This window comes from Carettochelys insculpta, chromosome 1, assembly GCF_033958435.1.
Source record: "Carettochelys insculpta isolate YL-2023 chromosome 1, ASM3395843v1, whole genome shotgun sequence".
In the NCBI taxonomy this organism is placed as follows: Eukaryota; Metazoa; Chordata; order Testudines; family Carettochelyidae; genus Carettochelys; species Carettochelys insculpta.
Genome location: NC_134137.1, coordinates 294,724,596 through 295,012,953, shown reverse-complemented (window position 1 = coordinate 295,012,953; position 288,358 = coordinate 294,724,596).

The following is a 288,358-nucleotide window of genomic DNA, read 5'->3' as shown; positions in this document are numbered from 1 at the left end:
AGGGGCAAGTGACGGGGGTGGCCCCAGATCAGCTGGCCGCATCCTGGGCCTGGGCGTAACCCTGCTGCAGTGGTTTAACCTTACTCCTGACGTGGGCAGGGTGACCCCGGGTGGCCAGACCCTTGGCCAGCCAAGTGAACGCATCCACGTTCCACCTTTTGCTCCCCATTACCTGGAGCACCTCCTCCTCGCCCCAGAGCCCCAGCAGGTCCTGGATCTTGGCCTCTGTCCAGGAGGGGCCCCACTGCCTCTTCCCAGGCTGGCTGCCAGCCTGGGAGCCCTGGCTCCCCTTGGGGAGGGTGCCCTGGGGTTGCTTGGGGGGCTGGCGGGTGGCCGACAGGAGGCCATCGCAGCAGGGGGGGTGTCTCTGGGCTGCTGTGAGACGTGCAGGCTGGCTGCGTGGCTGTGCTGCTGTCTGCATGCTCTCTCAGCTTCCTGCACAGGAAGTTAGGGGGCGGAGAGCTTTAAGGGGCCACTGCACGCGGCGATCATCGAGCTCAGGGGCAGGAGAGAGCGTCTCTCAACCCCTCAGCTGATGGCTGCCATGGCGGACCCTGCTATTTCAATGTTGCGGGACGCGCATCGGCTACACGGGCCCTACTTCGACGTTCAATGTCGAAGTAGGGACCTATTCCCATCTCCTGATGGGGATAGCGACTTCGACGTCTCGCCGCCTTACGTCAATGTCAACTTCGAAATAGCACCCGCCACGTGTTGTCGTGGCGGGAGCTATTTCAAAGTTGTCGCGGCTACTTCGAAGTAGCCGGCACGTGTAGACGCGGCTCTCTTCTTACATATCTCCAGTGATGGAGATTCTACAACCTTAGGCAATTTAGTCCGGTAATTAACCACCCTGACAGGTGGAAAGTTTTTCCTAATGTCCCAAAATGGTCAGTTTCAGACACTCCATGGAAAATTGAACCCCTCCATAATGCAACTCATTATTCCTTCTTCCACCACTGGGAGAACTTTACTTCCTCACTGTAGATAGCCATCACTGTATATCCTAAAGCACAAGAACAAACATATTTTATATGACTTTTGTTTTAGTGTTGTGGCTGCTGTTATTGAGTCAAATCAAAAATACTGACCTTTTAACCTCTGTAATGTTTTATGGTAGGAACTCAGTGCTGTTAGTTTCTTGACAAAACTATTTTATTTACAGTGACTTTTGTTATCACTGGACACTCTTTTGCTTGGGTTACCCACTGGGTTTCTCTATAGCATTCATTACTTCATCTTCTAAAGATTTATTGGAAAAATTTCTATGAAATCAAGAAGTTTGTATTCTTATTTAACTCTGTCGAACTTTTACATAATGATGGAGCTTGTAGGAAATGCCCATCCATGTGAGTCCCATCTGGGCTATTAACTAGACGCCGATCCCCAATAGGTATCTTGTCTCAGCGTGGATTGGATGACAGATATTCAGTATAATAATCTTTTTATACTCAGGATAAACATGTCATGTTAACAACTACTAACATAGTCTGTTGCATATATGTGTTATATAGATGCTGCAGTTCAAGTTACAGAAACAAAATTTTGTAAGCCCAGCCTTGAACCTGAAATGATTTTTTGATGTGATGAGTTGGGTAACACCTTGTGGCATGGGAACATAATGTCCATGAACTGGAATGATTTTTTTCTCATCACAGATATTGTGGTATAGCTTATTCAGGAAGAACAGTCAAGGGGTAAAAGAGAAGATGTGTTGCATTTTACACCAAGAATAAATGCCCTTGTTCAAAGATCGAGAAGGAGGTGTGTGTGTTGGGAAAGGGTGTGGATAGCTGGGGCAATGGTGTGGTAGGGGTCTGTAATATCCACCTTGTCCACTTGATTTGATTGCTGAGGCATTTCTAGAGCAAATAAACAAAAAGTGCTTCAAAACACACAACCTGGTAGTAATGGAAACTTTAACTACCGAGACATACATTCGAAGAATAACGCAGCAAGTAGCCTGTTGAAGCTCCCGGAAGGGTTCCTCCCCTTCCAGGTCCATGAGCGGCCATCCTGCCCCAATGCCACGAGTGCCAAACAACCCCCAAGTCACTAGTTGAGGAGTTCCCATATAGCCTCAGGTGGGTGAGAGGCAACAGTTCAAAGCTCCCTGCCTTACTTACTTCAGGCAGGTGCTGGGGGAAATTAGCTCTTGTCAGGACCTAGCCCTAGGTCAGGGTGACAGCAAGCCCATGGTCTTAGGTAGCCCCCGGTTCTAGCTCAGGGTGGGGCAGCAAACATCAGACAACCCAGGCCCCGATTCAGGGCGGGGCAGCAAACATCTGAAAAGGAGCCCACGTCCTGATTCAAGGCAGGTCAGGGCCAGGACCTAGTGCAGGGTGGGGCAACAAACACAACAGTCTACAAACACCCATGCCCTAGCTCTTCTGGACTCCAAAATACACATGTAGATGTGTGGCCTGTGGGGATCTTATGGAAGAAAACCCTCCTTCCAGAAGCCCCCATCTTCCTCAAAATGTTGGAGTTTCCTTCCTCTGAATCACATGGCCATATGCTGATGAGGCATGGAATATTTACATCCTCTTATCATGCCCCTTGTGGAAGAAGGGGCACATGCAGATGCAGCCAAAATGTCCAGTTTCTGGAACGTACAGTGGACAACTTTCTGTTTCAGAAATCAGAGACCATAACCAGGGGACAGTCATTTTAGACTAACTGGGTAGCAATAGTTGCAAATCTGAAGGCTTTTGGATGAAAGTAATCATAAAATAATAAAGTAATCATAAACTAATAGCTAGTGGTTCTAAGGAAGAGTGGGTATAACAGCAGCAGAAAGAAGATGCAGGACTTGAAATAAGCACACTTTAACTCAGAGTACGCATAGATGAGGTTCAGTGTGAAGGAATTCTAAGGGGGAAAGGAGTATAAGAAAGCATACTATTTCATGAGTTTTAAAGGCACAAAAACAAACTATCCCAAGGAAAGGAAATCATGAAAGAATAGTAATAAATGAGCAGTATGGCTTCATCGAGATTTCTTTCCTTATCTGAAGGTCTATAAGGAATCTTACAGAAAGTGGAAACAAATTTCTCATGAGTACAAAAGAATAGTGCAAACATGTAAGGACAAAGTCAGAAAAGCTAAGTCACTAAATGATTTATGCACCTAGCAAGGAATGTAAAACAGAAAGAAGAGATTCTGTAAATGTATTAGGAACAGTAAAAAGAGAATGGAAAGTGTAAACCCTAACCTCAGCAGAGAAGAGCTCTTAAGAGATGACATCAAGAAAGCTGAGATGTGTATATTTTCACTAAAAAGTTAATTATAATCAGTTGTTTAACACAATTAATATTGACAATGGGGAAGAACACAAGCCAAAATAGAGAAATAACAGATTAAAGACTATTTAGGTGAACTAAATATATTTAACAGAGAGGTAGCCATGTTAGTCTGTACTCCAACAAAACAAAGCAGCAAATATGAAGCACTTTAAAGACTAACAAAATTATTTATTTAGTGATGAGCTTTCACGGGACAGATCCACTTCTTCAGATCAATTTCATTTCCAATACAGACTGACATTTATAAGTACAGAGGACCAAACAAAGAGAAAAAAATTGCAATAAAAACTGACAAATCAACTTTGTTCTCACCCATAATTATTTCCAATTTGGGACAATTTATACCTCCAGATTAGTGGTACTGCTATGGGCACCACGTGGCCCCCACAGTATGCTAATATTTTTATGGATGACTTATCAAGGAACTGTAGAATGGAAAGTAATTTCTTTAATGCTTTCTAGTGCAAGTTCTAGGAATTCACATCTCCTATCTTTAGGTTTCCCATAAAAACTTGGACAATAATTTATCATTATTCCTCATTATTCACCATTCCTGAATTTATTTTTAAATATGACACAGTTATTTAAAAAAGATCATGTCGCTTGCTTTGTGTGACCCAAAGTAAATACAGCTGCAATGAATTTCTCAAGTGAAAGGTTATGGGAGAAATTTGCAGCTGAGCAGTCTTGATTCTGCCCTCCTCGAAGACAATAAAAATGTGAGTATACATATGTTGTATGCTGACAATTTTTACTAGACAATTAGTGGGAGAGTATTTTAGCACTGGGATACAGAACTGTTTCATTACTTGGTACAAAATGTAGCCAAGCCATGAAATGTAAAACCACATAGCCCGCCAAGGCTTTTAGATCCTTATTGACCCTGTAGTTTCTCTGGCATGAAAGACGGTGTTTAAAACCCAGAAAGTGACCAGTGCTTGAAGAGGCTACTTTGATGGGCTAGATGTAGAAACGTAAGTTTCATTTTTTTCTTAATTTAATTGTATTGAATAGAGAGAAAAATATCAATATGGAATTTTGTAAATGTACATGATTTGGATATATGAAAAGTACACTCATAAATGTATTACTTTAAGCAAGTCATGCCAGCACTTGTCAATACCTTCAAAAAGTAAATATGCAAAGGTTAAAGAATGAAAAAAAGAAAGAAACAAAATAAACCAAAGAGAAAAGAAATAAAAATAATAAAGGAAGATATTCAGCGAAAGAGAGTAAAATTGAAACTTCAATTTGCCCTGCTAACTTTAACTTTTTTTTGCATCCTATTTTGATCATGCCACTTAAGTTTTCTTACAGCTCCGGCCATTTTTCACCAAGCAAACTTCAAACCCATACAATGAAACAATTATCATGTATTCCTTTTGGCTTACTTTGATATTGAGAAATTCTGTAGCCATCTTTTAGAAAAGTAAATTATACACTTTCCTATTGGGCCTGTTTTATGTTCAGGGTTCTTTTTAATTAAGACAGAAGTGGTAGGTTCTCCCTCTTTTGAGTTATGTCTACACGACAGAGATCTTTTGAAAGAAGCTCTTCCAGAAAATCTCTTCCAAAAGAACTTCATTCGAAAGAGCACGTCCACACACAAAAAAGTGGGTAAAAATAGCGATCTGCGCTTTTGAAAGAGTGTGTCCACACAGCCCCCACTCTTTTGAAAGAATGGGCCAGTGATTGAAAATGAAGACTGTTCTGTTGAAAGAAGGACCCTGCAGAGCATCTACACACATTTTCTTTTGAAAGAAGATTTTGAAAGGAGGCGCTCTTCTTGAAAAGGGAAAGGAAGGATGATTTTGAAAGGACCACCACATTCTTTTGATTTACTTTCAAAAGAATGCTTTTTGTGTGTAGAAGCTCCATGGGCTCTTTCAAGAGTCCATTCTTTTGAAAAATTTTTCAAAAGAACTTGCTAGTGTAGACACAGCCTTGATATCTTCAGTTCAACACTGGATGCCTTTTGAACCCATGATTTTTCACAGTTACTGTTCTGGACTCTGTGCAAAGGTGAGTGTGTAAAATTTAATGACTTGTGATACACAGGTCAGATTAAATCATGGGTCAACAACACTTCTGGGGCAAAGTGCCAAAATTTGACCTTTTCACCTCTATATAAGGTCCAAGTACCGGTGCTACTTTTTAAAGTCACTTATAGTCCTACTTACAATGGCTTCACTAATAAATACATTAAGATGCTGACCTTTACTGTTTAGGTGGTAGTTGGTAACATTAGCTGGTCTTTTGCTAATCCACAGATGACACGGCTTTGAGCAAGCTCCTGGCTGCATGGGGTGGTAGGTGTGGGGCTGAACTCTCCACTCATGTGCTCATGACAATTAGCTTCCATGCCACCCTTGGCACCCATGCCATGGGTTGCTGACCCCTGGACTAGATTATCTGCCCCCTTCTGCCTTTAAATTGTGTGAATCTATGAAAGACAAATGAGTGTTTTTGACTTCCAGATGATACATAAAGTTGGTTGAAAATCAGAATCAATGAATGGTCATGCATTGTGACCCCACTTTGGCAGTGAAAGGAAGGCATTTGACAATTGTTGTAGTATTTTTTTTTGGATATTCAACCAACTTTGCATATTATATGGAAATGAAAAATACATTAATCTTTAATTAGCAAAAGATCTTCAATGCAGAGCAGACTCTATAGTAAATCCCAAATTAATTACTTATTGGCTACATCTACACTAGTACACTACATTGAAGTAGCCTATTTCAAAAGAAGGACATCGACATAGGCTACTTTGATGTGTATCATCTACATGTCCTCCAGGGCTGGTGCCATCAACTTTCCACATCAAAGTAGTGATGGGGAACATCAAAAGGAACCTCCCCGAAAGGAAATGTGGAGCGTTCACACACACAAGTGCTCCCTGTCGAAATAAGGGGCCAGCAAAGCCCCAAGCTGCTCCCTTAAAGGGCCCCTCCCAGACACACTTGCCCTGCACAGCACAAGATCCATAAAGCCGATAACCAGTTGCAGACCCTGTGCATGCAGCATGGATGCCCAGCTGCAGCAGCAGCAGCCAGAAGCCCTGGGCTAAGTGCTGCTGCACACGGTGACCATACAGTCCCACAGGGGCTGGACAGAGGGTCTCTCAACCCCTCAGCTGATGGCTGCCATGGAGGACCCCGCTATTTCGAAGTAGCGGGACGCGGATTGTCTACACACTCCCTACTTCAATGTTGAATGTCGAAGTAGGGTGCTATTCCCATCTTTGGATGGGAATAGCGATTTTGATGTCTCACCGTCTAACATCGATTTCAATGTCGAAATAACACACGGCGTATGTCGACGTGACGCGTGTTATTTCGACGTGGTGCCAGCTACTTCGAAGTAGCTGGCTAGTGTACACACACCCATCTACAAGAGGACAGTGAACTCATTTCTCATTAAGAAAGTAAAGTAAAATGAAAAAATAAAAAGTGTACCAAGAAATTATCCCATTGATCTCAAAGGAAATGGATTATATGGGAAGTCAGGTGATGTTCTGGAGCTGCCTGATCAAATAGGTTGAGATATTCGAATAGGGGTATTGTGCAATCAGATTTCTAAAGGTCTAAATTCTGTCAGTTACTCAGAATTATCCTAATTCTTTCCTATATTCCTGTGCCTTGATTTATGGTGAAACATTGCAACACACACATATTTCTTCCAAATATGATGAAGAAAAGGCTTCAAAATGTCTTAGTTCAAATGTTACACGAAAGTTTTCCTTGTTACAACTCACTGTCAACTGATAAGAGCAAAATCAACAAGAAGTTCTGTGGCACTTATCAACTAACATGCATCTGACAAAGTAGGTCTTTGCCTATGAAAGCTTATGCACCAATAAATCTGTTAGTGTATAAGATGTCACAGAACTTCTTGGTGTTTTGGTGGGCACAGATGAATGTGGCTACCCCTCTGATATTTGACGATAGCAGAACCTATTAATAAATTCCCTCTGAAGTTTTAGTCCTGAGATGGATTTGGTGACTAGATGCCCTGATTTTATTGGGACTGACCTGATATTAGAGGCTTTGTATTGCATATGATCTTATTACCCCTGCCCCCACCCCAATTTTTCACGCTTCCTAAGATGGAGACACATTCTATCAAAAGCAAAAACATCTTTTCCTGCACCTTCATTGGATATTTCAGTGGACATTTTTGACCAAAATTTGAATGCACGGCTGTCTAAATTTGAAACAATGAGGAGTCCTGTAGCACTTTAAAGACTAGCAAATTAAGGCATAAGATTTTATGGCCCCTAATTTCCACCCCACCATCACTCTCAGCCAGGACCAATCCACACAAGAAATCCACTTCCTGAACACCACAATGCAAACAAGCAATGGTCACATAAATACCACCCTATACTGAAAACCTACTGACTGCTCTTCTTACCTATATGCCTCCAGCTTTCACTTACGTGTTCCTTTGTCTACAGCCAAGCCGTAAAATACAATCACATTTACTCCAATCCCTCAAAGAGAGACAAAGACCTACATTGTCTCTATCCATCATTCTTAAAACTACAGTACCCACCTGGGGAAGTGAGGAAACAGATTGACAGAGCCCAGTGAGTACCCAGAAACCACCTAGTATAGGACAGACTCAACAAAGAAAGCAACAAAATGCAACTGTCCATTACCTACAGACCTTTAGCTAAACCCTCTCCAGTACCTCATCAGGGACCTACAACAATCCTAGATGATGATCCTTCACTTTCACAGCCCTTGGGAGTCAGGCCAGTCCTCACTTAGACAGCCCCTTGACCTGAAGAAAATACCACCAACTGCACAACACATACAGAAATGCCAATCCAGAAGCCAATCCCCACAACAAAACTTGTTGCCAACTCTGTCTGCATATCTACCCTATTGACACCATCACAGGACCTAACCACTACGTCCTTACAAAGTGAAGCTTTCACTTCATGCATATGATGAAGTGAGCTGAACCGCAGGAAAGCTTATGCCCTAAAAAATATTTTAGTCTTTAAGGCGCCACATGACACTGTTTTTGCTGAAAAAGTCTAACGTGGCTACCTCTCTGAAACTTTTCTAAAATTTGAGGCCTAAATGGGGGCCTGATCGAAATCTCAGTGAAATCAATGAAAATATTTACATTCACACCAGTGCACTTTCGTTCAGACACTAAATAAACAATTTGATTTTTTTTGCCCAGTGGTATTAAAGTACCTGCAACTCAGTCAATGGGAGCTGTGAGTGCATCTCTTAAAAATAGGAGCACACACTGAAGTGCCAAAATATCAATAACGTGTGTAAATTTGGGACATTTTAGGTATAGCTTTATAGATACAAGAATTGCAGGGAACAGACTACCCAGTAATCTTCTTGATTGAAAAAATGTACGTATGTTTGAAAGATTTTTTGTTTCATTGCTATAAAGCCATTTTCTCAAGATTCTCACACATCATAATCACTCCCATCTCATGGAGACTTTGGCCTTTGGGGAACTTCTAATGAATTAATGTTTAGTCCATTAGCTAACAAGAACATTGGCCAGTTCCCTGGCAACATTTCTTTTTCACAGTCTTATTTATAGCTTTTTAATGTACTCAGTACACTTGTTAAAATCCAGCAGCATGATTTTATATACTCAAGAATACATTTAGGCGATCTAAAAACTAGAACAAGGGGGATCATAGAGAGATAGGTATCCAGTCCCTTGCTATTATAGGCAACCCTAGCCTGTTCATAACCTATTTAGCTCCATCTTAAAATTAGTTGTGGTGTTTCCCCAACTTCTCCATTTGAGAGAGTGGCTGTTCCAGAGTGTTCTGGTGGTTTGAAAGCGTCTTCAAATCTCCAACCTAAATTTATTCATGGACAATTTATTTGTTCTTGTGTTGACATTGTGCATTAGCTGAAATTGATGATTTTATGACTTCTAATATCGTGAAGCTGGGACTGTCTCCAATATATTTATTTAGTGTTAGCAAAATAAGGCCTCCATGTCAGTTAGGTCCACTAGGCACTACAGTACTACAAATAATAAATAACATGCTGTGGCAGTTTTAATGACCACAAGTGATCAAGAAACTTTAGTTTTATATTCCATCCAAATGATATCTCTTAAAGATTATTTTACTGGCCTCTTAGGCTGGACTCACTAAAAGAAAAATGGTATTGATGAAAATATTGCCAGGAAAATAATAGTTAAAAAAGAACTATGTGACTTCTCAGTAGCAAATAATTTGTCTGTCAATTTAGTCTATGTTTCTGTTCATGAATTGTCCCCAAACAAATGGGGGCAGTGGGGGAGGGGAGTTATTTATTCATTCATCATTTCAATTGTATTCAAATGAGGATACATGTAACAGTATGAAAATATACATTTCCCAAACATTCATGTGGGAAAAGTCTTCATGTGCACAAATGTGTATTGAAATATATACAAGAAGGTCAAACAAAATTAAAGCTCACATGATTTACTCTTCAGGCTTGCAGATAATTTTTCCTAGTACTCATCGAGATGTCAAGGTAACCTGGAACTCTTTCCAGTTTAAACATTTTTATTTAGACTGTGTATTTGAAATGTTCCCCTCATTCATTCACTTCTTTTTCATATGAGTGGACAGGTGCTGGTTGTAGTCTTAAAAGAATCTTACATTTTTCTTTTTCTTTTTATAGCCCATGGGGACTATGTTTGTCTTCATGATTTATATTCAATCTCTAAACTCTTAGGAAAAAATAACAACTTACTTTTATCTGAATAAATTACGTTCTATAGGAAGAGCCAACATTTTAGTCAAGATGATGGTCATGACATCATAAATATTATCCAAGGTAGCAGTCATCATGTATGTTCATAATTCTTGATACACCTTATGGATACAGTGAGGAGTGAATGCACAGACAATATTAGCCAGGAAAAACACTCTTTACATAAAAACCAACCATTTAACTCCATAACAACAAAAATAGTTAGAGCCATAAAATACTTATCTTTGGGTCCAATTATTAATTTTACTTATTACTTAATAATGCCTCAGGGCAAAATCCTGAATTCTTTACCTAGAACTCAGTTGTGTCACTTAGGATGTCCAGGAGTCCGAGATGGAGTTACAATGCTACACGGGAAGCCCTGGGAGGAACTCTGTCTCAAGAAAGCAGAAAAGAGCTCCTCTTAGGACTCTGAACTCTGCAGAATGAGTAAATTCCTACTTGCATCACTTATATTTTACTTTTATTTCCATTAATTATTAATTCATCTGTAGTACAACATGTAACCGTGTTAGTCTGCATTCTAACAAAACAGACCAGCAGTCATGTAGCACTTTAAAGACTAACAAAATAAGAGGTTTTTTTTTTATTTTGTTGTTCATTTGATGTCATGTCCTAACAAAGTGAAACAAAATCAGTTATTTGTACTCCATGGCTCTTCTACCATAAATCTTAACCAAGGACAAAAAAGTGTCTTAGGGTGCATCTACACTAGCTGGCTACTTCAAGGTAGCTGACACAACGTTGAAATCGTACACGTTGCGTCTACACGTGCTGTGAGCTATTTCAATGTTGAAGTCGACGTTAGGCGGTGAGACGTCGAAATCGCTATTCCTAGCTGAAGATGGGAATAGCACCCTACTTCGACATTCAATGTTGAAGTAGGGCGTGTGTAGATGATCCGCGTCCTACTACATTGAAATAGTGGGCTCCCCTATGGTGGCCATCAGCTGAGGGGTTGAGAGACCCTCTGTCCAGCCCCTGTAGGGCTCTATGGTCACTGCGTGCAGCAGCCCTTAGCCCAGGGCTTCTGGTGGCTGCTGCTGCTGCAGCGGCAGCTGGGGCTCCATGCTGCGTGCATGGGGTCTGCAACCAGTTGTCAGCTCTGTGGATATTGTGCTGTGCAGTCCGAGTGTGTCTGGGAGGGGCCCTTTAAGGCAGCGGCTTGGGGCTTTGCTGGACCCTAATTTTGACGGGGAGCGCTTGTGTGTGTGGATGCTCTGCATGTCCTTCCGGGGCGGCTCTTTTCGACATTCTCCGTCATTACTTCGACGTTCAACATTGATGGCACCAGCCCTGCAGGATGTGTAGATGATATGCGCCAAAGTAGCCTATTTCGATATACTTATGTCGAAATAGGCTACTTCGACGTAGTGTGCTAGTGTAGACATAGTCTTATAGTTTTAGTAATCATCAAGTCCTTATTTATTCTGTGAGAAATTACATCCTCCTATTACTCATATTAATGTTTTCTGTGGGGATTGGTACACTTCTCAATGGACACTTTCTCTTCCTTTCACTCACAAGGGAGGAATCCCTCTTTTCACATCTATGTCCTACCACAGCTGCTGTTTTTCGAAAGGAAGGGCACCACAATACTGAACTGAAGTGATCTCTTTATTTCTTTCAGGTGTAATTTTTACTGTTCCTCAGGGCTATGATACGTCAAAACTTTTAAAGGACTCAGTACTGTGCCAGATAGGCCATAATTGTCAGGCAAGTAATGAAAGTGTAACAACTGCTAGGCCCTAGAGGTTCTAGTGCTCATGTCCAATCAGCACTCAGATACATGGCCAAAGAGAAAGGGCATTTTAATAGGTCTGGCAAGAAAAGGAAGGTTGTAAGTAATGGTAGTCCATTGATCCGATGATGACAAATCTGTGCAGATCATCTATTATTGGTCTCATGGTGTGCCCTCTGGTGACTGTATAAGCCGATTCTAGAGGTGCACATTTTGCCGCAGATGGTGCATGGGAAGTTCACAATCAGTGCGTTGTGCATTACTGATGCTCTGTGATGTCGTTCGCATGCCTCTTGTAGATGCTGGCAGCGGTCTTCCTCAAAGGCAATGCAGATATTTCTGACTGTTGCACAGCACTGTGTTCTGTCACTGGCGACGTCCTCAAGGTCCCTAGGTTTGATACTGCTGTACTGCAGATTGGCTTTGATAGTATCCTTGTAGCGTTTCCATGGATGACCTATAAGCCAGATGCCCTGGGAGAGTTCACCATACAGAAGCTGGCGAGGGATTCTGTTGGCATCCATGCAGCTGACATGACTGGTCCAACGTAGTTGTGAGTTCTTAATCATCATTTCGATGCTTGTCATCTGGGTTCTCTCGAGGACCTCAAGATTGGGCACTTTGTCTTGCCAGCGGATCTTCATGATGTTATAGAGGCACCACGTGTGGAATGCTTCAAGCTGCTTGATGTGATGCCTATATAGTGTCCATATTTCGCACCCGTACAAAAGAGATGAGAGAACAACAGCTCTGTACACAAGGAGTTGTGTTGACATCCGGATGTTGTGGTGGTTTAGGACTTTGCACACAGGTGGCCAAGTGCCTGGCTTGCTTTGGATATTCGCACATTGATCTCATTATCCAGTGATCCATCACTGGATATGACACTACCCAGGTATTTAAAGTTCTCCACTACTTTAAGCTGAGTGCCGTCAATAGAGATACTTGGGACAGGTGCATTTAATCCAGGTGCAGGTTGATGGAGAACTTCTGTCTTTCCAAGGCTGATAGTTAGTCCGAAAAGTTGCGAGGCCTCAGCAAACTTGTTGACAATGTGCTGAAGATCGTTTTCAGTGTGAGCCATAAGGGCACAGTCGTCAGCAAACAGATCCTCAAAAAGGAGTTTCTGCACTGTCTTAGTCTTTGCATTCAGGCATCAGAGGTCAAAAAGTGAACCATCATGCCGGTATTTCAAGTATATACCTCGGTCCAGATCTTTCATTGCATGGTTAAGGACGCATGCAAAGAACAGATTAAATAGGACAGGAGCGAGAACACGTCCTTGTTTCATGCCATTGGTGATGTTGAAGAGGGCTGATGTGGCTCCATCAGACAGTACTTCGCCTGTCATGACATCATGGAAGAGGCATATAATCTGGACAAATTTTCTTGAGCAGCCAAGTTGTATTAGAATGGTCCAAAGAGCTTCCCTGTTGACGGTATCAAACGCCTGTGTCAGATCTATGAAGACAGAATACAGGTGCATGTTCTGTTCAATGCACTTCTCTTGTATTTGTCTGACAGCAAACACCATGTTGACTGTGCTCTGGCCAGGTCGAAAACCACATTGACTTTCTGGTAGATTTTCCTCGGAAATACTGGCTGTTAGGCGGTTCAAGATGATGCGGGCAATGATCTTCCCTCCAATGGAGAGGAGGGATATGCCTCTGTAGTTTCCACTTTCCACTTTGCTACCTTTATTCTTGAAAAGGGAGACGATAATAGCATCGCGGAGGTCCTGTGGTATGTTTTCATCCTCCCGTATGCTGATGATCACGCTGTGGAATGCTGCTAGTGCTGCTGGACCTGCTGCTTTATATATCTCTGCTGGAATCCCATCTTTTCCAGGAGCTTTTCCTGAACTCATCTGGCTAACAGCTTTCTTAATCTCATCTATAGTGGGTGGAAATCAAGATCTGTCAGGACCGGTTGTTGTGGAATTTCATTGAGGACGTTATTATTCACGGTCGATGGTCTGTTAAGGAGGTTGCTAAAGTGTTCTTGCCATCTTTTGTCGATGCCCTCTTTGTCTTTGATCAGCGTTGTGTTGTCTGATGAGAGCAATGGGGTAGTCCTTGGTTTAGAAGATCCACAGACAATCTTAATAGCACTAAAGAACATCTTTGAGTTGTGGGTCTCAGCATAGTGCTCAATTTCTTTGGCTTTGCTCTCCCACCAGCTGTCTTGTATCTGACGGAGGTCCTTCGGTGTTTTGCTCTGAAGGTGGTCTGAAGGTTGTAAGTACTTCAGTTACAATTAATGGTAAAACACGGCCGTTTTTCCACTCAGTACCATAAGTCTCCAGACCAGCCCTCTATTAAAGGCAGGTAGGTAATTTGCAGATTTCCAGTCCCCTGTTTTATCCTCCAGCTGTTGTGTCAGTGCTTCTTGCATGGCTCCTGTTTGCAGGCTGCTTCAGCTGTAGCGGCAGCTAGGCTGGAAGGCCACCCAACTGTTGCCAGCTATAGTTAATCCCTACAAGGACTGTGACCCCTCTTCTAGAATCGAACATTTCCCAGGCTAACCGCAGGCTGTAGGTCACATTCTTTGCAACAGCCTTTTTCAGGCTCATGCTCCATTAAAACTTGGGCTAGCCCCTAAAGGCATGTCTATATTACCTCTGAGGTCTGTGAGCCTGGTCTGGGAGACTAGGCCTCAGATGCAGTGCAGCCATACCCAAGGAGTCCCCTCCCAGTCACTCTCTAGGAGCCAGCTGGCTGCCTGGCCTCTTTTCAGTCTCTGCTACATCCCTCCACAGCACCATCCCTTATCCTTGAGCCCCAGAGGAGGATTCTTGAAGGTGCCAGGCTCTGGAGAGTGGGTGAGACTGGGGCAGAGAGAAACTCAGTGGGTTTAGTGTGGGAGTCACCCATTCTTTGCAGACACTAGGAAAAGGTAATACAGCTCCTCACTGTACCCATTTTTTCTACCCAACTGCTTTACCCCTCTTAAGTCCAAAAGCACAGAACCTACTGAGTCCCTGTTTGGCTCCAAAAAAGTGACGAGTGCTTGGCATCTCTGAAAACAGAGATACTTTAATACAGATTCCTGCATAGGGAAATAAGGCTGATATTTTATATAAGAACAGCCACACTGGGACAGACCAAAGGTCCATCTAGCCTGGTATCCTATCTTTCGACAGAGGCCAATGCCTGATGCCCCAAAGGAAGTGAACACAAGGGGTAATCATGAAAATTATCCCCCTGCTGACATCCATTTCCAAACTCTGACAAACAGAGGCTACGGACACCTTTCCTACCTATCTTGGCTAATATTCATCGATAGAGCTAACTTCCATGAATTTATCTAGTTCTTTTTTCTAACCCAGTTAAAGTCTGGGTCTTCACAGCCTCTTCTGTCAAGGAGTTCCACAGGCCAACTATGAAACAAAAACAAAAACAAACAAAAAAACTTCCTTGTGTTGGTTTTAAACCTGCTGCCCACTAATTTCATTTGGTGACCCCTAGGTTCTCTTACTGTTGGAAGAAGTAAATAGCTTTTCCTTATTCATTTTTTCCACACCAGTCATGATTTTATGTACCTCTACCATATCCCCCTTAGTCTCTTTTTTCTAAGCTGAAAAGTCCCAGTCTTTTTTATCTTTCTTTATATCGCATCCGTTCCAAACCCCTAATCATTTTTGTCGCCCTTTTCTGAACCAGTTCCAATGCCAATATATCTTGTTTGAGATGAGGCAATGACACTTGCATGCAATATTCAGGACATGGGTGTATCATGGATTCATTCTTTAGTCTTACTCTCTATCCCTTTTTAATGATTGCTAGCTGCATTGGCCCCAGGATGTTAAAGAGACGAGGTGAGACAATATCTTTCATTAGAACGACTTCTGTCTTTGTCCAATAAAAGATGTTACATCACCCACCTTGCCTTTCTGAACCATCCGCTGACAGCCGGTGTGCTTCCTTCTGGGCATAGATGAAGGAGCATGGGGACAGTAATTTAAGCCACGATGACTGCAGTTCTGTCCCCTCATCTAGACAAGTATCAGAGAGGTAGCTGAGTTAGTCTGTATCTTCAAAAACAGCAACTTCTGACTGAATACACTTTGTCAGCTGAATAGGTTGAATAGAACTTGTCAGCTCCAGCCCTCCCCTTTACTGAGACCCCCTCTTTAAATCCTCCTTTGAAACCCCCCACTCATGCATCTGAGGAATCAGATCTTTACCCAGGAAAGCTTATGCTCCAAAATATCTGTTAGTCTATAAAGTGCCACAAGACTTCTTATTGTCTGTCATCTAGACAGTGATTCAAAAGACAGGGGACTTTTGTTCTTTCTGCCTGCCTGTCTGTCTGAGCTTTCACAGTCATACACTCACCTGAAAAACCCCTCAGTGAAACATAGCATGCTTGTTTGTGTTTTCTTTCAGGGTGGACTGATTTAAATTAAAGCAACTTAAATCACCATTTAAACAATAAAAATATTATTGATTTATATTAGGTTACCAAAAAAACTAAGTTTGACTGTTCTTAAACTGCACTTAATTTTGGAGTAAATCCCATTGAACTCTCTGGAATTCTGATTTTTGCAGAAACAAGTATAGGTTGGGGTTCCCTTGGGAAAGCTAAGTTTAGCTGAAGTAAATAGGGAATAGACTTACGACATCACCGTTATGGTCTGTGGCATTAATGTTCTAGTAGAAAGGGTATGATGCTGCTTATTGGTGTTACATACTCTTATTCAATTTCCTTTGCCAAAATGACTGTTTACCAAATTTATTGTCGTGAGCAAAGTTTTGAACTAGGTCACCAGAGATAGAAAGTAAGAGAATGAAGGTATTTAATAGACATCTTCATTCAAACACAGATGTTTTCCATATCATTAACTTGCAATTTATTCCTTTATACAGCTGGTCAAATAATGGAAACATTCAGATGTATAAATGTATTCATGAATAACCAGCTCAGATTTGGGTTGTACTGTTAAGTATTCACAAATGTTCCCAAATCCCCAAAGTTTCATGTGTTCATACCAGAAACATCTTATTTACTATTCATTCTCCAGTTACAAGTTAAAAATTTGCATTGTCGGCTAGTTATGTAATTTCTCATTTTGCTTTCCTTCCAATATGTAAGCATTCAAGTTTAAAGTTTCTGTCTATCTTGTTCTTAAGAATATTAATGGCAAATTGACATTAAAGGGTCAAAGCATATTTGTTTAAAACCCTTACTGAATATTTGAGGAAATGGTTTTGTAGTATTCAGCCATCTCCAGTGAAGTACTGTTTCCCCTCTTCTCCCTGCATAACCTGTTTTTAATTTGGTACTGTGGAAGAAATCCTGTCCCCACATGAAGCTGAAAGTTCCAACATTTCCAATAACTTCAGTGGAACATATATTTTACCTGATATATTTCTAAAGGATGCTTAGAATTTCTTTTAATTTTTTTTCTTCTTAAAATATGACATCTTTTAAGGGAGAGATATGCTTCCTCGTTACGGCTTCATCTTTTTTGTTTCATCCACTTGGCTTAGTTAACATGTTAATGGTGTTGCAGTGTGGGGGTTTCTATCATGGTGCCCATTTGGACACATTAAACACAATTATAGCTGCACTTCTCTTGCCATTTTGAATTTCCCTACCAAATATACTTTTAATAAATATTGTGAGTAGAAAAGAATTCTTCCAAAGCAGTTTCCTGGAAATAGCATACAAGAGAACGCCCTCCAAAATTTTAGCTTGTTTCAAAGAACAAAGCTGAGCATCTGAGAAGCCTTGTTTCATAGCTGCTTGTTTAAGCCACTTGACTCAAAATTGAAAATATGTTGTTACAACCTCAAATCTTTTTACTACCCTGCTTGCTCAATGTAGTGTGTGCATGTATGTGTATAATACACATATAACATATGCAGACACTGCATCTATCTCACTTTCATTTCAAATTCTTTCCCAAACAGGATTTTAGCTAAATCTGATCAGAAGCCCCCAGAGTTTTTCTAGTGACTTCAACGGGCTTTTTACCTGGCTAACGAAACTCTCTGATTAAGGGCAATTCTTTCCTGAGAGACCTCATCCTGCAACCTGCTCTTGGAAAGTGTTCCAGCTCCTCAGCACTACGAAGCTGTAAAATGGTTCTGGTCTTTTCTCCAATGCTTTAAAGCTTCAAGGATGTTATCCTGAAACCACTGAAGTCACTGTGAGTCTGGCATCAGTAGCAAAGGGGGATAGGATTTCAGCCCAAGAGTGAATAGCAGAGCCCAAAGGGATTTACATGCATGATGCTTGTATGTCCTGCCAGGTATGCAGTCCTTCTATTCACATTCAAGGACCTTTCAGGGTGCATTCCTTAGCACTACAACTATGAAGATTTTAGGCACTGAACAAAAGATTCAAATACTCTTTATGCTTTTCCATTACTAATTTAAAAATACATTTTAAAGCACCCTCCTCTTGTCCTAAATAAAAATAAAAAAATAAAAATCCACTCTAAAGCTGTTATATGCAGAATTTATTTTTTTTAAAAAATACATTACATATGACTTATACAAAGTTCTTTTCATCAGTACATAAATTGGCCATTCAAATTAGACATGTCATTCCTCTCAAATCTTTGCCATTCCTATCTGCCATGGCCACATGTATAAACCCAGATTTCTCAGATATAGATTCAAGATTAATAGTTAGTGTGAGCAGTTAGGAAAGATTCATCCCCTGAAATTACATGTTTCTGGTGAGAAAAGCGCAGGTGCCTGAGGGTTTCTTTATTTGCTATTTCTCAGTGGCTTACAGATCAGTTAACAAGTAGAGGTTAGAATCATAGAATGCTAGGACTGGAAGGGATCTTGAGAGATTATCGAGTTCAGCCCCCTGCCCTCATAGCAGGACCAAGTACTGTGTACACCATCCCTGACAGACATTTATCTAACCTGTTCTTAAGTATTTCCATAGATGGAGATTCCACAACCCCCCCAGGCAATCTGTTCCAGGGTTTGACCACCCTGACAGTTAGGAACCTTTTTTTCTAATGTCCAACCTAAACCTCCCTTGCTGCAGTTTAAGCCCATTGCTTCTTGTTCTATCCTCAGAGACCAACAAGAGCAAGTTTTCTCCCTCCTCTTTATGACATCCTTTTAGATACCTAAAAAACACTATCATGTCCCTCCTCAATCCTCTTTTTTCCAAACTAAACAAGCCCAATTCTTTCAGCCTTTCTTCATAGGTCATGTTCTCTAGACCTTTGATCATTGTTGTTGCTCTTTTCTGGACCCTTTCCAATTTCTCCACATCTTTCTTGAACTGTGGTGCCCAGAACTGGACACAATACTCCAACAAAGGCCTAACCAGTGCAGAGTAGAGCAGAAGAATGATTTCTTGTGTCTTGTTCACAACACATCTGTTAATGCATCCCAGAATCATGTTTGCTTTTTTTGCAACAGCATCACACTGTTGACTCATATTTAGCTTGTGGTCCACTATAACCCCTAGATCCCTTTCTGCCATACTCCTTCCTGGACAGTCGCTTCCCATTCTGTGAGTGTGAAACTGATTGTTCCTTCCTAAGTGGAGCACTTTGCATTTGTCTTTATTAAATTTCATCCTGTTTACCTCAGACCATTTGTCCAATATGTCCAGATCATTTTGAATGTTTACCCTATCCTTCCAAACAGTTGCAATGCCTCCTAGCTTGGTAACATCTGCAAACTTAATAAGTGTACTTTCTATGCCAATATCTAAATTGTTGATGAAGATATTGAACAGAATGAGCTCCAAAAACAGACCCCTGTGGAACTCCACTTTTTATACCTTTCCAGCAGGATTGACAACCATTAATAACTACTCTCCAAATATGGTTATCCAGCCAGTTTTGCACCCACCTTATAGTAGCCCAATCCAAGTTGTATTTGCCTAGTTTATTGATAAGAATATCATGCAAGACCACACCTAATGCCTTACTAGAGTCTAGGTATGTCACATCTACCACTTTTCCCTTATCCACAAGGCTCATTATCCTAAGAAAGCTATCAGATTGGTTTGACATGATTTGTTCTTTACAAATCCATGCTGGCTGTTCCCTATCACCTTATCACCTTCCAAGTGTTTGCAGATGATTTCCTTAATTATTTGTTCCATTATCTTTCCTGGCACAGAAGTTAAACTGACTGGACTGTAGTTTTCTGCATTGTTCTTATTCCCCTTTTTATAGATGGGCACTATATTTGCCTTTTTCCAGTCTTCTGGAATCTCTTGTCTCCCATGATTCTCCAAATATGATAGTAAATGGCTCAGATGCCTCCTCTATCACTCCTTGAGTATTCTAGGATGCATTTCATCAGGCCCTAGGGACTTGCAGACATTTAACTTTTCTAAGTGATTTTTAACTTGTTCTTTATTTTATCTTCTAAACATACCCCTTTCCCATTATAATTCACTATGTTAGGCATTCCTTCTTCAGATTTCTTGGTGACTAAACTTATTTGCATTAATTTAACTGCACAGATGGAAAAGGTGGGGAAGACTGTAAAGAGACAAGTGGCTGAATATATCACTGTTGGGATGTTGGAGGAGACCAATCAGTCAAAGATGTCTCTTCGCTTATGGGATTGCATTTCAGGAAGGTGCAGTCAGCCATAAGGGATGAGTAGAATGGAGAGTGGAAGAGGAAGGTTTAGGAGCTAAATTTTTGTAGTGTTATGTTGAAATTGATGGTGAGCCTCAGAATTGTGGGAGCAACAAAACCACCTTTGTTTCGCCCTTTCCTCAGGTGTGCTCTTATTTCAAAATAAACAAAATATTTTATTCTCTGAAGTGTAGTGGGTTTTCCATCAGTAAAGCTTCAATTTCTAGGTGTCAGATTAAGTATAACAAACATATTTAACTGGAATAGCTTACATTTTCTATGCATGGCTTTTATAATAAGAGTTATAGAGGGATCTGTGATAAGGCAAAGTCCCAGGGGAGCCAGCTGAGGTCACTCAGTTAGGGTGCACTGCAAGAAATCCCCAATCCCCAAAGCTGGTGGTTATTCTAATGTTTATATTCACTAACCCAGCACAAAACAGCTTCTCTGCTACCTCATTGGACAATCAGAGTCTAAACCACACAGTTCCCTTAAATTACCCAGACTCAGGTCAGCATGCAGACACCCCAGTCAGATAAAGTTCTACAATCCCAAATGATTGGACACTTTACCTCTCAGTTCAATAAATATTTCAGACTTTCTCCTAAATACATCCATATACTACTACACTATGGCCCCTTTTTGTCTTGAGAGACGGTAGTTAGCAACAGTGGTGAGGATCTCTGGGTAGTGTTTGAGTCTGCAGCTTCTCTCGTGGCTTATCCATCCAATATTGGGTTTGCACGGTGAATTGCAATAACTGCATGTCAGTCTATTTCTGAATTCCTGAGTCAGAGAGTTTTTCCTTCTAAGACGGAGTTTTTTTGTATTGCTTGCACATATACTATCGAAGGATGATGTGCCGTGTTGTAGCAATCATTGCCAGGTATTTCAATATGATGTAGATTCCCAATATTTTGGATTGATGTTGAATATTTTCATGGCATTTTTGCATGTGTCATTGAATCTTAGCATCGGTCTTCCTCTTGTTCTCAACCCACGTGACAGTTCACTGAAGAGGATTTCTTTGGGAAGACGTTCATCACCCATTCTTCTCACATGACCAAGCCATCGTAGTCTTCTGCTGTTGAGGATCATTGTGGGGCTGGGTATGCCAGATCTTGTAGGACATCTGCGTTTGAAACTCTATCAAATGCTGATATCCATAATTCTGTAGAGACAGTGAAGATGGAAGCTGTTCAGTTTTTTCTCCTGGTTGAAGTAGGTGGTTCATGCCCCAGAATCATATAGCAGGATACTCAATACACATGCCTGGTAAATTAGTATCTTTGTTTTCACTGCCAGCTTTGAATTGCTCCATACTCTTTCATAAGCCTGCCAAAATAGCTGCCTTCCCGATTTTGATGTTCAGTTCTTCATTCATGGATAGATTGGTGGTGACAGTAGCTCCAAGATGACAGAATTGTTGAACCACATATAATGGGCTGTTATTTAGAATGACAGTGGGTTGCTGAGGTATACCTTGAGTGAATACAATAGTTTTCTTCATGCCTATGTGCAGCAAAAATAACTTGCAGACTCTGGACAGAGAATCCATCAATGACTGTAGAGTGTCTTCATTAAAAGCGATGAGAGCTGCATCATCCACAAAGAAGAATTCCCTAATGAGGACTTCATCGACCTTAGTTTTGACCTTGAGTCTTGCCGGGTTGTAGAGAGCGCCATCTAGTCTTGTCTGGAGAAATACATCACTGTGTGAGTTTTGAAATATGCAATTTAGTAGACCTGAGAAGAATATGTCAAAGAGGGTAGGGGCAAGAACACACCCTTGTTTGACTCCTCTATTCACTGCAAATGGTTCGGATGTAGTTCCATCACATTGCATTGTTGTGTTCATGTTTTCATGAAAGGATGTTATGAGCCTGAGTAGGGTCGATGGGCAGCAAATCTTGGTTAATACACTGTATAGTCCTGATCTACTAACTGTGTCAAATGCCTTTGTTAAGTCCACAAATGCTATGAATAACAGCTTTCCTTGTTCTCTGCTTTTTTCCTGTAGTTGTTGAAGAGAGAAAATCATGTCCATTGTTGACCTGCCAGCGCTGAAGCCACATTATGTTTCTGGATAGAGTCAATCTGTGAGTTTTCACAAGCGTTTCAGAATGACATGGACAAATGCTTTGCCTATTATGCTCAGTAACGAGATGCCTCTATAGTTGTTGCAGTCACCCTTGTCACCTGTGTTTTTATAGAAAGTGATGATGTTAGCATCCTTCATGGCTTGTGGAACATCCCCTGCTCTCTGACATTTTAGGAGTAAATCACAGAGGAAGGTGAAGGGCACAGCCTTGTTTGCCTTCAGGAGTTCAGCTGGGATTCTATTGTTTCCTGGTGTTCTTCCATTGGAGAAAGCATCAAGAACTTGAGAAAGTTCTTCCTTCATAGGCTCTGCATCTAGCTCAGACATTTCTGGAGGAGTTGGGATGAGGTTGGCAAGTTCAGGTTGCATTGTATGCTCTTGGGAATAAAGACTTGAGTAATGTTCCACCCATCTGGACCTCTGCTGCTTTTTGTCTATGATCACCTGTCCATTTAAATGCTTCAGTGGAATGTCTTTGGTAATGTTTGATCTGAGTGCTTTCTTTAATCCATCATACATAGTCTTCAGGTCACCCAAATCAGACACCTTTTAAATATTAGAACATAGATCGGCCCAATAGTTGTTCACACACTGACTGGATTCTCTCTGAAGAACAGATCTTGCATGTTGAAGTTGATCTCTTGTGCTTTGAGATAGGTTCTTCATGTTATTCAGATGTGACTTGTGTTTTTCTTCAAGAAGAGGCCTAAGAATGTCAGCATTTTCATCCATCCAGTCTTTGTTAGAGAATTTACATGTTCCCAAGGTAGATTTGGCACATTCGTATATTGCATCTGTCAGCCCAGACCATGCTTCATCAATGATTTGTTGGTCAGATCTGTGTTCCATTTTGCAGGTGAGATCATCTGCAAAGACAGAGCATTTTTAGCACATCTCTGGTATTGAGGGTATTGATCTTTGGCCTACTGCATTCCTTTGTTATATAGAGTTTCTTTGGGATCATTTTCAGTTTGCTGATGATCAAAGAGTGGTCAGTGTCACAATCTGCGCTGTGGTATGTATGTGTAAATTTGATGGCATTGAGATGTTTCCTGCCTACCAGTACAAGGTCAAGTTGATGCCAGTGATCAGAGCTGGGGTGGTACTATGAAACTTTGTGACACTTTCAGTTAAAGAAAGTATTAGTGATATAGAGAGGATTCTGAGAACTGAATTTGAGCAGACTTTGACCATTTTTGTTCATTTTCCCAATACCATGATGACTGAGACAGATGGACCAGGACTCAAGGTCACATCCATCTCCTGCACTGAAGTTGCCAAGGAAGTACAGTTGTTCGTCAGTTGGAAAGGAGTCAGTAACTTTCTGAAGATTATAATAAAAGCAGTCCTTGTCTTTGGTGCATGACACCAACCTGGGTTCATAAGCTCTGATGATGTTGACATATCCTGACTTGGTGCAAAGCTTCAAGTATATAATGCATTCCGATTCAGCTGTGAGTGTATTGATAGATTTCAGCAGATTGTTCTGAACAGCAAATCCAACCTGTAGAGGTGGCGTTCCTTTGAACTCAAGCCCTTCCAGAAGAAAGCGTATTTGGTTTCTTTCACTGACCCAGCATCTGCCAGCCTGTTTTCCTGGAAAGCAGCAATGTCAACATTCAGTTTGTGTACCTTTTGATCTATGACTGCTGTTTTGTGTATTGAGACCATGTTTGTAAGGTCATGGGCAGATTCAAGTCCCAGACACACATTCCATGTGTGAATGGTCCACACATTCTAGCTACCAAGCCAGAGGCAAGCTGATTTATTATTTTGTTTTTTGGCGGGTATGTCATTAACATCTACTTTTTGATTTTTGGTCTATCCCCATGCACCCAATGAGGAAGGCAGATGTGGCTGGTCAGCACCTTATTGACCAGGTGACCACCTTATTGAGGTGGGCAATAGCTGACAAGTGGAGCACAATGATTCCTCTCACCAATGAAAGTGACCCATGGAGTCCTCCTTTTCACCAGTTTAGGAGGGCTTATAACCATTAACTGCTACTTCCCATGTTGTTTCCATGCTATCATCCCGGACAGAGTGTCCTCTCCATTTGGCACCCTCTCACACATTGCATTGTCTGGGCTAGTGTTTGGAGCAAGTGCATTGCCCAAGCGGCACTATCCACCTCTCAGTTGCCCCAGTTGAATCCAAAAGAAAGATGGAAGTCAGTGCGTTTGGAACTGAAGTGACTGCAAAGAGATGCCAGAAAGCAGGTTTGACGAATCCTCCTTGCTAACCACCGTAGGGTCTCCACTCTGGATTTTCTGTCTGGGTTTACTCCCGTAGCCTTTGGATCTCCTGAACCTACCCACAAGGCAGTGAGGAATTTTCTGATGGGGTTGTCTTCACTGGGGTGATGTAAGGAGTCATGCTTCCTTGGATGCTGGTGATCAAATCATGTTTCATGCACCATTTGATTTAACCAAAATAATGCAGGGGCCCAAATATCCTAGACCCTCATCTCATGCAGAATGAGGCATTCACCATTGCACAACACTGTAATTGGGCACTTGTGATTCTTTAGTTGGGACAACAGGTGCCAACCAGTGCCCCTTCACACCATGGTAAAGTTGCCTTTGCGGGTCCTTGGCTGCATATTTGCATGACAAAGCAAAGAATAGCAAAGATGGAAACAAACAAGAAGTCCTAAAGAATTCAGGCATCTGCTGATGCTTTATCTGTTTTATGTGTGTTACTCATCTGGTTTGTTTATGCCATTATTTATTTCCCTGATGGCAGCATCTCAAGGCTCCATCTTATAGGCATTTTGCAATGGCATATGTCCTTTAACTTACCTGGGGAGGTGGGAGTGGCAGGCTGGGGGGTTCAAGGACTTGGCCAGTATGAGTTTGGAAGTTGGCTGGGCCGGACTGGGTATGTGGGGTGGGGGTGGCCTGTGGGCTGGGGAGGGAGCTCAGCAACAGGGGAGTAGGTGGTGATCGGGAGGATTAAGCCAGCCTGTGCTGTGGGGTCAGGCTGGAGGTGGAGCCAGGTGAGGCTGCAGAGATCGGAGAGCCATTGAAGGGCTGTTGGGCCAGTGAGGGTGTGTTCAGTGGTCAGTCAAGCTGAGGGGGGTGTGGAGGTCGGTCTGGGCCCAAGGGTGATGTGGGAAGCAGGCTGGGGTCAAGGAGGCTGGGCTGTCATTTGGCATGGAGAGCCTTACTGCGGGGCCTGGGTGGCCTAGCCTTCCCCTCCCCAAGTCCCAGTGCAGGGGTGGCCAGCTCCCGCCAGGGGAGGGGCTGGGTTCGGCCAGCCTGGCCCCATGCACCGCTGGAGGCCCAGAGGTGGGGCCTGTGCCAAGGCCTACAGCACGGCTAGACGGAGGCCTCGTGCTGCTGGGGGGAGGGGATTGGAGAAGCCGAGGCTGAGAGAGACTCAGCTTTCCCTTGGGCAGGGCTGGATACTGGGACTGGGCTTCCCATTGCCTCCCTGCACAAGTTCAAGGGCAACAAGCTAGGAACGACCCTGGGTCTGGCCCCCAGCTAGTAGATGGAGTGGAGGGGAAAGAGTGAAGTGCCCCATGTGGGAGCACTGGACAGTTGCTCTCCTGTGGGGTTACTGGTAGGTGGTCTGTCCCTGGGTTCCAATTTTGGACTCTGGGTGTTCGCCAACTGAAGTCAGAGAAGACTTGTGTTCCTCTGGTGCTTCACACACATCCATATAGCCAACACTTATTAACTAAACTACATTTTATTAAAAAAGAGAGAGTATTGGTTAAATATTCGGTAAACATGCATACACGTTCAGGTCTTAAGGTTCAGGCACATACTAGAGATAGCAATCTGTGCTTACAAAAGTTTTTTAGAATTTAATCCATGGTTCTAGTCCAAAATCCATATCCAGGGAATTCCAGCCAGAGACTGTGCTCTCAATCCTTGTGGCTTAGGTCTCTCTTGTATGAAACCTCAAGCAGATCTGAGCCTTTAAGTCAATGTCCACTGAAGGGGCACCAGGATATCCTGGGATCTCATTTCTTATGGCTTATGGCTTTCCCCAGGAGCATCCAGGCAGATATGAAACCAAAAGAATCCTGTCTGAAAAGACTTCATACATTTGCAGCAGCCTCTTAGTCTGGGAGACCACAATAGGCTTTTGAGATAACCTTCTGTCTCCCAAACATCATGGCAGTTAGCACAAGGTAATTTATCGGTCAAACAGTTCACATGCATTTTAGCACAACCTTCAAAGAGCCATATAAACAATAATACTACATCCATCAGGTGTCCTCATAAATGTTAATATTCCCTTTTGATGTGTGATCTTGAGCCAAAATTGTACTAACCAACTAGGAGTATCAGAAAGGTAGCAGCGTTAGTCTGTATCTTCGAGAACAACAAGAAGTCCCGCGGCACCTTATAGACTAACAGATATTTTGGAGCATAAACTTTTGTGGGCAAAGACCCGCTTCATCAGATGCATCTGATGAACCAGGTCTTTGCCCACAAAAGCTTATGCTCCAACTTGAAGTGTTCATTCTCATCAGAAGACAGTGAACAGTCACTCCTCTATTGCTCTAACAGTGTAAGCTTGCATTTCAGTTCTAGTCTAACCTGAGGTAATAGCTCAACTACCTTTTACACATCTTTTCAACAAGTCTTTAAAGGTCAGTCCTGAGCCGTTCTGCCTATGAGCAGCTAAGTCTTTCTGATCATGTGTCACATTGACTAATATTTCAGTCAGATAATGTCGCAGTACCTCATTACAAAAGCCAGATATAAGTATGTTCATAGCTTCAATGTGGAACAGAATTGCTCTAGGAAGAAGATCCTTCCAGTTTAATCAGAGAGAACTATGAGCCTCCAGTGATTAATACCATCTTCTTTCATTTTGATTAGCCCTGTTTTGAAAACTGGGAATCTCCTCAAATAGTCCTGGAGCTAGGGACTGAATCACCAGACTATGAACTGCAGCTGTTAACAGTGCATGACAAGCTGCACATTTAACTCACTTGCTGGGTTATAGTGATTCTTCCTCATCAGTAACAGCTGTAAGGAAAGACCAGATCTAATCTCTCACTGAGCATGTCACAAAATGGCAGCAACAACAAAAACAACAAAAAACGTATTGAGCTAAGTCAGGCATTCTGGAGTCAGTAACCTTCCTCCTACCCCTGTCCCAGATAAATAAAACTAATGAAGTTCATTTTCTGATTTTATGTCATCTGACTATGTCTTCCTGGGTCATATTATCCACAACCTGCAAATACCTTCAGGAACTACAAGACTGGAAAAGAGATGATTGTTATTTAATGATAATAGGGCCTGGCCTGGATCACTGTCCTTGGACCCAGAACAGTGTAGCAGATACACCTTTCAGATGAACCTAGGAGGTAGGTGGTCCCTTCCACTAAACATCTGTAACCATGGGGGAAATCAGCAGAATGGATCCAGCCACAGACTCCAGCGGGCAGCAGCAGACACCATCAAAGCATGTGCCTGGGGACAGTCAAACACCTTTCTACAATTTTAACTGGACATTCTCTGTGCTGTATTGATTGGCTGTTTGTTGCAACACTCCTCATAGTCTCTTCACCTCAGCTTGGCTCAGCACCTGCCCATTTCCCTCAATGGCACCTTTCTGTCAAGTTTTTTTCCATTTAGCTTAGCCAGTCCCAGGAGCACCAAAGCAGGGGAGCAGAAGGGAGCAACTGCGCTGGGCCCTTTAAATTGCTGTTGGAGCCTGGGCAGAGTGCTTCAGGTGACCCTGACGCTGAGAGCTTGTAAGGGCATTTGGCATGATCCTGATGGCACTGAGGGCTGGCTGACCCGAGCCCTGCCCTTTCAGCCTGAGGCCCAGCCCTTTCTGGGAACATGGAGCAGGCCCCTCCCCAACCCTACCCAGGGCCCTGGCAATTCTGTCGGCTCCTGCCCCATTTTAACTAAGCCCTCAACACCCTCCCACTTTGCTTGTGTGTTCTGCTGAATGCCTCACCTATTTACAGTGTAAGCTCTCTGGGGCAGGGACTGTTCACTTCTCTTTGTAGGTACAGTAGGTACTCAAGTTATGTGAGGGTTCTGTTCCGCACACCCTCATGTAATCCGGATTTCACATAAGTTGGGGTCTGGCTTTTTCTCCAGCGGAACACACAGTCTGCAGCTGGGACAGGAGCAGAAAGGTAAGTCCTGGGGTGGGGGAGCAGTTGGGGATGGTTAAACCTGGTGGGTTGGGGCCATGGGAGGTGGGCAGTGGGGCTAAGCCCAGGTGGTTTAGGGCTGCAGGGGGGTAAGGGGTGGAGTTGAACCAGAGCTGTGCGTGGAGTGGTGAGCCAGAGCCCTGCTCGCGTGGTGAGCCGGACCATGAGGGGTTTGAACCAAAGCCACACACAGGGGGTTTGAACTAGGGTGGAGGTCTTGAACCAGAGCCACCTGCGGTGGGTTTAAACCAGAGCTGGGGGCAAGGGTTGAACTGGAGCCACACATGGGGGTAGTGAGCCAGAGCCAGAGCCAGGCATGGGAGGTGAGCTGGCAGGGGGATTGAGCTGGGGCAGGTGGGGCTGACCCAGGATTGTGAAGAGCCGGGGATGGGGGTTGAGCCAGGGCCAGGATGCTAGTTAAGGGCAACTGTAAATCACACATTTCCAGGGTTTACTGTAGGAACTGGGGGTCAGGCATGTAAGAACGGGATCACATACTCTGGGTTTGCACGCTCTGAGACCTTACCGTACAGTGCTTAGAACAAAGGGGCCTCCCTTGGCTGGCCCTTCAGTACTCCTGTTTTAAACACATTTGCAGATTGAGTACAGTGAACTGGTATTTCACAGTGCAAATGTGAACCTAGTTCTTTTATTCTTTGGAACTGTACATAGAACTAATTCTCACATTATTCTTAATCCTCCTCAAATTACTGTTTCCTTATATTGCCATTTTGTTATAAGTGTGTTACAGCATTTGTTGAACCAATTTATGCTTGGGGAAAGGGAAATCTTTTAATGGCCCTATTTTGCCATCTATCCCAGGAGGCAGAAGTCCCTGAGTTGGCTGTCTCTGCAAATACTCTTACCAGCAGGAGAATAATTTCTCCTTTCCAAGTCTATATATATATGCACATGAACACACTTATGAGGAGGCTTGTTTATTAATTCATTTATTCTCCTGTTCTGCCATTCATGCATGTGTTTGTTCACACCAAGTTGCACTCTGTTACACAAGCATGGAGAATGAAGGATGTGTAAAGCACATGTGAAGACTCTGAAGAGTCTTATAAAGTGCATTAATATACTGTCCAAAATTAGTAGGGTGGGTTTATAAAGTTTCGCCTCCCTAGCTCTTCTCCATCCTTTGCTTCCTCTATCTTTCCTTCCAGATGGTAATACATACCTAGTGCCAAATCAGACATTTTAAGTCTGAAGCGGGTCTTTGTCCACGAAAACTTATGCTCCAAAATATCTGTTAGTCTTATAAGGTGCAACAGCACTTCTTTCTGGTTTAGTTACTCACACTGATTTGAGGGAGAAAGGCAGCTTGAAATAAGAAGGAGCTACTGGTGATAATGTGCTGCTTGGTGACTTGCATGGGGAAAAAACTACTGTAAAATCACTATTTTGTTTTTACCAAGACTCACCTCATTGGGCAGGACAGCTGGACCGTGGAGGCTGTCCAGGCTGCTTCGACCATCAAGATTCTTTGGGGACCAGATGCTCCAGTGGCTGGATGTTGTTAGAGGAAGAAGTCAGAACAAACAGTGAAGGGCTGAGTAGAAGAGCTTTTGGACCTAAATGGGGAGTAGGATTTTTTTTTTTGCTTGGAGAGGTCAACAGTACAACTTTCATTGATTTGCTGTCACTTTCATTAGTTCTGGTGATTTATCAATGTGGTGCTATGGAAGTAAAGATGCAGTTATTATAATATCCCATAACTGCTGATCTGCCAGTTTAATTGAGTTGGGTAGAAAAGGAGAGCTTGTGCAACTTGCCAGACAGAATGGCAAGTAATCTGTCCTCAGAGTTCCTCTCTTCCTGTCATAATTCATGGTAATAATGCAATAATAATGATGGCAGCTATTTCCATACATAGTGAAACTGGAGATTTCAGGCAGAATGAATTTCCTACTACTGGTGCTTACTCAGAAGTCCTGTTTTCCAAATTAAGATAATTGTTCAATTATTTTTATCTTTTCACTCCAAATCGATACATATTTTTAGTTCACTCAATACAAATAATCTCCCAGTCAAAAACGAAAATCTATTTTTCCTGCTTTTCTTTCCATTAATTGCACCTTTTTAATCTCTTTCCCTCCAAAGTGATTTCTCCTTTTATAGCCCCATGAGACCTCATTACTTATGAAATCAATTGTTGCTTTTAATAACTGTAGACTTAAGCTACAGAGTGCTCAGATGTGAGATAATATTTATAGAAGTGTTTTTAATGGAATCTCAATGACATTTGATACAGAAACCATCTACTTGCTGCTACTAGACAATCCATATAACAGGTAAAAATACCATACGGAGGGTTACCCATGCTGTCTGCAAGGTGTCTGTCTAGAGCCATTCTCTGCTGCTTTCCGTTGCTATGAAACCCAACAACTATAAGTCCATTTTTTTCTGGCATAAAGCAACAAATGCAGTATGGTTATATACAGCATTCTTCCCATCCAAAGGGTCACAGTGTTATCCTGCTTCAGTGTATTGGTAGCTGCCAGAAAATTCGTTTTAGTTTTGTGGGTGTGCTGGCTGCTGTTCATTATGGCTAAATGGAAGAAACAGTTAAGCTCCTTTATAAGGTAAAGATTGCTGAGACAATAGAAGTATCTGCCCAAAGCAGTGGCCAGATGGAAGCCATGGGCAGAAACTGAGCCATGTGGACAGAGGGGTTTATAAGGGCTAGGGCATTTGTAGGTTGCAGCTCTGTCTGTAGGTTACACGAAGAATGTGCCCAGAAAGCCAGGCAAAAGCAAGAGAAGTGGAGGAAGAAGGGTCCTGAGAGAAAGAGGAGAGAGGCAGAGCACACTTCTTTTGGGTGCAACATTGAAGTGAGGAGACACGGGTTTGCAAACTGCTTGCTGCTGTTTGTTCTTACTATGTTCAGGAAAGTACAATGTTGTGAACAAGCAAGACTGTACCAAAACCATACCTGATTCAGTCTTCAATTTCTCCTCCTCAGGTGGGTGGTGTGGGGAGATACAGCAAGGCTTACTCCTGCAGTGAAAAGGCAAACTGTGTGCTTTACAGTAACAGAGAGATAGCCATCCTAGGCTATACCCAGAGACCAGCTACTTCAAGATAGGCCCCAAAATGCCAAAACAGAACACCACTGGTCATTACCTACAGCCCCCAACTCAAACCACTGCAACACATTATTAAAGACCTACAACCTATCCTTAATCAGGATGCCACACTCCAGAAGGCCCTGGGTGACATGCCTGTTCTCTCCTACAGACAACCTCACAACCTTATGAGGATTCTCGCCAACAGCCACAGTCTATACCGCAGGAACACCAGTCCTGGAACTTGTCCTTGCAACAAAGCCTGCTGCCAGCTTTGTCCACATATCTTTTCTGGAGATGCCATCACTGGACCTAACCAGGTTATTCACAGAATCACGGGCACATTCTCATGTTCCTCAACTAACATCATATATGCCATCATGTGCCAACAACGCCCACATGCTTTGTATATTGGACAGACTTCAAACTCTCTTAGACAAAGAATTAATGGGCATAAAACAGACATAAAAACACTCCTGATTCACAAACCTGTCAGCCAGCACTTTAATGGAGTGGGCCATTCTGTTAATGACCTAAAAGTCTGTGTTTTACTGAAAAGGAATTTTCATAGCCGTTTGGAAAGAGAGGTTGCTGAACTCTCTTTTATACTCAAATTTGACAGATTAACATGTGGTTTGAATCAGGATGACAATTTTCTACCTCATTATAGGGGTGCTTTTACATAATTAGCTTTACCTAATTCTTGACTCCCCCCACCCCGCCCTCCTTCTGCCCCTCTCCTCTCTGATTTGCTTACCTTGACAATAATTTTTCTGATTAGTCAACCTTGATTACTATTTTTGGTTCTCTGTGCCTTAAATATTGAGTCTGTTCTGATATGGCTATGGTCTGAAGAAGTGGGTCTGTTCCACGAAAGCTCATCACCTAATAAATTATTTTGTTAGTCTTTAAAGTGCTACTGGACTGTCTTTTTGTGTGCTTTACAAAGTAGAATAATGAGTCAATGGCCTATGAAATTGAACACAATGTCTCTCAGAGAGATAATAAGGATGAGCATCTGAGTAAAAAAAGATTAAAATAAAGCTGTAGTAAAAAATCAATGAAAGTGCAAGTAAATTCCTAGGATAATGACAAAAAACCAGAAGGCTCCACTATTAGAAAAAAGAAACCTGAATATGTATTAGTGTTATTTGCAGGCTGACCTATACGTACAGTTTTTCTGAATGAGTTTTGCATAGGAGCTGTGACTCAGAGGATTAGAGAATTAGTTCAATTGAAACACAATAGAAAGAGTGATCCCAGATATGGAGCTCTGACAGGAGTCAATGGATCGGTGGACAGTGAGACATGTAGGGTGAAGCTTTACCATTGTAAAATTCCAAAAAGCAGGAGAGCAATTCTTCCTATGTGGGCTTAGCTATTGGTAGAGAGCTAATGAAGGCATCAGAGGATAGGGTTCCACTTCTTGCTGCGTGGAAAGCAGCATGCGTCTCCTGAAGTAAGAGCAAAATCCATGATCCATTTAAATCAATGGCAAAAATCCCATTGACTTCAGTGGAACTAAGATTTCACTTTAGAGAGTGACAAAGTAGAGAAAAGAAAAATGACTAATTCATGGGGGAAATATTTATTGCAGGAGGAAGTAGTTTACGGAAGAAGGGGAAAAGTGAGAATGGAGTATGGTGATTTTCACACACTGACTCATGCACAAAGGAAGTATCAGGACAAAAAATAAGTTTAATTTGTAGATAACCTTCCAAGATTTTGGTAAATATTGACATTAAGGAGTGATGGAAGAGTCAGAGGTGTGGGGAAAAAGAGAATTTTACATCCTCTTAACATATTGAATCATTTAAGAAGAGGGACTACAGGAAAGGTAGAACATGATAGAAAACAAACATGCAGCTATCCAATAAAAGGATCAGAAGACATGTTGAGGCATGGACATAGGACATGCTGTGTCATGAGCATCTATTGCTGCCATACTGTAAGATGGCCCAGAAGAACCAAGAAAAGGAAAGAGATTTAGGGTTAGAGGCTTAACGTCTTCTCTCTCACCCACAGAATACTTAGTCACCACAAGAAGTTAAAAATGAGTTATTTAAGAGGGAAGGATTCAAAAATGGAGAAGAGGGGTGTGGAGACTTATTCCAGGTGTTCCAAAAGAAGGTCATTAACCATAAACGGTAGGGATAAATGAAAGGGCTGAATACCAGACTGAAAACTATCCATAAGGATTTTAGGAAAGATAATCATGGAAGCATGAGAAGATCATGGTCTCAAGACACTATCTGAGAGGATATGTAGTGCCATACGTGGATGTAGGTGAGAAGAGAAATGGAGATGAGTCCCAAATTCAACAAGGCACTTCCCTCTTTCATTCAATGGTCCATTCTCCCCAGCCTCTTTCTTTTGCACATAATACTGCCTATCCTGGTCCACCATCAAATTCCTCAGCCTTTCCTGTCACAACCTTTCCTGTACAGACAGGAGAGGAAAGCATCTGCCAGAGTGCATGGAGGGTACTTAATGCGACAACACAATGTGACCTTTGTGTAAATTCAGGGCATGGTACTAACAGACTTTGCCATCCTTAGAAATCAAGAACACTTAAGAAACTTGATAATAAAAAAACTGCTGAATTAGCTTTCTAAGACTTAGATCCCTTTTCTAAACAAATGGGGTCAAGAAATTGCTTGTGAATCAATAGGTATTAATGGAGAAAGCAAAATCATAAAGTTGAAGAACAGAGCAAGATAAAAATGTACAACCTATTAATACATTTTATCAATGTCACATAGAATAAAAGGGATAAAAGAAAGCTCACTAACTTTTGCCAACATCTTTTCTATTGTTTATTTCTGTCAAATTACTTAAAAGTGAAGAGGTCTCCTGTTTCCTAATAGGTTGAAGTCAAAATTGTCAAACTCGGGTGCCTAAAATGAAGCATATGAGTGTAAGGTGACCATCTGTCCAGTTTTAGCTGGGACAGTCCCTTTTTTTAGCTCCCGGGAAAGTGTCCTGCCTTTTTTTTATAACACAGGCTAATTGTCCCATATGTTGCAAAGCAGGGACCTGAATTTTAAAGAAACAGCTCCTTAAGCATCAAGGACTGTCTGTTTAAAAAGCAGTCTACGGGAAATATGTAGGCTCTTGAAGCAGATTGTTTAAACACGCTGATACCAGCAGCCCCTGGGGCGATGGGAGGAGGGGCAGAGACAGGCTGCCTGTCTGCTATGCACTCTGCTCACCCTGCCTGAGAAAGACAGAGAAGGCAGTGTCTCAGATAGTCCCCCACCCCGACACACACACACTGCTGGAAGGTAATAGAATGGGGATAGGGAGGGCAGGGCCCTATGGCAGGGAACCGTTGGTGTGGGGCAGCCACTTGGGGGAAAGAGGGACAGCTGCTGGGGGTTGCACTTAGCTTGGTAGCCCACAGGCAGCGTGAACAGGTAAGTCTCTGGAGTAAAGGGCAGCTGGGCCCAGGCCAGGGGTTAGATGAGGGATCATGGTTTTGGAGGAGTCCCATGAAGGGTTAGGGACAGGGCTCAGATGGGAGCAGAGATAGGAAAAAGGGGACCAGGTAGGTGAACCATAGAGGAGGGCTGGATTAACTCTTCTGAAGGCCAGAGCTCTTAGACTTTGTAGGGCCCCAAGGAACTGAGATGAGCACAAAAATCATGGGTTCAGAATACAGGAAGGTTTGCTCCAGGCTGGGACAGAAGGGTGGGGTGTGAGATGGGGGTGAGGATGTTCCATCTAGGAGTGCATGCTCTGGAGTACAGCCTGGGATGAAGGATTTGGGGTGCAACAGGAGGGAGCTCCAGGATGGGACCCAGGGCTTTGGAGTGTAGGAGGGAGCTCAGCCTGGCCCACAGACAGATGAGGCCAAAGGGGTAAGTGCTCAGGACTCCAGGCAATTTAAAATGGCTTGGAAGCCTCAGACCCTTTTAAATTTGTGGCATGTGGAACCCCCCACTTTGGGGAGGCTAACCTCCCACTGCTCTTTCTACCTGTGCCTCCCCTCAAAGACCAGAGCCACAGCCACACACATTCCCCACAGAGGAGGTGGAAAAAAGGGAGATGATGGGAGAAATAGGGTGGGGGTAAATATCAGGGAACAGCCATATTAATCTGTACCGGCAAAAACAACAAGAGGTCCTGTGGCATCTTGTAGACCAAGGCTGTGGCCACACCAGCCATTCATTTTGAAAGCGAGTTTGAAATGAGGGGCAATTTCAAAATGAGCAGAAAAGTGACTACACAGAAACTGCTCATTTCGAAATCAACTTTGAAATTAAAAGGAGTTCATTTCGAAATAGTTATTCCACTCCCGTGTTGGGAATAACACCTCCTTTTGAAAAGTCCTCCACAGAGCCAGCCCCTCCCTAGAGCACAGAGACACCCGTGCCAGCAGCCAGAGCTCTAAGGCCGTCAGCTCCGGGTGCCTTAAAGCTGCAGGGACACAGAAACCCTGTACAGGAATGAGAGTGTGCTGGCAGATGTAAGAGCATGAGGTGGCCAGATGACACTCCCAAGCCCCACCAGAAAGTGACATGCCTCCATGGCCAGACTGATGGCTGGCGGCCAAGGCCCCAGGATCCCCATGGAGCACAGGGTTCTGGGCGGCACGGCTCCTGGGGCTCTGTGTAGCCCCCAAAGAGGAGGGGAGCCCTCTGGCTGGAAGCTGAAGTCTGGGACGTGCTGGCTGTCTGGGGGGATGAGGACATCCTGCTCAGGATGGAGGGGCAGAAGAGAAATGCGGACACCTTTGCCTGCCTTGCCAACAACCTCATCACAAGGGGCCACCCCTTCCGGACTCCCGACCAGATCCACTCCAAAGTGGAGGAGCTGTGGCAGTGATGTGCCTGAGCAGGGGACTCAGCCAGGCAGTCAGTGCAGCACCGGCCACCTGCCCCTACTTCAGGGAACGCCACCAGCTGCTGGGACGTAGGGAAGCTGCACCACCCAAGGAGACCCTGGTCTTGGTGGAACCAGAGGGGCAGGGCGAGGAGCCCCAGCCAGGACCCTCAATGCCCCCCTCACCCCCACTGCAGGCCCTGAAGTACCTGCTGGCACCGGGGACAGTGACTGCGGGAGTGAGGGACCACTGTACATAGCCGAGCCTTCCAAACCCCCTAGCTGGGCTACCTCCACCTGGGCCTCCCTTGAACCACCCAAGGAACCCTCAGGTAGAACAGGGTGTGGGGTGCCCTGGTCATGCAGTGGGGGCGGACACTGACACAGGTGGCATGGGCCCGGGCATGTGGCCATGGGCCAGGTTTCCAGGGATGGTGCTCATCGCTGCCGGGGGGTCCCATGCATGTGGGGGTGTCCCCACATGGGGACATGGGCTGCCAGGAGGGTCATAAGCCTGGGAGTCAGAGGAGGGCTGGGGCTGCCACTCTTACGGTCCCGCGTTGAAGGACCCCACAGCAGAGCCACCCCAGAGACCCTCACCACAAGCAGGGTGGGATGGTGGTGGGGACAAGGCCGCTGGCCCATGGTACCCGGGCTCATGACTGATGGGGCACCACTCTCTCCCCTTATGTCTTCACAGCTTCTATATCTGCCAGCCAGCCCAGCCCCCTGGATGTGCCCAGGAGCCCCACAGCAGCTGAGGAGGGCAAAGGGATGATGCCTCCCCAGACCAGCCACTGTGGTGGTAGGAGCCACTGCTGCGACCACAGCCGGGAAGATGATCTGTCAGCAGCCCACACAGCTGCATGGCGGAAGCAGAACCACTTGCTGCGGGAATGGCTCTCCACGGAGTGGGTGAGTGGCTGGGGAACTTGGCACCCTGACCCAGGCCGTCGCCAACCGCTTGGCCCAGCTGCTTGCCCCATGGATGGCCTTTCCCGCAGCCCCCTCCTCTGCCCCAGCCCCCCCGGTCCCCTCCTCTGTCATGCCCCTTCCTCTTCCCCAGTCCCCCCACTTCTCCTGCCCCTCTTCCTCAGCTCTCCCCTCTTCCCCAGCCCCCTCTGGGCCCCTTCCACCCCCTCCCACCCACCCTTGCAGCTCTGCTTCCAGCCAACATGTCCCTGTCCGAACGGCAGCAGCTGGTGCTCTGGCTATGGCCAGGTGAGCCCTGCCTGTCTATGGCTCCACCCCTCCTCCCCTGAGTCCGAGCCCCTAGATACCCCAGTCGAGCCCTACCTCCCCATTCCACCTGCCCCATCCCATCTCCGTGGTGGTCCCTGGACCCGGGGCGGTCACAGCTCCAGGGGCCATTGTGGCTCCCGACCAGCCACTCCTACAGAAGATTGAGGCCCCCTGCTTCCACAAGTAAATAGTTCACCCCAGCCCCCCACGTAAATAGTCACATGTTCTTTGTTTTCCAAAATGTAACAGATGAATTTATTTAATGGTGATATGTGTTTTGCCTCGGGTTGGGATGGCTCTCATTGGTGTGTCCCTTGTAGGGGCACATTAGCCAGGCATGGAGAGGATAGGCAACATTGGCAATGATGCACGGGGGCATGGTCACATCCCCCACCAGCAGCTCCCTGCGGCCAAGCCATGAGTTCCACAGGACACGGGCAATGTGGGCCTTGCCCAGCCAGCCCACACAAATGTCCATGAAACATCCTCGGGCATCCACAAGGGCCTGGAGGATGACAGAGTGGTAGCCCTTTCAGTTGATGTGGTTCAGTTTCAGTTGAGAACACCCACATCCCTGGCTGTGTGGTGAGGCCTGGAGGGCAATGTGGGTGCTCGCCAATGTGCCGATGCAGTTGGGGAATCCCAGCTGTTGGAAGCCGGCCATGGCAGAGTCCACGTCTCCAAGGTGGATCAAGAGGCACAGGAGGATCCTGTTGATGGCACCGACAACCTTTAGGGGGTAGAGGGCACAGGTGTCTGTGAGTGTGTGGTAGCATATGGGGGAACCCCCTCCCCAGGGACCCACTCCCTGGGACCCCCCCTCCCCAGGACCCCACCATGGGCATGTGGCCCCCGGGTACCTTACCTCAAGGAGGGCTACCCCAACAGTGGCCTTTCCCACCCCAAATTGGTGGCCGACCAAACGGTTGCTGTCTGGGGTGGCCAGATTCCACACAGTGATGGTTACTTGTTTCTCCAGGGGGAGCGCGGGCCGCATGCAGGTGTCCTGGTGGCGAAGTGCTGGTGCCAGCCAATGGCACAGCTCCATGAACATGTTCCAAGTCATCTGGAAGTTGCAGAGCCACTGATCATTCCCTAAGGATGATGTTGTCCCACCGTTCCCCACCGGTGGGACATTGCCAGAGGCAATGGGGGGGCTGGAATAGGGGGTGCTCCAGATGTACCATGGGGGGGGCCTGCAGGAGGCCAGCCATGTGTTGGGCAGCAGATAGCCTCGTATGGCATGCTGTCAGGGTGGCCGTCAGGCTGGTCATGATGTCCAGGGTGTCCCCATCAGTGAAGTTCTGCGGGTCCATGGCAGGCAGTGGTGTGGTGGCTAACCAAGGCTCTTCCGAGTGCTGTGCTGGAGGTTGCATGCTGTAAACAGCCAGGGTCCTCAGCATGTGCACGGGGGCGGGAGTGTCTAGGCGGGGCCCCTTAATAAGGCAGCTGGCCCTTGCTCCAGGAAGGGCTAGTCAGCCATTCAGCTATGCCCTCACCATTTCCGGCCCCGTTATTTCAAAATGAAGCTGTGGCTGTGTAGCGTACCTTTGATGCTACAGATCGCAACGTCAATCCACATTTTGTAAGTAGTCACTTCCGTTCGAAGCGGCTCACTTCAAAATGACAGATAGGGATTTTGACGTCACTTAATAGTATAGCCACAGCCTAACAGCGATTTTGGAGCATAAGCTTTCATGGGCAAAGACAAGCTTCATCAGATGCATGAGTGGGCATTCCAGAGGAGGGTCTAAATGTACAGGCTCATGTAAAGGAGGGTGTCCCATCAAGAGGAGGTCCAGAGTTGACAAGGTCAATTCAGTCAGCCAGGATGTGGCCCATTATCAGCAGCTAATGTGGAGGTGTGAACTTCAAGAAAGAAAACACTGCTTTTGTGGGGGGTAGGGAGTCTGTCTGCTCCGCTTTGCAAAGGTGTTAATGGTTTAGAAGGGAAAGAATTATTTTTTACAACATAATTCTTTAGGAGTTTTGTAGCTATCTGAAATTGATCAATAATTACAGAAAAAAAGTGTGTTACTTTTCTATTTGGTGCATGGTAAATTAAAAACTGGAAGAACTTTGCTATCGATCCTGTTTATCTGACTTTTCAATTAGAGCTGGATTTCATGATTTCCATCAAGTTTTAGTATTTGTTTGGGGAAAGGGTATTTGAACCTTTAGGCTGCAGCCCTTGTCTTAATCTGGCCTTATCCTGGGGAATGAGGGAGCTATCTAGGCCAGGACTGCGGAGAGAGAGAAGAGCCTCAGAGAGGTAGCCATGTTAGTCTGTATCTTTACAAAACAAAAAAGCAGTCCTGTAGCACCTTAAAGACTAATAATATTATTTATTAGGTTATGAGCTTTTGTGGGACAGACCCACTGTGGAAGGTCTGGCCTACAGGCAGCAACTTGGAAACAAAAAGACACCATGTGGCCTGCACCTCTCTGGAGTGGAGAGGGGCAGCTGGGCCCAGTGGTTAGATGGGAGATCAAATCACTCTTTGGGAGAAAGAAACCCGTGATGGGGGATTTCAGTGGGAGAATTCAGGAGGCAGCATCAGGGCAAGGGGTGAGAATTCCGCTATTTCGATGAATAATGTCTACACGTCCTCCAGGGCTGGCAACGTCGATGTTCAACTTCGACGTTGCACGGCACCACATCGAAATAGGCGCTGCGAGGGAACGTCTACACGCCAAAGTAGCACACATCGAAATAAGGGTGCCAGGCACAGCTGCAGACAGGGTCACAGGGAGGACTCAACAGCAAGCCGCTCCCTTAAAGGGCCCCTCCCAGACACAGTTGCACTAAACAACACAAGATACACGGAGCTGACAACTGGTTGCAGACCCTGTGCCTGCAGCATGGATCCCCAGCTGCCGCAGAAGCAGCCAGAAGCCCTGGGCTAAGGGCTGCTGCCCACGGTGACCATAGAGCCCCGCAGGGGCTGGAGAGAGAGCATCTCTCAACCCCCCAGCTGATGGCCGCCATGGAGGACCCAGCAATTTCGACGTTGCGGGACGCGGATCGTCTACACGGTCCCTACTTCGACGTTGTAGGGCGCTATTCCGATCCCCTCATGAGGTTAGCGACTTCGACGTCTCGCCGCCTAACGTCGAAGTTAACTTCGAAATAGCGCCCGATGCGTGTAGCCGCGACGGGCGCTATTTCGAAGTTAGTGCCGCTACTTCGAAGTAGCGTGCACATGTAGACACAGCTTATGAGTTACAACCTCTAAAAATCCTATTTACAGAGTAAGAACATAAGAACAGCCATACTGGGTCAGACCATAGGCCCATCAAGCTCAGTATCCTCTCTTCTGACAGTGTCTAATGCCAGGTGCCCCAGGGGGAGTGAACAGAACAGGAATCATGAAGTGACCAATTCCCTGTTACCCATTTCCAGCCTCTTGCAAACAGAGGCTAGGGACACCATCCATGCCCATCCTGGCTAATAGCCATTCATGGACCTGTACCCCATGAAATTATCTAGTTCTTTATTAAACTATACTATAGTCTTGGTCTTCCCAACATTCTCCAGCAAGGAGTTCCACAGGTTAACTGTGTGTTGTGTGAAAAAATATTTCCTATTCTTTGTTTTAAACCTGCTGCCTATTAATTTCATTTGGTGACCCCGAGTTCTTGTGTTGTGAGGAGTAAATAACAATTCCTTATATATTTTCTCCACAGCAGTCATGATTTTATATACCTCTATCATATCCCCCCTTAATCATCTTTTTTCCAAACTAAAAAGTCCCAGTCTTATTAATCTGTCCTCATACAGCAGATGCTCCATACCCCTAATCATTTTTGTTGCCCTTTTCTGAACCTTTTCCAATTCCAATATATCTTTTTTGAGATGGGGTGACCACATCTGTACACGGTATTCCAGAAGTGCATGTACCATGGATTTATATGAAGATAATATGACATCTTCTGTCTTATTATCTGTTCCTTTTCTAATGATTCCCAACATTGTGTTAGCTTTTTTAACTGCTGCTGCACACTGAGTGGATGTCTTCAGAGAATTATCCACGACTCCAAGATTTCTTTCTTGAGTGGTAACAGCTATGTCAGACCCCATCATTTTACATATATAGCTAGGATTATATTTTCCAAAGTTCATTACTTTGCATTTATCAACTTTGAATTTCATCTGCCATTTTGTTGCCCGATCACCAGATTTATTAAGATCTTTTTGTAGCTCTTCACAGTCTGCTTGGGACTTAACTAATTGGATTAGTTTTGTGTCATCTGCAAATTTTGCCACCTCACTATTTATCACTTTTTCCAGATCATTTATAAATATGTTGAATGGTACTGGTCCTGACACAGACCTCTGGGGGACACGACTATTTACCTCACTCCATTCTGAAAACTGGCCATTGATTTGCACCCTTCGTTTCCAATTTTTTAACCAGTTACCAATCCAAGAGAGGACCTTCCCTCTTATCCCATGATAGTTAACTTTGCTTAAGAGCCTTTGCTGAGAGACCTAGTCAAAGGCTACATCCACAGGATCCTCCACCCACGCCCTCCGTCCACATGCTTGTTGACCCTTTCAAAACAATTCTAATAGATTGGTGGGATAGAATGTAGGTTGTTGTATACAGACCGGTGGCAGGTTGGAAGATTTGGCAATGGGCTTGGAACAGTGTGTTTGGATATTAGAAGGTATGCTGTGCTGTATTGAATACAGTGAGGTATTGAAAGGTATCAGGTATGGAATAATATATTGTTTCACTTTGAAAGCTAAGGTTTATCTGTTGTAAAACCACTGACTCCACTGAAATTTAAGTGAGGAGGTCGGGGAGAGGATTAAATTGGCCTAGTAGATTTCATTCTCTTTTTATACTGCCGCAAAAATATCAAAAGTCTTATATTGTTCCAGAACCCAGTCCCAGGGCTCCTCCCCATTCCCAGCCTCTGGTGACTCCTGACCTCCTGCACGTACACATCCAGCCCTGATTTCTCGCTGCTCACTCACATAACCCAGCTGCCTGCACCATTGTCTCTCACACTACCAGCCCACACTCTGAAGGACAGCAAGATGAAGACAAGGCAGGCACTTTTATAGAGCAAAGACCACACAATTGTAGGTGTATATTTTTAATTTTACCTATTTTTGTTATAATAATGCAGTTATCTTTTGAATGGGTGTTCAGTCAACTTAATGTTACTTTGAATGTTTGTACTACATAGTTCTCATGGATTGCCACAGAAGTCACTTACTTCCAAGCAATTAGCAGGCATCCTGTATTTCACATAAGGAAATATGGTTACCTTATATAAATCCACATTTAGGTGTATAAATTTCACCTGCAGCTCCCATTGACTTCAGTACAAGTTTTGGATTGTCATTCATTAAATGACTGTCTGTAGTTCATTGCCCCTATAAAGGTATGTAAAGCTGAAGATGGCTTAGTTTTTACTGATCACATTTTAATTTCTTTGTGTTAACCGTCCAAGGAGCTAGTGTCATCCTAGTTATTTGCAATGTAATCATGAAGCAGCTGAGATACTGTACAAGTGCAAGGAAATGGAGAGGTGGACTTAAAGCTCGAGGACGTAATTCAGCCAGATCTGTGTAATGACACTCATGTCATCTTTTCAGTTCTTCTCAATGAGTGATAATAACATAGTGCCTGCACTGCTTGTTTGTATGGTGACTCATTGCAGCTCAGTGATTCAATACAGGGGAAGGTTTGAGATCATTCCTATTTTGGAAATCTTTTACACAATCCCAGACAGTATTTTGTAGATGTAAAAAAGCTCTGGCTCCTGGCTACTTCTGAGAAGAGGTGAAACATTGGCAGGGGAGCATGGTCTTTTTTATTCACTAGTGAAGTTTTGAAAGGCTGAGGTAAGCAATGGCATTTTGGGTCTTTCCAAGATTAAAATGGTGATGGGACCCAGTTCTGCTGCTGTTGAACTCAGTGATAACTGAACTGTAAGGTCATAAAACAACTTCCAGTTCAGTAATTTTAGTTGGCAGGAGAATGAACCCAAAGAGAAGAGTAGAGCTTCTTCCAGAAGCAAATTTAATATCCTTCCCATTTAGGACAGGATATGGGAAATAATTACCTCAGAAATATGTAAAAGGTGTTTTACTTTTAAAGGGATAATTTGACCTCTTAAAAACACACTGCATGAAAATTAACCATTGAAACAATTTGGGTAAGGGAATACTAGGGATAGTATATACATGTTCTGATAAATTTTATGAGAGAGAAAATGCACTGTATGCAATCTGCTGGACAGTCCCTGTTTATCACTTGATTGCAGGAGCAGATCTGGGGAAAATAAATAAAATTCCCATTCCTAGCCAAATCAAATCTCTTGCAAGATTTCCCATATTTTGTGCTTGTCATCAGGCCAGAAACCACAAGAGCCAACTTTCCAACTGTATCTTGGACTTTCTACTTCTTCTTAAAACTGGGAAATGCAGAGGCATCATCAGCATGTGGAAAATTATATTTAACAAAAATTTAAACCAACATGTCAGAACCACAAAATTGGTTTGATTTGAGTCAAGTCCTGTGTTACCCAATCCAGTTCATCCGTACTTACTGGTAACTCACTACAGATGAGAGTATGGTATTCAAGCATAGACTTTGGTAGGGATTAGGGAGTGGTGGAACTCCACCGGCCATGGAGGAGCTCTGGTAGGAATTCTGCCCCACTCAGGTGTCCTGGATCACCACACCTGTTGTTACATGCCTTTATAGAGTGCAGCTTACCAGGGCTGTCCTTACGCTTTATAGGGCCTGACACAAATGAGTCCCTTTCCCCCACCCTGACTCTGCCCCGAGTGTCTTTGCTGGGACTCAGCTGAGAGGAGCCTGTGGTGGTGATGCAAAGGGGTCAGAGAGAAGGCAGCCCTGCTCTTTATGGCAAGGGGGAGCAGATGGAGACAGGGGACAGAGAGAAATAAAGACCGTAGCAGAAGTGTTAGGTCCATACTTATGCATACAAGTACACACACCCAACCAGGGCACCCAAAACGTTGGTGCTCTAAATTTTCAGGTGCCCTATAGAGCTGTGTATTTTGTGTATGTCCAGGGATGGCCTTGCAGTCTACCCCCATCATGTGGGTGGTTCTCTCTGCCACTGGCAGAAGGAGCAGGGCATGCACCTGTCTTTTGCTCCACTCCTTGGGGAAGCATGTATCCCCAGGAGAATAACAATGGCACAGCAACTGCACTTCACCAGGTTCAGGATCTGCCATTCTTCATTGTCCTTTATACGGATTGAATAATCTTTATGCCCACAACCTTTCCACTGCATGACTGCATAAAAACCTGTCGTAAAGTGGGCTATAGCATTATCTCCTCTGACAGTCGCCTTTGCTCTTCACTTGCAGCTGCCTTGGAAATCACAGTCACTATTCCATCCACCCATCAGGGACATCACTGCCTGATTTATACCAGGTCTGTATGGCCAAAAAGTGATGACAGCATGGCTAATGGGAGACATTTTACAATACCTGCATTATTTAGATGGATCTCAAGGGAATTGACCTTCTAAATCTGCTTCATAGATTATATTTCTACAGGGAAAAAATAAAACCTCCCCTCCTCCACTGAGCTACCATCTCAAATATGGCAGATAACGTTTCACAGCAGTCAGCTTTCCTTTCTTCCCAATCTAGCAAAAAAGGAAATTCCAAAATTAGGGACCACTTTCCTTAGGGCACAGAAGCTGTAGGAAACCAAAAGTCTGTGCAAAACATTACCTATGAGGTCAAAGTACCAGAGGTTTTTTAATCCAATTCCTTCAACTTAAGGACAAAGAGCATATAAAGTAAAGGATCCCATAAGGAATTTTAGAAAAGGATTTCCTAGCCTGGATAGCCCTGAAGGGCCATGACAGCTCAAGCCCACTTTGTTCTGGCTGTTATTTCCTGCTGACTGGCAAACAGCCTAGGCAAAGAACAAGGGCTTGTCTACACTATCTCCCTATGTCGAAGGGATCATGGTAAGTAAGGTTTCAGGAGATTATTAATGAAGCGCTGCGCTGCATATGTAGCACTCCATTAAGCTAATTCTCCCGCACAGCAACTCCGAAAGGTTAAACTTCAAAGTGCTGGCTCGTGAGTAGCCGTGGCTCACCCGCCAGTACTTCCAAGTGCCTGGGCAACTTTGAAGTCCCTTTACTCCTCAAAATTTTGTAAAGGGACTTCGCAGGAGTAAACGGAGTAGTTGCCCAGGCACCTCGAAGTACCGGTGGATGAGCTGCGGCTACTCGCAAGCCAGCACTTCAAAGTTTAACGCTTCAGAGTTGCCACAGAGGAGAATTAGCTTACTGAAGTGCTGCATGTGCAGCGCAGCACTTTGTTAATAATCTCCTGACATTTTACTTGCCATGTTGCCTTCTAAGTAGGGAGCTAGTGTAGACACAGCCCCAGTGATTTACCCTCTCTGGAAATCTAGATTGAAGGGCCTATAAATATTTTAAAAATTAAATGGTGGATGCAGTTGCCAATGGGGTGGGCAGAGAGGGAAGTTGCTGTGACTCTGGGCCCCTTTGAACTGACTGCCCTTAGCCCCACCCCTTCTGCCCTTGACCTCGCCCCTTCTGGGGGCACAGAGCTGGGCCTCCATCTCACCTTGCCTCAGGGCCCATGGTAGCTGTCAGCTCTGCTGGTGGATGAGCTAATCAAGACAATCCCAAGCCCCTGTAGCACTGTCTTTTCCTATCCCTTGACATAAAATCTTTGCCATACAAAGTAACTGGAAATTTATCCTTATTTAGAGAGAAGTGAAAAACAGTGTGATTCGCTGGTGTCTGTTTTAATTTATACATGTTCCTCAGAGCATGGAGTGTTTTTTGTTTGGCAGTTGTAAGAAAGTGAGTTTGATTTCTCTGTAGCACTGTCTCTTTGTACCACGTGACAGAGGACATTGATCATTCCTGGGTTTTTCAGTATCTGTGCATCCACACAGCAGAACCTCTCTTCCACCAGTGTGCTCATCAGAGTATCTTATCTCCCCCTTTTCACTCTTTTGTTTCACCCTGAAATTGCTTGCCTATCCTCCCGAGAGAATGGCAAGAGTGCCCACGTTTATGAGGCCACACCAGCAGTCATTTTAGGCTATGTCGACACGGCGGGTGCTATTTCAGAATAAGGCAGTGTCCTGAAATATCTGCCTTTGTCTAAGAAATGTGCACGTCATCTCAAAACAGTTTTTGAGATAATGGACGTGCCATTCCAGCTTCCTTGTACTCCCCCTTTTAGGAGGAGTACAGGAATGCCCTGAAATAGCACTTTATTTTGGCATGTGGCTCCATTTAGACAGTGCCACATGCCAAAATAGTCTATTTTGAAATCTACTCAAAACAAGCTGCACAATTTGTGTAGTCCAAATTGCGTAGTTTATTTCAAGGTTAGGATGTCGCATAAACACAGTCTTATAGAGCTGTTACCTTGTTTGATGTATGGTGTGTCCAGAGTGCAAAGCTGCTTGCAGCCACCAAACTCACATTTAAAAATGAAAAGTAAGGTGCTAGGTACTTAGCATGGACTTTTGAAGCACCTGGAGAGCTTTTCCTAAGCTTTAGGTTTGTACCAGTGCTTCAACTCTACTGTTTACAGCATGTCAAGGGGCTTCCACCACCGCAATGCCTGACATCCAGAGAGCTAAGTGCATTGACTTACAGAGCATGCGGGATCCCTCTGCACCAAAAGGAATAATTTCTAAAGCATTTTAAAGCAATATTCTTATATACTTTGCACAGAGCCACCAGAGACTATGGTTTTGGTTAAATAATGCCAGACTACTTTAACAGCAGACCACATTAGAAGAGACCACGCTATTGCTTCATGGCTGCTATCTTCAGACAACTTACAACGTGCAGTGTTTCTGCCAGACAGAAAACTTAAGATGGCCTTCCATTTGCTGTTCTCTTTCTCCATGTGAGCTTCAATTCAGGAATATGGTCCTCTGGAGAGCTTTCTTTAATAACTTGCAGCTGACTTTATTGGCTGGTCTTGAAGTCTCCCAGGAGATGCTTATGAAGTGTTCAAGGTTCAGTTATTGCTGAATCAGTGCATCTTCATACAACAGGAAAGAAGAAATTCTCTTCAACCAGTGCGTTGTACAAGAACTTAATTAAAACCAGCCCTACAGCTGGCTGCAGCCTGTTTGCCTATTGCATTTTGGCAAAAATTCCTAATGAACTTTGAAAGCAGGGGTTTTGTTTGTTTAGCTCAGGACACACGTGTATCTCACAAAGGTGAATCTACAGAGAAGTATTTTAAAATAATGTATGTTATGGAGCATCACTCACTTATATCCTGTAGCCAAATGTAAGTGTAATGGACAATACATCCAGTCATATTGCCCCAGGTGATGATCTCATTTCTGGAAAAAATGGTGAAAACCTTGCAGTAAACAATTGATTCCTGATGTTTGCAGTTTCTAACACTCCCTCTCCCTTAAAGACCCTTTTTTGTTTTGTTATCAAATGTGACAGATTGGTCTAATGTATTTCAGTAAAAGTATCTTGGTTTTAAAACAGACACTCATATTAAGCTTTTGTGCTCTGCAGCTTCCTAATCCATCAGTCTTTTAGAAATAGTTAGTCTTTCATCACATGTCCCTCATTATGCCAAAAGATGTTCTTAGTTGCAGTAAATGGGCATATCAGGAAAAGATATTCCCTTTCTGTGAAAGGAGAGGCCCTATTTTGAGGTTTCACCAGCAATATCAAACTTCTGAAGTACTTTTGAGGTTTCTTTGCAAGGAAACAAATTCCATGATTATATAGTTACCTCGTTGCCTCTTCTCTTTTTCGTTATGGATATTGAGTATTTGAAAACATTTGGTGTTGCTTTTGAGAGCAAAACCTAACTGCAGTGAACTCAAAGGACTTCTCAGTTTCTAAATGTGTAGATTGTTGAAGATACTGAGTCTTGGTTTTGTTTTCTTTTCTTTTCCTTTTATTACAATGATAGACTATGTCCCGTGATATATTACATATATTATCATATATATGATCAAATCAAGCTCAGACATGAGGAGAAAGATTGTGGTCATGGGAGAGAACCATGGTGCTACTGTTTTCTTGACTCTTCTAGTAACCAATTCACAAAGCTGTAGACACAGATCCAGGGAGGTTAGACAGCAGGTGTGAAAGTAACTTAAAGATACAGGTTGTGTGGTATCATAGTCCCTGTACCCCAGTATGGCGGAGTTCCGGGCAGGGAGTTGGAGGGTTGTGACGTGATAGCATATGTGAGAAATTTAAGTATGGGGTAAAGTGCAGCAGGCACAGGGCAAAGAATTGAGGTGTGCACGGGGGCTCTGAGGAGGGTGGGATGTTGTGGGATGCAGGAGATATGGCTAGGGGTATGGAACATGGGGGCCTCAGGGCAGGGTGCTGGGTGTGAGGGGGTGCAGAACAGGGCAGGGAAGACTTGGAGTAGTGGGGGTGGGAGATGCAGGAGTGTAAGGAGGCAGTAGTGTGAGGAGGAGCTCAAGGCAGAGGACTGGAGGGGTGAGGAGCTCAAAGTTTGGGGTATGTGGGGAGGTGGGGGCATGCAGGAGTCACAGCAGGAGGCTGGAGGTTTGCAGGGCTCAGGGCAGAAGGTTGGATGCATGTGTAGGGTCACTGTGGGGAGCCAAAGGTACCATTTAATGAGGGTGGGGGACAGTAGTTCCCCTGTCCCCCAGGACACAGCTTGCTCTTCTCCTCCTTCCCTTCACTATTAGGGAGTGAGAGGAAAGTAGACAGTGTGTGTCACTTACTCCTTTGCCCCCTCCCCTCACCAGTTCCAAGTGAGAGAAATGCACACATACTGTATCACAGAGGTAGCTGTGTTAGTCTGTATCTTCAAGAACAACAAGAAGTCCTGTGGCACCTTGTCAGAGACCTTGACAGCTCTGGCCCTCCCTTTTACTGGGACCCCAATCTTTAAATACTCCTCTGAACCCAGCCCCTACTCATGCATTTGATGAAGCAGATCTTTGCCCAAGAAAGCTTGTGCTCCAAAATAGCTGTCAGTCTATAAAGTGCCACAGGACTTCTTGTTGTTCTCACACATACTGTATATGTACTTTCTTCTCACTCCAGATTAGTAAGGGGAAGAAAAGCAGCAGCATCTTGGTATGAATTTTGAAGGGGGGACTTCTAGCCCTCCCACACTACTGAATTGGTGCCTCTGTTGGGGGAGCAGGGCTCAGAGCTGGGTCAGTCCCTGACTGTTGGGGGTTCTAGCCTGGGTCAGTCCCAGTTATGGCCAAGTTACTTGCCTGTAGACAGGTCCCTGCCCCACTGCCCATCATCCAGCCAGGGCAATGAGAGAAGGGCAGTGCAGCACATGCTGGGTCATAGAAAATGGCAAAAAAGATGATTTTTCAAAATTTCTTCGTTTATTCTTGGCTGGCTGTTCAGTTTTAGAAATTTCAAAGTTTTAATTAAAAATGACCAAAAAATAGACAAAATGTTTGGGAAAGATTTTTTGCCATTTTCCAGCTATCTTTGATCTTTCAAATTCCTTGTTTCATAGCAGGTGGTTGGAAATTGTCAAGAGTCTGAGATGTAATATAGTGTACATAGAAAACATAACAACAGGAATTCCTAGTTCATGGACTTGCTAAGAGGATACAAACCATTTCACTCTTAGAGTAAAACAAAAAAGCAGTAAAGTAGCACTTTAAAGACTAACAAAATAATTTATTAGGTGAGTGCTACTTTACTGCTTTTTTGTTTTTGTTTTGGTTTTTTTTTTGTTTTTGTTTTTTATATAGCCTAGCACGGCTTTCTCTCTGTTACTAATCACTTTTAGATTGTTATTCTGAGGTTGGCCCAGACAAATAGTAACTAATGGTCATAACTAATGTGGATCGTGTAATTGGTTTGTACTCCCAGGAGGCAGGTCCCATCAGACAAATCGTCTGCACGTTTTACGCTAATTCTCAGGATTAGTGGAGAAGGCAAAGATTGAATTAACCTAACACCTTAAACACGGCCCTTTCTAGTACCTTAGACATGACCCTTCTAGGTCTGGATTTGGGTAGAATGAAGAAATTAAAGGTGCTGCTGCCTGTGCATAGCAGCTCAGCAGGGCTGCGTCTACACGTGCACGCTACTTCGAAGTAGCGGCAGTAACTTCGAAATAGCGCCCGTCACGTCTACACGTGTTGGGCGCTATTTCGAAGTTGAAATCGACGTTAGGCGGCGAGACGTCGAAGTCGCTAACCCCATGAGCGGATGGGAATAGCGCCCTACTTCGACGTTCAACATCGAAGTAGGGACGTGTAGACGATCCGCGTCCCGCAACATCGAAATAGCGGGGTCCTCCATGGCGGCCATCAGCTGGGGGGTTGAGAGATACTCTCTCTCCAGCCCTTGCGGGGCTCTGTGGTCACCGTGGGCAGCAGCCCTTAGCCCAGGGCTTCTGGCTGCTGCTGCTGCAGCTGGGGGTCCGTGCTGCATATACAGGGTCTGCAACTAGTTGTTGGCTCTGTGTATCTCGCACTGTTTAATGAAAGTGTGTCTGGGAGGGGCCCTTTAAGGGAGCGACTTGCTGTTGAGTCCGCCCCGTGACCCTGTCTGCAGCTGTGCCTGGCTCCCTTATTTCGATGTGTGCTACTTTGGCGTGTAGACGTTCCCTCGCTGTGCCTATTTCGATGTTGGGCTGAGCAACGTCGAAGTTGAACATCGACGTTGCCAGCCCTGGAGGACGTGTAGACGTTATTCATCGAAATAGCCTATTTCGATGTCGCAACATCGAAATAAGCTATTTCGAAGTTGGGTGCACGTGTAGACGTAGCCCAGATGAACTGGGACTTTCAGGCTTTGAGATTGTCCGTCTAATATAATTCACACAGCCAAATGTGAAAGCTACGAGGGGAAAGAAAGCTGACTGGTTTAATTTACATCTTTACTATAAGCTTGTTCAGGTATTACCAGTGCCAGCTGGCACCTTTCAAAGCTTACAGCCACAGGGATCTTCTTGTTTCCACAACACTTCCTGTAGTCTTGATTAGCACCCACTTATGCAGCTTATCTCTCCTTCTGTGTCAACACTGTTCCACATATCTGAAAATTTTGAGGGCAAATTCCTTTGACTATGCCAGGTTATAAGGGGGTAGGATCAGAACATAACAAATCTCAATGAATGCAGAGATTTAACACCCTTCCACTCTACTGGTAGTCTTTTAAGAACAGGAATGGGATACTATTGTGTGTAGAGCAGAGTTTTGAAGGAATTTAGGAATCCAGTGCAATTATCAATACCGCCTAGGTGTCCATCTTCTATTTAAAATCTATACCAGTTAAACCCACCTACAGCTTTAGGCACCTAAATAAATTTTAAAAAACGTCCTTAAGTCCTTTAGGCAGACTTTTAGAAAAAACCCTAAAATATTAAAACAAATTTTGAACACAATTTATTTAGAATTGCTTGGGCTCTCATATTTCTGGTGGTTAGTAATGCTTGGGATGCTATATTGTTGCACCTGGTGTTCTAGTCTGAAACTGTGTTTTATTACAAGGATATCCAGTCTTAAAGCAAGGTAGAAGAGTTTGAAGGCGAATGGCCATTTTAAAGGTTTTAACTATAGTTAATACATGTTTCATGAAACCTTAGGTTTCTGAGGCAGCAACAGGAAGTTTGCAGAAAAAACTGCCTTTGCTGTATCTATTATGATTCTTTTCAATCTTCCAAAGCCCAAGCATGGGATTCAATATCTTTAAAAAGTTAGAATGAGAGACATCCAAAAATTATTCTAAAAGGAAATTTAAAACAGCATAACCATGGCCACACTAGCCCCTCCTTTTGGAAGGGCTATGGTAATGTGGCACTTCAGAATATGCTAACAAAGTGCTGCCATGAATATGCAGCACCTGATTTAGCATAATGGCGGCTGTGCGGGTTTCGAAACTGCCAGTTTCAAAACACATGCTGCCCATGTAGCTGGAGCCTTTTGAAATGACCCCCCCACCCCACTCCCAATTTTGAAAGCTCCTTCTTCCAAAAAGCAGATGGGAAGAAGGGGCTTTTGAAATCAGGGGGCCATTTTGAAATGTCCCTGGCCTCACAGGCAGCGTGTGTTTGGAAACTGGCAGTTTCGAGGCTTACACAGCTGCCATTATGTTAATGAGGCTCTGCATATTCATAGAAGCACCTCGTTAGCATATTCTGAAGTGCCACATCGCCATAGCCCTTCTGAAACGAGGAGCTAGTGTGGCCATGGCCCATGTGTGTCATCCCTTTACTCCAAGTAACTCTTCCTAGAATCTCTGATTTATGACTATTTACTTCTGAGATCAATAATTTTCAACCATAAAAGTCAGAAGGCACCAAATTTGTGTAAAACATTTGTCACTTAAGAACTAAAAGCAGTGATGTCCTTTTTAATAAGAAACATTAGAGAGGTATGGCTGGTGCGCAGCTTCAGGGAGGCATTCAATCTCCAGCTCTGTGAATCCATTACTTTTTAGTACTGTAGTGAGTCAGTATGGCCTCCTGCAGACCCGGAGGCAGGGGAGGCTATGCAGAGGCCCTGGTGGGCGGGGCCGGAGTCAGGAGACCAGAGGCCCGCCCCTCAGAGGGCGGGGCCAAGGGCTAGAAGAGCCAAAGGCAGGACTCAGGACCCATTCGGGCCTGGGCCTCCGGGCAGGGAGGACGCGCCTGCACAAGCTCCTCGGCACCAAAGGGAGAGGGCCTGCGGCCGCCCGGCCAGGCCAGAGGAGCAGGCCCCCAGAGGCTCCAAGCAAACCCGGGTCCATATGCCCCAAGGAGACTACCCGGACTTCCCAGACCCACCAGGACCTTCACGCCGGCGGAGACCCCCCGCCTTGGAAGAGGGCCCAGGAGCGGGCTGCCCCAGAGTCCCGGCGGATCCTTACAGCACGCAGACCCAGGATCACCTTGCGTCTCCTGTATTGCCGCCTCCTGACTACCCTAACGACATTGTTATGGACGATTGGCCGGAGCCCCCGAAGGTGGATGACCCGGAGGAGACCGACCTAGGGGGACCCCTCGACCAGATGGACTGGGACCTTCCGCCAGCAGAGGGTGAGGTAGGAAGTGGCCCGGGGAACGATGCTCACGAACCCATGGCAGTGTGTTGCAGTCTGGATCCCCACTGCTGGGGTGGCGTGTGAGCGACTCTCAGGGCCCCGGGCCGGGTCGCAGTGGAGTGGGAGGGCCTGCGACCCCCTACCCCACTCCCTGACAGGGCCAGCCTGTGCTGGGCCTGCGCTTAAACCCCTTGTGTTGCTGCCCCACCCCAAACTGAGGGCTGGGCTTGTGTTTAAACCCTTGGGTGGCTGCCCCGCCCCAAACTGAGGCCTGGGCCTGTGGTTACACCTTGTGTTGCTGCCCCGCCCCAAACTGAGGGCTGGGCCTGTGGTTGTACCTTGTGTTACTGCCCCGCCCAAACTGAGGGCTGGGCCCAGAACTGTGCTAGTACTTGGGGACTGCTGCCCTACCCTGAACTGAGGGCCGGGCCTAGAACGGTACTATTACCTGTGGACTGCTGCCCTGCCCTGGACTGAGGGCTGGGCCCAGAACTATACTACTCTTGTAAACTGCGGCCCCGCCCTAGGTTGAGGGCTGGGGCCTGTATGGTGTTGTAGCGGTGAGCCGCTGACCACCCGAACTGAGCACGGGCTGGTGCTCTAACCCCTTTTTGCTGCTGCCCGCCCTAGGCCAAGGGGCTGGGCGTCTCTGGACGTTGTTACAGTACTGATAACTTCACTAAAAGACCAAAGAAATAAAAAATATGGGGACAATCATTTGAATTACTCAACAGTGGTTTAACTGAAGACTAGAGAACACGGTGGCTGGCAATCTCTGCTTGTTTCAGAACAAGCCCAGAATATTCTGTATTTTTAGTTATTTTGCATTAAAGTGAGGCTGCGCATTCACCATGTAAAGAAGCAGGCTGCTTTAAAGGGTTATTGTCAAGAGCAAGAAGAAGCTTGGGTTGATAAGCTGGCCCAGAGGATCTGTTTGACAGAAAATGTAGTTCAATATCCCATTAGCAAGGCTGTGGAATCCTCAATGATGTATAAACCAGGAACTGTTTTGTAGAAGAATGTCAGAACAAATATCACTAGAAAATCAGAGATTTATGATTGGCTTGGAAAAGATGGGGAGAGATGATCCCTTGGGGTTTCCAATAGTCACCTGAACAGAAAATGAAAGTATGAGAAGCCTGATAAGCAAAAAATGGGTTCAAAGATCTGTTCTTAATGGCAAAGATGAATGACTTTTTACAGACAGAATCCTCAATAATGAGGAAAACCACCTTCTTGAAGTCAACCTCCTTTTTCATCCACAGGCAGCTCTGGTTCCAAGCCCTGTGTACAGTCAAGGGGTTTGTTCATTCTCACGCTGGTTTACAGACAGAAGGGAGGCAGTTTGCAGCTCCTCTGTTCAGCGACTGGTTTATACCTGTTACAATAGCATCTGTGAATCATTACAGGGCAGAGAATATCTAAGACCTGCATCCCAGAATGCTTCTCTTCTACCCAGGACCAGAGTAGAATGCAGGGGGATTCATGATAGCTGTGGGGGAGGCAACAGTGTATGCATGGTGGTAGCACAGAGGTGAATCCCCTTCACAAATCTCCCATTGGGTCACTTTTCTTGTGGTTATTCCTAATGGATCAATTTGCTGTAGTTGAGACCAATTCCAAGGCTGGATTTCTAGTGATCTCTTTAATGAGAGCAGATCCCTTTGGCAGATACTCTCCAGGAGCCATAGAGCTGTTAGAACTGTGCCTCACCTGAGGATGACCTTACATTGGATCTGAAATACAGAAAGTTACCCCCACAAAAAGCTTTGTTTCTTTTCTTGGGCCTCATGGGTGTTTCAGCCTCATTGTTGTTTGTAGTTAGCGTGGAAAACGCTACTGTTTTTGACATTGCCTCCACTTCTGCATGAAAATGCCAGATAGTGAATTTAAAATTGTGAGCAGTTCAATTAATCAATTTCTTGGTTTTCCAGAGCTCTGAAACTGCCACCTTAGAGGGCAAACACCATGAACTAATAACAGGCCATTATCTGTGTCCTGCTTTTGTGACCATCTGTCTATGTTGTTGAGAGCTTTCACTTGATGAATCAGATCATAGCCCCTGTAACATTGCTTCCACTTAGCTCACAAATTCCTTTGAAGGATAAATAAATACGTAAAATATGGAACCTCTCTTCCCTCATTTTGAGGTAGACATATGTGGTTTCCAGTATTGCCAACTCACACAACTTTTTCGTGAGTCCTAGTGTTTGGTGCTGTCTTAATGATTCAGCTCTTGGGGGTGTGTTACTACCTCTGAATCTTACCTCCTTTTTAAGTTTTGAGCCCCTGCAGTCGAGGACAACGTATTAAGAATATGACCCAAGTGTACCCTAAGACACAGAAGACAAGAGACAAAATCCAGTGAAGCCAAAATGCATTTGTTTTTAATTCTTGCAGTTCTGGTAGTCTGACTCATGAGTTTTGGAACATGTGGGGTTGGCAATGCTGGGTTCCTAATTGACCCTTCAATGCTTCATGTCTACAATGGATACCACAGTGTATTTGAGGCAGGCAGCATGTAATTATCTGCATTGTCGAAATACTTTTATTTACCCACATACCCTTTCCTCTACCACTTTTGCTGCAACAGCTTCCCAGGATTACACTGTTACAATATGTCCTGCTCCTTTGGGTTTTAGTATATGAGGAGCTATACCTGAAGATAGTATCGTCAACGCTGAATGACTGTCAAAGCATTGTCATCTTCTTCATCCCCACTTCCACCCATTAGCTAACTGTCTGAGATGCTTTTGGAAGTTTCTGCTTGGATCTATGGTGAATACTTTTGCTGTCATCCTTCCCTATCCATTATTTTGTTTAATAAGCTCCCAGGCTGTGTCTACAATAGCCCAAATCTTCGAAATGGCCATACAAATGGTCAAATGAGACACTGAAATGCATATTCAGCGTGTTATTAGCACGCTGTCAGCCACGGCTTTTTGAAATTGCCACTTTTCGCTGCCACGCAGCTCATCCAGAGGGGGGTCCTTTTTGAAAGGACCCCGGGAACTTCAAAATCCCCTTATTCTTATCAGCAGACGCTATCAGCAGGTAGGAATACAGGGATTTTGAAGTTGGTGGGGTCCCTTTGAAAAGGACTCCCATCTGGACAAGCCGCGCAACAGCAAAAAGCAGCAATTTCAAAGAGCTGTGGCTGGCAGTGTGCTAATAAAGCGCTGAATATGCATTTCATTGTCTCATTACTAATCTTCAAAATGACCATTTGCATGGACATTTTGAAGATTTGGGCTTGTGTAGACACGGCCTGGGAGTTTATTAAACAAAATAATGGATAGGGAAGGTTGACAGCAAAAGTAGTCACCATAGATCCAAGCAGAAACTTCCAAACTTTCGCTGTCGCGCGGCTTGTCCAGATGGTGATCCTTTTCAAAAGGACCCCACCAACTTCAAAATCTCCTTATTCCTATCTGATAGGGTCTGCTGATAGGAATAAGGGGATTTCAAAGTTCCTAGGGGCCTTTCAAAAAGGACCCCCCTCTGGATGAGTCACATGGCAGCAAAAAGTAGCAATTTCAAAGAGCTGTGGCTGGCGGCATGCTAATAATGCGCTGAATATGCATTTCAGTGTCTCATTAATAATCTTCGAAATGACCATTTGCATGGCCATTTTGAAGATTTGGGCTAGTGTAGACGTAGCCCAATGTTTCATAACTGCTAATATTTAACTTGGACATGAGTGCAAAAAGATGGATTGCCTTTGTGTGAATTCTGTCTTTAAAAAGCCCAACTGCTTATGTCATTAAGTCCAGATCTTAGCAGCCAAACAGTGTAAATTGTGTTTTTTTTTTCTTTTTCTTTTCTTTTCCTGCACCTGGGTTTGGTTTGCATAGCCTGTTATAACTGAACACATTTCTTTTTCTGGACACTTGTCTATTAAAGATCTCCAGATGTCTCCTTCCCCCAACTTTTCTCACTATAGCAGTCAGTGAACTGATGAATAATGAGAAAAGTATTCCTGAGGTGAGACAGTTCGAATAGGTGAATGGAAAGGCACATGAGGCAAGGTTGAGCTAGGAGTGTGAGGAAACAAACTAGGGTTTCGAAATAGAATAAGTTCTAATTTGTGCCTTTCCCAGTGAGTGTCAGACAATAGCCATTGTGAAGTATGCAGTCACTGGGTATGCCAACAGCGTGTGTGATTTCTAACTTGAACTCAAGTGACACATGACATTGCATCTGATGAAGCGGGTCTTTGCCCATGAGTTTATGTGCCAAAATATCTGTTAGTTCATAAAGTCCACAGGAATTCTCGTTGTTTTTGCAGATACAGACAAACATGGATACCCTTCTTATAAGTGACACGTGAGCCCTCTGCTCTCAACAAATTTACAGTGGAGCTAGAAACCATGGGACACACTATGTATTTAACTTCACCTTGTATTTCTTTATCTCCTGCGATCAAACAATGGAAATAAAGATACTAGGGGGAAATAGAGAAGAATCAGGACAATTCTTTACTGACTCAAAATAGGCTGCTGGGGAAGGATAAAGCACCCTTCATGGTAAGTGTTAAACCATATGGTGTTTGTCCTAATGCTCTCTGTTGACTCTTCCTGGCCTTTCATTCATCATTTGGTGACATATTCTTGAGAGTTCCTTCATTTTGTTTTGCATTTTTCTGCATTCAGCTTTGTTTGTTTGAACTAAAATAAAGGATATTTGAAATTAATTCTTCAGTCTGTGTGGACTGAGATCAGCTGCAATAAGATGGGCTGGCCTGCCAGCCCACAGCATCGACTGCCAAAAATCTAATAGAAACTGTAAAAATCTATGATCCGCCAGCTATGCCATTTCCTCTCTGGAGGGACAAGCGTTCTCAGCAACATGAGCTCACGTAGTGGCCTATTAACAAATTTTGCAGAAGCTAGCAGTACCCTCACCCAGGGAAATTGAGGGATTTTTCAGCACAGTGGCATGGCATTGACATGAATATTTAACATGAGGCACTGGTGTTCCTTTCAATCAGATTTTCAATCTGAACCAAGGAGTAAACCCCACCACCACCTTTTCCTCCCTTATTACTTTTATAGGTTTTTAGTTTAATTTTTCCACCCAAGTTATTTTTCTTTTTCTTCCCACGTATGCAATCTCCCTCCCTCTTTTCTACAGGAGTTTGGCAAGAACTCTTTAAGAATTGGCGTCCTCCAGTCTCATTCAGATGTGAGTGAAAGAGAGTAGCAACTCAGAATATAGCTTCTTGCCACATCACAATTTAGCTCCTCCCAACATTTTGCCAGGATCCCCTGACAAAGGGAGTGTGGTGATGGACTCACACGTAGTTCCAAAGTCAAATGCAAGCCCAGTAAAAAAAAAAAAAAAATCAAAATACAAACTTTTGAGGAAGCTCATAAAGAACCAGTAAAGAACAAACATCAGTTTCCCTTGTGCTTGCAGATTACTTTATAAAGAATCAGTGAAAACTCTGCTGAACCTTTCCATGTTAATGGAAATCAGCTTTTGTTCAGTCATATCGTTCTTGTCACTGCAGTCTATGGACACTGTTGGCCCAGAGAAGCTGACAATTGGGGGTGGGGGAGAAGGAATGTAAAGAGCCTTTATTTTTTTTTCCAAACTTGGCATTAACTATGAGATGTGTCTGCAAAATATGGGTATGCAAATGTGGGTATGCTACCTATATAATTGCTCATGCATCTTTGTACAGACTTTTTGAGGAAAGACACTTTAGACTCAAATTTTGAAATGATCTGTCCCTAACTTTGCAATTTGTGGTTCAACATATTTAATCATTGTTCTAATAAATTGTTGCTGTTGGTGGTCAGCAGTTTTAGCTCCACTTAGGAAGGTTTTCTGCCAGAGAACTTCTCTGGGTTTTAGAGCTGGGTTCACTCACATTTGCAGCTTCCAGGATCCTCAGGGTCCTAGACTGTAAGTGGTTTTGTTATGTTTTTTTGGAAATTCCTTAAGGGCCAGACTCTCACCCCCTTACTCAGACTGAGTAGTACCTCTCTCAGTAATTATGTACCAGAAAAGATGCAGATTCATTTTATGCGCTGAATCTTATAGCTCTTACTCAGGCAAAATTCCAGTAAAATCAGTGGGTGTAATGACTTCAGGATTTGGCTGCTGCTGTAAACCCTGCCCTTGTCTCCAGTGTCACATCTGGCAGAAAAATGAGTGAAGTTTGGCATGGCAAAGGGCAGTAAAATTCAGTGCACTGGACAAAAAGTCGAGAGCACAGCTCCATGGAAATTCCTTGCCCTGGTGATATCTATCGAGGGATGAGTCAAAAAATATGGCGAATCTCTTTCCTTCTCACAGATTGCAGCTCTCCAGCCATGGACATGGAGTAACCTCTTCAAAGTGTTTCCCCAGCCACTCTGCAGCCTTAAGGAGGTTTCATTTTCCCTTCCATCCAAGAATACACTCAGACCCCAGCCGAGATACTCAGGCTAAGTCCTTGATTGTGGGTTTGCAGCTATATGCAGATTTTTGTTATTTATATTACAATAGTTCCCGGTCTCTATTGTGCATATGGCCTGGACTTTCAGTTCGATATATAGCGTTCAGCCTTTTTACTCCTGCTATGTAGCTGAGCCAGCCTCACAGTATATTCTGCATACCCTGGCGTTTGTCATTTTGTCTCTTATTCTTCCCTTCAGAACTCGTGCAAAACGATTCTGGAGTAACAACTACAAGAAACCTTTTGGCTGTATTTCTCAAGAGCAGGTTTTTTTATACTCGTGAACACGTCAGCCCTTTCATTTGAAGTGTTGTCTGAATGTACGTGGCAATACATAGCTACATGCTGGCTGTTGTAGAGGAAGATGTGAGGGAATGTGCCCTGTTGGGAGTAATTCAATATGCACAAAAAGTGAGTAAGAGAGAGGCTATGTTGGTAAATGACACTGCTTTCCCCACAGAACATTTTTGTTAGTCTTGGAAATAAATGAAAGCCTACTTATTCCATACTGGCTTGTTGCAGATTATTTCAGATTCCTCAGAAATGGGCCCAGACACAGGTTTGCTCTTTTTAACACATCAACCTGCCCAGTCCTCAGCTGTTTTTTTGCTTTTCTTTGCGCAGACAGAGCTATAGTGGTATGGAAATAAGTGCTAACACCACAGTATGCCACAGGAAGAAAAGAAGAAAAATGATGTGGAACAAAATAAAAAATTCACAATCACACGGAAAAAAATCTTCATCTCTTAGGCTACAGAAATAATATAGGACTGGCACAGGCTGAATGCCGATGGTAATAATGACAATAATATAATCATACTAGTGCTTTATAATTGTACATATAACTTTATATATATCCATTTTCCTGACACTCACTTGTTTCTGAGTATCATCCTTAGCACTTTCTACTAAAGCTAGGTATAAGTTTTGCTACTCTCCAGTCCTCTAGGATAGTAGCTGACTTTAATGAAAGATGGCATGTTTTTCTCTGGAGCTCTATTAAGTCATTGTTAAATTACTCAAGAACTCTGGGATGGTGCCACTGGCTTGCTCTTGAATATATCAATTTGTTCCATCATCTCCTCTTTTTACACCTCCCTTTTTAACCAGCCTTTTCAACATTTTCTGGTAAGACTCAATGTTAACATAATTTAGCATCATTGCAATGTCTTTATTTTCTCTAATTTTTCATTCACTTTACAATAGTGCAGCATACTCAGTAAGTCTCTCATAGGTTTCCCCTTTCTGATAAGCTTGAAATCTTTTATTTGTTTTCATATCTCTTCAAAACTCCTCTTAAGTCCTCATCATTTCCATCTGATATTCGACCTGTCATAGCATATGCTCCTTTCTGTTGGCTTCACTTTGTTGGAGTTTCCACTTACTTATTATGGCTTGTGTTAACTTTGAACCTCGCTATTGAGCCATTCTCTTTTTGTGGTTGTTAGTAAGAATCTCTTTGGTTTATGTTTTCTTTGCCATACTAAACAACACAACACTCAGAAGGAAGCCAGAATCAGCAGTCCAGAGTTCACCATCTCTAGTCACAAATGAGAGAGACAGTACATTACCAGGAATCTGATTCCATGTGTTTGGGGCACCTTTACCTCTAAATGAAGTGCTCACCATTCTGGAATAAAAACGCTATACGATTTGTAAGCTGCACTAGTCAACTAGTTCCACATTATTTGCAGGAATCGCCTCAAATAATCTTAACAAAAATACCACACATCTGTTTTGAATTCATTGTCCCTGACTGAGAGAGCTTATTTCATGAGAAAAAGCTCCAGGAATGTTATAGTTCCTGTAACTGTATTAGATCTATCTGTTTCTGTCTAGCTTTCCAGACATACCAGATCCCATTCAAATTAGCCCTAGAGCTTTTACAGTTGATTCATTTGTGAAAAGATGCAGCTGAGTGCTAGTTTATGTAGGTCTAGGGCTTCGACAATGCTACGCTGGGCCAGGGGCAGAAATTCATCAAAGGAAAGAGGCTGAATCACTCAAATTAATGGGAGTTTTCCCATTAATTTAAATAGAGGATTAGGGCTCAGGTAGAGGCTTATGGTATTCTGCAGTTCCTCTGAATCACAGTCTGTTACTTCGATCAAGATTTAGGACTAGATCCTCAGCTGGTGTAAATTAGAACCACTCCATTGGCTACACTAATTTTCATTAGCTAAGAGTCAAGCCCAAAGATTGTATATTTGCATGCATCTGATGAAACGGGTCTTTGCCCACGAAAGCTTATGCTCCACAGTATCTGTTAGTCTATAAGGTGCCACAAGACTTCTTGTGGTTCTCAAAGATTGTGTAGTAAATCTGAGAGAAATATTATGCCGCTTCCTGAATTCATACCCCCATTTTCCTTACTGATCGCTTCTGCTCTGTTCAGCTCTTTAAATGTTGCTTTATCTTTGCTGCCTCCTTCAAGGCACAGCTATGTGATTAGCTCCTGTGAAAAGAGAATGAAGATTGGTCAAGATGCCCAGTGCCCTTCCCCAACCTCAAAGAGCTTCAAAAAATCACTAGTAGAGTTATGTATTTGAGCTTGCTCTCCTTTCCTGCTCACCTTTCTTCCCGTATCTCTACTCAGTATCTAGTTCCAACTGCTTCAGAGAATGTAAGAGCTAGTTTTGTTTCTTATGCATGACAGAGAAGGCCTTGTGGTGTCTAATGCAGCTAACAAAACTCCAAAGGCTGAAGTTTTCTTTCAGTTATATACATGCATCTTTCATTGAAATTCATGGAGATGTACCTTCTAAAGAGAGCAGAATTTGGTCCTTAGGCTTTAGAGTACATTACTTTACATGGAGTCTGAGTTGGGATATTTTTCAGGCAAGATTTCCAGTGAGCGAGAATAACACCTATGTTTTACTTTCCTTAAAAAAGAAATATGTTTTTGTACTCTGGAAAGACTACTGGTGCAGGCCCTACATGCACCCTCAGGTGGGGGATGTGGCACCATCAGGCACAGAGTGTGGACCCAGTTGGTCAGCAGAAAGCCTGTCCCATAGTGGGATCTTAATCTGGTCCTCTCTAAGCTTATGGGTCCACCCTTTGAACTTCTGGGCCGTGTCTACACTAGCCAAAAACTTCAAAATGGCCATGCAAATGGACATTTCGAAGTTTACTAAAGAAGTGCTGAAATAAATATTCAGTGCCTCATTAACATGTGGGCGGCCACGGCACTTTGAAATTGACGCGGCTCGCCACCGCACGGCTTGCCCAGATGGGGCTCCTTTTCGAAAGGACCCCGCCTACTTCGAAGTCCCCTTGTTACCATCTGCTCATAGGAATAAAGGGACTTCGAAGTAGGCGGGGTCCTTTTGAAAAGGAGCCCCGTCTGGACAAGCTGCGTGGCAGCGAGCCACGTCAGTTTTGAAGTGCTGCGGCTGCCCTCATGCTAATGAGGCACTGAATATATATTTCAGCGCTTCATTAGTAAACTTCGAAATGGCCATTTGCATGGCCATTTCGAAGTTTTTGTCTAGTGTAGACGTAGCCCTGGTGACATGTTCATTACTCTATGGCTGTGTCTACACTACAAAGAAATTTTGAAAGGGGGAACATCGCAAAAGAAAATCGAAATAAGGGATTTCAAAATAGTGTGGCTACACACACAAAACGGATCACGATACCGATCCGCTATTTTGAAAGAACACCCTCCATTTTTCTAAGAGAGCGTCCACACAGGAAAACAGGCTATTTCAAAATAAGCAGCCGGGAAACATCATGCATGGGGTCACATGGCTGACAAGCCCTTCCAGGTCACACAGCCAGCAGCGCCCTTAAGGGGCCCCTCCCAAACACATCCGCCCTGCACACACAGAGTCCAGCAGAGCAGTACACAGCACTGCGTGGACTGTGCACCCAGAACCAAGAGAAGCATGGGGCAGCAGCAGCTGCCAGAGTCCGATGCTGGCACCGTCACTGGGACCCAGGCGGTCATTGCCATCCTGGGTGTGGTGGATGCCCTGGAGCCCACCTTCCCACCCACATGGGTCCTGCAGGCCCTGAAAGGGGGCAACCACTGCTCCGCATCCCCGTCCCCCATGGCACCTCTGGAGCCACCCCAGCAGTGGGGACTGGTGGGAGAGGCTGGTCCTGGGCCAGTGGGATGACAAAAGGTGGCTCGCCAACTTTAGAATGATGAGGCACACATTCATGGAGCTGTGTCAGTGGCTTTCACTCGCCCTGCAGCACATGGACACCCACATGCGGCCCCCGCTCCCAGTTGAGAAGCATGTGGGGATCGCCCTGTGGAAGCTGGCCACCCCGGACAGCCATCATTCAGTGGGGCACCAATTCGGGGTGGGCAAGGCCACCATGGGAGCCGTCCTCCTGGAGGTAAGTCAGACAAGGGCCCCACACCCTCCCCAGGAAGGGGCGGGGGTCCCCGGGTGAGAGGCCAGCAGGGGGCGGGGGGAGGGGGCAGGGGGCCGCTGGGTGAGAGGCCAGCAGTGGCAGGGAGCAAGGGGCAGGGGACCCACGGGTGAGAGGCCAGCTGGGGGCAGGGGGGAGGTGGCAGGGCGCCCCCGGGTGAGAGGCTGGCAGGGACAGGGGGCCCCTGGGTGAGAGGCCAGAAGGGGACAGGGAGCCCTCAGATGAGAGGCTGGCAGGGGGCAGGGGGCCCCCGGGTGGGGGGCCTGCAGGGGCAGAGGGCAGGGGCCCCCGGGTGGTGGGCCGGCAGGGGGCAGGGGGGCCCCCCCAATGCACAGGCCCACATGTCAGTGCCTCCCTACAGGTGGTCCAGGCCATCAACCACCTCCTCCTGCGGAGGGTCGTCCTCCTCGGCAACTTGGATGATGCCATGGCGGGATTCACAGCCTCAGATTCCCGAACTGAGTCGGCATGCTCAATGGCACGCACATTGCTATCTGCGCCCCAGACCATAGTGCAGGACACTATATAAACCGCAAGGGGTACCACTCGGTGGTGCTCCAAGTGCTCATAGATGCCTGGGGCCGGTTTGCTGACATCTGCGTTGGCTGGTCCGGTCGAGCCCATGATGCGCGGGTATTCCACAATGCCTGACTGGGCCGGTGCATGGAGGATGGCACCTACATCCCTTCCTGGGAGCTCCCCATGGGAGACACAACAATGCCACCCTGTATAGTGGCCGATGGGGCACACCCATTAAAGCCGTGGCTGATGCGCCCCTACACTGGGCACACCACTGCCAGCTAGGACGTTTTTAATGCCTGCTTGAACCAGGCACACAACACTGTTGAGCGGGCCTTCGGATGCCTCAACGGGCATTTCTGATGCCTTAACGTGCGGCTGGATGTGAGCCTGTACAACGTCCTCGGGGTGGTTGCAGCCTGTTGTGCACTGCACAATGTGGTGGAGGGAAAGCAGGAGCGCAATATGTCTGGGTGGGCTGCGGACAGAGGCCCTGGCTATGAGCAGCCGCCCACAGCCCGGTGCCACCAGGCACAGCATGAAGGATTTAGGGTCTGGGAAGCCCTCTGGGAGGCCTTTGAACAGGAGCCATACTGACCTCCACCTGGCAGATGGCTCACACCCACCCTGCAGCATGGCCCCCCCCACACACACAGGGGACACTGGGGTGCACAAAAAGGTTTATTAACTGGGGACTAACTATGTAAATAAATGGCTGTTAAACAATGGTGTTGTGTCTTCCTACTGGGGCTAAATATGGGGGGCAACATGGGAGAACTATATACAATGGAGCAGGGGCGGGGCCACAGGCATGGGCAGGCCTAGTCCCCCACGGGGTGGAGGGTCGAGATCCCCGGCGGCTATGGGTGCCCCTGCTGCCCCTGGTGTGGGGGCTGTGTTGGGGCCGGGAGGGGGCTGGAAGGATGGGGAGGTAGGGTTAGTCAGGGGCTGAAGAACAGGGTGAGGTGGGGCAGGGGCTGGGGAGGCCGGGGAGGGGATTCCCCGTCCTGGCTGGCACTGGTGACCAGCCAGTTGGCCAGGGTAAGATGGGCGGATGGGCTGAGGGTGGGTAGGATGAGGGCAATGTGTTCAGGGGCAGCAGTGGGAGTGGGTCCAGGGGCATCAGTGGGAGCGGGTTCAGGGGCAGCAGAGGGGCAGGTGGGGGGGCTGGCTGCAGGGCCAGCCATCGGAGGGCTGCGACCACCTCAGACCAGACCTCCCTCTGCCAGGCCCCGTCCTCCTGCTCCATGAGCAGCCACTCCAGGAGCACGGCAGTCTGCTCCTGGATGGCCGCGGTGTAGGTCTCCGCTGCCCCCTGGTGGTCATAGTGCCACCGGCATCAGGCAATCTGGATCTGGGCAGGCGGCACCCGGGGCAATGGGGAGGAGGGCTCTCCGGCTGCATCCAAGGGTGGCACGGGTGTGGTCCAGCCCTCAGAGGATGATGCTGTGGAGACACAAGGGGAGAGTGGCCACCCATCAGTGCTGTTGCCCGGTACTGGGGTCTCCAACCCCGCCATCCCAGGCCATCCCCCGAGGTGGTGCCTCCCCTGCCGACCCCTCTTGGGGCTCCCGTGTGCCCGCTGGGACCTCGTCTGTGGGGCAATTGCTGGCTGCGGCCTCGCTCCCGCATCCCTCCCTGGTCGGCTAGACTAGGGTGCTGTCCATGGGTGCAGGTGCTGGATGGCGCCATGCATGGGTCTGGGACGGGGCAGGGTACCGTGGGATAGGCCCCCGCCCACCCAGGCCACCCGATTCACCTGTCACCTACCTGGACCTCTGGAGAACAGGTCTGGGGACATTGGCCTCGAGGGCACCTGGCTGGAAGTCCTGGAGCTGACTGTGATGAGTAATGGGCCCCCCTCGTCCGAGTTGCTCCCGGTCCCCGCAGGTGTGGTCCGGCTGGAGCGACCTTCGAGCCAAGGAGCTGTTGCAGGGCCCAGTAGTGTGGGCACCTTGGGCTGGCCTCAGCCCCCGAGTGGCTGTGGGCGTCCTTGGCCCAGCTGTAGGCCTGCCTGAGCTCCTTAACTTTGGAGCGGACCTGAGCAGCCGTGTACTCGGTGTGTCCCTGCTTCTGCAGCCCCAGGGACAGCCGCTCAAAGGCAGCTGCGTTGCGGGGCCTCCCTATGCTGTGGAGCAGCACCTCCTCCTCCGCCCAGAGGCCGAGGAGGTCTTTTACCTAGGCATCCGTCCAGGATGGGCCCCTCCTTCTCTGGCCCTGGCTCTCCTCCAGCAACCCCTCGGCTGGGGAAGAGGGGCCTTCTGGGGTGCCCCAGAGTGCAGGGGGCTCGCCATCCCCCTGATGGGCTGGGTGGCACAGCCATCTGGCTGCTGGAGCGTGTATAGGGCTGAGCTCGTGCTTCTTGAGCCCTAGGCATGCTTCCAGCTTCCTGCATGGGGTTTCCAGAGCCTTGCAGCTTTAAGGGGCTGGCCCAGGGACCATAGAGCCCTGCCAGGGCTTGCTAGTGCATCTCCTGAGTTCCCTGGAGCCGCCGCCATGGCGGACCTGCAATTTTGAAACTGCAGGCTGTGGACCGTCTACACAAGCCCTATTTCGAAATTTAATTTCAAAAAGGGCCACTCTTCCCAATCCCAGATGGGAAGAGCGATTTTGAAATTCGGACCCGTTTTAGCCGTAAATTTTGAAAGAGGCTGTTGAGCGTATAGACGCTCCACAGCCTCTTTTGAAATTGAGGCCAATTTCAAAATTAATTTTGAAATACAGTGCTAGTGTAGATGCACCCTACCTGTCCTACAAGGTCTCCTTTTTGGTGGCCATTACCTTGGCCAGGCAGGTCTCTGAACTTCAGGCTCACTGTGGATCCCTTGTATGCTGTTTTCTTTAAAGACAAAGTCAGACTATGCCCCCACCTCTTGGCTGCCCACCTCAGGGCTGCCTCTTGCCTAAAGTGGTTGTGAGTTTTCATATATCCCAAGACATCTTTTGCCAGTCTTTTACCCAAAGCCTCATGCACCAGGCAAGGAACAGGGCTTCCATACCTCGGACGTAAGGAGGACTTTGGCCTTTTATTTAGACAGAACTAAGCCCTTTCATAAATCCCTTCAGCATTTTGTATCCATTGCAGGTGGATGAAGAGCCAACCAGTATCAGCACAAAAGCTTTCTTCTTGGGTTTCATCCTGTATTAAGAAATGTTACAGCTTGGCAGGGGTTCCAGCCTCCCCCTTCCTGTCCCCCACTCATGCCCACTTTACAAGGGCACAAGCTTTTTCAGTGGTCTTTGTGGCCCAGGTCTCCACTTTGGACATCTGTAGGGCCACCATGTGATCCTCCATCCATACTTTTACCAACCACTGTGAACTAACCCATCAGCCCTGGGAGGATGCCACTTTGAGTAGGGCAGTCCTCTGCTCGGTCTAAGGGTAGAACTCTGATCCCAACTCCTGGGAGGCCTGCTTTGGAGTCACCTACATGGAATGGACATGAGCAAACATTTGAAGGGGAAAGAAATGTTACTTACCAGTTTAACTGTTGTTCTTCGAGATGTGTTGATCACATCTATTCCAAATCCTGCCCACCTCAACTTCATCAGACTAAACCGGTAAGAAGGAACTGGAGAGGCATGGACCCAACAGGGTTATATATGTGCTCATATGCCAGCACCACTCTGGGGAGAGCCCTGCCAACTCAATGGGTACTACTAGGGGAAAAACTTCCAATGATGCATGCATGCTGCATGTGCACACCTACATGAAATGGAGATAAGCAACACATCTCGAAGAACAATAGTTACACTGGTAAGTAACCTTTCTTTCTTCTTTGAGTAGTGTTATTACGGATGCTGTATTTGGGTGTATTTACACCCCATTCACCTCAGAGTGGAGATTTTAGTTAGCAATGTCTCTTTGGGCCTTGCATGCACCCCCTGCAGCCTCTTGTCCTGCACCAAGTCAATAGAGAATTGCATGGGTGAACTGCCCTTAGTTCCTTCTCAGTCTCCTCAGCCTGAGACAGAGCCTCCAGCAGTATCCAGGTTGAGTTTACCTCACCTGTATTTTCCTCTCATTCTTACTACTTAGTGTTAGTTTATAGTACATTTGTTTTTCCACCATTATAATTTTATGGTTTTTAAAACAAAACAAAAAAAAAGACTTTAAAATTTACTTGGCATTTTTGGACAAGGACCATTTTTCTTTCAGCTACTTTTCTTTGTTTTTCTTTCTCAGGGGAACTTAAACGCTGGAAGGGTATATAGTGTTTCTCTGGGTTTACACACTATCTTTTGTGGCTACCCTGGTCAGTGACAGATGCTCCCAGTGTGTCCACTGCCTTAACAAGTCAAATGTTACTCCCCTGAAAGTGAAATTTCTCTCTGCAGTTAAAAACAGAGGACAGAAAGAACTGGGTATTTAACGTATGTATCCCTATAATGAAGAGTTTGCAGTAACCATGGCTAGGGGACCTCCCTTATATGCTAGTTTCTGATCAGATGAATTGCTTTGACCTCCTCAGCACAGCACTCCCTTGCAGCAGTAAAGAGGAAATATCAGAATCCTTTCAAAAAGACTCCAGATAGCAGTGTTCAAATCCTCTGGGTAAAGTATTTCCCTCAAATAAATCATTTCTGATTCAGATTCTCATTTTGGCAGTTACCAGTGTCCAACTTGGTATCCATAAGGCTTTAGGTTCATTTCTGTAGGATGGAAATTTCTGAGGCAGGTTATGTACTTGCAGGATCAACCAGGTACCATAACCTGCCTCAGAAAATTCCATCCTACAATTCTGTTCTTTAGTATTGACTTGTTCTTAGTAATGAGCATTTTAATTCTGCAGTGACTCATCCAATTCTGGCAGCTTATCCAACTATGTCTGCCCCACTTCTACCAAGAGGAGGAGAAAGATGATGGAACTTTTCATCAGTTTCCCACATTTCCAGCCAGGGCTCCCCCTTTCATTATCCAGAGACCTCTCGGGTGTCTGATTAGCCTTGTGAAAGAAACAATCCATCCTGCTGGTGTGGACACCCATAGATACCTCCACACACGCTTTATGCACCACCTCAGTGGCTGTAATGAGATGCTTTGGTGGCTTACCACCAGCAATTTACCAGGTCCCCTCATGTTTCTTCTTGGGAGAAAAGCAGACAATGCCCACAAGCCTCTCTCTGTTGTGCTCCTGATCCACAAATGGGGACCTTTCAGGAACAGGATGTGAGACTGAACAAAGAGATTATTCCTACAAAAAATCTCTCTTTCACCATCCCTAATGAAGCTGTCATGTCTCCTCCCAGCACCCTTGGCTGATAATTTTAAATAGCTCCAGCACACCATTAAAGATACATTCCCAGCAAGTCACACTGGAGGGAATTAAGCAATTTCATCATAAGTTACTTGGCATTCTGCACATTTCATTATCTGCCAGCATTGTGCTGACTAGTCATGAGACTTAGACTCTGCAAAAGCACCCCAGCCTCAGTACTGCTTACCTGTGAGGGGTGGACAAAACATATTACGTTCCCCCCAAGAATGCTGAATTTTTACTTTTGCATCAGTTCCTCAGCTCCCTGGCAGCTGATGCTATGAATGAGAGTGGCAGAGAGCACCACGCTATATCAACTCCATCTGACAAAGCTCCAGGGGTGCGTCTACTCGAAGAATTAACGTTGAAGTTAACTTTGAAGTTAGGTATTCCATTGAAGTAGCCAGCAGGGACTCTACACGCATTGGGTGCAATTACACTAGTGAGTACATTTGAAATCCAGGTTGGAAGACAGTGGTCTTTTGAAATAAGGCGTGGAGCATCTACACACACACCACCCTCTTTCGACAGCAACTTCAAAAGAACGGGGAAGTTCCTTCTAAATTGGGCCTCCGTTCCCGAGGTGGGAAGAGTGCCCTCCTTTGAAAGATTATTTCAAAAGAGGGCAAGTGTAGACGCTCGGCGGCCCACTCTTTCGAAAGAGGGAGTGCTCCATGGCGGCAATCAGCTGGCAGGATGCGACGCCGCTCACAGCACAAGCGGAGCTCTATGGCTGCAGCGTCCAGCCATGTTTAAGGAAGCAGGCTCCCAGAAACCCTCAGGCAGGAAGCTGAGACCATGCAGGCAGTAGGGAGCCCATGCTGCCGCTCAGCCCCCTGGCATCCGTGATGCTCCAGCCAGCCCAGTGCCCTGCCCAGCACCATGGCCAGTGCCCCCAACACCGCCCACCTCAGGGGCCCCTCAAGGACTTCAGAGGGGAGGCAGCCCACCCAAACACTGGGCCCTCTCCTGGCCTGAGTCTGTAGCCCTCATCATCGACATCTCATCCGGGCTGGCATTGTTGTATTATTCTGAGTATTTTTCCTCTGAAAACTCCTTTTCCTCTTCCACCAACTTCTTCAGCCTTTCCTCACCAGTCTTTGAATGTTTCTTATTGTAGGTGAACTGAGGCAACTCCAATCCTGAGTAATGCTTTTATTCATCTGGCAAAACCAGTTGTCATTCTCCTTGACTCTAAGATCGGTTCTCCCCTTCTCCAGAAGCAGTGCCAACTTCAAAAAACAACTTACACAATCAATAGGTAGTTGTTGCTGTCCATTCTGAATACAGGGATCTGCTGGGTAAATGGAAATTTAATTAAACGGCACATCAAGGAAGTCTTAAATCAGAGCTCACTTCCTACTTTCTAAATCACTTTTACAGCAGAAACAGAAAAAGAAAAGTTGCGCTCAGTAAAACAACAAATTGGTGACCAACCTGTGCAGAACTCTGCAGAGTGGAGCGCTGACAGTGACAGCCAGGGGCAGCGGGACCACTAACACCTATTTCCCAGGAAGACACTTACTAAATAAATCCAGCTGCCTATGCCCATGGTTGATAGGAATTCCAGCACCAGAAAATTCCTGGTCCGCACTAAGAGAGCTGATACGAAAGAATGCAGAGCATCACTACAAACGTCCACACCTCTTGACACTTTCCCTTGGGCTGGGATGCTCAGAAGCTGCTACTTCAAAAAGGGCATAGTGCTGCACCGTGATCCCACTGCCAGCTGTTGAGCCAATCTGTCGTTATTCACAAATAGAACAAAATACTATCAGAACCCATTCCAAAATTTAAATCCAGAGGAGTCCTGTTATCCTAAGAGCATGGGTAACAAACACAGTTAATAAGGGATGCCACATGGTGCCTATGGCATGGTCTCCTGTCCTGTCTCACTCCCGAGGGCTCCTGAGTTACCCTGAGGCGCCACAGCCCCATCAGGCATCAGTGGCCTAGTCCCAGCTCACAGGCCTGATGGCCTAGTCAGGCCTTAGTGGCCTGGGTTCTCCCTGACTTGGGCTTACAGGGAGGTGGGGGTAGGGGAGCTTGGGCCCTCCTGCTCCACCAAGCTCCAGCCCAGGAGCCTATTAGTGGCAGGTGTGTGATTCCAGCTACCTGCCCAGTGGGGATCCTCACCACAACATGCTGAGATCACTGCGTATCTCCCCGGTTCCCCCACCTTGGGCTACTTCCTACCCCGTTCCCGGTGCAGTCCACCATCTCTGCTCTGGCCATGCTTCCTCCAGCCGCTCCTGCTGTGGACTGCCCTTGCGGCGGTGGCTGCCACCACTGCTGCTGCTGCTCCTTAGGTGGCTATGGCTCTTGCCACTGCTGTTGCTCAGGCAGTTGCTATGGCTGCTCCTCAGGCATCGGTGGCTCCCTGGCTTCAGCAGGTGCTCCTTCCCCACTGCTGGCCAGCTCCAACTCTCAGGCTTCTCCAGCCTTTATTCCTGGTCTACAGCTGGAGCATACTTAGCAGGGCCTCAGGGGCATGACCTTTTCTATCCAATAGGCCTGGGTCTGACCTCCCCTGCTCAGTGCGGGGTTGGTACACCCCATCACAATGCCCTTGCTGGAAGCACAGGACCAACCCATCTATAAGGATGAATTAATTAGACGTGCTGAAGTGGGACTCTTTCCTCTCTGTCTGGTGTAGATATAACAAAGAAAGAGGAGGCAATGTTCAGGTGCAACAAGTAGACCATTATTTAGGGATTGGTTACAGAAAAGAGGGAGAAATTGGGAGACAGCCTTATGCAGATATAACCAATACAAATAAAACCAGTGATGGTGACAGTGAGAAACAGGGGCTTGAATGCCAGACCCACTTAATCAAACCCTTGAGTTCAATAATTAAAATCCCAATAATAACAGTGATCTTGGAGTCCTGGATGGGGAGCACCGGGAATTCCTATAATGTTTCTATTCCATGCTGGTGGTTGAAGAGGAGTCGTAGAATGGTGATGGTATGAGCACATAAGTGTGATAGTAAGGGTAGTAATCCCCTTTGTTCCTCCACTGCAGGCTTTTCTGGGATTGTCTCTCATCATCAGGCGGTAAAAATAGATGGACCCACGCACTGCTACCACTGTGGTGGACAACCCTGAGGCTGAGGCCATACAGTCCTTGTACAGCCAAGAGGGTGTGGAAGGTCTGAAGAAAATAGAATCCTCATGACTACTTGGTGGGAAAATCCAGTTTAAACCAGGCTTTGAGCAACCAGAGTGAAGGGATCCAACATGGATTCCTAGGTCAAAAATCACAAACTCCATCATGATTGCCCCAATCTCAAACTTAAACCTTGATTATCTTTTTCTGATTTGTCCTCCTTGCTTACTGTTTTTGGTTCTCTGTGCCTTAAATATTGAGTCTATTCTGGTCTGGCTATGGTCTGAAGAAGTGGGTCTGTCCCACGAAAGCTCACCTAATAAACCATTTTGCTAGTCTTTAAAGTGCTACTTGACTGCTTTTTGTTTTGAACATCATATGTGATTTTAACAGGCTAAAGCACTTTAACGATACATAGCAGAACATGCATAACAGAACACCCCAATATGATGATATACTCCCCATTCACAGGCTTTGCAGTTGCATCTTATGTTTCTGCCAAAGGTATCTTCAGACCACCACATAAGTCCACCTAAGCACCTTTGTTTTCTTCCTTAAACCTCACTGGGATAAAGCAGAGGTGACACTGCATACACTCAATATCAGGACTATAAGCAATATTAGTAACCTTTTACTGACACAGGACTAAGCCCCTGTTAAATCTTCCAGATTATTTCTGTCCATTAAGAGATCTCCAATTTCCAGAAATGTGTAGAGTTATAACTTGGAAATCTGCTTGCACATTTCCTGACTATTATACATTCACTGATGCCTCTGTTTCAGCAGCCAGAAGTGGCTCTACTGTTTTGTCTTCAATCTTAGACCTGCCTCTGAAGCTCTACCACTCCATAGAGGACACTATTCAATAATCACCTACTGGATCATTCATACAGATGCTGCTTGAAGAAGAGGTTACTCTCCTTACACAATAACTGTGGTTCTTCTATATGTGTATCTATTGCGTGTTATCTGTCCTCCCTCTTTCAATGTCTGTGTTGCAGAGAAGGACCTGAAGGAGGTTCATCCACACAGCTCACCAAAGCTGCAGATGGCATATGTCTCAACTGGACAGACACAACTACCTAAAATTTCTGATCTAGGGAGCATGGACCTAAGTGCACCTAGAGTGGAGTACCCATAGGGACTCACGTTTCAAAGAGGTACCACGACTGCAGAGTGAGTAATCTTCCTTCCCCTCCCCCGTCTCTCCCTCTTTTTTTTTTTTTTTTTTAAATCTGCTCTTTTACCCTAGTTAGTATTTCTCACCCCTCTGGAATCTGATCAAATTTTGATTGAGGAGTTTGTTCAAACATTCAAATGACTGGACTTAGTTTTTGGTTAAGACACAAGAACAAAGGCAGGATGTGGATTGTTTGTCATATTGTCAGCAAGAACATTTTTTCCAGAAACCACTGTCTGACCTTTGTGAAAACACAACCTCAATTTTCTTCATACCTTGCACAGACTAAAGAAAGTTGCCAACACATGCTCTACTTTAAACACTTGACAGTGTGTTGTGCAGACTGAGAGCAATGTCTTCTGTTACTGTTACAGCCACAACGTACCGTTTCTCTCTCAGTTCTTGTGTTTTGGATTTATTCCTGAAACATGCAAAAAAACAACCTGTTCTGATTCAGATAGGTGTTGAAGCTGGACCACCCTCTTTAACAGCAGCCTCCTCCGATAATTCTGCTATACACATGGAGAAGTGTTTGATATCAGAGTCAGGAAATGATAGTGATACATAATTATATCTCTCTGTAAAAGCGCCTGTTGTTCCTGGTTTTGTACAGTGGAAATAGTGTTTTTTGTTCTTTTTCTGTTCTTTACTTCTTCCATCCATTCACACTTAAGATGCATCTACACTAGTATCTTTCAAAAGGAAAATAAAAACCGGGGCATTTTCAGAAGAGCGCATGGAGCAGCTACGCAGAAAGCATGGCCCTTTCAAAAGGAAACCAAAGGAACGTGTTGCCCCTTCCATAAGCTCTCCTCCAATCCTGTATAAGGAAGAGCGGCCCCTTTCAAAACACTCTTTCAAAAAACGAGCATGTGTAGATGCGCCATGGGCTGCTCTTTGGAAAGAGGAGCCCACTATGGCACCCACCAGATGGTGCATGGAGACATCCTGGCCTGCAGTAGCAGAACTCTGTTCTCCCTGTGTTCAGATATGTTTAAAGCTGCAGGGACCCAGAAGCCCTGTGGCAGGAAGCTGAGAGTGTGCTGGCAGCAGGGAGCCCACGAGCCAGGCACAGCATGCCCTCCCAGCCATCATTGAAGGCCAGATGCCCTACATAGCCAGCAGCCAGCCCCAGGGCCACCCCTCAGAAGCCTCACAGGTGGCCGAGCAACCCCCCCAAACAAGCTCCCCCCAACACACTCTGAATAGCAGGATATCCTTGTATTGTGGCAGGAGGAGGAGGTCCTGAGGGAGATGAGCTCCATGCACAGCAATGTGGCCTCCTTCTGCTGGTTCACCATTGGCCTTGCTGCCCACAGACACCCTGCCCGCAACCCTTACCAGGTGTAGAGCAGGGTGAAGGAGCTGCAGCAGGGCTATACCCAGGTCTGGGACACCACCAGCTGCTCCCAGGGCAGGACCTGCATCCTGCCCCTACTACTAGGAGCTCTGCAACCTCCTGGGTCCCAGGTACATCTCCCGCATGTCTGCCATCCTAGCCACCTCAGTGAACAAGCCACACCCTGGGGAGGAGGAGGAGCCAGGAGCCGAGGAACGCCACATGTGCCCACAGCTGGAGCTGGAGCAGGCCACCAAAGCCTCCAGTGAGGAGGGAGACCTTGTGATAAAGGTGTGATGCCAGTCTTTGAGCTGAGTGACAGGCAGCCAGACAACACCAGACCTTGGTGAGGTGCCCTCCAGTAAGTACCCTGTGGAGTGCCCAGCCAGGATCATGGGACAGGGGCACCACAGCTGTCAGCACCCGCTCTTTTGGACAGCACCATGAGCCACGTGTGCAGGGAGCAGCTGGGAAGGTCTGGACTGCAATGGGGTACCACCCCATATGGGTGGGCACCTCCACAGCATGCACAATACCCATGTCCACCCTTTGCAGGACAGGGACCAGTGTCCGCAGGGGGGTGAGAAACTTGTACCTGTTCCAGTAACTAGGGGCTCTCTGTCTATTGCTCCCCTTTCCTACAGCCGTGCTGCAGGAGGACTGGGAGAGCCCTGACCCCTCCCTTGTCCTGGACAGCCACATGGAGGAGGGGGACTGGTCACCACCCCCAGCAGCACCAAGAGGAGCCCAGAGCAGGAGGGCATGGTGGTAGACCACGGAAGATGACATGTCCCATCACCAGGCGGAGCTTGTGGAGCAGCACGCCTACATGGACGAGGTGGAGGGCAGCTTTGGACACCATGATGGGCCAACTGGATGACATCACAGCAGTCCCACATAAGCACAGGGAGCTCCTGGTCCACCTGCTCCACCCCACCACTCCCATTCCACCCCCGCTTATCCTGCCCCTGCGTCTGCCCCCCACGGAAGCTGTTACCACTGCCCCCACCTCCCTGTGATGTCTGCTCCTTCCTTGCCCCACCATGGACCCCATACCACTGGTGGGAGGGGATCCTGGTCTGACAGAACTTGCAGCCAACCACCCTGCCCTGGAGTAGTGCCCCCTACAGATAGAGGCCCCTCCCTTGTCCAATCCCCAATGTACATAGTTAACCCCTGCTCCCCACAGTCTGTAATCTTTGTTTCCTGTTTGGACACAGAACACAATTCTTAGTGTTATTTACAGTTTTATTTTTGCACCATCTTTGTGTCACACGCTGTTTATGGGGAGTTGGTGAGGGGAGTGCATGTAGGCAGGTTGTGGGTGGAGGAGATGGTGAGGGATGTATGTGCAGGGCAAAGGCCTGTGTAGGGTTTCTGTGGGTGTGGGTCACTGGGGCCCCTTCATGAAGCTCTTCCGCAGGGCGTCCCAAATACAGATCATGTCCTGGTGGGCCTGGTGGCTTGGGATGCAAGCCAGCGGCTGGTAGCTAGTACCAGACTTGGCCACCACCCATGGGGGGAACACCTTGCCCTTGCCCTCCATGATACTGTGGGGACCACCTAAGGGTCCACCACCTGAGGGATGTTCCTGAGCCCAACTTCCAGCTGCATGAGCAGGCAGCGCCACCACCCCTTCAGGCACTCAAAGGCCCCCACCACCATGTTGCAGGCCTGGTTCAGTCTGGCATTAAAAACCTCCTGGCTGGGGTCAGGGTGGCCAGTTTAGGTCCACATCAGCCAGGGCTGCAGGGGGTATACAGCATCCACCACCGCGCTGAGGGGCATGGTCATGTCCCCAACTAGGAGCTCCCATAGGGGGCAGTGGAGGGGCATATGTTCCAGACTCCATATGGCGGCAGAGCCCAGAATTCTGGAATGCATGGACATAGTGGGTCTGGCCCACGCAGCCCATGTAGATGTCCCAGAAGTACCCCCTAGGGTACACCAGCACCTGGAGCACTAGTAAGTGGTACCCCTTGGGGTTAACATAGGTCCCAGCACTGTGTTCCCAGGCACAGATGGGTATACATCCCATGAAGGGTGCTGAAACAGTTCGGGAACCAGAGCCCCTCGAAGCTGACCATGGCTGGGTCCAGGTCTGATACATGGATGACCCTCCAGAACAGTATCACATTGATGGCCTTCACAACCTGCATAGGACGGAGGCAGGGATAAGGGACTGGTGACAGATGGGGGTTTAGTCAGCAAAGACATGTCCACATGGTATGTTCACTGCTGGCAACATCCTCTGCCAAGAGCAAACTCTCTCATGGCTATGCTAATTCACCATGTGAGTTTCCAGAAATCTGCTTAGCATAGCTTTGCTGACAGCGGGGCTGAAGACTGGAGCTGTGTAGACGTGGTCATATTGTCCCTTAGTCTTTGGGTAGTCTGTACTTGGAAATGGAGGTGTGATTCCTGACTTGAGAAGGAATAGAAACAACGTCTCATTGGGCTAGCATGCTAAATATGGAGTATAGCTGTGGCAGCATGAGGAGTGGGGTTGGGTGAGATAGAATATGATACTATCCAGGACCCTAGGCCCACGCTTGAGGTGGCTAATCCATCCTTCTGGTTGCATTGCTAAAACCACATTCCATGTTCAGCAAATTAATCTGATGAAATGTAGCATGGTATGTGTTCTCAAAGTGGCATTTTGCCCCCCCAGGTCCAATGTATAGATGTAACCTACAGTAAATTCAAAACCAGCTTTTCTCATAGATGGCTAAATAAGTTCAGAAAAGATATGTAACAGGTCTCTTGATACTCTTCCTGTTGAATAAATACTGGATATGGCAATGGAAAAGGCAGAAAAATTGCTATAAAGCTGTGTGCTCTGAAAGTATAGGCAGTTTTATATATCTAACTAGGTCAAGTACTGAATATTTCTAACTAGGTCAAGACTTCAACAGTTCCTAAATAGTTGCTTTTGTAAAAAATATAAATGTATACAAAAGCTCCGGGCAATTTAAAGACATTTTATGTTTGCATTAATGCTTAGGAAATGAAAATTCATTTGTAATTCAAGCTTTTATTCTTGCTCAAGCCACAGTTCTTTTATTCTCATCCAACTGGGAGTATTTGGAATGTTGCTTTGTACTTTCAAAAATAACAGTTGCATACGTTTGTGGGTCATAGTCACATCTTGTGCTCAGCAGTGAGATGTGTAACTGAGATGTGTAACAATAAAAGTTAACATAGCTGAATGTTCTCTGAGCATTTTTGTGGTTTCTTGGATAAATATCAGTAATCCAGGTTGTGATGCTCTCGAATTTGTGGAATGTGACATTTGGAATGGTATAAAGCTGAAGGTAGCTCCACATGGAGGGAAAAAACAAAACAAAACACCTTCTCTCTTTTACCAACAGATGAATGATTCTCCCCTTACAAATGCACTGAAACAATAATATGGTCATCCTAAAAATTCTCCTTAACAGTATTTCCTGAGAACAAAGAATTCTGTAATGGTGTAGGGTCATATTTTGGTATTCAGTTTATATTTAAATCAATGAACAAGCAGTTCTTTAGCACCTTAAAGACTAACAGTTTTATTTATTAGGTAATGAGACTTCCTGAGTAAGACCCACTTCATCAGATCTGGAGCTAAAATGAGAATCCAAGGTTTATATAATGGAGGTGGAGGGGAGAGGAGGAGGAGAAGGAGAAGGAGAAGGGAAAAGCAGCAGCAAATGGGCCTGCTCCAGCCCAGCTGGTACACTGAGCATGCCATGGGCAGGGGCTGCTTTGCTTCTGCTGAAGAGGTTTTGCCTTTCTTTGGCTGCAGACAAGCCTGCAGCAATGGCTCTGAGTGGTGTGAGGAAGGAAGAGATATAGAGGGAAGAGCAAACAGTGGCCTGAAATGGGGACCTCTATGTTTTCACTGAATAACACCAAATGTGATAATAAAGTGCTGAATAAATAATAGTTGCTAAAAGTTTGGTCACTTTATAAAGGCTGGATTTTACTTTTAAATCATTCTACAATATCCTTCAATTACACTGCTGGGTGTCCTAATATAGACCAGAAGGGGGACAGAGGAATTAAGGCATATTAAATGTATGTCTTGACCAGGGACTATTATTACTGGATCATTCCCCAAAATAACTAGTAGCAGAATTAGTGCCTCTTTACTAATGGGTTTGAGATCTTGGGTGTTGAGGGTTGATCAGACTGTTAGGCTGGCCCAGGGTAGGGCAGAAGGAAGGAAGAGTTAACCAACCTTCTAATAAATGTCAGATGTGGTACAAATTGTGGTAGACAATTAGAGATAATTCTCATTGTACCTCACATCCTTTCATTCAATCCAAGTTTATATACCACTATTATGATAGTAATGCTACAAAATGTAAATACATACAAATCGAATGCCTACTGTGACATTAGGACCCCCTACCTTTATAGCAAATATGTTTTGAATATGACTATGCATAACTCTACTATGTTTTATGCAAAATGTGGCAAATAACCTGTAATCGTAATCCACTGAATCTGTATAATTTATTTGTATGCTGCTGCCTGATCTTTATAGTGTGTGTAATTATATAAATTACTTATGAGTTTCCAGTTACCACTTTGATGCTTGACAGGTCTTTGTTCCAGGATCAGGCCCAGTACTTAAATTATTCTGCGGTTGTAGAGCCTGATGTGCACAGTTGCAGAACTCACTCTGTAGGAACTCTTGGATATTTACAAATATAATAGAGTGATATATTTAGCACAGTCACAAGCACCCCATCTTAAAAGATGGGTAATGTAAATTTATGTTTCTATATAGTGATGACAATCCTTCTAGAGTTATCTGTTATCTTCCTCATTACCATCAACTTTCCCATCATCACCAGTGGTCATCTGGCACCTCCCAAAGGACGACATCTCCTCTTACTGCCCCTACACTAGGAAGCCCCTTTTATAATATGTTACGTTGATTTCCTTATGTTTGACGAATATTCAGTAGTTAATGTTTCCCTTTCTCTTTACTTGTATTTCTGCTGTTACTAATGGTGAAGTGTCTTTTTCCTAATAACAAAGAGGTAGCCATGTTAGTCTGTACTCCAGCAAAACAAAGCAGTAGAAACGTAGCATGTTAAAGACTAACAAAATGATTTGTTTGGTAATAAGCTTTCGTAGGACAGACCCACTTCACCTGTAACTCAGTATGTCATTGATCTCAACTTATTATCATATATGTTAATTTGTTACCTTGGCCCCTTTTGTGGTTTTATTTTATTTATTTAAAATGTTTTTACCCCAACCTCTCTATTTCAGATAGTGGAGGCAGCCTACAATTTTTTTAAAAAAAATATAAACATACATATAAAAAATTAAAAATACAAAACTCCAAAAGGACATAAAACATGCTAAAACTCTCAAAAGAGGGATCACACACAGAAACTCAGACACCAAAAGTAGCCCGAATAAAAAGGGTGGCTTTAACCCAGTACTGGAAAAATGTTAACGTTGGTGCCATGCGGCTATCCCGTGGAAGAGAATTCCACAGCCTGGGAGCAAAAGCTGAGAAGGCCCTGCTCCATGTTGATGATAATCTTATCTCCCTGAATGGGGAACAGTGAGCAGAACCTCCCAAGATGACCTCAATTCCCAGGCAGGTTCATATAGGAAAAGACGGTCCTTTAAATACCATGGAACCAACCAATTTAGGGCTTTATAAATCATGCCCAATACCTTAAATTGTGCCTGAAAACATACTGAAAGCCAGCACAGCTACCAGAGTGCTGCTACAATGTACTCTGCATAACAAGTGTTAGTCAAAACTCAGTCAGCCACATTCTGGACTAGCTGAAGTCTCCGAAGACTCTTTAAAGGCAGTCCCATATAGAGTGCATATAATCCAGTGATATAATAGAGTGACAATAATCCAGTCAAGATGTGACAAGAGCATGGATCACTGTGGCCAAGTCATGATTGCTCAGGAAGGGTCACACCCGGTGGATCAGATGAAGCTGGCCAAAAGCACCCCAGCCACCAAAGAAATTTGATTTTCAAATGTTAAAAAAGGGTCCAGGAGGACTCTCATGCTGCGTACCTGTTTTTTCAGGGGAAGAGTAACCCCGTCTAGAACAGGTACCAGGCCACATTCCTGAACACATGGTCTCTTGATGCACTTGACCTCAGTCTTATCTCGATTCGCCTTCAGCTTATTAGACTTCACCCAGTCCATCACTGCCTCCAGATACAGGTTTAGATCTGTTACCACCATACCTGATTCTGGTATCACAAGGAAACAAATGTGGGTATCATCTGCATATTGGTGGCACTGTCCTCTAAAGCGCCTTATGACTTCTCCCAGCAGCTTCATGCATATGTTAAATGCACAGAGAACACTATGGAACCTTGTGGGACCCCATAGCACAATTGCCATGGGGTCAAATAACAGCCCCCTAGTTCCACCTTCTGAAAACATCCCAGCAGGTAAGATGAGAACCACCGCAAAACAGTGCCTCTGATACCCAACTCCCCCAGGTGTTCCAGAATGATACCATGGTCAATGGTGTCAAAAGCCGCTGAGAGGTCCAGGAGATTTAACAGGGACGTACTCCCCCTGTCTATTTCTCGGTGTAGGTCATCCACCAGAGTGACTAAGGCAGTTTCAGTTCCAAAGCCTGGCCTAAAATCAGACTGAAATGGAACGAAATAGTCTGTTTCTTCCAAGAATGCCTTGCCTGAAGTTGCTATGCCACCGCTTGCTTAAGGACTTTGACAAAGCATGGCATATTTTCACCTGGGCATTAGTTATTCAAGTCATGTGGGTCCAGAGAAGGCTTTTTAAGTAGTGGTTTTATCACTGCCTCTTTCAAGGCAGCTGGAACTATACCAGATCTAAAAAGAGTATTAATGATCCTTTGGACCCAAACAGTGATCCTTTCCCACCTAGATTTAATAAGCTAGGAAGTGCAGAGGTCAAGCAAGCATGTGTTCGGATGCACTCCTCCAGGCACCTTGTCCATATCCTCAGTCTGCAGTAACTGAAACTGTTCTAAAGAGAAATGACTGGATGGTATGCTCAACACATTCTGTACCCCATTTACATGGCAATCAGAGTCCAAGTCAGATCAAATGCGAGAGATCTTAGCTTCAAAGTGCTCTGCGAACTGATCAAAGTACCTCCATTCCATCAGAAGTGCCGGACTGTAACAGGTCCTGCACCACTCTAAACTGTTCTACGGGACGGCTTTGTGCAGATGCAATACATATAGAAAAATAATTTTTCTTCACTGTCAACACAATTACAGAGTAAGGTTGCAATTCATATCTAACCCACAGTCCATCAGACTCAGCTCTGGTTCTCACCCTGTGGTGTTCTAACCATCGCATGGATCGTTTTGCTGCTGTCAGTTCCCCAGAGAACCAGGGAGAAAACTTGCCTGGGCTGTCTCAAAGGGAGTGCTGAGGAGCAATCAGGTCAACTGCTCGGGCTACCTCTGTGTTCAATATATTAACAAAGGCATCAACAGGACAATTTGCTGTAACTGCTGAGTAATCTCTCAGGAACCTCAAGAAACGCCCTGGGTCTATCAGCCTCTGAGCACAAATCATCTTAATCAGACCCCCACCTCTGTGGTGGGGAAGTTCAACAGACAGTGTAAATTTGGCAAGGTAATAATTAGTCCATGACAAAGGGAGTGTAACCACACTTATTATCCCAAGAACTTTATCACCCTTAGTCTAAAAGACTAAATTGAGCGTATGACCTACAACACATGTGGGGATGGGTATATCTTGGGATAGTCCTAATGTTGTCATAGTATCCATAAAATCTCAGGCTGGACCAGACAGGACAGCCTTGGTGTGAATATTAAAGGCCCCAAGACCAAAAGCCTTGGAGACTCAACACCATGTCTGAGGTGACCTTGGCCAGCTCGAGCAGAGCAATCTGCCATACAACAAGGTGGATGATAACCAAGTAGAACACCCAGCCTATCCTGACCACCTAAAATCAGGCACAAGCATTCAAATCTAATACTTTGTTGAACAAAGGCCCTGGTCAATGAGATTGTATCCCAACAGACAATTGCCCCCTGCACTTCCCTCTCCACACACACACACAACCACTGAGCCATGGCTGGTGCTGTACTGAGAACTTAGCTGGGCAAACTTGGGAAAGGTCAACACCTCCCTCTACTCCCAGCCAGGTCTTAGTAAAACAAGTCAAGTTGGACCCTTTATCCAGGATTAAATCATGGATAATAGCTGTCTTGTGGAATACCAATCTGACATTAAGCAACAGCACCATCTAGGATGAAGGCCAGCTGTGAAGGTTCCCAGAAATCATTGAGGCTGGGAACAGGACCAGAAGAAGCAACTGTAAACAACCTTCAAAACCTTGTTTGCCTTAACTGGCCAATCTCAGTCTTATGACCATATCTCCCTCTATCTTTTACTACTGCCACAGTGCTAACTGAACCTTTCCGCGTAGCCATCCCATCTGTGCCTAAACACAGAATGAAACAGAAGAATAAACACAACCTTTCTGTGACCTTCCTCTCACCAAGAACCTTCCCCTGCCCTCCCTGCTCTCACCAGGGACAGAATAGGCCTGCCTCCATCCTCCAGCACAGGCAGAAGTTGTGGAACACCTGCATGTTATGTGCCTGGCCTGACAACCCAAAATAAACATCTATGAAATGTCCATGGTGGTCAACCAGGGCCTGCAACACCATGGAGAAGTACCACTTTCTGTTGACATACTTGGCCACACTGTGGTCTGCGGCACAGTTTGGGATGGGGGTCTTGTTGATAGCCCCAAAGAAGTTTGGGAACCCCAGGATGGCAAATCCAGCCATGACTGTGTCCATGTTTGCCAGATGGACAACCTTCCACAGCAAGATGGTTTTAATAGCCTTCATGACCTGAAAAGTGAGGGGACCTAACACACATCAGGGGCTGAGGGAGGGAGTCCCTGGGCCCTGGGATGGTCTCCTGTCCCCTTCTCCCAAACTGTCTGGGATTCCCCCTTGTGAGGCTGCCCCCCAGCAGCAGGACTGTTTGAGGGTGGGAAGGCACGGTCCCCTGGGGATGGAGATTCCCCCTGCAACCTCTCTAACCCCCAACCCCACTTCCTGAAAGTCCCCCTTTGGTGGGACACAACCCCCACAGGCAGAGACTGCAGTCTGAGAGTGCTTTACTTCAATGAGGAGGGTCCCAATGGTGAACTTCCCCACACCAAACTGTTGTCCCATGGAGCCGTAGTTGTTGAGGGTGGCGAGCTTCCAGAGTGCAACTGCAACCTGCTTCTCCATGGGGATGGCAGGCTGTAACTGGGTGTCCCTTCTCCAGGAGTGAGCCAGGCACAGAGCTCCAGGAAGGTGGCCTTCTGTGTGCAGAAGTTCTGCAGCCACTTCTGGACATCCCATTGCCCCATGACCAGCCAGCCCCACCAGCTGGAACTGGTGAGGTGCCTCCAGATCCTCCTGTGTACCCAGGGCAAGGGGTGGTGCATGTGGGATCATCTAGCAGCAATGGCAAGTTCCTCAAAGCTGGTGTCTGGTTCACTTTCCCAGAGGAAGAGGAAGACAGCCCTCAAGCACTATCTGGAAAGCACTGTGTCTGTCACAGCAAGTGTCATAGTCTTGCTGTAGCAGCTGTGCTGTACGTTGTGGAGGTGGGCACACCTCAGCATGGGCAGGGCATGGGTATCTGCGGGAGGGGACCTTTAAGGGTGTGGCTTGCCTGGACTCCCACAAAGGATTGCCAGCCATGTGACCCTGTCTGCTGTGGTTCCATGTGGCTGTTCTGTAGAGAGAGCAGCCAGGCAGTCTGGCTGTCTCTGTTGACATAGCACATTGAAAGAGTGATCTGCTTTGCTCTCTGGCTGGAATCTGTCAACAGAAGTTTTGTGGCAGAAATCTTCTGCCAAAACTTCTGTTCACAGATCGCTCTAATCTAGACATAGCCTTTATGTTTGATGGTGTTCTTAGAAGCCCTGTTTGTTATTAAGGGTTGCTTTTCCTTATCACTGTCTATAAGGTGAAAGATCCTGAATATACATTGACTTTGCTATCTAGGTCAAAGGTCCCAGATATGGACACTAACTTTACCTTAGCTCAACATACAGGATGTGGCTTTTAGTAGTGTATTACAGCCACACTACTTGCTTAAAAAAATATGAATGGTCACACTAGGTCAGATCAAATGTCCATCTAGCCCAGTATCTTGTCTTCCAACAGTGGCCAATGCCAGATACATAAGAGAAAGTGAACAGAACAGGTAATCATCAAGTGATTCCTCTTCTGTCATCCGCTGTGCTTAGCCCACAGTGTACGTATTCTTCTCATATATAAAGTTAATCATATAAGTATCAACCCATTTATATATCTAGATGTGCTAATGAAGGCTATTAATCATATGTAAGGAATTTAATGGCCCAGTATTCAAGATAATTATGTGTGAATAATCTTGTTTTCCTGTAAGCCTGGAGTGTGGTTGGTTCTGCCAAGATATGTGGCCAGACCACCTGATTCTGGAACCCATTTTGAATATGGTACTTTTCCATGAGGGCACCAAAGGGTTGAAGCTGGATAGAAAGGATTCCCACCTTGGGGAAAATCTATTTATAGGAACAAAACAAGACAATAGAGGAGTTGGAAGTTGGGAGACACCAAAACACCAATTACTGTTGAGGTAATGTTAGCTGGCCTGTTTTGTTTTATTTTAGCTTAGTGACTTATTTCGCTCTGTTTGTTATCACTTGCAAACACTTAAATCCTACTTCTTGTACTTTATAAATGAACCAAGTATAAGGAATTGTTACCAGGAGGGTGAGGGGGAACTGTGCATATCTCTTTTTCATTGATAAAGAGGGCAACCTTATGAGCTTGTTCTGCATTAAACTTTTATGCAGAGTAAGATGGATTCATCCAGGGTTTTGAGCCCATTAGAGCTGAGTTGTTCTATATGTCTGTGTTGTTTTGCTGTGGGCTGTAGCACCAATTCTATGTCTTTGCTGGGGAAGACCAGAACTTCAGGCTGCGCAGGACAGGGTGGTGCATTGACCCAGAGGGCATATAGGTGGGCTCAGTGATATGATGAACCCATCAAGGGCAGGCTTAAGGGGATCTCTGTGACCCAACCCATCACACCTACATGGTTTCATCCCTGTATTTTTTATTTATCTATTTATTTATTTTTAGAAATGGAGGATCCAATCCTGTGAGCTGCTCAGTGTCTTCAGCTCTCACCAACTTCACTTATGATTCTTAGCTGGTTTTCACTAGAACAGTTGAAAATGAGCTAAGCAGCAGCACATATCCTTTCCACTTCTGCCTGCTAGAGGTTACTGGCAAACTAGTTAGGTACAGAGTAATATATTTATAAATCAGTCAGTGATTATAAATAGTTCAAAATAAAATAAAATGATAGAAGCTCTTAGCATCTGGCAGAGTTCAAGGATTTATGGTGGGACTTTCTTTGCAGGAGCCATAAAGAAAACCTGAACCCACCTAGTTACAAGGATTATTGTAAATATAATCGTGAAACCATTGTATATGCAAAGCTCCTTCTACAAACATTGAAGATTTATAATATGACTCTGGAGGATGGTAAAAGCTGGTAGATAGTCAATTTATAGCCATAAAAGTCATGAGGAGAGAGATTTATGTACAGGGGAGAGACATGGTAGTGTCTTTTTCAATGTTAAACAAAGTTTGGTTCCAAGTGCAGCGGAACCTCTGCATAAAGGAGATTTTATTGTAATTGAATTACTGATCACTTGCCCAGGTGACAAAGGAAACTTTTTCTGAAATCCACCATTCAGAACCAACATTGGAAACAAAGATTTCCTCTTTATTTTATTTGCTCTCCTCTTTATTTTTCCCTATTTTCTTTCTTCCTTTCTTTCTTAGAGTGCTATACAGGAAGACCACCAGGAGAACAATGGTGATTCAGCAAGCCTGAAATTAAAAAGAAAAAGAAAAGAAAAGCATTTGTCTAGCATAGCCCCGTACACCACTGTGGCTAGCTAAATAATAAAGAATAGATTAGACAAAATTGTAGTGAGATGACTGACAAATACAATTAAAAACGACAAGAAGTCCTGTGGTACCTTACTGACTAACAGATATTTTGGAGCATAAGCTTTCTTGGGCAAACACCTGCTTTGTCAGATGTAACTGACAAAGTGGGTCTTTGCCCACAAAACTGATGCTCCAAAATTATCTGTTAATCTATAAAATGTCACAGGACTTCTTGTTGTTTTTGCAGACAAAGACTAACACGGCTACCCCTCTAATACTTGTCACCATGTACAATTAATTTCCACATTCCACATTCCATTAATATGCAATACTGCTTGAAATTGTATACGTTCATATTCTGTTAGCACAGTTATTCTAAATAAAGGAAAAAATCCAAATTCAACCTTTGACCTCCTCATCAGAGGTCACCATTGAGTCTTTCATATAAAAGTTCAATCATTCATGTGCTTTAACTTTTTAGCAGTCTGACTATGGTAGACACCATACAGCCCTTCTCAGACATAGTATTAAAATGTACAACAGTTATTTATTACAGTTCTGATTTCCAGGAGGGAAAAAATCTAAAGTTATTCTCATAGATTACACAACAGCCATCAGTCTAGCAGCTCACAAAAACTGTTATTTTCCTGAGGCAGTTATACTGGATGGCCTCCAATTATGGAGAATTTATGGTCATCGGGTGACCGATTCTATGAGTAGGGTTTTAGCAAAAAACATCCTGAAGGTGAGTGGGTAACCACTGATGGGATGACTGATCAACTGGAAACTGCGTCTACCTGTGGGATGTACATTTTTTCAGAGAAAGCCTGAACCTCTGAGTGCTGCTGCGGTACAAATAATGAATCTAATTTTTTTCCAGATCACTAAATTACTGTGCACCACAGTAACTTCACTAAGGTCAATAGCGTTACCCTGATGCATAGTCATTGGAAGAGTAGAGACTCAGTCCCCAGTGAAGTAATAATGATAGGATAGAGTTTGGGGTGGGTATTTAAAATGTTATGCATAAGAAATACACAACTACACTGTATTAATATACCTTGTGACTATACATTACTATTCAAACCTGGCTTTCTCTTATAGTTGACATCTCTTACTAGCTAGTAGCCCTAGTATGAAAAGAATCATACTATTATATGTGCTTGTAAGCAGTGCTTTTTTCCTAGAAAAAAATGGTGCCAGAACTCAGCCCCAAACTGCCCCCAAGGCTTAAATACCTTACAGCCCCAAACCTCCCGCTCCCATCCCAAGGCTTAACCCCTCTCAGCCCCAAACCTGACCCCTCATCCCCAGGATTTTCCTGCCTCAGATGACAGCTCTGCTCATTGCCCGTCTCCCTCGGCTGCTGAGGGATGAGGGGGTGGCCTGGAGTCAGTGCTCACCCCACCTTCCTCGCAACACAGGTGGATGGTGCGGTCGGAGCAGCAGTGGCACTAGCTTTGGGTGCTGTGGACGGGTACTTCTGAGCTGGCGGTGGTAGCAGGGAAAGGGGGAGCAAACAGCTGGTGGAAGAGCAGCCACCTCTCTTCCCCCTTTGGCTGCGGCTCCCTGCCTCAGCTGGAGTGGAGCTGTCTGTTCTCCTCCTGGCGGCTGCCGCTGCAGAGTACAGCGCCCAAGGCAGGCTGCAGCAGCTGGGCACTGCCAGCCAGGTGTGAGAGAGCAGGATGGTGGCTGGAGGAGGATGAGGTCCCCCGGGCTGGGAGCTGAGGAAGTGGTACTGGCCATGGGGCTCAGCTGGCTGCTTAATTCCCATCTCCCTATCACTGTCAGGGGAAGTCTGCAGTTGGGGGGTGGGGTGAGCTGGGTTCATGCTCTGCTCCTCCATGGCCACCGCCTCCTTGTTGCTGCTCCCTCTTCCTCCTCCTCAGCGTGGCTCCAGGAAAGAAGGGCTCGGCCTCCTCTCCCCACAGCTCTCCTGCAGGCTTAGCCTTTCCCCTCCCCATGGAGTATGCAGGCGGCTTCCTGCCCTGCCAGCTTCCTCTTCTGGGGCTCCCTGCCACAGGTCACTGCTCAGCATCTCTGGAGGTTGCTCCCCCTTAAACAAAGCTACTAAGGTCATTTTTAATGGTGGGCGTTGTTTAAGTGGGGGCAGCCTCCAGAGCCGCAATTGGAGCCAGTGGCAGCAGAGCTCAGAGCCACAGGCTGCTGACTCCTACACATACAGCTCAGAGCTTCCAAAAACGGTGCTGGAACTCTGTTCCCATGCGTTCCACCAGAAAAAAAAGCCCTGATTGTAAGAGAGCAGTGCAGATTGTGTTCTGAAGTGACCACATCAGGACTGTCTGTTTTGTGCTGTCTCACTGCATCAAACAATAATGGAGAAAGTAGTGTCTCTTCCAACCAGACATAAGTGAATATCCCTTTAAATTTTCAGGAGGATTGTCAAAGTGAAACATTAGGGCACGCTGTGTTGTTATGTTGCACCACTTTTTAGGGACATGTCTCAATAAGAATACACAAACTCCTTACTGGAAATGTGTGCAGTGCTTTTCAGACAGGAGAGTGATTAACTCGTAAAAGATATAGTACTTACTCCCACCATTTATTGAGAAACCTCTTAATTTAATGGAAACTAAGAGTGTGGTGGTGTAATTCCAGCTGACAGAAATGTTTCAGGATATAGGAATGCCATAAAATTAGTGGCCATGAAAGGTTTAGGCCTTACTCACAAAGTATGTTACAACAAACCAAGCGATCCATGTTTCACTTCCACAATACATTCACTGTGACTGGTATCTCATTTACAACACGGAATAATGTTTTACGCTTAAAGGTGCACGACAAGTATAGAGAAAAATACACTGCTAGTTATCTTGCTGAGTTTTGTGGTTTTGGAACAGAGATGGGAGGAAAACTTTTCTATGGGTGCCTCTACACTAGGAATTAACTTTGAAGTTAACTTCAAAGTTAGGCACTACACCAAAGAAGACAGCAGAGAGTCTACACACATTTTCCCTTGCTGCGAAGTTAACTTTGAAGTAGGGAGACCAACTTCGAAGTCCTTACGCCATTCCCAGGAATAGAGTAGTGCCCTACTTTGGAGTTTAACTTCAAAGCAGGTTGTGTGCAGATGCTCAACTTCAAAGCTGCTTATTTCAAAGTTGTACTGTGAAGTTATTTTTGTAGTGTAGACACAGCCTATATATATAAAGAGAAGTGTGAGTCATTTCCCAATCCTCAAGAATGAAATGCACCTATGGAGAATTATTTCATCTTTGTTTTTGTTTTTCTTTTTGAATATCTCCTGTGGAAAAAAATCCATCACCAGAGGCCATGGAACTGCAAAATAAATATACATTGCCCTGACGGTTATCAGAGATGAACATCCTACTGAGTAAAAAGGAAAACAATTATCAATAAATGCTGACTTGTTTTTTCCCTGCCTTCCAAAGATTAGGGGCATGATTCTGTATTCTTTAGGAACACAAAAGGCCTTTGAAATGAATGAGCACTTTGCCTCAGTCGGAGGCTCAGGATCAGGCCATAAGAAAAGCAAAGCGATTGATCTTTTAAAAGACCAAATAAATACCACACAGCAGATAGAAGAGATTCAGGGTCCTTGTGAATCCAGCACCTTGCAGAAATGGTACATAGTGTTTCAGTGATAAGCTGTGTTCCGGTGTATTTGTTTCTGAAACTTTCTTCTATTTCTGAAGGGAGGAAAGGGGTAAACCATTTGGACACCTCCTGAAAAAAAAAGTGTGCAGCCAACTGGTTGTTGATGTGACCAAGACAAGCATAAATGTTCTTCTGTCATGAGGAGTCACTGCTGACTTATTTCTCTCCAGACTTTTACATGTCAGTCCAACTGTGGAAGGAGGGGGATGGGGGTGGGGGAAGAGAGAACATTCCTGCTGAACAACTCATTGAGCAGTGTAATACTATCCAGTCATCCTAAAGGGAAGAAAAAGGGCCTTGGAAGCCATTACGATAAGGGGAGAGGTCAGAAGGTTAGAGGCACAACATGTGGAAACTAGCAGTAACTCCTACTCAAAAGCATGACATTCACACTGTAGCTGGCAGAAGCTAGGGTGAGAAACCTAAAGGCTAAATGCTGAGGTGGAGACAGTGCACCAGGGAACTGATGCAAAGCCCACTGAAGCCAATGGGTGGATTTCCACTGACTTTAATGAGCTCTTGGGTGGGGCCCCAATATACCTTGAGCACCTACAGAATCAGAATGCTGAGTCTACCTAAACATCTGACAACTGGCCAATAAAAAGCCCTCATCTTCCTTATTACATGCTCAGCATATCCCTTTTTGAAAGTCCTGCTGCTCAGCAGGCACCACCCTGGTCCTTTTTGTGTGAGATCCTGTTCTCACTAACTTCCCATAAATACTACTTTTTAATTGTGAAGCACCCTGTGAAATGTGTTTTCATCTGTTTACCCTCATTGCCACTCATGTGGATGCAAAACTCCCCAAACTGTGTCTTCTTTTTGAAACATACGTTCAAAACTTCTGAGTTGACAAAGGTCCATCATAAGATCAATCACGACTGCCCCTTGGCTTCCGACTACAGCTGGTAAAAATACACTATAACATTATTCCTTCCTCAGGCTAACTGATTGAGCCTATATTTCCATTCTTCTCCCAACCTGAAAGAAACCAGTGGTTGATGTTAAGTGGTAGATGTACCAAAATGACCATTTCATACACAGCCATCTTTTTATTTAATTTCAGCCACAAGAAGAAAAAAGAGGCAGCTTATAAAGCCACAAAAGCTAAATGCATAGTGCATTTCAAAATTACTGCATGTAGAAAAGCTCAATGTATATATCACAAAGTTAATGAGCAGGCAATGGTTATCAGAAACCTTCCCTTTCATTTCAAGTGGACTCATTTGAGACTTTTCTGTGTTGTACAGTAACACTTCTTCTACATCCAGCCTGAGCTACATAAAGACTTGTTACAAGAAACATTGCACATTTGTAGACCTAGATGAGTGACCACCTTTGATGGGTATCTTCTGTTTGATCTTCCAAATTCAGCTGATGACGACACCCCAGTGGCTCTATTTTTATACACTAGAAAATAGTAATTAATGCTGCTGTACCATGACAATTAAAATTCTAGAAAATGGATTTTTTTCCTAAATGGTGAATTTAGTGCTGGTGAAAGGAGGCACAGGCTTACCTGAAGACCTCTGTACATCCCTAGAAAAGAGAGGCTCTAGAATGAGGAGTATTAGTACAAGGGGTCTGATTCTCCCATAGGGTGGGTGAGGTCCTAGGTTCAAGTCCCAGGCACCCTCATCTTTTTTTCTAAGGGATAGCCTCAGCGGCTTGAGCATTAGCCTGCTAAATGCAGGGTTGTGAGTTCAATCCTTCAGGAGGCCATTTGGTGCATATAGATGTCAGGGATGGTGCTTGGCCCTGCTAAGAGCACAGGGGCCTGGGCTACATGACCTCCCAAGGTCCCCTCCAGTTATAGGAGAGATGTATCTCCAATCATACATTTGTGGGAGGGATAGCTCAGTGGTTTGAGCATTAGCCTCCTAAACCCAGCATTGCAAGCTCAATCCTTGAGTAGGCCATTTAGGGATTGGGGCAAGTGGATGTCTTGGATGGTGCTTGGTCCTGCCAAGAGGGCAGGGGAGTGGACTAAATGGCCTCCTGAGGTCCCTTCCAGTTCAAGGCAATGCATATCTCTGCTATATATATATAAGTGTTCCTCTGTTACCCTAGTGGAGCCACCTCTAAGACTGAGAGAGAGGCTCAGTTTCTGTATCTCTTCGCTGAGACTGCCAGTGTGAGTACTAAATAATTTCAGAGGACTTTAAGATGTTGGACAAATATTTAGGAAACTGCAACTCATTTCACAGACCACTGAGTGGTCATGGTATGGTTACTGCTTTCAGATGCTTGTGGGATAGCTGCATTTGAACCACTGACCTAGATACTCTGTATCCCATTACCACTTCCTTGGACTATGCTGGCTCCTTCCCATTTATCATCTGTTCCAGACAGATGTTGCAATTAGTAGCAAAATATGTGTGTTCTAAAGCAGGGCTGAAAGGGACAAAGTAGCATTGTCCCATTTTGTTTTATAGCAATTTTATCTTTGGTTTTGGACCTGTGCAGGTTTTATCCCTTCCCATTCGTAGTTTCACTTCAGGATCTGGCTTTGTTCAGACCTGAAAGTCAAAGTGAATTTTCACAACAGCAAATTTGCACATGATTTTTGATTGACAAAAAGAAAGAACCACACACTCACCCAGGTATGCTCAAAACTGGGCCCGAGCTCATTTAAAAGATGTGTGAAACTTGTCACTGAAACTGAGAGTTTGAGGCTACATTCCACAACAAAATTACAGAACACGCAATGCAGTGTGGTGAGGGGTGGGGTGGCAGGTAGGGCAAAAGCATCTTCAATCCGCTTCTGCACCTTCTCCTATCCTTGCCTCAGACTTGCTCTAACTTAGAGCAGCTTCAGAGTTGTTCTAAACCTTTGTTAGCGCAGCCAGGAATAACTAGAAGACAGCACTTCCCAGCCATGTCCTTCCCACACTGACCTACACCAGAGGCTGCTTATAGCTGTGGCATAGAGCACTGTGCTGTACTCAGAGATGCTGAAGGACTGCCTGTGCCCAATGAGACTCCCCAGAGGCAGATTCCACCAATCAGGTAACCCTTTTACACCATCAGAAAATTCAGGGCTTTTGGTCTGAGACTCAAGTGTGTAATGAAATGTGAAACAGTTTGGCAGAAGCTACGTAACCAGATAGAAGTTAAATTCTAAAATCCTTTTATGTCCAAAACTCCCTTTGACTGCAGTAAGGGTTGCATGAGCAATATATGAGCAAGGGCATCAGAATTTGGGTCCAGATATCTAGGCAAGCACCTTCCTTGCAGCCTCGTTCAGACATGCATAAAATATTGAGAATACATTTCATGGCATTTTTGCTCTCCGTAATAGGCCTTCCATTGTCATATTTTCTTATTACATAAGTGTTCTGCCTTTTCCTGCTGAATACTGTTGAGAAAAAGCTTTTTTTTTTTGCCCTAACAAGTCAGCAAAGATCACTCGCTGACACAAACCAGATGTGCCCTGCATCCTGAAAGATGGAAGCAAATTGCAATGAAGCACAGCTGGCTGATAAGCAAGTTTAATTTTTGCAGTGATTAGCTGTGAGAGAGGGAAGAATATTTTATTAATTTTCAGGATGAAAAACAAATCCATTCAGATACAGCAAGCAAATTAAAGCAAGGCATGTTGAGTACTTAAAGCAAATTTTGTCTCATTAAAAAAGCTCATTTACAGGCAAGAAGTAAACCATGTTTTCTGTTTTTCAGAGCCGCGAGCAGTCATACAGTTTGAGAATTACTAGCTGTCCCTGCTCATGGTTGCTGCTGTACCCTGAGCTGTGTAAATCTACATCATCTGACTATGGGTCCGTCTGGCTCCCCTGGCTCTGAGACAGAGTAAGCTAGAAACAGACTACACAAGCGCCACCTCACTTACAAAGGAATAACAGCAGCATATAAGAGATTTTCATTTCGATCAGGAGTTGGATTATTTATTATTATGTATTAGTAATCTTATAATATAGTATATCAATGAAAATCACTAGGGACTCAATTTTCCTCTGACTGAACTAATGAGAATTGGCTACCAATTTCTTTAGAAGTAGGACCAGATCCTGGAGGAGCAAAGTATCATGAAAAGGAAAAGGAGATCTCCCAAAGTTACCTTACAGTCAATGTTCCCTGTCATCACTTCTATTCAGGTTCAGAAAAAGTTTTGTGTGCACCCAGGTTTGTGTGAATGTGCACCCTCAAGTAGAAACAAAACCATAGCTATGGGTGCTCTGCTAATCGGCAGGTGGCATCTGAATCTCCCCTGAGCAGTTGCACAAGTTCCCAGCTTACAGGGAACATTGCTTATACCTGAAGGGACTATTCCATCTCCCACACAAGTGAATGGAATATTGCCACTGCAAATCAATAAGACGAGAATTGGGCCTTGGGTGTGCACTAAATTATATTTCATAAGAAAAAATGGTGAGTTGTATTGTTCTCCTTTATTGGATGATGACTCCCTACAGGCATATCTTTAATCTGAAAGTGATCCTTTGGCCAGTTAAGAGTGCATTTGAAGAGTTTACAGAGGGATTCGCATGCAACTTCCTGGGTGCAAACTGCTAGGCTTGAGTGGATACCCACTGATGTGAACAAAGTTTCAGGACCAGGGCTACCATGTTTCATTTTTACTCTCCTTTTTGCCCTAGAAAACAGACGGGATAGCTGGCTTTCAAAATCCTTCAAGGAGAAAATCTTCCTTAGCTCTCTTTCTTTCCCTCCTTTCCCTGATCCGTACAATAATGTTGATAATAAAGAGACTAAGAGGCTAGTTCACAAACATGCACTGACTGCTTTGTGCTACACTGGTCTTACAAAGCATCCATAAACTCAGTCAGCTGGGTTTGCATCAGCTTTGCCTTACTGGAACAGTGCAAAGCATCCAGAGCAAAGGTGGTCCTTCTTTTTCAACAGCAGTTGAGGCATTCAGAGCACTTTTATTATAAGTCCCTGGTTCAGGTCTTTTGGAGTTGGTCATCACATTAGTCATGGCTGAAGGCTAGTATACAAAGCCAAAAGAGAAGTTATATCAAACATGGGGACTTATTTTTTTTTCCTTTTATTGAGTTCTACCAGTTTAACACTGAAAGCAAAATGGAATTATTGAGCTTAAATACATCCTTGTACAGCTGCTACTCAGAAAAGATAATTTAAACTGACATTTAAGAGGCACTTAGTAGGCAAAGAGAATCTAACAAATATAAACAATGAGATTATTGTGTTTTTCAACGTTCAGATTGCTCACATGCACTCTTTTTCTCTTGGGTTACTTCATAAAATTTATGCAAAGTCTCAGTGTGAGTGTACAGCAGCCAGCTGTTACCATTTCTAAGTATTCCTTAGAACTACCATGAGTTCAACACATCATTGCAATGGTTCCCATCTTTCTACCTGTCTCCACTGACAGACGCTTTGGAACATGTGGAGCCAGAATAACTGTGACAGGGCCCTGCACTAGTGTAGGAGTCCCCCTGTGGGGATCTGACTGCATGACTAGGGCTATTCTTCTTCTTCTTATTGATCATTTGTATTGGGGTAGCACCTGAAGGCACCCTTCAGGACTTTGGCCTCGTTGTATTAAGCTCTTTACAAACACTTACTGAAGTAAAATTCCTGCCCTTCAGAGCTTACCATCTAATTATACAAAGTAGGTCAGAATTGAGCTTTTTAAAAAGTCTTTCAATTCAGATGAGGCTCTACCCTGAGAACAATTATATCAGTTAAATATATTTCAGTAAGTGTTTTACTTTAACTATGTTTTTGGGATTCAGAATGACTTGTGGGTATATACACGTGAGACATTCTGTCTGTATGCAGGTCTTCAGTCTGATCATGCTCAGCTAAATTCTGGAAGTACAAATAAATGCACTGTATAGATACAGTTGGAAGTCTTACTTAATCCTTAGACACTTTTTCCTATTTGAACATGTAAACAAAAATATCTGAAAGATATATGAACTTTACATGGTGAAAAGAAGGGTTAAAATGACAAGACTCTTGGATCAGCCCATAAGCCATTCAGAAGTCAGGAAGTAACTCCATTTTCACCTCACCACGTTTCGTATATTGTACAACTGTTCTGATCTTCTTCCAGGGTGCCTTAGACAAGAGACTGACAGAATATCTCATTCACAGGGACTGCCATATCTAGGCAAAAGAGGGAGATTTATGCTAGTTGCTCTCCTAAAGTGAAAATAGATCCATGAGGTTCTGATTCTGCTGCCTCTTGTGCAGCTTGATTTGAGCAGGACATCTGAGGAATGAGCTACTACTGAACTCGTGTAAGGATTGCCAAATCAGGCCTTAAACTATTGTCTGCCTGCAGATGTAATCTGACTGATTTGTGTAACATGGTCTACTTTTCTTAGTGTAGTGTGAAAATAAAATCAAATGTTGTGGTCCAGGTTGAATTAAGAATCCCTAGAGCAGAACCATTGTAGAAAGAAGGGGCATCACTGACAAAAAGGTGCTGATTATGGATAGCTAAGGAGTAAAATGTGTGTGCTTATGCAGAAGAGTATGTCTTGATAGTATAATTTTATAATAGATACCCTGGAAATTGATTTATGTTTCATTATTAAAATAGTTAGTCTCAAATGAGGATTTAATAGTAACAGCAATGCAGAAATTCATAACTGCAGTGTAATCAGTTAAAGATAATTAATTGGATCAGAAAGCTAGTCAGACACAATGCACCTCATAACTATATTTTCCTCCTCTCTTTTAAACAGGTCACAACTTTCCTGTGTCTGACACCGAATCAAATTTTCCTCTGGGCTGAAGGTTAGGTATGTGAGTCTTGCACTCCAGCTGCTTTGTGTTTGTAAAAGAGAGAGCAGCAGCGGCAGACCAGTGGGGTATGGAGATATTACAACAGTCACACAGGGCACTTTCTGCATTTTGAAAGCTCTTAGTATTGGGCAAGGTAACAATCCCTAAGCAATGGCATGAGAATATTTTTTCCACGCTGCCTGAAGAAAATGTGGAACTGATAAGAAACACCTGTGGAAATGGAAAGCCTGTGGAAACAAGGCTTTGTTCAACTAATGAAAAGATAACATCTAAAGAAGTGTTGCCAGGACATATGATCTTGAACAGAGTGTCTTTTTTTTTTTTGTGAGTAGTAGTAAGCTTCAGGTAAGCAGCTCTCTGTGCAAGGGAGGGTCCTAGAGGATCATAAGGCTACATTGGTGCAGTGTGTTAAACTATATAAAATTGTATAAGACTTAGTTTGTTCATCACTTATTATTTAGTTCTTAGTAAACATGATTCCATTTACATTTATATTGCATCTTGTAAATATTTTCTTGGAACGATTGCAGAACACTGCAAAGCATAAAAGCACATATTACCAGCTGAACATATGTAGCCAACATTTTCTCTGCTTCCAACTCAGCATGTCCCCTGTACACAGTATATAAACTTTACTGCCTATTATATGGGGGGATTGTTTTGTTTTATTTAAGTTTTACAAGTAAAACAAAATCTTTCAGCCATTCTATCATCCCATTTTTGTTTTATTTACTTTATTTATTTGTCCTTCATTAGGTATAAAAACAAAAAGTAAATTATACTTCAGTATTCCTTTCTGCAGCTTGAAATGGAGAGTAACTAAATGATAAGTACTGGAAAATATATAGTATTATGTGGATTCAGTAGAAAAAAACATTATAATAACTCTGTACCACAACATCCTGGCAGAAAATCAGCTGGAAAACAGAGAAAGAGAGGTGGTAGAGGAGAATGGGGTTCCTCTAATAAGTTTGCCTGATTTAAAGCAGATGAGTAGAGACATTGACTTCAGTTGTACCATCCATGTGCTTAAAGTTAAGCAAGTACTTATAGTACATTGCTGGATCATTTCTTTAATTAGTACTGATGAATAGTCACAAAATAAGTACTACGTACACATTATTTTGAGTAGTATTAAAAATGTACTATACATGTAAAAACATTAGATGAGCCCTAAACCAAATCTACTTTATAAATTTAAGGTACTGAGAGCAGAGTTATGTGAAAATTTGTTTGTGCAAAGATTTTCTTTGGTTTCAGTCCAAGTGGATTTGCACCTCTGTGTTTAACTTTGAGATTGATTCTCAACAAAAAGTCCTTACAATTGAAACTATGGAGTTATGCTAATTTGCCTATCAAAATAATGCAGAATTGAACATCTCCAGTGTTTTGATGCAAAAGCATAGTTTGCCCAGGTTTGCACTAAAGTTTCATAAATCTTAGTAACATTTTAAGACCCTATTCTGCGTTCCAAGTTCACAGTTTATCTTTCTGTTTATGTGGTTCTCATCATAGTACTGAATACTGCACAAACCTTATAAATTTATCATTGCAATTTGTGAGGCTGGAAAGAATTATTATCCCAACTTTACAGATTAAGATTTAAGACGGAGTGAACCTCAGCTGTGAAAACCAGTGTAACTTAGTTGATTTCAGTAGAGCTATGCTAATTCCTATCATCTGACCATATGGACCAAAGAGAATAAATAGGTTGCTGGAGAAATCAGTGGAACATATGGGGAAAGAACAAAGAGCTCTCAACACGCAGTCCAGTGTCTTAACTCCATAATCATCCTTCCTCTCCAAAACATCTGTCAGATTGGTCTAATGCTATTTTACTAACCTGTCAAAGCAAGAGTAGGTCGTTGAGTTCACTTGTTGCAAGTAAGTTTGGGGTTGACTTAAACTGTTGAAAAAACAGTCTCTCTACAATTACACTGTACTTTATCTTAAATTAAGCAGGTAAGCCAAAAATGTTATAAAATGCAACAAAATTACTGTATTTATAATCATATTCTAAAACAGAGACAAGATAAGTGGATGGAATGGCTAATATAACACAAGAGAAAGAAAAACGTTGCCAATAGGGTAAGTTAGGTCCAGATTTTCAAAGGCTCCTCAGTTCAGCTTCTAAGACCACTACAATGTCCTGTGTCTGGAGCGTGTGAGCTTCAGTAAACAGTCAATTAAGTCATTAACGTGGTGTATATTATACTCAAATATGCCTTCATAAATGTGCTTCCACAGCCACTTTGGGAAGGAAAAATGGTGACAGTCAGCACGTGCAATATTGCAAGATTTGTTAGCTATTTTGTGATATTCCAGACAATAGTATTCAAATACAGCAGTAATATGACATCAGAAGTAAAATTGCAGCAATCCTTAGGCAAACTTGGCAATATATTTAAACTCATTTTAGCTGTTGTGTCTTTTTAATAATGAGGGCTTATGTTGCTGGGATCTGAATTAAAACTAATGATAAAACATGCACTAAACAAAAAGGCACAGCACATTTGCTGTTACCGAAAGGGGCAAAAACACACTTTAAGCTAGTTATGTTAAAAGAAATGAAGTATGCAATTCTCTGTAACTTGACGTCAGTGAGCCCACAAAAAAAGCAGGACAAAATGCTCCATTTTGATATTAAATTATTTAAATAATGAATGGAAAATTAAAAAAAATCAAAAATTCAAGTTTCAAAAGATACATTCATTAATGTTTATAAGGTAATATCAACTACCACAAAAATGAATTGATGTGCATCAGTAAGATAGGGGTTTGATGTTATTGTACAGTGATTGGCTTTTATCTACTTACCCAGTTTTTCTTTTCAAAATTCACTTTCAGAAACACATTATAACCTTTATTTAAAAAAGAAGATTAAATGGTTTTGCAATAGGAAAAAGGGCACTTAGCACCAATTTCCAATCTACTTACTTACAATGAAGCAACATGTGCAAGCAGTTTCTCAAATTATCTGCATAACTCATGACTACCACCTGGTGTTTGTAAATGAAGGTTCAGTTTCCCAAGTAAATCATGTTCAATCTGCATTGGTACGAATGTGAAAGAAAAAATACTTCCGTTAATGGATTAGAGCACAGAAACCTAAAAATGAAAGCAAAATCTTAAAGAGCACTCTCTGATAGTTTGAACGTGCAGATTCTCTAATGAAGTCTGCCTTTGGTTTAGAGGGTAAGAAATTGTTCTGGTTTCCCCTTGACAGAAAAAACCAGGTGTTCTGCTTTCTTAGCCCATAGTTCCCATGTGAACTGTCAGGATCTTGGAGAGCCAAAGGAAGCAAAGTTTATCTGTGCATATACTCCTTGCTGCCTATATGCCCCCTGGCCCCATCACCACTTACTAATTCCTGGAAGAACAGCTTTCCCCTGAACTCCACTGGAAGGAAAAGAAGCACAAGTGAAAGCTATTTCTACAAGTTTTGGAAGGGAGAATATGGGGGCAACCAAAAGATCTCCCTAAATTTGGCCACTGCCTAATATCCTGAGAGCACCCATCGAAGGGCTTCCACTGCAGCAGGAGAAGGGAGGAGCACAGCACAAGTCAACATCTCCAGCCACATTTACAGTTTCCTTTCCCTATGTGGCTTGGTAATCTTTAATTAATAAGAGCTCCTGAGTTGAAAAGAATGGCTATAAGCCATTCTCATCAGAACAAAGGAAACCATTCAGCACCTTTGAGCTCATTGACTCCAATGGGCTTCCAGAAACCGGTTCAGCTCCCCTTATAAGTTTGCTCAGCTTCAGGGCTGAGCACAGTACTCAGTTACAGTCATGGGCAGCAGCTCTCTGGGAGCCACATCCCAGGCCAGGAGCTGCGACCGGGGTGCTGCAGATGCTTGTCCTTTCTTACCAAAGTATCCCCCTGTGCCAGGGGCATCCCAGCTGATCATTTGGATCAATGTGGTGCCTCTCAAGCCATATATAGGAGCTTGTATGGAGCAACGAACCTGGTTTGTAGGACAGAATTAAAAAGGGTGACGGTTAAGCTTTATAATTATTAATAATTTTGGAAAAGTCTTCTTTGTAGCGACTGACTATCCTAACTATAGGAAATACTGAGTTCAGAACATTTGTAACCATCCAGCTTTCTCAGAAGTGCTGTGAGATTGCTGTGCGGTAGAATTGTCTCCAGATTTCCATCCCACTCCACACTGGGTCAAAGAACAAAAGAGCAAATGAAAAGGTCTTTCAAACAAGAAGGCTATGGTTTCTGAATGGGTGTTTGAATTCAAATCCAACTCTTGGGCTATGTCTACACTTGCCCCCACCTTCGAAGGGGGCATGGTAATCAGGCTGATGGGAAATTACTAATGAAGTGCTGTGATGAATATGCAGCACTTCATTAGGCTAATTATCCCTTCGGCAACTTCAAAGTGTCAAACTTCAAAGTGAGGGGGTGGGATGGATTGTGTCCCTCCATACACGCACTTCTCCAAACAGACCCAGTGCCCAGTCTGCCACTCAGGCTGAATACCGTGTCAAAAGCATAGCCATGGAAGATGGAAATCTCAGGCCTACGGAGAGAACAAAATACACAGAAGTGAGTGTGAGTTCCACATGAGGTGGATGCAAAACTGGATCCTAAAATTACTAATTACAAATTTCTGTGTGCTTTAAATGCATGCAGTATAGTACTGGAAAATTTCTTGCTATGCCCATTCGTCGAGTTCTGTGGTGAGAAGTCCATGATTTTATTTAGAGACCAGGTATTAATCATGCATAGGGCAAATCCTGCCAAGGTCAAAACGTCCCATTGCTTGTGTTACATCTTTTAATATGGTTATGTTTCTGTTTGGGATTTTTAAAATATGTTGTTTACTCTGCAAATATATATTATCAACTAAGATAATGCTACATTGAAGTATTAGCTGGATTTTTAAAAAAATTAAAAAATAAAATCTGAAATTATTATTTTTAATTTTACGAGACTTACTGAAAATGTAAACTTAGTAACTGTTTTTAAATACTTCAGCCAAATACTTTTAAATAACTTGGTTATCTTCTCATGTTCTTCCTGTTATTGCTGTCTTGATTAACTAGGCCAGAAGTCAAAGGTTAATCTTTGCTCTGGCATTCCTTCTAACAGAAATTCCATTCTATCCTGCCCACAAACATGTCACGTATGTGTTTAATAAAAATGAATCACCCTCCCAGACACCTCTGTGTGTGCACCTCACTATCTCTAGGACAAGTATCAGAGGGGTAGCCGTGTTAGTCAGGATCTGTAATAGCAACGAAGGGTCCTGTGGCACCTTATAGACTAACAGAAAAGTTTAGAGCATGAGCTTTCGTGAGTTAACTCACTTCTTCAGATGCTTATCTCTAGGACAGATTTCATTGTTCTTCATCCATACAAGACAAAGATGGCTCTCAATGCTGTGATTGCCACAGAAAGAATCACTTGGTATAGAGCAAATATGGTTGTGGAAGAGGAAGAGAGACTATAATATGATATGCAGCTGGCAAACTTCTGATAGCCCATTGTGACACAATCGAAATGGCCAAGACTTTAAGTGCTTCTGCACCCATGTGGATTATATTATTATTTGAAGGATCAATTCAACTGAGATTTGCTAGTTTAAAAATGCATCTTTCTTCACTACAGACATGCTGCTTTTGTTAAGTATTAATCCTTTCAGAGATTTGGGTAAATCTTTAGGTACTGCAGGGAGCAAATTATTTGCCAATTTCATGTTTTCCAGTTTAATCATGTTACAAAAAGCTTTCTTCCTAATTTCTTTGTTAATAATCCGACTGTGGCTAAACCAAGCTTTTCCAGCTCCACTAGTTCACTGAAGGCATCATGAGAATTGCTGATACTTTATTGGCTTCTAAATATTCCTTAAGCGGTGTAATGAGCTGCAAAAACATTGCTCATTTCTTTGAAGCTCACCTCACTTATGCACTAAGATTTCCAACAAGGTGATGCCCAGGAATGATTAGTTTCTAATTGTCCAGAATAAATAGTCTCTGAGGGGTAGCCATGTTATGCTGTAGCTTCACAAATAAAAAGCAGTCCTGTAGCACCTAACAAATTTATTAGGTCATGAGCTTTCTTGGTTAGACCTGATCTGAAGAATCGGAAGAAGTGGGTCTTACCCATGAAAGCTCATGGCTTAATAAATGTTTTCATCTTTAAGGTGCTACAGTACTTCTTGTTATCCAGGTTAAGTATCTCCAAGCTCTTGCTCCCTAGTCAAAGCTTTATCTGACATTTGGCTGATACTGCAGGTATTTACCCTGAATGTGTAAATGAGTAATTGGCCTATTGGTAGTGATGCTGCAAAGGTTATTGCAATCTGTGTGAAGACTGTGAGGTTTTGCACACTTTCTAAGGCTCCTTCTAGTCCTCTGTCACTGAGCTTCTTGTTGTTCAGGACCAAAAAGTCCAGTGACAAATACTCAGTAAGTGTAGCTGGGTAAAAATTGTCATGTTATTTATAAGCAATATATATCTAGTATTAAAGGAAATTCTATATAGGGTTTTAGAAAATCCTTTGTGTAAGCATGGTGCCATGCCAAAAGAAGGAATACAGCCAAAGGAGAGGGACTATCAAATGCTGTATTAAAGAAAATCTTTGAAAATCAGATCATAATATTAAAAAAATGGCCATGCTGAGTCAGATCAAAGTTTCATTTAGCCTAGTGTCTTGTCTTCCAACATTAGCCACAGCCAGGTGTCCCAGAGGAATGAACAGAGCAGGTGATCATCAAGTGATCTATCTCTGTCACTCATTCCCAGCTTCTGACAAACAGAGGCTAGAGACACCATCCCTGCCCACCCTGGCCAATAGCCACTGATGGACTTCACCTATCCTCCTTGATACCAGTAGCCAGATTGTAAAGATTTCACTCCTAATGTCAAGCAGCTGCTCACATTGACTCTTCCATTCATTAAAGTAACTGCTCACTTTTGGGAGTAGGACAGCCACTACCTAACCCTCATTTGTTAGAATCTACTATTTTATATTTAATGTACAAGCTATTTTCAGAAGTAAATATTTTACTTTTTAAACACAGACTACTAATAAAGACATTAAAAACAAATCATTTTGTAACATGATTAAACTATCTTTTCTGTAGTCGATGTCTTTTGATTTTTAAGTTACACTCTCTGGCTCCATCTACACTACAGAGGTGCTTTGAGAGAAGGTCTTCCAGAAGATCTCTTCGAAAAAATCTTCTTTTGAAATACCATATCCACACAATAAGTGAATCAAAAGATCAATCTGCTCTTTTGAAAGAGAGAGGTCATACAGCCTTAGTTGCTCTTTCCAAAGAATGAGGCAGAAAACCCCACAGACAGGGTTCTGTGGCTGGCGTGCCCTCTCAGACACCTGCTCCCAGCACATGCTGAGGCCTACCTTGCTGCACACTGCACAGCAGAGCCCGTGCCTGGTCCTGAAGCTCACAGCTGAGAGCCATGGATGGACAGCAGCTCCAGACCTGCATGCTCACCCTGTCTGGGCTGCTGGCCACCACCCTTATGCCACCCACCAACTCTTCCAGTGGCAGAGACCTGGCCCCAAGATCCCCAACCCACCTCAGCACCTGCTGCACAATCCCCAGAGGCCATTAGACACCTCTGGAACTACCCAAACCAGCTACCACTAGTGGGACCAGCTGGGCCTGAGCAAGTGGGATGACATGCAGTGGCTGTAGAATTTTTGCATGCGGAAAGAAACATTCTTGGAGCTCTGCAGCTGGCTTCCCCCACCTTCTGACAACAGAACGCCCACATGCAGCCTACCCTGACCCTGGAGACATGCACGGCAATTGCTTTTTGGAAGCTGGCAACCCCAGACAGCTACCACTCCATGGGGCAGAAGTTTGGAGTGGGCAAGTTGACCATCAGGGCTGTCCTCATGGCAGTAAGGCTCATTCCCCTCGCAAGCCTGCATGGAGGGGGCTGCTGGGCAAGGGGGATTCCCCAGGGGACAGGGGATGAAGGGTGTGGGCAGGGAGGCCTAACCATGATGTCCACCCCTTACATAGGCCCACTGTCAGAGGGGCAGCCTCACTGAGGGGTTGGGAGACCGAAGGGCCTGAGCAGGAGGAGGGAGCCGTGAAGAGGCAGGGGAGAGGCGACCCTTCATGCACTCTGGAGTGTCCTTGCTCTCCATCCCCTGCAGCTTGTGACAGTGATCAATAAACTGCTGTTCCAGAGGGTTGTCCACATTGACAACCTAATAATAATATAGCACATGGAGATGCACATCTCCTAGAGCTGGAAGGGACCTCAGAAGATCATCAGTTACAGTTCCCTGCCTTCTTGACAGGGTTAAGCACCAGCCCCCCCTCCCCCTTCTATTTTGCCCAGATCCCTAAATGGCCCCCTCCAGGATTGAGCTCACAGCTTGGGGTTTAGCAGGCTAATGCTCAAACCACTGAACTGTTAGCCATTACTAGCTTTGCTGGCCTCAGTTTTACAGTCTGCTTTAATGCCATCAATGTCATGAACATCATCATCTGAGCCCTGAACCATAGCATGGGCCACTAAATAAACTGCAAGGGCTACCATTTGGTGGTGCTGCAGGCCCTGGTGGACCATAGAGGGAGGTTCATAGACATCTGTGTGGGCTGGCTGGACTGGGCCCATGATCATGGGCCTTCCACAATCTGGCCTCTGATGGAAGATGGAGGTGGGGACCTACATCCCCCAGTGGGAGCTCAAGCTCAGGGATGTCACTATGCCCCTGTGTATGGTGAGCTATGCAGCCTGACCCTTGCAGGCTTGGCCCACGCAGCCATACACAAGCCACCTGGACTCTATCCAGAAGCTGTTCAACAGCTGTCTCAGCTGGGCATGCTACCCCATGCAGTGTGCCTTTAGCCACCTGAAGACATGGTTCCATTATCTGCTCACGTGCCTGGTCTTTGGGATGCACAACTTCGCACAAGTGGTGCAGGGCATGCTGTGCCCTCCACAACCTTGTGGAGGCCAAGGAGGACACCTTTCTTGCAGAGCAATGGGCAAGGCTGGCCCTGTGTATCAACAGCTGGGTGCAGCTCCCAACCACTGAGCCCTCCACAATGGGCTGCAGATTTGGGAGACCCTCTAGGAGAGTTTCACCCAAGGGCCTCAGTGACTCTCCCTTAGGCACCCCACACAGACTTCACCAGCCAACATGTTCACTGGAATTTGTTTCACATTTAGGATCTTTGAGAGTAAATGGAGCATATTTACTTCTGTCATCTCTTCTGTTCTTGCTGTGCTGTTGCCTGTCAAAGAAGAGAAATTAAAATTTCTAGAACAGAGACATGAATAAACTACCCAGGCTTTTAATATGAAAAGATACAGGTCAATCCTCAGTTGATGTAAAATCAACAAACATTCAGCAAAATCAGAACGGCTATGCTGATTCATACCAGCTGACAATTTGGCTCATCTGGTCACTGAGGATGTGTTTCCTTAATAATCAATCATATTAGATTTTTAAACAATCAAATATATTTGTTTCCCAGCATGGGTTCAAAATAGACCTCTTAAAACAACTGAAGAGTTTATTTAATCAAACAATGTTTTTTTTTTAACTATCACTTCTGTTACAGGTCCCTTGAGATATAAAATGGACATTTACAAAGTTAGAACAAAGGTATACATTTAAAGGTTAGTGTAGTATTAAAAAGCGGTTCTCAGAGCAAAACAATCTATGTCCACAGCTGTCAAAATACTAGTGCCTTAAATACTCAAGCTTCTTTTACTGACTCATGATGCTAAATGCGAAACTACGAGAACTAATAATTTAGGTGGACAAACTTGCAACTAAGAGGTTCATTTTTGGCATGGGAATCTGTGACCTTTGTACTTCTATCTGTGCATCCCCCACCCATCCACTACTGTACAATATTTAGTCCCTATTAATGTTATATATGAGCGCAATATAATGTTTAATTTGACCTCAGAAAATACTGTGATAAATGGAAATACACTTCTCCTATTTTTACAGATGGGAAATCTCAGCTAACTGAAGACAATTTTTAATGAACTCACTATCTTCATGAGCCAATTAATATGCAAAGGATAAAGCAGGTGTAATAAAGGTCCACTTACTTATCTGTGAATTAATTCAGGTAAAACAAATCAAACTGAACCTTTATCCCAAATTTAAATAAGAGATTTTGGGCCAGTCAGAAAACTTATGTTAAATTTTTGTTTCCATGTTTCTGTTCCCTGGTTTTGCCTGTAAGTTGGACCACTATTTGGTGAATACAGCTTTAAAATGTAATTGAAATAAATAAAAAGAAGATAAAAACAAATTAAACAGCAAGCATTTGGGTAAATAAATAAGTGATTCATATACCAGTATGCAAGTTTATCAGAAGTGTTTATCCTTTAAACAATTGCCTGCATCCTGTCATACAGAAAATAAAATGAGTTAGAAAAAAAACATTACTGAAGCTAATACTCTATGAAATGATTATGAGAGTGTTTCAATTTACTTTAATGGATATTGGATTAAATCCATAAGGAAGTATAAGAAACAGAACAGAATTTTGTTGCTTTATCAGTAGAATAGGAAATAAAATTTCCACAACTAATAAAACCAAAAAGTCAATCTTGCATGACAACTTATTAGTATACAAGGAAGGATTTTTTTCATCTATTTTTCTTGAGATTTATATGCCAAAGAAAATAAACCAGAAAACTTCCTTTTAAAAATCATTTATGTCCCTCTGACACCACACACCTCTCCCACTCTGTGCACAGAAATGTATTCACTCACACACAGAGAACATGGTAAAACAAAACACTAGTCTTGTAGCACTTTAAAGACTAACAAAATAACGTATTGAGTGATTAGCATTCAGGGGGACAGACCCCACTTCTTCAGACCTAGAAAATTCTGACAAAAGTAAACTGACACAAAGAGAATTTAAGAGAAAGGTAGAAAAATAATGAAAACTGATAAATCAGCTACATAGACAGAAGGAGATGGGGTGAAGTGGGGAAAACAGGGAAAGAAAATTACTCCAAGTGTCTATTAAGGTAAGTGGGTTGCTTGAGGTCACTGTGAATATCAAAGATGGGGAAACTCCTTGCAATGCATAAGGTAACGGATATCTTTGTTGAGACCAAGGTGTAAACTATCGAACTTGAGAATGAACTCCAATTCAGATATTTTCCTTTGTAATCTGGTGTTAAAGTCTCTATGTTTTAGGATTTAGGTTTTCAGGTCTTGAATGCTATGATCTGCATGATTGAAATGCTCACTGGGAGGTTCATGTGTATTCAGATTCCAAATGTCTGATTTGTGTCCATTCATTCTGTGGTGAAGTGATTATCCAGGTTGTCCAATATACATAGCAGAGGGGCATTGCTGGCACATGATGACATATATATCATTGGTGGAGGGACAGGAATATGAGCCCCTAGTTATGTAACTCACATGGTTCGGTCCAGTGATGGTGTACCCAGTGCAAATATGTGAACAGAGTTAGCAATGGGGTTTGTTGCAGGGAAAAGTTCCGGTATTAGTATTTCAGTTGTATGGCATGTAGCTGCTGGTGAGAATTTTCCTGAGGTTAGGTGGTTGTCTGTAGGAAAGTGCAGGTCTCTCACCCAGAGCCTGGGAAAATGTAGCATCATGTTCCAGTATAGGTTGTAGGTTGCCAATAATGTGCTGGAGGAGTTTGAGTTGGGGGCTATAGGTGATGACAAACAATGCTCTGTTATTAACCTTCTTGGGCCTATCTAGGCATAGCTGGTTTCTGGGTGTTTATCCGGCTTTGTCAATCTGTTTTCTTACTGTTCTTCTTGGGTGTTTAAGTTTTATGAATGCTTGGTAAAGATCTTGAAGTTTTTGGTCTGTGTCAGTGGAATTGGAGCAGATGCAGATATATCTAAGGTTTTGACTATAAACTATGGATTGTGTAATGTGTCCTGGATGAAAGCTGGAGTTATGTAGGTAAGTGTAGTGGTTTCTAGTGGAGAGTGATTTGACCAAATCAAATCTTCCTGTTCCCCTGGCCATCAGTGAGAGTGGGAGAAGCACACAACTCGTGTGAATTACTCCCCTGCCTTCTCACCTCTCTTCTGGAAGATCGTGTGTACATACTGTGGCAGGGCTGGGGGAAGGAAGCCCAAACAAGCAGAAGGGCTTGCCGGGCAGTCAGAGGCAGCTGGGTGGGAGATGGCTCAGCCTAATTAAAGCCAGCTGGCCTCAATGACTAGGCCAATGAGAGGCATGTAAAACCCTCCACAGTGGGAAGGGCAGGGGGAGAGAGTGAGAGTGAGAGTGAGAGTGAGAGTGAGAGTGAGAGTGAGAGTGAGAGATGCAAGGAGACAGGGTCAGAGAGAGAGAGAGAGAGAGAACAGGTTTGAGAGGAGCAGAGGAGAGCAGCAGGAACACCAAAGATCACAGAGGGAGAGTGGAAGCTTCTGCAGATCAAGAGTGCACCCGTGACTGCTACGGCCTGGAGAAGGTATCAGGGTGAATCATCTGGGGAAGTGGCCCAGGGAGAAGAGCTGCTATGCCAAGGGCTAAGGGAGTCAGCTCCTCCCACTGGCAGCTGCACAAGGTCTCTGGGCCAGAACCCAGCATGAGTGGGTGGAGGCTGGTTTCTCCCCCGACCACCCCTCACCCCAGCGAGTGCAACACGGCCCTTAAGGGGGTCCTAAAGGACTGACCAGAAGACAGAGGCCCAGGAATCGGACTGACTGTCACAATACAATCCTTCAAAGGAGAGCGTCTACGCAACCCCTGCTCTTTCAGAGTAATAGGTCAGAGATAGAAAAATCCAGTACCATGGGGACTGCTCTTTTTGAAAAAGAAAAAAAGCATTTTTTCAGAAAGAATCTTGCAAAAAGGAGATCTTCCTGAGCCGAGAGCAGAAGATGGCTTCTGGAAGAAAACCTGCGTTCTTTCAATTCCCGATTGAAAGAGCGTGTTTTGTATGTAGATGTGGCCATGGGATCTTTCAGAAGAACCAACACCCTCATCCTGCAGTTAAGGGGAGGTTTTCTTGTGTTCCCACCGGTAGGATCTTGTTTTTATTCCTCCCGACTACAAAAATGAATGGAAGGGATGGCTCAAGTATGTTCCACAAGGGAAATGTTCCCTGAAGATAGGAAAAACAGACCTACCATCAAAAAAAACCAAAACAAAACAAAACAAAAAAAACCCCTTAAACAAAAAGGAGAATTCACTCACCTTAATGATGTAAGAGTACCCATGCATATCCTTACTATGTCTAGAGGACTTTCGGTGTCCTTTTATGTGCAATTTTATGTCAGGGAGTTTCTCACTGACATTCAACAGTGTCTGGAAGTTTATATTTAAAAGGGGAGAATGGCATTGTGGCTTACCCCAGAAGCAGGAATCATGTACTCTGTGTTCTCTTTCCAGCTCTGACAGGGGCTGTCTGGGTAATCTTATACTAATTGCTCAAGCAGCATTTCTGCAGCTGGATCTGCAAAAGTGTATTCTGATGCCGGCATTGGGTCACATTAATATTAATAGGATTCTGCACAGGTGCAAGCCTCACCAGTGTTCCAGCTGGATCCAGCTACAGGATCAAACCCCATGTCAGTGATCTGGATTCGCTGTCCATGAAGCTGAGATAGGATAACACGACTTGCCTAATTAACAGGGGCTGTGTCTACATGTGCATGTACTTTCAAACATACAGGCCCTCTTTCGAAAGAATTGAAAGTGTGTCTACACGTACAATGAGCTCTTTGGAAAGGAAATCAGAGGAATGCAGCTCAGACTTCGAAAGCCAGACCCCAAACCCGTATTGTGAAGAGCACCCCCTTTTAAAAATCTCTTTAGAAAGAAGGCATGTGTAGACACTCCACGGCCCGCTCTTTCAAAAGAGGAGTCCTCCATGGCAGCGGCCAGCTGGAGCGTGGAGATGCCCTGTCCTGAAGCAGCAGGGCTCTATGATCCCCACATCTGGCCACTCTTAAAGCTACACAGACCCAGAAACCCCATGGCAGGAAGCTGAGAGTGGGTGAGCAGCAACAGCATGAGCTGCTCATAGCACACCCTTATGGCCACCCCGGAACCACTGGGAACAGGATGGACAGCTACTGTCAGCCACCGGAGCCCTAGGGCCCTCCCTCAGAGTCCTTACAGGTCTCCCAGGAGCAAGTCCCATTGAAAAAAAAAAGAGCCCCCTCCTTGACGGAGCCCAAACTCTGAGGCGTCCTCAGGCTGTGGAAAGAGGAGGACGTCCTCTGGGAGCAGGGGTCAACTGGAGGAACTCTGCAGCCTTTGCCGACCTGGCTCAGGTACTGTCCAGCTGTGTCCACCTGGAGCTCAAGTAAGGAGCAAAGTAAAGGAGCTCCATCAGGGCTATGCCCGGGTCTAGGCACTCAGGGGCAGGTCCTTATACCTGCTCCTGCACCCTGGAGCTTCGGTCCATCTTGGGGCCCTGGGAGAGCTCCCCACCACCAGTGGTCTTGTACACCTCCATTGACCACCCCGAGCCAGAGGCCCTGGAAGAGCCGGGACCAGCAAGTCTGAGCCAGGTGGCGGACACCACCCTGGAATGGTCCAGTGAGGAGGGTGACCATGTCAACAATGTCCCCTTGCAGTCTTCCAGATGGGCAACAGGGAACTGGGCCATCCCTGTTGCTGGAGATGATTGAGGGACCCCCGGTAAGTCCCTGGCTGGCAGGATGGGGGCGATATAGTTGCCAGTGGGCCACGCACAGTCCAGGTGGTCCAGGGCCATATCCTGGCTGGGCATGATCCCCGGCACATGCATGATGCCCGTCCTCACCAGTGAACACCTGGCCATATGGACAGTTCCAGGTGCCAGATACATGGTGAGATGTAGGCAGGGCCAGGCCACGCCCGGGGATGGTCCCACCTTGGTGGAGAACCCCTGTGTGCCACCAACACCACATAGATGCCATGCCCATCCCTTCCCCAAGGGGGTGAGGGTCTGGGCCCCAGGAGAGCAGGGGCTCTGGAGCCCTGATCAAGGACTGATATGCCATCCTTCTCTCCTTTCAGCTGCAGCAATTGAGGGCGTGCACAGTTCTGCACCATTGGTGGTCCCAGACAGCCCCCCGGATGTGGGAGACAGGGGCCAGGTGCCTCCAATGGCACCACGACCACAGCTGGAGGCTGCAGCAGGGTTCAGGGGAGGACACCACCAGCCTCACCCAGGTCAATGTGGCAGAACAGCAACTACATCTGGAGGAGGCCAACCTGGCCTGGCAGAGGGAAACCTAGGAGTGGTTGATGTCCCTCCTGGAGGGCATGCACTGGACCCTCCACGAGTACATGGGCAATGTGGCACAGGTCCTAGCCCACCGTGCCACCCCCCTGCTGAGTCCCCACCTGCCTCCTACAGAAGCCCCTGCTGAGCCCCCCACTGAGGCATCCCAATCTTCCAGTGCTCCCTGCCCTGTCCCAGCCCCACCATGGACCCCAGGGCCAATGGGGCTCTTGACCTGCAACACTCTTCCCTGAGTAACCCTCCCAGATCAGGTCCCTCCCTGTCCCATAATGTACAAAGTTGGCCCCCCACCGTAAATAGTTCTTTGTTGGGATGTACACCCAGTAGAGGTTGAATGTTATAAAGGTTTTATTGCACGGTGATGCCCATGTCCCATGGTCTTGTAGTGGGCATGTGTGGGTGCGGTGGTGGCGGAGCTGATGGTGATGCACGTGGTGAAGGGTGGATGCATGGTGGAACAGTGAGAGGTGGGTGTGGGTTGGAGGAGCTCAGTGCAGCCTGGGAGCAAAGCTGTCTCGGAGGGCCTCCCTGATCCAGACCCTGTCACATTTCACCTGGCAACTGGCTGTGGTGGTCGGTTGCTCAAATCCACAGCCAGCCTCAGCTGTCGACCCCTGCATGAAGGCATCACCCTTGCCCTCCACAATATTAGAGAAGGTGCAGCAGGTGCCTGCCACCTGCATGATGTTGCACACCCCAACTTCCAGGCATGTGAGAAGACACCACAATGGCCCCTTCAGGCGCCCAAAGGCCCGCTCAACCACATGTCAAGCCTGGCGGAGGCAGTTGTTGAAGACCTTCCAGCTGGGGTCAAGGTGCCGGTATAGGTCAGCAAGAGTCATGGCAGTAGGGGATATGCCACGTCTACCACCATGCACAATGGTATGGTGGTGTCCCCAACCCGCAGCTCATGCTGCGGGATGTAGATGCCGGCCTCCATACACCAGCACAGGCCAGAATTGTGGAAAACCTGGGTTTCATGGATTCAGCCTGCCCAGCCCACGTAGATGTCCATGAACTGGCCTTTGTGATCCACCAGGGCCTGGCAGACTACCAAGTGGTAGCCCTTTTGGCTGATGTAGTGGACAGCGCTGTGTGGAGAGGCACAGATGGGGATGTGTGTCCCATCCATGGAATGGAGGACATGTGCTCTCATGAGGTGCAGCAGGGTGTTCCCAGCCCCTACCCATCCCCAAACCCTGTCCCAGTCAGCAGCTTCCAAGGGTCCCCAAGACCCTCACAGCCAGCAGCCCTTGAGGGTCCCTGAGCCCAGAAGTCCTCTCCTCTATCCCCGTGCTGGGGGTGTGCCTTGGGCTTGGCTTACCTCCATGAGGACTGCTCTGACGGTGGCCTTGCCCACCCTGAAATGGTACCCAGTGAGTGGTAGGAGTCCAGGGTGGCCAACTTCCATATAGCAATCATGACCTGCTTCTCAAGGAGGAGTGTGGGCCACGAGGTGATGTCCTGGTACCTTAGTGAGTGTGCGAATCAATATCAGAGCAACTGAAAGGTGTTCTGGCTCATGCAGAAGTTCCACAGCCATGTGGCATCGTCCCCTTGCCCCAGGACCAACTGTTCCCACTGGTCTGGCTGCTGGGGTGGTTCCACAGGCCCTGGGGATCCAGGGGGCAGGGGGCAGGCTGGGGGGAATCCACGTCCCCAGGGGGACCACTCTGTCTCCCAAAGAGGAGAGGGGTGGCTGTGGCAACTATGCATAACAGGTAGGCCACGGTGTCCACTATCTTCGCATCCAGAGCCAGAAGCAGGTTCTTTTCAGCCACGGTGGTGCTGCGCCGGGGTCTGTGGTGCTTCTGGCAGCTCAGCAGGCCTCACCTCATGGAGGGTGGGTATGTTGGGGGGGCCCTTTAAGGAAGCAGCTGGCTGCAGGCCCCAGAAGGACTTAGCAGTCCTGCTACCCCATCTGTGGCATCTCTGGCTCCATTCTTTCAAAAGAGTGCATGTAGCTGTGTGTACTCTCCCTTTCGAAAGAATGGAGCAATATTTAGAAAGAGGGAGTCGAACCTGCGGTGTGCTTTTGGCACATGGTTGCACACTTTCAAAAGCCAGGATTTTGATTCTTAGGTTTCGATTTTGGCCTTTCAAAGGTGGGCTTCCATGTAGACACAGCTAAGATGTTTGGAGACTTAATATTGGCAAACAGTTTTGTGATACCGGAAAGGAAGGTGTTACGGAATTTCAGAGTAGTATGATAATTATCTGTAAGTATGCTGCAATTTCATAACCATCTTTGGATAAATTGTCATTGTCAAAAAGACCTTGGCTTTTTAATGGCACATGTCTCTGCAAAAATAAAGATTTTGACTGATTGAACGAAATCATTCAAAAATAATTATATGTCTGCTAAATTGTTTTGATTTTAGTATGTTAAGCTTAAAATTATCCACTAGTGATTTCCCTACTGAATGCTTGAAATACAAAGGATTCCCTCAAGGGTTTATATTATTATTATTTTGCTGTGGATTACTTTTATAGTCATTCCTGTGGTGGCTGCTACTCTTCACATGTTGTGAGTTTCAACATGTTCCTCAGCTTTAATTCCATTATACTCTGCAAGGTACATTTTTGTGTTGTTACTGCTATTATTTGTCAGAAGTGTCAGCCAAAAATGTCCACCTGGAAAAGGTAGTTGCTCTGGGGTATGATTAAATACTTTGTGTAGATTAAAATGGAATTAACTGAGACCAATAAAGCATCATCTCTCAATCAGTTTGACAAGATTAACACTACACCACAATTATTCTATGTGCCTCAACAACCAACTACCCCCACAAAATATGCCGAATGATATAGACAACAGTTAGCAAAAATAAGTATTTTTTAAAATTAATTAGATACTGAAAACTAAGTCTCATATCAGTCATATTTTATTGGCACAGTAAAGAGAAACAACAGAGTAAAATAGTCTCAAATTTCAAATATAGTAATAAACTGGTGCTTGAAAAGATTATCACTAGTGGGTGGTTATCACTGAAAGGTCAATAATTACTGTATGATTTCTTTATAGACAATAGAAGTGAGTTAGTAGCAGTTTTTAAGCAGTGATCAGCAAAATAGTACTATCTGTGCAGCATGTTCCAGTCTGGTGGTGCTAACTCTTTTCCACACAGATGTTGCTGCAAGGTCCCAAGCCCTTGTTTCAGTAAATAGCCTGGATCTTTGCATTAGCTGATTCTGAAGAGGAGTAAGCTTGGAAAACATAGCCCACCCCTGCTTCCCCACCCTGCAACTGTAAGGTCTTCCCACAGCTGCTCATGAGTCTTCATGGTTCCAATTCTTCTGAAGACTATACTATTTAAACAAAATACTTCAGCAGAAGTGGTGGAGAAAGGAAGTGCCGTGGGAAGGGGCAGTGGCGTGGGAGGAAAGAAACAGGCTACTGTTACACTACAGCACTCGGTCAACAGAAGTCACTGTCTGGAGAGTTTTCCCAAAAAAATTTATGATGACAGAGTGTGGCCATACATGAAAGCCAATCAGGAGAGCTCTCAGCTCTGTCAGCAAAGCAGCCAGACTGCCCAGCTGCTCTCCCAAAAAAAGAAGCACCCCAAAGCACAGCAGACAGGGCTGCCCATTGTTGTGGATGACCTGTCTGTCAAGAGACAGCTCCCCTCCCCCAGAGTGGCCACACAGCTTTTTTGTCAACAGAATCTGTCAACAGCAGAAGTATGCCTCAAAACTTTTGGTGGCAAAAGTGCTGTGTTTCATTCAGATACTGTCGACAAAATGCATGTTGTGTATGTACGCTCTAGGACTTTTGTTGACTAAACCAGGGTTTCAACGGCAAAACTTGCTAGTGTAGCCAAAGACAGAAGAGAGAGAGAAAGAAAGAAACCAGTAAGAAAAGGAATTCTGCTAACTTAGAGCTACAACCTTTTTCTCTCTTGCGAAGTTCCTCACTGGCCTTATGTGCCAGGGATCCTGAGGTACAGAAAGCAAGGGAGACTGAAAAGAAGCTAATTTAACCTTAAAGTTATCAACTATACCTGTATTAAATTAAAGTAGCAGTTGCCACAAGCATAGTTTGGGGTTCTGTTGGGGACACAGTGGGAAGTGGCCCACAAATCTCATTCATTAGAAGTGTGGCCCACAGTGGAAGTCTGAACTGCTGATACAATGCTTTTTTTTCTCACGGTGGGTTATTTTTCTGACAAAACTGTTTTTTAATAAAAATTTGGATTTTTGGCAGAGCACATTTTTGGTTCATGGGGAAAAAAAATCATTTTTCCTTTTTTGGCTGAATAATCAAATGCCTGAAAGCCTAGACATTTTGAATGAAAAATTGAAGAACAAGATTGGAGCAACTTTAATGCTGGCATTTTCCAACTTTTGCGTGCTTAACTTTACAACCTGCATAATCTTTTAATGTAATTTTAATGTACTTATGCAGTAAGGTAGGACGGTTGCTGTAAGTTCTTTGACTTCTCCACTAGAACCAAGTAGATTCAGGGATGTCTCAAGGCAGAAGCAGAAGCTGATGATTGCCTTAAAGTAGCTCTACACTGGATCTGCAGTGTAAGATCCAGCTCAGGCAGATGTACCTCCCACCAGCTCTGATCCAGTCACCCTGCTAAAAATAGAAATGTCACTGCAGCAGCCTGAATGACAGTTAGTGATTCCAAATATGATCCTACCTCAAATGCTAGATAAGTACTTGAGTGGGGAGTGCCTCTTGATCCTTATGCTGCTGCCACCACGCTTCTATTTCTGATACACTCTGGCTACGTCTACACATGAAGCCTACATCGAAATAGCTTATTTCGATGTAGCAACATCGAAATAGGCTATTTCGATGAATAACGTCTACACGTCCTCCAGGGCTGGCAACGTCGATGTTCAACTTCGACGTTGCGCAGCACCACATCGAAATAGGCGTTGCGAGGGAACGTCTACACACCAAAGTAGCACACGTCGAAATAAGGGTGCCAGGCACAGCTGCAGACAGGGTCACAGGGCGGACTCAACAGCAAGCCAATCCCTTAAAGGGCCCCTCCCAGACACAGTTGCACTAAACAACACAAGATCCACAGAGCCGACAACTGGTTGCAGACCCTGTGCACGCAGCATGGATCCCCAGCTGCCGCAGCAGCAGCCAGAAGCCCTGGGCTAAGGGCTGCTGCACACAGTGACCATAGAGCCCTGCAGGGGCTGGAGAGAGAGCGTCTCTCAACCCCTCAGCTGATGGCCGCCATGGAGGACCCCGCTATTTCGAAGTAGCGGGACGCGCAACGACTACACGGTCCCTACTTCGACGCTGAACGTAGAAGTAGGGCGCTATTCCTATCCCCTCATGGGGTTAGCGACTTCGACGTCTCGCCGCCTAACGTTGAAGTTAACTTCGAAATAGCGCCCGACACGTGTAGCCGTGACGGGCGCTATTTCGAAGTTAGTGCCGCTACTTCGAAGTAGCGTGCACGTGTAGACACGGCTTCTTTGATCAGAGCTAGCACAGGTGTGTTTACTTGAACTGGAAATTACAACTCCAGTTCCACTGTAAAAATACCCTAACTTAGGAGGATACCCAGTCCTACACTTTTGTCTTCTGGTTCCTTTTCCCTAGGATAGTGTGGAGTTACAGGACAAGCTGTAGGTCTGAAAGGGGGCAATGCACTCTGTCAGGATTACCAGTTATATTATTTCTGTGTTTGGCACTGGTGTAATTGCTGCTGGCATACTGTGTCCAGTTCTGGTACCCAGAATTTAAGAAGGGGGTTGATTTATTGGAAAGGGCCAAGAGAAGAGCCACGAGAAAGAATAAAGGATCACAAAACATGCCTTATAGTGGAAGGGTCAAGAACCTCCATCTCTTTAGCTTTTTTTTCATTTAGTGAGTCTATTTTAGTTTGTGACCTTATTTTAGATAGGTTGATAGGTATTAGGAAAGTTTTTAAAGTCAGATGAGGGCAACGTGAGATGTGAGAATTTCCACCTCCCCTGTGCAAAGTCTCATTTCCGTGTTTAGCATCAGAGAGGTAGCTGAATCAGTCTGTATCTTCAAAAACAAGAAGTCCTGTGGCACCTTATAGACTAACAAATATTTTGGAGCATAAAGCTTTTGTGGGCAAAGACCTGCTTCGTCAGATACATGAGTGGGGGAGGGGGGATTCAGAGCAGGATTTAAAGAGGGGGGTCTCAGTAAAGGGGAGGGCTAGAGCTGACAAGGTCTATTCAGTCAGGGTGGATGTGACCCATTATCCATTTACTTCTGTGTTTGCTCTTCTGGCAGCAAAACTGAAGTTTTAATGCTACTGTCACAGCAGACAGCTGTTTTTTTTACCAGCATCCCCTGGATCTAGGTTTAGCTCCTTTTCTACTGGGTCAAAATATAACTACTTCTCCTTTCTGGTGGTCACTCAGTAATGAGCAGGACATCTTCATGTCACCTTCCTATTTCTCAGTCCATTGATGGCTGACCAGCCTTATTGTGGAGCCACAGGTCTTATCAGAGTAGGGGCAGGTGCCGGTAGCTGTTGGAGGGTCATGGGGCAATTTTTCCCACTCTTTTCTCCTTCTCTGCCTATCCTCATCTGTGCTGCAGGGGGACTCCCTCCCTCGCAGACTACTTCTCTCCACTGGGAATAGTCCTGGGCAAGATTCTAACACACTTGCATTTGGCTCTAGGTATCTCAACTTTAGCTTTTATTGCTGCCATTAAGCACCTGGCAGAAGGATTAGACATGTAAAATTAAATGGCACAGTAATAAAATAGAATAACCCCTTTAATCCCCTCTCCTCCCAGACCTGTTGACACAATACTTAGACATCCTTTGCATTCTTATCACAGCTGCAAAATTTATTTAGAGGTTGAAAGTGTGAGGAAATCCTGCAGACAAGGGAGGTGGCTGTAGAGAGGGTCATGGAGGTTTCCTATCCTGAATTGTCACCCCTTACACCCAGCTCAGCAACTACCCATGAGTAAGAATAGGGCAGAAGGGATCTAGGCTGATGTATATCATTTCAGCACATGCCAGAAGGACTTTTGACACAAAGTCAATATTGGCTCCATTTCAAGGTATTTAAGCAGAGTGACTACTTCTAAGCATATAAAGAAATTCTGTTAGGACCACTTGTGCTCCAATACACTGCTGAATCATGCCAGGTAACAGGGTTAATTTTGGCCCTCTGCTCCTTGCATACAGTGACACCACCTCTTATTTGGGGATGGCAGACATGGGATTCCTGAAAGTTCTTCTGCCAGTGTAACCTTGGACTCCTGCAGCTTGTCTCACAATCATGAGATATGAATGAAGCCACTGAATCAGAAGAAGGCAGCTTGCACAGCTCTGTGTCAGTGTTCTGAAGCCACTTCTTATAGAAATGGTACTCCTGAAATGATGCAGCCCTCTCAGTCCCAGGCTACAAGAGACACAAGGTGGGTGAGGTAATATCTTTTATTGCACCACTTTTAGTGAGAGAGAGAAATTTATGCAGTGTTGTCTTTCGGGTCTGGGTAGCTTATTTAAGTAATTAAGTTGGGCTGTAATGTCTTGAAAGATTAGAAGGTAATAATATAGGTAGACATAGAACTCAAGTTTTCCCAGACCTAAAAACAGCTCTGTGTAAGCTCAAAAGCCTCTCTCTCTCTCATCAGCAGGAGAAGGTATCTTTTACTGGACTATCTCCTTTGCCTTATTTCTTTGTTATTTGGATCTGGCACTAGGGCTTCTAAGGAATTTTAAGGTTGAAAAAATATTTGAGTGACATTGATTAGATGAATAGGCTGGATACAACTTATGCAAAGGTTCTCAAATGAGGTAGGGGAATGGAATGTATTCTGGGTGTGTGTGAGAATTTTCAGGGGGAAAATATTTTACTGCACATACTTTACCCACTGCAATGAGTAATTAATAAACTAGCAAAGCTTATTCTCCCAAACATACCAGGTCCTTAGATGGTGCAATGCATTTTGACCAATTTCTGTTAAGCTTGCATAGCATTATACAAAGTCCTTGTCATCTTTATGCTAATTCATTTGCTCCATCACCCTGTGTGCAATAATCATAATCATTGACCACAACTGCAACATAAAACCAACTCAAGTCAAAAACAAACATATCAAAACTGATTGGAATGAAGCACTGCCATTGCACATACTGGCATGTGTTTGTGTGGCAAAGCAGCAAGGAGGCATATACTACTACAGACACAAAGGATGGGAGAGGATTGCAATCAAAAAAGTTTTAGAACCACTGTGCAAAGGTGTATGGAGTTCCCAATGCCCAGGGTAAAGTATCAGCCTATGAAAAATAATTATTGGGATTATAAATCTATTCTATGGGGCCAACTGCATGTTAACTCCTAGGACTCAGAGATACTTGTCATTAATATGTAGCATGTGTAGTGTGACACTGTGCTGGCTGAGTCTGTGTGGCATATCTATAGACAGCCCCTAATGTGCAGAGGAGAAACTCTCTCAGAAGGAAAGAATCCTATTCTCAAGGAATAGAACATGCAGTGGTGTGCTTCTTGCCTGGAGGGAAATCAAAACCGTTTCAAGACAGCCATACCAGCAGCAAGTGGGCGAGCTGTTTCCACACCCTCTTCCAATAAACAGTTATAATAAAAAAATGTTCTATTATTTACTGAATGCGCACTTATGTCAACATTCATGGAACTCTGCCTGGTGTGCACCCCTGCCAATAAAAACACTGAGATCACACAACAGTCTCTTTGCCTTCTCCTATCAGAGCAATTCAAGTGTGTGGGATGATGTCACCGTGTAGGGGGTGGCCCAGTACAACTAAGAGAGTGTCCTTGATAATGCAAATGGTAGAACAGGGTTAGGTTTTCAGGACAGAAGATTTTTACTTCTGTTCCATCCTAAGCTTTGGGAAGTCTGTGCAGCTACAGAAATGTTACAAGATGCACATGTTCAGCTTCATAACCTAAATCACAGTGTACTCAAAACAGCTCAAATCTCCACCAGTCTCAGAATCCTTCACTCTTACCACCCCCACATAGTCCCTAGCAACTCTCCCTACAGTAGCCTGATTAGCCATACAAGCCCCAATGACAGGCCATGTATCACCTGGAAGTGTATATCTGGGAGGAACAACGAAGGATTCAGTTAATGAAGAGTAGAGACTCATCCCAATCTCCAGACTGTCAGTCTCTATGGCTGGGTCTACATTTGCCTCCACCTCTGAAGGGGACATGGTAATCAGGATGATGGGAGATTACTAATGAAGTGCTGCGGTGAATATGCAGCACTTCATTAGGCTAATTCTCCCCTTAAGCAACTTTGACATGGCAAACTTCGAAGTGCCGGCACGCATGTAGCCGCGGGAACTGCAAAGTTTTTTTGAGGAGTAAGGGCACTTCGAAGTGCCCACAGTTACACACACACCAGCACTTCAAAGTTTGACACTTCAAAGTTGCCACAGGGAAGAATTAGCCTAGTGAAGTGCTGCATATTCACCGCAGCACTTCATTAGTAATCTCCCACCACCCTGATTACCATGCCCACATTGAAACTGGGGGCAAGTGTAGACCCAGTCTACGATACCTACTTTTCAAACCTTACTATGCCTAACTTGTAGTTATGTTCATGTAATGAGCAGCTCTCTGTGTTCTAAGGACCAATACAAATGCAGTGGCACACTAGTACTGAAAAGAGATGCTTTACTTTTTGGAAGTAGATTCAAAATTTCCATCCTGCCCAGGGCTTTCCATCCCTCTCCTTCCAATACTCACAACCCTCATCCCATTGCTGCTATGTGTTCATGTACCCAGGAGGATTAAAAACACAATGAAGCAGTGTTAAACACTTTTATTTTTACTCTATGTAAAGGAGCTTGTGGGAATGTATGTAGCCAGGGTACGGAGGAGGTGTGAGGGATAAGACTGGGACCAAACCCCACTCCCACCCATACACATCCATGTATGTTCACTGTTGTCAATTGGTTCCTCGGGGCCTGCCTGATCTTAATGGCCACCCTGTGGGCTTCCCTAACAGCACAAGTATCTGGCTGCTCAATGCATTGGCCAGACTCTCTGTCTCTACACGCCACCCCCCACCCCCCGTAGGCAAATGCTTCTCTCTCACTTTCACATAAATTGTGAAGGGAACAGTATATAGCCAAAAGCATGGGGACATGGTCCTGAAGCAGGTCAAGCCTCCCACATAGGCACCTCCACCTCCCCTTCAATCAGCCAAAGGCACATCCAAGAACCATGTGGCATATACTACGCCTGTTGTTGAACTGCTCCTTGCTCCTGTCTAGCTAGCCCGTGTAAAGCTTCATGAGCCATGGCTGTAAGGGGTAGGCAGGTTCTCTTAGGATCACTCTGGGCATTTCCATACCACCTACTGTTATTCTGTGATTTGGAAAGGAAGTGTCTTCCTGAAGCTTTCTATACAGACCACTGTTTTTGAAAATGCACGTCAGGCACCTTCCCAGACCACCCATTTCTGCAAAGCCAGCAGAATCTCATCGACATTCCACAGGGTCACACTCTTGTACAGCAAAATGTGATTGATGCCGCACACACTTGCAGAAGCACTGTTCCAACAGTAGACTTCCGCACTCTAAAGTGCTTGGCAAACGTGCGGTAGCAACTGGAGGTCACCAGCTTCCGTGGAGCAATGGCAACATGCTTCTCCACGGAGAGAGTCCCTCTCATTTGGAAACAACAAGAAGTCGTGTGACACCTTATAGGCTAACAGATATTTTGGAGCATGAGCTTCTGTGGGCAAAGACCCACTTTGTCAGTGGGCTTTGACCATGAAAGCTCATGCTCCAAAATATCTGTTAGTCTATAAGGTGCCACAGGACTTTTTGTTGTTTTTGAAGATACAGACTAACTCAGCTGCCCCTCTGATGACTCTCATTTGCATATCTTTGTACTGCAGTTTGGGTGACAGCTCAGCACAAAGATCAAGGAAGGTGGCTTTACACATCCTAAAGTTCCGTAACCACTGTTCATCATCCCATACTTGCAGGTCAGTGCAATCTCACCGCTCTGTGCTGGTCTTCTTGGCCCAAAAGTGATGGTCCACAGTGCACAGGTACTCTGCCAGAGCAGGAAGCATTCATTGCTGTCTGATCCTGTAGGATGTGAGGTTGTGGCAATGCAGTTCTGCCTCTTCTCCTCTCTTCCCTCGACTCCTTGACCAGCAAATGCAACAGCAGGTCTGCTTCAGTGCATGTTGTCCACATCACTTGTGGTATAGCAGGCCAAATCTGTGACTGGTCTGACAGGAATGCAAGGAATCCAGGACACTGGTGTGCTGTGCTAGCACTGACAGTTTTACATGGTGCACTTGGGAGTCAGAAACTCCAGCAGGATTCCAGGAACAGCAAGGGCTGATGGGACAATTTCCACATTCCCAAGAAACCCCACTCTTTGTGAGGACTTCCCACAATGCTTAGCAAGGAAATGAGATGCCAGGCACTGTGGGATACATGCCCATAATGCATTGGCATGATGTCAAACTGGGGCTCTTTCAATGTGAACACTCCATTTCATAATGCTGTGGCTCTGTGAACACAATATTTCAACTTTACTTAGTTTGACTTTGGACCACTGAAAAAACCCACACAGTGTAGACATAGATATAAAGACCTGGCTGAGTACCTGAGAAAGGAACCTAGAGAATATTTGTAACATGAGAGGAAGAAATACACAGAGACTTGGTTCCAGAGTTAATACAAATTTCTTTTATTAATCATATGCTATGAAAGGATCAAATCCACTATTACTCTCTCCATCTTTACTCAGTCAAAGCTCCCACTCACTTCAGTAGGAGATTTGTCCAAGTAATAATGCCCTGTTCCCACAGCCCTTACTCATGAAATCACATATCCTTCAGTAGGACTCCTTGCATGAACTATGTTACGAACAGTGAACGGTCCCTGAGTGATTGCCTGGGGGTATTTCTTCCTACTTAATTCATCCTTGTCTGTCCAAATGCAGCCAGAGAAAGACTTCTAACCCATGCAGTCCTTAGTGTCTTCCTGCTTCCAACAGCTGACCATGATGCCCAAGTTAGCGGAGGGTGGAGTTTGCAAAACCAGTTCCATTACTTGGTATTCTTTTATCCATTTCTGCCTCACAGCTGGCATGCTTTTATTTACCCGTCCTATAACTGTTCTGTGGCTAAGAGAGGAGCTTCATTCCCAAGCACTAGCAAAAACAATGCCTTTCATGAGCACTGGTGTTACTGGCACTTCATGTGTTTTAAAATCATGCAATGTTCAGATGTACGTCTCCCTACATCTTTTGAAAGTGGATCTGAGAAACTAAACTCGTTAAGATTATAGAATTCTTTATATTTTTTTCAAGTTTTACTGTTGTTTAATACACATTTCCATACTCCATTACCCATTGAATATCTCACCATAGTTGTTAATATTCTTTCCCCCAAAATAATACATTCATAAAGACAACAAAACATTCAGCTGGACTTGAACCCTACAAATTTAGCTCAATTTTCCTGTTATACTTTCTCATTTCATAATCTTGGTAACCAAAATGAATGTTCTTGGAGTGAACAATTCTTTGCCAGGTGATGGAACTATCTGGGTTTAAAACAAATTGCCCTCCCAATAATAGTGTAAGAGATGGAATAAAATAGTTCTAAAACTTCTTTTCACCAGGAAGAGTCAACCACTTTCATGTTAGTGTGGCAATGAGATCCCAGAAAACCATACCATTTTCTTCCCTAGAGGGCAGCTACAACGACTGAAACAAGAAAGTGGTCTGTTAATTGAGATGACACTCAGAAACAGGAAAGTGCTTCAAAAATCCCTTTGCTTCTTTTATTTCCTTGTGTAGCACCCTTAACAATTGAGGATGTGATACAATAAATCGGCCTAAAAGTAAACACCTGAGGTTCTGGTGATTTACATTTATAAGGACTAAGAGTTCCTTCACTACAGGTCCCATTGTCTATACATTTTTTTTTAACCAGTAGAGTCAGTAAATTCACATACCATAACGACATCTACACTACAGCGCTCTTCCAAAAGAAGATCTTCCAGAAGGGATCCTCTGGAAGATCATCTGTCAAAAGCACATCCACACACAAAAAATGGATTGAAAAATCAATCCACTCTTTTGAAAGATTGCTTTGCCCCAGCTGATCATTTGAAAGAATGGAGCAGAAAATGCTGCTGATGGTGTTGCATGGCCAGCAAGCCCTTCTGGGAGCCCCAGCCATGTTTTTCCTTAAAGGGGACCCAGGGAAAGAGACTGCATGATTCCAGTGGGGGGCTCACCTGCTGAAATACATATTCAGCGCTTCATTAGCATGCGGGCGGCTGCGGCACTTTGAAATTGACGCGGCTCACCGCCGCGCGGCTGGTCCAGATGGGGCTCCTTTTTGAAAGGACCCCGCCTACTTCGAAGTCCCCTTATTCCTATGAGCAGATAGGAATAAGGGGACTTTGAAGTAGGTGGGGTCCTTTCGAAAAGGAGCCCAGTCTGGACGAGCTGCGCAGCGGCGAACCACGTCAATTTCAAAGTGCCGCAGCCATACACATGCCAATGAGGCGCTGAATATGTATTTCAGTGCTTCATTAGTAAACTGAAGTTTAGTAAACTGTATTCAGTGCTTCATTAGTAAACTGAAGTTGAAGTTTTTGGCTAGTGTAGACATAGCCTTAATCAATAACAATAGCTTGTAAAGTTGGTCAGAAAATTACTTTTCCCCACTCTCCAAAAATTAAGAAATGTTTAGATCTTGCGGAAGTTGTAGTCTCCCAATCAAATGTGTTGACTGAGTATCAACTACATAGGACAAGCATCACATATGTTGTTATCCTGCTGGAGAAGACAGATGCCCAGAAAAAGAAAACTACAGAAGGGCCCTAATCCCTTCAGGTCCTCAAGAACCAAGATTTAGTGCTCCAACCACTTGAGCAGCAAGCACTCTGCCCCCTACTTTTTATGGAGGAGAGCAGGGGAGTTGGAACTGCTGCCAGATAATGTGTGATGTGAGACAGTCTAGTCTTCTGCATCTTCTGTACTGGACCATAAAGAATTTTGTCTGTTCACTGATTCCTCCAGCTGCTATCAGACCCTGCCCACTCGCCCCACTTCCCTCACTTCTTCCTTGGGGGAAGAATGACCATAAGGTTCAGATATCTGAAGAAGTTCACAATCTGCAAAGCTGGAAAAAAAAACAGCAAGATCTCAGTGTACTGTACATCCAATAGCTTGTCCTGTCTGAGCAGGGGGACATGGATTAGATGATCTCTTGATGATTCTTTTAGCTCCACATTTCTGTGATTAGAGAGCTTACTATACCTACTATGAGTCCCATCTGGGCACTATACTCATGGCTATATGTATAATGATCTTTAAACCAGTACTTTCTCTTCTTTTTCAATAAAATTTAGTTTAGTTAATAAGAATCAGCTCTGAGTGTATATATTGGTAAGATCTGAAATATTTATTGACCAGGGGCAGGGGAGGGGTAATGTGTCTGATTTTTTTAGGACTGGTAGAATGTTTTTATATGAAGAACAAGAATTTCCATAAGCCTTATCATACTTGTCTCGGTAATTTGGGAGGAAGCACAAGGCTGAGTTGCTTTAAGGGAACTGTGATTTTGGCTTCTGGGTAATCGGTAAGGAATTACAAAAGCTGTTTTGTTGTTGGCCAGGTAAATCTAAGTATTGGAACAAACACTGGTCTTGGGTGGTCTGCCCTATTCTTTGCAGTTTCGCCTGGTTTATGCAATCTTGGAATAGCCCCTCTGCTCCCCCACCTCCACCGCCCCCAGTCATAAACCTAAAGTAACAAAGTTTTCAAGGTAAATTTATGGAGCAAGTATGGAAGTAATTTTCATATGCAGACAGAACAAATGAAGGAACAATTTACTATTTCCAATTGTGATGCAGTGAAGTGTTTCTTCCCAGAAGATAATAAGTTATTGTATTCAATATAGCAATGAAGGGTCCTGTGGCACCTTCTAGACTAACAGAAAAGTTTTGAGCATGAGCTTTCGTGAGCACAGACTCACTTCAAAGTGAGTCTGTGCTCACGAAAGCTCATGCTCAAAACTTTTCTGTTAGTCTAGAAGGTGCCACAGGACCCTTCGTTGCTGTTACAGATCCAGACTAACAAGGCTACCCCTCCGATACTTGTATTCAATATAGTCACTGATGGTCAAAACAAGTCAGGCTACCTATGATCATACAGATACCATGGCCAGAAAGGGTAATCTCTGAATCAGTCTGGATAGTGGTACTTTGGGGTATTCTCTTTTAGCACTTTGCTTTAACTTCACATCTTGTCTTTCCTCAACCTTCTCATCCACTTAAATGTAATCCATATACATCTTGAGACTTTGTAAACTTCTGCCTTGCCATAAGAAGATTCTGTGGTACTTGTTGTGCCAAACAGATGGTCATGAAAGGATCACCTCCCTAATGGCTTTTTAAAAGTTGAAATCTATGAGTGGCACAGAGATTGCCAAAATCCACTACTGAGGATAGTACAGAGGCAATAGTTAATTTAGAACCTAGCACTCACATGGTGGGCAGAAAAGAACATTTGTTCCTTAATGCCGCATTAAGCTTCTTGAAGCACTATGGAGATATAGATTCTTAGATGTGGTGCTATGTTTGTTTGTTTTTTCCATAACAGATTTTGAAGGGCATAACACGGGCCAGGTCTACACCACCAGAGAAAGGTGACCTAAGATACTCTACTGCATCTATTCCACTCCAGAATAATGAAATTGACCTAAAAGGTCAAATTTCTGCTGTGTCCCCACTGCATGAGGTAGACAGGAGAAACTCTCCCATTGACTTCCCTTACTCCCTGTGACCCAGTGGAGTACTGCAATCAATGAAGGCACCATCAGCAGTCCATTTACCACGTCCTTACCAGTGTTCCCTCTAATTTTTTTCCATTTATGAGCAAAATAAATTTTGTTCTGTGCACCAGGGAGTATACAGATGTTCGCCACCAATAGAAACTCATGCTGCCCACTGTAGGTGGCTCTGGGAGCTCTGCTAATCAGCTGTGTAGTGTTTGAATCTCTCCTGGGAGGCTGCCTCAGCACTGTTTACAGTTCTTATTAGACCCATTAAATCAAACCCTGGGAAACTGATCTCTGGTTCATCAGTCTCTGGGTAAGGGAAGACAAGCCCTTTGTTGGACCAATAATTATACCACCATTCTTCTGTCAGTTTCTTCTCCATCCTAATCAGCGTATGAAGCAACAGGACTGGCATGTCTCAATGAGGTGGGCTCTCACTCTCATTTAAGCAGTCCACATTTTCCCAGACACCAGCTAGATTTCCTGTCTGAATTTTATGAGGTCTATTTCAAGGTCTATTGTTCAGTTTACATGGTTACTTGCAGCATCACACATATAATCCTGGCCTTTATATCTGGTGAAGGTTTCGAATGGATTAAATAAACTTGTCTCTCTCCCTGGGAAATTTCAGATTATCCTGGGTAGGCATCAGTTTACAGGTCATCTCCTCCAAAGCCTCTTTACAAATCAGTTACTTCTTCTCCTGAAATTATTTTAAATGTAACAATATCATGTATGTGTTGATTAAATGTCCCAGCATAGGTGTGCATGTTGTTGGCATGCATGATCTCAGAAAATAGTCCATGCAAAGGTAAGTGATGTCATGTTCCCAGATACCTGTTGTATGACAGGCATAAAGTTCACATGACTCCACTGGACAAGGAGATCTTATTTGTCCACCATTCCTTCAGCTCCACTGCTGGTAACAGTGGTAGAGCCCTAATGTAGATAAGACACTGGTATTTTTCCCATTTTTATGTAGGTCAGTTCTGTGTGGAGTTTAATGTAAGGTACTTAAAATGCTGGGAGCTATCTTGAGCCCTACCTACATTAATGTTACCGCCATTCCTCCTGTGGATGGAACATTCATTAACACTAGCAACAACAGGAAATTCTGAAGAAGTCATTCAGACATGCAAGTGAATACTAATATCAAATTTTGTACTGTATTCACCCAACTCTGATGCAAAGAGACCAGCAGCATGTCTTTGTACAAAATCCACCAGATTACTGCTTTGTGAGCACGATGCATCCACTCTAAGCAGTGGGAAAATTAACAAATAGACATGTAAATAGATTAGTCCTGTCTTAAAGTACCTCAAGTGCAAAAAAGAACCACCCAGGAGTAGACTTTTAATTCTTCTTTATGTGTAAGCAGATTGAGGCTATAAATCAAACATAAATTTACAATTTGAACCAGTTAAAATTTTCAAACTGGTTTGATTTAAACTCTCTTTTATAATAACTTGAAAGTTTCTCTAATTTTGGGGCCAAGATTTTGATAATTATATTATATACATGTTTTTTACTGTGCATGCTGAGACTTTGATTTAATGTCTAGTGCTGTCATGGCTGAAGTTGAAAGAATCCAGATATGTGTGCTATGTGAAAAAGGTTTATAAAATCTTTGTTCAGGAATGCCGTGATCAGTGTTGCTTTTTCAATGATAAAATTCATCTTGGATGGGTTCCTTCCTCTTAATTTCATCTCAGAATAAATCATGCTAAATTTAATCAGGAGAAATACAGTCACTGAAGAACCACATTGTTATTCAGATCCTATTAATAATGAACAAAAATTCTAAAAAGATCAGTGGAAAGTCATTCAGAAACAAAGTAATTCTTTTTGGTGAGACCACCTTTTTAAATATGTTATTTTTAGTCAAGTAATGGATGCACTATTACCAAGCTTTAAGAATGAAATAACGTAGGTAGGAATTAAAAGAATATTTATATTTTATTGATTAAAACAAAGCTCTAAATTTTCTTTTAAAGCAGAGGATTGTGTGTTCCCATGACATGTATATTGAAAAAGCTAGCATCTTGCAATACTGCCTCAGTTCCACATGCAAGCCAATGTCATGTGAAGTTGATGCAAGTAACACAAAGAGTAGCCCAAGTAGCATATATGGAAATATAAAACAGTTAAAACAGCAAAATCCTCCCTCTATTTGATGCCTTTTGGTTTTCTCTCAAAGTGAAAACAGCTTGGATAGGCTCCATGAATTTTTTTGTAAGGAAGCAACCAAGTGAAGGATGTATGAGTAATCCCCAGAGGCACTGAGACCACATACTAGGATGAGTGAAGTATCTGCTCTACAGCCTTAGCTGAGAGCCAGCTGGCCTTTAACTCATGTGATAAAGCCCAGTGCTTTAGCCCCTCTGATTGCAGGTTCAATTTTGACGCCAACAGACCCAGGTTACCAGCACAAGGGATTGAACCTGCAATCAGAAGAGCTAAAGCCCTGGGCTCTTACCACGTGAGCTAAAAGCCCACTGACCCTCAGCCAAGGCTGTAAAGCAGAGACTTCACTCACCCTAGTGTGTGGTCTCAATGCCTCTGGGGATTATATATGTACCTAGGACACAGTTTCTCGGCGTCCTTGTCTTCTTCACTTCCCATTGGAGTCATGCAAAATATCCACAGGAAGTACACTGGGCATTAATTAAAGTTCTGTTCTGTTAGCTGTGTAGCTACCACACGCGTGCATGCGCACACACAAAAGGTGTCTGCCTGAGATATGCACTGGTTCCGTGTATTTTCTGGGTCCTCTGAGTTTATCTTTCCTTGGTGGTACAAGAGCATCCCTCACATGAACGATTTGGGGACCATCCTTTTCGTTGCTAAAAAGCAGTAATACAAAGAATCAGACCTATGCATATGATGATTTGTTGCCATTTATGGTGACCTAAGCAGTGCTGGTACAATGTTTCCCTTCAAAGCCCCAATCAGTTTGTCCTGGTGGCATCCCAGATCATCCCCGAGTCTGTCATCATTTGACCTCCATCAATTTTCAGTTTACAGTGGCACCACCCCCACAAGAGTCCCTGGCACCCACACCATAGCTCCTCCACCCCAGGCCACCTGCACGCACCTCAAGACTCTGCCTCTGCTCAGCCTCTGCATCCTGAGGCCCTGCCAGGGCTCATTCCTCTCCACCTCTTCCCCATCTCTCCCCCTCACTCCTCCCCTTGCCCTCCTCCCCAGCCACTTTTCACTCCTCTCTGCTAACTCCCACTTACCCACAGCTGACTCTCCTCTGCCCCTCCCCACATGCAAATGACAGGGGATGCCTCCAAAGGACGAGGCTGAGTGGGGTGACACCTGGGCCTTGGATGAAGTGCCAGTGGAGGGGATGTGGTCTCAAGCAGAGCACAGAGTGGGGATGAGGCCTTGATGTGTGGGGCCATGGCGTGAGCACTGGGTCCCAAAAAAGATTAGTTCAGCCCTGGCCTCCATCTACATTTACTATAGTGTGTGCAGAGCTGTCCTATCCATAGGATGAGGTGGGGCAGCCGCCCCAAGCCCCAAGCTTTGGAGGCCCCACAGTGGCTGCCCCAGGCATCCTTTGGACAGTAGCAGGGAGGATCACCTGGGAAAGGGAGCAGGCAGCAGGGAAGAGGTTGGGGTGAGGCCTTGGCCCACAGCCCGCATGGAGAAGCAGGGCTCAGTGGGTCAGGAGGACTACTTCTGGTTGCTCACACAAGGATGATCCCAAAAAACTTCAGTGAAAATACTGGCCTTACTGGGAATGTAAACGGGTGCAACTGGAAACACAATATATTCCTGGATATCTGTGACCTAACTGAGGCTTTGTCTTCACTGGCAGTTGAGCGACAAAGCTTTTCTTGTTCACAGATGCTTAAGGGTCCCCCACACCCAGGATGACAAAAGCTTTGCCAAAGTACTCGTGTAAACAGTGCTTTGTTGGTGAGCGTGCTCCCTTCCCAAAGAAGCAAACAAAGCAAAATGTGTGTGTGTGTGTGTGTGTAAGATTTTGTCCACAAAAATGCTGACTGTTTAAACTGCCTTTTAGCAACATGTCTGTGTTCACACAGTCGTGTTGCTAAAAGTTTTGTAGCCTATAAAAGTCACGGAGGAATGCTCTCCTGTAGATTCAGCAAACATAAAGAGGCATGTGACTTCAAGCTAGTAGTGTCATCTAGTGGCCAGAACACTAATTGCATGCTAGGACTAAAGAGCTTGAGCATTTTTTTAAAGAATTATACTGTGCTTTAGGAAATATAGTATAAATATCTATTATCTCTTCAGTACAACAAAGTGCAATAAATATATCCTGAAATACAAGCTGAAGATGTTATCTGGGGCAGAATCATTCCACAAATGATGACAAAGCTGATTATACATACACCAATGTAGCTTCTGTTGAGAAATTTGTCAAACCTTGTATTTTCTCTCTCTTTTTAAAGTAATTCATCACTCTCTCTCACTCTCTCTCTCTCTCTCTCTGTGCTAGTGTAACTTTTTTATTTTAGGAATCCTACTTCTCTTTCTTTTTCTAAAAATCTTTAACCAAGCTTTCACCACCTCTTTCTTAGTGGCTCGGCAAACTAAGTGAAAGCTCAGCAGATCCTATTTTGTTTCCAAATTTTATGAGATATTGCATCTTTCCATCACGCTGTAATACAGGGCTTTCACTTTACTTCAGTTCAGAACACTGTCAGTGCTCATGGGTAGATAGTATACTAGGCCTATGAGATCTACCATTATACCATAGATAAGGGGGTTAGCAACCTTTCCAATGTGGAATGCCAAAATTTGACCTTTTGACCTCTATGTACGGTCCGAGTTCCGGTGATACTTTTTAAAGTCACTAAGGCTACGTCTACAAGTGAAGCCAACATCGAAATAGCTTATTTCGATGTAGCAACATCGAAATAGGCTATTTCGATGAATAACGTCTACACTTCCTCCAGGGCTGGCAACGTCGATGTTCAACTTCGACGTTGCGAGGCACCACATCGAAATAGGCGCTGCGAGGGTACGTCTACGCGCCAAAGTAGCACACATCGAAATAAGGGTGCCAGGCACAGCTGCAGACAGGGTCACAGGGCGGACTCAACAGCAAGCCGCTCCCTTAAAGGGCCCCTCCCAGACACAGTTGCATTAAACAACACAAGATACACAGAGCTGACAACTGGTTGCAGACCCTGTGCCTGCAGCATAGATCCCCAGCTGCCGCAGAAGCAGCCAGAAGCCCTGGGCTAAGGGCTGCTGCCCACGGTGACCATAGAGCCCCGCAGGGGCTGGAGAGAGAGCATCTCTCAACCCCCCAGCTGATGGCCGCCATGGAGGACCCAGCAATTTCGACGTTGCGGGACGCGGATCGTCTACACGGTCCCTACTTCAACGTTGAACGTCGAAGTAGGGCGCTATTCCGATCCCCTCATGAGGTTAGCGACTTCAACGTCTCGCCGCCTAACGTCGAAGTTAACTTCGAAATAGCGCCCGACGCGTGTAGCCGCGACGGGCGCTATTTCGAAGTTGGTGCCGCTACTTCGAAGTAGCGTGCACGTGTAGACACAGCTTAAGAGTCCTACTAACAGCAGCTTCATTAATACAGAAATTAAGAAGCAGAGCTTTACTGCATAGGTGGTGGTTGGTAGCATTAGCTGGTCTTTTGTTAAACCCCAGGTTGCCTGGCTTTGAGCAAGCTCCTGGCTGCATGGGAGGAGGAGCGAGGCTGAATTCCACCGCACATGACGATGAATATTGGCTCAAATGCTACTCTTGGCACCTATGTCAGGGGTTGCTGACCCCTGCCATAGAAAATGCAGCCACTGAAACAATAGGGTGCTGTTTCCGACTCTTTATCTTTGCTTCTTTCATACTGGGAATTGGTTGAAGGATAAGTGGAAAGAGGTTTACAGTTTTCTTCACAAAGTTGAAGAAACACGTTCCAATTATTTGACCACTTTCACTTGCACTCCTTTGTAAAATAATGTTGGATGTATGGATGAAAAGTGCTCTAACAGAATAAGCATAATTCATGAACAGCTTTGGGGTACTCGCAAACTACATTATTCCTCCCTCTCCTTATGTAATTCCATTTCCTCCACATGTTGTTCCATAACACTTCAGAAATTTGCCTCGTACCCTGGTTTTACCTTTAGTTTATCTTTTTGAGGATACCCAGCCATTAAAGTCACCCTGAAAGACAACAAAAGCTGTGTGAACAGTTTGAGAAAAAAATGGTTTATTTCCATTCAGAGCACAAACAATTCTGAGTTTAATGACATACCAGAGGCTTTCTCAGTCAAACTCCTTGAAGCCAGTTCCTGAGCTAGTATAAATGATTGTAGAGCTACACTTTGGGGGACTCAGAGCTATCCTTACCCATATGCAGAATGGGCAAATGGGTAGGGCACCTGAAAATTTGGGACATCACTGGGTCCATAGGCAGTGAGTGGGAGTGCACAGGGGGCCACATGCACCACCACCCCAGCACCACCAACCCCCCACACTCACCATCAGTTCTGCACTGCTATCCAATGACTGCAGGAACAGTTCTGCCCCTTCCCCAGGGCAATTCGGTTGAGATTAGCAGGAGTTGCATAGCTCACACTACTCTCAGGCTGTTTGCTCCAAGCTGTGCTGCTAAAGATTACAAAATCACATCTCAGAAAAAACATCACCCCTCAGCTGCCATTGGGCACAGGGGAACCAGTTTAATAGGACTACAGAGGGGCCCGCAAACCCTAAAGATGGCCCTGGGTGGACTTAAGGCAGTTCCCAGCAGTTGAGGCTCTGCCTCATTGGGTTTAATATCCTGGTTAGTGGGGGCCACTAAGCATACATTTCTTGGGTTAATGCAGATGTTCATTTTAGATTTTGCTCATTTAATGACATAGTTGAATAGTAGTGACAGTATGCAGAACAACAAGCAGAGGCGAACGGTGACAGGGGCCCTGGGGGAAGGTCCAGAGCAACCTGCCTATGCCCCACATCCCACCTCTTCCCACCCTTGGGCTATGTCTACACTTGTATACTTCTTTGCCCTTACTCCCCACTTTGAAGTGCCCATGGCTACACGCATGCCAGCACTTCGAGATTTGACACTTCAAAGTCACCGCGGGGAAGAATTACCCTAATGAAGGGCTCCATATTCAACACAGCACTTCATTAGCAATCTCTTATTAGCCTGATTACCATGCCCTCTTCGAAGAAGGGGGCAAGTGTAGACATAGCCATGCTGCAGCTCCTGCACCTCCCTTGCTCTGCCAGCTCTGCCTCTTCCCACAGCATAAGCAGCCTGGAGGACCACTAAGGCTGAAGAGCTAGTGCCAGCAGCAGGAGTCTGTGTTCTGCTCTCCCGGCACCCTAACCCGGTTGTAGTTTGGACCTTGGGAAAGAGTTCCATAGATTGACCATAAAGGAAGAATTTATTTTATTTGTTTTAAATCTGCTACCTATAAATTTAATTGGACACCCTCTTGTGTTACATTAGTGAAAGAGTAAATAATGTTTCCTTATTTAATTTTTATGCAACATTCATGATTCTCAAGACCTCTCATATAATCCCCCCATCCTTTAGTCATTTATTTTCCAAGCGGAAACATCCAGGTCTATTTAATGTCGCCTCATAAAGAAGATGTTCCTTACCCCTGTTCATTTCTGTTGCCCTTTCTATGCCTTTTCCATATCCAGTATATAGTATCTGTTACTTTCCTAATGATTCCCAATATTCTGTTTGCTTCTTTAGATTGCCATTGTGCACTGAGCAGATATTTGCAGGGAACTATCCACAATGATTCCAAGATCTCTTTCTTGAGTGGTAACAGCTATTTTAGACCTAGTAATTTTTGTATATGTAGTTGGAATTATATTTTTCCACATGCTTTACTTTGCATTTATCAACACTGAATACCATCTGCAATTACCTTGCCCAGTCACTCAGTTTTACTGAATTGGTTCAAAAGCAGATCCCTGGAGCACACCACTATTTACTCATGATCACTAAATGATCCTTCAGTCACTTGAATGACAAGCCTTTTGTTGTCTAATCACCTTGCCTCTTTCTTTTTGTAAACACGCTCCCTGCCCCAAAGGCAAGAGCTGAGAGCAACACAAGCTCTGTTGAAGTTAAGAGCTGTTTCTGGAGCCAGGGCATGTGCTTTATTAAGCAGATCTCAAGTGTGAAATCCAGGGTTCAGACTTCGAGGGCACTACAGGCCCTATAGTCCCCCCCAAAGGGTGCCATTGGGAGCTCTGCCTCAAGCAGTACTGTGTCTCCTCTCTCTTTCCCAGGCAGCATGACCAGAGGCTGCCTGAGAGAGTGATGTGATGTGACCTTTGGTCCCTCCTCCCCCTCCACAGCATGGAAGGGTGCACATGACCACCATGTGCGCCCCCAAAATGTGTATTACAACAAGATTTAAAAATAGTTGAAAGAGATCAATTATAAAGCTTAAAGATGTGGATTAATGATATTGTGTATTTTTTGAGGTGGGTAACATCAGCATCTGATGAAGTGAGTCTGTGCTCACGAAAGCTCATGCTCAAAACTTTTCTGTTAGTCTATAAGGTGTCACAGGACCCTTCGTTGCTGTCACAGTATGATAGGCACTCCCAAGACACAGAGGGCACAGCCTGGGCCACAAAGAGCTTATGAACTAACCCACCATGCCCCAATCAGAAACAATCATGTTGTGTATATATGTGTGTTTGAGGAGAGGTACAATATAAAAATTAAATGGCCCAGATGGTAACTGACTATGGTGAGTGGTTGTCATTTCCTCTAGAGTAACGCCTACAGCTCTTAGTCCCATTGTCCCATTGTGCTATCTGCTGTAGAAACACATAGGCTGCGTCTACATATGCCCCTCCGTTTCGGAAGGGTTTGTTAATGAGGCACTTCGGAACAATTTAATCAGACCCTGACATGCATATTCAGAACCTCATTAGCATAATGGTGGCCACTCGCACTTTGAAAGTGCTGCTTTTGAAAGGCAGACTTCTGTATAGATGCGGGAGGTTTAAAATAAGCACCACACTTTGAAATTCCTTTATTCATCAGTTCGTTTGGGGAACAAGGGAATTTCAAAGTGTGGCGCTTATTTTGAAGCACCTGCATCTATACAGCCAGTCTGCATTTCGAAAGCAGCACTTTCGAAGCGTGACTGGCTGCCACTATGCTAAAGAGGTGCTGAATGTGCATGTCAGAACCTCATTAACCTGTTTCCAAGTGCCTAATTAACATGCCCCTTACGAAAGAGAGGAGCACGTGTAGAGACAGCCATAATGAATGATAGCTGATGCCCCAAAGAGATTACATTCTCAAAGACAGTGCAGTTTAATAGCATGATCAATCTAGCTATCTATGGTCATACACAGTTTATGTCCAATTAGCCACATCCTCTCTACAATTAGCCATTCAGTTTCTTGGCAATATCATAGTGGAAGTGGGTCTCTAAGATTAACAAACTGCTGCTTTTTGCTTTATTGCTGCACATTTGCAGCTGAGGAGAGCAACGGTGACATCAAGTGGCCAGTGCTAGGTTATCTTTATAATAGGACTCAGTCTTCACTCAAATGAATACAACGCAGGTATCAGTCGAGATGTGAACTATGAAAAGCTAAATTAGTTTTCAATTGGATTTCTCCACCTACATCACAATTTGCATTTTTAATCAAGCATCTTGGTTCAGATTTCTAGAGTGCTCATGCTATTTCCTTAACAACAAGAAGTCCTGCGGCACCTTGGAGCAAAGCTTTCATGGGCAAAGCGGGTCTGACAAAGTGGGTCTTTGCCCACAAAAGCTTTGCTCCAAAATATCTGTTAGTCTTTAAGGTGCCGCAGGACTTCTTGCTGTTCTCAAAGATACAGACTAACACAGCTACCTCTCTGATACATGTTATTTCCATGTGTTCCATTATTACAAAGCATCAGGAAGCTCCAGCTGTATTTTGAAAAATTGGCTTTGATCAGGAAAAATAATACTGCTTCCAGCATTTCAGCCACTTGAACTGTGCATGTGCTGAAATTTAAATTGTCATCATCTGATGATGTCAGTGGATGTGTATTTTATACTGAGGTTTATTCACAAGGATGTAATTGGGGAAAAGCCAGGAGGGCAACAAGTTAGTGTGTTGGGGTTTTTTTCTATATTTCCTGATTTTTGAGAATGTAAAAATATACTGGAGGATATTATAGCTGAGGGTGAAAATTCTCGTGATTGTTTCATGAGTTCACTTTTCTACTCTCACCACTGCACATGTCCACCCCCAAGCCTGTTGTATCAAACAACACTGAGTCATGTTATATTTATATGCATTTTGTATTATGGAGCTGCATTCCCTGCCAGAGCTGGATGCCCCTCACTTGCTCATGATCTGGGGTAAATTTTTCAAAAGGGGTATTTTTAGTAGGGATTTAGACATCTAAGCAGCTAAGTGTCACGGAAAGTCAGTGAGACATAGGATCCCAATAGTGGGATTTTCAGATGTGCACAAGTATCTAAGCCCCCTGGGGATGACACATGTAGGTGCTATTTGAAAATCTTCGTCCTAACAGCCTAAATCACTTGGCTCAGAAATCACAAAGATTCTTTTGAAAATTTTACTAGTGGTGCCTCAAGATGAACCTTCCAAATTTGGAGAATGTGGTTTTCATAAACAAATTAAGGATGATAGAAAAATAACAGTGAAGAAGAGACAATGATGGTATTGAGCCAGATTAGTATGTGCTAAGATTTATAGTTCTCGTGTCCTGTTTGAAACAGTTCTCCATCTTCAGCATGATGGTCTGGGTGGCTTAATATGCTTTCTTCATCTCTGACTAATATAAAACCAAACAGTGAATCCATTAACCTTTGACAATGCTGCCACTTTCCCTGAGTAATAATCCAGACTGAAATGAATTTATTAAGACATCTTCTCTCTGGGAGTACCGGTTTTCTTTCTTCATGAACAGGATTGTGATAAAAAGCCTTTCATCACGTTTGCATCATTTTTGACGTGAATGTTGATATGGAAACGTCTTGAGTATCTTCTGAAAAGATAGTGCTCCTATTAAAAACATCAGAATGTACATCTCCTCTTAAGCCACTGCTTCTGTCAGCCACTGGCAATCAGTATACGGTGAATGGCACTGTACCACTCTGAATTCCTCTTCACAGCATTTAACAACAATAAGTGTATTCTGTCTATCTTGGGTACATATGTCCCCCATATCAGAATGTCACAATCTTTAATGTATTTATTCCTACCCTGTAAAGTAAGGAAGTGTTGTTTCAGAGTGTCCTTTGAACTGATACAGCATTTGTCTCTTTGCAAATATGAAAGCAGAGTAATTTGATTAACGGGCCAATGCTACTTCTGTCCAGTACTACCTGTAGCTGAAAACCAGTGTCAGGGCAGGGTCCTGTCTCTTCCACATCATCTTGACACCTTTTTTGTTTTGGTCTGGTTTGGTTTCCCAGTGTTCTCCTTTGCCCCTAACAGATTTCTTTTTTTTTTCTGCTTTAGACCCTTTTACTCTACTCCTCCTTCCAGGTTTCCTTGTCCAGTGGGATTGAAACACCATTCTGCATTTCGGGTGAACTCTGCTTTCAGCAGCTCCAAATGCTTTATTTCTTCCCAGAGTATATGGGCAAGGTGGGAAATAGATTCTTAACTTTTCAGAGCCAAAAGAGTCCATTATGGTCACCTAGACTGATCTTCTGCATAGAACAGGCCAAGGGACTTCACTTAATAATTCCTGCAAAGTAGCACACAGACCTATGTACCTCCGGCTGCGTGAGTACCGTAGAAAAGGAGAATGATGCTGTCTGTATGCCAGAGTAATTCTAAGTCACAACACTGTGGTTCTTTGGAAGAAACTCAGGATTAGTATGACTGTGGGAGAGAGGTGGGCTTTTGGGATAACACAGTAATACAGTTCAAAAAGTATCATTTATTTCAACTGCGACCCTACATATACACAAGAAAATTTTGGAGATGAAAATGGAATTCATCCTACATGCAGAAAAGATCAACCATCTAAAAATAAGAACAGCCATAATCTTTGTGCTTTCAAAATGAATTAAATCAATTTGTAAGAAGATGGAGATGAAGATGTCTCACTCTGTGGAACAAGGAATCAGCCTATCCATTCTCTTCTATCTGCTGGTCTAAAAGGGTGACAGAGTGTCACTGAGGTGTCCCCTAGAGGACCGTGACACAGCCAGAGCTGGAACACACAAAATGCGTAAACAGAAAGGAAGCTCATTGTGTCAGACTCCTTTCAGTGAACTGGCCCTACAAGTGTGATTGAACTAAAACAAGCCTACCATGGAAAAGGAAAAAAAAAAAAAAAGCAGCAATAATTATTCATTAAAAGCGTGGGGGGAGAATCAAGCAGCATAAACTTTATTATGATATCAGTCTGCTTATAGTGCATGTGCCTGCAGCAAATCTACAGTTGCAATAACGTTTTTATCTCAAGCAGAGTTAAAATCCCCTTTTTGTTGTGGTTGTTGTTTGTGGTTGAAATGTTCTAGCTAGTTTCAGGCCTGCCTTTCCAGCTGTCCTCTGAACGTGCACTCAGTAGAAGAAAGTGCAGCCGGACCCATTAATGGGGAAGGGGACAGACAAGGGTGGGGGGGGCCAAAGGGAGGCAAATGCCCAGAGGCCTGGAGTTTCAATGGGGCCCAGAGTTCCGGAACACCACCACTGCTACTGCATCAGTGGCAGTGGCTCTGTACCACTGTGATGGGGGCAAACACCCAGCACCACAGTCATGGCAATGCTGAGGGCTGATTGTTTGAAGCCTAGAGACAGGTCAAGGTGGGAGGGAGGCCTGTCTGTCTCTGTGCCCTGGAAGGGGCTGGGCCAATGGCAGAAGGGGCAGGACCTAGGGCTTTCACTCTCAATGTCACCTGGACCATGACACTGGGCCCCCACCCTGCTCCCTCTCAGCTGCATGCAGCTGGAACTACACTTTTGGCAGTGGTGGCAGCTGAAACTCTAGGCCCCTTTGAAAGTCTGGGCCTAGAGGCAAATACCTCCTTTGCCTCCTACCCCACCCCCATCGATGATCCTGTCTAGGCCCCACCCCTTCTGCCTGAGGCCTCTCCCCTTCCAGCTACCTCCTTTGCCCCCCATCCTCTCCACCCCCTGCACACCTTGCCCTAGGGCCCATGGTGGCTGTAAGCCCTTCTTTGTACAGTGGTAGGCTGTGAGGATTGAGAGGTAAATCAGAGTGTGGAGGAAATGGGGTTCGACATAGCTGGGATGCACAAGAAATTGGTGTAGAGGTATGAGTGTATGGGTTTGGAGAGTGGAAACTTAGGATGCAGCACATTCCAGGCTCTGGGTTCCCAGGCACAGGCATGTGAAAGGATACCCAGGCACAGCTTCCTCCCTGCCATGTTGCACCGGGCACCAATATGTGGGAAGCTAAATACCATAAAGAGGTTGACATACCAAGCACTTGCCACAGTGTTGCTGCCTCATTGTTCAAAAGGGCTGAAGGTTTATGGGTAGGGGAGCCCGTCATTGCTAAGGCTTTGACAAAGATGCTCTGGTTCCTCCAGTCTCATGCCACCTTCACTGTACTAATTCTCCAGTTAGCCAGGCTCTTGTTCCTCTGCCATCCCCACTTCTGTTGATCCCTTGCTCTTGTGTCCCACCGTGACACCAAGTAGCAGACCCTTTTAACCACCCCAGCAAGGCAAGAGATGCTGGTGGACCAATCTGTAGTCCCTGACTCCCCCCACAGGAATATTAGTGACTTCTTCTCTGAATGGCGAGCATCAGCCTGTACCTGGCATGGTTTATTACCTCCACAATAACCATCCCTCCTGCAGTGAGAAGGCAAGCTGGTGCACATGTATAGAATATACCAAGTGGTAGCTCCTCTTATGGCTCCTTACAAAACTTCTTATGTTCTGCCTGCATTTTTCCCCCCCACTCCTTGGTCTATGCACACCCAGCCCATGTCCCACAAAGTCATGAGACCTTCTCTCCAATCTCCTCTGGTCACAGGCCAAGGTGGCCATACAAGGAGGCAGCTAGAGAGTGGGGTGCTCAGCAACTGATCCCTTTTCAAGTCATATCTCTAGGTCTTTTGCCTCTGGGCTGTGTCCTGGACACCTCTAGGACCAGTGGGAGTGCTTCAGAGTTCTCTGCTTGGTGTCCTCTTCTGGCTTCCTGACTTTATCCCTGTGACCTTCACTCCCATCCCTGTTTTTTTTCCCCATTTTTCCCACCATTATTAGTTACTGCCTTGCTCCAGTGTCCACCTGCCCTCCCAAGGCTGCAAGGGAGGTCCTTTACTTTAGTAACAGAAGGGCCCAAACTTACCCATTCCCAGTGCTAACCAGCAACCCTTGCTCTCTTCTTCCCCAGTACACATGCAGTATCTCTACAGTATGCACAGGGGAACAATCAGCCATGCTTTGAGGTCTGAGCAGGAGTGAAAGGGCAGGGGGAGCAGGATTGCATCAGGGGATGTGAGGGACTATATGGGCATGAAAGGCTGTCAGGATCGTTCACAGGTCAACCAGGATCTATGAGAAAGTGTTTTGTGAGGAGTATGGGGGGGAAGTGGGGCGTGAGGTGGGAGAAGCAATGCAGGGCAGAGCTGCATATTCTGATGCTCCACCCACACGTGTAGTGTGTCTTCTCTTGTTCAACTGCACTGCAGTGCTGCCTCTGTATTATGGCTTTCCATGAATGGTGTGGATTGGGTGTGATCAGGATAGTCCCCTTGAATATCCCTCTTCCCCTAGAATCACAGAAATGTAAGGAACATTGAGTGATCATATAAGACAGCCTATTGTACTGAGGTTGGAAGTATGCCTAGCCCAACCCTGACAACATAAACAGACTATACAGTTGCTCATGATGAACAAGGAACAGCTTACAAAATGATGTGGCAACAAGCATTCTCACAAGGGCATCTACTAACAATGGAAAGTAGACAAGAATTATGCTGGAGAGAGTATTTCAGAGAATGTTGAACAGGGAGTTCCTTAAAGAGGAAGCAAACACCCAGGAGGCAGAAGACGATTTTCTCAACACAGACACCCCAGCCATGGAAGAGGTCATTCAAGCCATCAACTCCTTAAAATATGTGACAGCTCCTGGCTAGGATAACTTGAAAACAGAATTGTTGCAGGTAAATCTTGAAATAGCAATGGCTACCCTGGATCCTCTGTATATATCAGTCTGGGAACACCAGATGAGAGGACCAATGGGAGTTTAGTAAAGATACCAAAGAAAGGAATTCTCAATTATTGTAATAAGTGATGTAGTATCACACTTTTTTTCTGTGTCAGGCAAAGTATTGTGAAAGATCCTAGTCCCACATGTAACAGGGAAGTTGATCGCAGTCTCAGAAAAAAACAAGCCAGTTTTCAGAAAGGCCATGGATGCACAGACTAGATCTTCACTGTGCAAAACAAACACAACGATGCTTAGAATGACAACAGAAACTCTACATAAACTCCATAAACTTTGAGAAGGCTTTTGATAGCATTCCCAGGACCAGTCTGTAGTACATTCTGAGGGCATATGTACTCCCTCTCTGTACAGTCAACACCATCAAAAGCTTCTATTTCAACTCCATATACAGTGGTGATCACAGTTTAAAGTCAAAATAGGAGTACATCGGGGTGTGCTATGTCTGCAATCTGCTTCAGTGGTACCATTGACTGGGTAATGCAGCTTACAGCAGAAGACATGCCAATAGGCATTCAATGTGTATAATTCTCATCCCTTGAAGTTCTGGACTTCAGAGATAATCTTACTCCCTTATCACATACCCCACACCATATACAAGGAAAAACAACTCAACTCAACATATTCAGCCAGCAAATTGGACTGAAAATCAACTGCTATGTAACAAATATCAAGACCTCTCATAATGGCTCACTATCACCAATATGGACAGTGGACTTTTTTTATTCATCAGTGTAAAAATACTCACATAGACACTGTTTCCCTCACCAGACTAACAATAAAATGAACACCTGAAGGCGAGCGAAATGAGGCCACCTGAAAACAACATGGTGAAGAGCAGCAGAAGCCGAGCTGAGAAACCTGGGGCACAGCTGGGGGATCATAGGAAGATGTTCCCCCCAAACAGCAGTGGAGGAGCTTCGGTGCTGCTCTAAATGCCAGAGACATAATGGGAATATGATGATGATCCCTGACACAGGCTGGTCTAACCCAGGGGTCTGCAACCAAAACAGCAACAAGAACGATTTCTTCAAAATCATTTACAAAAGTAATATTTCAAGAGCTGCAACGCATGTGAATATGAGACAGTCCTTAATGCATATAAACTGTACTTTGTGTTGCCCCTATTTTCAGAATAGCGCACACATAATGATTTTTACCAGTTAGAAAGCTGTTACCCTCCCATCTGCCAACTTTACCCCCCATCCCTCAAACCCACACCCCATGTTCAGGCTTAACTCCTTCAGCCCCAAACTCCCCATCTCCAGGTTTAACTCCTCTAGACCCAAAGCCCCCCAACAAAGGTTTTACCTCTTCAGCCCCAAAGCCACCCCCCCCGCCAGGTTTAACCCCTTCAGCCCCAAAGCTGCCCCACATCCCCAGGATTTACCTGGCTCAGCCAAGGAGCTCTGCACACTGCTCCTGCTCCCTGCACTGTCTCCTTCTCCATGCAGCTGTACAGCTCCGACAGGGCAGACTCGGCTGCCCCTCTCCCCAGCTTTCCTGCTGGCTTACCTTGCCCCGGCTTCCTCTTCTGGGGCTCCCTTCCCTGCCAGCTTCCCTTCCCTTCTGCCACAGCTGACTGCTCAGTGGCTCCAGAGGTTGCCCCCACTGCTTAGTTCTTTTGTTTAAGCAGCGGCAGCCTCTGGAGCCGCACATGGAGTCCGTGGCAGTAGTGTTCAGAGCCACAAGCGGCTCCTTAAACAGCCGCAGGTTGTTGACCCCTGGTCTAACCTGTTCTTAATGAACTGCTCTTGTCTAAGTACCTGCCGCATTTAATTTTCTTGCAACAAATTATTTTTAAAAGTTTGTAAGAATTTCCCATGCCAAGGGACTGTCAAGTAGTCAAATGTAAATGAAGAAAGCCTCACATATAGATCCATAATAACAACAAAAAGTCCTTCTGCAGGAAATCAATACAGGAGAGAGAAGCAGCTAACATTCCTTGGTCTACAAACAGCACAGATACTTTCCATTAATAACAAAGTCCCTTTTGGTTTCTACTATTATGCAAAGTACTATTCCAAAATACCTGCGGAAAGGTGGCTTTGTATCAAATAAAGTGAAACAGTTGAGACACTTTAAGTCATGGTCTTGGAATTCCAGTAAATGAAAACTATTGGGTTGAGGTGCCACAGAATCAGTGAAAGTTGTGAATGGGAAGAAAATGGGTCCCATTGGGTTAACACGACATTTTAAAAATCCCAAACAGCCTTATAACTTGTAATGCCTTCCATAACACATCTGGCACATTCTTCCACATCCTGTCTAAATAGCCAGATTCAGGAGATGAATAAATTAATTAGCTGGAGATACATGAACACAAATAGGTGGTGATTGTAAGTAAACTCCCTGTAGAAAACAGCCTGCCTTTTTGGGATCTTTGATCTGCTGATAATCTTCAAAAAGGATGTATGATTTCCACTAGCCAAATATTTTTATCTCTGCTGGAAGTGGTTGTAGCAGGTTTTCCATCTGCCGTAAATGAATTGGAAACATGAGTGAAACTTCAAAGCAATGGCTTAAGGTGATCTTTCATTTCATGAAAGGCAGACTCCTTTTGCAGTTTAACAACATGCTCAGTTCTTCCTGTCCAGTGTGCTTTTATAGCCTATGAAGAAGCTGCATTCATGAAAATCATACTTAAGGTTTTTGAAATATTTTTGCAGAAATGAATGTGGAGTATTTTACAATGTACAGGTGTAAAGGGAAGTATTTTTATATTCAGCTTAAATGTCTTTTACCAGTTTGTTCATTTGAATAAAATAAATGTTCATTAAGGGATTTGGATTTCATTTAATCTGTTAATTTTTCTTTCATTTGAAATTTCCAGTAGATTAAATTGTTTTCCAGCAGATTATTCTGTTGACCACTTTCCGTGTGGTAGGGAAATAATGAACTATTACATACGTTATCTGTACAAGTGGGGACCCTGTTAGTGGCTGTGTCTATTAAATCTCCCGATATTTATGTGTAATTAAGAGAGCCTCTTTCACTATATTTGAGACCTAAGATACTAATGCTGCAGAGAGTACAGCAGGATTTCAGAATAAGGAATCTGTGATTCTTTCATACCTCACTCTGTTACTGGCTTTCTTCATGACCTTGGGAAAGTTATTGTACCATTTGTTTTCACTACAGTGCATCTAGCATTAAATGGGAACAATACCCATTAGATTTATTTATTTTTTTGCTCAGGAAGAAATGGGAGTATTTCTTAAAACTTCTTGGGGGGAAGCAGACATATAAGAAGAATAGTTATCTAGTTAAGCTGCTGGGAGATCCAGGGTATATTAATTAAAACCCAGCCTTCCTGAGCAATGTTCCCTCTATTTTACTTCCATCCATGAATTTTGTTATGCACAGATGTGCATCACCAAGAGAAACACATGCTACTGGCTGTGGACATCTGCAGGCACTCTGTGAATCAGCTGAGTGGCACCAGAATCCCTCCTGGGTGACCACCCAAGTGCTTTGCTTCCAGGGAACACTGTTCCTGAGTCTACATTTAGACTGCATTTCCATCTCAAATAATATGTGCAATTTGCTGAACTGAAGAGATCTTCTGAAAGAACTTCTTTTGAAGGCAACAAGTCTCAGAGTGGTATCCGTGTATCCACAAAAACAACAAGAAGTCCTGTAGCACCTTATAAACTAACAAATATTTTAGAGCATAGGCTTTCATGAGCAAAGGTCTGCTTCATCAGATGCTTATAATGAAGATTCCAGAGGCAGGTCTAATTACACAGGCTCATGAAAAGAAGGGAGTCCCAATCAAGAGGAAGGCCAGAAGTGATTAGGTCAATTCAGTCAGGGAGGAAGTGGCCTCTTCCAGCAGCTGACATGGAGGTGTGAACACAAAGAGAGGAGAAACTGCTTTTGTAGCTGGCCAGCCATGCCTGGTCTTTGCTCAATTCTTGATTGATGGTGACAAATTTGCAAATGAAACTTCAGATCTACAAAGTACAGTGAGTGCCTATTTGGGATACAGCAGAAAGAAAGACTGGAGAGGATGGTCTGGCAGTGGCAGTTCCTTCATGCCATTGAAAGAAGGAGTAGGCACAACTGTACCCCTTCGGTACTGGTGACATCTTACCGTTGACTTGAGCTTTGGCTGCAGCATCTAGAACCGCAAACTGCTTTTTATACAGAAATGGGCCTGATAGAGGCTCAAATGCTGGTTACAAACTCTCACTTCTGTTGTTTTGAGTTCAAGCCAGAACCAATGCAATATTTTGAAGATACTATAGATTGTCATATTTTGATGGGAACCTTTCAGAAGTTAAGAATTTATGCCTATAACAGCCCTAGGAGAGAAGTTTACAGAAAGGGAAACCAAGGCACAGAGCAGCTAAACTGGCATGGCTGCATTTACCCACAGGTGAACTCAAACATTGGACCTCAGGAACTTAGGACAGGAGTCTCTACAGTGTAAGCAAAAAGCCAACTGCTTGTTAGTGAAGGCTGCAGAGAAGGCCCATTCTTTCTTTGTGTAAGTGGACTAAAGGCCACTATGGCCGTGTCTACACTCGCCCCAAACTTCGAAATGCCCACGCAAATAGCCATTTTGAAGTTTACTAATGAAGCACTGAAATGCATATTCAGGGCTTCATTACCATGCGGGTGGCCGCGCCACTTCAAAATTGATGCGCCTCGCCGCCACACGGCTCGTCCCAACGGGGCTCCTTTTTGAAAGGACCCCGCCTACTTCAGAGTCCCCTTATTCCCATCAGCTCATGGGAATAAGGGGACTTCAAAGTAGGCGGGGTCCTTTCGAAAAGGATCCCTGTCGGGACGAGACGCGCATCAATTTCGAAGTGCTGCAGCCACCCACATGCTAATGAAGCGCTGAATTTCAGCACTTCATTAGTAAACTTTGCATGGTCATTTCAAAGTTTGGGGCTAGTGTAGACGTAGCCTATATAGCCTATATGGCACAGTGAACCATACCATGAGTGTGTGAGTTACATTGGGTATTGAAAAGAAACCTCTTGAGTTTGCCATCCAAACACTTAACAGGGTCATCACTTTCTAAAAGAGGCTTATTCTGTAGTTATAGTTTGGATGTAACCTGAGATGGCAGAAATTATTTTTATTATAATTATTACAATTATATTATGGTAGTGTCCAGTCCACAGGCCCCAGTCAGATCATATTCCTATTGTGGTCATCCCATGAATCTTCTACCATTTAAAGGTCTGATCATGTAAGAACAACTTTTGATAACTTTGTGCTATCAAATCCAGCCTTAGTAATGGATCAAAATCAAGCTCACATTTTAAACCTAATTCAGATCATCCAGTTTCACTGTTAATTGAAGATACCTAAAACTTGTCACCACCACTTTGGTGGCAAGAGCTATGCAAGTACCAGTGATGATTTAAATCAAAGCAGTTTAATTAAAGTGACCTCAGTAATTTGAAGTTAAATGTAGCCTTTACAATAAACATCCTTCTTCTTTTTGTTTGCCTTGTAAATATACTATAACTGTATTCATTTAGTCAATCATATGGCTTAAATTACACTTACTTAAATGATTAATTTTTACATTTTGTTTCTGTTAGAAAATGGTTAACGATGAATTTCTTAATTTAGAGATTTTTTAAATTGTTGTTTCTGTCAGTCAAGTTCAAATTAGATGACAATTTAAATTCAGTGAAAAATGCACCCAAATAACAATTTTTGTAAGTTAAATAATATTACCTTAAATGTTTTGGATACATAAGAAAAGTAAGTTTACTAAAAAGTTAACTAAAGCATGTTTTGCACTTAAAACTAATTTATTTATTAAATAAAGGAAATATTATTTGTAGTTTGTGAACTGTCTATTGCCTATTTAAAAAATCAGTAGATCAGCTCCTTATACACATAGGCTGTGTGTACACGTGCACAAATCTTCGAAATAGCCATATTTTCAGATTTCTAATGAGGCACTGAACGGAATATTCAGTGCCTCATTAGCATTAGGATGCTTCCGGCTGTGGCGCTTCGAAAGCACCACTTTCGAATGCAAGCGGCTCGGCGTGGCTACAAGGGGATCCTTTTCGAAAGGACCCTCACCTTTCGAAATCCCCTTATTCCAGTCAGTGAGTGGGATAAGGGGATTTCGAAAGGTGCAGGGTCCTTTTGAAAAGGACCCCCATGTAGCCGCACCAAGCTGTGTGCTTTCAAACGGCCGGAAGCGTCCTAATGCCAATTAGGTGCTGAATATTCAATTTAGCGCCTCATTAATAATCTTCAAAATGGCCTCAAAGAAGCATTTGTAGCTGTTCATAATAGGGTCAGGTCTTTGGGGATGACCCAGACTAACAGCTGGTTTCTCAGACTCTGTGATAGGCCTGCTGGAGTTCTTTCACCTTCACCTGGCATTGTGTAGAGCCCTGGGAGTGAACACTGGCAATCATCAACTGTAAGATCTTATCCTGTATGCATGCTTTCACCTGAAGTCTGCTCACCACAGATTCATCTTCCCAAACTGCAAGAAAGTCCAGAATCTCCTGACGGGTCCACACTGGAGCTCTCTTGAAAGCCTGAGAACTACTAGGCAGCTCACTACCCTGTCTGCTCATGATAATAGGAGATGGCAACCATTGTTATCACTATTGATGAAGTGTGGTGTGGTGTGGTGTGATGCGATGGGTAAAAGAAATTTTTCATTGTCAGCACCCTTTATATTTCCAGGCCTGAGTGCTGATGAATTCAAATTCAAATTCTTGGGCTTCCTGTGGCCTCCTTCCTGCACACATGGAGAGCAGCAGTGAACAAGAAGCTATATGTGGTGGGTAACCACATAGCTTTGTGAGATACATATGGGACACTTCTGGAGGCTCATAAATTTGATTTTAAGACATGGCGTTTCTACGCTGCCCTTTATTTGAACTCTTAAATTTGAACCTGACACTACTCCCAGCCGGTTTCAACGATATTATGGTATCGATATTAGTGCTCCCTAAATTGAGCTAATAGTATTTACAGTGAAGACAGAACCCCACCTCTCTTCATCACAATAGTTGTGGAGGCCCTGGTCTCGAGTCCAGGGTGAGTCATGAGAAGCTGGGGAGCCAGGACGAACAGGCCAATGGAGATGAGGTTGGGGGACAGCCAGCAGGGGCCTGAGGAAGTTCTTCCAGACAGCCTGGAGCTCTTCTCCTTAGCTCTGGAACCAGTCTCCAAGCTACCAGGATCGAGTTGTTCTGGTAAATATTTTTTTCTGAATACTAGAAGTGGGTTGCACAGTGCAGGGTCATCCAGTATTACAGTAGGCATCTCCACATCACCAATCTTGATTTTCTGGTCTGGGAAAAGAGTCCCATCCATAAGCTTTCTGTACAGACCAGAATTTCTGAAGATGCATGCATCATGAAGCTTCCCTGAACATCCCATGATGATGTTGGTGAAATGACCTTTATGATCTACTAACAAGTGCAAAATCATGGAGAAGTAGCCCTTTCTGTTTAGATACTCAGAGGCCAGGTAGTCCAGGGCCATGAGGTAGATGTGCACGCCGTCTGTTGCCCCACCACAGAAAGGAAACCCCAGGGCAGCAAATCTATTCGCTGTGCCCTGTACATCTCCCAAGGTCACATTCTTCCTGAGGAGACGTCGACAGAGTGCGATTGCATTGACTACCTGCATTACCACAGCTCCCACTGTAGATCTGCCCTCCTCAAATTGATTTGCCACTGACTGGTAACTGTCAGGTGTTACAAACTTCCACAGAGAGATTGCCACTCGCTTATGAACTGTTAAAGCCAGCCTCATTCTTGTGTCACTGCACCTCAGGGCAGGTGCCAGCAAATGACAAAGTTCCATAAAAGTGTTCTTGCACATGCAAAAGTTCTGCACTCACTGCTGGTCGGCCCAGGACTACAAAATGATGTGGTCCCACCAGTGTGTGCTGGTCTTTTGAGTCCAAAACCTCTTCTCCACTGTCATCAATGCATTCAGAGCAGCCAGCATTTGTGAGTTCTTGGACCAAAGTTGAAAGATTTCCTCTTCAAAATCTTCATCGTCATCTTCTTCATACTCATCCATCGAAAGGAAAATTGCACGACAGTCCAGGAAGTTGCTATAATGGCCTGTGCAATGACTTGAAACAATTGGGGATACATGCTTGCTCTAGCACTGTGATAGAGAAAACAGTGCAAACTCCCATTCATTTTCACACAGTTGCTGCATGCTTTGAATTCTGGGACAGTGCTTTGCATTCTAGGATAGTGACATCAAACGCCCATAAACAATCCACACTGCATTGCTCATACAGTCTAATTTGGATAAGGAAATGGAGACATGGAAACTTGACACAGCAAAAAGGTGGGTTGAATTTCCACAAGTTTTGTGTACACTTAAATTCAAATTCAAAAGAATGAGGTTAAAGAATTGAATTTATTAAAAGTTGAATTTATCTCCTAGTGTAGACATAGCCTCAGCATAGAAAAAGAAACTGTAATGAAAGGAGAGAAGTCACTTGACATTAATTAGCAAAATGTCATAAGCAGAATTCACAAGCATTAAACTGTGAGCAGGACATCCACCCCAGAGTGTAGGAGGCAGTGTCTTCTGCCTTATGTTCTTGAGTTCTACAACCAAAAGTTCATTTTTCTGTGCCACTCTCTCCTCCCTCAGCACACCCTGCTCAGAATAATTGTTCAGCATCATGTGAGACCCAGGGTATGGAGGTGCACATGCCTGAGTTCACTTCCCACCCAGGGAAAAAGACATTTTGCTGGCTGCCCACCCTGACAGCTGCAGTTTCTCTCTGCTGTCACCCCCTCCAGCCATGGTTCCTCTCCACAGCCCATCCTGCCAGCTGCTTGTTCTGCTCCCAGTAGCTGACTGCTCACCACTCCTGCCAAATGAGTGCCAGTTACCTTCTGCTGCCACCTCTACTCCACAGTGACGTTCGCAGATCAGTCTCTATGGCTAAGCCTACACTAGGGACATAAGTTGATTTAAGATATGCAATTCTACCTACGGCATTTGCATAGCTAGAAAGGATGCATCAGAATCTACTTATTTTCCTAGTACAGACTTAAACCAGACCTAGGACCCTTAGGGTAAATCCCTACCTCCTGGCTGAAACACCTGTCCACACACCTCTTATCTTTCAGGTATGGGGCATTTGAGCCCCTGGCTTAACTGGGTCTCCTTTGGGACAGGTTAAGCAACGTGTTGCTCCCCTTTATGCATACAATAAAGACAACATTGGTAACATTTCCCTGCCCCTTCATTAAGTACTCAAGTGATTTGTAACCCAGTGCCAGCAAGAGTTGATCACTCTATCTACTGGATATCTAAGCAAAGTAGATGCATTCCCACATGAATGCTGTTTGCTTCTAAAGTCTCTCCCCCTTACCAGCTAGCCGTTGGGGAGAACTCATTCAGATCCTGCTTCCATCTGAAAATGACAGACTTAAAGGGAGTTGCAACACATGCATTTTTGGCTCCCCCTTCCCCTTAAGCTCTTTGGGCCACTACTGTGCTCACAAAGCACAGGAAATAGCTTCTGTGCCTGGTGCTGCGTGTTCTTTTTTGGTGCCTCCCTTTGTCTCCGCTTTCTGGTGCAAAGACAGGAGTTAACTCCAAAATGTCGGCAAGTTCCTTCTCTTTCAGCACTTATATCATGTCACAATCTTGGAGTTCATTAAATAACAAATCAGTGAATGAGAAAGGAATAAAGTATAAATAAAACAAACTAGAGACCATCTCTGAGGAACTGCTGCACACAGCTATGTGGTGTTCTCAGGTCCTGCATCCAGGGCACAGCTCCAAAGTCCTGTGTTCATAATAATATCACTTATGAGGGAGAATCTCTAAATTAATCTTCTACCAAAACATCTTTCTTCATGCCTAACTTACCTAGATAAGCATCTGATGAGTCTCATTGCATTCATGTATAAACTTAAGTGCTTTGTTGAAGTTGGATCTAAAAGAGGAGACACAGAGACACACATCTTAATATTAATTTAAGTTTCTCTGAACTTCAAAAAATCGTCTGTTTTAGGATTATTTGAAGGTTGGAGCCATTATTCCAAATTTTATATCTTTATTAAATATCAAGTAATAGACAAAAAATAGCCAGAAAAGCAAAATCATAGAGCCAAAGGACAGCCAGCCACTGCATTACACCAGTGTGGTTTTATGTGATATACATAATCACATAATAGATCTTTAAAATATGCAAAAATTTACCCACTGCATCAATCACAATATAAACTTCATATTTATTAATTTATAATCCTATCTTACAGACTTTCATGTACACAGTCATCACAGAAAATTATTCTTATGGTTTCATTTAAAAAAAAACAAATATGATACATGTATTCTATATATGAATTCCATTTGCAGAACCTCTTGTCTAGAGGGAAAGGTAATTATTCCCTCAAAGTGTCCTTTCTACTGCCAAAACATTTAAAACATCTGCTGCCAACTATGTGAAATGCACAGATATTTTAAATGGGAATGTTAGTCATTCAAAAATCACATTTTGAACTATGTAATCCTTTTTTGTGCCCAAAATAAATTTAAAAAAAAATTAAGAAAACAGAGAGAAAAGCATTAAGGAATGAAATATGTCAGTAAAATGACATCCTGATCTCATTTGTGATGACTCTTAATTTAATTTAAATATCTTGTATAAATATATGTATTCTTTATTTAAAAAACTAGCAGCTATCATCTTTTCAGCACTTCAAGTTTTATGTGGAGCAAGGGTCTTTTGTTTTGGAGCAAAAATGCCTGAAACTGTTTTTTTTATTCTGCTGACATTTATTCTTCCTATCTATCACACTGAAACCGTGTTTCTGTGTGTGTGTATGTGTTTGGTCATGTTAAAAATAGATAGGGTAGCCTAACAACTAGCTTTCCATTGGCTACAAGCAAAATCCGTTCAACCTATCAGAGACTATGAGAACCAAAGCAATTCATTGTGTGAGAAATACTCTACCCATTTCAAACAGCTCCAGGCTGTAGAAATGATTTTAGTTGTGGTTTAACAAGGTAATGAGACATTTCAGCTCTCTAAATGATTTAAGACAGAACACAGGAATACTTACATCTATAAAATAAATGTAGGCTTCACCTCTAAAGACATGAATCATTCATTGTCTCAGGAAGGATTGGCACACTGTGTGATTTTTATAGATAACAAAAGGACTGTGTAGATTTCAGGGATACACTAATTTGCTGTTGAATACAAGAAACTGTTCCTAACTATTATCAAGATTTTTGTAATAAATCTAATTTCCCTCATCTTTAATAAAATTATTTATAAATAATAAATCAGCCAATATTACATCAAAGAAAATTAGACCAGTGTAGCTATCCTTTCATAATAATGGCAGCTTGGTGACATGTTATGAAACATGACCGAAGATCAGTGAAACATAAATCCCCAAACAAATAAATGAGCATGTGAGAAGAGTCAGACTATGGCATATATGAGTAAATAACTGTGCTCAGCTACCTCACCACATTAGTCCTCCAGGGGCTGCTGTTACACAACACAAAATCCTTTATTTCACTGCCCTTATATTTAAGTGAAACTATTATTGCTCTGAGAATTATTTCTATTGGTTTATCCATGTTCTTATATTGGTACCTGCTGGGAAGTAAATGCCAGGTTCTGCTTTCTTTGCACTCCCCAGACTCCCATTAAAGGTGTTAGAAGTGCAAATAATGCAGCATCAAGTCCTAAGAAAAGAAACTGCCAAGATACCATGCAGGAAGGAGCCAGAGGACATACGTGTATTTGAAATACAGACACCTGTTATATAGTGTTCAAGTGCTGGGAACTTTTATATATAAATGTGAACCTATATATATAAATGCTATAGTAATTGTATGATTTGTGCTAGTATAGATTGAACTTCTTTAGTCTGTCACTTTTGGGACCTGAAGGGTGCCAACAAGAGAATTTGCCAGAGCATGGGAAGTCATGATTGTCCAGAAGCATTACCAACAACTCCGCTGCTTTTGGGCTCTTAGAAGACATTTAGGGGTAAATTACAGCTAAATAACAGCACAGAACACTTACAGCCAGGACTGGTAGGTGTACACAAACTTTATAGAACTACAGGGTACTTGGCCATACCCATAAATTGTCACCCAGCTAACTAAAATCGTGCCAGATTATGGATGTTATCAGATGAAAGGGTGTCGGACCTGAGAAGTTCAACCTACTTGTATTTGGCAAAAGGCCACAGTGGGATAGGGACAACTCAGAGCTAAACAATGGAGAGGCAGGGTGCTGGTATGGTGATTAATGTTTTTGCAACAGAATGAAATAGTCATTGCACATACGATAATCCTCAAGAAATCTCACAGTAGCTCTTCACACTTTCCAAGGTAGTCATAAGTGGTTGACTGTATCTATGATGGGATCAGGCTCTGTGCACAAACATCTCAAAGAAAACCCTGTTAAATCAAAAACACTAAGTTGGTTGCCAAAACCTCACACAAATCTCTTGAATCTCCAAAATTGATTTGGTCTTTTGTATTAACTGAAAACAGCCACAAGTAGTCAAAAATCTAGTCCTGCTTTACATTTATAAATAAAGTTGGACAAACAAATCATTCAGGCCCCAACTCAGCAAGCAAAGCCGATAAGGACATGCCTAAATTCCTCACTGATTAAGGGCCTCAGGTCTAACTGTAGTACTCCACACACTCATTCCTGAGGCTTATTCACTTCCATGGGGCATAGTACAGATAAAATGACACAATCCCTGTTCTGTACATCTTAAAATCGGAGGCCTAGGATTCTGCCAAAAGCACTTGCTCGGCTTTGAACTGGTACAACTAGTCATGTTTAGCAAGGGAAGCACAATGCACAAATGTTTGCAGAAGGAAGGAATAGGCAAGCATTATGTAACCGTAACTATTTGATTTTTTAAAATATACCAATAATTGTTTTTAACATTTTAGTAATCTGTCACCAACGGTTTAAAGACACAAAGTATTTCTTTCTCAAAAGGTAGTTGAGCATGACAAAGAGTAATGTTAATACCACATATAGCCCCTTCAACATTTTACATTTTGAAACTGTTATTCTATGGGCTGTTGATTTTAAGAATGTATATGTGGTGCTGTAGCTGCGTTGATCCAGAGGCGTTGGAGAGACAATGTGGATGAGGTAATATATTTTATTGGACCTATCAAATAAATAACATAGAAGATGTTACCTCACCCATCTCGTAGACGTTAAGAACATTGCATATAATTCTATGTATAAAACAGAATATGATGTCTGAAATATTGAATGTATAAATTGAAGGATTATACAGAAAGCAAAACAGACCCTCACTAAACACAAGTGTTATTCACTAAAAGAATTATACCTATTTTCTCATTAATGTGTTGGAGCCTACAACAAAAATTACAAAGCTGTTCAATGAGAATTCTTGGGCATGTAACAACTGTGATGATTTTTTTCTAACTGCAGAAAAAACAACTACTTGATAAACAATGAATGGATAAGTCACCTCTTGAGTCATGCACCTCTATAACCCTGTACACCTCATAAATATTTGGCTTAAAGACTAACAAGTCAGAATGGTTGTATTCTGTAGCCAGGACTGGGGCTTTAACCAGGTACAGGAGAGGAAAAGGGACATTTGTCTCCCTCCAAATGATCCTCAAGGGACCCCAAATTATTGTCAGACAGGCCAAAATATGGACAAAGTTATCCAGAGGTAAGCAGTGGAAGGGACAATGACAACATATGATAGCCAATTTTTACTTTCTGATACTCTTACAACCCATGATTTTCCAGTAATCTAACTGGCCCCCTTGGCCCCCGAAAGTTTGTTTTGCTTTTTAAATATCGGCACACAGGAGCTCCAAAATTACCTTTTGCTCACCTAGTATTGTTAGCCCTAGAACGAAGTTTATATATAGCCCACTTCAACCTTTTTTGGGATGTGACCCATTTTGCCTTGTTAAGGTGCATCCTGTATGTCATGACTTTTCGGGGGGGATGCAAAACTGGGCATTTGTCCAATTTCTTCTTCAAACCATGAGGCAGGAAGGAACTTTCAGTGGTCAGAGAAGCAGCAATAGTAGGCGTCTTGTTCCAGCCACACATGGCCTGGCATCCTGAGGAAGGAGTAATGGCAGACCGCTCTCCCAGTGGCCAGTTTTAGTTTGTGGAAATATGGTCACCCTATGTTTAGGACTTGATCAGTCAAGGGGAGGTAGAAATTAGCCAGACTGCTCCAATTGACAGAATGGGAATTGCTCAGCTTGTTGTTATGCCAGAAGCCATGTGCAGGCTCTGGCACGCAGGGAATGCTGGGAACAGAAAACAGCTATGGCCATACTGCTAGTTATCCACAGCCAATCTCAGCTGGTAAATGGCACCTTCCAGGGAGTTCACAGACGGCATTTAGTGCAGTCCTCTGGCTTGTTTAACTATGTTGGTACTAGCATGGAACTATGGAAAGAGCCAAGGAGCTGGAACTGGCACTTGCATAGGTCCTGTCTCCTTGGCCCCACAGGGACTGGGCACTACAGAGATCTCGGTGTGAATTTTGGGTGGGTAAGAAGTGTTTAAAACCAAAATTAGAAAGTGCCAACTTCCAGTGTCAGTCCTGATTATTTATGGCTTAGAACTCCACATTACTCCTTCTTTTGGCTTACAATGACAGAACCAACCAGTTGCATGTTTTATTCACTCTCATATCTATTTATTTCTTTTGGTCTCTATAAACTAAGGACAGGTGTGACCTGCAATGCATGAATGAACCATTATTTGTCTTCTACACAGAAGCACTCACTGTCAACTGACAATTTATAAGTTAATTAAGTTTGTGGAAGCAAGAGGTGATGTGCAATCTTCACAGGTAGGAAAGAAAAGTTAATTGGCAACTAGGCAAAGGTTTCTTAATTATGAGAAGCAAGTGCCTACAGGAGAAAGGTATAATTACCACCACCAAGTTCCAAATATGCATGAAATGAATACAAACTGTTGCTGACAGAGGGAAATTATTTATTGACATACCAATCTGAGTCTTTTAATAGGCAGAAGATCATCATCATTTATCTATTAAATTAATTTCAAATGGGAGGATTTTTTGGCAAAAGTTAATGGCACTGTTAAAGGTAAAATAAACTACATCTAAATGGGGCATTGGTTTAAGAGTCTTCTGAGTACCTTCAATAGACCTTAAAGCTAATGGGATTTTACAGGTGTGCATAAAATCAGCAACTTCATTTGGGCAGGCTGAAGCAGGTTTTCACCAGCCCAACAATTTGACAATAACCTGTACACAGGGCCATCCCATCCATAGAACAAAGTGGGGCATCCACCTCAGGGCCTGTGCTTTGGGGGTCCCTGTGCTTCAGAGGTATATGAGGCACAGGGAGAGGCTGGTAATGGCAGCAAGGGTCAGGCATGCCCCACTCACTCCCTCCTGTTTTTTTTTTTCTTGCAGCATCCCCCAGCCCACGCCGTTCTTCCCACTGCTGGTGTTGTCTGCTGGCATCCACAGGGTCCTAGTGTCCCACCTCAGTAGTGCCACTCCAGCCACCTGCACAAGGCAGCCTGCCCCTACCCCTGCCCTTCTAAACTTCCACCAAGCCTCCATTACAGGGGACCCCTCCTAGCACAGGTGAGTGCCAGCAGCCAGACTCCTCAAGCATAGCCCAAAAACTGGTGTCCCCCAGTGCCTCACACCCCCATCTTCCATTGCCCTTTCTCTCGTCTCCCAGCACTGGGTATCAGGGAGGGGGGCCTTGCCACCGGGCTCCAGATCAGGCGGGGGGTAGACCTTATCATCCCTTTGCTTCCAGGTTCTTTCCATCTTTTCAACTTTCCAGCAACAGGTTGCAGACTTGGGATTCCCCTCCTAACAGTACCAGGACCTTGGGACCTATAACTCCACTACCACCCACCAGGGCTGTCAAATTAAAAACAAAAACAACAACAGCACCAGTAGAGGGGTTTATGAGTTATATAACTCAACCTTTCTAATGCTCTAAAATCTGAATATTACTCTGATTGCTGGGAAGTCTGCCTCCTGAGGATTCGGAGTCGCACTCGTGATCCAAAATTGGGGTAATTTGACCACGGACCCCTGAGTTACAGGCTGCTCCCCAAAACCGTTTCTTTCTGTTATGCTAAACAGAGAGTGAGGTGTGAAGTATAGCTGCATGAATCACAGGCAGATTTCATTCAGAGATGGTGTGAACTCAGCCCCCCCACCCCAGGGAACATGACTAAGAATAAATCAATCACACCCCCTTAGATAAAAGGAGTGTTTCAATAGATGCCTGTTGGGTGCTACAGTTTGTGAGTCATGGGTGGTGGCAATGTGATTTGGATGCGAATAAGTATCAGGGGGAGCTGTGTTAGTCTGTGTCTACAAAAACAACAAGAAGTCCTGTGGCATCTTATAGACTAACAGATATTTTGGAGCATAAGCTTTGTGGGCAAAGTCCCGCTTCATCAGATGGATGAGAATGTAATCTGTTTTAGGGGGGAGGGAATTAGGCGCCTGAAGGCTTCCTGAGCAGGGACAAGTATTAGGAGTGAGAGGAGTGCAGAAATTAGAAGAGTGGTATGGAACGAGGCAAGAGAGGATTATGGAGAGGGGGATAAGTGGGGTTGCTAGTAGGGGAGGGGAGAAAGACTGAGGACTAAGGATTCAAGCGAGACAGACATAACACCACCCAGCTCTTCCAATACACCTCAGTCCCCTGCACGTCTCATACCTATTTTCTCCTGGTCCTCCAGGCTCCAGTGCACCCCAGCTCTACACTTCCACACCCCCTGGTTAGCACACAATAGCTAGCACTAGCAAGCACAGAGACGTGTGGAGAAAATATGGCTTTGTGTGCTATGAGAATTCATCCCTGAGGTAACAAGTATGGCAATTCAAGCCCTTCTTTTTTTAACCTGCAGCCAACAGCTACTCTTGAAGTTCACAGTAACCAGATTTCAACAGTATAAAAAATGTTAAGGGGGGAGCCATGAAGGTGACTTGCTCCGCGCCCTGCACCACCCAACACCCAGAGACAGCCCTGCCTGTATAGCCTGGTCATGGACCGAGGCTTAGGATCAGAGTGAGGATTTTGGGCAATGCTGGTAAAACAAATGCTCAAGTTAGAACTCAGATGTAACTTGTGTGATTAATAGATAAGTTTTAGATAGAAACTGTTAGTGGCTGTGTGCTTGAGATTTCCCCCCGTTCTCCCACTGAAGAATCATAGAATCACAGAGCTGGAAGGGACCTCAAGAGGTCATCGAATCCAGCACCCTGCTCCACGCAGGCTCAACCCCAACTAAGTCATCCCAGCCATGACTATGCCAAGCTGGGACTTAAAAGTCTCCAGGGATGGAGATTCCACCACCTCCCTAAGCAACGCATTCCAGTGCTTCACCACCCTGCCAGTGAAGTATTTCTTTTCCTAATATCCAACCTACTCCTCTCCTTCTGTAACTTCAGACCATTATCCCTTGTTCTTCTGATTTTGCTGTGGGTCTGTGTGCAGCGGGAAATGTTTCTACAGTTGTGCAAGAGACAGTAATTTGGAGATATCTTGCTAGGTCAGATACAGCTCCTGAAGGTATTTGGTAGCCCTCACCCTGCAGATCAGTCGTTTAACAGTGTTGTGTTTGGTCTCACATACAATGTAACACTAGATAACTATTTAGATTAGTCCCTCATCAGAAGCTTGCTCAGTTTTCAGAACAGTTTCTCTAGCATGCTGTAATGAAATGAATCTTAATCCTTGTTATTAACATATCTGATTACCTAGTTATTATCAGGCTACATCACTGGCATATTTCTCAAGTTTTGATCTTATATTTTTCTTGTTCGTCTGCTTAATCATCAACATAATTTCTTAGAAGTGAATCTGCAGCTTCAGTCGCTGTACTGTGAAATTCAAATACAGCCATTTTATGATGATACGATCATGTTGCACATATTCTGTTTTTGTTAGTTTTATATTCATTTAAGTTGATTATATCGTCACTGGAGTCTGAAGGGCATCTATTCGGTGGCCTGAGTATAATTTCTTTTCTTACAGTAGTTTATTTAGTACTTTTCCTAGATTCTGGCATTATTTTTCTTTTACCTTTCAGCTCAGTTTATGGCTCACGGCTGTTTTTCTCAGGACTTTAATTTTCTGTTTGCCTCTAGAACAATTACATAATTAAGTGGATTTCATTTTCATCCTGAATTTGGTAACTGTAAATGAAACTCTAATAAATAAAATGTGGATAAGTGGATGTTTTAAAATAAAACATACCTAAAAGAGCAAAAGGCTGGAAAAGCTGTTACTGATAAAGAGTATAAGAAAACGAAGGACTCTCTTGCTGTAGCCTCTACCATTTGTTGTGTCAATTGACAAACATGTATCTTCAATAATTATAAAAAGACCTTGTATTGCGGATTTATCAATGTGCTTCATTTTGTCCTCAAGTAATAGTTATCATGACTGGTCCCTGCAACGAGGAGGAGGATCCTGGAGAAAGGGGAATTGTGTGGTGGTTTGTTATTTTTCTAAAGGTGTTCTTAATTTCAAGGTTGGAGCTTTACAGGTGGATTTTCTCTTCTCTTCCTCTCGTATCCCCTCACTTGTGCAGGTGCAGTTTTAAAATTGCATTAGTATTGAGCAGCTGGTCACACTTCCCCTGCTACACACACACGCCTTAGCAAGGAGAAGGTAAGAGGTACCTTAAGAATAAAATTATTTTCAAATAAGGCAAAGTATGTTCCCATGGACACCTGTTAACCTTTCAGAAAAACAGGGCTGATGAGCATCCCAAAGAGGGTCTGAATCGGGACAGGGCCACTGATGGCAATAGGCAAGGAAGGCAATTGCATAGGAGCCTGGAGCTCCTGGGCACCACTGCTGCCACAGTAACACAAAGGTGGCCAGGAGAGCCAGAACCCTTTGAAACACTGTGGGAGTGTCAGTCCCACTCTGCAGGGCTTCTGAGGGCTAACAGTGCAGGGTGGGGTCCCAGAGCAATGCTCTGGGCAGTGGTAAGGGCTGACTGCCCTTGGCCCTGCCCCTTCCACCCAAACCTCCTCCCCCTTCCAGGGGCATGGTGCTGCCCCACACACTTTTTCCTGAGGCTCGTGGTGTCTGTTGGCCCCACTGAACTGGGAACACTCTTGCAATAGCCTGAAAACTGCCAATTCTACTGGTGTGCCTGGGCTGTTTGGCCCAGATCCTGAATGGTATTTGGGCTCATGCTTTCCAGACACACTTTTCAGAAGTAAGACCCTGTAATTGGGCTCTGAGCATGAAATCCAGGCCACTGAAGCCAAAAGCAAAATCTGCATTGATCTCAAGGGAGTGGAGATAGGCCAACGCTGAGCTCTTTTGCAAAATCTCACCCCTAAACACACTGGTCCTGTTTGTGGTTCTGCACTCTTGAAAGCCAAATTTCTTCTTTAAGCAGCTAACTGTGGGCTCTGAAGCCTTACTTTCGACTCCTCTTTTTGAAAATCTTGGGTTATACACTATTTTTCCTACACAAATATGTGCTGAAACTCTATATAGTCAGGAGTTCTAAACATATAAAACATATGTGCTCCAAGGGAGTTTCTTAATGCTTTGAGTAAGATACATTTTTCTTCCTATATATGTATACATGCATCCTACAATCCAGTACCTTGTGAATGACCATTAGGGAGCCTGTTTCAAAGCCCATTGAAACCATTGGAAGGAAAGTCAGGTCCTAAGTGAGAAAATGACTGAAGCAGTTTAAGTTTCAGCCATATAGAGCAGGTCTACTGTAAGCACGTAAGTCAATTTTAGATGCACAATTCTAGCTACAGCAATTGCGTAGCTAGAATTGACTTATCTGCAATCGACTTACCTGGCCATCTACACAAATGGATGTCTATGGGAGAAACTTTCCAGTAAACCTCCCTTATACCTTGCGATATTGAGAAGCATGAGGATTGACTGCTGACCCCAGATAATTTGGTGTGCACACATCTCTACCAGGCGTGCAAAATCAAATTCCAGAAGATTTAACCCTGTTTACAAGATCAAACGCTGTTTACAAGAGTGTTTTGAGCAAGAAGCATCCCCACAAAAATAGCTGTATAACAGTAGTTGGAAATATCTAGAAGTTTGTCAAAGAACTGCTGCATGAGTGTTTTGATTTTAATAAATGTTTAAATAGTTGCCATTCATTTAAAAGAACTACATGAAAGCTACAAACCATAATTATTTCATAAATCAGTTTCACCATATTCTGAGTGAAATGTACACTTTTTGTGGGGGTGTGGAGGGAACAGAAGCATCCACGTTACTGGACCCTGGAGGCTCTGTTGGGCCCAGCCTGGGCTGCAAATTGTGGTATGGGTGTGAGAGGCGGCCCATGTTACCAGTTTGTACTTGGATCAAAAAAATTATGCTTGGGGCCTTCTGGTTACAGATAAGTCAGTTTGTGCACATGTCTGAGCATGTAACTTAGACTCTGATCATGGAAGAGACTGGACAGCCATCATTTTATAATTATATTCTTTCCTGATATGAACATTAGCCAAAAAATCTAGTGTTACAAAATATTTACACAAATCCATTATTAAAGCAGTGGTTCTCAAGTTGTGGTGTGTGGATCACCAGCCAGAGTTAGTGAACTACTATCCTAAAATGAAGTCATATCCCTAACCAGTAGAGACCAAGAGGGGAACCATGGGGAGGGATTATTACCATATACTTGCCTATTGCAGGATTCTTACATCTTTCTCTGAAGCCTTTTGTGCTGCCCACTGTCAGAGACAAGACCCTGGACAAGTTGAACTTCTGATACAGTATGGAAATACCTCTATTCCAAATGGCTGTCAGAAGCCTTTTTTTTTTTTTTGTGGCCACGGGGAGGTGGTCTGTCTGTTGAAATGTGTTGCAAGCCAAAAACTAGGAATATTGCAGTGGCAGTAATAAAGGCGAGCCATTGAGAATATTCCTCATGACTATTTTGTGGCTTGACAAACTCCTGATCCATAGAACTATATAGAGACTTTTGCTTCTTCCTTTATAGTGACAAATATGCTTGCAAAGAAAGGCTGTCATTCTGTAGTTTGAAAGTGATGTGGATTCCAAAACCAGTGTGGAATACTATTGATTTCAATGAGACTCCAAAAAGGGAAATTCTTATGCACACACAGAAACTCATGCAACACAAAGGGGTTATGCATAAGTGCAGGGATCCATCAGTAACTTCAAGATCAGAGCCACATTTTGTAACTCTTTATTTATTAAGTTAATTTTCATAGCAGAAAAATAAATTATAATTTAGTGTATCGCCACTTTCTCATATCAAATATTAAGCTCTACCAAAACATGCTTCATCTTTCACATTTAAGTTTTAAATCAGCCTGATTTTGTTCACCAGCATTCATTGAGCAGCCATCACTGGCAGAACTCCACATACATGTCAGTAATAATTCAGTTCTTGGGAAGGCAGAAATCCCATAGACATGCTGACATTCATTATTGATCAGGACTCTGTCTCCTCAAGTTGAGGCGATTATTTTCACTCGAGTCAGATGTCATAGTACTTTGATGAGGAAGAAACATGGACTTAGTCCAGCTATTGATATTTCAAAAATGATTATCTGGCTCAAAATCTGACCACAGGGATGTCTAGCTTCACCACACAGCTCTTATTACATGTGCCTGTTGTAAGTAATGCCTTTGACTTTGGTCTTTTGCATACCTTGTGCCCGCAGAGCCTAGTGGTCATAAGTTTAATTGGTTTTAAATGTAAAATTGTTCAGCCTTTTTGCTCATATACACTGTTGTCAGCAGATCAGTAACTTTTCGCTATCATTAGCAGAAGGCAGACTTTCGAGTTACTGACATCCACAGGGAATTTGTCATTGGAGGGCAATATGTAGCAGAGAATGTTTATATGTATTTTTACAATGTATATTGAATTTGCCACAGAAAATATGAGATTGGAGTTAATTCCAAAGACCAAAATGGTAAATATCCTCTATTTTCTGAAATGTATTACCATATGAGTTTCATTAAATCCCTGGATGATTGTTATGCAACACATATGCCTACTGAGAAAATATATTGCATCATGGAAAGAACTGGACTTGAAGAGGCAAATGGTGGAATTCTTGACTACGTAACACTCCCAATGCAGTCAGTGGGAATTTTGTCTGAATATAGAATAAGCAAGGGCATCTGGATTCAGCCAAAAGTGGTTGAGAATCCAATAGGATGATGCAGTTCTGTCAGCAGAAAATCAATGATATAGGACCTCTTTTTCAGAAGTGCATTTCCCAGTACCACATTTGTTTTCCAGTGCCACCATCTTTTACTGGTTCCAGTTCTGGTGAAAAAAATCACTCAATTCTGGCACAATTCAAAATGGTGGCGACTAACTGCTCCTCTTCACTGAGATCCCCAAGCCTCTCCTCCTTCACTGCAGAAACCTATACCCTCTTCCGATATCTTCACCTTCTCTTTGAGACCAGTCTGAGAGACAGTGAGGTACTCCAGGCTCCCTTCCCAACAGTACACTATTTACAAACAACAGTATAGCCCATTTTCCATAGATGCAACCAGTGCCATAAGGTGTCCCTGTATCTGCAAGGCTTGAACTACTGGATGAAGAGCCGCTGTCTCAGTTTCAATCTGCGCAAGAAAACGGAAATGTTCTAAAAGCCCAGGACACTTTCCTCTTCTCTCATTCAAGGCAACCCACTGCCTCCTTTCAGCAACAAGGTGGCACTATTTAACCCATCACTAAAGCATGGTGCAGTTGGGTCAATTTCATAGTCATAACCTTTTAAAAATTGTAAATGTCAGGGTTTCAGATATTTAAATTGCAAATTCTAGAGTATCGTAATTGTTGGGGTCCCAGTGCAAAAGTGGACTCCAAGTAGGGCATGACGTGACAAGGCTGTTTTAGAAGTGTCATGGTATTACCTCTCTGCACTTCTGCACTGCTGCTGATAGCAGCGCAACCTTCAGAGCAGGGTCCTATGGAGCTTCCTACTGTCAGAAGGTTCCCAAAGGCAGGTCTGACATGGTCCCGGGATGGCCCCTCAGGAGAAGTAGAAGTCCCAGCCCTCCCGCACCTGTCCAGGACTAGCCCTGCGTCCCAGCACATGGTAAGAGCTCCCATACTTGTCCTACACTAGGCAGGTTTCACAGGGGGATATCAGATTTCATGATCTGTGAGGGTTTGTTTTGTTTTTTTTTTTAAATACCCACGAATCTGGCAGAACCCTTGTCATCAGTGAGTTTCTTCCAGCTAATTCTTCTTTCCAGATGAAGATTTTGCTGCAGTGCTCTGTGAATTTGTTGCCTCCAAACTGGATTACAATAATTAATGATATCTGAAAAAGGCTCTAGATGATACAGAATGGAGCTGACCTCTTCATACATTACTCCACCATAATTATCATGCTTCAGTAATCTGGTCCCTCGACTGGCTCTCAGCTCAGCACCTCAGCCATGTGAAGACCTAGCTTTTCAAGATTGTTAATTCAGGGGAAGTACATACTGCTTTAGTGCTTTGTCTACGTTAGGCAATCTCTGCAAGAAATCTTCACTGCTTAGAGTTTTAGTGTTGGAAGTCTCTGATGTCTTTTAGCATTTTTAGATTCATGTCTATTCAACCTCACCTACTATCAGTTCTAATAATTCTTTCTGGAGGTAGCTAATAGTTAGTCATGAGCTGTTCTTCATCCTCCCTAGAGTTTTGATGTGGAATTTCTCTTCTGCTTTCCACTTTATCACTCCTCCTGTTTAGTTGCTAGAGAAGCTGTAGGAAGAATTTCAAGGAGCTTTGGTCAGCTCTGTCATCACACGCTCATGATACTCAGATCTACCACTCAAAGTATTATTATCATCAAGCTCAAACTCATTGCCCTTCTTGCTTTTCTAGGGTCTTGTCAAACTAAGATATTGGATGAAATGTACTTGACCTTAATTCAGATCAGATGTAGTTGATGATCGTAAGAATGGACTATTTCTGCTTCAGTTATCTGGGGGCATACCCACTCTTCATCCTCCTGGTTTGCAATCTCGAGATCCTAATTAAACTTTGGGTTACCTTAGATGCCATGGTTATAGTAAAGCCTGTATTGCCTTCTACCTTTAGTTTCAAAGCTATTCCACAAGTCAATTGGCAGGGCTGTCTCTGTGAATATTGTCATCTTTTCAATTAATTAAATTTTCCCTGGCACAAGCACCAAGAATCATAAATATAGTTCCATCTTTAAACTTCTGCATTAATTCATAGCATGCATTTGTCATCTCTTCAGGCCCACTGGGATTTTTTGTAAAAATGAAGATAAATTAAGCCAGCTTCAAAGTGTTAAGCAAAAATTCTTGTTTTAAACCATTTTTGGATGCTGCCATCTCTAGAATAGTAATGATCACTTTTTTACCTTTCTGGACTTTACTCTTCTATACCTTATAGAACTAAAATATCTTTTAATACTTAAATAAAGGGGTATCGAGTAAACTCCTAGTGTGTGCTGCATCCTTCCATTTTGTAGCTTATCCAGTGTTGTAACTGAAATAAATAATACTTATACTAATATGAAGGCCCAATAGCAACAAGTAAAACTAGCATGATTCAAAAGGAGATAATTAAATTGCTCAATTGTCATCAGGCCAGCATAAAAAAAATTACTCATTTCCCTTCATGTACACAGATCATATCAGAGAGAGAGAGAGAGAGAGAGGGAGACTTCCTGGTTTTGATTCTTCGGCCAAACATTATTACTTTATAATGTGGCTTAAGCTCTTAGATGATTTTGTTCAAAGAGTTTATTTCTAGTTTTTTCATTAAACCACAAGAAAGTGGTATAAGCACAAATTTAATTAAGTTGTATGGAAGCCTTGTCTATCATTAAATCTTACTTTACAAGAGTGCATCAGTTCAAAGACAGCTCTTTCAGAGAGATCCAATATGCTATGTGGAGGTTTGAAGGCAGCTTTACAAGAAAGCTCACTCAACCAAAAAACACTGCTTATCCTCCAAACACAATTACATCATCATTTACACCAGAGAAATAAAAAAGGCATGAAATTCCCATGTAAGGGTCCAATGCCAGCCTTGCCTTCTGCCTTTTGTAGTCCTCATTCTTGCTTTCAGCAGCAGGGAGAATTGTTATGTGCTTGTCACTGGGAATTTGGGAGATGGGGTATGTCATGAAGAGGTGGACTTTGTTACCAAGTATGAGCTCAGATTTGCATGCAAAATGGCATGCAGGAGCATATCAAAGAGGCCACCATTTAGAAGAGAGCCAAACCATTTTAATGACAATTTTTTCATACTAAATTATGAATGCCAAATGGAACTTTGTCTCCTAAGTCATTAAGGTACTTTTTTAAACCGAAGCTGCAATGCCTAAAAGATGTAGGAGCCTATTTGTATGTTCAAAAGCAATGTTGGTGGGTAGAAATCTAAGTTATATTTACTTTAAGGGAGAACTAGACACCTAAGTCATTTTTGACAATGAGGCAAAGATTTCTAAGTCACTGAGATTCCTTTGAAGAATGATCCATTATCTCAGCGGCCACAATACAAAAACTTAGACCATAAGGAAGAGATGGGAAGGAAGGATAACAACATTTTAAAACCTGTGACAAATTGTTTGTCAGTGGCTCTAAGAATATAAATGGATTGGTATATTGGGTAGAGACTCAGATCTAAGTCAGACAATTTTTCTCTTGCTGAGATGGTGTTCCATACTTGTCATTTTTAAAGTGATCCTGTAAAGTAGAGCTATGGAAAATTTTATTAGCTACAACTTCATGCAAATAGTAATATTGAGAAAACAATATTCTGCTTATTTAGTCCTTCTTTATGTCTGACAGTCACTCCTGATTTCTATGGTTGGTTTTTTGTAGTCCACATTGTTCTCTGTAGTGTTTTTGGATGACAATTTTCAACCAGTGAGTCATTTACAAATTGTTCGCTTTGATATTCTTCCAGATCTGTTACTTATTACTTTGGTCTGTTTGGTCAAATGAATCAACGTATGCATTAGCTACAAGCACAAGGCAGAGGAGCGTTTAGGTAGCTTTAACTTACACCAGAGGGTGGTTTAACCTCCAATGGCAAAAAACAACTTGTGCTCCAATTTAAGTGCTCCATGTGCTGCTCTGGCTCACCTAGAGATCTTGCCCGTTGATTTGTCTTTGTTTTGTTTGTTTGTTTGTTTGTTGTTTTGTTTTTAATCGGAACAGAAACTTTTGCCTAACATTAACACTTACAGAAAATGACTTTTAAAATGTAAACATTTCCTGTGGTGGAAAAAAACAGAACTGTGCAAGCTGAGCAGAACTACAGAACAAAGTGAACTGTAAACATGAATTAACCCACCAATATATTTTTTTCTGTCTAAGCTAAGCAGAATGCTAGAAAACCAGCATAAATAGTGGCATTTAAATTTCAAGCTGGATTGTTCATTTGATTTCACTTTATGTTGCTACAAATCTCCTTAAATTAGTGAAATTACAGAAGATGAGGTGGAGAATCAGGCCAGCAAAGCCAGATCCTCAGTTGGTTGCTCCACTGATGTCAATGAAATGATAACAATTTACACATATTAAGAACTGTCCTCTTCCCATGACAGTTTCTTCAATTACAAGTAATATTATTTTTCATTGTCTCTTTGAAGTAATGCATAGTCAGAAACTATGCAGCAGCATGTCTGGCAGAGAAATGAGTATCAGCAGCTTAAACTAAACAGTATTACAAATGTGACATAGCTGTGTGCTTTCACACTCTGTGATACATTTTCTCTCAAGGCTCAGGCTTACCACAGAGTCTGCAGGTTTTGCAAAGGGATGGTTTTTTCGAACATGTATGGGAATGGAGTATTTGGTCCAGTATGCCTCAGGATTAAAAGAGGGATCTTGAAGAACTGTAGCCCAAAACCAAAAGATTTCAGGCATGTCTTTGGAAGGTTCTGGAGGTCCTCATGGATTGGTATTTTCAAGCTGGCCATGGTTTTCTTGTAGTCATGAGCTGTGTATGTGCCTCTCTCTCTTTCTGTCTCCCTCCAAATTTTGGGTGGGAGTATGCGTTCCAGAAAGAGCAGTTATTGAACAGATGTGAATTTTTATAGTCCAGTTATTTATGCTTCACATTAATCTTTACAACCCAGAGGTTTGGTATGTGAGCTGCCTTCACAGACTAGTCTCCTATAGTCCCATTTTGAATGGCATCTGTGAAAGTCACCAACGCCATATCTGTACAGGTAAAGGTAAGTTTCAGGCAATCCAAATTTGGATGTTTGTAGATTTGTATTATGGTCAGTTGTCCAGTTCTTATAGCAGCAATAGAACAAGAAGTCCTGTGGCACCTTATAGACTAACTGATATTTTGGAGCATAAGCTTTCGTGGGCAAAGAACGACTTCATCAGATGAATGAAAAGCAGGTCTTTGTCCACAAAAGCTTATGTTCCAAAATATCTGTTAGTCTGTAAGGTGCCACAGGACTCCTTGTTGTTTTTGAAGATACAGAGTAACATGGCTACCTCTCTGATACTTAGCAGCAATAGAGATTCTCATGGGTTTGGATTGCTCACGAACTCACACAATCCTAAACCCATGCCTGCGGTGTGTAGTGAAGCTAAACTCCAAATCATTCACTGTAGCAAAGAGTTAGTGCCTATGAATTTTATACCTTGCAGCTTGCTTATTATCTGCTGCATGAGTTTCCTGCAGAGCATCAGTGTTATTCATCTTGAGATTTGTTGAAAGATGGTCACACTTAGCATGTAATAGACCTTCCACGTTATGACAGTGTAGAAGTACATCTGGTCCTACAGTTCTTCAGTGATGTCAAGAACTCTTAATAAATTGCATGTTGGAAATCATACCAGGAGACAGACAAATTAACCTTTGGTAATCTTTTGATGTGTTAATCAATAACACGTAACAGATGCATCCTGTGAACGCTGTCTAATAATTATGGCCAACACAGAACAACTAATCCCAAATCAGGACACCCTTATTGCCCCTAATGTATATATGCTGGTTCAGTAGCTCAGAGCTGTTTGGTTTAGGACTTTTTTTGTCATATTTTATATTCACTGGACACAGCGCTTTTGTCTTCTGTTGTTACTGAGAGTTATGTTGGGCCTGCTGGATTGCCTGGGTGCTGCTGTTGGTGCTGCTATAGAAAATAACATCTGCAGCAAAGTTGTTGTAAGGTGGCTTTGAGCCTCAAGAGATACAGCTGTGTCCAATCCTGAGATCAGTGTTTTGGGGGCATTGGTACTGAGAATCCCAGGGCCTTCGGAATGAACTCCTCCTGCTTTTTAAACAGCTTCTTGCTGCTGTTTGTGAGGAAGATTACATTCTGAGGGCACTTATAGGGCTCCACGTTCACCTCCATGTCTCAGGAAGGCAGGAGATCAGGCTTTGTGACAGGACTATCCTCTGTTCCAACCCAGAAGAAGCCCAGTTGTTTGCTGGACTCATCTGGACTCTCTACTCTTCCAAGTCATGTCTGCGTTAGCTGTCACTGCATCCAGTTGTATGTGATGGAATCCCCCCCGTGGGGACAGCTGCAGTATGTGGGAAATGTCTGCTCAGAGCCCAGAGGCTGGTAGGATTGTGAAGCGACAGAGATGTTGTTTGCCTTCAATGGACCTTCCTCGATATGTGATTTCAGGGCAGGCCCACCAGTAGGGATGGGCAAGAAGGGCAAGTGCATTGGGGTCCAGTGCTTCAAAGGGGACCCAAGCTTCCATTCCCCACTGCTGCTGCCGGGGCCCCCGCCCCCTTCGAATCGCTGCTGGAGAATCTTTAAAGGGCTGGGGATTGCAGTGCAGTCTGGGCAGTACTAAAGGCTGACTGGCCTCAGCCCCACCCCTTCCACCCAAGGCCCCATCCCTTCCTGGAGCACAGAGCTGGGCCTTCCCCCCACCCGCACACACCTTGTCCCGAGGCCCATGGTGGCTGTTGGCCATTCTGTGAACAGGAATGAAACTGCTGACTTTTCTGAGAAAGTACCTTCTCTCCCCTGTGGGAGGGAGGAGCAGAAAACACTATGAGCTGAAATGTATGAAAGTTTCTCTCTCCTGAGAGAGCTGTTCATTTGCTGGGGAACATGGAGCCACTGGTCTGACACCCACCAGCAGCTTAGGGCTCAGGAGCCTAACTCCCTTAGGCTGCGTCTACACGTGCACGCTACTTCGAAGTAGCGGCAGTAACTTCGAAATAGCGCCCGTCACGTCTACACGTGTTGGGCGCTATTTCGAAGTTGAAATCGACGTTAGGCGGCGAGACGTCGAAGTCGCTAACCCCATGAGGGGATGGGAATAGCGCCCTACTTCGACGTTCAACATCGAAGTAGGGACGTGTAGACGATCCGCGTCCCGCAACATCGAAATAGCGGGGTCCTCCATGGCGGCCATCAGCTGGGGGGTTGAGAGATACTCTCTCTCCAGCCCTTGCGGGGCTCTGTGGTCACCGTGGGCAGCAGCCCTTAGCCCAGGGCTTCTGGCTGCTGCTGCTGCAGCTGGGGGTCCGTGCTGCATATACAGGGTCTGCAACTAGTTGTTGGCTCTGTGTATCTTGTACTGTTTAATGAAAGTGTGTCTGGGAGGGGCCCTTTAAGGGAGCGGCTTGCTGTTGAGTCCGCCCCGTGACCCTGTCTGCAGCTGTGCCTGGCTCCCTTATTTCGATGTGTGCTACTTTGCCGTGTAGACGTTCCCTCGTTGTGCCTATTTCGATGTTGGGCTGAGCAACGTCGAAGTTGAACATCGACGTTGCCAGCCCTGGAGGACGTGTAGACGTTATTCATCGAAATAGCCTATTTCGATGTCGCAACATCGAAATAAGCTATTTCGATGTAGGCTTCACGTGTAGACGTAGCCTTAGAGAGAGAGCTATTAACACATCCCTTTCCTCAGCAGCTTGCTTAGGTTTCTCTTTATGTGCTGGCTTTGTTAATCCCATTCTTGAGTGCCATATCCCTCCCCATTTAGTGTATAGAAAGCCTAAATGGCTAACTCAGTCTTATGAATCCCAGTGCCTTTTTAGGAACTTCAAAATTAGGCATGGTGATGCTCAGCTGTCAGATGAGAGGCAGACTGGGATTGCATGCAGCAAGGGTCATATGGAAAAAATGGTTACATAATCATGCAATTAAAGACTGTATCGTAATGCATATGTGCTAGAGTGGGTGAATTAGAGTTGCCCAGGCAACCTTCATTCTCACATTTCCTATCTTACGAATGCTTCAGTTTGCAACCTTATTAATGCTTTTTGGACATGGGTCTTTATGTGAAATACGTATGTGCACATATATGTCTGTGTGTAACCACTGACTGTGTTCTGGATAAGCATTTGTGCCAGCCTAGCTTCAAATCTCAGTGGTGATCTGCTCCTAATCTGAGTGGTGATCTGCCCCTTAAAGAGAAAACTGCACAAGTGGCGCTAATCACCACTCAGATTAAGGGCAGATCACCATTAAAGCATAGTGCATCTTTCTCTTTGAGCACTGAAAAACCACTCCCTGTGCAGGAATGCTAGGTGACCTGCAGAAAGGTGCTTTCACAGCAGTAGCATCTTTGTAGAATGCACTTGAGAAGTGTAGCAAAACCTCAAACATGGCATACAAATTAATATGCATAACACTCAAGAAGTTGAGACTCTTACATACAATTTAAAATGAATCATAGAATCATAGGGCTGGAGCAACCTCAGGAGGTCATCTAGTCCAGCCCCCTGCTTCTAGCAGGATCAACCCCAACCAGCAATCCATGGCAAATTACCCCCTATGCTGACAAGGCCCATGCCCAGGGTCCCCGACCAGCTGGGGAGCCCTGGAAAAAAATCTGCCTTTGGGTAGTGGAAACTCAGATCCCTGTCTACCAGGTGAATGGGGAGAGGGATGATCCTACCCCCATGACCTTGCACCCCGTCAGCAGCACCATCCAGGGAAAGCCCCTCACCTCTTACCCCGCTTCCAGGCAGCAATGTCAGGAGGGTGGGCAGGTGGGCCAATGCCCCTAGCTCTGTCCTTGGCAGACACCTTGGATTGGAGGAAGCCCCAGCCCAGCGTCCCCAATCCTGGGGAAGGATAAGTCTCAGCCCAGCACCACCTGACTTTATCCCGGGCAGAAGCTGTGGGGTGACAGGGAAGACCCCTTGCCTGATCCTGCTGTCTGGTAGAAGCACGATGCCGGTGGGGCTAGGGAAGCCCAAGAGCCCAAACCCAGGTCTCCACAGAAGCATGGTGGGTGGCTGGGGAAGCCCCAGCACCTGAGCCCCTGCTGTAGACCCAGGAATGTAGGAACTCTCACTATATCCTTCAGCCTGCAGTTTCAGGACTGGGGGAGCTCTCACTTTCTGAAGTGGCCTGGGGCATGGAAGAAGAACATAGCTTCTGTGGTCTAGAGATCAAAATGGGGTGCAGAAAGAAGCAAAGAGGTTGTGGGGCCACAGTCGTGGGGGAATGGAAAGGACGTGGGGTGAAACAAGGGTGAGGCCTCCAGGAAGGGGCAGAAAGGAATGTCCACAGGCAGACAGGATAGAACAGGGGCAGGAAGGAACACAGGTGGAAGGGGTGGAGAGGGACCCCCACCACTTGATCCGGTTGAAGGCTTGAGGAAATCTTACCTTACCCTGAGCAGGGTTTAAAAATGAAAGAGAAAAGAGTATTGAATACCATACTCTGGTAGACTTCAATACAATGCCTAATAGAAGAACAAATGCCATGAACTTTTCTGGGCTACAGACATTTGGGCATCAGATCCCAACTAACTGATGTAATGTGTTTGGTTCATTCATGTTACTAAAAGCCTTGTTTGTCACACAAATTTAGATTTTATTTGCATAAGCAAAAATGCAACTGTTTTGACTTTGCCAAAGGGCAGCTAAAACATTCACAAGTCTTCAGACTAGAAATAAATTCTGGATTCCTGCAGTACAACTGGAACAGAAATCCTCTGAGAACAGATGATGAAAATGTAAAAACTAAAAGATTTCATGACTTTTTATTCACCACAATTATGTTATACATTCACATGAAGGGACCTCTTGAGGACTACACAGTGAATAAAAGAAGGTATTAATTCAAGAATTTCTTGCACATATGCCTGTTTTCAGATCACATCCTTTTTCAAAAACATCCTTAAATTACTTACGAAGGGGTATTGGCCTTGGGATGCATACTGGAATTAAAAAATTCTATGCAAAAGCTAATAAGATTTCCTAAAGCTTTGCCTAAAATATCTGTCCCTTTTAAATATTCTACCCTATGAATGATGTTGCCTAACAGTGACTTCACAGTTCAGCATATAAAGTACTGTAGTCAACAGCACTTTTGAATGGCATTATTATTTGAAAGAGAAGACCAATGAGTATCTGAAAAGCATTTTCATCCTATAGGATTTATACGAAAACACCAGCTAAACGATTTCTTATCCTTATGCCACTTTCCAATGGCATCTGCCATTTCTTATACTTATGCCTCTTTCCAATGGCAGATGCCACTGTAAAGAGAGCACTTCACTGGATGCCTAAAGGATGATGGAAATGTGAGAGACCCAGGACAAGATGGCAGCGTACTGTTGAGGCAGACATGAAGAGAATGAACTACAGCTGGGACACATTGGAGAAAATGGCCAGACAGACAGAAGTGGAGGACCTCCATTGCTGCCCTACATGCCAGTGGGCGTAACAGGCTTTAACTAACTTAACTATGCCTCTTCTCAAAGAATCAGAAAGACATTTTCCTACTATACTAAATATGAATTACTGTTGTGTTCCACAATTGAACAAATTGCCTTTTAGGTCTTCCGGATCATTATGGAAGACCGTGTCTAAGTCCAAACATCTGCCCATGGATCTCTGTCCAAGTTTTTAAACCTGTATTTTTATACAACCGGTCAAGTTATGGTCCAATGATCTGAACACAAATGTGGAAATCTAGAACTTGTGACAGAACACTTACCACACTGGATGGTATAGGTAGCAGAAAACAATGAAATATTAAGATAAAACTGATAATGACACTAACCACCTTGGTAAAGCACCTATGAAGGAAGAACACTATATTGCAGCAATTCACAGGTTGAACCTGTCTAATCCAGCACCCTTGGGACTGACTGGTACTAAATGAGAGAATTTGCCAGACCTCAGGAGGGCAATATTGTCTATCATCATTACCAACACTTCCACTGCTTACTGGGCTCTTAGAAGACTTTTATGGGTAAATTAGAGCAAAATAACAGCACAGAACACTGAGAGCCAGGACTGATGGCTGGAAACAAACTTTATAGGATCACAGGAAACATGACCACACCCATGATAAGCAGCTTACTGAAACCATGACAGACAATGCATGTTGCCAGATGAGAGAGTGCTGGACTAGGGAGGTTCAACCTGTATTATTATTATTATTATTATTGGATTATCTTGTGGACTGGGGCATGAGGCCTGGGTCTGGTTCCAGACTCTACAAAAGAATTCCTTCAAGACTTTGGGACAGCATTTGGATCACTCTGACTCAGTTCCCCGTTGTGTAAAATGATCATACTATTTTTCTTCACACATTTGGTCTATTTCCTAATTACACTAAAGCTTTGAGTGGTGGGAACTGTGTCTTAAGATGTATTTTCAGAACCTCTTATAGAATGAGGCCTGACCATAATTGGGATGTGTGGATACTATTCTAATAGAAATAATAATAATAAAAAAAACTCGAGTTTTCCCATGTGTAAAATGATTTTTTTTTGCTTGCAGAGCAAACTAATACACTGAAGGAGTAAGAGGATACAATTATTTACATAAGTGCCATCTACCTGCTGAGCAGTAACACTGTTCATCTTATTTTTTAATCACATTTCCTCTTTTACTCCCTTGCTTTACTGGAACTCTTTAAATGACATCAGCCTTGCTCAGTGATTACAGGAATTCCCAGAAGTGCCACCTTCCACTTTTTTGAATGAAATTATAACATAGTGGACCTCTAATCAGAAGTGAAAGTACGTTGGTACAGTCTGGTACACCATACCATCAAGGAAGTGGGCAGAAAAGTCCAGTATGCTGTAGCAGCTATTTACAGCAGGTACAGCATGTTGGCGAGACACCACATCTACCACCTCCACCCCTTCCATGGAGCTGCCTCTAGTAGCACTCCCTCTGTACAGCAGCAACCCTGCAGGAGAACAGGGCTGGGTGGGAGGAGCTTGCAGCAGTACAGCTGTCCCAGGAGCTGCTGGCAGCTCTGTGGCTTTCCCTGGTGGCCCACCCAGCCCCTGCTCCTGGGGCTTCTGCTCCTTTCCCCACTGTCAGGGCCACAGTATGGAAAGCCATAAAACTACTGGTAGCTCCACCAGCTGCCACACTGCCCCCAGCCTCCTCCCTCAGGCAGCATGATATGGAGCCGGGGAAAGCATGGAGGTCCTGGGCTGGAGGCAGGGCAGAGCCACAGGAATGTTATACAGGGATGTCATCTGCCCACCCCCATCTGCTGTCTCCCCCATACCAGGAAACAATTAATTTTACTCTCATTCCTGCCTCAGATGCTCTCGATGATCATCAGTTGATCTGTGTATCTCCTCCACACTCTACCAGCTCAGTCCTGCAAGACTTCTGTTACAGTATTTCTCCAGTTTCAACAAGAAATGGATTGTAAAAGTATCCCAGCCGTCTCTTCCAAGACATCAATTCTCCTTTGCTTCTTGAGCCAGTGACCCTTTTCTGTCTCATTCTTATGAAACTGGCAGAATATTAAGTATGAACAATATCTTTTTTCAGTCTTAAAGAGCTCTCTAAGCTATACAGAGACAAAAATCATATTATTTACCGTGGCCTCAGTGGTCATTAGTGTGGGGGGAAAAATCTGTATAATGCCAGTTACCAAAACTGCTGCAAGAAAAAAAGAGAAAAGCAACATTGTGAATGAAGTTTATTGAATTGCAAACTGCCTTCTCAGCAGCCCAGGCTGTACATAGATTCAAATCAGATGCTTACATAATGCTATTGTACGGGAAGTATGACAAAGAGCTGGAGTGATTAGGATATGCTTCATGCAGTGAGGAGCAACCTAGGATAGTGAGTGGGCCATATGCATGATCCTCCTTCATCTCAGTGGTCCACAAGATTGTCGGAACCAAGATGGTTCCCTGGGACAGAGAAGCTTTGCTAACTGCGCCAGCGTGTTTGGAATTTGTTGGGTGTGTCATTTTAACCATAGTAGTGCTTTGACCAGATGCAGAGGGAGCACACAGCTCTCACAATGTTGGGTGCAACCAGGCCAAACTTCACTTCACATGCCCTTGCTCTAAGTATGTGGTCTACTGTAACCATGGTCAGAAAAATAGCTATGTGGATGGAAACTAGCAGACTCTGGCAACCCTGTACATGGACGGGGTAAACAAAATGTTTTCTGGACCTCACACAGAACCCCAATGTGGCCTTCAGGCCCAGGCTGCCCACCACTACTCTTTGTGTGTTGCTACTCTTCTGCCTTTTCACTTATTGCAGAATATTGGCAAATTATCATCTTAAATGGACCATTCTGGCACTGCTCACAACCAAGCATATCTACATCCACTGTTGGTAGCTTCCTCTCCAAAAATTTTATTTTTTAGATCCCAGACAGAGCATAACAGGAACAAACACACCACCTTTCCAAATTCACAGCTTGGGGTTGTAGTCTAATCTCAAGTCTTCATTCACAGGCTAGAATGTGTATTTCTATCTGTACAGTTTATCACAGGGCTTGGACTGTGACCTGGCCTTTGTCAGGCTTCTTGATGTAAAGCATGGTTGTAACTTCAGATGTGTGCAGTGCATTACTGAGCATCCACAAACCCTTCCCCAATCAAAGGAAGACCTATATTTATACAGGCCACTCAATGTAACACAACACAAAACACTGCTAAAAATTAGTAGTTAACAAAAACATGTATCTTTATAACAGAGCTCTGTTGTCAAATTAGACCCAATGTCATAAAATGCAAGAATAACGTGATTTTATTTTGTGATATTTAGTTTCAATTCTTAACACCAAAGATTGCATTCATGTGAATGAAATGACATCTCTCAAATCTTAAAGAAAATGCATGTGTACTTAGAAATCTTCCTAATCCCAAGTAAAGTCCAAAATGCCAAGTGAATACAGGTAATTTTGTATAAAGTAAGATGTAGCCCAGCTATGTAACCTTGATGGTCCTGGATCTGGATCTTCACTGTTCACTGGATGCCATTTTTTCTGTACCTGTTACTGGGAGAGAAGGGGATTCTGTCCCATCAAAGATATGAGGAGAAATAGTCCTCCCCTCTCATCTTCACGTTCACCTCCACCTCCCCAGACCTGGAGCCAATATTTTTCCTGTTTGACTATCTGTTTGGCCTGAGCTCATAACATTTAGTGACTGTAAGGCACGATGCCTGACAGCAATTCATTTATTCTTTTGATCCTAATTATCTCTTCTGCCTTCTCTTGCTCAATTTTGGTCTGGATGAATTTGATAATAAAATTGAAGGCTTGTAAGTAAGCTTGTTGTATCCTCTGTTCATATTTACCATGATGTAGCCATTTTCCTGGTCTATGTAAGTTAATAAGGATAGGAATGAACATCATGTGTGGTTATTAGGGAGTTAAACCAGAGCCTGAGAGGGAAGAACTCCTACCAGTTTCAACCCAGGCACTCAATCAGTTAATCAACCATGACAGACATCGAGTACCTTTCAAAGACAGGGGATAGACACCATTCAAGAGGAAAGGGAATGGATTTTCACACATAACACAACTGTCACATGAATGTGTGAGCCAACAGAATACTCCATAACATGGGATTAAAGATGAATTTTCAAAGTGCTGTGCAGGAGTTTATTTGTTAGCAAGATATAAGCTTCGTCTTGTGCATTGGTGCATGACACTGCTACGATAGATACATCTGACTTTATACCTAGTTCTCAGAACAATTTTTGCCACGAAAATGGATTAATCTTTTTCAACTATTTCCATTTCCCTCACGACTTTAAGACTGGGCTCAGTTTTGTAATGTGATGTTCCATTCTTATTACTATCTCTGTCCCAAGCATGAAAGTCTATAATAAGAGCAACTGGTGTTGCAGTGTTATAAGTCATCCCTCTGACAAAGCCAGAAATGAAAACTGACAATGGCACAAAATGAATCCATTCCCACTCCAGCTCCTCTGATGGTAAAGGGAAAGAAGGACAGTGCCACATTCACTCATTCCAGCTATGACAGGAATGAGAAATGGTACAAGGACAGTCTCCGTTGCTTCTAGTCAGATGCTCTGAAATGCATGCAGACCATCTGGGAGGCTTAAACGTTGGCTTTCCCATTGATCCTATGTGGCTTCTGTACCCACCCAGCTTTTTAACTGAACCATTTCAGAGAATGACAACTGCTTTCAATGTTAATTTAATTAGGGCTTGATCCTGCGAAGCACTGGTATGGCACTTCTGTATGTTCAAGGTTAAAAGCAACACACAGGACAGAGAACAGAAGGAAACCTGATCCTCCAGCAAGTGCTGCTGCTCAGCTACCAGGTTACTTCTGACACTAAAAGGGATAAAATCGAAGAGAGGAGTGAGTAGCTAAGAGCCTCCCATTGCTTGTCGTGTACCTACTATAACTGGGTCCTGGTCCATGAGTGGGGCTCCTCAGCAGCATCTATGGTAATGTAAATTTGCACGCAGAAAAGCATGTTTAAAACTACATCTCCCCAGTCTCACCCATTCGCTGTCCTCCCCTTCTGTTTTTAACCCTGGATCCTTGCTTGTAAGGGAGCGAGGTCAGCATCAGACTGGAAATCTGTCGCTCCTTGATTTCCTCTGTGCTATCACCTATCATTCTCTCACTGAGCACAACAACCTTGCATGGCCTGGTACACACTACACAGGGAGATGAAGGACCAGGGCCCTGATGCCTGAAATGACGATGCCTCTAAAATGACAAACATGTCTTTTTCAAGTCATAAGTGCTGCACCACTCAGATTTCATATGATTTATATAAACTGGATAATGTACAGGCCTAAGCCTAAAAAGTAGGAAATCAATATGCTTCAAATGCAAAATGTGATCCAGCTGTGTTCTGTGCTTGCCTTTATACGATTGTATGACCTTGATCCAGCCTCTTCACTTCTGTCTTCCCCCCATCCCCTCCTATGCTTTGTATACCTACTTAAATTGTGAGCTCTGTGGGACAGGGATGGTTCCTTTCTCTGCCTTTCTTCAGTGCCTACAACATGGGACCCCACTCTCCAGCTGTTCCCACATGACAAAAGACTAGATATCAGTTGAAAGGGACGTGAGGTACTTTTATAAAACACCAGATCCAACAGCATGTGTCCTAATCAAGAAAGCATATGGGCAAACAAAACACATTACCAAATATGTCTCAGCTTGAAAAGTAGTTAGGAAACAAAGGCATAGAGCCAGTAGGATGATGGGTTGGAGGGTATCAGTTCAAAAGAGCTACCTAGAGATGCCTCAGAGATGAGAGAGAAAATGCACTCAAAAGAGAGAAAATATGTTTGAGAAGCAGCAGGGGCATGATGCCAACCCACCAAGAGGAAAAGTGGCTGCTGCTTTGTGAAATGGGGCTTCACCACCTTCTGAATGTTGTTTCTTTAGAAAATGACAGAAATCATGAGTGGATGTACTTTGGTACACTCAGCACTGAAAAGAAACCATGGCTGGAGAAACATCCACCTGGGAGGCAAATCTGAGGAAGTGGGTCTTACCCATAACAGCACATTACCTGAAATAAATGTTTTACTCTTTAAGACTCTACAGGACTACTTGTTATCAGGGAGACAAAGGAGAAGCAGAAAACCGAAATAGTGAGGTCTCAGAGTACACTAACTCAGAGTGCGCGACCCTGCTCTTATGCGTCTGACCCTGACCCCACCCCCGGCTCAGTTTAAACCACCTGCAAGCATCTCTGGGCCAAGCCGACCCCACTGCCCCACACGGCTTTGGTGTGACCCCGCCCTGCCAGCTCACAAGCTTCCTGCCCTCCCTCCACCCCGCATGGCTCTGGTGCGACCCCCCCATCACTGGCTCACAAGCTGCCCGTCCACCCTGCGTGGCTCTGGTGCAACTCCCTCCGCTCACCACCCAGGCATGACTCTGGTTCTGGCTCAACTCCCCACCCCTGCAGCCCAGCTCACCCCACCAGCACTCAACTCCACCCCTCAACCCCTTGCAGCCCTAACCCACTGCAGGCTTAGCCCACTCACGCCCCACCCGCCTCCCAAAGCCCCAACCCACCACCAGGCTTAACCCTCTATAACTGCCCCCCCTGACCCCAGGACTTACCTTTCTGCTGCTTCCCCAGCTGCAGAACATGTGTTCTGCCAGAGAAAAAGACCAGATCCCAACTTGCACGAAATCCGGGCTTACGCGAGGGTGCGTGGAACAGAATCCTCATGTACTCTAAGACCTCACTGTACAGACTTGCCAAACAGGCAAACAAATGTTTATGAAAGCTTATTAGGAAGAGTCACCAAGAACGACATCAGCCATGAGTTAAGTGCCCTACTTTCAGGTTATCAAGGAGTATCAGGTATTCACCCATAATTGATTCTCTCACTGGAGTATCCATCTGAGCCTAACCAAAGACTCTTTCTTGTCTTGTCTGTTTTCTATCAGGAAAATAATTAACTTTCTTTCATTTATGGAAACAAGAAAAACGAATAAATTGTTCCTCTCGTAGTTAGCTAACCAGAAATTCAGCTGTGATGACTATGATCAAACTACAGATTAACTGCAAGCGTAAACCAGAATCCAGAACTCATATCCTGTCTTAATTTTTTTTTAATATACACATCTGCAGCAGTAATATAAATAAAGACAGATCCCCTCAAAGATTCAAATTACAGGGTGAGCAAAACCAGCCTCTCATATAAGAAGAATGCTCTGAATCTTTGCCTGAAGCTTGATCGGAATTGAAATAAAATGTCTTCTGTGGTTCAGAATATTCTAGTTTTTCAACTGCCACTTGCTTATTTTCATTGCCAGGGACATGAGGCAGAAGTGCCAAAGTTGTCCTGGAAAATTTCCACCAATATTTGTCTGCGAAATTGTAACTGAATTTGATTTGCCTAATGAAAAAGGATCAGAGCCAGTGCATACAAGACAGAAAATGAGCTAAAGGGGCTCTGGCCTGAGAGAAGAGTCAAGTTTCTTTTACACTACCATTTATTATGTCTCTCCCCCTTTTGTACTAAACATGGGAGGGTGACATGAAGGAAAGGAAGATGCTTGACTGAGCAGTCACCTTTTTCTTTCGCCAGCTGCCCAAGTTTTTGTATGCATACCTCTCTGACTCCTATCAAAATTGCTCCCTACAAATCACTTGCCCCAAATCTAGTATCAGAATAATAATCTTTGCAGTCTGACTAACCACTCTGGAAAACATGATTAAATAATTTTTAGCCCCAGATGACAACCTGCTAAAGTTTCCATGGTAGAGGCAGTCCTGAGCCAGTAGCAGCATTAACTGGAGAGGCCAATGCTGCAGAGTTGAGCGCCAAATATATTATATCCTTCATTCATGGAAAGAGTGCAAAGGTCCCAATGGTTTTCTGCAGAAATGTTGTCCCAAAGATAAATATTTGGGGCCTCGTGGGCTTAAATAAAGGACTGTGTGTTGCTAATTCCAAATTAGGGCCTGCTGTGCTGCCTACAGTATGCTGCATTGGAATGGAGCCTTGACACTACTGATTTCTAGCTAACCATATATTTTGTGCAAACAGCACCTTTTACAACCTTAGCAGCTCAGACCTGCACATATTTTATCATGTTCTTGTTTGTGCCTTTTTTTATGAACGCTTTTAAATTCAGTCTATAACAAAATGGATTCTATGAAGACAGCAGAGTGGAGGTGTACCAGTAGGACAGTCAAGGAATTGGTGATGGGGGTGTTTGCCTTCCTTATGTAATTTAGCACAGGGTGAAAGCACTCATCGGGAATGTGGGAGACACAGCTTCCTCCCTCCTCACTTTGTCTTTCTTGGTCACAGTATTGAACCCCTTCTAGGTGACTTCCATAATCATTTGGGAAAAATATAATGGAGTCACCCCTCCTTGAGCTATTTTGTGAATCATGTCCACATTCCTTCATGAATCCACCAATCCAAAAAAAATTTGGGGCAAAACTTCTTGGAGCAAATTCTTGGATAGCTTGAAGCAGGGGTCTGCAACCTGTGGCTGCAGAGCCACATGCAGGTCTTTAAGGACTTCTTTGTGGCTCCCAACACTGTAATTGCAAATTTAAAAAAAAAAAACACCTGAGTATTTTCAGTAAACAGTAAACTTTTAAAAGCCCAAAAATGACCAACTTATATCTAAATAGCAAATGATATATAATCTCAAAACACTGGATAATTACACTTTTAATATGTGCAGTGCATTGTGGGATATAATGTATCTGTGTTTTGATCATCTTGCTAATAAAGTCTTGAGTATGAAAGGCAAAAAGTAGCTTACAGCATTTCTGCTGTGAAGGACAACACTCGTTGGAAGGAAGGCTGAAATTGGACATGAAATAAAATTGGCATAATTAAAGTGAGTACTTGTGAAAGTGTTACAGGGAGGAGGGAGAAACATTGTTCTCTTTGGCCTCTGAGGATAGGACAAGAAGCACTGGGCTTAAACTGCAGCCAGGGAGGTTTAGGATGGATATTAGGAAAAACTTCTTAACTGCCAGGGTGGTTAAACATTGGAATATATTGCCTAGGGAGGTTTTGGAATCTCCATCACTGGAGATATTAAACAGCATGTTAGATAAGTATCTATCAGGGATGGTCTAGGGTATTGGGTCCTGCCGTAACGGCAGAGGACTGGACTTGATGACCTCTCAAGGTCCCCTCCTGTTCTAGTTCTATGATTCTATGAATATTCACAGTCCAAGTTTTGCACTGTATTTAGTTTCCCATAATCCTCATTAGTCTTTGTGGGCTACATCAGATATTCTCTTTTAGCCCCCCAAAAGCCAACAAACAGAACAAGATGATAGGTGCAGCAACAGTAGTTTTATTTTGGGGAACTCTCAGAAGTACAGGGAAAACTACAGAACAAATGTCAGCGCTTTACACAAAAGAAAATTGTTTAATAAGGAAATAGCCGACTCAGAAATCACTGCCAGCAAGGTGAGCAGAGTGAAAACAATGAACACGGAGTTTCCAATTAATCAAACACAGAAAGAAATAGAACTCTGTCAGGAAAATGTTGCAGTTGTCATACACACAGGCATACAACCCTCATAAGAAGTGTTTTATACATTTGTAATGGCATGTAAATGTAAGCTATTATTAGATAGAAAAAAAAAGTCCTTGGGGTTACAGTAGAATTAAGAAATTTAACGTGCCCACAGTGTGTTGCTGTGACAAAAAATGAAAACGCAGCTTTGGGCTGTGCAAATAGAGATATTGCATGCAAAACTAGTATGTTAATTACTTCTGTCTCTTCAGTACTCAGGAGAGCACACACTATATGGTAAAGGTGCTATTCTCAGATTAGAGGGAGTGCCAGAAAGGGCAACTCAAATAATAACGCTACAATGTTAAAAGAAAATGACCTAGAAAGAATGGTTAGGAAAGCCAAATATGTAGGCAAGTCTAGAGTCTGAAAAACAAACAAACAAACATGACAGAGATTTCCAAGTTTATGCATAATAAATAGGTCAGATTTGACAGAGTGAGGAATAATGGGTCCAAGTTGACAGGAGAAAGATTATATTGCAGGAATAATTTTGTAATCATAAAATGAATTAGGCAGTGGAAAAGGGTTCCCAAGAAAGTAGTGGTTTAGCCATTCCTGGAAGTTTTCCAGCCAAAACTTAATGATTTGGAGACAGGAGACCTAAAGTAAAAATAAGAAAGATATGGAGATGCACCTGTCATAAAGCTGGAAAGGACCTTGAAAGGTCATTGAGTCCACTCCTCTGTCCTCACAGCAGGACCAAGCACCATCCCCCCCTTTTTTCTTTAAATCTATTTGCGCCAGCTCCCTAAGTGTCCCCTCTCAATGACTGAGCTCACAACCCTACATTCAGCAGGCCAATGCTCAAACCACCAAGCCACTCCTTCCCCTCCCCTTCCACCACCTACAACAACCCAAGAGATGACTTTCTAGCGATTCCTTCTGGGATCCAGGCCTAATGATTCACAGAATGAATCTCTTCTAAACAGCAGGGCTGGACTGAAGCAATCTGGAGCACTCTGTACAATCCCCAGGGAGCTGCCCTAGACACCACTTAGGTGCTGTGAGTCTCAGGGTATGTCTACACAACAACGTCATTTTGAAATAACAGACTTTTTTTCAAAACAACTTTGGCATTGTGTAAACGACGCATACGCTATTGTGAAATAATTTCAAAATAGGGTTTGGCTCATTTTGAAATAGGTAAACTGCATTCCATGAAGAGTAGTGCCCATTTAGGAATAGCTATTTTGAAATAGGGGCTGGATAGACAGGGTAAGAGCCTTTTTTGAAATAAGCCACAGTGCATCTAAGCTACGTCTACACGTGAACGCTACATCGAAGTAGCTTATTTCGATGTAGCGACATCGAAATAGGCTATTTCGATGAATAACGTCTACACGTCCTCCAGGGGTGGCAACGTCGACGTTCAACATCGACGTTGCGCAGCACCACATCGAAATAGGCGCTGCGAGGGAACGTCTACACACCAAAGTAGCACACATCGAAATAAGGGTGCCAGGCACAGCTGCAGACAGGGTCACAGGGCGGACTCAACAGCAAGCCGCTCCCTTAAAGGGCCCCTCCCAGACACACTTGCACTAAACAACACAAGATCCACAGAGCCGACAACTGGTTGCAGACCCTGTGCATGCAGCATGGATCCACAGCTGCAGCAGCAGCAGCCAGAAGCCCTGGGCTAAGGGCTGCTGCCCACGGTGACCATAGAGCCCCGCCGGGGCTGGAGAGAGAGCATCTCTCAACCCCTCAGCTGATGGCCACCATGGCGGACCCCGCTATATCGATGTTGTGGGACGCGGATCGTCTACACGTGCCCTACTTCGACGTTCAACTTCGAAGTAGGGCGCTATTCCCATCCCCTCATGGGGTTAGCGGCTTCGACGTCTCACCGCGATGTTAACATCGAAATAGCGCCCAACACGTGTAGCCGTGACGGGCGCTATTTCGAAGTTAGTGCCGCTACTTCGAAGTAGCGTGCACGTGTAGACACGGCTCTAGCGGCTCTACTTCAAAATAGGCTGTATTGTGTGTAGATGTTGTATTTCAAAATAGCAAAGTGCTCTTTTGAGAGGCACTTTGAATGTAGCAGCATTATTTAGAAATAAGCTATTCCAGAAAATCTCTTCTGGAGTAACTTATTTCGAAATAACACTGCTGTGTAGACGTACCCTAACAGCACTGATGTGTTAACAGAATAAACCACCCACACATGCCTGCTGAATGGTCACAGCCTGCTAGCACTCCTCTTTGGGCATGGAAACAGGATATATAACTTGGGCAGGTATGAAAAATATCCCTATGAGGATGTAATTAAATCACTGATCCTCTTTTGCAAAATTATTTGAGATCCTCAAATGAAATTTGTTGTTAGCACAATTTTGTTAACTAAAAACTCTCTAGCTTGGAACACTTGAAACCTGACAGGAGGAGAATGAGAGAATTTGCTGGACCATAGGAGGCCAATATTTTCTAGCAGTATTAGCAACATTTCCACTGCTTACTGGGCTCTTAGAAGACAGTTAGTGGTAAATTACAGCTAAACAACAGCACAGAACACTGACAGCCAGGACTGGTGGCTGGAACACACTTTATGGGTCCACAGGAAACTTGGCCACACCCAGAATAAGTGGTTGTCTGGCTAACTATAGATGTTTCTGGACAAGGGAGTGGCAGATTAGTGCAGTTGAACTTCTTGCTTATTCACTTAAGTATGAATACTCTGAAACCAATAATTCCATTGATTTTATTTGTACTGCTCAACTGCTAGCTCCACCTCAAGTGAGAGGAGGGAGAAGTTTTATGTTTTGATTCTGTATGACTTCCAAGCCCCCAGACACGCTTCCCTCTTGCTCTGTTTTATCTTCTCCACCTTTGGAGGTGCTTTTTTAATTGCTGTCTTTGTGTATCTTAAACTGAGCTTTGAAACCTAGCCAATACGGATGATAGATTGGAGGCTAGAATGAACCATTCTGACTTTGTCTCATTTTCCGGCCTAGTATCCTAAAATACTTTTAAATATGAAGCCTAACAATAACCCCCACAGTATAATGCATAATTTAAAATGGATAAAGTCAGGCATATGAGATTAAATGATAAACCCAGGTTAGGAAGCAGTGCTTTAACGTGTTATACTGCAGCAGGTGAGGCCGTTCCCTTCTCTCCTCATAGTATAATTAGAAATAGCTTTCAGCAAGTCATTCCCAGGGATTCTCTTGCACTGAAATTTGTTGGCCATCATGATAAATTTTAGGGCACTCTTTATGCTCCCAAGTACCTCTTCCATTTACAGATCAAGGCATATCTTGAACCTGGAGTGGGGAAGGCTTGACCAAGAAGCGGAGGTATACTGTGGCAATGTAAAGCACCTTTTTTTCTTTTCTGTGATTCAGTAAGTTATGGCTGTGTTTTCTTTTGGAAAAAATGCAGGGAATGTCTTATTGTGATCTTGCAACCTGTTGAATTGTATACAGCATTTTAAGTTTATGTGAACCACTCTCAGCACCAGCTGGGCATGTTATAAACAAGAATGAATATAATAATTATGGGTTTGGATGAGAATTAACCAACATATGTCACAGTTCTCTTCTCTACAAAGATGATTGCTTTACTAGTTAAATCTTTGTCAGGTATAGTATTATCACCTGTCATTTTGGGGTGGAACTCTGAGGGGCAGAAGAGCTTAAAACAGACTAAATCAATGTAACTGTGCACCAATCTCAAACATTTTCAAAGGACATAACCCTAATTCCTACACCTGATATGTGGACCAAAGCTTGACTATGTAACTGACTCCATTCATTGGATGACATTCCAAAATTTAAAAAAAAAATCTCTCTCAAGCCCATGGATGTGAATCCCAAAACAATGTGCACTTTCTCTCTCTGAAACCCAGAGATCACACATCAGCCAACACACTGCCAAGTGTCAAGAACAAATCAATGCCTGGCTTACCTCCCAAGGTCTGTCCTCTGGAATTATCATCACTGGCAACAGAGTCAGCCTTGTAAGGGCAGTGAAAATGGCCATTTTATAGGTGTGTTAGGCTTTGCACATTAACTAAACCTATCAGGACATAATTTCCTTGAGAATGATTATGGTAGTTAAACAATTTCTGGCACAAGCTCTCAAAAGGGTCATTGGATTTCATTCATCATTTCAAGACCATAAATGCCTCCTGGAACAGCAGACTAAAAAGTATCCTTCCATACACAAAATATAACTGGGTATAATTGCTCTACTTTTAAGATGTTGGAAGCAAAAAGCCACACTAAGCATATGCAGGCATAAAAGCAGGTAAAAGAACGGCATATAGCCACTGTAAAAAAAGTGCCAGGTTTTCCTACCCTTTAATGAGATGGCCACCCATGTTGCCACTAAATGGGAAACAGATGGAAAATAATGTGTGAGTTTGAAGTCTACTGAAAAGATGAATATACTACACTATAGCTATACTTTGCAAATCACACTACCCATTCTGCCATGCTAGAAGATGTTTGAGTTGGAGTATTTGATACTACAAGAATTTCCAAACTAAAAATCAGACCAAGTTCATTGTCTCTTGAAATTTTAGGAAAAAGAAAAAAATATTCCTACCCAAAAGTCTGCAATTTTAATGAACAGTCTTGCGCTTACTGAAATCAGTGGCAAGTTCTCATTGACATTAGAGGAACCAGGATTAGGTCATTAAAATTCATCTCTGTTTGCCATGCTGACTTGCACATCCTTCCATCACTTACTCCAGTTACAGTCTAGTAGTAGTATCTTGAATCCATTCATAGTTGTGCTTCAGTCATCTTCTCGTAACTTATTACAAGTGCTTACCTTGCACATCCAGTGCTCTCCTTATTCCTACTTTCCTACTTCTTAGATCTCTTCTCTGATTTACAGAATTGATTGCCATAGCCTAAAGTGACTTGATAAATACTTTTATCATGTGCAAATGAACGGATGATAAGTGCACTGTTCTGGCTATTTGGATACATGTGACAGATTTTTTTCTTTAGGTTTCCAATAGAAGAGAAGAGAGACAAGGCAGGTGAAGTAATATCTTTTATTGGACCAACTTATTGGGTGATAGAATTAATAGAAAAAAATCATGCTAGGGTTTCAGTACTAAGTGGTATGCTAATATGGGTGATAAAAGATGGTATGATGGGCTTTTGTAAAACACCCAAGGGAAGATGTTTCTGTCTACTATTGGTCATAATTAATTGGATCAATATACCTTCACATATTTTGGAGGGATTGGTAAACTGTTCTAAGTCTGTGGAGCCTCATAGATGGTTCTTTAGCTTCTCACCTGAAAGTCAAATGAAGAAATAAGTGTCCCTGAAAGGAGAAGTGAAGGAAAGTTCTACATTCTAACTCAATCTCAGACCCATGAGAGTTTCCCTTATTATGAGAGAAGCAGGAACTTCTAGTGAAAATTTGGTTTAAATCAAAACCTGTTCCTTGACCCCGGGGAAGGGACTGTGAAGAGATTGTTTCATCTGACTTCAAAGCTTTGAATGATGGACCATCCTAAAGGAAGGGAGCAGTCAGTCCGCATGGTTCTTCTGGCTGACACCACAGGTTCATGAAAAGAGAAATGGGACTATAGTCCTGAATCCTCTCCATGTCCTATCTGTATGAGATTTTGTGTGTCCCTGGAGGCCCATGGAAAGAGAAGTTCCAGTGCATCTTTGTATGCAACGATCTTTCCTGACCTTGGGGCTGCTTCAGTCACGCAGGGGTGAGGTAAGTTGGACAGAAATGCTTCTTGCGCTCTCCCTGCTCACCCACTCTAGGCTCTATCTGTGCCTTTGTCTCCTTTGTCGGTGAAGGGCTCTCAGATACTGCTAGGGGCTCTGACAAATCCCCACATAAGGGGTGACTGTGTTAACAAATTATGGGGACTTTCAGTTGAAATAAAGAAGTGTAGCTCTAGAAGAAAAACAAAACAAAATAAAATCCAGCACTTCAGAGTGCTAAGAGTTCTCCAGATAGTGAAGGAAGCATATATCTCTCCAGTCCCTAGCAGCCATTTTTGTTTTTGTCTTCTTTTTATTTATTTATTTATTTTAACCGGAAGATATATTTTCTCTCTTTTTCATACTCTACCATATGCAAACTTAATCATTTCTCTTTTGGTTTCCCTTCTATTAGCTTTTGATTTGTCAAGAAATGTCTGCTAATATCTGAATATAAGTCAGAACCTATCCAGGAAAAGAGCTTACTTACCATATTGATGGTCTTAGGAGCTTGCTGGCTTCTTACTACCAAATGCATAGAATGATATTTAAAGCAGAGCACAGCTTTAAACAACTATTAGATCTCAAATCTAGGTCAGCCTTCATATTGAAGGACAGATAAGAGGTTTGTTCATTTCCTCATGAAAAATCATTTTTACTGGTTGACTTGGCGGTTTGAAAAGGAAGAAAAAAGTTAAAATAGCAGTGATGTAGGTGACCCTACAGTTAAAAATCAGGAGTAATTTTTCTGCGCAAGGCTGGGCAGTATTCAGATGTCAGGGATCAGAGGGATTAAGACAAATACCAGATGCACTCTCTACAATGCTGCTCTTGGAAATAGTTACAGTCAGGGGCATGTTAAAAAATTTTAAATGTCAAAAGTGTTCAGCAACCAAGGAGGCCGGCCCGTGTGTCCATGGCAATAATACTATCAGACATAGTACACAACACTCTGCTCATGACATACATGTTTGTTCTGATATAAAACCAAACTGAATGTTCTGACAGAGACTTGTTTGAGTTTAATAATCTTAACTCATTGGCCTGTGTTATCTGATCACTATGCAGGTTTACAGCTTTATTTGTTTTGCATTCATTCACTCATAGATTCACAGAATTCTAGGGCTGGAAGAGACCTCAGGAGGTGATTGAGTCCAGCCCATGAGTGAGCGCCCACTCATTCACTCTCTCTGTCTCTTTCTCTCCCTCTCTCACACACACACACACACACGCACAATAGTAGGATTATTTTTAAACACAAACACAGAAAGGCAGAATGACTTGTTATAAAGAGCTTTTGTGATCACTGCAACTAAAACCCATCCAGCAACTGTTACGCACATGTGAAGGAACGAAGAAGGGGCAGGCCAAGAGCGTTCAGTTTTGTTCAGTCAGAAAGCTGGCAGCTTCATGTGGCACCCCAGGCTATGTCTACACTAGAGTGTTTTGTCAACTAAACAAGGGTTTTCTTGACAAAATTCATGGAGCATGTGCACACAAAATGCGTTTTGTCTACAGTCTCCCGACAAAAATCGGCACTTTCACCGACAGCAATCTGCCTCACCATGATGAGGAATAAATCACTTGTGCACAGTTCCTGTCAACAAAAAAAGCCATGTAGACTCTGTCAACAGACAGGGCTTCCAGTTCACCAGGCAGCCCTGTTTGCTGAGCTTCCAGTTGGCCGTTCTGTCAGAGGGCAGCTGGGTAGTCTGGTTGCTGATGGAAGATTGGGCCCACAAAATACCTTTTTAAAGGGGGATTTGGAGTCTAACTTGCTGAGTAGAAAAACAACATAAAACTGCTTAAAAGCTCAGAGGTTTTTCACAATCTGTGTGACAAATTGTTAGACAAAGCAATAAAGTCACCACTAAATGAGCTTCTGCTGGCTATATTTTTAATTTAATCTGAAGAACACTCAGGACTGAAAGGAAACCTACTCCAGAGCACTCTTTCTTCCAGTGCCCACAAATGTTGTTTAAAGGACACAGATTGACTGGTGGAACTAAAATTAACACCAGAAGCCTTCACAGAATTCTGTCCCCAAAATGAAAAGCCTAACCTCAAAGCAACCTGAACTTAAAGCTGCTTTCTGCTACATCTTGCAACATGTCTTTACATTTGAAGCAACTGGGAAATCAGAATTAATCACACAGCCCTCTAACTATGCCTATCAGAAAGCTGCAAAAATGTGGGGCTCTAAAAAAAGCACAAACAATACCAAATTGATGCTAAGTACTGAAAAAGAAGCAGTTTGACTCATAACAGTGCTTTAAAAATTCCAGTGTTTTAATTTTAATTCCAGCATTAAATCTGTGCCCTTTAAACACCTTTCATGTGATCTGATTGATCAGTTCCCATCGTCAAAGGAAATGTGCACAATACTTTGAAAACACAAGCCTGGGGGTTTGATTTCATAACTTTCCTAGACACTAAAAATCATGGACTGAACAGATTTATGAATTATTACAATACTCTGTGGCCCACTAACAACTGTCTCTTTCGATGTCCCATTCCTTCTTCTCATCTCTCTGCCACCTGGATGACTGGAGGGCTGTTAATGGGCCATATCACCTTGTACTGCTCCTTGAAATGTGTGTTTACTACTTACACATTAGGCCTTATCCTTGATTTAGATATAGTGGTAAATTCTCTTATTGTGAAGGAGTGGTTGAACTTCTTAAGGTTGAAAAGATTAGTCTAGATTTGCAGAAGGGGTGTAAAACTGGTTAGTCTATAAAAAAAACTGAACACACCCTTCATGAACAACCTGAACCTATTTTGAACCAACAACTGAGCTGGGTGATTTTTTTTTTTTTTTTTACCAAAAAGGAAAGCTAAAAGAGTGGGGGGTATCTTTCCCTCCACCTTTCTCCCACTTCTTTTGTTCTCTTTTTCCAGTAGTAATGTTAATTTTTACAGGACATGTTTTCCTGAAGATGTTTCAGTTCTTCTCAAATTCCATAAATTCATATAATACACGGACCCAAGCATTGAATTCCCCAATATTCATAAATTTTGAGGAGGCTTCAATCCAATCTTCTGATTCTGTTCCATGTCATAGATGGCTAGTGATGAACACAAACTACAGAATTCAGTTTAGAATAACTTCCCCAATATTAAAGAGCTATTGGATGCAGTATTCACACAGTGTAGACTAGCAATGCATGAGTGACTGTCACAGATCGGACAGTGCTGTCTCTAGTTAGTGTGAATCTCACATATTCCATTAAAGGTGAGTTTTTCAGAATGAAAGTTCTTTTCTACTGACAAAAAAGATGAAAGAGTGCAGTGCATCTTGAGAAGTTTGATTCTTCTGCTGATCTCACAAAGGTTCAGATTTGTTACATCTTACTATATCAACTAATAGTTCAGGAATCCTTGAGCCACAGATCATTGACCTGATCTGTTGGACACCTCATATCCGTGTAGGCTAGAAAAGAGTGTAATACACAGATCTGCATACTGAAATTATTTCTGTGTACTAAAAACTTCTCTGGCATATTAGATAGTAAGTGACCACTGTGCATACACACAGATAAATATGTATAGTTTAGTTTTCTGTAAGAATTGCTGGCCTTTTTATGTATATGAGAAATGATTAACATTAATAAAAATGGGAGATTAATATTGCGGTACGAATCTATACAGAGTAAAGACTAAATTTATGCAAAAGTGCAAAGAGGCACTTCCAATCCTATGTCCCTCTTGAGCAGAGGCAAAAACCAGTGCGAGCTGTGCCATGGTTCTAAGATGAAGACAAATGACTAAAAAATAAAGGCCATCAAATTAATTTTCACCTCTGATCTAGTTTGAAATTTTCATGTCAAGTCTCCAGTGGTTAAAATATAACACAGTAGTCTACAGTCCGATTTTTTAAAACAAATCAAAGATCAATTCCTTAGTCTATTATCGAAACAAAAAATTAGTCAAGTAGCACTTTAAAGACTAACAAAATAATTTATTAGGTGAGCTTTCGCAAGACAGACCTACTTCTTCAGACCATAGCCATATCAGAACAGATTCAATATTTAAGGAACAGAGAACCTAATAAATTATTTTGTTAGTCTTTAAAGTGCTACTTGACTGATTTTTTGTTTCAATAGTATATAGACTAACACGGATTCCTCTCTGTTGTTATTCTATTATGTGGATAAAGATGGATATTATCATTTTAAAATAGAGAGTTTGTTTATTAAGTTACTTGAGTGACATAAAACAGTCTAAATGTTACATTGTTCTATCTAGCTCTTTCCCCTTTTGTAACTTTCATATCTTAATTTTTTTTAAAAATCTGACTCCTATCTGATATCTTGCATAAGCATCAGGAGCAATGTGATTTTTATGTAGTCTTTAAAACGTGGATTTCAAATGACACTAGTGGCTGTAAATCAATAATAGCACTACTGTAATAATGCTTAGAAATAAAGAGTTAAAATCATTAAAAATAACTCTGCTTGTGTTAGAGTTTTTGTTTTTGAGGTTTTTAGATGCTATTATTTTCTTCCCTTTTATGGGTTGGGGTATGTAATGAGTAGAATGAGGTTTCATTTTTAGCATGTAGACTAGTACGTGACCAATGGAATGTACAAATAATCCAGGAGTTATTACCCTTATGCTTTATTTATTGATTTTTTTTAATTTGAAAATGTTGTTGTGTCAGTATTTTCAGAGTTTGCAGGACCAGCTTAAACTATCCCAATCCTATTAGACAAAATACTTGAAGGGAAAACCAAAATGAATTATACTGGGTAGGGATAAATGTAAACAATAGAGGCTGACATTGAACAACGGCAAAAAATATATCACATATTACAAACACTTCAGAGATCTCTGTTGAAGTGATGCACCTTCTTAGTCCACGCAAACACATTTCTCTACCAAGCACCAGAAAGGCTAGGGGATAGGGTGTCGGGGGCAAAGGATGTTACTGTCCACAACTCTAATGTGCTGGAGCAGATCTTCCATCAGCCCAGAATGTCCTGGTGCATACAGAGGTTGTGAACATAAAAGCTAAGTGATCATCTAATCCAGTGACCTAGCTGTTTGTGCTGGTGGTGCAGAGCAACAGCCTACGGGAAGGAAGAATGATGGCAGAGAGGCCGTGTTGCCACCCTGTGCTGGAACAGATTTTGGGATTTGGTAAATTCCAAGTCTTTTGAAGAGCCCCTAAATTAAAATGAAATCCCAGGAGCTACTATACCTCCTAACAACTGTACTTCACTATTGAGAGTTAAAGAGAAGATTTGAAGTGAATTATTGTAAGATAATTAACACCTTGACTTCAACAGCAGCAAAGAAAAGACTTAGAATTGCTTTTAATTTTCTCTTTGGTTATAATGACCATGGTTTGTTTGAAGGATAAAAAGAAAGAGATGGTAGAAATGGTTCACAAGTTAAAAAGGGAGGGCATAAACAGAAGAGGACATTTATGTTAATTAATACTGAAAAGTTAATTAATAACTGAAAGTTTATCGAGGCAGGCCTAACATAGGCAAGCCCAAAAACATAAGTAATTTTTATTTACATATTGTATTTTATAACACAGTGGCTGTGGTCACACTTGGCCAAAACTTCAAAATAGCCATGCAAATGGCCATTTTGAAGATTACTAATGAGGCACTGAATATTCAATTCAATTCAGCTGAGAGGAGTAAGGGGATTTCTAAATGTGTGGGGTCCTTTTGAAAAGGACCCCTGCGTAGCTGCGCCAAGCCACACGTTTGAAAGTGCTGCTTTCGAAGCACAATGGCCGGAAGAGTCCTAATGTTAATGAGGCGCTGAATAGTCAGCTCAGTGTCTCATCAGTAATCTTCAAAATGGCCATTTGCATGGCAATTTCGAAGTTTCAGCCAAGTGTGGCCACAGCCAGTGTGTTTATTTACACATTCAAGCATCCTCCAAAACGCATAGTTTTCCAAGTCTTCTCCCCAGATTTCAGCCTACAGCTTTGCAGAAAGAAGGCAAATTACAATTATGTAAATCCTTTTGGAAGCTAATTCATTCTGTAGTTGGTATTTGGAGAAAGACGTGTGTGTGCATTTAAACTACAATGTGATAGGGCCACTTACTTTAGTTTAAGCTCATGTGACAAGCTAACCTGATGGAAATAGTGTTCAATCTGAATTAATTCTTGCCAAAATAAAAGATGGACAACTTAATTGATTTCTGTATTGCAATGAGCTCTGTGACTAGCAATCCACGGGTGAATGGCAGATTCTAGTTTCCTACTCCTTCTGCAATGACAATTGAAAGTGTCCAAAATTTAAATAGATAAAAAGGTCAATTGGCTAAGTATTGCACACACAGCTAGTCTATGCTAAATTACCTTTTTTTTTTACCTTGTCTCTCTTCTGCCTCAACACTTCTTTGTTGGTTTCCTCCCATGAAGCCTTGCCTTTTAGGGTAGGTCTACACATAAAGGTATTTTGAAGTAACAGCTATTATTTCAAAATAACTGTCCTAAGGTCTACACAATGCAATGGCTATTTTGAATAACCTCCTCTCCCACAAATACCGCAGGTCATTCTGATAATGCAAAAACAGTGAAAAGGCCCCCTGTGTAGACAGTCAGGAGAAAACTTCTGCCCCACTGAAGTTCCAATTAAAATAGGACGTAACTAAGGCTATGTCAACATGGCGGGTGCTGTTTTGGGAAGTGGTAATATTCCGAAATAGTTGCCCATGTCTAAGCAACTTGCTCATTCTCTCAAAACAGTTTTCAAAATAATGGGCACACTATTCCAGCATCCCTGTATACCTTATTACATGAGGAGTTCAGCGATGCCTCAAAATAGGGCTTTATTTTAGAAAGTGGCACCATATAAACACCACCGCATGCTCAAAGTGCTTATTTTGAAATCCACTCAAAATAAGCTTATTTCGAGTTTAAGGTGCCGTGTAGACATAGGCTAAGTGTTCAGTGGTCAGAATGAGAGAATTACTAACTCATGGCCTGTTCTTGTTTCCTTTGAAGCTAATGGCCAAGTCTCCATTTGTTTCTCTATGAGCAGGATTAGGACTCTACTTTGCAATAGAGATAATAAAAGTAAGCTGAATGAAAGGTAACTTGTTCAGACACAGGGGCTGTGGCCACACTAGCACTGAATTTCTAAAGGGGAAATTATGAACAACCATTTTGAAATTTCATCTTTCAAAATGGAGTGACTGCACACAAAAAGCGGATTGACATTGCAATCCACACTTTCGAAAGTTATCCCTGTCCTTTTGAAAGGGAGCGACTATACAGCTCAGAGCTCCCTTTCGAAATAAAGGGTAGGAAATGTCACAGAAAGGGTGGAATGGCTGACAAGCCCTCCTGGGAACACAAGCCAGCTGCTCCTTTAAGGGGCCCATCCCAAACAACCTCCCTGTGCACATGCTGAGAGCCTAGGCTGAATGCAGCATGTCCTCCAGCCCAGCACTGGCAGAGCCCTGCTCAGCCCTGACATGACACTGCACCATTGATCTGCAGCAGCTCCATGACAAGGACATCCTGCAGCTCATGGGCAGCCTGATGGCTCTACTTGCCTCTGTCCAGCTGCAGCTCCAGATGGCCCACCACGTGTCCAGATGGCCACAGAAATGGGAGCAAGGACCACTTCGATGCCCAGCTCAGTCAGGCCCATAACACTGTAGAGTGGGTGTTTGGGCACCTGAAGGTGTAGTTTAGGTGTTTATTGACACACCTGGAGGTCAGATTCCCCGGTGTGCCTGGCTTTGTGTCCATGTGTTGTGGTCTCCACAATCTGGTGGAGAGCAAGCACGAGCTGTTCATAGCACAGAGGGTGTCCTTCACCATACCATACTATGAATAGCTGGGTGCAGCCCTGTGCCACCATGTGCACTGGGATGGGGTGTACATGAGAAAGGCCCTCTGGGAGACCTTCACCTGGGGGCCCCCGTGACCTGCCCCCAGCCTGTACTCCACAATGCCCCTCTTGCACACCCATACCTCACCAGTGCCCCACCAGCACCCCCGCCCACACATGCCCACCTCTCTGCTCCCACACAATGCGCAGTGGGCACCACGTAGTTCATGTGCTGTAGCAACAAAATGCCTGTTGGTTTACTTGACCATAACTGTGTAATCCCTTCTCCAACTATGTACACGGGGGCAGGGGGAGCCTTACTCATTTGCTGGGTTGGGGGCATGGGAGCTGAGGTGCCCATGGGAGGTAAAGGTGTAGCATGGGTTCAGCAACCTTAGCCTTGGTGCGGGGGGCAAGGGGTGAGAGGACCCATGCCCGGGGTGGGCACGCCCACCTGCAGCCACTGCACCAGTTCCTCCCATTCAGCTAGGGTGAGATGGAGTGGGAGCAGGGCAGCAAGGGCAGGGGTGGCTGGAGAGGCTGTGAAAGGGGCTGTGGGAGGAGTGGCTGGAGGGGCTGGGGAGGGGCTGTTAGTGGAGCAGGTGACTGGTGCAGGTGGGTGGTGTTGGCCCAGGTGAGCACTTCAAGGGAACTGGCCACCCTGTCCAGGCCACCTGCTCCATCGAGAGCCACTCCCACAGGAGACGGTTCTGCTCCCACCACGCAGCCATGTATGCCACCGTGAGGTCCTCCAGGTGGCTGCTATGGCATGCCTGCCTAGTGTGGCACCCAGTTCTCAGGGACGTCACCACATGCCCCTCACCAGCTGCAGCGGGGCTCCGTCGGACATCAAGGGGGCTGGGCTGGCTGCCAGATGTCAAGGCTATAAAAACATAAGGGAAAAGGGGATGCCCCATTAGTTGAGTGACCAAGCCATGTGGGCCAATGGCCCCATCCCTGTCAGCCATCCGTTCCTGCCTGTGGGAGTGGATGCCCTGGGGCATCCTGGGCACAAAGGGGTCCATCCATGGGTGGGTCATATGCAGGGCTTGATCAGCCCTTCCTCATGTCCTGCCATCCCACATGTCTGTGTAGCTGTCCATGGGCTCACATGCAGAGATTCCCATGCGTGGGCTTCTCCTGGACAGTGACCATGGCCATCCTCAGGGCCCCTAGGCTGGGGCCACTAGCCATGTGGGCAGCCCCATGCTGGCTGTAGCAGAAGCCAGACCCCTGCCCATCCCCTGGGGTGCCTGAAACACCCAGTCCTGTCGGAGGGTGCGTCAGGAGGCTCAGAGGAGGCCCAGGCAGAGTTGGCCTGGCTCGTGCACCCTGAGGGCATGGCAATGAAGAGGGTCCCCTTGCTGTAGCACTCCCCATTGCTGTTCCCCTCTTCCTGCTCAGGCTCTGGGTGTGGGGTGGATGGTGTCTCCGAGTGCCCCACTCTGCCTCTTCAATCTCCTCCTCTGGCTCTGCTGTGTCCAGGGCCTGTTCTGGGGGACTTGCTTCCCTCACCCCAAGGAGCTGTTCAAGCTTGTGGTAGTAGGGGCAGTAGGCAGGCACTGCTCCTGACCTCCTGGCTGCATCCTTGGCCTTGGCATAGGCCTGACACAGCTGCTTCACCTTCGATTGTACCTGCTTGGGGGCCTGGGGGGTGGTTGCCCCCTTAAGGTCAGGGTCTGGGGAGGGTGGGCAAAGGCAGCTGCATTCTGCTTCTGGCCCTCCGTGTGCAGCAGGACCTTCTCATTCCCACAGATAGCCAGGAGGTTACGGACCTCAGACACCATCCATATACAGCCCTTCTTGGCTGGCTGGCTGGCTGGAGTCCTGGGAATCCTGTCACTCGGTGCCGTGGGATCCCTGCGTGTCGTGGTGTCCTGGCTGCTGGCCAAGACTCCCAGGGGAGCTTTTCTGGGGATCCAAGGGGTGCTGGAGGGTGTAGCTACTGGAGCTCATGCTCCTGAGGCTGCTAGCATGCTCTCAGCTTCCTGCCGGGGTTTCCGAGTCCCTGAAGCTTTAACAGCAACCAGAGCTGGCAAACCCAGATCCCTGTTGGTGCTGGCCAGGGCATCTCTGTGCTCCAGGTGGCCGGCGCCATGGAGGACTTGTTTCGAAATAGCAGCCAGGGGAGCTTCTACACATGTTTAGTTTCTAAATTAATTTCTAAATGAGGCGCTGTTCCCAATACGGGAGTGGAACAACTCTTTCAAAACATCTGCCTTGTTATTTCAAAATTAATTTCAAAAGGAGCAATTTGTATGGAGTTGCTCTGCTGCAAATTTTTAAATGTCCCCTCCTTTCAAAATTAATATTGAAATTAAATCCTAGTGCAGCCACAGCCAGCAAGTTTTCTGGGCAATGGCTATCTTCAGTCACATAAAACTGTCATACTAAACAGGGACACAGAGGAGATTTCTGGAACTGCAAATGTGGTCCGCATTACAAATACTCCAACCACGCGAAAAACATCCTTCAGATTCTAATTATTTAAGTCTTGTCTTTTAAATCATCCAATACAAATTGTCTCCCTTCCATAATTTTTATTCTCAGATATATGCTAGGATGCCATTAGTAGAAATACAGAAATGTGCATTTCCCACTGAAGAGTCTATCTCAGAATTTGTACAAAGTGCATAGGATTCTCACTGATGTTTGATCTAAACTGGTGTATCACTGAGCATTCAAAGAGATTCAAAGAGCAGAGAACTGCAAACGTTGCTGTTAGTAAACATAGAAAATCCTGTTCTAAATACAGAGGAAGCAGAGTGGAAGGAAGAATGCGTGATACTTCAAATGTCATCTGTTTTAAAGACAGAATACTCCACTGAGTCCAGTTGTCTGAACTCATTTGGCATGAGGTGGGATGGACATCGGGCACCTGTTACTACAGCTACGCAAATCCTTTTTCCCTTGCAGAAAATATATAGTTTTTGTTTTAAAAAAAATCTTAAACCTGATTTTTTTTAAGTTTTGTGCTAACACCAAGCCAATATAAGCAAAAACTTCTGAAATCTGAACAATTTGAAGATCTTGATTTTTAGATTTAAAAAATACAAAGTATTTGAGGAAAGTAGACACTTCCCATGAATATTTTTGCTTTTGTTAAGAATTCAATTTTTCACTGTAAAAAAAAAACCAAATAGATGGACAAATTTCAAGCAGTCCTGAAGCCTGCAGTTCAATGGCGCTGCACCAGCCTGGCCCTAGCCAGCATTTTAGGAATAGTAGTGCTGTTCCATTTCCTCTGCCATGGGCGTGTATGGGGTAGCTGATGCAGAAGCTGGCTGAGCTAGCTTTATGATAGCAGGGAGCTGATCCCCTGAACTAGGAGAATCCTGATGACTGATGACAAAGGTCCAGAAGCCAGACAATTGTTCTACCTGTAAAACAAAACTATTTGGAGTGGAACCAATAATCTGTCCCAGAAAGTACAACGAATATCAGTAAATGATTCAATTCATAATTCTGGGTTATCTCTGATGAGCTAAGTGGAAGCCATGGTTCTGTCAGGCTGCGTCTACACGTGCACGCTACTTCGAAGTAGTGGCAGTAACTTCGAAATAGCGCCCGTCACGTCTACACGTGTTGGGCGCTATTTCGAAGTTGAAATCGACGTTAGGCGGCGAGACGTCGAAGTCGCTAACCCCATGAGCGGATGGGAATAGCGCCCTACTTCGACGTTCAACATCGAAGTAGGGACGTGTAGACGATCCGCGTCCCGCAACATCGAAATAGCGGGGTCCTCCATGGCGGCCATCAGCTGGGGGGTTGAGAGATACTCTCTCTCCAGCCCTTGCGGGGCTCTGTGGTCACCGTGGGCAGCAGCCGTTAGCCCAGGGCTTCTGGCTGCTGCTGCTGCAGCTGGGGGTCCGTGCTGCATATACAGGGTCTGCAACTAGTTGTTGGCTCTGTGTATCTTGCACTGTTTAATGAAAGTGTGTCTGGGAGGGGCCCTTTAAGGGAGCGACTTGCTGTTGAGTCCGCCCCGTGACCCTGTCTGCAGCTGTGCCTGGCTCCCTTATTTCGATGTGTGCTACTTTGCAGTGTAGACGTTCCCTCGCTGTGCCTATTTCGATGTTGGGCTGAGCAACGTCGAAGTTGAACATCGACGTTGCCAGCCCTGGAGGGCTACGTCTACACGTGCACCCAACTTCGAAATAGCTTATTTCGATGTTGCGACATCGAAATAGGCTATTTCGATGAATAACGTCTACACGTCCTCCAGGGCTGGCAACGTCGATGTTCAACTTCGACGTTGCTCAGCCCAACATCGAAATAGGCGCTGCGAGGGAACGTCTACACGCCAAAGTAGCACACATCGAAATAAGGGAGCCAGGCACAGCTGCAGACAGGGTCACGGGGCGGACTCAACAGCAAGTCGCTCCCTTAAAGGGCCCCTCCCAGACACACTTTCATTAAACAGTGCAAGATACACAGAGCCAACAACTAGTTGCAGACCCTGTATATGCAGCACGGACCCCCAGCTGCAGCAGCAGCAGCCAGAAGCCCTGGGCTAAGGGCTGCTGCCCACGGTGACCACAGAGCCCCGCAAGGGCTGGAGAGAGAGTATCTCTCAACCCCCCAGCTGATGGCCGCCATGGAGGACCCCGCTATTTCGATGTTGCGGGACGCGGATCGTCTACACGTCCCTACTTCGATGTTGAACGTCGAAGTAGGGCGCTATTCCCATCCGCTCATGGGGTTAGCGACTTCGACGTCTCGCCGCCTAACGTCGATTTCAACTTCGAAATAGCGCCCAACACGTGTAGACGTGACGGGCGCTATTTCGAAGTTACTGCCGCTACTTCGAAGTAGCGTGCACGTGTAGACGCAGCCGAGGACGTGTAGACGTTATTCATCGAAATAGCCTATTTCGATGTCGCAACATCGAAATAAGCTATTTCGAAGTTGGGTGCACGTGTAGACGTAGCCTCAGAGCGACAGAGATGCAGTTCTGCAATTATGTCATAACTGATTGTCCTGGCTCCATTCTCTCAGGGTTCCTTCTTTCCTTGTTAGAAATGAGACTTAGCAAGTAGCAAAGTTACTTAATTTCTCCTGAAGATGGTCTGAGCTTGCACATTGAGGCTGGAATAAATGTTAATATATTTCTGAGCCTCAGGGATAACTAAAATATTTATTTAGTTGTTGCTATTCCACACGTAATCCTGTAATCCCTCCCATTACAATCCAATACATAAGAAACATACCGCGAACCAAACAAATACTAGATCATGAATGTGCATGAAATCACTCACCATGAGCTGCCAAAATCCGTGAATGGGTGACGGTTTATCACTAACTACTTTCCCGCCCCATCATACTGTTACTTTAACAGCCAGCACAACCATGGATATTCTCTTCCAACAATCCCCAGGATACGTAAACATGATTGGATGGAAGGATTGTCATTAATCTCTCTGGCAAGTGTCAGGAGTGACACTGGAGAAAGGGTGTTATGTTGTCTTCTACATGGTTGACTGAAAATAAACTTTAGAGATTGAAGAGGTGGATTCTGATCCTGCAAACAAAGCCAAGAGTGAGAACTCAGGTGCCTATGCAGAGCTCCATGGAATTCAAAGGGACTCCCTGAAACTGGAAAGGTTCGCATATGTGGGTCAGATAGCAAGAGCAGTACCATATGAAACAATGCAAAAACTACTGAGGTTTTATTTCTTTCAGGGCTTGTCTACACTACCTCCCTACTTCAAAGGGAGGATGGTCAGTAGGGTGCTGGGAGTTTATTAATGAAGTGTTGCAGTGCATATGCAACACTTCATTAAGCAAATTCCCCACTGTTTTAAACCTCAAAGTGCCAGCTCGCGTGTTGCCACAGCTCACCTGCCAGTACTTCGAAGTGCCCAGGGTACTCAAAAGTCCCTTTACTCCTCAAAATTTTGAGCATCTTAAAAAATGAGACCCTCTCTCCCCACTTTCTCCAGGTTAAGTAAGTTGCTTTAGATATACTTCAGAAGAGTTAAGTTAGGAACGAAGCATGAGTGTGGAAAGGAAGATTGAATAGAGAGGAAAGAAAATGAGAAAGATGAAGTTCAAGAACAGTACTTCAATTTTGTGTGCTCGAAGTACTGTCACATTCCCGATACAGAGCAGTTTCCAGTATACATAGGGCGTAGTTTGGTTTGATGGCTCTTAGCAACCTCTACTATACAAATTGTTCACATGCCCCAGAGTTCAAGGTTAGAAAAGATAATAACAACAACAAGAACAAAAGGATAAGTAAAGTCAGAATGCGGTAGACCATTTGCAATTTGGCTAAATTTCTATAAATTTATTAATTAAACTGCATTGATGAACAAGCACTGAGCATGTTTCTTATTAGGCATAATCATCATCTAGGACAAAGAAAATCAGCCATCTAAAGAGGACATTTCTGAGCAAAAAAAAAAAATCTGTAGCCACAGCTAATGCATTCAAAGCTGCAGCAGTCTTCAGAGATGAGCATTTCAATTTGCTATAGCTAAGCACTTTATAATAGTTTTTTAACCTGAAAGCTATTTATATTTGCATAGGGCATTGCTTTAAAGTGAAGACCCTGACAGCTACACAGCTGCTGAACTAAAAGAATTGTTCAGACTCACGCTCTTGATAATGACATCACTGCCACTGTATCTGAGCTTCTGCGGGACTGAATGATTTTCTAAGGTTCATCTTTTAACACTGAAGTCAATGGGAGTTTTAACATTGACTTAAATGAGTGTTGCATCAAGTCCTTAGCTCCTGACCCCAGAAACACTTATGTGCATGGTGAGTAGCTTATGTATTTAAGTGCCTCCACTCCCTTATTAGCATTTCTCCCATGAGTAAGTGTTTGCATGTAGGGCTGTGATTCAGAAACTGAATGTGTCTGATGTTGATGATCGGTGTGGCAGCCACTGGAATCACATTATCCTCCCTCTCTGTTGTGACATCTGAAGGTAACATAAAGCATTTCGGTAAAAGGAAGCAGAGCAAACAGGTATTTTAAAACAACAGAGATCAAAACTAATGCACTAGGGGATAAGAGCCTAAGCCAGGCTAAGGATAGCAAATAGACTGCAGTTGGGATATGAATATTTGGGTATTAAAGCTAAGAACGTGATTTGCAACATAAAGGTTACTGTGCATCCACTGTCATTTAATCAAGCTTATCCTGAGATATCTAAAATTGGTTTCCTGTCCATACACTGCAATTTCATTAAATCTGTGAACAGGCATCTCTCCCTATGTCACAAAGCACAAGATGCTCTCAGAGATCCATTAGCCCAAGAAGTGTCACCCAGAGCTGTCTTGGAGAGCCAATAGAGTCATGCTACTTTATGGAGAGCCCAGGCAATGCATACAGACATATTCTTGCCACACAACCCACGGTCATGCACAAAAAGACACAAACGCACACTCTAGATGGATAGATTGTAAATTACTTTAAAATTAACTTCACCTGTAGCTCTCATTAAGTTGCTGGCGACAGCCATGCAGACCTACCAGGATTCCGCTCAACGTGGGATTTGCAAACTGAACCCTTTGGTTTGTAGTTACCAGAAATGTAACCATGACTGTACAACCTCTAGGAGGTTTGAGTTCAAGAACTTGAACTTTCCGGGGGAATTAACCTCCCATCAAAGTGGGGGGTTGGGGAGGAGGAATTCTATCTTTTCCACCTCCCTAAAATCTGAATACTTCAAGTAAGGAATTTTCAGAGGTGGGGTTATGACCATCTCTTCCCACTCTTGCTTCATTCTTTGGCCTCCCTTTCCCTCTGCTGTACCTCCTACAAGTGTTTTTTAGAAAGTCCCTCAAAAGAAGACAGTCAGGATTGGACAGTCACCTCCCAGAATTGTTATTATGAGGTCTTCTGGGACATTATATTCCTTCGTTTGTTACATGTCAATTGACAGGCGATAGTTTTCCATTATAAACTTCCTCTCTTCAATATACTTTTCATATGCCACAATGGTGACTATATGAACACACACTAATAGTGGCAAGAAGTTTATCTAAATTAAATTTGGAAGAGAGGGTTTTAATGATAGCTGGATTACACAGAATTGCTAGAATGTAGCATTAAATAATGTTGCCTCTATTTTACAGCTGGCTAAAACATTGTCCTAGAATCATACAGCCAACACTTAATAAGATTTAATTATTTTACATCTCCTCTCTCTCATTAGTGATCCTGCTACATTTGCAGTATCTAAGGAAACAATATGGGTGTTGAATTATGAAAGATAACTGCAGTGTAGAAATATTAGTAATATACACAAGGTCAAAAAACAGGCAAGTATAATTTGCAACAACTAATAGTTTAGCTCAATAGTGTTTCAAAGGAGGCTTTACATAAGTCAAAAGTCTTTACAGCAATATGCAAATCAAAATCCTACTATTTTTCTAAATCCTTTTAATCCAGTAGTTAATCTCAATAATGACCTGCTTTTTAGAACCTTTACTGTGCTCAGGCACTTTATCTCATTACCTAGTGTTTTTCCTGTGCAAAATTTGAAAGAAGGAAACACACATGCATATAAAATCCTGCTAACAGGTAGCTGAAGCTCCTACTAAACAAAAGACCTCTTCAAAGAAAAGAGCAGGACCCAGTGTTGTGTCATACCGTCTCTCTAAATCACACTGCTATGCAGTTTGACTGTATGCAGAAAAGCACTGGCCATTACAAAACAAAGATTCTGATGCCTGAGCTGGCACCTTTGCCCAATGAACCTTTGAGACATATCAAAGGGAGGGCTTCAGCTCACAATCACAGAAACGTCTTGGCCAGTAAAGAAGGAGCAGAGACAAAGGTTTGGGCCTGTTCTGCCTATCTAACCACCTACACCACACGGAACTGCTGTTTTCCAGTCTGAAATAAATAAACCGCACAAGATTCAAAAGGACATTTTGGGAAAGTGAATAGGAGCAAAAGTTTTGTGTGGCCTTTGAAATTATAAGGGAAGGGGACAATGAGCCACAAAAGCAAAGTCCGTGTCAAGTCATTTCTTTGTGATTCCCTTGAAGAAAGCACAATACTCTCTAAATCAGAAGAAACACTTTCAAATATAGAGTTCCTTGCAAAGAAGACTTGCAGGATCAGGCTTTGTTGTAGGACCTATTAAACAAATACACACACACATATGTCCTGCATAACAAAATGAATCCTAATAATGTTAACTAGCATGTGCTTGCCTTAATTTGCTTTGCTAAGAACACAACAAAATGTGCTATATTATAGGAGATTTCACAGAGAGCAGATGTATGAATAGATTAACTCACATATTTACAAGGGGAAAAAATTCTCTCTCTATAATTAAGTGCAGGCAAAAATGCTTTATTTACTGATGCTTTAGATCTATGTGAATAACTGATTTTTCAGTTTTCTGACAATTCCAAAAAAACAAAAAATGAATTTTAGTTCAGGTTGAACCAGACAAAATTGTTTCCAGGTTTTCAGCAAATCACCAAAAAAAAAAGTTTGAGGAATTTTTGGGGCCTTATGCAGCCTCCCTGCTTAGGATGCTCATTTGTTAGGGAGAAGAACTGGGTTCAGGTCCCTGCTCTAGAAGATTGATTCAAATCTGGGTCTTTCTCACCCACTGGGACATTTATGCCTTAGTGAGATATGACAAGTCAGAGAACAGATACTTTTTTCTATTCTTTCTACTTTCTAGCAGCCTTTTTAGCAACAGCAAAATCTGCTACCACAGTTCAGCAGGTTCTGTGTATCTAAAGCAAGAGTAGCCTTTTGTTAATAGAAATATGTCTTGCATAGGAAGAAACAGATGGTTGGTGGAGCAGGCGTCAGTCTGCCTCCAATCAATAAGGTGAGGGCTGGTGCTATATGAGTCTAATAGAAGCTGTGGGAATGAGAAATGTGTGTTGGCTCATAATTCAGACAGATATGATTCAGACACAGAAAAAAGAAAAGAAAAATCAATACTGGGAAATCTCATCTGTGGTTGCCATCTGCAGGCTCTGAAGATTGAGCCTTCTGTAACTTGAAACATTAATCTTGATGATCTGCAGGGGCTAGGAAGGCTGGGAAGGGAACACTGGATAACAGACTAAAGCCTCTTAACAATTTCATCACGCCCCACCTTCCATGTCACTCAGATAAAAATTCAGCTGGAGAACACAAAGGTGTTCATCCTTGCTGTTAATTCAAATGTGAATGGACTTAATCAGAAGCATCCTTTTGAAAAGTCAAAAATGAAGCTATTGCTGAGACCATTGTGTTCCCTATACCCACTTCCACATAAAAAGCAAGCAGCTCTTTGTAAAGCACTTTTCCCAAACACAAATACAAAACTATCATGAATGCCATGCTTGTGCAGGTCATAATTTAGCGTAATACAATTTGTTGTAGATCAGTCATTTGTAGAAAAGTTATCACAGCCACTCCATCTGAAATCAGAAAAGAGATGAATGCATTCAGTACAATCAACTATAATCTAAGGGTTAAAAGGGCAGAAAGGCTAAAGTTGTAATCAAGTCAAATCCAATCTAGAGTGAAAATGATTCACTGCCTGGAAAGAAATACACAGGAAAAAGAAAAGCTAGATATAGTAAATGATGATTTTGTAAAGTGTTACTGCATTCGGGCGACACACCACTTACATCTGAAATTCTCTTCTTAGACAAGGGCTTAGCCAATCTCCTCAGTTATGTGATATATATGGCAGAAAAATCATGTTGATTTCCAAAGCTTTTTTAAATGCTTACTTTAATTCTGTTTCTTTTTCCCCAGTTTATGTCTTAATCAAATAATCCTGTTGGAAGTCAGCCAAGGGACACAGCTGGAACAAATGGTAGGAAATGAAGAAAATAATTCTCCTGACACAGAAAGATTAAACATTTTAGGGTCAGTGTTCTTAGTCAGTAGTGACAGAGGAAAGGGTTTAATGGAGAAGGACAAACTAACTAAAATCTTCTAGGCTGAGAGGAGTGTGCCTCCACTGCTGCGTGCATATCACACTATTAGTGCTGGCTTTGTAAGCTGCATAGAATCATGCTTCTTTCTCATGATAAGTTCTAGGTCAATGATTTTCAACCTGTGTTTCTGCAGATGTCTAGGGATCCATACACTTTGGCTTGGTCTACACTAGGGAGTTAAGTCAATTGCAGATTCACAGTTCTAGCTACGGCAATTGCGTAATCGACTTATCCGCAAATGACTTACCTGGCTATCCACTCAGAGGGAAGTCGATGGCAGAGGTTTTCCTTTGAGGAGTACAGGGGCTGAGTGCCAGCCCTGACAGTTTGATTTCACACGTATCTACCAGGTGCGCAAAACTGAACTCCAGAAGATTAACCCTGATTGGGAAGGGTGGGTACTTCACCTGACCAGGATTTCCCTGAGCCCCTGGGTAAAGATAGCTACTTTACACCCCAATCCTACAGGCCACACCTGGAGCCCTTGGTAGGGAGTAGGCATGGTGTCCTAGATTTTTGCAAGTAACAGCAATGCAGAACCACAGCACCCTAGCAGGAACACTGTGTTTCCTAAGGGCCACAGATGCCCAGGGAAATCTATGTACTGCTACTCACCTTTCGGAGGGTGCAGGCTATGCTCCCCTGCACAGCCAGGCAGCTGTGCTAACTTCTACAGAGGAAACACAGCCACAGCTGCTTTGGAGCAGCTGACACTCCAGCTGGTGATAGCAGGGAGTACTCCCGTCACTCAAGGCAGTGCAGACTGCAATAATAAATAATAATAATAATTATTAGCGCAGTAGAATCCCAGTACCCCTACTGGGGCCCCATTTTGCTAGGCACTGTACAAACACATGCAAAAGATATGTTTGTGTACTACAGCATAAGACATTGTGCCCAGCCTGTCCACAAAGCAGAGTGACACCATGGCTATTTCTACTCTGGCACCTCCCTTTCAAAAGGTGCATGCAAACACCATGGATGAAAAATGCAAATGAGGTGCTAATTTACATACTCAGCACCTCATTTGCATAATGATTACCACTTGCCGTTCAGGAAAAGCTGCTTTCGAAATGCAAGACAGCCGTGTAGATGGGGTTCCTTCAAAATGAAGCCCAGCTTTCAAAAGCACCCTAGTTCCTTGAAAAAAAAATAGCAGTCTACACGGCTGTTTTGCATTTCGAAAGCAGCTCTTCTAGAAAGGTAAGTGGCCTCCATTATGCAAATGAGGCACTGAATATACAAATTAGCACTTCATTTGCATTTTCGATCTGCTGCATTTGCATGCCCCTTTCAAAAGGGAGGGGCCAGTGTACACGTAGCCCATATGTAGCCAGCCAGCCACCATCAATTTTGATTTTTAACATTGCATTCAAGTGGCAATTTTCAATTTCCTTTGTTCTAGCATACGGCAACACAAGTCTAATGATAAAGTGATTCCTGTAATGGCTAGATGGGTTAATAAACATTGCTAAGATATTTTTGGGCACTAATTAATTCATAGAGCTACCACTAACCCTCCTCCATTTCCACTGAGCATACTGCTTTTTCTCAAGGACCAGGTTTCATTCAGCAACTAATCAGCAGAACTCAGTCAAAACCTTTCTTTATCCTTCTGATTACAGGGAATGAATGTTTCTTTCTTTTGTCTTTTATTGGTTCTGTGGCCACCTCAAAAAAAACCTTTATATCCTGAACGGTTTTAATTGTAGGGGGATTTTTCTTATGTTGTTATATTTGATTGTTTGACGCAGTTTTCTTTTCAGGGAAAGTCTGTATACTAACATATTTAGGACCAGCTTCTTTCTCACATCACACTCGTCTTTCCTATTTCACAATAATTTATCTTGCAGAAACCTGTGTAGAAAATACTAATTAACTGAGGCGACTTAATGCTGTAGAAATCCTTTCTTCTTCAGCTTTATTTCACAAGTGGGGGAGATTCCATGCTATCATTATGCTATTAAATATTCTTATTACCAGTGCAGGATGCTATTGGTTGAAACTGAACAAACCTATAGTAAAAAATAGTCACTATCCTAAAGAATACACAATATACAGTGGGATTTTTCTGCCTGTATCTCCTCTCTCTCGTTCTCTCTCAATTAATTAATGTAAAGGAGCTTCAGGGTTCCTTTTAATTATATAAACCTCATTATAAAAAACGCTATTTAAAACGTAAACCTAGGCATTACCAAGTATGGAAGCAATCATTTAAAGGTTTCTATCTACTATGTATTTTTATAAAGTTTCTCTGTTTGTCTGTTTGATCAAGAACTCCTAAATGGTGGGAGCTAGGATCACCAAATTCAGCGTACCATTTCTTTAAAGCAATGTAAGGGTTTGGTTGTGCCGCAAAATAATGGGATATGCCTGGCATGGGATTGCTTCTGACAGTATTAAACAGAAAAGAGACAGAATTACCTTATCAAGGACAGTCCTCAAAATGTATCTAACTGAAAGAATGTTGAAAGGGACATAACCAAGATGAACCGGAAAAATAAGATGGCACCTGAAATAAGATGGCTTCTTAATGAACCCTGCAGAAAAAAGACAAAATAGGAAAAAAATGGAGTAGTGCTCCCTATTGCCAAAGCAAAATCTTTGCTTAAGGTTTGAAAACTAGGAGAAAATGTTATTGGAAACCAAACCGATTATAGCGCTTTTTTGTTAAAACATAGCAAATGATAAGATTTTATAGGGATGAAATATACTTGATGGAATTCTCATGTAAAAATTATTAAAAACAGAAAAATTTTAACAATCTCTTTTTAAAATATATGAAATAAAAATTAAATTAATAAAAATACTGTATTTTTTTTTAAAAAAACACAATTATTTAAATACATCATCTACATTCTCTTTTCATTTAAGAAAGTGAATTAGGGACCCAAGCCACACAGTGTAAATCTGCTAGCAGGGCTATCCTTAGGATTCATGGGGCCCTATGAAGTATTACTAAACTGGAGCCCCTACACCCAATGGCAGCTGGAGGGGATGATGAATTTTCAAAGACGGGAGTTTATATTCTTCAGTAACATAAATATTAAACTAAGGTCCTGTAGATTTTGTTGGAGTACAGACTAACAGGGCTACCTCTCTGTTACTACAGTAAAATCACATGATCTTAGCCCCAAGAACTGTGTATTACAGTAAAATCAGAAATAGACAAAGTTTGGCAAATGCCTGTTAAATGGCTTCATTACCACATAAATGGCTCTTTCATAGGTTACGCTATTAGGTCTGGCAGGCTTCTTCACTTTTAAATTAACTAGATCCTCTCCAGAGGAAGCAGAGTTACAGAACAGGAAGAGAAGGTGAGTGCACACAGAAGACTCAGGGACGCCCCAGATTTCCAGATGCACTTTGCAACTTTATATTCTGCATGGGGATAAGGACAACTCTGTCTGCTAGTCTACCATAGTTACCTAATTACTGGAGCAACCGTAACTATAAATTAGCAAAGTCCTTTTTTCATAGAATTTTTTTTACTTTTTAAAATTGATCCCTAAATAAATATAAAGAGATGTGAAACTGTAAATCATGTTGGGTAAAAATGTATTCAGTGAAAGCCATTTTATTTACTCACTTAAACTTTTGCGTAACAACAGCATGTAAGTAGACAAGGACTATCCATGCAATTGAAATTATAAAAGTGAATTGAAGGTCCTTCTTGGGGCAGAATGCAGGTGGAGGCTAACAGCAACTCCAGCATCATTCTTGGTCTGTCAATGACACATGCGTAGCTATATCCTATGAGCTACCTTGCCATTCTCTTTTAAAAAGTTTTTTAATGAAAACACAGACTGTTTTCTTTGTTTTTTTTAATTCCTCCTAATTATGTTAAATCCCATTTAGTAGAAGAAAGATAGCAAACATAAACTGAAATTATCAATAACTATAAACTAATATTTTAATATTTCTCAGTGTACCTGTCAATTGTTTTTACCCTTTCTCATCATAACATGATGTCATTGCTCTGCAGCATTGGCTTATTTTCTGTATAGCATATGATGGGTGGATCTGATAAAAAATAAACACCTTACAGAACAGCCTGTCTGTGCACTCAGCATTTTTCTTCTTTCAAGGAGATTTTCCCAGGATGAATTATGCAGATACAATTAACATTTGCCAAATTTCATCTGCAGAATCTGTTAGGATATATACACAGATTTAAATGCACAGCTGATGTGTTTTACTCCCCTCCCCCAGCCCCCAGTAATCACCACAGCTTTATACTGGGTTGGAAGGAGAGAAAGAAGAAGGTTAAAATTGGAAATCATTCTCTTGAAAGAAGAACTTAAAGAGAAGATTGCGGATGAGAATGATTGTACGGCTGGTATTTAATAAATCAAACCTTTTCAGCATCTGCTCACAGTGAATATAAGGGATCCAACTTAGGTTAGTGGAACAAAATATGTTGGCGTAGCAGCGTGTAGTGTTCTGTCAGCAGTAAAGACAAAGATATATTGTTTTACATATTGTGATCATTAACACAGGTTATTGGCTCACTTTTATTTTATTGCTTCGTGTAAATGTTTTGATTAAATGTGAGCCTTATTTCCATGACACAGGATGAGATAGGCTACCTGATCAAGGAACGGGAAAGAAGTATATGAAACATTTATCTTTACTGAAAAAATATTAAAAGGAATAAGTTCCCAAAATATAAAAAAGTAGCTACCATTAATTTAAAGACACATAAGCTAAATTCTTTCACAGACAAGCAGGAAAGTTTGCACACTGTGGGTTAGAGCTTCAGAAATAGTTAGTATTGTCATGTTTTCATACTGAAGTCAAAGCCCATTTTACTATTGATTTTAATAGGAGGAGAGTTGGACCAATGTTGAGTGTTTCTGAAAACAACATTTTTAGCCCCAACTTTCCAAATCATGGAACTGGCTTAAATATCATGAGGTTTTAAAAATTAATACATTGAGGGTCCTTTCCCATAGCTTTCTGGGTTTGAGCCTTAAGCTTTAATGTTTCCAAGCTTTCCTTCACAACCATAAGGGTTGATAAATTACTTTTGTAAAGAAATTATTTTTTAATCATGTTAATCGGATGCCACGGTGTTGCAGCAGTTGAGAGGGGATGGCCAGGCCACACTCTCAGAAAACCGTCATCCACATAGTCCATCTAGTTCCCACATGGAACCCGCAAGGAAAATGTGAAAAAGAAAGATCTCAGACAAAGTGGAGAATATTTACTGAGACTGAAGGACAACAACTGGGGTACTCATGCTCTCATCTAGAAGTTATATCTTGAGACAGAGTGAAGTGGAGGAGACTTGTAAATGACCTATGGTCCACTCAGAGTACAAGGGTTTGAGTCAAAGTAAGTGAATTCTTATGTAATTACATCACTCCAGGATCCAGAGCTTTAAACACATAGCTTTCAGGGCACTTTGCATTAGATAAACCTTCAAAAATGGACTGCTTAAAACAAGAGTTATGAAAAACAAATAGAAAGCAAAACAAAAGGAATATTTTATATAATGTAACCCTTCTGCCGGAAGGAGTCAGCATCAACCAAGGCCGTGTTCAATATCGAGGGGTTCCTTTTCATCCATCTCAAACAGAACCAGTTCGAGCCCCCACCCAATAGCCAGGGAAATTCAAACACCCCTGGGCACCTCAGAGAGGCAATGCTTCCCCACTCACAAGCACAGAGTCTAGGTGTAGAAAAGAAACTTTTAATGAAAGAGGCAGACAAGTCACTTGGCATAAGCTTGGGAAAACACCACACCCAGAGTTCATAACCAACCCTTAAGTAACTGTCCCAGCTCAAATGGATTGAGCAGTGTCCCTTGCCTCTCAGTCTCTCCAGTCCAATACTGCAACCAGCCAATCCACACACCCAAACTTTCTTTGTACCCGCCTTTTCAAATGCCGCACTTACAACTCGGTGCAGTCCGTGCAGGCCCTGACACATCACTGTGATGCATTCCCTCATTGAACCTAAGGTAATTCCCCCTTTATGCTAGTTCATTGTTCCATTTGCTCCCTGCCAGCTACCCCACTGGCCATCCACCAGCCGCGCCTGCTGCTCCTCTTACCGGCCAGCCAGCCGTCGCATTGTCCATCTGTCCTCTGCTCCTCCTACTGGCTAGCCATGCCATCTGTCTGTCTGCCACTGCTCCTACTGGCCATCCGCCCACTGCTGACTTGTGGATTTTGCCGTACGAAAAACCCTGTGATTTCAGCACATAGTGGTATTCAGTTCTGGGCCTAGCCACAGCATCTCAGTATCCACCAAGGTGGATTCTCACAGAATAACTATAGACCCATCTTTAGGTCTACCTGTGAACAGTAGGGAGAGAACTAGCCAAACCAGTCTTACAGCTGTATAACCAAAAGGCATCCAGCCAGCTGATTCAACCACTATGCCTTCCCCCCTTCACTCACACAATGGTTTGAGGGAGGGGAGCCCTCTGTAATCTATATCTTACACAGAAGTGATAACTGTCCTGTACCCACATAAAACTTCAAGAATTGCTGAGACTTCACAGTTCTTACACTGTGTGATAGCGTAAATTGTGACTTTACAACAACATGCTGTTTACAATAGACAAAAGCTCATTGCTTTGCAGGCTCCCATCAGGCTTTGTTTACAAGGTATTACACATGCACGCCTTTGTATTTTCATGCAAATGATTGCTGCAAAACACATTCCCCAACTCCTTCAGCAGTATTGAGCTCCTGCTGGCACATTCCTTACAATAACATATCATCCTCTGAATAACTGGCAAAGCCAGTTAAGTTACAGAGAAAAAGAAGATAAAACCTTGTGTCTCAAAACCCACTTCCCTCAGACATTGTCTTGATCTTTGTGCCAACCTCCCTTGCTTTGTTCAGAGATCCCTTCTCTCCCTCCCCCGTCTTTCACCCAACCTGTTTACCAAATAATTGATTTTAGAGCTCATTCATCCCTACTTCCAAAGATAAGTTTTATTAGGAGTATCTTCAGTGAGAAATGTTCATCTAAGGTTTATTTTCCCCTGATAACTCTTAGGACAGGTGTACGCTACAAGGAAAAATTGATATAAGATACACAACACCAGCTATGTAAATTGAGTAGCTGGAATTGATGTACCTAAACTGATTTATCTGCTCTTCCCACAGTGGGAGGTCAATGGGGGAAACTTACCCATAGAATTCCCTTACTCCTTGTGACTGCAAGTAGGGCCAGGATCAAAAGTGGAGCCTTGATCTTTCAATTTATTGCATTTCCACTAGGCGCACTAAATTGAACCCCAGAAGATCACCAAGCACAATGTAAATCTTCCAATAAGTGTAGAAGTACCCTCAGTTGTTCTCTACCTTCCCATCTCCAAGTTCAGAATTTCAGAGGCTATCTTCCAAATCAAGGTGACTGGCTTGTGACTCAATTCTCCCTTGTTCTGTGGTATAAACAGTGCCTTTTTGGTTAAAAAAAAGAGAAGCAGGTACTCAGATGGCTCCCTGTCCCCCACTCCCAACCAGTCCCATGGCTGGGCTGCCGAGGTGCTGGTACTGAGTACCAGAATAAAGTAGAACAAAAAAAAAAGCATTGGGTATATGAGTTAGTTTGTGCTCTTCCGCATCTTTTAAAATGCCTCCAATCAGTTTCCCTTGTAACAAAACATATATTACTAACCTACTCTAAACCCTCCATCACAGGTCTCTTCTGGCTGTTCAGCTCAGCCTTTTCTCTAGGGCATTTCTACACATGCTACTTTCTCCAAGTGCTAATAAACAGCCTGAAATATGCTAATGAGGCCAAAACAGTGTGTAAAAGCATGGCCCCTGGGGGGAAATTTTTCAGGAAGAAGGGGCATCTGGAAGGAGCTCTTCCTTCCAGAAGACCCCCCCAGGGGCCATGCTTCTACAGGATGTTTTGGAGTCCAGAAGAGCGTCTTCCAGTCTCCAAATCATGTGACCTTATGCTAATGAGGCATGGGGAATTTGCATCTTTTGGGCTGTTTATTAGCATGTCACTTTTGGAAAAAAGTGGCATGTGTAGAAACAGCCTAGAGGAAATCATGGGGCCTCATTCTTCACTCTGCTATTCCTTTTTTTATCTTAACGTCCACCAGTTTTAGTGGCATCATCTGTTTGGTGAACTGGAACAACAGAATGAGTCAGGCCCACAATTCCAAACACAGAAGAGTTTAAAAATATTCCTTTTTGTTAAAAAAGACCTAAGACACATGTGATGCCACTAACAATGTAGCTTATGTCTATATTTCAGTAAATAAATAGCTGTTAAACCCATCAGCTTTAATTTGCCTGTTTGCAAATGTGCCTTCAATAAAATGGTCACCATGCTTCAGAACTTCATTTAACAAGTGCCGGTCTTAGTGCCAACATTCAGATCACCTTTCCTGGTTTAACACACTAAGGCTACGTCTACACGTGCACGCTACATCGAAGTAGCTAATTTCGAAGTAGCGACATCGAAATAGGCTATTTCGATGAATAGCGTCTACACGTCCTCCAGGGCCGGCAACGTCGATGTTCAACTTCGACGTTGCGCAGCCCAACATCGAAATAGGCGCAGCGAGGGAACGTCTACATGCCAAAGTAGCACACATCGAAATAGGGATGCCAGGCACAGCTGCAGACAGGGTCACAGGGCAGACTCAACAGCCAGCCGCTTCCTTAAAGGGCCCCTCCCAGACACACTTGCACTAAACAGCACAAGATCCAGAGAGCTGACAACGAGTTGCAGACCCTGTGCATGCAGCATGAATCCCCCACTGCAGCAGCAGCAGCCAGAAGCCCTGGGCTAAGGGCTGCTGCCCACGGTGACCATAGAGCCCTGCATGGCCTGGAGAGACAGCGTCTCTCAACCCCCCAGCTGATGGCTGCCATGGAGGACCCGGCAATTTTGACGTTGCAGGACGCGGATCGTCTACACTGTCCCTACTTCGATGTTGAACGTCGAAGTAGGGCGCTATTCCGATCCCCTGATGAGGTTAGCGACTTCGACGCCTCGCCGCCTAACCTCGAAGTTAACTTCGAAATAGCGCCCGACGCGTGTAGCCGCGACGGGCGCTATTTCGAAGTTAGTGCCGCTACTTCGAAGTAGCGTGCACGTGTAGACACAGCTTAAAGCATCTAAACATGTCTATAATGTGGCAAGCTCCAAACTACAAGGGAACAGGTATGTTAATGCTTGCTGGCTTGCCATGAGAATTAATATGTTGTCCAGGATATTGGTAGTCTCTGGGCATCCAGGCCTTATCCAATCACAATGGTACATGCCGTGTGTGGTTAATAAGTGCCACCACTTAAAGACTGGATCTGTTCCTTAAGCCAGTTGTATACCTGTGTGTGTGTGTAACAAAAACAAAATATATTCTGAGAAAGAAAAAAAAATCAGGATTAACAAGATTTAATATATGACCTTTAACTTCCCCAATTTCTACTCTAGAAAGGCCACAAAACAAACAAAAACAATTTCCTCAGGACTTAGACTTTGACAGTCCTCCATTCCCCATAATGATACCACTCAAAACTTTAGAAGACACAGGCAGGAAATGAAAACAAGTTCACTTCATTCCTTTGGAAGAGTATGAGGCTATCGCTGCTCAGACTGGCTGTGTCTACACTACAGAGTTCTGCCAGCAGAAGTCACTGTCAACAAATCTTTCCCAAAAGAACCTCTGTCTACAGAACACTTCCACACCTACTACCTGCTGGCTCCATCTGTTGACAGAGAGCGTCCACACACCCTCACTGCTCTGTCAACAGAGTGGGCTCCAATGTCCGGGAAGTCAGGGTTGCATGGACACCGAGCCCTTCCTGGAGCAACAGCTCCACCTGCCCTTAACAGGCCTCCCCTAGACCACGTTCCCTGCCCATGCCAAGGCCTGCATACCTCTTGGAGGGATAGCAAAGCTAGTGCAGGTCTCCTTGGCTTACTGAGAGGGACTGGGGCCTTTCCAGTTAGCTATGCTTCCAGAGCAGCCCCCTGGATTGCTCTGGCCACAGCCATGGCTGCTGCAGCTTCTGCAGCACATCATACCTGCCATCCTTCCCCTCCTTCTCTGGAGGATGGACAAGCCTGACCCCTCCCATGAGGAGGAAGCCATTGTTGCTGCTGCCTTGCTTCAACGGTACCCATGCCCCCAAATCAACAAGTGTGTCTGGTGCTACACCACCAGCTCGGACTGGTGAACTTTCTGGTGATGGGTCAATGGGATAACCAGTGCTGGCTTCAGAATTTCCACATGCGGAAGGACACCTTTCTGGACGTATGCACCTGGCTTGCCCCCATCCTCCACAGGGAGGACACCCACCTCAGGCTCACCATCCCCCTGGAAAAGAGGGTAGCCATCTCCCTCTGAAAGCTGGCTACCTCTGACAGCTACCGATCTGTCAGAAACCTGTTCAGCATGGGGAAGTCCACCATCGGCACCAGCATCATGCAGGTAATGCACTCCCAGGCTGCAGGTCCTGTCCACAGGGGAAAGGGGTCCTGGTCCAGGGCGACCCTCAGGGAACAGGAGCAGAGGTGCCAGGTGGGGAAAAGTGGAAGGGAGTAAGCTCACTCACAACCCTGCTACATGGGCTGGGGGGGCCAATGGCCCTCAGTACCTGTGGGGGCAGGAGGTGGGGCACACTGGTAAGGGAGTGGTGTGGTCAGGCCATTGGTCCCAGGGTGTTCTCCATTCCTTTTGGACCACGCTGGTCTCTTCTGTCGACAAAATTTTGTAGTGTACACAAGCCATTGAGTACAACAAATCAACCCTACTGTTTCCATCATGCCCCCTACATAATAGCCTGGAAAAAGTCCTCTAATGGCAGCCTTATGGCTGTCTTCCACAGTGCCTGGGCCAAAGAAATCCTCCCCTTCCAATACCTGGGCTTTGAGGGCCTTTACACTCCTATCCTTTCACCCAGTGTAAAGGGGTGGAGTGGGGGAGGAGGTGTCAGAATCTCAAACTAAGTCTACAACCTAAAATTAAGCGATAATTTACATTATTTTTTTCTATTTCCTCCCTTTCCCCCTCCACTTCCATTGCTCAACTCCTTGGAGCTTTTAGTTGCCTCCTTTCTTGTTGTACTTTTTGGCCCCATCTAGTCAATGAAGCCAGTAGAGTGGACCTAACACCCCATAACTTCCACCCTTTTGTTGGGCCACTGTTAAAACTACTCTGCATCAGAAGTGAAACTGATCTGGCACAATTAGTCAAATTCTGTACTAAAAGGGGCTTCCCTGAGGCCCAGTAGAGCTCAAGTGAAATGGACTTAGTTGCACTGATTTATTTTGAGGTATCCCATGCAGCAGGGATACTGCCCTTCTCTGGAGGAATTTTAAAAACATGGAATGTTTGCAGTCACGTGAGTAATTCTAGTCCATGGAAGGGTTTATGTCATATTTTGTTACTTGAACTGTGGTCTTAATTCACTTCAATATACTCCTAACTCTGGGGTGTATGGTGTGTCCAGGGACAAGTAGCACCTCTGGTGTGGGGACTTGTCATACCTCTTCGGGGGCAGTTCGCGCACCTTTGGTGCCCCCCTGGCACCCAGCTGTAACCTGTGGCTCCAAGAAGCTGTAGCACGCAGCAGCCACACCCTGATAAACCATTTCAACAGGAGGGCTAAACCAGGTAAGGGTAGCCGGCAGGTCTAAAACCTGCAGTGAGATAGGGAATTACCTATTCCAGCATGCAAAGTCGGCTCCGGTGGATTGGATGGATGAGATCAACAGCAAAATCCAACAACCAGGAAGGCAGTTCTGCAATGCTCTATGGAGAGTGAATAGCATGACAAGGCACCAAAGATGGCATGCCATCCACGGCAGCCTAGGAAGTCCCAGCCGTGACAACTTTTCATACTACTGGAACCAGGCTTCTGAGGTTGAGAGAGTGGAACTGCCCCTGTGCAATGGCTTTTCCACTTTAAACATTCTCCTGGACAGGTGCTTTGGACATTCTCATCACTTCTGTCTACCTCCAAGTCCTGTGGCAATGGCAGAAGGGTGAAACAACAGGTGGAGGTGACCACTGGGAGTCGTAGCTCCAAACCTGAGTGTAGGTGGCCTGTGGACTTTGGTCGCTCGACTCTGACCCCGGGACGACAGAGGAGTTTGGCAGCATCCCAGGTGACTGAGCAGGCCTTTTTAGGAACACACTGTTCGCCTTCAAAATGAGGGAGGGGACTAGAAAAGGTGTCCCAAAAAGTGCTTGTCCCAACCAAAATGGCCAGCTTGCCACAGGTGGCAGTTTTACCCTCACAACGGTTGAAAAACAATGAAAAGAAAGATGATATTTGCAGCATGGAATGTTCACACCATCTTGGACAGGGTGAATGCTATGAGGCCTGTAAGAAGAATGTCCCTCATAGCAAGAGAACTGGCATGTTATAACATTGACATAGCCGCCCTGAGTGAGATAAGACTGGCAGCAGAACGATCCGTCTGTGAACCAAAAGGAGGTTACACCTTCTTCTGGAAAGGCAGGCCAGAAAAGGAAGACAGAATCCATGGAGTGGGACTTACCATCAAGACATCACTTCTGCACCAGCTTCCTGACCTCCCAACTTGCATCAGTGAGCACCTGATCAAGCTCCGCTTCCCCCTCAACACCTCTTGACATGTTACAGTCATCAGCGCTTACACCCCCACACTGACTGACAGCAATGAAGCAAAAGATAGTTTCTATGAGGACCTTGAACATCTTGTGAAAGTAAATCCTCCTAGTGACAAGCTTCTCCTGTTGGGTGACTTCAACACCAGGGTCAGCAAGGACTGTAGGACCTGGAAAGGGGTGCTGGGGCATCATGATATTGGTATAATGAATGCCAATGGCCGCCTTCTGCTGAGCTTGTGTGCAGAAAATGACCTGATGATTACCAACACTCTCTTCAGGCAAGCTGATTAATACAAGACCACATGGCTGCACCCAAGATCAAAACAGAGGCACCTGATTGACTATGTCATCAGTCACAGGTGGGACATTTGAGATGTTAAGATCACCAGGGCCATGCAGGGAGCTGAGTGCTGGACTAATCATAGACTCGTCAGTTCAGTCGTTATGATGCACATCACACCACTGCACTGCAAGAAGCTCAAGGTTGTCAGACCCTCCTTCAACATCGGGAAGCTGCAACATACTGGTCATCGTGAGAAATTCACAGCCTGCCTTGACGAAGTTCTGACGTCCCATGGACCTCTGACTGGAGACCCAACACAAAAGTGGGACCAATTCAAAACCCTGGTGACAGAGTCAACCAACTCAACACTAGGACTGAAAAAGAGAGTTCACCAAGACTGGTTTGATGAAAATGACAAGGCCATCATGAAGATCTTAGAGGAAAAACAGAACGCATTTGTGCTATGGCAAAACGATCAGTCCTCAATCTCCAAACGTCATAATTTCAAACACCTTCAGAACCAGGCACAAATGGCACTTTGCAAAATGCAAGATGTGTGGTGGGAGAGTTGAGCTGATGAAGTCCAACGCTACACTGACACCAAGAACTCCAGGATGTTCTTCAGTGCTATCAAAGCTATATATGGACCTTCAAAGCCAAGTACTACACCTCTCCTGTCTGCAGATGGCATGACCCTTCTGAGGGAGAAGAACAGCATCAACAATAGGTGGAGAGAGCACTTCAGCAAACTTCTCAACAGACCCTCCATTGTTGACACTGTGGCCCTAGACCAGATCCCTCAGAAACCCACAATAGACAGTCTTGACCTGCCCCCCACAATGGATGAGGTCAAAAAGGCAATTGGCCAGACCAGCTTTGGCAAAGCCCCAGCGATGGACGGTATCCCTGCTGAAATTTTCAAAGCGGCAGGACCAGTGTCACTTGAAGCCTTTCACAACATCCTGATCAGCATCTGGGAAGAAGAAGACATGTCCAAAGACTTTAAGGATGCCACAATCATCTCACTCTTCAGGAACAAGGACAACAAAGCTCACTGTGGAAATTGCTGGGGCATCTCCCTTCTCTGTACTGCTGGGAATATCAAGGCTGAAGTCATCCTCAACCATCTGACCACCAGCATCTCAGAGAAGAACCTACCAGAGGCACAGTGTGGTTTTCTCCCAGGCCATAGCACCATTGACATGATCTTTGCTGTTCGGCAGGTCCAGAAAGAGTGCGTAGAGCAGAACTTGGCTCAGTACACTGTCTTTATGGACCTGACCAAGGCATTTGACACCATCAACAGAGAAGCCCTGTGGATTATCCTGTTAAAACCTGGTTGCCAGAGAAGATTCGTTAACCTCATATGCCTGTTCCACGATGACATGACTGGCTTTGTTCTTTCAAATGGCGAGTCCTCAGATCCATTTGAGATATCCAATGGTGTAAAGCAAGTGCCCGTTCTGGCCCCAGTGTTATTTGACCTCTTTTTCACGTGCATCCTCAGCCACACAGTTAGGGACCTGGACCACGGAGTCTACATAAAATACAGACTTGATGGGTCAGTTTGCAACTTTTGTCGTCTGAATGCTAAAACCAAGATGCTTGAGAGGCTCATCCTCAAAGGCTTTTTTGCTGATGACTGTGCACTCATGGCACACAAAGAATCTGATCTCCAGCTCATCCTCAACAAGTTTGCTGATGCCACTTGCCTCTTAGGTTTGATCATCAACCTCGGAAAGACCGAGGTACTGTTTCAACCTGCTCCAGGATCTGCTGCTCTCCCCGCTTCAATGTTTATTGAAGGAACAGAGTTAAAAACAGTAGAGGAGTTCAAGCACCTTGGCAGTGTGATAGCCACTGATGGCTCCCTTGACAAAGAAATCAATGCCAGAATCTGCCAGGCCAGCTGGGCACTAGGATGTCTGAGAGCACGAGTGTTGAATCAGCAAAATATCCGACAGTTCACTAAACTGAAAGTGTACAAGGCTGTAGTCCTGATCAGTCTCCTGTATGGCTGCGAAACTTGGACCTTGTACAGAAAACATGTAAAACTGCTGGAACACTTCCTCACATGCAGCCTGAGGTCAATACTGCATGTTCGATGGCAGGACAGAGTTCTGAACCTGGAAGTCCTGGACAGAGCAGGAACCACGAGCATCGAAGCCATGATTCTGAAAGCCCAGCTTCTCTAGACGGGACATGTCATATGAATGGAGGAGTAAAGAATCCCTAAACAGATCCTCTACGGTGAACTCTCCCAGGGCAAAAGGAATCAAGGTAGGCCTCTGTAGCCAGACAAAGTCTCCCCCTTACAAGCCAGCTTGCTCGCTGCCACCCCCCTCCCCCGGCCACTGAGGTGCCTCACAAGCACACAGGGCACGGAAAACAGCTGCTGACAGCACAGTCTTTGATGTCTCTCATTGAGGCCCAGATGTGCTAGCTCATCGTCACCCTGAGAAACAGAAAGTACAGATAAAAGGCTAACGGGCCAAACTGTCAAAAAGACAGGGGGGGAACCTCAGGAAATCACCCCAGCTGTCATTGATGGATTTGATGCACACATACATACCATCCCAGAAGAGGAAATCTCTGCCCCACAAAAGAATGTCCTGTACTCCCAAATTGCTTATCCCCTGTCTTACAAGTGCAAATTAAGTAAGAATTGCCCTTTTAAAAAAGTGGCATCACAAAAGACAGACCAGTACGATCTGGCACCATAGATAAGAAAGAGAATACGTAACCTAAAAGGGGGTATAAAGGTGGGCCCAGCAGAACTCCAACTTTGAGTGCATCTCCACCAACTACCTGCTGGTCGGGTCAGGTGATTGCCTCCCGAGGTCCGCAACTGGGGACACCCAACCTTGTATTCATCTTTCTGCAGAACTGAGTGACCGATCCTGGCTTGGCTACGCTGGTATCGAGAGACACAAGGAGGGTAAGATATACCCATGCAAGGTCTCATTTTTGGTGCACACAGTTAAAGAATTAGAGCTCTGTAACTAGATGTTGTTGTATCAAGATATCATTGTGTTAGTTGGTAACAGATATCTTTGTATTGGATTGTAACGTAACCTGTTAACACCTGTACTCTGCTAGCATATAAGAAGTAGACAATAGCCTTTTGTAACCGCACGCTTATAAGTGTAGCTTAAATAAACTTGTAACTAGTTAAGATCTAAGCCTGACTGCTGTTACCCTTTGTCACTGCAACACAGCCAGCACAATAAAAAGAACTTTAACCGTTTGGTTACCACAGCCTGGCCGTAGGTGAGAATGCTAGGAGCTCCCTGCTCTAACAGTAAAAAACTGGGTTGTTTAGGACCCAGGGGAATACCTCACTGCATTTTACCTGGTCACCGGCTAACAGAATTGGTGTAGTCGGCAGGATTGTGACACAGGCTGTACTGCAGTGGCAAAATGACACCAGTCATGATAAACAACTCGGATTTCCCCAACATAGAGAAGGAATTCACCCGGGAAGGATGGGGTAACCCTAAGTGGGACAAGGAAATGTTGGAAAAGAACTGGGGATAATCAGAGGAATCACAGTTGCAGTTCTGTAAGCAGAGAACTGCTTGTAAACTAAAAGGGAAAAAGGAATATTGGAGCAGTTGCATCTGGCTGTGAGAAACAGCTTCTTGGACAAAAGCCCAGATTATAAGACCTTGAAGAAACTGTCCAACTCTGAAAGCTTTAGTTCAAGTTCTTAACTCTTTAGTTACGTCTACATGTGAAGCCAACATAGAAGTAGCCTATTTCGATGAGCCATCGAAATAGGCTATTTCGATGAATAACGTCTACATGTCCTTCAGGGCTGGCAACGTCGATGTTCAACATCAACGTTGCGCAGCACCACATCGAAAGAGGCGCAGCGAGGGAACGTCTACACGCCAAAGTAGCACACATTGAAATAAGGGTGCCAGGCACAGCTGCAGACAGGGTCACAGGGCGGACTAGTGCTTCCAGGGCAACAGCTAGCCGCTCCCTTAAAAGGCCCCTCCCAGACACACTCAGCCTGCACAGCACGCGGTTTGCAGAGCCATAGACATGCACACCTCGGGAGACGCAGTCATGGACCCCCAGCAGCAGCAGCAGCGGCAGAAGCAACAGCCAGAGGTCCACCCAGCCGCCCCTGCAGAAGCAGTGCTCGCCCTGCTCCATGCCATGCAGGAGGCAGCTGAGCACCTCCTTGCCACAGAGGAGGAGATGCCCGCAGGGGAGCAGGACGCAACCCCCAACCCTGCAGCACCCCGACCCCCCCGCCGCCTCATACACCGGCGGCTATGCAGCTACCCCACCAGCACCGACTGGTGGGAGCGGCTGCTGCTTGGGGAGTGGGACGACGACCGCTGGCTCAGGAATTTTCGGATAAGCTGGCAGACATTTATGGAGCTATGCCAGTGGCTCACCCCCACAGTCAGGCACCAGGACACCGCCATGTGGCGTGCCCTCCCTGTGGAGAAACGGGTCGGCATCGCTGTCTGGAAGCTGGCCACTCCAGACAGCTACCAATCCGTGGGACAGCAGTTTGGCGTCGGCAAGGCCACCGTTGGGGCTGTCCTCATGGAGGTAAGAGGACCCATGGGGGGAGGGGGGGAAGGCAGCCCTGGCAGGGCAGGGGGGCCCTGGCCGGGGAGGGCAGGGGAGGGGAGGGCAGGGGGGCCCTGGCAGGGCAGGGCAGGACAGGGGAGGGGAGGGGAGGGGAGGGGAGGGCAGGGTGGCCCTGGCAGGGGAGGGCCACACGCACCCTGCTCACCCCTCAGTGGTGCTCTCCCATGTGCTTCCCCTGCAGGTTGTCCGCGCCATCAACGCCATGCTCCTCCACAGGCTCGTGAGGCTGGGGGACCCAGATGCCACCATCGCGGGCTTTGCCACCCTGGGCTTCCCCAATTGCTTCGGGGCTCTGGATGGGACTCACATCCCCATCCGCGCCCCGGAGCACACTGGAGGACAGTACATCAACCGGAAGGGATACCACTCAGTGGTCCTCCAGGCCTTGGTGGACAGCTGGGGCCGTTTCCAGTACATTTATGTGGGCTGGCCTGGCAGCACCCACGACGCCTGGGTATTCCGGAACTCGGGCCTGTGCCGCCGGCTGGAGGAGGGGACCTACATCCCCCAGCGGGAGATCCCTCTGGGGGACACCACCATGCCCCTCTGCGTCATCGCAGATGCGGCATACCCCCTCCGGCCCTGGCTCATGCACCCGTACACGGGCCATCTGTCTGCCAGCCAGGAGCGCTTCAACCAGCACCTGAACCACGCATGCCAGGTGGTGGAGTGCTCATTTGGCCGCCTCAAAGGGCGCTGGAGATGTCTCCTCACCTGCCTGGATGCGGGCCCCACCAACATCCCCCAGATTGTGGGTGCGTGCAGCGCCCTACACAATCTGGTGGAGAGCAAGGGGGAGGCCTTCTTTGAGGGCTGGGCTGTGGAGGCCGGCAGGGCTGATGTGCAGCCACCCGCTGCCCCCAGTCGCCAGGTGGACCCCGAAGGGACCCGGGTCTGGGAGGCCCTGCGGGCCCATTTCGATGAGGCTGTGGGGTGAATGCTGCCAGGCCCCCCACTGCCTCCCCCATCCTCCACAACACTCCCTGTCCCTACGCCCACACCACGGAGCACCCAACAGCACACACCCCCACACACTTTTCCTGGACAAATAAAAGCAGACACTTGTTTGTGAAATCAAACTTGTTTACTTGGAACTCTGTTCTAACTAATACTAACTATATATAGGAACTTCTAACTAACTTAATATTAAATATGTATGTATATATTAACAAAAAAAACAGGGATAACAAGGAAGGGGAGAACTATTTACATGGGGGTGGGAAGGATCAGACTGTGGAAACGGGGGTCACAAATAAATAAATACAAACTATATACAAGCCCGGAAAACAAAACAGTGGGGGGAATATATACAAGGGGGGGGCACGTCCTGGGCCCCACACCCCTACAGTCCAGCACTGGGGGTGGGCGGCCGGGATCCCCGCCTCGGCCACAGCCCTGTCCAGGGCTGGCTGGGGTCCGGGCGGACCGGTAGATACGGCCGGCGCATGTCAGCTGGCCCCAGGTCTCCCTCAGTGGAACGGACCTCGATGGCGGGTGGCAGGGCGACGGCAGACGGCGCCGCGACAGGAGCAGCGGGTGGCGCGGCGGGTGGAGCAGGCAGGGTGGGTGCAGCGGCGGCCGGCGCAGCAGGGGGGCCAGGTAATCCGCGATGCAGTTTAAGGTCTCCATGTAGGCCCCCCATGCCTCTTGGCGCCAGTCCAGCACCCGCTCCTGCAGGTGGAGCCGGTGTTGCTCCACCCGCAGCTGCTGCTCCGCGACCTCCACCTGCTGGCAGTGGAGGGCAGCAGCTGGGGGTCCGTCGCTGGCGGCTGCTGCTGGTTCCACCATCTTGCCCGCCGTGCGGCCGGTTGGTCCTCCGCCGAGGGGCTGGCCTGGAGCAATGGCCCCGGAGGGGATTCCGGGACCACTGACGCCTCGCCGGTGCTCTCCGGTCCTTCCGATGGTGCAGCTGCAGAACACAGGAGGGGGGGAAGAAGAGTGGAGACAGGCGTTAGTGTGGGCCCCGAGCCGTGGCCTTTGTCCCCCCCGCCCTGTGCTGCAGGTTCCCCATCCCCCTCCCCGGGAGATGCTGCTGTGATGGGGTTCAAGGGTCCCCCTGCACTGCACCCCGTCCCCTGGCGGGAGTGACTCTCACTTCACTCAGCAGGTCTGACAGGAGAGGTTTCTTAAGCAACAGATGCCCAGTTTCTCCCAGAAGTGACAGTACAGCAGTCAGAGACAGTCCTTCCAACCCGTCCTGGGGAGAAGACCCCGAGGGGTGCCCCTCTGGGGTGTAGCTTTCCCCCTCCTCAGGCTGGCTGCCTTCCAGCTCTCCCTTCCCCTAGACTCTAACTGCGGCCCCCGATTCAAAGCCAGCTCGGCTCCTCCCTCCTCTTTGTTCAGGGCAGAGGTGTAACCTGCCAGTTGTAGCCCCAGGATCATCCTTAGCCACTGGGAGCTAGTCAGCTTGTTGCTCATATCTAGCCTGAGTCTCGCATTTGCACTCCCCCCACTCCATCACATGCTGCTGCTGCTGCTGCTGGGTGTCCCACCCCCTCCTCCCGGGGGACCCTAGAGGTTCCGCTCCCCCCTGCCCCAGGGATGGGGCATGGCACTGTCATGCTGTGGGGGGAAAGGGGCTGATGCACTCCTGTGAGGGACATGCCACTGCTGTCCTTGGGGCCATGGTCATCTGGGCATGTGGAGGGCCCTGGCCACATATCTATTACCCCCGCCCCTCAACCCCGGGGGTATACACTGGGGGGGCACATACCTGTAGGTCCACTCCCATGGTCGGGGGACACCCGGGGGGGCGGACGCCCGGCTGCTGCTCCTCGATGGCAGGAGGAGGATCTGGAACTCCATCTCAGTGGAGGAGGAGTCCCCCTCCTCCTCCTCCTCCTCCTGCTCCGGTGCCCCGGGGGTGCAGGGCTTGCCTCCAGGGCAGACTCCGCCTCCGGGGCCTGCTGGGGCTCCTCAGCCGAGGTGTCAAGCGTGGCCGGAGGGGAGGAGGTGTGCCGGGGGCCCAGGATGTCCCTGAGCTCACTGTAAAAGGGGCAAGTGACGGCGGTGGCCCCAGATCGGCCGGCCGCATCCCAGGCCCAGGCGTAACCTTGCCGCAGCTCCTTGACTTTACTCCAGACATGGTCCGGAGTGCAGGCAGGGTGACCCCAGGCGGCCAGGCCCTCGGCCAGTCGAGCAAACGCATCTGCATTCCGCCTCTTGTTCCCTAATACCTGGAGCAGCTCCTCCTCGCTCCAGAGCCCCAGCAGGTCACGAAGCTCAGCCTCCGTCTAGGAGGGGCCCCGCTGCTGCTTCCCAGCTTGGCTCCTGCCCTGGCTGCCCTGGCTCCCCTTCGGGGGGGTTCCCTCAGGGCGCTGGGGGGGCTGCCGGGCAGCCATGAGGTCCTTTGGGGGTCTGGGTGGCTGAAGATGAGTGTGCAGGCGAGCCGTGTGTTATTGCTGCTGCCTGCACTCTCTCTCAGCTTCCTGCACAGAAAGGGAGGGGGTGGGGACCTTTAAGGGGCCACTCCACGCGGCCACCATTGAGCTGAGGGGCTGGAGAGAGCGTCTCTCAACCCCTCAGCTGATGGCTGCCATGGAGGACCCCGCAATTTCGAAGTTGCGGGACGCGCAACGACTACACGTTCCCTACTTTGACGTTGAACGTCGAAGTAGGATGCTACTCCTACCCCTTCATGGGGTTAGCGGCTTCGACGTCTCGCTGCCTAACGTCGATGTTAACATCGAAATAGTGCCCAACACGTGTAGCTGTGATGGGCGCTATTTCGAAGTTAGTGCCGCTACTTCGAAGTAGCGTGCATGTGTAGACACGGTTTTTGTGGTACAAAGTGTAGTTATGTAAACATTTGTGTTGTGGTGTATGTGTATATGTCATGGAGTTTTGTTTAATGTTGTTTGTTTGTCTGTCTGTCTGTTTGTCCTGCTGGTGCATCCATAAGGAGGGGACGCCTTCCGATATGGACACCTTCCAATATAGGAAAAACAGTAAGTTTAGGTATAAAAGATCTAAATCCCTTTAGTTATACTTAAAATGGTAATATCCAATAAAATGTCATTTTGGAAAATAAGCATGTGATCTGAGGGAAAGAGTAAGTGAGTGAGTCCTTAACTCTGAAGTGTCTGAAGAAAATTCAGAGTGAGTAGCTTGCAGAGTTTAGAAAGAACTGAGCATATTTGTAAATGGAATATTCTAAGATGTAACCTGCCACTCCAAAGGGGGTAGAAAAGTATTCTTTTGTCTTTCAGAAACACAGGAAATGCTGGTAGTTACTGAAGAACAACCTAACATCATGAATCTCCTTTTAAAATGAAGAATGTGGTTTTGTATTTTATGTTTGTGCTTATCTTATTGATAGCATTATCAACTTGTTTACATTGGTAAGTTAACAAAATATACATGGGCTCACAACTTAAAACAAAATGGTCTGTATATTGCTGCCTTATTAAGTGCCTTGGCTAACACAGCAGCTAAAGCTGCGACCTTTCCTCTCTTGGGCCACTTCCCTGTTTCCCATTTTTACAGATTCCCAGTCTCCTATTGCAACCCTTATTGATACTGCACTATTCCAAGATCAGGCCCTAAATTCAGAAGAAACAATCTGGAGACTGGATGAATGCCTTTTGCATCCTGAACACCTGTGATGCTCCCCGGACGGCCTCCTGGTCGCGCCCAAGGTCCTTCTCCCTTATCTTGCTTGCATGCACCACAGCCTGACTCATGTAAGCGAAGCAGGGGGATGATTACTGCTGTTCAAGCAAATTGGTTTGCTTCCTAATTCTCCTAAGTGGCCCAAACTACTGTCTGGCTTGCTCTGTCTGCCAAGCCCACAACGTGGGCAAACCTGTAAAGACAGTTCTGGCAACCAGATCTCTGCCTTTAGGACTGTTCCTGAAGTTATAAATGAACTTCATTCAACTACCCAAATGTAAATCTTTTAAAAAAAGTGCTGGTTATTGTTTGTTTGTTCTCGGGATGGGTGGAGGAATGTCCATGCCAGAAAACTGATACCGCACAGAACTCCACCTTAATTAAGGAATCCCTATGGAAGGTGGGAATGCCTAGTGAGTACCACCATGCCACCCAGCAACCCCTAAGTATAGGACATGTGTCAGCCCACCAAAAGAATACCACCCCAGCTGCACAGCTAAATAACCTGGCAGATGCAGCAGCCCAGATCTCTGCCACTCAAGTAGATTGGGAACGTTTGTACCTATGGCTACAAGAGACTCTGGGGCACACAGGGAGTGATGAGCTGGTGCAGCAAGCACATATCAGGGGGTGGCCTATCACCCACCAACAGGCCAGAAACCTGGTGCAAGCCTGTACTATCTGTGCTAAAACCCCAAAACACATAGCTGAAGGACAGTGGTTTGCTAGGCTAAGAGATGGGAAAACAGTATGGGCAACCTGGCAGGTTGATTACATTGGCCCACTACCTAGTACCAGGCAAAGGTGTAAGTACCTTCTGACTGGAATGGAAGTTGTTTCAGGAATTGGTTTTGCATACCCCGCCCAGTGGGCAACAGGACTTTCCACCATCACGGGGCTAAATCGTGTAATCACGATAGTCCCTACACCCCGAGAAATCCAGTCTGACAACAGCTCACACTTTAAAAACAAAGTAGTACAAGAGTGGGCTACTAAGCATGGAATTCAGTGGACTTACCACCTCCCTTACTGACCCCAGTCCAATGGCATAGTCGGTTTATATTGAAATTTTGGTTTATTCTTGGAGTTTGCCGTTTAAAAATGCTTTTGTGTGGCGGCATGTAAGCCACACTTTTTAAAATTATAAATACATTTTATGGAACATGTTAGCAAACTATTTAATTAAAGTGTTGTGTGACACTATCTAAGATGCTGATGGCTTTTGTGGAATTCTGCCTTGTTCAAACACCACTTAACAATACAACAGGAAGGAGGAAGCGGGAAGATTAGTTTTAGAAGTATGTATATTGACACTCTTGTTAAAGCAAAGCAAAATAAACTCTCAAGCAAAACAATCTGTAAGCAAAGTAATTATATTTGTTGACATCCAGGAAGAAGTGTGAATTATGTGAGAGTAAATACCAGGGTAGCATATTAGCATAATGTTCCAGAGAGTGTTATTTTTCACTGAACATGAAAATTAGAATTTCATAAATTAATGGCAAGTAGTCTTAGACCCACCAAAAAGCTGAAAATTGATCATGTTTGTCTGAAATCAAATATTATCCAGGAATTAAAAAGTTTGTGTTGATTTGGGGATGCTATAGCAGCCTAAAATTATGGGCATTTTTCATGAGATTTTATAGGGGGCAGGACCCTGCTATTAGGAGCTATTTGTGTGCCTTGGAAAAAGCAGATTAGTCATTTTAGATTTCGTATCATTATTCAGACAAGCATAAAAGCCCAAAGCAATTCTGCTATAAAGAATACGGGCCTGTTTCTCAGCTGATATAAGTCAGTCTATCTCCACTTACGTTGTGAAATTTATGCTAATTTACACTGGCTGAGATTCTGGCCCTAGGAATCTATGGCTCCACAGGACCTTTTTGTTTTGTTTTATTTTGTTTTATTGATTTTTAAATAATAAACATGGAAAAGTTGCAAAGGAGAAAGCTTTACATAAACTGGACTGTGACATACAAGAATTGTTGATTAGCTCATTAGTTAATTGCTTATAAGGGTCAGGAGGGATACTGCATTAAAAATCTGACTGAAGCTACCAAACTATGAGTGTACTGAAGTACCTTTCTGGGGAACCTGTCACACATTGTAAATGGCAGGATTATAGTTGGCATTAATTTCAATGAAATCCAAGGTCATGACTCCTGTCGGGGCAGGAACTGGACCCAAGCTTTGAACCAGTATATCAAATGCCTCGGTTTCTCTGTCAAGCTTCATTACTATGTTATATGTTAACTACACTGCTTTTTGAGTATCATTTTTGCTAGTTACCTCACTGTGCTCATGTCATTGGCTGTGATGGCTTTGTTTTGGCTTAGCCTTTTCTTACTTACCAGCTAGCAAGACAAAAGCTTGTTAACATGTGGTTGTACATCCCCACCTCAAAATCCTTTTCTACACTTCTGTGACTACAGGGCTTCTTATTAATCTATTCCTTAAAATCTTCAAAACAAAGCTGCTGAAATCAATGAAAATAGAACAAGTGAGAGTAGCATGCCATAAAGAAAGAGAACAAAGGTTATCTAAAAAATGTCATGGTGTAAAGGAGAGCAAAATCTAGACCACAACAAGATGAGATGATTTCTTAAGTCTCTTTGTTAGGCTATTTCCTCATCAGAGCCACTGAACAAAGAGAACAGTTCATATATTGGAGCAGGTTAAACTTTAACCTTGTTCAAAAATGGAGCTTAACCTTGCAACCAAATTATATGAAGACTTGGTGATGTGTTTCTGGCAAGGCAAAAGAAATCAAATACACTTCAAATGCTTCAGTATTAAATTAATTACTGCATTATTACTGTGAGCAGCATGGGGCTATAAAGCATTTATATTCTTCTCTTTAGTGGTGAGTATCCCTGCTTGTCACTTAGGGAGCCAGAACTAATCAGGGAGGTCTTGTGTACTCCCCAGTCCCCGCTATCTCATCTTGACAATCATAAATAATCATAATAAATCCATCTGTCCTTAAAATCATCTTTACTTGGATTATACTAACACTAATGTAACAAATTAATTGTTCTAGACAGTGTAAAGATACATAGTAAGAGACCGCCTTTGGCTTGATGAATTCACCATCTAAATAAGTGTGCTCAGTTGATTACTGAAGAAATTAGCAAAATTCCTTTATTATTAGGAACAAAATAGTATATTTGCTCTGTGAAAAAATATAATTACATTGAATTATTTTTAAATAAAAAATCATGCGATTATGTATCAGTGTAAGTCAGGGATACTGTCCTATGCTTTTCAATCACCACCAGCATTTTCCACTCACTTACCGTATTGCAAGTTAGAATACTTTTTTTAAAAAAGAGTTTGCAACAGACTACTTCAGTAGGAGAGATACCATTAAATATCAGCATTTTCTGCTCACATTTCTTAATTTGGAGACGAACTGGATAGATGCTTGTCAATAAATGCAATGGTCCTCCATCAGACAAAATATTGCAACAGGCTTTCAAATGTACAAGCATGCATAATGCATAAATCTAAAAGTGGTGGTGACCATCATCTGTGCAATAAGGAGCTGTTTGCTCATTTTAAAGACTCTTATAGATCCTGTCCCTATCTTCATGCTATGTGCTCCGTCCCCAGCTTGTTCATATTAGTAAGAATTTTCTGTTACAAATGCACTATGTCTGAAGAAAAGACTCTTTTCCCCCCACATTTTTTTCATGTATTTTCTTATTCAGACAAGGACTCTGGAGAACAGCAAAGCTTGCACTATGTGCCACTAATTTACATTTCCAGCCTGCCCATCATTTTAGCTGGGTAACACTGAATTCAAATTTTTAAATCATCACTGGTTCACTAAAAGATGCGTGTGTGTGTTTGTGGACTATGCATAGTTGGGGGCTCCAAGGCTTGTCTTTATAAATAAGGTTTGCCACAACCTTCACTATGCTGCAAGGACAAACGTGCAGCCTTCATTTTCATCTGGTGAAATTCATGGGGTTTAAAACCAGAAACCACTATTAGATCATGTCCTCGGACCTCTATATATCACAGGCCATTAGATTTCAAGCATTTACGCCTGGGCTGAGTCCAATAACTTTTTAACTATGCACAACCTGTATTGGAGTAAAGCACATCTTCCAGAAATGCATACACTCTTGATATCAAGAGATGGAATATTCACTTCTTCCCTTGGTAGTTTATGTCAACAGTTAATCATCATTGTTTCAAATATGTGCCTAATGTTATTTTGAAATTGTCTGCCTTCATCTTCCACACATTGGTTCTTGTTATGCCCTTTATTGCTGGAGCTAAGAGCCCTTTAACACCTCCTAGTTTCTTCATGCATTGGTACTCACAGTAATGCAGTCAGTGCTCAGTCTTCTTCTGATGAGCTAGACAAATTGAGCTCTTTAAGTCTCTCACTATAAAGCATTTTCTCCAATGTTTTTGTCAGATCATTTTTGTGTCTCATTTCTATACTGCCTCCAATTATTCAACATCCTTTCTAAATTGCATACCAAGTGGCCTAGTGACAGACTCACCAACACTTTCTCCCTATTCCTACTCACTTCTCTGATTTATACAACCAAATATTATGTTAGCCTTTCTTGCTAGAGCCTCACACTGGGAGCTCATGTTGCATTGCTTGCCTACTATTTCCACTAGACTCTTGATGACTGCTTTCTAGGCGACTGCCCACCATTCTGTAGCCACAGGCTGTATTCCTGAGTCCTAGATGCGCTGCTTTGTGTAAATGACTGTTTAGTCCTCATCTGTATTTACCATTCATCCACACTTTTTATCGGCAATAATTTTATGTTTACTTCTGGGTCATTGGTAAAGGTATTAAACCACTGAGCTATGTGGAATTCCACTGAAAGCACCCCATTCAATGACAATTCTCCATAGATCGCTGCATGTTGAGATCTGTGGCTTAGCCAGTTCAGAACCCATTTAGCATATGCTAACTGGAAATGTAGCTAATTTTTAAATCAGAATGTTACATGGTATTAAGTTGAATACTTTACAATACGTACACGATTACCTGTATTAAATAAATCTGTAATCTCATAAAATATGAAATTATTTAACAAGACATTTTGTGCTGTGTATTTATGGGCATTAATTATATTCCTGTTTAACTTTTAATTCTTCATCAACCAAATCCCGTATCATTTTTGCTATTAAATTGCCCAGGATTGGTCTCAAATTAAGCAACCTATCGCTACAGAGGTATTCCCAGTTGCTTTTTTTCAATACTGCCATGCTATCACTCTTGCAGTCTTCTGGATTGGCCTCATATTCCAAAATTTATTAAAAATGAACATCAGCAGACAGAAGTTTCCTAGACCAATTCTTTTAAGATGCAAGTTATTCAGGCCTGATGCTTTAAAAATGTGTATTTCCAGTAGATAATACAAAACATCTCTCTCTTTCTCTTATTAAAGGTTGGAAAGCATGTAATCATCTTCCTGTGACATGAGTACATAATCTTGTTTCTTTCCAAATGCAAAACAAAAGAATTTATTGAATAGTTCTTCTCTGTGTCATCATAAACAAGTTTAGCATTTTCTGCCCACCATAACTTCTAATTTATATCTATTTCCTACCATTTCCAGTGTTTTTCCATCTTTTGTTTATTGCTTCCTTATTTTTAAATTGCTGCCTTCACTTCTTCACTAAACCAGGATGGTCTTCTCGACAAGGACATCCCCTTTCTTGTTTATGGAATGATCTCAAAGAACTCTCAATTTATCTTTTTTTTTTTTAGTCTAAATTTTCCCTCAATCAGTTTTTTTCACAGTTTTCCTCATCTTTGGGAAACTCAGTCTTTTGATGCACCAGATATTTATATACTTTGTTGAGGTGGTCTTTTGTTAGCCTATTCCATCATCACTTAGTCATACACAACTACCAACTTCCAGTACAGTGATTAATTCATCTTTATTTGTCACAGTAAGGTCAGAAACGGAGAAGCCTCATGATCGGTGCAATAACTTTTATTAGAAAAGGTGGGCACACCTTGGCATTTTACATGTATCTTCCATCAAACACAGGAAATGGAGGACCACAAAGGTGACTTCTATCTTGAATGTGTGAGAAGAACTCTGAAGTCATGGAAGCTTTGTATGTGCGTATGTATGCTCTCTGTAAAGGTCCATGCCCACACACACAGATATATACAAATATTGTTCATGTTGGCACAGGAGCTAAATGCCACCCATTCATATCAAAGTGCATGGGAGCCTGATAGTGTCAACGGTGAAAGGCAGACATTCAGCAAAGGACAATAGATAGACTACCCCAGGAGTCTTTGGCACCATTGGCCAGCTGAAGCAGAGACATGTTGATTGGCAGGATTTAACTCACCACAGGGGCCACAAACAGCTTCCTTTGGTTCCATTTCAACAGCACACCCTTTCCAACCAAATTGGTAATAAAAACATGACAGAGGCTGAGTGCCTAGCTTATTGCCTATTTAGGGGTCAGGAAGTAATATTATCTCTCAAGGGTCAAATTAGCAGAGAACCAGAGGTTTTTTCCCTTTCCTTGAAGCATTTTCAAGCCACAGTATATTAAGTATGAACACACTTAGTACGTAACTGAACTAATGAGTTAGGGAAGTTATATTCATACCAATTGCTGAGGGTTTCCACTGAGGTTAAGAGAATAAAGGCCTTGTGATTGTGGTGTTGGCTATTAACCGAATGTGATAGGGAGAGACGTAGTGGCCTATGTGGATTAAGGTCAGACATTGTGGTCTTTGTAGGCTGAGGTCCCTACCCTACTATACCCTCTGTCCAGCTTGCATGGGACTGGGTATAATGACTCAGATATCTGAGTATTATGTGGTAAACAGCACTGTATCTCTGGTGCCATTACACATTATATGGCAAGTAGCCCTGTAGCCCCTGTACTGAGGCCAGTTAAATGCCTGGTTTAAGAAGGTATGGATGACTGCCAGATAGCATTCCTTGTGCTGAAGTTTAATAAACACTGCTGCCTGCTACTTAATTCCAAACATATGCCTGTTCTCATTTTGCTATTGTGTTCACATGAAAGTCATTTGCCCATGAGAACATATAGGGCCAAGGAACAGAACCCAAAGTAAAACCCTGACCCTACTGAAATCAAGGACAAATTTCCTTAAGTAAGGCCAAGATTACGCCCCAATTTCCCACTCTAGTGCCCTAGCCATTAAACCATACTACATCTTATTGGAGCTATCCTGATTTACACTCGCTGAACTACTAGCTGGCCCACGATTGCACACAAGCCTGCGGAAATTATTTCACTTCTTCTTTCTTATATAAACTGGTTCATGCACAAGTCTAAAAACTAGATGTTTAAGCTGCAGGCCTTACTCTAGCAAAATAAGCATTGAAATAAAAAAATTTGCCTCAGGAAGGCACTCAAGATTTAGATACAATAGAAAAGAAAAACACATCTAGGGTGTGTCTACACTAGCCAGCTATTTCAAAGTAGCTGGCACAACATTGAAATAGCACGCGTCTTGTCTACACATGCTGTGCGCTATTTCGATGTTGAAATCGACATTGAAATCAATGTTAGGTGGCGATAAATCGAAATCATTTATTCCTATCCGGAAATGGGAATAGCGCCCTACTTCGACATTCAGTGTCGAAGTAGGGCATGTGTAGACGATCCGTGTCTATCTATATCAAAATAGTGGGGTCCTCCATGGTGGCCATCAGCTGAGGGGTTGAGAGACGCTCTGTCCAGCCCCTGCAGGGCTCTATGGTCACCGCGTGCTGCAGTCCTTAGCCCAGGGCTTCTGGCTGCTGCTGCTGCTGGAGGTCCATGCTGTGTGCACAGGGTCTGCGCCTGGTTGTTGGCTCTGTGGACCTCGTGTTGTGCAAGCCGAGTGTGTCTGGGAGGGGCCCTTTAAGGGAGTGGCTTGCTCTTGCTCCCGAAGGGCTAGTCCAGCCTGAGATCCCGTCTGCAGGCTTTGCTGGCCCCTTATTTTGACGGAGAGCACTTGCGTGTGTGGACACTCCTCATTTCCTTCCGGGGCAGCTCCTTTCGATGTTCCCCGTTGCTACTTCAATGTTGAACGTCGACGGCACCAGCCCCAGAGGATTTGTAGAAGATACGTGTCGAAGTAGCCTTTTCGATGTTCTTACTTCAAAATAGGCTACTTCAGTGTAGTGTGCTTGTGTAGATGTAGCCATAAAGAGAAAAGAGCATCTTTGCGGGCAGGCTTGCAAACCTAGTGAGGAGGGCTGTCAACTAGGTTCGTTGGGGGAAGGTGACACAAGCCCTGAAGTAAGTGGGCAAGGAGAAGGGAACAATCAAATGGGTTTCCTGGGTGAAGAGAAAGTGTGCCAGTCGGCCCCTTCTCTAAGATGCTTGTACACTAATGCCAGAAGCCTGGGGAACAAATAGGAAGAATTAGAGGCCCTGGCACAATCAAATAAGTATGAGGTGTTTGGAATAATGGAGACTTGGTGGGATGATTCGCATAACTGGAGCACGGTCATGGAAGGTTATAAACTGTTTAGGAAGGACAGACGGGAAGAAAAGGAGGAGGAGCTGCGCTCTGTGTGAGGGAGCAGTATGATTGCTCAGAGCTCCAGTATGAGGCAACAGAAAATCCAGTAGAGTGTCTTTGGGTTACACTTAAAGGCAGAAGTAACAGAGGTGATGTTGTAGTTGGTGTCTGCAACAGACTGCTAGGCCAGGGAGATGAGATAGCTGAGGCTTTCTTCGGGCAGCTAAGTGAAGCTTCAAAATCACAGACCCTGGTTCTCATGGGAGACTTTAATCATCCGGACATTTGTTGGGAGACCAATACATCAGCACACAGACAATCCAGGAAGGTTTTGGAGAATGTTGGGGATAACTTCTTGGTACAAGTGTTGAAGGAACTGACCAGGGGCTGTGTTCAATTTGACCTGTTGCTCACAAACAGGGAAGAGCTAGTAGAAGAAATAGAAGTGGGAAGAAACCTGGGCTGCAGCAACCATGAAATTGTAGATTTCAGGATCTGGACAAAACGAAGAAAGGTGAGCAGTAACATACAGACCCTTGATTTCAGGAGAGCAGACTTTGACTCCCTGAGAGAATGGATGAGCAGGATCCCTTGGGAAATGAAGATGAAGGGGAAAAGAGTTCAAGAGAACTGGCAGTGTTTTAAAGAAGTCTTACTGAAGGCACAGGAACGAACCGTCCTGCTGCATTGTAAGAAACATAAATATGGTAGGCAACCAAAACAAAAATCAGTCAAGTAGCACTTTACAGACTAGCAAAATAGTTTATTAGGTGAGCTTTTGTGGGACAGACCCACTTCTTCAGACCATAGCCAGACCAGCTTGACTTAATGGGGAAATCCTTAGTCAGCTTAAATTCAAAAAGGATGCATACAAGAAATGGAAACATGGACATTTGACTAAGGAGGAGTATAAACCTATGGCTGGAGAATGCCGGGCAATAATCAGAAAAGTGAAAGCACAATTGGAACTGTAGCAGGCAAGGGATGTGAAGAGTAAAAAGAAGGGTTTCTACAGTCATGTTAACAATAAATGGGTTATCAGAGAAGGTGTGGGGCCATTACTGGATGAGGGAGGTAACCTAGTGACAGATGATGTAGGAAAAGCTGAAGTACTCAGTGCTTTTTTTGCCTCAGTACTCACGGACAAAGTCAACTTCCACGTGACAGCTCTAGACAATGCAGTATTAGAAGGTGGAGAGCAGCCATCTGTGGGGAAGGAACAAGTTCTGAGTTATCTAGAAAAACTAGATGTGCACAAGTCCATGGGCCTGGATTTAATGCACCCAAGGGAACTAAGGGAATTGGCAGAGGTCATTGCTGAACCTTTGGCCATTGTTCTTGAAGACTCTTGGAGACTGGAGGAGATACCGGATGACTGGAAGAAGGCAAACGTAGTGCCCATCTTTAAAAAAGGAAAGAAGGACAATCCAGGGAACTATAGACCCGTCAGCCTTACCTCAATCCCTGGGAAAATAAGGGAGGGAATCCTCAAGGAATCCATTTTGGAACACTTGGAAGAGGGGAAAGTGATCAAAAGTAGCCAACATGGATTCACCAGGGACAGCAGGGATGGTCTGTTCAAACTGCTCCACAAGATAGGCTGTCCTCCAAGGTTGCTCAAGATGATCCAGTCGTTCCACGAAGACATGAGAAGAACCATCCAATATGACAGCGCTTTATCAGATGCTTTCAGAATCAGGAGCGGCGTCAAACAAGTATGCGTGCTTGCTCCAACATTGTTCGGGATCTTCTTCGCACTCCTCCTGAAGCATGCCTTTGGAACTTCAACAGAGGGCATCTTGCTGCACACAAGATCTGATGGGAAACTGTTTAATCTTGCAAGGCTGAAAGCTAAGTCTAGGGTGTGGGAAGTCCTCGTCAGAGATTTGCTGTTCGCAGACGATGCTGCTGTAGTGTCTCACACAGAAGACCAGCTTCAAAAACTGCTGGATCAGTTCTCTAAAGCGTGCAAGGACTTTGGGCTTACCATCAGCCTAAAGAAGACAAACGTACTCGGTCAGGATGTTGCTGAATCCCCATCAATCAGCATTGACAACTATATGTTAGAGGTCGTCCATGAGTTAGTTTACCTCAGGCCCACCATCACTGACACCCTGTCGTTGGACAATGAGCTAAATAGGAGGATCAGAAAAGCAGCCACAACTCTGTCCAGACTCAGCAAGAGAGTGTGGAATAACAACAAACTATACACTCACACCAAAATGCAAGTCTACAGAGCCTGCATCCTCAGCACCCTCCTTTATGGCAGCGAGACTTGGACCCTGTATGCCCTCCAGGAAAAGAGGCTGAACATCTTCCACTTGCGCTGCCTCAGGCACATCCTTGGAATATCATGGAAGGACAGAGTGACCAACAGCGCCGTCCTCGAGCAAGCTGGAATCCCAACCATGCACACCCTCCACAGGCAGCGTCGGCTCTGCTGGCTTGGCCACGTCCACAGGATGAATGATGGAAGGATTCCAAAAGACATCCTGTATGGTGAGCTAGCCTCTGGCAAAAGACCTCCCGGACGCCCCCAGTTGCGCTACAAAGATGTCTGCAAGAGAGACCTCAGAGAGGTAGACATCGAGCTGGACAGCTGGGAAGAACTAGCAGACGACCACAGCAGATGGAGGCAGGGGTTACACAAGGGCCTTCAGAAGGGCGAGATGAGGATAAGACAGCTAGCAGAGGAGAAGCGAGTGCACAGAAAGCACACTAAGGACTTGCCAGACACCCACCACATCTGCAAAAGATGCAGCAAGGACTGTCACTCTCGTGTGGGTCTTCATAGTCACAGTAGACTCTGTAAATGAAGCCCTCAATTGAAACTATAAAGGACGCGATTCATAGTCTATGCAGACTGAAGGATGCCTACTACTTTAAGTCCTGCCTGACCAATCTGATTAGCTTCTATGACAAGGTAACAAGCTCTGTGGACATGGGGAAGTCAGTGGATGTGATATACCTTGACTTGAGCAAGGCTTTTGATATGGTCTCCCACAATATTCTTGTCCATAAGTTAAGGAAATATGGATTGGATCCTTGGACTGTAAGATGCATAGAAAGCTGGCTTGATGGTCGGGCCCAACGGGTAGTGGTGAATGGCTCAATATCTGGATGGCGATCAGTTTCAAGCAGAGTGCAGCAAGGCTCGGTTCTGGGGCCGGTGTTATTCAACATCTTCATTAATGACCCGGAGGAGGGACTGGATTGCACCCTCAGCAAGTTTGTGGATGACACGAAACTAGGGGTAGACGTAGATATTTTGGAGGGTAGAGAGAGAATCCACAATGACCTGGATAAATTGGAGGACTGGGCCAAAAGAAATCTGATGTGGTTCAACAAGGAGAAGTGTAGAGACCTGCACATGGGGCAGAAGAATCCCAAGCATTGTTACAGGCTAGGGACTGACTGGCTCAGCAGCAGTACGGTGGAAAGGGACCTAGGGGTTATGGTGAATGAAAGGCTGAATATGAGTAAACATTGTGCCCTTGTAGCCAAAAACTCAAACGGCATACTAGGGTGCATTAGGAGGAGCAGTTCAAGCAGATCTAGAGAAGTAGTTATTCCCCTCTATTCAGCACTGGTAAGGTCACATCTTGAATATTGTGTCCAGTTTTGGGCCCCCCCAGTATAAAAAGGATGTGGATTTGCTGGAGCAGGTTCAGCGGAGGGCAACAAAAATGATTGAGGGGCTGGAGCACCAGACCTATGAGGATAGGCTGAGGGATTTGGGTTGTTTAGTTTACAGAAGAGAAGACTTAGAGGTGATTTAATAGCAGCCTTCAACTTCCTGAAGGAGAGCTCTAAAGAGGAGGGTGAGAAACTGTTCTCAGTGGTGTCAGATGGCAGAACAAGGAGTAATGGTCTGAAGTTGAAGAGGGAGAGGTGTAGGTTAGATGTTAGGAAAAACTACTTCAACAGGAGGGTGGTGAAGCATTGGAGTGCATTGCCTAGACAGGTGGTGGATTCTCCATCCCCCGAGGTTTTTAACTCCTGGCTGGACAAGGTCCTGGCTGGGATAACTTAGTGGGGGCTGATCCTGCTTTAATCAGGGGGCTGGACTAGACGACCTCCTGAGGTCCCTTCCAGCCCTATGATTCTGTGTGATATGTTAGTACAAAAAAACATAAATAGCTAGAAGGTCTGTGCATTTTATATAGTAAATAATCTAAGAGGAAAGCACCATGTGATGGCTTCATAGAAAAGATTGTTTTGTAGGAACAGGGTCTAAACCTTCTACCCCACTTCCCAGCCCCATGTCCTGAGACCCCTACCCTACTTCTGCACTGCCAACTCAACTTGACTTCTGCACTCCCACCTCTTGATTTGAGCCCCCCAATGCCTTGAGCCCCCACCAACTCTGTCCTAAGCCACCCAACCCTTGCTTCTCCTCACTCCTGAACCCTCACTCCAGCCTTCATTTTTCTTCTCTTTTGAAAAATACTGTCATTGCAAAAATGTACATTTTTCATTTATTTTCAAAAAATTAATTCATATAAAGAGCTAGGCAATGCCAGGTACATCTGCTAATAAAGTGATAAGTAACATGGATTTGTTATGAACAGATTGTGTCAAAACAACACAATAGATTTCTCTGACAGGGTAACCATTCTTGGGGATGAGGGGAAGGGGGAGTTGTGATGTATCTTGATTTTTGATCTCACAGGTCTTCCAAGTGAACAAACTAGGGAAATACATCCTAGCTGAAGCTACTGTAAGGTGGGTGCATAACTGGTTAGAAAACATTTGCCATTTAGTAGTGATCAATGGTTCATAGTCAAACTGGAAGGGCATAAGAGGTAGGGTCCTAAAAGGATCAGATCTAGGTGTGGTTCTTCTCAATATCATCATCAATGATTTAGAAAATGGCATAGAGAATACACATATAAAGTTTGTGGATGACACCAATCAGGAGGGGTTGGTGCTGCAGTTGATAGGATTATTATTCAAAATAGTCCAGATAAATTGGAGAAATAGTCTGATGTAAATAGGATGAATTTCAGTAAGGACACATGGAAACTATTCCACTTAGGTGGGAACAATCAGTTGCATGCGTCCATAAAGGGAAATGACTGCCTAGGACCTTCTGCAGAAAGGGATCTAGGTGCTACAGGGGATTACAATTTAAATATGAATCAGTAGTGTAACAAGTATTGAAAAGAAAAAGGAAACATCAATTTGGGATAGTAACAGAGAGATAGCCATGCTAGTCTATATACTATCAAACCAACAAAGCAGCCCAGTAGCACTTTAAAGACTAACAAAATAATTTATTAGGTGGTGAGCTTTCGTGGGACAGACCCACTTCTTCAGACCAGGGATGTATCAATTTGGGATGTATTAGCAGGAATGTTGCAAGCAACACATGTAAAGCAATTCTAATGCTTTCCTCTGTGCTGATTAGGGCTCAGCTGGAGTTTGCATCCTCGGTATCACATTTCAGAAAAGATGTGGACAAATTGGAGAAAACCCAGAGAAAAATAACAAAAAGGATTAAAGGCCTAGAAAACATGACCTATGAGGGAAGATTGAAAAACGGGAGGAGGAATGGTTGCATAGTCTGGAAATGACTGAGCAGGGGGCATGATAACAGTTTTCAAATACATAAAAGCTTGTTACAAGGAGGTGGCAGAAAAAATGTTCTCCATAAATTGTAGCAATGGCAGTTTAGGTTGGGCATTACAAAACCTTCTTGCTGTTAGAGTGGGTAAGTACTAGAATACTTGCCTAGGGGCGTTGTGGAATCACCATCATTAGAGATTTTTCACAAGCAGGTTAGACACACACCTGTCATGGAATTATCTAGTTAATATTTAATCCCTCCATGAATGCACAGGACTGAACTAGGTAACCTCATGAGGTCCCTTCCATTACTACAGTTCTATTGTATCTCCCAGCTACATGCAGGTATCAAACTGAAATAATAAGATCAGTGGTACTCTTCCAAGCTCCCCATACAAATAAGCTCTGTCCATGACTGTCTCAATCAGACACCTCTCTCAATAGATTGTGAAGATGTTTACCATGTGACCATATGTTCTTCCTGCTCCTTTGGACTTAATGCACTAAAGTTCGAATACACCCTGTTGGGCTTTTTGAGCTAACTTTCCTTTGGTGGAACTGAGATGCCCAGCTGAGCTACATGGCCTTCATTATGGGAGATAAAAATAAATAATGGTTTCCATTCCTGGCACCAAAAGGAGTGATCAGAATAGATTGTGTAGATCTTCTCAATAAGATTTTTCTTCTGTGTATTGAAATGCTAACCACTGGTGGCCTTTAAGTTCTTACCATTATGTATCTGAGTTAGTATCCACTACAATGAATGTACCTGTTGAACATCTCTAGTCTGGGATCCTCTGACCAGTGCCCAACAAGAGAATTGCTGACCCATAGGTCAACACTGTCTAGCAGCATTACCAACACTTCCGTTGCTTACGGGGTTCTTAGATGTTTAGGGATAAATTACAGCTAAATAACAGTACAGAAAACTGATAGCCAGGACAGGTGGCTGTAAACAAACTGTATAGGATCACAGGAAATTTGGCAACCCCCATAAGTGGACATCCAGTTAACTAAAATCATGCCAGACCAGAGAGTACCGGACTAGAGAGGTTCAACTAGTATTAATGCACATCTCTCAAAGCCATAAATGCTGCAAACTTAGAAAGATATCAGCACTGATTCACGTTCAATTTACAAAGTTTTCTTCCCACTCTTTTTGTACCACTATAACTATTATTTTTTACCAATGTAATTCTACCGGTATGAATCTATCTACCAGTATAGTTTATTCCACTTCCTGTACAGGAGTATATTAGGTTAATATAAGAACATTTATACCTATGTAACGGAGTCCATGGTGGGGGCTTGTACTTCTTAAACTATACTGATATAGTAAAAACTGTACAATTTTGTGTCTGTAGATTTTTTTTATAATGAAACAGATTCAGGAGTATGAACAGGAAGCTTGCAGGAGCTGCTATTATGACATAACACCATGTATCAGACCACTTTAAGGTCTGGTTGCATGTGATTAATATCTGTGGTGAATGACTGGATGCAAGTGGATTCAATGCATGCTCTTGACAGGTATATGACACAGCATGTGTATTACTGTCAATGATATGGCGTGCAGCAACTCTTTCAGTCACATCAGGCCACCAAGCAATCACATGAGCCACACAAGGGCCTACCTAAAACTTTCATAAAAAGAACCACACAAGTACATACACAATTAGGCCATGTCTACACTTAGTAAAAACTTCGAAAAGACCATGCTAATGACCAGATAGAAGAATACTAACGAGGTGCTGAAATGCATATTCAGTGCCTCATTAGCATGATGGCGGCTGCAGCACTTTGAAATTGCCGCCTTTCGCTGCCGTACGGCTCGTCTACACGGGGATGCTTTTCGAAAGGACCCCACCAACTTCAAAATCCCTTTATTCCTGTGAGCTCAAGGGCATGTATTGAATCCACTTGCATTCAGTCATTCACCACAGATATTAATCATATGCAACTAGAACTCAAAATGGGTTGATACCTGGTGTTATGTCATATTATGAGGTCACAGGAATAAGGGGATTTTGAAGAAGAAGAACCAGTTTTCTAATTCCTAGGAAGAGGCTATGGCTACAGTTACACTAGTGAGTTTTGCAGACAAAACCCAAGTTTTGTAGACAAAACTGACAGAACGTCCACACACAAAATGCATTTTGCTAACAGTTGGTTGACAAAACTCAGCACTGTCCCTGGCAGCGTTCTGCCTCTCACTCATGAGGCATAATGCTGCCGTTGACAGATTTTGTCGACAAAAAAGCTGTGTGGATGCTCTGGGTGGCCCTTCTCTTGACAGACAGGGCATCCAGAACAATGGGCAGCCCTGTCTGCTGTGCTTCTGGAGGCCTATTTTGTCAAGACAGCAGCTGGGCAGTCCAGCTGCTCTGTCGAGAAAGTGGATCACTGTTCCAATTGGCTTTGGTGTGTGGCTTCACTCCGTTGAAGAAGCTTTGTTGGGAAATCTCTTCCGACAGTGACTTCTGTCAACAGGGTACTGTGGTGTAACCGTAGCTTTTATGAATGTATGTGTCAATAACTCTAGTAGCAATCATTACTGAGAGTCTGTACCAGGAAAAGACAAGACAAGAAATAATAATTGGAAAATTATAGGAAAATTTCCAGAGAAAAAAATCACTCCAATATTTATTTCCGACAGCTATTCATTTTGTTTAACAGCATGAATGCCAAATAGTTACTGCTAAAGTCAAATGACTGCACTTCAGAGGAACATTTTTTTGAATAATGCCTTTAGGCCCCAATCCTGCAAAGATTTATGCATATGCTTAATGTTACATGCTGTAGTCCTAATTCATAATTACACTAAAGACTCTTTCACTCTCTGATATGACAACAGGTGTTAAAACAAGTGAGACTAATTTACACCTGTTTTAACACCAATTTATGCTGCCAGAGTGCTGTAACATTGCCATAGTGTAAATGAGATCCAGCCTTTGTGAGCAGTGTTGTTGATTTCAAGAAGGCTACTCACAATGGGGAATGTTAAACGTGCATGTAAATCTGCACAGAGCCCAGTAGAAACCACTAAGTCTCTGACCTCTGACTTTTCCTGGCAGAGACTGAAAGAGAACTCTTGGCAATTATATCTTGTCCACTTTTGTGCCCGGTATCATAGACTAAGTCATTGTCTTTAATTCTTAGGGATTGTATTGACCCTGGCTCATTGGCTGTTGGGGAGATTAGTTTTGATTCTGATGTCTATAACGTATAGGATCTTTAACATGAAAATCTTGTTAGTTTCCTATTGAGTATGGATTACCTCCATCATTGCTTAGCTAGCTGCACATGTTGGAGACAATTCTCCCCATCTGTGACCTTTATGATACATTAAATACACCTTTTTCATTCGCATTTCTATTACAGTTAATCACATTGTGGAACAGATTACACTAAATATATATCGTGACCCAAACATTAAACAAATGTCACTCAGATCTGTCAGTGGACACTGGCCTGAATCCAGAGACACATGTTTTTAGCAGACTTTGACGTTTCACGTCAATAGTAGTTCTGCCTCCTTCACCCAGCAATACAGGCCACTGCTGTCAATCCAAACACAGCTAAGCTTATGCAGCTCAATATATTTTATGTGATCAGAACTGTAATTATTTGAATTTGAATATTAATTTTTAAAGCAGCCTTTCTGGGTCTGTGCTTCATGTGGCATGGTTTCATATATCATACCTTGATTTTATTTGTGGTCTAAATGATAAACAATGTGCATGTTTGACTAGATTGAAATAAATTTTAATTACCTTTGGAGATGTTACATTTCAGAATTATTGAGGCAGATTGCCAGGCATATAACTGTTAACCTCTTAATTTTATTGTCTAATTCAGCAGCTAATACTCTTTGGGATAAAGCTTGAAAAGATATAGGTCAGGAAAGCCACCTACACACAGTTCTTTGAAAGGTGGCACAGAGCAGATGCACATTTTTGAAATTACAATTTCCTCCTCTGTCATTTAAGTAAAATATTGCTTATGTATATGATTTTAAGTAGATGCAGTTCACTGTATAGGTAATTGACTTTGGAAGGAACAGTCTGAACTAATCATAAATTGATGAGTTCTCAATTAACTGGAAACACTCAGGGGGAAAAAAGCTCTAAATGTCACTGAGGACAGTATATGATGGGAACAGCTGCTCATGTACACCAGTAGTAAGACAAAGCAAGCAAACAAACAAGACAAACCAGGTCAGCCCTCCCATTTTCCCATTTTCTCCCTGAAGTGTAAAAGTAGTGATGGGGTAACCTGAGGGGGTTTTGTGAGAGATTTATCCCAGCCAAATACAGCACAGTTGTTCCATACCTATGTCAAGTATTTCTGAGCAGAAATATTTTGTCTGGCAGGGTCCCATGTAGCTGCAACAGCTTAAATGTGTGGTCTCTACCTTTATGAGGTGGAGACTGTATTTCTCAGACTCTCCCTGTTAGAAAAAGGCAGCTCTCTCTGCCCTAGAAGAGGAGATCTGCCATGATCATATCTTATTCATCTGAATCCTTGCTGTGTGAAAAACAAATAGCTCCCTTCTGCCTCAGCCACGTCTGCCTCCCCGCACCCACCATCACCACCGCTCTCAGAAATGTTCAGAGGAACTGCCATTCACTTATATTTACCTATGTTTCACATAGCTCACAATTGCTGGTGGAACTGATTGCCATCGGCATGGTGTGATGACCAAAAGTATAAGTGGGTTCAAAAAACAAAATCGAGAAGTTCATGTAGGAGAGCTGCCTCAGTGGCCATTAGTGAAGATGATCAGGGACAAATCCCAAGCTTGGAGCAATGCTAACCCTCTGGCTGCCAGAAGCTGGGAGCAGCCTTATTCTGTACTCTCCCCTGAAGTTCTGTAATTGGCCATTATCTAAGTCAGGATACTGGGCTAGATGGACTGCTGGTCTGACTCAGGATGGCCATTCTTATGTTCATTTCTGAGAGTGATAGAACTATTATTTCTAATTCAGTATCTGATATTGCAAAACCCTCACCACCATATCTCATCATAGTTTACAAATACTGTACAGAATATAAAAACAGTAAATAAAGAGGCATCAGTTAGCACTAATCATGGATAAGTGAGACACAGGGCTACCAATGGGAAGATGCAGGGGACAGTTGCCTTGGGCTCCAGCAATTTAAAAAGGCCTATGGCTCCAGGCCTCCATCACTGCTACCATGGCATCAGTGGTACCTGGCGCCCCAAGACCATTAAATCACAGCCAGAGCTCAGTGCTGAGGGCTGGCTGGTCCTAGCCCTACCCCTTCTACTCAAGACCCCACCACTTCTGCAAGCTCTGAAGCCAAACCCCCTCCTACATAGTCACAAACTTGCTGTCACGAAGTCACAGGTATTTAGTTCCCTTACTAATTTCTCTTCCTCAGTAAAGATCTCATGCAAAGACCATTCAAGTCAGTGAAAAATCTTTCCACCCATCTCGGAGGTCTCTAGATCAGGTTCTATGAGCCACCTCACAGTTTATTGGCCCTCAAGTCCAAATTAATTGCCTGTTAGAAAGTGACCTCCCAAACGTTTAACAGAATTTCCTTAAATAATTGGAAACATGTAAAAATGGACGTGTCCCATAATCTGTACAGTAAACAAATAGAAACAGGATTTGCATGCTGACTTTCTAATGCCTCATTGGCAAAGTGAACTTTTGTTCTGCAGCTTATATAGTTCTAGTGGAAAGGAAAAAGGCTAATGGCAAAGAAGGAAAGATTATTTTTTAAAAATAGACCTTAACTAGCTTCAGCACATAATAAATATACTTTGAGGTAAAACCTTTGTGTCATTTAGTACAAAGATACACAAATATAATCAGAGGTACATTGAGTTCATTTTTAAGCATTACACAAATAGAGCCAGTGTTCTGCTAATATTGAAAGAGCCATAATTCCCATACAAAAACCAGCCCATTTATTCTAGTTAAGCTGTAAAAATAACGATTCCATAGTACAGAGGTTACCATTGTTCTTCCACCTGCTAACAGCTAGCCTGTTTTAACAGCTTCCGCAGCAACCTGTTTACAGGGCTGAAATTCACTACTTGACAAATTCTGAGCAGGTATTTTCAAACATCAGTGGATAACTGCAAATAAGATTGTGAATATCAAGATGTTATACTGTCTGCCATCCCTAACAAAGCAGCAGATTGCACATTTGCATACATTTTCATATATTTGCACAAACCATTAAAAGCATCTGCCTTGCACAGTTAGAGTTTTCATGTAACAAAAAACAAAATCTCAAAGAAGGAAGATAATAGAATGATTTTATGGGCCATCTAACGTGTTTATGTTACATGATGTAAATTTAGATACAGGGGCAGAGAAGGGATCATTTCCATGCCATGTTTCTTCTATAGTTCCCATCATCTTTTGCATTTAGCGGTTCCTAAATATGCAGCATAAAGAGACCTAAGTGCCTGCACATACCAATACTAATTTAATGCCAAAAAAAAAAAGAAAAAAGAAAAGTCCAACTATGTCATATGAGGAGTCCAAGACAGACATTCCTGGTTTTCTTTTTTTGGTTTTTGCCCCCCCCCAAACCCCGAAAGGAATTTATTCTTTGACTCCTGGTGGGGGGGGAAACCTTATTTATTTCTAAGGTGGCGGCAGAAAGTTCTCTTTGCAAATTTAAAATCAGACACAAGATTAAATGGAAAAATCTAATACTTCGCTTCGAATTATACCTCATGACATAGCATGAGACAATCTGAATTTAAATAACCTGCATGTAAAGAAAACAGAGGATTACTTCTAAATAATTCCAGTAATTCTAATAATTGGCCATTTCTCCAATTATTCTGTTAGTAAGGCAGACTAAACTCCTTTAATCCCACCCTCTGCAGAAGAAGCTGGGGATTTAGATGCTGCTACCTGGTGCACTATTGAAATGTAAGCTCTTTTAAAAAGCCTATTTTGAACATATTGTGCATTTAAATCTACAATATATTTTAGAGATTTTTGTCTGTTTGATCACAAACTCCTCCTAAACAGTAAGAACCACCAAAATTGGTATACAGCTTCCTCTTATCATACCTTAAAGCAACATAACCGTTTGATTATACCAGGAAAATAGGATGTGTCTGGAATGGCATTGCTTCTCATGACAAAAAACAGAAAAGAGACAGAATCACCAAATCAAGTACAGTCATCAAAACTGACAAAATTGAGCAAATGTTGGAGACTGAACTAAGATGAGCCAGAAAAATAGGATGAACTTGGAATAGGATTGTTTCTAAATAAACCTTAAAAGGGAAAAAAGGTAAGTAGAGAAATTTGGAGTTTTGCTCTGGTTTGGCACAGGTAAATCAATGCTTAAAGTTTGAAAAATTAAAAAAAAAAAGTTATTGGAAATCAAACTGAGTATATCTCTTTTTTGTTAAAACATTCAAATAACAAGTGTTTATAGAGATGAAGAAAAAAATGATGGAATTCCCATTTTAAAAAAATTACTAAAAAAATTAAATAGACAAATTTTAACTATCCCTTTTAAAGAAATCTGAACTAAAATTTAACTTAATACAATAACACTGTATTTTTGAAAATACAAACATTTAAATAAGGTAAGAAAATTTCCCAGAAAAAAATTAATTGAATTAAGGACCCGAGCAATACCAGATAAAAATGCTAGTATTTAATATTGTTAATGGACTTTTTATTTCATCCCACAAGTTTTATATGCATTTTCCTGTTCCCCTATATTTTCCACAACTGTGCTCTTAACATCATTATCCTTTTACCACTAAGGCAGCAATGCAGTAGTTGAATGATCAAAGCGTCCCTAAATAGCAGAAACTCCAGGAATATGTGCAGATGTGAGTGGGATAGATTCTTCTTTCAAGGCATGTCCATAATTCTGTGTGCATTAACAGGGAAACATTCTGTGCCCTCAACACTAAGGAACATTACACTGGACTTAGTGCTTGTTTTCTAACTAGAAGACATTGATTGTTGGGTTTGGGAAGTTAATAATGTTAATCTTGGCTTTATAAGTGAACACAATTTTAATATCATGTTTTTTGCATTACTTTTCATTCTCAGACAACAAAAACTTTTTGGTCTCCTGAGAGTAAGCAGCAGAAGTGGTCACAGAGAAGTAAACATGCAAGATTTATATTATTTAGGAGAAAGTGCTTCATCCATAAATTCATTTCAGAAGTGTGGTATTCATTATTCACTACTTGTCATTTCTGTTCTCCCAGTTAAATAGCTTCAGTTATCCAGCCAGGAACCAAAACAATGCCACATGGGTGAGATGACAAATTATAAACTATGAATAACCATAGGCAAAAGTCTGCAGTGTCAACAAACTGACTGGTTCACAATACATTGCATAGGCTGATCTTTGCACACACACACTACTTGGCAAATAGACCAACTTGCTAATGATTTGCAACTGAAGAAAAGGTCTTGTTTAAGTTAGATAATTGATTTGTGATGAAGAATTCCATCAGGTCATAAAGCAGTGATCTGGTTAATGTATCAGTTGAAATGTATGGAAATATTTTGCATCTGCTGCCAAAATATTTGCAAACTTAAAAAAATGGTAGAATTCCTTGTCTTGACTTAGGAAAGCACTGAGAGATGAAAAACAAAGCATATTGCCCTAAGAAAAGCCTAACATATATTTTCAAACCATTTCCATTACACTTATTTGATTAAAGATCGATTCTTTATCACTCCTCTTGTAAGCTCCTGCAGAATCCTCACTGCTCATGGAAAAGAGCAAAGTCGGGGGTATGCAGCTGCATGTGTCTCTGATCTATGCTCTTATACACACTTAGCTCAATATTTGTAATTAGTTTTGATCAGTGACTTGGAGTCTGTGGAATATTAGGAACTATTTCACCAGGCATCCTTACAAGTGGTAAGCAGCATTATAGATGAAGCATATGGGTAAATTAATTCTCTCTCAGAAAACCTGGAATCAATGCTGTCAGCCAGGAACATGCTGTATTCTGTATTTTTCCCATTACCTTTAAATTGTGCTTTAAGAAACCTCATAAAGGTGGTGTGATGTGGAATCTAATGAAAGGAAAAGGAAAGTAATAATTTGCAGGGTGACATGATACACCTTGAAGACACACAAGATAGTCTCAATGTTTCTTTCAGAGACTTGAGAACAGCAATATGTTTTGGGTTCGGCTTTTTTTTTTTTTTTTGAATTACCATGATGGTATTGAAACAACCTGTCAACACCTAATGAATAATATTCCAGCAAATGTTTTTCATCACAGCATAGAAATTGGGTGTCAAACACGTTTCTAAGATATACAGAAAGGCAACTTAACAACAAAGCTGCAGTCCAAAAGGTAAAGAAATGGGAACAGAACAATTTATTATTTACTAGTTACCTACACCAACCGATCAAGTTAAGAGCATCTACATCTAACAATACAGTATTCTTCACATTGCTCTCTTTGAGTGATCTAGAGCCTGATCAGCTGCTGCAACCTCTCTCTTTCTAATATTGGCGCCAATCAGCAAGGTTATGACTATAATACACATGCCACAGTAGAGTACTAATGGCTTGAAAGAAATGGTAATCCCTTTGAAATCTGAATAGGTCAAAAATGGTTTAAATAATCTACATGAATTAACCCTTTAAGAGGGACAGTCAAATTTGGGGTGGGGAAATTTGGGGAGAAATTCCATTCTTTTCTTTAATCCAAAGTTTAAAATATTTGACTTTCTTCCTGCTCTATGGTCAGGCAAAAGACATGGGATAACCTTTTTTCATACATTTTGGTGCAATTTTTCCCAATATTTGGTGTATTTTCTTTAAATTTCCCAAATTTTAAAATTTGAAGCACTTTAATCAGCTCTATCATCTTAGTGTTACTGTATGAAAAACATGCCCAGTTTCAGATACCTAGCCCCTGAAGGAGGCTTTGCCTGAAATGAAACCCTACCAGTCTGTAAGGGTCCTGGGATGCCCAGCCCTTGGCCTAGGGCGGGCGGCAACCAAAAGAGGGTTATAACACCGGCCCAGCCCTCAGTTCGGGGCGGGGCAGCAGTTCACAGTTGTAACACAGTACAGGCCCAGCCCTCAGTCTAGGGTGGAGCAGCAGTTCACAATTGTAACACAGTATAGGCCCCTGTATGCCCGTCAGGAAAAGAGGCTGAACGTCTTCCACTTGCGCTGCCTCAGGTGCATCCTTGGAATATCAAGGAAGGACAGAGTGACCAACACTGCCGTCCTCAAGCAAGCTGGAATCCCAACCATGCACACCCTCCTCAGGCACCGTCAACTCCGCTGGCTTGGCCACGTCCACAGGATGAATGATGGAAGGATTCCAAAAGACATCCTGTATGGTGAGCTAGCCTCTGGCAAAAGACCTCCCGGACGCCCCCAGTTGTGCTACAAAGATGTCTGCAAGAGAGACCTCAGAGAGGTAGACATCGAGCTGGACAACTGGGAAGAACTAGCAGATGACCGCAGCAGATGGAGGCAGGGTTTACACAAGGGCCTTCAGAAGGGCGAGATGAAGATCAGACAGCTAGCAGAGGAGAAGCGAGCGCACAGAAAGCACAATAAGGACTTGCCAGACACCCACTACATCTGCAAGAGATGCAGCAAGGACTGTCACTCTCATGTGGGTCTTCATAGTCACAACAGACGCTGTAAATGAAGTCCTCAATTGAAACTTTAAAGGGCACGATCCATAGTCTATGCAGACTGAAGGATGCCTACTACTACAGGCCCAGCCCTCAGTTCAGGGCGGGGCAGCAGCACCCGGGTTTGTGCACAGGCCCAGCCCTCAGTTTGGGGCGGGGCAGCAGCACAAGGGTTTGAGCACAGGCCCAGCGCGGGCTGGCCCTGTCAAGGAGGGGGTACAGGGTCGCAGGCCCTCCCACTCCACTGCGACCAGGCCCAGGGCCCTGGGGGTCGCTCACACACAACCACGGCAGTGGGGATCCAGGCCGCAACACACTGCCATGGGTTCGGGAGCGTCGTTCCCTGGGCCACTTCCTACCTCCACCTCCACTGGGGGAAGGTCCCAGTCCATCTGGTCAGGGGGTCCCGCGGGGTCAGTCTCCTCCAAATCGTCCACCTTCGGGGGCTCCAGCCAGTCACTCATATTGATGTCATTGGGATAGTCTGGCGGCAGTAGCACGGTGGGCCTGAGGAGATCCTGGGCCTGGGGGCTGCAGGGGTCCGTCAGGACTCTGGGACAGGTCGCTCCTGGGGCCTCGTGGTCTAGCTCACCCTCGCCGGTCTGGCTGCGTCCGGGGCTTCCTCCAAGGCGGGGGGTCTCCGCTGGCATGAGGGTCCTGGCAGGTCTGGGAAGTCTGGGTAGTCCCCCTGGGGCATCTGGATCCGGGGTTGCACAGGACCAGTGGGGGCTTGCTCCTGCGGCCTGGCCGGGCGGCGACAGGCCCTGTGCCCCTGGCGCCGGGGAGCTCGGGCAGACGCTTCCTCCCTGCCCGGAGGCCCAGGCTTTAATGGGTCCCGAGCCCTGCCCTTGGTCCTTCTAGCCCTAGGCCCGGCTCTCTGAGGGGCGGGCCACTGCTCTTCTGGCTCCAGGCCTGCCCACCAGGGCCTCTGCGCAGCCTCCTCGGCCTCTGAGTCAGCAGGCGGCCAGCTGCAGGTGCTCCTGCAGGGCTGCTGCTGCTGCCGTGGGACCCTCTCCCACGGCTGGAAGGCGAGCATCTGGGGGCTGGCCGGCCTTGGCTGGCTGAAGCCCCCACAGGGCTGCCTTCCCCACCGCCCCCCCTTTCGGGGGTCAGCCTCCCTCCTGCCTCGGGCAGGCAGGCTCTACCTTCTCCCCCCAGCCCTCACCCAGTTCTTTTGGAACTGCTGAGTGGGTGGAGGGTGGGGGCCTCTTGCCCCCTGCCCTACAGCAGGGCCCCCTCCCCTTTTTCCATCTTTTGGGGGAGAAACTGCTGGCCCCCCATTTGGGCCCACCTCCCATCCAGCAGCTGCTGCATCCTCACCACCTGGAGAAGGTAGGGGGCTCTCTTAAAGCGGCGGTTGGGCTCCCTCCACACAGCCTTCTGTGGAGTGGCTTGGGGAGGGGTGAGTTTGGGTAGGGACCCTCTCCACCGGGGCTCCGGGGGGGAGCTGCATAGCCAGGGGTGGGGTGTTAGGGCGTGGCCCCTGCCCCACCCCTGCAGCCACCCCCCCCTCCTACTGCCCCCCCCACACCCAGCTGCCGCTGGGGCCCCTTCCACCTGGGCCCCTCCAATCAGCTGCCCCTGCCTTCTCCCCCGCCATCTCGAGGCTCTGCAGCAGCAGCTGCTACGGGCCCACCCCTCAGGCGCACGTGGGCAACCCCTCTCCCCATTAACCCCGCCATCCCCCTTAAGTTGGCTGTGCCTCCTCCTTTGCCCCCCCACGTGCCCACGCCCCTTCCCCCCACCTTTTCTGTTTACTTAAGCGCCTGAGCCCCCCCCACAACCCACACACACACACACACACAAACAAACTTGATTCCCTCCACACCCCAGTGCAGAAACAGGAGCCCTCTTACCCTCTTGTGCTGGGAGTTGTGGCCTTTCTTTTGTGTCTCCCTTTCCCTGACCTTGCTGCCCTTGCCCTGCCCTTCCCCCATCTGACTGGGTCCTCAGCCCGGCCAGTGGGGGAGGGGCAGCCACGCCTCACTCCTTCCTTCCCTTCCACTCTCCTCCCCCTCCCCCGCTCCCTCTTAAAGGCCCCCACCCTCAATAAGCTTTTTCCCCCTCAAACCCACCAATATGGCCCCCACGCCCACTGGAGGGTCATCTGGTGACCCCTCCCTCCCTCTCCCCTCCACTGTCACCCCTCCTATCCCCGAAACGGCGGCCCACTCGTCCAGGGCTGCCCAGAACCTCACGACCACGTCGGCTGAGGGTGCGGGCGCAGGCTCCGGGGCTCCTACTGCCTCCGCCGCGGCGCCCCCTGGCGATCCAGCCCCAAACCCTCCCCCCCAAAAGGGCAGGAAGGGCCGGGGGAAAAGAAAGGGCAAGAGCCCCTCCCGGAAGGCCAAACCTCCCGTGGCGGGGACTCTCCCCCAGGCTGCCCAAACACCCAGTGCAGCCTCCCCTTCTCCCCTTCCCCCTGCTCCCTCCACCGCTCCTGGGGGCCCCGACCTCTCGGCCCCCAGGTCGTACGCCCAGGCGGCGGCCGCCGCCCCGCCCCCTGCTCCTGCCGCCTCTGCCAGGACTACCATCCCCAACGGTCGCGGCCCCTTCCCCGCGCTCACCAGGAGGCACGGAGTCCGCTGCCTCCTGGTGGCTGCCTCGCCCCACGTGGAGACCTACGTGCGGGCGTTGGCACGGGTGGTGGGGCCCGCGGCCGTGGTGGCGGCCTCTCGGATGTTCGGGAAGATTGTCTTCTTCCTGGCTTCGGAGGCCGCCGCCCAGGAGGCGGTGGAGAGGGGCCTGGCGGTTGGGGGCGTGCACGTGCCCCTGGAGCCGCTGGAGGACCTGGGCGTGCGGGTGGTTTTTTCCTCTGTTCCACCCTTCCTTCCCAACTCTGCCCTTCTGCCTTTCCTCACCGCCCTGGGCCGGCCTTTGACGGTCCTGAGTCCCCTCCCACTAGGCTGTAAAGACCCCGCCCTCCGGCACGTGCTCTCCTTCCGCCGGCAGGCCCGGGTCCAACTGCCGCCGGCGGCAGCACAGGGCGGGGTGGCCCAGGAGGGGACTATACTGGTGCCCTATCAAGGGGCCCAGTACCGGGTCTTTTATACCCTGGGGGAGGCCCGGTGCTTTATGTGCCGGGCGGCGGGGCACGTCCGGAGGGACTGCCCCCTGGCCCGGCGCGAAGGGGAGCCCGGGACCTCCTCCGACCCGGGGGGCGTCAGCCACGGGATCGGCGGCGCCCCGACCGCGACAGGCCCCGGGACCGACCCTCCTCCTCTCATCCCGGACGGATCCATCGCCGCTCGGGCGTCGGAGGATGCCCGGCCGCATGGTGCCGGGCAAGAAGAAGCAGGCGCTGGCGCCCGAGCGGGCACAAGAGCCGGGCCTGCGGAGGAGAGGGAGGAGGGGCCGGCGGCAGGACTAGAAGAGGGCCCGTCCCGGGGCGGGTCGTCCCTCCCCCTTGCCGCCCCGCCCCCCTCTTACCTCCCATCCTCCTTATCGGCCCTGTCCCCTGGCCCCTCCTCCTCTACTGCCCAGCCCGCCTCCTCGGAGGGCTGGGTGCTGGCGGGGGGGAAACGGAAGAAAAAAAGTGCGCGCACCCGGCACCCCACCCTGTCGGAGGACGGGGTGGAGGCGCCGCGCAAAGCGCTAAAAAGAGCCGCCAGCCCAGACCCACCTGCCGAACCCCCGGCTACCGATCACCCGCCGGGGGCGACGGAGGTTGCCGCCGTGGCGGCTGAGAATGGTATCATCCCCTCCGCCCCGGAGCCAGAGCCTCAGGAAGCTGAGAAGGTGTTTTGTGCACCCGTGCCCTCCCCCGACGCCCCTCCGGCTGCGACCCAGACTGCTGCTGCGGAGCATCCGGAGGAGGTGAGCCCCGGCCTCGCCCTCCTCTCGCAGGAGGTCGAGGCCCTAGGCCTCACCCCGGTGGCCCTGGACGTGGACAGCCTCCTATTGGAGGCCTGTGGGCCGTCCGTCCACTCACCCCCGCCCCCTCCACTCTCCCCCTCACCATATACTAGCGATCCCTCAACTACCACCTTTCTCTGCCTCGGGACGTCCCAGGAGGCGACCCCCCCCTTAATTAGGGATGACCTCCCTACGGGAGTCGGCCAGCCCCTGGGCGCCCTGGGAGAAGCAGAGTTCCCCATGTCCCCCGCTTTTGGCCCCGAAAATGAAGACCCCAACACCCACCCCCTCGACCAGTTGGCACCTCCTGCCGAGCATGTCGGCACTTCGCCCCTACCCGCCTCCCCCGCCCCACCAACCGAGGAAGCCCCTCCTCCCGAGACACCTTCTCTCCATATCCCCGCCCCTGCCCCCATCTTAGCCCCATCACCTGCCATCATCCCCGTACCTTCTCCCAGCCAACGCCCCGCCCCAGAACTTGCAATCCTACCCCCCCCAGACCCTCCTCTCCCTCCACTCCCTCCTCTTCCTCCTCCCCCTCCCCCATTGCCCGCTCTCCCTCCCCCCCATGAACCCTCCCCTCCCCTGATGAGCCCCATCCCCCCTGCCCTCCCCCCTACCCCTCCTCCTCCTACCCCCCCCCCGATCCCTGCCCACTCATACCTGCCCCCGAAACCGTAACACCTCGGGAGGCCCCCCCTACATCGCCCTCTCCCAGCACTTCCGGGGCTGCTCTCCCTCCGCTGCCCTCATCCCCCCCAAAACCAGACCCCAGTCCCCACCCCAATCTTTTCTGTGGCCGTGGGGCCCAAAGGAACACAAGGCCGACGGGTACTGGAGTCCCCGAGGCCTCGGCACCCCTCGCGCTGGTGGGAGAGATGCGCCGGTTCTTGGAGGACATTCGTGGCTCCAAGAACAAGGTTGCTCTCGCCCTCCAGCGCTGGGGGGACTTCCACACCATCCTGAAATCCGTGAGGGCCCTTCTCAAGGAGGGCAAGGGGACCGGGAGGAGGGATGCCTCGGCTTACCAACGGGCCCGCAGCTTCCGTGACGCCCTCGTCGCCTTCGGGGTCGGTCACGGTTTGCTGCGTGGCCCCACGGGAACCGTCGGTACTCCCTCCGGCGAGGATCCTCCCCAGCCCTCCAAATGGCGCCGATCATCTTTGCCACTTTAAATGCCAGGGGCTGCGGGTCGGGTCTCCGTAGGTGCCGAGTGCTCTCCTTCCTTCGGGAGGGGGGGTACTCGGTCACCTTCCTACAGGAGACCTACACTACCCCAGCCGCCGAAGCGAAGTGGCGGCTGGAGTGGGGAGACGGGGTCCACTTCAGTCACCTCTCGGCCCACCGGGCCGGGGTGGCGACCCTGTTCTCCCCAGACCTGCGGCCCGAGGTGCTGGGGAGAGTCGAGGTTGTGCCCGGCCGCCTGCTGTATCTCCGGGTGCGGGTGGAGGGGCTGCCTCTCCATCTCGTTAATGTCTATGCCCCAACACGCCGCCCGGAGAGAACCCCCTTCTTCCGGCAGGCGGCGGCCTTCCTCGACACCATCGATCCTCGCGAGTGCCTGGTCCTCGGCGGGGATTTCAACTGCACCCTCGAGGAGCGGGACCGCACGGGGACCGAGCATGGCCAGGCCTCTGCGGGCGTCCTCAGGGAGCTTCTCATCCATCGCTCCCTGGTGGACGTCTGGCGCAGCCACCACTCGGACGACGACGCTGGTTTCACCTGCGTCCGAGTGGTGGGCCATACATCTGTACACTCCCGGTTGGACCGCATTTACATCTCACGGCACCATCTCTTCCGGGCCCACGCCTCCAGCGTGCGGCCGGCCCCCTTCTCGGACCACCACCTGGTGGCCGTGAAGGCTTCCCTCTCGCTGGGGAAGCGGGGGTCGGCCTACTGGCACTTCAATAACAGCCTGCTGGAGGACGTGGGCTTCGTGGCGTCCTTCCAGGAGTTCTGGCTGGCCTGGCGCGAGCAATGGCGTGCCTTTCCCTCGGCGCGGCGGTGGTGGGATCTGGGAAAGGTGCGCGCGCGGCTCTTCTGCCGCGACTATACTCGGGGGGCCAGCCGGCGGCGGGATGCGCTGATAGGGCAGCTGGAACGGGAGGTTCTTGAGCTGGAGAGGCGTCTAGCCGCCAGCCCCAACGATCCATCCCTCTGCGGCACGTACCAGGAGAAGAGGGACGAGCTCAGGGCCCTCGACGCCCTCCGGGCACAGGGGGCCTTGGTGAGGTCGCGAATCCAACTCCTCCGGGAGATGGACCGCGGCTCCCGCTTCTTCTACGCCTTGGAGAAAAAGAGGGGTGCCGAAAAACACATCCTCTGCCTTCTTGCGGAGGACGGCACCCCTCTTACGGATCCGGTGGAGATGCGCGAGAGGGCCCGCGCCTTCTACGCCACCCTTTTCTCCCCGGATCCGACCGACGCCGACGCCTGCAGGGTGCTCTGGGACCAACTGCCGTCGGTCAGCACGGGCGACCGGGACCGGCTAGAGCTTCCTCTCACTCTGGCCAAGCTCTCGGAAGCCCTCCGCCTCATGCCCACCAACAAATCCCCGGGCATGGACGGGCTGACCGTGGAGTTTTACCGCGTGTTTTGGGACGTCCTCGGCCCAGACCTGCTCAGCGTCTGGGCCGAGGCCTTGCAAAGCGGGGTCCTCCCCCTGTCATGCAGGCGTGCCGTCCTCGCCCTGCTGCCCAAGAAGGGGGACCCCCGCGACCTCAGGAACTGGCGTCCCATCTCGCTCCTCAGCACGGACTACAAGATCATCGCTAAAGCCATCTCCCGTCGCTTGGGGTCCGTGCTGCAGGACGTGGTCCACCCCGACCAGACCTACACCGTCCCGGGCCGCACCATCCTCCATAATCTGTCCTTGGTCCGGGATCTCTTAGAGCTTGGGTGTAGGGACGGCCTGTCGTTCGCCCTCCTGTCCTTGGATCAGGAGAAGGCGTTCGACAGGGTGGACCACGGGTATCTCCTGGGCACCCTGCAGGCCTTCGGCTTCGGACCCCGCTTCGTCGGGTTTCTCCGGGTGCTGTACGCTGCCTCGGAGTGCATGGTCAAGCTCAACTGGACCCTGACCGCTCCGGTCAGCTTCGGACGGGGAGTACGACAAGGCTGCCCGCTCTCAGGACAGCTGTACGCTCTGGCCATCGAGCCCTTCCTCTGTCTCCTTCGTCGACGGTTGATGGGGATGGTGCTTCCAGAGGCAGGGCTGCGGCTAGTCCTGTCGGCGTACGCCGACGACGTGCTCCTCGTGGTTCAGGACCCGGGAGACCTGGCGCGTCTGGAGGCTTGCCAAGCTATCTACTCGGCGGCCTCCTCCGCCCGGGTCAACTGGGTCAAGAGCTCTGGCCTGGTGGTCGGGACTGGATGGCAGACGAGCCGCCTCCCGCCCGCGCTTCAGGCCATCCGGTGGAGCGCGGGTCCGCTGCTCTATCTAGGCGTCTTCCTATCCGCCACGCATCCCTCTCCGCCGGAAAACTGGCAGGGTTTAGAGGGCAGGGTCGCTGAGCGGTTACGGAGGTGGACAGGGCTGCTCCAGTGCCTCTCCCTGCCGGGGAGAGCACTGGTGCTGAACCAACTCGTCCTGTCCATGCTCTGGTACCGCCTCAGCACCCTGGTCCCACCCCCGAAGTTCCTGGACCAGCTCCAGAAGTTAATCCTGGAGTTTTTCTGGCCAGGACTGCACTGGGTCTCTGCAGGGGTGCTCCACCTCCCCCCGGAGGAGGGAGGACAGGGCCTGACTTGCATGCGCACTCGGGTCCATGTCCTCCGCCTCCGGGCCCTGCAGGGACTTCTCAACGCCAACACCAACAGTGCAGATAGTCCGGCATGGAGTACGCTGGCGCATGCTTTCCTCCGCCGTCACCGAGGGCTCCGATACGACCGGCAGCTCCTTTATTTATCTTGGAGAGTCCGTCCGCGAGGCCTCTCGGAGCTGCCGGCCTTCTACCAGGACCTCCTCCGCACTTGGCGGCTGCTCGCAGCCTCCAGGTCTTTAGGGGCCACCACGGGGGAAGACCTCCTCGCGGAGCCCCTGCTACACAACCCCCACCTTCGTGTGCAGGTGGCGGAGTCTCCCGTGGTGCGCCGGAGGTTGGTCCTAGGTGGAATCACCAGGGTCGGAGACCTCCTGGACTACGACCGGGGAGACTGGATGGAGGCCCCGGCGCTCGCCCAGCGCATGGGGCTCTCCAGCCTACGTTCCCCCCGTCGCGTACTCGAGGAGGTGAAGGCCGCCCTGCCGCCCACTGCTCACGTTTACCTCGGCCGGGTCCTGCGAGAGGGTGCGCCCCGCCCCCCTCTCACTCCTAGCCCTCCGGACCTCTCCGTGGGCCCCCGGCTTCGCGATCCTGCCCGCCCCCCTCCCCTCCACCACCTCAGCCGGCTGCATACCATGCAGCCGGTCCCCTTCCGAACCGCGCCTAGGCATTTTCTGTACGCGCTCGTGCTTCACACGCTCCACTTCCCCACCCTCGTGTCCCGCCCCGACCACAAGTGGCGGGACCTCTTGCCGCCATCGGAGGGTGGGGAGCCCCGGTGGGCCAGCCTCTATTCCAACCTGGTCCCGCGGCCCACCGGGGACGTCAGCTGGAGAATCCTCCATGGAGCGGTGAGCACGGGCGTGTACCTGGCGCGGTTCACCCCCATCCCAGACACCTGCACCTTCTGCGGCATGAGGGAGAACCTGGCGCACATCTACGTTGAGTGCGCCAGGCTGCAGCCCCTCTTCCGGCTCCTCCAGAACCTCCTCTTGAGGTTCTGGCTGCACTTTTCCCCGCACCTCCTTATCCTGTCACACCCTATCCGCGGCCCCACAAAGTCGCGGGACCTCCTCGTCTGCCTCCTCCTGGCTACGGCCAAAATGGCCATTTATAAAACCAGGGAGAGGAGGCTGGCAGAGGGGGCGACCTGCGACTGTGGGGCCTACTTCCGTTCCTCCCTTCGCTCACGAATCCGGGCAGAGTTCCTCTGGGCGGCGTCCACCGACTCCCTGGACACCTTCGAGGAGCGGTGGGCGCTGTCCGGGGCTCTCTGCTCGGTATCCCCTTCCGGCTCCCTCGTTCTAAACCTTTGACCCTCACTCCCGTCCCTGTTTTTTTCCTTTGTTGTCCCCCGCACTCATTTGGTGCCGGGCGTTTTTAGTGGGCCCCCCCTCATTGTGAGAGGGGCCTTTTAGCCATGGGCAGGCCATGCCTGCCCACCCACCCCCGGTAACACCAATAGGAGCAGGCGGCCAGCTGCAGGTGCTCCTGCAGGGCTGCTGCTGCTGCCGTGGGACCCTCTCCCACGGCTGGAAGGCGAGCATCTGGGGGCTGGCCGGCCTTGGCTGGCTGAAGCCCCCACAGGGCTGCCTTCCCCACCGCCCCCCCTTTCGGGGGTCAGCCTCCCTCCTGCCTCGGGCAGGCAGGCTCTACCTTCTCCCCCCAGCCCTCACCCAGTTCTTTTGGAACTGCTGAGTGGGTGGAGGGTGGGGGCCTCTTGCCCCCTGCCCTACAGCAGGGCCCCCTCCCCTTTTTCCATCTTTTGGGGGAGAAACTGCTGGCCCCCCATTTGGGCCCACCTCCCATCCAGCAGCTGCTGCATCCTCACCACCTGGAGAAGGTAGGGGGCTCTCTTAAAGCGGCGGTTGGGCTCCCTCCACACAGCCTTCTGTGGAGTGGCTTGGGGAGGGGTGAGTTTGGGTAGGGACCCTCTCCACCGGGGCTCCGGGGGGGAGCTGCATAGCCAGGGGTGGGGTGTTAGGGCGTGGCCCCTGCCCCACCCCTGCAGCCACCCCCCCCTCCTACTGCCCCTCCCACACCCAGCTGCCGCTGGGGCCCCCTCCACCCGGGCCCCTCCAATCAGCTGCCCCTGCCTTCTCCCCTGCCATCTCGAGGCTCTGCAGCAGCAGCTGCTACGGGCCCACCCCTCAGGCGCACGTGGGCAACCCCTCTCCCCATTAACCCCGCCATCCCCCTTAAGTTGGCTGTGCCTCCTCCTTTGCCCCCCCACGTGCCCACGCCCCTTCCCCCCCCTTTTCTGTTTACTTAAGCGCCTGAGGCCCCCCCACAACCCACACACACACACAAACAAACTTTGATTCCCTCCACACCCCAGTGCAGAAACAGGAGCCCTCTTACCTCTTGTGCTGGGAGTTGTGGCCTTTCTTTTGTGTCTCCCTTTCCCTGACCTTGCTGCCCTTGCCCTGCCCTTCCCCCATCTGACTGGGTCCTCAGCCCGGCCAGTGGGGGAGGGGCAGCCACGCCTCACTCCTTCCTTCCCTTCCACTCTCCTCCCCCTCCCCCGCTCCCTCTTAAAGGCCCCCACCCTCAATAAACTTTTTCCCCCTCAAACCCACCAATATGGCCCCCACGCCCACTGGAGGGTCATCTGGTGACCCCTCCCTCCCTCTCCCCTCCACTGTCACCCCTCCTATCCCTGAAACGGCGGCCCACTCGTCCAGGGCTGCCCAGAACTTCACGACCACGTCGGCTGAGGGTGCGGGCGCAGGCTCCGGGGCTCCTACTGCCTCCGCCGCGGCGCTCCCTGGCGACCCAGCCCCAAACCCTCCCCCCCAAAAGGGCAGGAAGGGCCAGGGGACAAGAAAGGGCAAGAGCCCCGCCCGGAGGGCCAAACCTCCCGTGGCGGGGACTCTCCCCCAGGCTGCCCAAACACCCAGTGCAGCCTCCCCTTCTCCCCTTCCCCCTGCTCCCTCCACCGCTCCTGGGGGCCCCGACCTCTCGGCCCCCAGGTCGTACGCCCAGGCGGCGGCCGCCGCCCCGCCCCCTGCTCCTGCCGCCTCTGCCAGGACTACCATCCCCAACGGTCGCGGCCCCTTCCCCGCGCTCACCAGGAGGCACGGAGTCCGCTGCCTCCTGGTGGCTGCCTCGCCCCACGTGGAGACCTACGTGCGGGCGTTGGCACGGGTGGTGGGGCCCGCGGCCGTGGTGGCGGCCTCTTGGATGTTCGGGAGGATCGTCTTCTTCCTGGCTTCGGAGGCCGCCGCCCAGGAGGCGGTGGAGAGGGGCCTGGCGGTTGGGGGCGTGCACGTGCCCCTGGAGCCGCTGGAGGACCTGGGCGTGCGGGTGGTTTTTTCCTCTGTTCCACCCTTCCTTCCCAACTCTGCCCTTCTGCCTTTCCTCACCGCCCTGGGCCGGCCTTTGACGGTCCTGAGTCCCCTCCCACTAGGCTGTAAAGACCCCGCCCTCCGGCATGTGCTCTCCTTCCGCCGGCAGGCCCGGGTCCAACTGCCGCCGGCGGCAGCACAGGGCGGGGTGGCCCAGGAGGGGACTATACTGGTGCCCTATCAAGGGGCCCAGTACCAGGTCTTTTATACCCTGGGGGAGGCCCGGTGCTTTATGTGCCGGGCGGCGGGGCACGTCCGGAGGGACTGCCCCCTGGCCCGGCACGAACGGGAGCCCGGGACCTCCTCCGACCCGGGGGGCGTCAGCCACGGGATCGGCGGCGCCCCGACCGCGACAGGCCCCGGGACCGACCCTCCTCCTCTCGTCCCGGACGGATCCATCGCCGCTCGGGCGTCGGAGGATGCCCGGCCGCATGGTGCCGGGCAAGAAGAAGCAGGCGCTGGCGCCCGAGCGGGCACAAGAGCCGGGCCTGCGGAGGAGAGGGAGGAGGGGCCGGCGGCAGGACTAGAAGAGGGCCCGTCCCGGGGCGGGTCGTCCCTCCCCCTTGCCGCCCCGCCCCCCTCTTACCTCCCTTCCTCCTCGTCGGCCCTGTCCCCTGGCCCCTGCTCCTCTACTGGCCAGCCCGCCTCCTCGGAGGGCTGGGTGCTGGCGGGGGGGAAACGGAAGAAAAAAAGTGCGCGCACCCGGCACCCCACCCTGTCGGAGGACGGGGTGGAGGCGCCGCGCAAAGCGCTAAAAAGAGCCGCCAGCCCAGACCCACCTGCCGAACCCCCGGCTACTGACCACCCGCCGGGGGCGACGGAGGCTGCCGCGGTGGCGGCTGAGAATGGTACCATCCCCTCCGCCCCGGAGCCAGAGCCTCAGGAAGCTGAGAAGGTGTTTTGTGCACCCGTGCCCTCCCCCGACGCCCCTCCGGCCGCGACCCAGACTGCTGCTGCGGAGCATCCGGAGGAGGTGAGCCCCGGCCTCGCCCTCCTCTCGCAGGAGGTCGAGGCCCTAGGCCTCACCCCGGTGGCCCTGGACGTGGACAGCCTCCTACTGGAGGCCTGTGGGCCGTCCGTCCACTCACCCCCGCCCCTTCCACTCTCCCTATCACCATATACCAGCGATCCCTTAACTACCACCTCCCTCTGCCTTGAGACGTCCCAGGAGGCGACCCCCCCCTTAATTAGGGATGACCTCCCCACGGGAGTCGGCCAGCCCCTGGGCGCCCTGGGGGAAGCAGAGTTCCCCATGTCCCCCGCCTTTGGCCCCGAAAATGAAGACCCCAACACCCACCCCCTCGACCAGTTGGTACCTCCTGCCGAGCATGTCGGCACTTCGCCCCTATCCCCCTCCCCCGCCCCACCACCCGAGGAAGCCCCTCCTCCCGAGACAACTTCTCTCCATATCCCCGCCCCTGCCCCCATCTTAGCCCCATCACCTGCCATCATCCCCGTACCTTCTCCCAGCCAACGCCCCGCCCCAGAACTTGCAATCCTACCCCCTCCAGACCCTCCTCTCCCTCCACTCCCTCCTCTTCCTCCTCCCCCTCCCCCACTGCCCGCTCTCCCTCCCCCTCATGAACCTTCCCCTCCCCTGATGAGCCCCATCCCCCCCACCCTTACCCCCACCCCTCCTCCTCCTACCCCTCCCCTTGATCCCTGTCCACTCATACCGGCCCCCGAGACCGTGATCCCTCGGGAGGCCCCCCCTACATCGCCCTCTCCCAGCACTTCCGGGGCTGCTCTCCCTCCGCCGCCCTCATCCCCCCCAAAACCAGACCCCAGCCCCCACCCCAATCTTTTCTCTGGCCGTGGGGCCCAAAGGAATACAAAGCTGACGGGTACTGGAGACCCCGAGGCCTCGGCACCCCTCGCGCTGGTGGGAGAGATGCGCCGGTTCTTGGAGGACATTCGTGGCTCCAGGAACAAGGTTGCTCTCGCCCTCCAGCGCTGGGGGGACTTTCATACCATCCTGAAATCCGTGAGGGCCCTTCTCAAGGAGGGCAAGGGGACCGGGAGGAGGGATGCCACGACCTACCAACGGGCCCGCAGCTTCCGTGACGCCCTCGTCGCCTTCGGGGTCGGTCACGGTTTGCTGCGTGGCCCCACGGGAACCGTCGGTACTCCCTCCGGCGAGGATCCTCCCCAGCCCTCCAAATGGCGCCGATCATCTTTGCCACTTTAAATGCCAGGGGCTGCGGGTCGGGTCTCCGTAGGTGCCGAGTGCTCTCCTTCCTTCGGGAGGGGGGGTACTCGGTCACCTTCCTACAGGAGACCTACACTACCCCAGCCGCCGAAGCGAAGTGGCGGCTGGAGTGGGGAGACGGGGTCCACTTCAGTCACCTCTCGGCCCACCGGGCCGGGGTGGCGACCCTGTTCTCCCCAGACCTGCGGCCCGAGGTGCTGGGGAGCGTCGAGGTTGTGCCCGGCCGCCTGCTGTATCTCCGGGTGCGGGTGGAGGGGCTGCCTCTCCATCTCGTTAATGTCTATGCCCCAACACGCCGCCCGGAGAGAACCCCCTTCTTCCGGCAGGCGGCGGCCTTCCTCGACACCATCGATCCTCGCGAGTGCCTGGTCCTCGGCGGGGATTTCAACTGCACCCTCGAGGAGCGGGACCGCACGGGGACCGAGCATGGCCAGGCCGCTGCGGGCGTCCTCAGGGAGCTTCTCATCCATCGCTCCCTGGTGGACGTCTGGCGCAGCCACCACTCGGACGACGACGCTGGTTTCACCTGCGTCCGAGTGGTGGGCCATACATCTGTACACTCCCGGTTGGACCGCATTTACATCTCACGGTACCATCTCTTCCGGGCCCACGCCTCCAGCGTGCGGCCGGCCCCCTTCTCGGACCACCACCTGGTGGCCGTGAAGGCTTCCCTCTCGCTGGGGAAGCGGGGGTCGGCCTACTGGCACTTCAATAACAGCCTGCTGGAGGACGTGGGCTTCGTGGCGTCCTTCCGGGAGTTCTGGCTGGCCTGGCGCGAGCAACGGCGTGCCTTTCCCTCGGCGCGGCGGTGCTGGGATCTGGGAAAGGTGCGCGTGCGGCTCTTCTGCCGCGACTATACTCGGGGGGCCAGCCGGCGGCGGGATGCGCTGATAGGGCAGCTGGAACGGGAGGTTCTTGAGCTGGAGAGGCGTCTAGCCGCCAGCCCCAACGATCCATCCCTCTGCGGCACGTACCAGGAGAAGAGGGACGAGCTCAGGGCCCTCGACGCCCTCCGGGCACAGGGGGCCTTGGTGAGGTCGCGAATCCAACTCCTCCGGGAAATGGACCGCGGCTCCCGCTTCTTCTACGCCTTGGAGAAAAAGAGGGGTGCCGAAAAACACATCCTCTGCCTTCTTGCGGAGGACGGCACCCCTCTTACGGATCCGGTGGAGATGCGCGAGAGGGCCCGCGCCTTCTACGCCACCCTTTTCTCCCCGGATCCGACCGACGCTGACGCCTGCAGGGTGCTCTGGGACCAACTGCCGTCGGTCAGCACGGGCGACCGGGACCGGCTAGAGCTTCCTCTCACTCTGGCCGAGCTCTCGGAAGCCCTCCGCCTCATGCCCACCAACAAATCCCCGGGCATGGACGGGCTGACCGTGGAGTTTTACCGCGTGTTTTGGGACGTCCTCGGCCCAGACCTGCTCAGCGTCTGGGCCGAGGCCTTGCAAAGCGGGGTCCTCCCCCTGTCATGCAGGCGTGCCGTCCTCGCCCTGCTGCCCAAGAAGGGGGACCCCCGCGACCTCAGGAACTGGCGTCCCATCTCGCTCCTCAGCACGGACTACAAGATCATCGCTAAAGCCATCTCCCGTCGCTTGGGGTCCGTGCTGCAGGACGTGGTCCACCCCGACCAGACCTACACCGTCCCGGGCCGCACCATCCTCCATAATCTGTCCTTGGTCCGGGATCTCTTAGAGCTTGGGTGTAGGGACGGCCTGTCGTTCGCCCTCCTGTCCTTGGATCAGGAGAAGGCGTTCGACAGGGTGGACCACGGGTACCTCCTGGGCACCCTGCGGGCCTTCGGCTTCGGACCCCGCTTCGTCGGGTTTCTCTGGGTGCTGTACGCTGCCTCGGAGTGCATGGTCAAGCTCAACTGGACCCTGACCGCTCCGGTCAGCTTCGGACGGGGAGTACGACAAGGCTGCCCGCTTTCAGGACAGCTGTACGCTCTGGCCATCGAGCCCGTCCTCTGTCTCCTTCGTCGAAGGTTGACGGGGTTGGCGCTTCCAGAGGCAGGGTTGTGGCTAGTCCTGTCGGCGTACGCCGACGACGTGCTCCTCGTGGTTCAGGACCCGGGAGACCTGGCGCGTCTGGAGGCTTGCCAAGCTATCTACTCGGCAGCCTCCTCCGCCCGGGTCAACTGGGTCAAGAGCTCTGGCCTGGTGGTCGGGACTGGATGGCAGACGAGCCGCCTCCCGCCCGCGCTTCAGGCCATTCGGTGGAGCGCGGGTCCGCTGCTCTATCTAGGCGTCTTCCTATCCGGCACGCATCCCTCTCCGCCGGAAAACTGGCAGGGTTTAGAGGGCAGGGTCGCTGAGCGGTTGCAGAGGTGGGCAGGGCTGCTCCAGTGTCTCTCCCTACGGGGGAGAGCACTAGTGCTGAACCAACTAGTCCTGTCCATGCTCTGGTACCGCCTCAGCACCCTGGTCCCACCCCCAAAGTTCCTGGACCAGCTCCAGAAGTTAATCCTGGAGTTTTTCTGGCCAGGACTGCACTGGGTCTCTGCAGGGGTACTCCACCTACCCCCGGAGGAGGGAGGACAGGGCCTGACTTGCATGCGCACTCAGGTCCATGTCTTCTGTCTCCGGGCCCTGCAGGGACTCCTCAACACCAACACCAACAGTGCAGATAGTCCGGCATGGAGTATGCTGGCGCACGCTTTCCTCCGCCGTTACCGAGGGCTCCGGTACGACCGGCAGCTCTTTTATTTATCCTGGAGAGACCGTCTGCGAGGCCTCTCGGAGCTGCCGGCCTTCTACCAGGACCTCCTCCGCACTTGGCGGCTGCTCGCAGCCTCCAGGTCCTTAGGGGCCACCACGGGAGAAGACCTCCTCACGGAGCCCCTGCTACACAACCCCCACCTTCGTGTGCAGGCGGCGGAGTCTCCCGAGGTGTGCCGGAGGTTGGTCCTAGGTGGAATCACCAGGGTCGGAGACCTCCTGGACTACGACCGGGGAGACTGGATGGAGGCCCCGGCGCTCGCCCAGCGCATGGGGCTCTCCAGCCTACGCTCCCCCCGTCGCGTACTCGAGGAGGTGAAGGCTGCCCTGCCGCCCACTGCTCACGTCTACCTCGGCCGGGTCCTGCAAGAGGGTGCACCCCGCCCCCCTCTCACTCCTAGCCCTCCGGACCTCTCCGTGGGCCCCAGGCTTCGCGATCCTGCCCACCCCCCTCCCCTCCACCACCTCAGCCGGCTGCATACCTTGAAGCCGGTCCCCTTCCGAACCGCACCTAGACATCTTCTGTATGCGCTCGTGCTTCACACACTCCACTTCCCCACCCTCGTGTCCCGCCCCGACCACAAGTGGCGGGACCTCTTGCCGCCATCGGAGGGTGGGGAGCCCTGGTGGGCCAGCTTCTATTCCACCCTGGTCCCGCGGCCCGCCGGGGACATCAGCTGGAGAATCCTCCATGGAGCGGTGAGCACGGGCGTGTACCTGGCGTGGTTCACCCCCATCCCAGACACCTTCACCTTCTGCGGCATGAGGAAGAACCTGACGCACATCTATGTTGAGTGCGCCAGGCTGCAGCCCCTCTTCCGGCTCCTCCAGAACCTCCTCTTGAGGTTCTGGCTGCACTTTTCCCCACACCTCCTTATCTTGTCACACCCCATCCGCGGCCCCACACAGTCGCGGGACCTCCTCGTCTGCCTCCTCCTGGCCATGGCCAAAATGGCCATCTACAAAACCAGGGAGAGGAGGCTGGCAGAGGGGGCGACCTGCGACTGTGGGGCCTACCTCCGTTCCTCCCTTCGCTCACGAATCCGAGCAGAGTTCCTCTGGGCGGCATCCACCAACTCCCTGGATACCTTAGAGGAGCGGTGGGCGCTGTCCGGGGTCCTCTGCTCGGTATCCCCTTCCGGCTCCCTCATTCTAAACCTTTGACCCTCACTCCCATCCCTGTTTTTTCCTTTGTTGTCCCCCGTATTCATTTGGTGACTGCGTGTTTTTAGTGCCCCCCCCCCTCACTGTGAGAGGGGCCTTTTAGCCGTGGGCAGGCCATGCCTGCCCACACCCCCGCCCCCAGTAACACCAATATGAGCAGGAGGCCATACTGACTCACTTCACAGTCATACCCATTTCTCCCAGTAAGCTCTGGTTTCCCAGTCACCACCAAAAATTTATCACCAAGCATCCTAAGAGACATAACTCCTACCTTTCTCTCCCAGCATTTTCACTGGAGGGCCAGATGATTCCTCCTTGCCCTACACTTTGAAGACCAAGTGGAAGGCTTTCAGTACAACTTGGTATTTTATCTACAGATCAATCTGATCTAGAAATGAGTACTGAACTCATTCAGCCAAATCATCATTTTCTGTACATCAATAAAAGATTTTCACCTCTCCCCAAATATGAACTCAAGCATGCTACATGTTTTCTGGGAACACTCACAAATTCACTTTGGAGTCAGAAGCCTTGTGCACTATGAATTCTAGCCATAGGCATAATTTGAGAATAGGAATGATCATATCAACACAGAACATTAGCCCTTATCATCCAGCCTCTGTTATTCTTTTTAGGCTGTGTCTACACTACAAAATAACTTTGAAGTTGCTTACTTTGAAGTTATACTTCGAAGTAAGCAAATTCAAAGTAGAGCGTCTACACACAAAATGTACCCTACCTTACTTTGCAGTAGGCTTCCCACTACTTCAAAGTTAACTGTACACACACAGTTAGCCCCTACTTCAAAGTAAGTGGCCAGGAAATGATGCAGGCATGGTGTCACATGGCGGACAAGCCCTGCTGGGCTCGCAGCCAGCCAACCCCTTAAAGGGACTCTCCCAACACCCGCACTCTGCACATGCTCAAGGCTGCCAAGCTGCAGACAGCAACAAAGCACATGCTGGGGAGAGCAGCCGAGCAACAAGCCTTCTCCCACCATCCGCATGAGCACTGGGGGTCCTGACCCACCCTTGCGTGGGGGACGGGCTGTTGGGGGCACAGCAGGGGCAAGGACCCACGCTGCCGAAGCGACTGGTGGGACCAGATGGTCATGACACAGTGGGATGACGAATGGTGGCAGCAGAACCTGCACATGCAGAAGGGCACGTTCCATGAGATCTGTGCCTGGCTGGCTCCCCCTGCTTCGCCACCAAGTGCCTTGCCATTGCCATCTGGAAGTTGGCTACCCCGCATAGCTAGCGCTCTGTGGGACAGCAATTCGGGTTGGGCAAGTCCACCGTCAGGGCCATCATACATGGGGTAAGACACACACCAGGCCCAGCCCAGCTTAGGGAATGTGGAGGTGGGTGTCAGAAAATGGGCACCCCAGGGGTTAGGAGGCCCACCACAGGGACCCTAATACCCCAGTCATATACAGGCCCAGTCCTGGAGGGGCACTCTGCCAGGGGTGGGGCAGGGAGGGAACGAGGGAGAGACGGTAGGGCTGGGACCAGCCTGAAGTACCCCTGGGCACACCCACAAGTGTGCACCCTCGCTGTCCCATGAAGGCTATCAATAACAAGGTTAAGCCGCAGCTCGTGCGCCTAAGGGACCTCGACGCAGTCGTGGCAGGCTTTGTGGCACTCAAGTTCCCCCAGTGCTTCAGGGCAGTGTATGTCACCCATATCCCCATTAAGGCCCCGGACCACCATGTTGGCCAACACGTCAACTGCAAGGGGTACCACTTGATCATGCTCCAGGCAGCGGTGGATGCTTGGGGCTGGTTTACTGATGTCTATGTCAGCTCGCCCAGCCAGGCGCGCAATGCCTGCATCTTGAGGAACTCCTCCCTGTGCCACCATATGGAGGCAGGCACATACATCGCTGAACCGGAACTCATCATCCGTGACGTCTCCATCCCACTGTGCCTGGTAGCTGACCTGGTGTACCCCCTGCATCTGTGGCTGCTGTGCCCCTACACGGGGCACCTGACCCCATCCCAGGAGCTCTTCAATGCCTGGCTGGGATGTGCCTGGAACACCATGGAGTGTACCTTCAGGTGTCTAAAGGCAAGGTTCAGAGCCTCCTCATGTGCCTTGATGTGGGGATGGAGAACACCCCGCAGCTCATGGCCACCTGCTGTGCTCTCCACGACCTCATCAAGGCACATGAGGGGACACAGCACCAGGACGGGCTGGCCCTGCTGCTGCAGATGTGTGAACAGTCACCTGCAGCCCGCAACTGGCAGCCCCACCAGGACAGAGTCCACGTCTGGGAGGCTCTCTGGGAGGCCTTCACCCATGGGGACCTCTGAGCCGAGTCACCAGCCCAGGTCCCCCTCCACACAGGAGTGCCACCAAAACTGTATATATGTAAATGATGAACTATAGGTAATGTAGTCTATGAACAATAAAACTAGGTTTGATATAAAACAAGGGAGTGAGGTCAACTATTTACAAGGGGGCGTCTGGGCAGTGGGTGCATAAGACTTTGGGTGGGTAAAGGGATGGGAAGGGAGGGGTTCCTACTCTTGGGATGGAGTGGAGGTCTGTAAGCCCCAGCGCCCATGTCTGCCTCTCCTTCCCTGGGTGCACAGTCCCTGTTGGAGCCCCGATGTGGTGGGGAGTACAGGGGGTAGTGGTGGACAGCCTTTGGCACATCCTCAGTGGGGGGCTGGGGAGAAGGTTTCTGGGGCAGGAGGCCTGCCATGGGGTCCACCATGGCCAGGAGCCAGGCCCCCAGGTCTCGCAGGGCTGCCATGGGAAGCCCCAGGGAAAGGGGGGCAGCTAGGGCTTCAGGGGTGGGGATGGCTCAGGCCTTATGGCAGCAGAGGGGACAGGAGGTGCTGGAGAGACCATGGGGGCAGTCGGGGGGCAGCAGGGGCAGTGGGAGGAGGGGGCAGTGCAGGGGCAGTTGGGGGCAGGGAGAGCACCATGATGGCCCTGCACATCTAGCAGAATATCCCCACCACCTCTCCCCATGTGTCTCAGCACCACCACAGGTCCTCTGCTTCCAGAGCCAAGCGCCTCTCTGCCACATCATTTTGGTGGTGGATTGTGGCCACATACACTGCTGCCTGCTCTGACAGGCTCTGGTGACAGACCTTCTGCACCTGCTGGGCTGCAGCTGCTCGCAAGGGTCGTGGCCCACTTGGAGGACTTCCTGTTTCTCCAACCTGGATGCTGCTAGCAGGCCCCTGGCTCATCCAGCACCTCTCCCATCCCTGGATGGAACTGCTGTAAGACAAGGGTGGGGAAAGAGAGGAATAGGGCCCCAACCAAGCCCCATGTGGCAGTCCCCTGGCCCCCCTGGGTGCCTCCCCGCAGGCCAGACTCGAGATGCCCTTGTAGGTCAGGCCCATGCCCCTGGCACAGTGGCCTGGACAGACTCTCATGTTGGGGATGCTGCCACCTGTGAAGGGCACTGCCTGGGGATGGGGCACTGGGTGAGAGGGGTGCGGTCAAGCACAGAGGGCTCCCTGCCTGGGAAAAGGGTAGTCTGGGTGCAATTGTGCAGCCTGGGTTCTCGCCTGTGTGGACCTGCATGTGCAGGGGCTCCTGGGCAGGGGGGTGCCCTGCAGCTTGCCTGTGGCCCCAGGGTGCACTCTGGTGTGGGGCATCAGGGGTGCATAGAAGGGGGACCTGCATGTCTTCCCACCAGGGGATGCACTGTGCTGTGCACTTACCTGGGGTAACCTCGTATTGGTCTGGTGATGCTGTTTAGAGGTCCCCTGGCTGTTCAACCCCTAGGCCATGGCTATGACCAGGGACCCCTCAGTGGAGGAGTCACCCGAGGGTCCCTGGGGCTGGCTGGTGGGCTTGCCCTCCTCCCCTGACTCTTTAGAGGAGCTCCAACCCTCCCCCTCTTGTATGGCAGTGATGTCCATGGCTGATGTGTCCACAATGTGGCAAGATGTCATCCCCCACCAGGATGTCCTACAGACCTCTATAGAAGGGACACCTTGCTGGGCCATCCCAGGAGCGGCAGCTGCTGTCCCTGACAACATATCCTTGGCTCAATTGTTTAATCTTAAACCAAACCATGGGCAGCCAGGGCTGTAGCCAGGTGGGCACAGGCAGGCGCATTTCACCAGTGCCTCGATGTGTCCCTCAGGATGTCTTCCTCACACCAGAGTGGGAGGAGGTCCTGCAGCTCTGGCTCCATCCAGGCTGGGGCCTCTTTTTCTGCAGCTGCTCCACTTCAAGGCTTCCATAATCTGAGTCCCCAGGGCTGCCCTGGGGGACAGAGGGGCAGCTGGCTGCTGGCTGGGTTTTCTAGGTCCTTGCAGCTTTAACTGGTGCTGGAACAAGGCACCACAGAGCCCCCAAGGGCTTGAGAGACTGTCTCCAGTCTCAGGTGAGGAGCCACCATGATGGACCACTTCTTCCAGAAGAAGCATTCTGTGAGGGTCCACACCTGCTTTTTTCTGGAAGAATCTTCCAGAAGGCACTATTCCCCTTACCGAACAGATATTAGGGATCTGGAAGAAGGAATATGTTCTTCCAGATTCCTTCTTCTAGATCCCTTCCAGAAGAGCATCTTGCACATGTGGACCAGTGTTCTTCCAGAAGGTCTAACATGTGTAGACCCAGCCCCAGTGATTGGCTTGGTCCTGCTTACAGATAGGTGTCTCTGTAGGGAAGTATCTGTCTGGAGTCTAGCAGTGGCAGTCAGTCAGTTTTCCAAGAGCCTGGCCGAAAGCAAGATGAATGGGTTTTGCCTCTCTGTGTGTCTCTCAGTTTTTGGCTCTTGTGTGTTAAGGTTCTGAATTTTAAGAAATAAAGAAGTGTTACACATTGCAATCTCGTAAAAAAAGAGTTTCATGTTTTTATCTAACTGCACTGCATGTATGCCATTAATGTAATGGTCCCTACATCTTCTCTCTTCCTTTGCTCCCTTAGACGTGAGTGTCTGCATGCTGAAGCTACAAGAAAGCAACCTAACCAACCCCCTTGAGCAGGTCTGATAGTGATATCTGTTGATGAAAGAGGTGTAACAATAGACAAATGTACCATGTAGGTCAAACTGTATTTTGAGACAGCCCTATGTAGTGGATGTTGCAGTAAGGAGCTCCACCATCATCAGTGGCAATACCATTAGGTATTGCATCTCTCCACACTTCCTCGCTCTGCAGGTGGAATGCATCTGCTACCTCATGCTTGAGGGAGGCCAACATATACTCCTCACTCATTCCCTGCCTCCTTCACTTCCCTTTTTGGAATGGCTTGTGTCTCGTGGGGCGCTACCTCCCTGCACTCAGAAGAGTGCCAGAAAGAACTCAATTACAGCAGTCTTTTGTGCAATAGAGGGAACATACCTTCTGCCCACCTCTGTCCACTTGCATATCTACACCAGGCTATCCACAGTGTGGCCAAGAGCTTACCAACCACTTAGACAGTTTTGTGCACACTTGACTTATTTGCACCAGACAAAGCTTTGTGGGTTTAAAATGCAAAGCATTTTCTCAGTATTCTATCTGGGAATTTGGCTGTCATTTCAGCACAAGAATCTTGAATTGAAAAACACAAGTACGTCTACACTAGGAACTAACTTTGAAGTTAACTTCAAAGTTAGACACTACATCAAAGTAGCCAGCAGAGAGTCTACACACATTTTTCCCTTATTTTGAAATAGGGAGTCTAACTTCAAAGTCCTTACTCCATTCCCGGGAATGGAGTAGTGCCCTACTTCAAAGTTCAGCTTTGAAGTTGGGTGTGTGTAGATGCTCATTTTCAAAGTTCCTTACTTCAAAGTTGTACTTTGAAGCAAACAACTTCAAAGTTATTTTTGTAGTGAAGACACAGCCAAGGAAAAGCTTTTGAAATAATCACCCACTAGACCTGAAAATGTTTAACACATTTTCAAAAAGAACTTCCAGGTCCACTTTAGACCGATTAGTCTCACAGAAATACAATAGACTTACTTGCAAGTGTCTAGCTCTGTACCTCCCCCCATGCCTTCCCCATTTTACTGTTCAGATTAATTATTTGTATAAATGATAATCTAATGTGGTAGAGATCTGCAGGATTCCTAATGATTCAGAATCCAGTTGATCAGCACTCACATACTAAAATCTTTGTTATATACACCAAAAGACAATATTTTTAAATGTACTACACTTATTGTACCTATTCAGAATGAAAGCTATTTGTTTTCCAAAACCAAAGGGAGATTTTTGAGTCCTAAATGATGGTAATATCAAGCTCACTTTTAATTGTGTTTTGAATTCAACAACTGTTTACAGGAAAAATGGAGTAAGTACTCCATTAAAATGCATTTTGCTTTACGTTAATATGTGCAAAGTGCCCACTTGCCAATTTGCCAATAACAAATACACAATTCTAGAGGGTCGAATGTACTTGCTAGTCAGTTAATGATAATTTTAAAAAATTTGCATAGCACATCTAATGAATAAATTAGGAAGATTCAACATATTCGTATACAAAATAAGAACATTTGTGCTACATTCATTGATTCATTACATGAAATAGTAACTATGAAAGATAACACAAATATTCAGCTGAGATATTTTTGTTACTAAGCAGTAACCCAAACTTCAGAATAGCAGAGCTAATGTCTTGAAACAGAATTAAGCTGATATTACATTCTAAGAAGAATATATTCCAACATCTTATTGTACTCCATTTAAATAATTATGATGGTTTGACATCCCCATAAGAACTGTATTTCCTTTTTTGCAAGAAATATTTTTTTTCAAATTTAAATATTCTTAAATGCATGCTTTCCTACCTTTTAGGAGTATCTGTTATAAAATCTTTATGAACATCACAAATACTATTGCTTCTCAAGAGAAATCAGTACTACTATGTTAATGTTATTTGTCATCCATGAATTTTAAATGTATTACACACAAAAATATATCAAAATATTATAAAATTTAAAAAGTCAAACACTCAAAAATTAGTAAATGCCAGAATTAAGGCTGGCTGTGCAAATTTAATCTCTCATTTCACCACACATACACAGATGTTATGACACAAAGACTGATTCACACAAATATATAAGCACCTAATTCCCCAGACTCAGCACCAAAGGCTGTGTCTAAGCTTGCCTTGAAGATCGACAGCTGGTACACAATCTTTGATATCTAGTTGCTTACCAAATATTGACTTTGCAGCTGTTGACTTCTGTGCCTGTATTCACAGCAGGTCGACAGGAGTGCTCCTCCTGTCTACATTCCATACTACTATGCAGCTCAGGAGGGCTGCTTCTACACGGGCAAGAATTTTTGAAACAGCCATACTAATGGCCATTTCAAAGATTACTAGTGAGGTGCTGAACTGAATATTCAGCGCCTCGTTAGCATTAGGACACTTCCACCTCCAGCATTAGGACACAGCGCTTCGAAAACACCACTTGTGAACGCTCACTGCTCAGCATAGCTACACGGGGGTCCTTTTCAAAAGGACCCCGCACCTTTCAAAATCCACTTATTCCTCCCAACTGAATGGAATAAGGGGATTTCAAAATGTGCGGGGTCCTTTTGGAAAGGACCCCTGTGTAGCCATGCTGAGCCACGGGAACTCGAAAACAGCGCTTTCGAAGTGCCATGGCCAGAAGCATCCTAATGCTAATAAGGCACTGAATATTCAATTCAGAGACTCATTAGTAATCTTTGGAATAACCATTAGTATGGCTGTTTCAAAGATTCTTGCCCGTGTAGACACAGCCGAGGTGTTGCAGGGTTGATGTTGACCCTGGAACACTCCATTTCATGGATGCGCTAAATGGCACCCTGGAAGATCAACCCAGAGCAGTCAATCTTCTCCGATAAATGTAGATGTAGTCAAAATGTGTTCAATAAGAAGTTCCCTAAGAGCCTGTGTTTCTGCCTCTGTATGCGCACACTGCTGCCTCCATGTGGGTGTCCAGACATCTAAGGGTAGCTCTACTCAGCACAGTTATTTCAAAATAACAGTTGTTATTTCAAAATAACTAACTTAGTGTCTACACAATGCAACCACTATTTTGACATAAATTTCAAATAGCAGTTGACTTATTTTGAAATAGGCAACCCTCATTTCATGAAGAACACTGAGTATTTCAAAATCAATGCTGTTAATACAGGCTGTGGCCACCCTACCCCTTCCTTTTGGAAGGGGCATGTTCATGAGGCTGTTTGGAAAATGCTAATGAGGTGTTCACATGAATATGCAGTGCCTCATTAGCATCATGGTGGCCAGGCGCGATTCAAAAGTGCCACTTTCAGAATGCACGCAACCCATGTAGATGAGGGCCTTTCGAAAGGACCTCCTGACTTCAAAAGCCACTTCTTCCCAAAACCAAATAGGAAGAAACGGGTTTCAAAGTTGGGGGGGATCCTTTTGAAAGCCTCCCCATCTACACGGGTGGCACATGTTCCAAAAGTGGCATTTTCAAATCGCGCATGGCTGCCATTATGCTGATGAGGCACTGCATATTTATGCAAGCACCTCATTAGGATCTTCCGAAGTGCCTCATTAACTTGCCCCCTCCAAAAGGGAGGGATAGTGTGGCCACAGCCACAGGGAATATCACCTATTTTGAAATAAGCCATAAAGAGTCAATGGCTCTATTTTGAAATAGTCTCTATGGCTGTTTCTACATATGCCACTTTCTCCGAAAGTGGCATGCTAATAAACGGCCCAAAATATGCTAATGAGGTGTGGATGTAAATTCCCGGTGCCTCATTAGCATAAGGTCACATGATTTGGAGGCTGGAAGATGCTTTTCTAGACTCCAAAAAAGTGTGTAGAAGTGCGGCCCCCAGGGCCCCTTCTTCTCAAAAATCTTCAGGAAGAAAATGCAGTGCCTCATTAGCATAATGGCGGCCATGTGCGATTCAAAAATGCCACTTTTGGAACACACGCTGCCTGTGTAGACAGCTCACTGTCTCACTGCTCCTTCATCAGCCCATGTGCCGGCCATGGACCCCGAGGTCCTTCAGCAGCACAAGCTCACCCTGACAAGGGTGCTGGGGAGCCTCCTGGCCACCCTTCTCAGCCTGCTGCATGAATGCAGCATGAGCACTGGTGGTCCTGATCCACCGCACCCCTGCTGTGCCCTGACAGCCCTTCCCCCACGTATGGACCCACACTGCCAGGAGTGAGTGGTGGGACCAGGTGGTCATGACACAGTGGGATGACGAATGGTGGCAGCAGAACCTGCACATGCAGAAGGGCACATTCCATGAGATTTGTGCCTGGCTGGCCCCCCTGCTTTGCCACCAAGTACCTTGCCATTGCCATCTGGAAGTTGGGCACCCCAGATAGCTACCGCTCTGTGGGACAGCAACTCGAGTTGGGCAAGTCCACCGTCAGGGCCATTGTACATGAGGTAAGACACACACCAGGCCCAGTCTTCTGGACTCCAAATCATGTGACCTTATGCTAATGAGGTGCCAGGAATTTACACCCGCATCTCATTAGCATGTTTCGGGCCTTTTATTAGCATGCCACTTGAAAGTGGCATGTGTAGAAATGGCCTATGTCTGCATCTACACTAGCAGGTTCTTTTGTAAAAACCAGGCCTTTTCAAAAAGAAGCTATGGAGTGTCTACACATAAAATGTGCTTTCTATATGAAATCGAAAGAGCACAGCACTTTCTCCGGTGGCCCTCTTCGTCTCCCAGATGAGGAAGAGTACCTTTTTTGAAAGCTTCTTTTGGAAAATAAAATGCGTATAAATGTCCCGTTGATTCTTGTTTCTAAAGAGTAGTCCTCATGGTGCCAGATTTTTCGATTCCCAGACTGTTCTTTCAAATGAGCAGGGAATTGAGTGGATGCTTTCTATCAAAAAAGTGGATCAATTTTTTGATCCGCTTTTTTGTGTGTGGATGAGCTTTTTTGAAAGAAGTTTTTTGGCAGAGATCTTCTGAAAGAACTTGTTTTGAAAGATCGTTGTACTGTAGATGTAGCCTAAGTATTTAGATGATGTGTTTCAAACTAGCTAAGTGCTATTTCAAAATGCATTTTTGGTTGTGTCTAGTCTAGCATTCCTCTTTTGAAAGAGGCATGCAAATGGGAGAAATCAAAAATGCAAATAATGTGCAGATTTACACATCTGGCACCTCATTTGCACATTTTGTCAAAAGAGCTTTCTTCGAAAGGAGAAGAGCAATGTAGATGTAGCTCTTTTGAAAGTAAAGCCCATCTTCAAAAGAACCCTTCTTCCAAAAAAAATGTAAATCTGTGCCTCATTTTCATTTTTGATTTCCTTCATTTGCATGCTTCTTTCGAAAGAGGAATGCTAGTGTAGATGTAGCACCTGTGTGTAGCAGACTTACTTCAAAATAAGCTATTCTGGAATAGTTTATTTCTGAATAAGGCTGATGTGTAAACATACCCTAACTCCTGTCTAAGGCCATTTCTACACGTCAGCTAATAAATGTCCTGAAAAGTGCTAATGAGGCATGGATGTAAATTTCCAGCACCTCATTAGCAAAGGATAACATGATTTGGAGTCGAGAAGGAGCTCTTCCGGACTCCAAAACAGCATGTAGAGGTGCAGCCCCTGGGGCATCTCCCAGAAGGAAGCCCTCCTTCTGGAAACCCCTTCTTCCTGAAAATTTTCCTGAAGAATCTCCTTTGTACCTTTTGGCCCAGTGGTTAAGGTATTTGCCTGGGCCATGGCAATCCTTAGTTCCAGTCCTCTCTTCCCTGATGAAAAGGAATCTGAACTTGGGTCCACCACTTACCAGGTGAGAGCGCTAATCCCTCAGGCTATTCTACTGAAGCTGTTTCAGAATCATTTGGACCACTGTGTGAGAAACAGTGAGCACAAGAGGAAGAATGACTCTATAGCTGTGAAGTTAGAGAATTATCATTCTTGCCCACTCTCTCTCTGGCCCCACGACTCTTTAATTATGTAATCCAAAGTAGAGCTGCTTCAACAGAATAGACTTAAGGAGCCCTACAGCAGAATATCCCATTGCGCAAGTTAGAGTACTCACCTGAGATATGGCAGAGCTTTGTTCACATCCCCTTGCTCATTAGGCAGAGGTGGGATTTGAACAGGGTGTCCCACATGCCTGGTAAGTACCATTACCACAAGGCTAAAAATTCTTATGGAAGATCCTCTGGCCAAACCCTGGAAAAAATGCTTTAGACATGTAACTCCTGAAAGGTTCCTGCTTATGCTCTTCTAGCAGAGGTAAGCACCTCCCTGCAGCCTGAACTTAGGTACCTATGTCTGAAAGAGGTGGCACTTGGCAAACCCCTATCATCAACACCCTTCCCTCTTCAGTAAGCTGGATTTTGTAGCCTTCGGAGCTCACAATCTTGGGTAACTCTCTTTCCCTATCCATACTATAGGAAGGGAGGGGAGAGAGAGCTCAGTGGTTTGAGCATTGGTCTTGTAAATCCAGGGTTATGACTGGACTTGTGGTCTCTCTCTCTCTCTCTCTCTATATATATATATAAATAAAAGACTAAGTGCCTAATTCAGGCTCTGTGCAGTGCATTGAGTTATTCTGATTCTCTAGGCACCTAAGTGCCTTTGTGAATCTAGATAAGTCTTTCGTTACACAGTCCCATACTTTTTTTTCCCATAGGACTTCTGCCTCATTCAGGGCATATATTGGAATACGTTCATTTAACCAGCTGCTAGTCTATGTTTTATTTTTCCTTCTTGTTCAGTATATGGCCTCAGGCGTCCTATACTTCATGTTATTCAAACCCTGCTCTGAAGACAGTATTCTTAAATTTCCTCATAGGTTTTATATGGTGCTTATCTGTGATCATGATAGTCTCTGTGTCTCATAGGATCAAAGCTGGCCGAGGGGGTCGCAGCCGGTGGGTGGGGAGCAAGGTGGCATGCTCACAACAGGGCCCAGCCAGTGGGCAATGGACACTACGGACAATTCAAGCATGGAGCCCTGAAGGTGTGGGATCCATCCTGTTTGCCTTGCCCTAAGGTGCGGCCTGCAACAGATGTTTCAAAATGTGAACAGTTGAGTTCAGTGACACAAAAAATCCTGTTGCGTATTAGTGTCCAGGAAGTGGAACTACTAATAGTTCTATATATAATAACATTAGAACACTTACAGGGTGAAAATCTTGAGTGAAGTTTATTTGATTTTAACCAATATTACTGTTTGAAGAACTTTGATCTAGATCCTCAAAAGATTCTTAGGCACCTCAGTCCCAATGAAATCAATGGGAGCATGTAAATACCTTTGAAGATCTGAGCCTTTCTTTCTTTAAGGTTAGGTCTTCTGGTGAGTATGAATATCTGAAAGTGTGGCTTTAATTTGCTCACATCACAGACACCATTTAAAAATACAGAGAGCAAGGTCCTCATCTTGTGGAAATTATTCTAGCTTCATTGAACCCAGTGAAGCTATAGCAATTGGAACTGGTTGAGAGACATATATTCTTGCAAGCCAGCTCTATCCTCACACTTGTTTCTCTGATCATTGTAACATTACCTAGATAGCTTGTGCTGCAATGTTTTATGACACCAAAAGCACGGAAACACACCTTGGTGAAATCCAATATTTTTAAAGGTGAATAAAAAGGGTTGGAAACTTCAAAAATCAGCACGTAACTAATTCATTTACAAAGCACAATATTGCTCTTTCAGTATTTAGCTTTGAAATTTCTCTTCATTGGATTGAATTATGCCCAACTGGATTTTCCCAACTATAATTTTGAAAAAATCTAGTTATTGAAGTAGGCTTTAAATAGACAATACCATATTTGAAATAATTTTATGTCTATGAATAATCCTATTCCATCATCATCATCATCATCATCATCATCATAGCAATAATAATAATAATAATAATAATAATAATAATAAAACCCACAGGCTTAACTGACTGAATACCTAGATGATGCATTTTATTTAAAATAATGCATTTTGAGTATTGCTGGCCTATTTGCTTAGCCAAAGGATGATTCTCTAGAGAATAGTTTTTCCCCCATTGAGGTACTAACTAATTTGAGAAATTAATATTTAGAACAACTGCTTACACTGGATAGCAAGAAGCTAACTTGTACTAGGAAATGCTTTAAAATCAGCTCCGCTGCTTCTGTTGCTTGGATCCCAGATTGGAAGAGAGAAGCAATAGTTTCTTTTTGAAGTGAAGTCACTAGTCCTCCTCAGGCACAGCTTTGATGTTCAGCAGGCCCTGAGACCCATCTATGCCAGTGTTTCTCAACCAGGGGTACATGTGTCCTTGGGGGTGTACTCCGAGGTCTTCCAGGGGGTCATCCAGATACTTACTTAGTTTTACAACAAGCTACATAAAAACACTAGTAAAGTCAATACAATCTAA